Source organism: Python bivittatus, unplaced genomic scaffold (assembly GCF_059951505.1).
Source record: "Python bivittatus isolate LINGU-HERP-01145 unplaced genomic scaffold, Pbiv_v1 ctg000080_np1212, whole genome shotgun sequence".
NCBI classification, from domain to species: Eukaryota; Metazoa; Chordata; class Lepidosauria; order Squamata; family Pythonidae; genus Python; species Python bivittatus.
Genome location: NW_028277035.1, coordinates 86,531,154 through 86,819,511, shown reverse-complemented (window position 1 = coordinate 86,819,511; position 288,358 = coordinate 86,531,154). Strand labels below are relative to the sequence as shown.

General features: G+C 43.1%; 6 protein-coding genes and 2 long non-coding RNA genes across 16 annotated transcripts; 4 read left to right on the top strand and 4 right to left on the bottom strand.

The window, feature by feature from the left end:
- Positions 1 to 11,541: 11,541 nt before the first annotated feature.
- LOC103063041 (uncharacterized) lies at positions 11,542 to 18,993 on the bottom strand. 3 transcript variants are annotated; one of them, XM_088134523.1, is made up of 2 exons: positions 18,668 to 18,993; positions 11,542 to 13,420 (listed from the first exon to the last, which is right to left on the bottom strand). In XM_088134523.1, the coding sequence occupies exon 2, from the start codon at positions 13,370 to 13,372 to the stop codon at positions 12,329 to 12,331; it is 1,044 nt and encodes a 347-aa protein (XP_087990649.1). In that variant the 5' UTR covers positions 13,373 to 13,420; positions 18,668 to 18,993; the 3' UTR covers positions 11,542 to 12,328. The 3 variants fall into 3 exon arrangements, with proteins under 3 accessions (XP_087990649.1, XP_087990650.1, XP_087990651.1); XM_088134524.1 differs by lacking the exon at positions 18,668 to 18,993 and adding an exon at positions 18,146 to 18,633; XM_088134525.1 differs by lacking the exon at positions 18,668 to 18,993 and adding an exon at positions 17,738 to 18,108.
- A 10,621-nt stretch (positions 18,994 to 29,614) lies between these two features.
- LOC148216771 (uncharacterized) lies at positions 29,615 to 34,493 on the bottom strand. Its single transcript, XM_088134522.1, has 2 exons — positions 34,225 to 34,493; positions 29,615 to 32,705 (listed from the first exon to the last, which is right to left on the bottom strand). The coding sequence occupies exons 1-2, from the start codon at positions 34,249 to 34,251 to the stop codon at positions 31,674 to 31,676; spliced, it is 1,059 nt and encodes a 352-aa protein (XP_087990648.1). The 5' UTR covers positions 34,252 to 34,493; the 3' UTR covers positions 29,615 to 31,673.
- A 10,319-nt stretch (positions 34,494 to 44,812) lies between these two features.
- On the bottom strand, positions 44,813 to 47,914 carry LOC103063282 (uncharacterized). The gene is made up of 4 exons (XR_456406.4): positions 47,749 to 47,914; positions 47,167 to 47,222; positions 46,612 to 46,699; positions 44,813 to 45,015 (listed from the first exon to the last, which is right to left on the bottom strand). It is a non-coding gene; the product is annotated as an uncharacterized LOC103063282 (long non-coding RNA).
- Positions 47,915 to 48,398: 484 nt separating this feature from the next.
- Positions 48,399 to 66,863, top strand: CCDC51 (coiled-coil domain containing 51). Its single transcript, XM_007435248.4, has 4 exons — positions 48,399 to 48,597; positions 53,003 to 53,335; positions 54,538 to 54,702; positions 66,005 to 66,863. Exons 1-4 carry the CDS (start codon positions 48,433 to 48,435, stop codon positions 66,782 to 66,784), a joined length of 1,443 nt encoding a protein of 480 aa, XP_007435310.3. The 5' UTR covers positions 48,399 to 48,432; the 3' UTR covers positions 66,785 to 66,863.
- Positions 66,864 to 109,535: 42,672 nt separating this feature from the next.
- PLXNB1 (plexin B1) lies at positions 109,536 to 240,273 on the top strand. Of its 5 annotated transcripts, none has more exons than XM_088134519.1 (39): positions 109,537 to 110,408; positions 132,453 to 132,502; positions 134,691 to 134,706; positions 161,281 to 162,406; positions 181,509 to 181,691; positions 187,531 to 187,659; positions 190,746 to 190,846; positions 192,325 to 192,457; positions 194,212 to 194,368; positions 195,502 to 195,610; positions 195,719 to 195,827; positions 196,515 to 197,381; positions 199,196 to 199,321; positions 201,798 to 201,920; positions 203,754 to 203,847; positions 204,243 to 204,409; positions 207,529 to 207,680; positions 209,055 to 209,160; positions 210,732 to 210,868; positions 212,567 to 212,743; positions 214,099 to 214,267; positions 215,654 to 215,896; positions 217,553 to 217,729; positions 218,091 to 218,239; positions 218,834 to 218,934; positions 219,086 to 219,303; positions 220,072 to 220,250; positions 221,505 to 221,571; positions 222,317 to 222,463; positions 224,559 to 224,736; positions 225,048 to 225,151; positions 229,752 to 229,836; positions 230,058 to 230,224; positions 230,962 to 231,122; positions 231,805 to 231,952; positions 232,725 to 232,789; positions 232,890 to 232,965; positions 234,087 to 234,161; positions 234,781 to 240,273. In XM_088134519.1, the coding sequence occupies exons 4-39, from the start codon at positions 161,288 to 161,290 to the stop codon at positions 234,883 to 234,885; spliced, it is 6,603 nt and encodes a 2,200-aa protein (XP_087990645.1). In that variant the 5' UTR covers positions 109,537 to 110,408; positions 132,453 to 132,502; positions 134,691 to 134,706; positions 161,281 to 161,287; the 3' UTR covers positions 234,886 to 240,273. The 5 variants fall into 5 exon arrangements, with proteins under 5 accessions (XP_087990646.1, XP_087990645.1, XP_087990644.1 ...); XM_088134518.1 differs by having other exon boundaries at positions 134,691 to 134,793; XM_088134517.1 differs by having other exon boundaries at positions 134,691 to 134,797.
- On the bottom strand, positions 115,696 to 119,241 carry LOC148216770 (uncharacterized). The gene is made up of 3 exons (XR_015795089.1): positions 118,910 to 119,241; positions 118,258 to 118,405; positions 115,696 to 116,173 (listed from the first exon to the last, which is right to left on the bottom strand). It is a non-coding gene; the product is annotated as an uncharacterized LOC148216770 (long non-coding RNA).
- A 6,138-nt stretch (positions 240,274 to 246,411) lies between the features above and the next one.
- Positions 246,412 to 264,178, top strand: LOC103057510 (SRSF protein kinase 3-like). 3 transcript variants are annotated; one of them, XR_015795024.1, is made up of 13 exons: positions 246,412 to 246,813; positions 250,202 to 250,297; positions 251,730 to 251,838; positions 253,367 to 253,454; positions 254,340 to 254,429; positions 257,237 to 257,341; positions 258,329 to 258,485; positions 259,653 to 259,738; positions 260,827 to 260,934; positions 262,491 to 262,560; positions 262,644 to 262,736; positions 262,940 to 263,176; positions 263,850 to 264,178. XR_015795024.1 is itself a non-coding variant. In XM_088134515.1 (12 exons), exons 2-12 carry the CDS (start codon positions 250,267 to 250,269, stop codon positions 263,122 to 263,124), a joined length of 1,122 nt encoding a protein of 373 aa, XP_087990641.1. In that variant the 5' UTR covers positions 246,413 to 246,813; positions 250,202 to 250,266; the 3' UTR covers positions 263,125 to 263,854. The 3 variants fall into 3 exon arrangements, 2 of the variants coding, with proteins under 2 accessions (XP_087990641.1, XP_087990642.1); XM_088134515.1 differs by having other exon boundaries at positions 246,413 to 246,813; positions 262,940 to 263,854; XM_088134516.1 differs by having other exon boundaries at positions 246,413 to 246,813; positions 250,160 to 250,297; positions 262,940 to 263,854.
- Positions 264,179 to 272,286: 8,108 nt separating this feature from the next.
- Positions 272,287 to 281,052, top strand: LOC103057751 (putative peptidyl-tRNA hydrolase 2). Its single transcript, XM_007429554.3, has 6 exons — positions 272,287 to 272,422; positions 272,534 to 272,608; positions 274,803 to 274,904; positions 275,314 to 275,411; positions 279,118 to 279,232; positions 280,490 to 281,052. The coding sequence occupies exons 1-6, from the start codon at positions 272,327 to 272,329 to the stop codon at positions 280,577 to 280,579; spliced, it is 576 nt and encodes a 191-aa protein (XP_007429616.1). The 5' UTR covers positions 272,287 to 272,326; the 3' UTR covers positions 280,580 to 281,052.
- Positions 281,053 to 288,358: the final 7,306 nt, after the last annotated feature.

Here is a 288,358-nt window from a genome sequence, read left to right as displayed (position 1 = left end):
CATGATATGGATGTCAGCGGACTTATTTGCTAACATTCGAGAAATTGAAATACAAACAAGTACTTGGGCCGACCACAACCCAATGGTAGTTATTTGGAAAGGACAACGGAAGAGATTTAGATGGACTTTAAATAATAGGATACTAAAAGAAAAATATTTCAAACAAAAAATAGAGAAAGAACTTACCTTCTTTTTTAATGAAAATAAAAAAGAGGATACATCATTACAGAATCTTTGGGATACAATGAAGGCTTATACAAGAGGTTTAATAATTGATTATACAAGGAAAAGAAACATAACGCAGAAAAAGACTTTTAAACTACTGGAGAATGATCATAAAAAATTGGAAGAAGAGTTACAGAAATCCCCGCAAAAAAAGATATTAAAGCGAAAATGGATCTAATTAAACATAAAATGGGATTAATGGAAAAGGAGGAACTGGCACAAAAAATTAGAAGTGCTAAACAGAATTACTTTGAAGATGCAAATAAACCAGGTAGATGGCTAGCCTATAAACTGAGAAAAGAGAGAGAATCAAAAGGATTAATCAATTGATAAATGAAGAAGGACAGATCTGCTTTGGTAATGAGGACAAGAAAAAAATTATACAAGACTACTATGGAAAATTGTATTATCAAGAGAATGTACAAGAAGAAGAAGTAAGACAATATTTACAGAAAGCGAAATTGCCTCAGATACCTAAAGACATTGAAATAATGTTAGAGGGGAATATAACTATGATGGAATTAACAGAAGCTCTAAAAAAGCAGAATGTCGGGAAAGCCCCGGGTCCAGATGGACTGCCAGTGGAATTTTACAAAACCTTCCAGGACATATTGAGCCTTCAACTATTGGAAGTTATGAATGAGGTTATGACAAAGAAGAGGATACCCCAAACATGGACTGAAGCATATATTACACTTATACCAAAGGAGGACGCTGACCCACAACAGGTTAAAAATTATAGACCTATATCCTTATTAAATTCAGATTATAAAATTTTTGCTTCAATATTGGCAGAAAGACTAAAAAGATATTTGAATAACTTTATCCATGTTGATCAAAACGGATTTTTGCCAAAGAGACAAATTAAAGACAACATGAGAGTAATTCTCGACACATTGGAATACTATGAGGCACATCCTGAAAAGCAAATGGCCTTGATATTTTTAGATGCACAAAAAGCCTTTGACAACGTGAATTGGCGATTTATGCTACTGCAATTGGAACAAATGGGCTTTGGTAGAAAATTTACCCAAGCCATTGAAACAATATATCACAAGCAGACTGCAAAAATTATGATAAATGGAGATTTAACAGAACAGATAGTCATAACAAAAGGGACGAGACAAGGTTGTCCACTATCGCCCTTGTTGTTTGTCTTAACATTAGAAGTGTTGAACAGGAATATAAGAGAAGAGAAAGAAATAAAAGGAATGAAGATCAAAAAGGAAGAGTACAAATTGCAAGCCTTCGCAGATGACCTAGTATTTATACTAGAGGACCCACTGGAAACAGCACCTAAATTAATTGAAAAGATAGAAGAATATGGAAAAGTAGCAGGATTAAAAATAAACAAAGATAAAACAAAGATATTAACAAAGAATATGTTAGCAAGGCAAAAGAAAGAATTGGAAGAAGTCTTGGAAATACAGGTCACAAACAGGGTTAAATACCTAGGGATATATATTACACCAAGATGTAGTACATTGAAGGAGGATAATTATGTTAAACTTAAACGACAGATTGCAATAGATCTGACAAAATGGGAGAATTTACAATTATTAAAGATTGGGAGAATATCCACTATTAAGATGAATATATTGCCTAGGATCTTATATCTATTCCAGACAATTCCAATTCGTTTAGGGAAAGAGTTCTTTGATGATTTAAATAAAATTGTATTGAAATACATCTGGCAGGGTAAAAAGGCAAGAATAAAGCTTAAATTACTACAAGATGCAAGAGTAAGAGGTGGGTTTGCCTTGCCTAACTGGGAATTATACTATCAGGCGACAAATCTGATGTGGGTAAAGGACTGGATAACTTTAAGAAATAATAGACTATTGACCTTAGAGGGACATGACCTGTTGTTGGGCTGGCATGCTTTCTTATGGTATAAGGGAACGAAAACACAGGGCTACTTTAGAAGGCATTATATTCGAGAGGCATTGTTTTTAAACTGGGAGAAGACAAGAAGACAATATTATTTAAAAGTTCCACGATGGATATCCACTATTGAAGCCTTTTCTTATTCAATAACATATAAAAAGGAACAAACAGTTAGATATACTGAGATATTGAATGAAAAGGGTGAACTTAAAACTATGCAAGCGTTGGAAGAACAAGGTATAAAAATGAACTGGTTCTCATATTTGCAAATACAATCTAGATTCGATAAAGATTTTAAAGCAGAAGGTATTTATGATGAGCTGACTGTTTTAGACAAAATTTTGATGGGTACTGATGAAAAGGTGATTAAAAAACTTTATGGACATTTACTAGAATTTAAGATGGAGGAAGAACAGGTTAAAGATACAATGATCGCATGGGGGAAAAATTTTGGATACGGAATTGATTTAGAGAAGTGGCAAAAATTATGGTCTCAAAACTATAAAATGACAATGTCAACTGCATATAAAGAAAATCTGTATAAGATGTTTTATAGGTGGCATTTACCTCCAGCAAGGATTGCGAGAATGTACAAGAACAAGTCTGATAAATGTTGGAAGTGTCATCAGAAGCCCGGTACATATTACCATATGTGGTGGACATGCCCAGAAGCTAAAAGATATTGGATTAAAATCCACACATGGTTGGAAAAAATGATAAAACAACATATAGACTTTAAACCAGAGATATTCCTATTAGGAATTATACCTGAAACATATAGTAAAGAACTGAAATATTTGATTGTAAATGTTCTGACAGCGGCTAGAATTGTATTTGCTAAAAATTGGAAAAATGAAAAAGTACCTATGCAGGAGGAAGTCATTAAGAAAATTATGGAATGTGCAGAGATGAGTAAATTAACATTTGAAATTAGAGAGCAAGAAGATAAACAAATGATATGGGATTTGTTTTATCAATGGTTGGATGAAAAGATATAGTAATGTAATAGATCAGCAAATTATATAATAGAAACTTGACAAACTGATATAAATTACTATATATATATATATATATAATCAATGGATAAAAATGATATAAATCCTATTATGAAAGCTGGTGTTATAGACTAGTAACAAATGAATAATAATTGATAATTGATAAATATATAAATATGTGTTAGATAGATGACATGAGATTTTATATAAATGATGAGTGAAGATTATGAAAGGATGGCACAAATGATTGGTAACTGGCTGACACACGGTTTAAAATGGAAGATGGTTTTTTTTATGCTTTTTATGTTATTGTTTGTTTGTGTTTGTTGTAAAAAATAAAAAATTTATAAAAAAAAAAAAAAGAAAATTGTAGAGATAGAAGAGACCACAAGGACGATCTAGTCCAGTACTTCTCAACCTTGGCAGCTTGGAGATGTGTGGACTTCAACTCCCAGAATTCCCCAGCCAGCATGGCTGGCTGGGGAATTCTGGGAGTTGAAGTCCACACATCTCCAAGCTGCCAAGGTTGAGAAACACTGATCTAGTCCAACCCCCTGCAGTGTGTAGGAGAACCAATTAAACCACACATGAGAAGTGGCTGTCCAACCTCTTCTCCAAAACATCTACAGACAGAGAACCGACAAATCCACAATTATTGATACATTTAAATGCAATCTAGGTAGCTGCAACTTATACCCATTATTTCTGGTTTCCCTTGCTTTACAGAGCACAGAACAGACCCAACATATCATTGGGAGGTCAAACAAGAAGACAGCTGCTTTAACATCCCTTTCTCCAGTCTGTGGGGTGGTACCAAGCATGCCCATGTAATTTTCTTTGCCCTGACAGACTTTTCTGTTCTGCTTCAGGCCAGAGAGTGGTGCTGTCCTTACAGTTTTCATGTGAGAGAAGGTAAGGACAGCAACCAGTGGCTGCGTCTGTCCTCCCACCGGTGTTCTCCTTCAGATTTGCTGGGCAGGGAAAAACAATCGGCACTTGCTTTTCTTAAGACTGTGGTAGGGCAGAGTTTGACAACCAGCCCTTTGAATCAGAGACCTGGCACTGTTTCTCCACCAGAAGCTCTTATAGCCTTGTTGATGGTTTAACAATCATACTGAAAATAACATAAATGCTCTGGGCCATCTTCCACATTGCTGTGCTGCTGATCTTCCTAACAATCTTGCTGGGGTGCCTCCTCCATTTCTGTTTTCTAAAGAGTTTTCTTGCTCGAAAAGAGAACTTCAGGGCTGTTGAACGCGTGTGATTAAAGAGGCCACGTAATACCTGGCTTGTGCTGCGGAAAGAACCCACCAGGCATTACGTGGGTGGCTGCCTGTAAAAGCTGGGATCTGATGAACAGGCAGCATACAAATTGTCTCAGTAAGTAATTAAATAAATATCAGGCCAGCCACATAAACCAAAATAGCACTAGAAAGCAGTGCTTCATCACCAGAAGCACCAGAAACTGTGCATCTTGTAAGACTTGGGAGAAGATAGAAAACACATCTGAACATCCAGTTTGCTAAATCTGAAATCGGGGGGCTCAGCTATGGGGTGGCGAGGAGAGAGACCTTGAAGAACAGTTAGTGAGGCATCTTCAAGCCACCATTGGGGGAATTTGTGCATGAGCCCCATAGTCCACAGGGTTTCCCACCTGGTTCAAGCACAATGGTTATTCTGTTCCCCTTGAATGATCTTGTTTCTCTCCTCCATTCCAGATCCAATTAGGACGAAGGCGGCCTTTCAAATCAAGGAAAAGCATTATGCAGTTCCTATTTAATATTGTAGGAGGAGAGCTATGTTAGTTTATGGTAGCAAAAAATCAGGAGGAGTCTGGGAGTGCCTTTTGGGACTAACAAATTTTATTAAAAGCCATAAGCTTATGACTTTTAATAAAATGGGTTAGTCCCAAAAGGTTCTCCCAGACTCGTGACTTATTCAGCATTACAAGTTTCTAGGGTGGTAGGAAAGATATGTTAGAGAGTTGCTAGCACATTGCTTCTCAACGCTGGCTACTTTAAGTTGGGTAGATTTCAATTACCAGAATTCCCCAGCCAGCATGCTGAAGTCCATGTGTGTTAAAAGTTGCCAGCGTTGAGAAACACTGTGCTAGATGAAAGTGCAGTTCTGTTTTGGTATCAGATGAATCCCCAGACAATCCAACAATATGATTTGGGGCTTGCAAATGCGCAATGTCTACATAAATCCTGTGATTTCAGGAAATGGGAGATTTCCATTTTGGGACAGTCTCTGGAAGGATAAGCCAACTTAAGTAGCTTGGATAGTTCCAGCTGCTCTAGGGCTAAGGAGCCCTGATGAGGTTCTGCCCTTCTATCTCCACCTGTGTAACTGTCGGGGCAGGAAAAACTGACCCACTGCAGGACCAGCCCCTCCCATCCAGCCGTGGGGCTCGGTGCCTCCTTTGGCTGCCAGAGAGAACAGAGCCTCGTCTGGCAGGCAAAGTTTTCTTCTTTGCTTTGGCTCCAGTAGCAAAACTGATTGCATGGAAGGTATTCCACAAGGTTGATGTTCCTACCTGTTACTTCTTCCATCTCCCACCGTGGCGATCCTGCCCTTACCTCTGCTTACCGCAACATCAGGAACACTCCCTGGGGTGGCTGCAGTGGTGCTGTCCAGCAACAACGGAGGTGAAGGCAGGGATCCCCATGGTGAGAGGTAATGAGGGATCTGTGCTCGGGGTGGGGCTGGGGGGTGGGAGGTAGGATTCAGACAGCAGAGAAGGGGAAGCTCCCAGCAGCACCAGCAGAAACCACCACCCTGGCCTCATGTGAGGCAGCAACTTTGCTGGGCTGGTTTTCTAGGCATGGGAAAAGGATTGCCGTGGCAGCATTGGTTTCCCACTGGCCTCCCATCACGAGGATGGGAGGAAACCACATCGACAGGGTGTGGGAAGAGCCTTATGTCCATTGCAATAAAAAAATTGTTGACTCACGCGGTACCTTAAGGTTTCACCCATTTATCATGCTCTAAGCTTTCACAGGTTACTACAGAGTCACCTATCTTTCCTGGGGGAGGCACCAGTGCATGATCTCATGCCATGGCATAGGTGCCATTTTGGGTCAATTATGTGGCCAAAGTCTCCCAAAGTTTTGTAGTGTCTCCCTCCCCTGAAGAGAGGAACATGGTGATTTCAGGCCACAGATATTGAGAGGGAAAGCAGGAATAAGAAGCAGGACAAGAAGACTGTCCATACCATGTGGGCTGCTTGTGACTGCCTGGCACAGTGGAAAATGTTTTCCCTTTGCTAGTGTTGAAATAACATTTAACCGGCAGTCCATTCTGCTAACACATGGAAATGAGAAGGTGATATTTTGTCATTTGCCTTATCCTTGAGTTTGATCTGTCTAAAAGGCAGCCTTTCCATCAATGCTTTATAAATCATGTGCACTCCAAGGTCTGCTATCAACTCAAAGAAATATTTGTGCTGCCAAAAAGACTGGCCTGTGGGCTACTAGAACAAGGTAGTCTTGTTTATTTCCCAGAATGTTTTACTGTGTAATGCAGTGTTGTCCAACCTTGGCCACTTTAAGATGAGTGGACTTCATGCTGGCTGGGGAATTCTGGGAGTTGAAGTCCACTCATCTTAAAGTGGCTAAGGTTGGACAACACTGGGGTAATGGGAAGGCAGAGGGAGGTCCTCCATTGTGGAGAAGCAGGGCTCTTTCAAAAAGAAGTCTACAAGGAAAAGCTTCCCTCATGCAAAATCTTTTGAAAACAGTTGCCTCGTGATACCCGATGAGCGAGGATATTTTAAGTAATTTCCTGATCTCAGTAACCTCCCAAGCTTCTGCAAAAGATCTCTGGATCTCTGCTTCCGTTTATTATTTGAAAAGGATGATGATGATGATGATGATGATGATGATGATGATGATGATGTATCACAGGATCCCAGGATCCTTTGATTTTTTAAGTCAAGTCTTCTCACGTAGCTGAAAGCCAACCGTCTTTTCAGAATATTTTTCCAGCCAGTGGCCCTCAAGAAAGCCACCTGTCTGTAGCTACCACTGTAATTTGACCCTTAAAAAGTTGGACCTCTTCACATACCAGTCCCATTGAAAAATAAGTGGCATTTCATATCGAAAGGGGTTTCACACCCCAGCCTCAGCATCTGGTGGACTGCCAATGTGAATTGACCCTTGTAGGTGGACACAGCCCTAAAACCACATGATCAGTCTTCTCAGCAAGATATACAAAATGTATTTCCTTCTCATTTAAATAAAAATGTATGCACGTGGAAGCTATGAGAAATGGAATCTTCTATAATGCTCAAGGTTGCATCAAGAGGGTTGTTAAATTGAGCAAAAGTAGACATATTTGGTAGAAAGACTCTTCAATCCCTGGATTCTGCTTCTTTATACGATTATATATTTGCCACAGATTTACATTACATTGATGCATAGATAAGGAAGCAGGATTCTTCCAGACAGGCTGGAAATGCATGAATAGATGGTAGTCGTCACTTACCAGCTGTTTCATTTAGCAACCGTTCGAAGTTATGACGTGAAAAAAATAGCTTTGTGACCAATCCTTGCATTTATGATCACCACAGTGTCCCACAGTCATGTGATCACCATTCATGTGCTTTGCAATGGCTCATGACAAGCAGTTAATAGAAAATGTGGAAGTAAAATCATAAGTCGCCGTCATGTGATGTTTTGCTTAATGACTGAATAGGAAGTGACATCATAAGCCCATCACAGTTATGTGATTTTCCACTTAGCAACCGCAGTGCCTAGCAACCGAGTTGCCAGTCCCAATTGTGGTCACTAAGCGAGGACTACCTGTACTTGGTTGTGCAAAGTATATCTATTCATTTTGTGTGCGTACAGACTGATTCACAGGTTGTCCTGATCAAATGAAAGGAAACTTTTTCACAAAGATATATATTCCTCTTTACATGAGGCAAGACTGAAAGGTATAAAATAGTCCTGAGGCACCTAAAAGACTAAAATGAATACAGTGGTACCTCGGGATACGAACTTAATCCGTTCCGTGACTCTGGGTGTATCCTGAGTTGGTCGTAACCCGAAGGAAATTTCCCCATAGGGTTCAATGTAAATCCGGTTAATCTGTTCCGCCCTCCAAATATGGTCGCACCCCGAAGCAAATTTTACCATAAGGTTCAATGTAATTACCGTTAATCCATTCTGACGTCCGTGGACCACGCGTCAGGGGCAGGAAAACGGCTGGGCACGGCGCGGTGCAACAGGAAAACGGCCGGGCGCGGCGCAAAAACGGCCGGGCGCGGTGCGGCACGGTGCGGTGCGAAAACGGCCGGGTGCCGCGCGGCATGGTGGAAAAATGGCCGCGGACCACGTGTCAGGGGCGGAAAAATGGCCGCAGACCACGTGTCAGGGCGGAAAAATGACCGTACCCCGAGGCAGAGTTCACACATCGAGGTAAATTTTTGCGGCTGGAGCTGGTCATAACCCGAAAAGTTCGTTAGTAGAGGCGTTCGTATCCCGAGGTACCACTGTATTATAGAATAAACTTTAATGGACCAGAATCCACTTCATCAGATGCAGAATTGCATTAAAATGTGTGTAAAAGTTTAAATAAATCACATCAGAGTGTTTTGCATTGGAATGCTTTGAAATAATTATGTGCTTTAGCAGAAGAACATTTAAATAGGCCAGCTCCCTCTTTTGTTATTGGAACAGAATGATTTTGTTAAAAAAATAAAATAAGCTTGTTGGATGTTGTGGAAAGGCCTGAAACAGCAGTGAAGTATATATTCGTTTTTTTGTTTCTGAAAGAGAACTACCAATCATGCCTTGTTTGCAGAGTGCAATGCTTCTGATTCTTCTCAGTCTGGCTTATACTGTACTATTCAATCGATGTTTGGTTACTGTATTCAGATTACAGTGGTACCTCGGTTCACGAACTTAATTCGTTCCGTGACTCTGGTCACAAACCGAATTGGTCGTGAACCGAATCAAATTTTCCCATAAGGTTCAATGTAAATACGGTTAATCCGTTCTGACCCCTCCAAATTTGGTCGCCAACCGATTTTTGATCGTGTCCCGAATCAAATTTCCTCATAAGGTTCAATGTAATTACGGTTAATCCGTTCTGAACCATATGTTGTTGTTTTTTTAAACCGCAAAAATATGACACAAAGTACAGCACGAAGAGAGAGAACACTAACCTTGCTCGACGTGACTTCTGGCATGGAGGACAGGAAGGCGGGTGGGGAGGCGGATATTGCTTGGAGGGAGAGTCCCCCTCCCTACAGAAAGCTGCGACCACGTGTCACGGGAGGGAAAATGGCCGCAGATCCTGTTCGTAACCCGATGCGGAGTTCGCAAACAGAGGCAAAATTTTGCGGCCAAAGCTGTTCGTGAACCGAATTGTTCGTGAACAGGAGCGTTCGTGAACCGAGGTACCACTGTATATGAAACAAAAATCTAGTTTTCCACTTGTGGGTAGAGTTTTATGCAAAGAGGTATTAAAAATGGTATTGACTACTTGCAAAATTCTACTATCTCATCTCTCCTGTGGCAAGTAGACCATGGTGCAGCGAAATGCTGCCAAGGATACTGTGCACACAATGGTTATGAGTGAGGACTTCGTGGGGTCTTGTCCCCAATCCACCAGGTCAGCTATTAACCAGAACAAGCTATAACCCCCAAGGTCTCCCAGACTTGTTCTCTGGCCAAAGATTCAAATACAGCATGGCTTCTCATGGTTGAGAGACTAAGTCTTTAGATTGCAAGAATAAAGAAAGCAATAGAATAGCAAATACTCATGAGTGGGTGTGATTAGGAACAAATTCCATGGTCTAACAAAACCAGCACACCATAAGCACATGGGACTGTGATGCCAGCTTAGAGATTTTGTGATGTCAACTTTGGACTTCAAAACATTTCCCAAACCTTTCCTTAAGAGATTGGCTCATGGCAGCTTCACCTACCCCACCCATAGTGAGAATGAACAAAATATGTATCTCTCGCATACACTGCATTAAGTATCAGTCACAAATGGTAAAGGACGCACACAGACACATGTATTCTCCCCAGAGACTAATTGGGGTATGGTGCGTTCCTACTGCATGTATATTTGTGTGCGTGAGGGTGTTGCACACCCTCCTTGCTGTGGGGGTCTTTTCCTTTATTTTTGGGTTCTACTGCCATCACTAAACCTCTGTGAGGGCTTAGAAATTCTTTAAGTCTCTAAGAAAACATAACTGGGTAAAATATGGGGAAGGTCTAGGATAGCACGTTCCCTTAGTCTAAATAGGAGGAAAGGAACAAATCGACTTTTATTACATAACTGAAATGGGTTTTAAAACAAGTTCATTTATTTCTACAAACTATCTCTAGATATTCCATCACTAGTAGGCTATCCTAGCCCTACAATTATTCCCCACTTGTTCCCCCAACAGGGGAAGTATTCCCAAGCTTGTACTCTGAGCTTCCTTCACCCTTCTCCTTCCACAGGCGACTCCCAAATCCTTCCCTAGTTCCCTGTCCAGCTGGAATATACCTGGGGAGGAAGTGCCCAGTGTTGCCATCCTTGGATTGGCAGTTCCCAGAGGGTCTAAACAGGGTGGGCGCAGATGTGTTGCCTCTGTATTTCTGCTCTCCCCTCATGTTGCATGCCTGTGTGTGTGCATGAGTGTGGCTATGTACGCGCACGCACACACTGGGAAGTGTCGAGCAGGCTGTGTATGATGCACTCTTATCCACAGGACCAGAAGGGAGAAGGGAGGGGCTTAGGAGGGCAGTTGGCAGCATTCCCAGCCTTTGCCCATCTGCCTCTCCCATAGGATGCATTGAGGGGATTTTCTCTGGAATGTTTTTCTCCTCAGCCCCAAGCTGCATCCAGTCCATTTTCAAACTCCATCTTTCTTTTACTGGTTTCCTCCACTGTTCCAAATTTGGTCCCATTCTGTTTAATTTTCAGAGAGTTATCCTACTGCCTGTTTCCTGAACCCCTTCACATAATTTCTTTCCGACATGCCATGGGGTTGGACAGAATAAAAACCATTCAGTGAACCAATTTGCAGGAAATCCTCTTTCTAGGAGTAGACAACAAGTCCTATAGAAACCTGGGAGAAAGACGAGAAAGGGCCCCACTCTTAATACACTGACAGGAGAAGACACTGTTCACGTACTCAGGTTTTGTGTTTGCGTGTGTGTGCCTTTGAGTCATTGTTGACTCCTGGAGACTGCCTGGACTAATCCCTGCAGTTTTCTTGGCAGGATTTTTTGGAAGTGGTTTGCCCTTGCCTCCTTCTTCTTCCTAGGGCTGAGAGAAAGGAATTGGCCCAAGGTCACCCAGCTGGCTTTGCGCCCAAGGTGGGACTAAAATTCACAGCCTCCTGGTTTCTAGCCTGGTACTTTAACCACTACACCGAACTGGCTCTCTCACATACTCAGTACCACAGTGTCAATTAGATCTGAAAACATCATGCATTAAACCTGTTTATTAAATTGCAATAATATTCTATTAACAGTTACAAAATCTGGCTGCATATTTGAGATGCCATTAATAAAACAAGAGTACTTCAGGAAGGAAAGATCCATACAGAGCAGGAATCCTTGCAAAAGAGAAATGAAAAGAGTTTTGGTGAGAGAGCTCCAATCCCATTAATTGAAAGGATCTTCTCTCTCTTCCGTCATGGAATGAGTGTTTGGAAGGCTGACAGTCTGTCTTAGCCCATGTAGGTGCACGTGAAGGTAATAATAAAAGTGTACAGGTAGTCCTTGTTTAGCGACCACAATTGGGACTGGCAACTTGGTCGTTAAGCGAAGCGGCTGTTAAGTGAAACTGTGATGGTGCTTATGATCTTACTTCAGCTTTCCTGTGCTTTACAGACCTGCAAAGGTTGTAAATGCGAGGATTGGTCATAAAGTTGCTTTTTCATCACTGTTGTAACTGCAAATGGTCACTAAATGAGGCAGTCACTAAACAAGGACTACATGTATAGCACTCTGATCTAAAATGGGAAAGGTGTTTTAGGTCTGCTGTGACATGCCTGTCAGCAGCAACTTAAAGAAGCTACACCTTTATCAGGTCTCACTGTGTGACACTTTTCCTTAAAGAGCCACCGACAGGTAGAGTGAGTGTGCCCACACCAGACCCAAAACACCTTTCCTGCTTTGTATCCAAATACCTGTGTGCAAGTGTGAAACCAAGATTGAACCATCAGCTGCAGAGGTCTAGTGGAAATTCTGCCTTGCCCAGCAGAATGGCTCTCAGTACATTTGGTTAGGATAAGGCCACAGGGGCAGGAAAGAGACCGGATTTTCTCCCGCATGGATCCTCTGGTGCCTCTTGTGATGAGAGCTCCGGCTGAAGCTCTTCCCGCAGTAACTACAGGTATAAGGTTTCTCTCCCGTGTGGATGCGGTTATGCTGCGTGAGGGTGGATTTGTCAGTGAAGCTCTTCCCACAATCAGAGCAGGTGTAGGGTTTCTCCCCTGTGTGGATCCTCTTGTGCCGGATGAGGTTGGAGCTGACGTTGAAGCACTTCCCACAATGGTTGCACTCAAAAGGCTTCTCGCCCGTGTGGATGCGCATGTGTTTGACCAGGTCTGAGGTCTGGTTGAAGCTCTGCCAGCATTCTGCACACGTGTGGGGGATTTCAAAGGGAGAGTCTTGCTTCTTAGGAACTCTGCTCCTTTGAGCGCGGCCAGGAGCTGAGCTGGTGGAGTTGCTGACCGCAGTGGTCTCTGGGGGAGTGCAATTGCTCTGCCATTTCCCTGGCGGGCTCTTCAGATGCCGCTTGTGATGGGAACTACGGCTAAAGGTTTTCCCACAATCAATACACTGGTAGGGTTTCTCTGCTGTGTGGGTTCGCACATGTTGATCCAAAGTCGACTTGTCTGTGAAACTTTTCCCACACTCTGAGCAAAGATGTGGCTTCTCCCCTGTGTGAACCCTCTGGTGCCTGCTCAGGTTGGAACTGACGCTAAATGCTTTCCCACAGTCAGAGCATTTATGTGGCTTTTCTCCTGCATGGATTCTCTGGTGGCTCATCAGATCCAAACTCTGAGCAAAGGTTTGCCCGCACTCCGTACAGATGTTAGGGTTCTCCCCTGAATAACTCCTCTGGGGGGCAGTGGTGCCCTTTCGCTTCCTGGCCCTTTTATTGGGGGTCCCTGCTTTGCCTTTCTCTTTGCCTTTCTCTTCTGCCAAAAGCAGGCTCTTCTGCTGGTCTTCCAACTTCCACCGACCCTTCAGACGTCTTTTATGACTGGATATTGGAGGAAGTTTCCCTCTGGATCTTTTTGGAGGCATTGTGAAATGGAAAGTTCTTCTTTGAGGTCACACCTGTATTTCCATAACCTGTTCAGAGACCATAAATAAATAAATAAATCACAAAGTCCACATAAAGTACCACCAACTTTTATTATTAATACAGTAGAGTCTCGTTTAACCGACCTTCGCTTATCCGACATTCCGTCTTATCCGACGCCCCTAAAAAAAATACAACACGCATAAATCGGCGACGAGAAAAGTGTGCCGTTTGTTTGCGAGCGTGAGTGTACTCTTTCTTGTTGCTCCTGACGATGCGGCGCCGCAACGCAAAAATCGATTGCAACAGGCGCAGTGGATCGGTTTTTTTTTTTTTTTTAACCGCACTCAATTGTTACTGTGTGTTATCCGACATTTTTGCTTATCCCACGTTCTGCCGGCCTGTTTATGTCGGATAAGTGAGACTCTACTGTAATATTATGTCAAAACATAATAATCATAATAATAATCCCCCAGTGAGGATTATTATCCTCACCCAATAATCCCCTTGACATGTTTGTGGGGCTTGTGTGCTCCAAGGAGGATGAGAGCTGTGCCAGAGGTTCAGCCATACTGGACAGGTCTCATCAGAGAAGCTGGATGAAGAGTGCCTCTCCCATAAACAATGTGGTGAGACGTAATTTACAGAAACTTATGCCGGATTAGTTGTTGCCCAGGTCAACAAGGACCACACTAGGTGTTCTAGTTCCTGGACACCTGGTGACAAGTGGGCTACAGGACTCAGAACTGTTGGCTGAGCAACCAGGGCCAGCAGCTGTAGGACTACTGGAAGAAAAGTTGTTTACCCGTCGCAAATATCAAAGTCTGAAAACAGAAATAATGATCTGCTATTACAAATCAAGTCCAACAGGAAGAGGACATCTGAAAAGAACGCACCAGTTCTGGAAAGAACAACATCCAGAATGAGAAATAACAGAACAGAGGCTAGCAGATCAACATCGATTTATAACACAAAATAAAATATTCACAGAAGTAGAATCTGCAAAGGTGTACCCAGAGCAATGAAATCGAAGCCTTGACAGAAGTAGCTCAGACTGTAGAGGCAAACCAGGGGGAGTCGGCAGTAGAGGAAGCCAGCATAGCTACTGAATCATTTTCATTCCCAAACCAGGCAGCCTCTCCTCTGCCTTCTCCTCAGAAAGAACAAAGCCCTCTAACTAAAAAAACAAGAGGAATTGAAACAAAAATAACTGAGCATCTAGAACAGCACAAAAACAACAGAATAAGGTTGTCTGCATTGAAGCTTGTTACAAAGAAACAGCTAGCACAAGTATTAAAAGATGCCAATGCTGTAATATCAAATATAAACTCCAGCTCACTGCAAGAAACAAATCAACTAATATTCAGCATGGCTGCAGTTATAACTGAATACCTTGGATGCAAAATCAACAAACAAGAAAAAAAGCCAAACAGTGCACCACCAAAATGGAAAATCAGGTTGGAAAACAAGATCAGCATGCTAAGATCAGAGGCAAGCAAGCTAGAACAGACGAAAGAAGAAGAACAAGAACACCAAAGAATACCTGATCAAGAAATATCACCTAGAAACAAGGAAGATCAAAGAAGCACTGGAAATAATAAAGCAGCAAATAACAGCCATAGCCAAGAAGATCAGCAGATGTGAAGCTCGGACTGCACAATACAGGCAGAATCTCCAATTTCAGTCAAATCAGAAACGTTTCTTCCAATCGATCAATGGAGAGACTGCAATGAACCAGTCAATACCTGACAAAGAAGAAACAACGTAGTTCTGGGCGCACCTGTGGGACAACCCAAAGAAATACAACAAGAATGCAGTTTGGATAAAGGAGGAGATAAGAATAAAAAAGAAGCTGAAATGAAAGAACTTGTAATAACAGCAGAAATGGTGGAGAAAAGGGCAAGGAAGATCAAGAATTGGTCAGCACCAGGTGAAGATGAACTGCATGGTTTTTGGTTGAAACATCTGACTGCTCTGCACCCACTCATTGCCGAGCAGTTTAACAACATACTGTAAGGAGGTGAAACTGAAGGTTGGTTAACACCTTACCTGATAATGAAAGATCCAACAAAAGGGGCAGCCCCAGGCCAATTACCTGCTTGCCAACAACTTTCAAATTGCTAACTGCTGTGGTAGCTGATGCAGTCCAACAGCATCTAGTTCAAAACAAGCTCTTTCTATCTGAGCAGCAAGGAAACTGCTCAAACAGCAGAGGAACAAAAGATCAGCTCCTAACTGACAAAATGGTTTTGGAAAACTGCAAGAGAAGGAAGACCAACTTGAATGTAACTTGGATTGATTACAAGAAGGCATTGACTCCCTGCCACATGATTGGATAATCAAGTGCCTAGAAATAACAGGAGTCAGTAGAAACATCAGAAGCTTTGTGCAAAGATCAATGGCACAACGGACGACACGGTTGCTGGTCAATGGTGACAGATTGGGAGAGGTTAACATCAAGAGAGGAATCTTTCAAGGAGACTCACTATCACCACTACTGTTTGTCATTACACTGACTCCTCTGTCAACAATATTGAACAAGTCAGGCCATGGCTATCAAACATCAAAAACATCTGCCAGGTTATCCTACCTCCTTTACATGGATGATCTGAAGCTGTATGGAAAAACACCATCTGAAATAGAATTGCTGCTCAATACTGTCTGAATATACAAGATATTGCAATGAAGTTTGGACTGGACAAATGTGCCACCCTTACCATCAACAGGGGAAAAATAGTGAAAACTGAAGGAATCAAGATGCCCTATGGAAATAACATCAAGAGTCTAGATGAAGAAGATCATTACAAATACCTGGGGATCCTTCAAGCTGACAGCATCAAGCACATTGAAGTCAAAAAAAGGTTAGTAGTGAATACATCATGAGAATGAAGATCTTAAAGTCCAAACTCAGTGGAGGAAATACCACCAAGGTGATTAACACCTGGGCAAATGCAGTCATTAGATACACAGTTGGAATAGTGGGCTGAACTCAAGCAGAACTAGAAGCCCTGGATAGGAAGACCAGAAAAATAATGACAATGAATCATGCCCTTCATCCATGCAGCGATGTTGACAGACTCTACTTACCAAGGAGGATAGGTGGGCGTGGAATGTTGCAAGGACACCAGACAGTTGAAGAAGAAAAAGGGGCATTACAAGAATATCTGAAGGACAGAGAAGAAGATGCACTGAAGCTGGTATACCATGAAGGCTTATTGAACACGGAAGAGACCAAACTGGCCTATAAGACCAAATGAAGAACAGAAAAGAGACACGGCAAGGCAAAGTATTACATGGTCAGTACACAAAAAAACTAGCAGGCAAGGCAGATAACAACAAGACCTGGCAATGGCTAAAAGTGGGAAAGTTGAAGAAAGAGACAGGGGCTAATTCTGGCTGCACAAGACCAAGCCTTAAGAACAATGCATACAAAGTCAGAACTGAGAAGACAGCAACAGACAGCAAATGCCGCCTCTGCAAAGAAGCTGAAGAAACAGTGGACCACCTAGTCAGCTGCTGCAAGGAGATCGCACAGACTGACTACAAACAATGGCATGACAAAGTAGCAACAATGGTGCACTGGAATATCTGCAAGAAATGCCATTTGCCTGCAAGCAAGAACTGGTGGGACCACAAAACAGACAAAGGAATAGAAAATGAAGAAGCTAAAGTGCTCTGGGACTTTAGAATTCAGACAGACAAGCACCTGCCACACAACATCCCAGACTTAACAACTGTTGATAAGAAAGACAAAAAAGCCTGGATAGTGGACATTGCAATACCTGGAGACAGCAGAATAGAAGAGAAAGAACCGGAGAAAACCACAAAATACGAAGACTTGCAAATAGAACGACTGTGGCAAAAGCAAGCAAAGATAGGACCAATAGTTATAGGCGCCTTGGGCGCAGTCCAAAAACATCTGGAGCACCACTTGAACACCATCAGCATTGACAAAGTCACCAACAGTCAATTGTCAAAGGCACCTTTACTTGGAACAGCTTAGATCCTGCAACGATACCTTTGACACCATCAGACAACATCTGTCTATCCCGGGTCCCTGGGAAGGACTTGATAAGTTGATAAAAATGCCAAATCCAGTCTAAACATCTGGCTGACCAACAATAATAATTTATATGCTGCCTGACTCCCAGCGAGTCTGGGGATACAGCATATAAAAATGGTGGCACCTTAAGTAATGTGCAACATGGATCTCCAGATCCTTCTTGCCTCCCTTCCCTAGGGCTTCACATTTCTTCTTTACTCTTGCTTGTGGTCTTGTCACACCTCCAAAATCCTTCAGCGAACGAAATATGAAATGCCATCTTAGGCAAAATAGTTTACTTTGTCTTAGCACTTCTAACAAATACCTGGTTTTCTCAATTCAGAGGGTTGCAAATGAAAACAGCTGCAGTAATGCCCAAGTTCATTGTCAAGGTCCATTTCTTCAAAGAGCCCTGACTTTTTCTTTTTAACCTCATTTAATTCTCCAAAAGACATTAAAAAAAAAAATTTTTTTTTTTGGTGGGTACAACTTTCCCCAGCACAGGCGAAGCTCCCCCAGGTAGAAAACTGTTGCCTTAACTAAGGGAGCCCACTAGTTCACTAAACTCAGGCTCACCTACTGAGAGGCCACAGACCTGCAGGGTTTTCGGACGACAGCTTTGCCATCCATACCTTGAGGCGTACCAGTGGCTAGACTTTTTGCACACCGAGCGTGTGGCTTTGCCATTCAGCTGTGTTTTTAGGAATAGAGCGTTGGTATTTTTGATGCCTACCTTTTTGGTACGCTTAAGAATAAGGTGAGATGGAGGGAGGAGCAACGTTGTGATCCCCTCCCCCTTTTAAATGGTTTTTCAGGCCCTTTCCATGCCACTGGGCATTTCCCCTGGCAGGGCTGCCACTTCTGTATAAAGCTGCTTTCCCAACCTGGCACCTTCCAATTGGGTGGACCCCGCAGATCCCAGGTGTCGCTGTCCCCACACATCTGCATGGAGGAAGCCTGGGAGGGGAACCGTTTCCAACCCCCGAGAAGCTTCCAGTCCACTTAGGAGCTCCGGAGAAGGGGAAACCCTAGCCAAAGCAGGCTTTAATGGGAAAAACCGCATCTCCGGAGTCCCCTACGACCTTTGGCCAGGCTGAGAAGGGCACCCCTGTTCTCGAGCCTGTCCCAGGCACAGGGGCCGCTAAACCCCGCGCATCCCTCCTATCTGCACCCTGCAGCTTCTGGGCAGCTGGGCGGGCAGCCCGCGTTCTGGAGACCAGGCGCAAAGGCACCGAGCGGGAGAGGCGAGGCTTACTTTGACCGCCTCCGCGAGGGAGGAGAGGGGACCTGAAAGGACGGGGCGCCGGGATCTCTCCCTTCCTCGGATGGAGAACGGAGCTCTCGCCGGGCTGCCCCGCGGCACGGCTTCCACCCCGCCCCTCAGCAGGCTCGAGAGGCACCCGCCGGGAGGCCCGCGCCCGCGCCGTCGCCCTGCGCGCCAGCCGGGTAGAGGCGCCCGGGCAGCGGCTGGCGCAGCCGCGGGCCGGAGGTCAAGGCTGCTCCCGCGCGCGCACCGCCTCCAGCACCGGGCACCGGGCGCGCGGCTCGGAGCGCGGCGGGGGCGGCGGCGGCGGCGGCGGCGGAGGAGGGGCAGGAAACGGCGGCAGCGCCTAACCTGGGAAGCCCAACCCCGCCGGCGGGGGAGGAGGGCGAAGCAAGCGAGGCGGAGGGCGCGCCGCTTCTGCCATCGAGGGAGCCCTCTCGCGGCCGCCGCTCTCCGGCTCGGCTGGGCGGCGTCGAGGCGCCCCCGGCCCGGCTTCTTCCCCGGGACTAGAGCCTGCCCGGAAAGCGGGCTTTTCGCCGCCCTGAATCAGGAGAAGCGCGCTCAGGTCGGCGTCCGAGATCCCCCCGCCCCGGATCGCCTTCTTAGCCGCGAGGCAGAGGAGGCTTGCCCGTGGCTCCTCCCAAGATCACCAAGGGTTATCTGGGGGAGGGTCGAGCCCCCCGCGCATCCGAGGGGGCAGAAGCGCCGGCGGACCTGGAAGGGGTTCCGCTTGTGCAAAAACCTCTCTGCGGACACTGCAGCCGCGTAGTGAGTTATCTGAAGGTGAACTTCAAATAAGATTTAGTGATTTGCCAGATTTATAGCTCGCCTTTATCTTGTGCAACTCAAGGCTGCCTACATCACCCTCCCTCCTCCTCTTTTCCCCACAACAACCTCCCTGCCAGGTGGGCTGGACTGAGAGAGAGAGAGTGACTGGCCCAAAGTCACTCAGCTGGCTTTCATGCCTAGAATTCCTGGTCTCCCAGTTTCTAGTCCCACACCTTAACCTCTACACCAGTGTTTTTCAAACTTGGCAACTTTCAAATGCGTGGATGTCAATTCCCAGAATTCCCCGCATGCTGGCTGGGGAATTCTGGGAATTGAGTCCACGCATTTGAAAGTTGCCAAGTTTGAAAAACACTGCTCTACACCAAACTGGCTCAATTTATGAGCTTCAATTAAATTAAAAACCTTCATTTTTCAGGGTCCATCAAAGTCCTAAAAAAGTGGTCTTTAAGCCCTTATGTTGTAATCGCCTGTTGCATTAAGACCCGGGTTCCCCAGCTGTGGAAATTAATGGAGTGACTTGGGCCCTTGCTGCCTCTCAGAGCATCCCACCCTCAGGGACAGAGGAAGAGCTGTGCAGATTGTAAATTTGATCTCCCTCTGTAAAGCCTCCACTCCCCCAGTCTTGTCCCACCCTCCCCGTCGTGGTGCTGCCATCTGGTGGCCACCTGAAGCTTGGCAGCCCAGATCTCTTGGCCCACCACAAGACTGGGTTTGTGCAGTATGCTACATCAAAACCAGGCCAACCACATTATGACATAGTGGAGCAGGTAGCTTTGGGGTGAATCCTGCAAGTAATTCTCTGTTACTGCCAGTGGAAGTCGAGACCCTTTGCATGCAAGCTGCCTGGAACGATACGGAGGGTTCAGATGGGTTTTCTCCGTGACAGCCTGGTGAGGCCTGTCAGTCCTCTGAATGTCAACCTACAAGCTATCAAGAAGCCAGCCCGCTTAGCTTCCAAGCCCTCCTGTACTCCAAGCCAGGTCCAGTATTACTTGGCTGCAGCTTCGAGCTGAGATTCTTTGCAGTCCTTCAGCCTGAGAACTCTCCGTCCAGAGGCCAAGGAGAACCAAGATGTTTTAAATACAAAAGCACACAGCCCACCCCCCTGATTTGCCAGCAACTGATCTCATTTCAGATTATTTCCATGAGTGCTTCCTCTCTCCAAGGCCCATCTAAAATCTGGAGTGGAGTGCACCCGTAAGTGGCTCTCAGTTTTATGCAAGTATTCTTCAGGTTTTTATTGACAGTGTGCTTCCAACGTGAACATCTGTCCACGTAACTGATGAGCCCACCTGCTGTGTATGTTGGCCAACTGATACACCTTAAAGCAAACATCAGCTCCAGAATCATCTTTATTTCCAAGAATTTCCTTTGATGGCTTGTAGATGACATTGACCTTCTTAGAAATTAAACATGGTGGATGGCTGCAGTCCAACGCTCTGTGAATGTGTCCCCCAGACCAGAAAAAAGACGAATGTACAGTCACCTGAGAGGTGATCATGAGCAAACCAGGAGATTATAAAGGCAGGGAGCAAATCAAACAATTGCCTTTTAATGTTACAGTTCTGTGATGGATTCTCATTTTCAGTTCTGTATGACACTCATTTTGGGGAATCCCAGCTTATTTGATTGCCCTCCAGCATGTGCTCACTCCCTCCAAATGACTGGAGAGATCATGCTAAATTATAATGCAGCTCGCTTGGTTTTGATTTAGTGTGATGTTTGAACACAGCTGTACTGATTTGTAAGCCATGGTTTATGGCTTAGTGTCATGTGGTTGCCACTGTGGTTTCTTCAACCACTGATGTGAACCCAGCTCGGGGTCCGACTAGCTCTGAAGCTATACCAAGATTTAAGCGTAGGACTTCCCTATCCTAGTCAGATATTCTAACCCTTATCCCAAACTAGCATCAGAAGAAGCAGCAGAAGGAGACAAGTGGCTTGTCTGGGGATATGCAGGGAAGAGTTCAACTTCTCCCATTCACATAAAACTTTTTGCTGAAGAGGTTGATTCCTTCCTGCAGTTATATGTGAAAAGCAGATGCAGCTATTCTTGGTCACATCCAGTTTAGCCCCAGTAAATTACTTAGGAGTATCTTGGAAATAATTCACTTGCAATTCTAAACGCCGGTGGGCAGAATCATTCATAACACATAGCGAAAGGTTCTGAGTGACTCCCAGTTTTCTAACATCAAGAAGTTTCCCAGTCCCCAAATTGAAGTAGTTGAAGAAAGTTCTTGAGATCAGAGGGGGGGGGGGGGCTGGGGTGGATTTATACTGGTGTAATATCCTGATAATGAGATTATTGCTTCACTCACAAAATTTACAACATGTGGTCCAACCTGTTTTCATGCTGTTGCCTCAAAACTCTGCCCCCCATTTTTATGTTGATTGATTGATTGATTGATTGATTGATACAATTTATATAGCTGCCCATCTCACATGCAAGCGACTCTGGGTGGTATACAACAGGGCTAAAACAATCAATCAATACATTAAAAGATATAAAAACCAAACTAAGACAAAAAATAATAGACAAAGGGATGTTAAAAATAATGGAGCCACCTCACTAGTTCATCCATCCCCTGGGGTCCCCAGACCTGCTGGCATAACCAGGTCTTGAGGGACCTCCAGAAGCTCAACAGTGATGAGGACAACCTCATCTTAGGGAGGAGAAGGTTCCACAGTCCAGGCACCACAACAGAAAAGGCCTGCTGCCTACTGCCTGCCAGATGTAGCTCCCTGGTCAATGGACCCAGTAACATACCCTCTCTGCTGGATCCGGTAGGATGGGCAGATGAAATTGGGGAGAAGTGGTCCTTCAAATAACCCGGTCCCATGCCATGAAGGGCTTTAAAGGTCAACACCAGCACCCTGAATTGGACCCAGAGACAAACTAATAACTAATGCAGCTTGCGAAGCAGAGGTGTAACATGCGTTCTACCAGAAACACACATAACTGCTTGCGTAGCTGCATTTTGCACCAGCTGAAGTTTCCAGATACTCTTCAAGGGCAGCCCCACGTAGAGCTCACTGCAGTAGTCTAACCGGGAGATGACTAGGACATAAGTTCCCATGAGTAGGTCCCTCTGAGTAGGTCCCTCTGATCCAGAAACGGGCACAACTGGCACACAATACAAAGGTGTGCAAAGGCCCACTTAGCCACAATTGCCATCTCATCGAGCAGGAATTGTGAGTCCAGGAGGACTCCCAGATTGTGTACAGGGTTTGTTTGGGGCAGTGCAAACCAATACCAAAGATGGTAAAGTCCTAGAACCAGAGGGGCTCAAAACCCAAAGCCGCTCAGTCTTGCCAGGGTTCAGTCGTATCTTTTGTGAAAGTTTGGCTTCCATGCGCTGCCACGTACAATGTGTTTCAAAGTTGTGATGCTTGTACTTGTGAGATGTTGCTGGAGCGAAACTCTTGCTACTTATATAATTAGGGACTTTTTGTCTCTGTTTTTCTTCCAGCTCAGTTGCAACACTCGAGCTCCACTTAAGCTGGAGGGGTCAACTTTCCCTTTGGCAGGAATTACCACCAATTCTCATTTCCTGATATGGCTCTCCCCTGCTTTCCTTAAACCCTTGCACCCCATGCCTCAGGATTGTTGTTGTTGTTGATGATGATGATGATGATGATGTTTTACAGTCAGCCAGATTATTTTTTCCTTGCTGCAAAATAACCCAATGAAACAAAAAAATTTGTCATGCAAGAAGATTGCACAGACTGACTACATACAACGGCAGGACAAAGTAGCAACAATGGTGCACTGGAATATCTGCAAGAAATGCCATTTGCCTGCAAGCAAGAACTGTTGGGACCACAAAACAGACAAAGGAATAGAAAATGAAGAAGCTAAAGTGCTCTGGGACTTTAGAATTCAGACAGACAAGCACCTGCCACACAACACCCCAAACTTAACAACTGTTGATAAGAAAGACAAAAAAGTCTGGATAGTGGGCATTGCAATACCTGGAGACAGCAGAATAGAAGAGAAAGAACCAGAGAAAATCACAAAATACAAAGACCTGCAAATAGAAGTAGAACAACTGTGGCAAAAGAAAGCAAAGATAGTACCAATAGTAATAGGTGCTTTAGGTCCAATCCCACAACATCTGGAGCACCACTTGAAGACCATCAGCATTGACAAAATCGCCATCAGTCAATTGCCAAAGACAGCTTTACTTGGGACAGCTTCCATCCTGTGACGATACCTTTAACATCATCAAACAACGACATCTACCTATCCCGGGTCCTTGGGAAGGACTCGATAGGTGGATAAAAATGCCAAATCCAGTCTAAACATCTGGCTGACTGTGCGACCAACAGTAATAGTTTGTTTTACATCCAGCCAGATTATTTTTTTCCTTGCTGCAAAATAACCAAATGAGATTGACTGAAAGAGCGCAAGCTGGTTCCAGCCATTTTCACCTAGTTCTTGCAAGAACAGTTTTAAGGATTTGGGGATTATTTGAGGGGGGGGCAATGGCAGCTGAGTGAAAATACCCTTTAGGTTATGTCTCCCCTAAACATATTTGCACCTAGCTCTGTTTAGAGAACAAGGTTTGAACAGAGAAAGGGAGAACTCACAAGAATGTTATTTCCCCACCTCTGTACTAAAATATAAAGTGAATAACAGGTTCTATAACATTCATCTCATATGAGTTATGTGTAAATTGCAAATCCTTTCTAGGTTTCAGATACTGAGGAAACAGAGCCTGCCCAAGTCAGCTTAGAGGCAAAACAAATATATCAAAGAGACTCAGAGCTCAGGGAACTTGCCCAGACAGTATTTCATAAAGCCACTGGAAGATATAAGTCTGTCACTAGCTTCTTTTGAGGAGCAAAGCTTTCTTCAGTTGGCTGCATCACCTCTGACCACCAGGCTGTCTATGGTTTTATTAGATCAGACGTATCTGTTGAAGCATTTTATAGTGGCCGGATGGCTACGGGAAGCCCACAAGCCTGACTGAACATCTGAAGATTATAGCCGCTATGACCTGTAGCTGCTGAGTCCTCTCTCATGAATTTGTTTAATCCTTTCAGAGCTAGTGGACACCAGCAGGCCAGACCATGGAGAAAGGACTCCCACAGTTGGACTAGGTTCTATGTAAAGGAACATCAGCCGAGGGGCTGTGCAGCGGCCATGCTATAAATGCAGAGCATAGAAGGTGCTCTGAAAATCTGTTTGATGTCTTGGTTTCAGACTGGGGCCAGAATTAAACAAAAGAATAATGCCATGGATACAAGGGAGCATAATAGCAAAACATGGCCATTCTGCCTGCCTGCTTATCTTCTTGGAAACCATTTGTCAGCTGTCCCAGTGAAAGAACCTTAGACGCATGACCAGATTTTGTTATGGAATCTACAAAGTTTTCCAAGATGCATCAGAAAAAGTACAGAATATACTGGCAAGGGAGGAAGTTCCCAGTCCAGGAAAAGAAAAATAAAACTTTTGTCTCGGTTCACGTATCACAATAAACTAGTTTGTTGGTTTTGGCTTAGTATGTTGAATGCTTAGCTTATGGTAGACCATGGTTTAAATCTTACGTAATGTGTAAATATAGCCAACTCTAGCTTGTTAAGCAACTCACGATGTAGATGTAGCACAATACATAAACGCAGGCGTTACACTTACAATAAAATGTAAATAAAATGTTCGCTCAGGGAAAATAATATTCCAGGCTTCTAAAGGATTATATTTGAGCATTCTTCTCACAATTGGGCTCACAATTGCTCACAGTGCCCTGTTTGCATACGAAGTAGGACACAGTTTTTCAGCATGATTTTGAATATGGAAGTAGCTGATAAGGATTCTTCTGCATTTGCTCTTCCGAAACAGACTTAGGATATACTCCAGAGCACCAATCTCATGAAAGGAATACCAGAAGTGTGGCTCACACTCTTTCCCCCAAACAGGAGCATTTTCAGGAACCAAAAGTTAGTGATGGAACCTTTGCTCTTAGATCCGTGTTTCTCAACCTTGGCAAATTGAAGATGTGTGGACTTCAACTCCCAGAATTCCCCAGCCAGCCCGGCTGGCTGGGGAATTCTGGGAGTTGAAGTCCACACATTTTCAAGTTGTCAAGGTTGAGAAATGCTGCTCTGGATGATCAATGAGGTGGGGATACGATTTACACATTGTATTATTTTTTTTAATCACAGAAAAGCACGGAGGAAACCCAAGACTGAGGAAAAGTAGCGAAGCTGAGGCTGGATATTGTTCTCTTTTCTGATATGGTTCTCTCTAATCCTTCCTTGCAAGCTGATTTGTATTTTTAAGAGCTAGATTTCAGCAGGATGTTTTGTTAAAGCACAAGATACTTTGCAAATTGAAGAAAGCAGGCCTATATTTAATGGGATGTTCTACCAGGTAATTATGTATAGGTAAACTGAGCGTTAGGAGTTGTACTGCTGTTCTGGAGGAAACTAAACAGAATCATAAGTCCCTACGCTTTAAACCAGTGTTTCTCAACCTAAGCAACTTAACATGCTGGCTGGGGAATTCTGGGTGTTGAAGTCCATACCTTAAAGTTGTCAAAATTGAGAAACCCTGCTTTAACCAAATCAAGGAACCTCACTCTTCCCTCATCCTGTGATCTTCGCTCCATCCATTCCTCTGATCATTGAATATACCGTACTTTGGATTTATAGCAGACATGATCTTATGTGGTAAATGATACTAAAAACAGCCTTCTCCTAGCTGGGGAGAATGGGAATTGAAATCCGACTATGTGGAAAGGCAGCAGATTGGTCTATTTTAAGGCAAGCTTCTCCAAAATCCCTGTAGGAACAATTAATCTGTTCCTACAAAAGTTTGGCACAATTATAGATGACCCCGAGGATACTTATTCAGAAGGATGTTCCTTGCAACACATGGTCCCCATTGCAAGAATCCTCTTCTATGAAACCAGGCCATAGTCCATCATGCCGGCACACACCACCACCTCCATTATGGGGGAAAGAGGGATCTGACCTGGGCTGTCACCTTGTAACATTCAGGGCTTAATTCTCTTGTTGCAGCAAGAGGTGGGGTTTCCATCATACTCCATGGCTGCCAGGTCTGGATGCACACACACTTAGGACTTCCACCACAGGGGATCAGGGGAGGAAGCCACCGGAGGACTTAGCAAGAAGCTTGAGCAGGGGGAGCAATCCTACCCTATTTCCTATAGTAGCCCAGTGGGAAACAGAAAACAAGCTCTCCAGGTGCAACCTGGCAACACCCACCCAGAGGAAAGATGTAGGATTTCCTTTAGCAATATTTAATGTGACAGCTCCCAGAAGCCGCAAGTGGGATTTCACAAAGTGGCATTCCTATTTAAGTGTCATCCTGAGGATGTCAGCTCTTCAAGGTAAACCAGACTAGGAAACCAAAGTCATGCAGGCTAATACTACTTTTATTATAAAGTTATAGTACAGGTAGTCCTTGTTTAGCAACCACAGTAGGACCTGCAATTTGGTCATTAAGTGGTCACTAAGTGAAACCATGGCTGTGCTTATGGTCTTACTTCAGCTTTCCTTTGCTTTACAGACCTACAGAAATGTGAGGATTGGTCATAAAGTTACTTTTTCATCACTGTTGTAACTGTGAATGGTTGCTAAACAAGGACTACATGTATAGCATTCTGAGCTAAAATGGGAAAGGTGTTTTAGGTCTGCTGTGGCATGCCTGTCAGCAGTATCTTAAAGAAGCTACACCTTTTCCAGGTCTGTGTGACAACGGTCACTAAACGAGGAAGTGGCTCAACGAGGACTGCCTGTAACAGACTCTTGCAAGTCTGAATAGGCTTTCCCTTCCTCCCTTTCAGGAGGGTCTTGTCCAAGACGTTTTCTCAGGTTACAGTCCTGCCCCAGACTCAGATTTCTTTTATCTGACCGTTGTTTTGGTACCAGCTCTTCCTCCTCTCCCTCAAGATATTTCCTTCTGCCCACTACAGAGAGTCAGCAAATTGCATGCATTTTAGAATTGGTGTGATGCAAACACCAGTATATTGGCTTGCAAGTCACTGTCTAGATTCAAGATCCCAGTCACCATAGCTATGCGTTCTTCAGTTGCACCTGAGGCATCCTGGCCAAAATATGCAAAACTGACTGGCCTCGTAATTTCCATTAGGAGGAAATGGCACAACTGTGACTGATGCTGGTACTCTTGTCTACCACTTCTCTGGGTTACAAGAAAGCATTTGTGAAAGCCTCTTGTCATGCGCTGTAGAGGGACCACCTCTTTTCTACCCTTTGCATAATAATGTTGCTTACCCCAGAAAGGGAACAGTATGAAGGTTATACAAGTATGGTCTAATTATCCAAGAGATGAGCCCCTAGAAGCACGATCGGTGGTGGAATATAGAACAGAAAAGTAGAGAAAGGCAAACTGAACATAATAAGCTGGATTTTATTTTTTTTAATTAAGATTTCATTCACCAGGGAAATGCTTAGATACTATGCCGATTAAATTATTATAAATCTCCATTCACTTTAACAGCAAGATTGCCTTAAAATCATACCACATTACCTTTTTTAAAAAAGAAATAAAATGTGAATCACACACACACCCACACGCGCACACACCCACACCGAGCTGTGCTCTAAATTAATTGTAGTCACAGTGGGGAGATGGGTTCAACATCTGCCAGTCCAGAGCCCCAGGTCCCCCATGTGAGATCCTGTAAGGTCAGCCTCCCTGTCTAATTCCTTACAGGGGAAGCCGTTTGGCGTGTGGAGAAGTATCTATACCTGAAGTTAATGTGAAATCTTGCATTGGGAAACAGACGGGCAGACTGTGGGAAAGGCTCAGTGCCCTGGGAAACATAGGGACCAGAAACACCTGATGACATATTTCATCTAAGTTCCATCATTAAGTTCAGTATACCAAGTATACGTAACATTGTGGGAATACTGGGGGGGGGGGGAGAGAGACATTTGGCAATTGCTTTGTTGATTCAGATTGAAGATTTACTGAGTCTAGCAGCCAAGTGTTGGCTGAGAATGCTGGACCATCTTCCCATCTTTGTAGACCAGCCTAGACAGTGGAAAAGGTGATGTAATGCAAGACTCTTCATGACCCATCTAGAAACTACAAGAATTTCATTAGTAACCCCTGATGGTAAATAACCACCTCTTTGCCTTCAGCATCTGGTATTTAGCTATGCTAGCACTGAATCTGGATTTCCCTCTATTTCTCACAACTAATAGGGCTTGACTGATCTACCGGGAGTGGGGATATATCATCTTCTACACCAGCGTTTCTCAACCTTGGCGACTTTAAAACATGTGGACTTCAACTCCCAGAATTCCCCAGTCAGCCATGCTGGATAGGGAATTCTGGGAGTTGAAGTCCACATGTCTTAAAGCCTCCAAGGTTGAGAAACACTGTTCTAGACAGAGCAGCAGGACTACGAACTGTAGGCCAACCCAATCTGGAAGGAGAAAAGTTCCTTACTGCTGATGCATATCCTTTTAAATGCATATTCTTTTAAAAAAGCTAACCATCAGCCTCTTGAAATGAATCTTCAGGTGGCCTGTATGGAACCTTTCATGGTTACTGACTAAAAAATTCCATTATTATTTCAAACGAGCTTCTGGGGATGCCAAGGTTCGCCACCTTGGTTCTCCAAGAATGCAAAACACAAAAGGACATGGCACGCCAGGCACCCAAGACATTCTATGCCATTGCAAAAGTACTTTGGGGAAGGGTTGTACAAGTGCTACATTGACCAACATAATGAATGTTAAATTGCGGGAAGTGCTGGAGTGATAGTTCAGAGATTATGCCGGCAGGCAAAGCAGCAGAAACATTTGAAGTCAGGTTGTACCAGGCCAACTTAAAAAAAAAAAAAAAAACACCCACAAATAGCGCAAAAATAAAATTCTTACAAGTAATGTGGAAACATTCTAAATGCCTCTGGGTTAACAAAGGTGTTGCCCTCTTGAACACAAAAATGCATACAACAGAAACAAATGGATTCCAAGTGGAATGCTTTGTTTTTTCTGTTCTTTTTCCCCCTCTATCCGAACAACTAGGAAACATCCCTTTCCTTCTCAGTATCATCAATAATAACTAAAAAGCCATAATTAACCTGTAGAATCAACTGCTACAATAGGTCAAAGGTTAGGTTTCCTATCAGACACGCTATTAAATGACAAACATTTCTGTAAAGGATGTCTACGGAAAGGATTAAAGCTAGCCACAAAAATTATTTCGCTATAGCAAAAAACATTCTTCTATGGACAGCTAATTCCAAACCTTCCCCACTGTGTTACTTTTTTTTTTTTTTTCCATTTTCTGTCTATTTTTGTTAGACCTAGATTTACAGCCCCACCTGACTTCTAAAGCTCAACATTATTTGCCTTCTTTTCAGTAATTAATCAACACAACTCTCCAGTTAGTAGATCACTACATATTCCTGGTGGACCTTTTCTTTCTCTCCATTTTTCTTTTTCTTTCTTTCTTTTTAATACAGAGAAGAATCTGAGGCACAGAGGGAGCAACTCCACCTGCAAAGTGCAGGCCTGCGCCGAGATTCAAACAATATTTTCTCCAATCTGAGTAGCAGGGACTGCTAGCTGGATCAGAACTGGCGAGAACACGTATCTGAACATAAAATGGACTTAACAAATGGGAACATACACAGAAATTAAGGGAGAAGATAACTGCAGCTATTCTGGACACTCCACCTTTGTCCCGAAGGCTGCGATGCTTCCAAAAAAAGAAAAGAAAAGCATCAGAAAACAGAAATAAGAGTCCACTAAGAAATTTGGTAAGATTCTTCAGGATGGAATAAACGTTATACGTGATCTGCTCACTACAAAAGTACAGTAGCCTCCATTTCATTACGTATTGCATTCATATGTTCAGTGGTCCACTAATCCAGATGCATTGTGTTGCTTTCAGATCCCACCTTGCTTAGTTTGGTTTTCAACCAGTCTGCGTGTACATGTGACACACACACACACACACACGCAGACATATATTTACACACCTCCTCAGTCTCCTGGGTGAGCATCTGATGGAGTCTCTGGCCTGGGGAAGCCCGGGCACAATAGCCACTCGGTCTCTTAAAGTGTCAACACACAATTTGTCTTCCTGTCATTAGAGAATTACACCGATCTTCAGCTGCTGGACGTCCGTTCCTAATCGCCAAATGCTGAGAAAGAGCAGCAAAGAACCACCACGGTTCCAAGGTCTGGGAAATGTAATTTTCAGAGAGGCCTCAGGAGAACTTAACCCACTCAGCTAAGCAACAAGAAATCTGAAAAAATGGATTAATCTCAATCCATCAAAACGTAGGTTTCATGAACTTGGGCCTCCTAATTTAGCAGATGGTTGTGGAGAGGGGTTCAATGGCTAGGAAACACCGTCCCCCTAAAGCCAAAGGGTTTTTGAGGCAATTTTACAACTCGCCTAAGGGCAGATTCTCTATCACTCCACAGAGTCTTTGCACAGAGATTGTCAGCCTTCCCATCTCTCTCCACTCATGGCCTGGTCTGTGCAATCCAGCTTCTCCGGGTCCAGTCTGCCCAGCTGTATGTGATTACAACTCCCATCCTCCCCAGGTTGTGGGGGGGGGATGGGAGCCATTATCCCACAAACCTGGAGATCCTTGGGCTTAGGGGAAATCTTGTATAGGTAGTTAGATGAGCCAGAAACAAAGGGAGGTCCAGGGAATCAAAACAATGGAATCACCAGAAGGTTCACTCATAATTAAATACAATTAGGAGATTAGCAATAAATAATTTGATAGTTTTCCATACAAAAACAGAAGTGATATATACAGTATTTCCAAGTATCCCCAATAATCCTGTGAAGGACCTATTTGAGAAATAACTGAGTATCAATATTCTGAAAACCCACCTGGAATTATGAACATTCCAAGGCTCCTACCGAAAATCATCACATTTTGAGCTAACTTACACAGTGGCTTTCTCCGAATCAGCGTGCTCTAGATGTCCTGAACTACAGTCTCATAAATTCCCAGACAGTACAACCAGAGACACTGTAGTTCAGCACCCCTAGAACATTCCAGGGAGAATAAGGCTACTCCAAGTTATATTCAATCGAAAGTGAACTTTCTGGGGCAGCCGAAAATCAGACTACTGAAATCAATCAAAATGGGTCCTGCGCTCTTTTAAAAAAACAAAAATAAAGGAAGACACACAGACACAGAGACACAGTTCTCTATCCTCCCCTTCCAGCGGGAGCATCCTGTTAAAACAACGGGATCGGGTAGGCGAACAAGGGATTCTCTCGGTTGTGGATCTTCTCATGTCTCTTATGGTGGGAGCTGTGGCTGAAACATTTGCCACAGAACCGGCAAGCATAAGGCTTCTCCCCAGTGTGGATCCGATGGTGCTGAACTAGGGTTGATTTGTCAGTGAAGCAATTCCCACACTCGGAGCACACGTACGGCTTCTCGCCGGTGTGGATTCTCTGGTGTCGGAAGAGATTAGAACTAACGTTGAAGCTCTTCTCGCAGATGTTACACTTGTAGGGCTTCTCCCCCGTATGGATACGCATGTGTTTGATCAGGTCGGCGTTGTGGCCGAAGCTTCGCAGGCACTCAGTACACGTGTTCAGCACTTCTGCTTTCTGTTTCGCTTTGGGCTTCTCGTCGACGGCGCTGGCATTGGCCCCGTCCACCTGGGCGCAAACTTCCTGCTGCTCTTCCGCTGGGTCCTTCAGGTGCTTCTTCTTGTGAGAGCTGCGGCTGTAACTCTTGCCACAGTCAATGCACTCATAGGGCTTCTCGCCAGTGTGGATCCGCTGGTGCTGAGTGAGGTTGGACTTATCATTGAATCGCTTGCCGCAGTCGAGACATATGTACGGCTTCTCCCCGGTGTGGATTCTCTGATGTCTGTTGAGGCTGGAACGGACGGTAAAGCTTTTCCCACATTCGGAGCATTTGTGTGGTTTGTCATCACTCTGGACTGGCCATGGGCTGATCAGGCTGGAGTTCTGGATGAAGACCTTCCCACATTCGATGCAAATATCGGGGATCTCTTCGGTCTGGGTACCTCGATGTACCAAGAAGGCTTTGCGTTTCTTGATGGCATGTACTGGTTTCACTGGCCACGTCACTGATGGCATTTTCTTCTCCCTTGTTTCGGTTCCACGGGCTTGGCTGTGCCCTGGGCTTAAGCTGAGCATCTTGAGGAGTTTTCTTTTAGTCACCAGCTGAGACCGAGCATCCTCAGGGCTAAAGTTCTCCTCCATGTGGCTCATCCTGTTACTTCCTCTCACCTGGCAGGGAGTCAATATGTTGTTCATTTAAGGTTGGACAATTCTCACAACAGGAAAAACATCAACACCTTAAGCCTGCCCCACTATCCAAATATAAAACCACAGCATTTGGAGTTCAATGATGTTCTCATCTCTGGAAAGGCTGCATTCCCAGAAGGTTTACTATGTGTCCTCTTGTCTTCTGACTTCCATTTTTTTTTTATCATTTTCCACCAGTTCCCCTACTTTTTTGTTAAAGACCCAAGAAGAGCCTTTATCTACAGACCTGCAAGCCAGACTACTTTTTCAAAAGGACACACACCCACTCTAAGGGTGGAAAATCTATGCTACAAGGTACAGAGGATAACCATTCTCCATCAATTAAAGAATGATCTGAAGAACTTACCTCTGGAGTCCTTGGTGCTCTCTGAGCTTGGGTGTTTGCTTACAGACATTTCATTACTCGACTAGGTAACATCATTAGGCATGATGAAGTTACCTAGTCGGGTAATGAAATATCTGCAAGAAAACAACCAGGCTCAGAGAGTACCAAGAAGTCCACAGTTCAACCCTGAGCTGCAGATCTTCTCCTCGTCTGGACTTTACCTCTCTTTCTATAGTCATTCAAGTACTTTATCACTGGGAAAACTGCTTGGGAGGCTATTTAGAAATTTGGAATGCATGTGCTAATTTATATGATCAATCTCATCGATATAATTATTTTACCATGTTAACTCACCTAAAAGTTACTAATTGCACAATATATTTGTATTAGACAAGTTTCGTTTAATACGACCGTTGGAAGTTTCTTCACTTCTTTTTTACACACAAAATGATATTCAGAATTTAAAATCCTGCATTCCTGCAAAGGGACAAGGGGAGAGAACCGAGGCTAGACCAGCTTCTGATCTCTGCAAGTGGCAATTTAGTGCGCTTATGAAGACAGACATATTTGCCTAAGTTTAGCCTGGACAGTTTTTAATGTCCGGGCAACACAGGAAAAAGTGCTAATAGAATGAGACCCCCCCAGAGACGGATTTTCTTTAGGAGCTATTATTTAGAAACACTACAGTACTTCATTTCTTTCTCAAGTGAGCAATCAAGCCAAGCACTGAAACTCAGGGCTGGGTATTGCATCCTGGAAGAACCCTGTTCCAAAACATAATCGGGGCCCTTTCATTTACTCACTACACAGGCGTGTTTTTATTAATGAACGGGAAGACATCTAGAGTACAAAGACTTCCACTCACGCCTGCTGTCATTTAGAAAACAGAAAGAATAAACCTAGAGTACCATATCGCATTATCTACAAGCGACAGTTTGCATTTTGCCCGGGGTGGGAGAAGGGAGACAAAACCCAGTTCGGAAAGGAAAGGTATTCTGCGTATGCTCAGAGTCACTCTCCCTCCTCGCTTGCTCGTCCTTCCCTCCCGCCCCCCGGGGGGCGGCTGGTCCCACCCTGGGCGGCGGTGCAAGGACCGGCAACCCGACGCGCCGCTCTCCGCCCGATTCCGCTCCGGGGGCTTGGCGGGGACCCTACCTTGTGTTCCCGGACGCCCGAGCTCATAAAGGCGGCAGCTGCGGGCGCCGTGCCCGCGGAGGGCGCAGGCGGGCCGGCGGTGGCGGAGGAGCCGCGGGGGCCGCTTTGTGCCGCGAGGTCTGGGTGCAGGAGGTCCGCGCGCCTGCCTACATCGCCGCCGGGCTCCGCGCGCCGCCGGGCTCCGGGGAAGGGCGCGAGAGCAGCGCCGCGCGTGCAGCTCGCCCGCCGCGCCTACAATGGAAGAGCAGGAGGAGGCGGCTGCTTGCAGCAAGAGCTACCTCTGACCCAGGAAACTCAACGCTGCCAAGCGGACCCGTTCAAACAAAGCCAGAAGCCTCCTGAAGCAAATGCCAGAGCCCCCTGCTGGACGAGGGGGATCTCGCAGCGGCCTGGTGGGAACTCCCTGCCTCAGTGGCATGGCCAGGGCGTGAGTGCCTCTGAGCTTGTGCAGAGTGCCGAGGGAAGCCGGGAGGTCTCGCACCAAAGGCCCTTCGGTTGTGAGAGTATTTGAGCGGACGGAGCGGGGTGGGGTTCCTGAAAGTTCCTCTTTGTGTTCAGGCAACCCACAAATTAGCTAACCGCGTTCTTGCCCGTGTGAATGCAGACCCCGGAGATAGGGCTTGATTCAGTTTCTGGGATTCCCCCCAAACGGATTAATTGAATACTTACGGTATAATTAACCAATGTGTGGAGGCGGCATCACAGATTTGAGTAAGGAAGCCATTTGTACATGGCCGTTACCATTTTTTTTTTTGTAAAACGTCTCACAGTGTAAACCTTGTTTAGCTTCCGCTGGTAGCATTTACTAGGGGGCGACTTGACTTCTCCCTCCCCACCTCCCTCTTTTTTTCCGTGTTTTATTTGATAGATCTTTAACTGGTTCTTGGTCTTCTGACTGACCACCATTAATTGTAGTTTTATGCATTAATGTATTTGCCTTTTTAATGGTTTAAATTATTGTCACCACCTCAAGTGCTTTTTCAGTTGTAAAGTGGGATAACAATGTATTTATTGAATGAGTGAATGAATAAATGACTGCCAATAAATGTTACGGGCTTTTAAAAAAGCTGTAAGGTTGTGACTCGCTCTTTTCATATTCCACAGTTCAAGCCATTTGTGTTTAGGTGCATAATTATGTTAAAGGGACTTCTGGGAGAAATGGCAGCCACAGTTTGCGGCCGTCGTAGGAAGAAGTCGCTTCTTCCCCAGAATGCCCCTTGTGTTGCTTCAGATCATGCTAGTCAGTGGATTTATCGGGTTGGTTTTTTGCTGTTGCTTTTATGAACTGCCTTGAGACCTAGGCAGGAAAGGGATATAAAACCACGTACCGTCTGCAAGTAAGGAAGTATTGTGTTGTTCAGGGCACATTTTTAAAAGTGGTCGTGGGTGTTGCAAAAACTCACAAGAAATTGAGTGAGCTTGCACTCATCCATCTTACGATTACCTTTTGGGGCGAGCAAAGTTATGCAGAGGGCAGAAAAGGAAAAAAATAAAAGGAGAAGATCTGGAGCTAAGAAAAGGAAACTAGTCTAGAGCAATGCTGTACTAATACTTTCCATTTCTTTTAGGAGTATGGGTTGGGGGAGATTGAAAAAGTCAAGATGGCCACAACTATACTCCCTTTAATGTGCTTGGCATGCACACACAAAAAAGGGGTGGTCTTTAATTGCACAGTCATGACTGCCATCTTGACTTTTTTGACCCTTTCTGCAGATGCTCCTGGCCCTTTATACCCTTGCTTCTTCCCTGTCCATCTGCAGCTTCACCCACCAAAGATCTTTACGGGAAAGCTTGCATTCTTGCCCCAAAGAGTCACCCATCCTTAAAAATGTCTGGAATCCTCTCCCTTACTTTTGTGGTTTCGAAGTGGGAAAGGCATTGAATTTCACCCACGCACTGAACAAGGCTTAAAAACTGGCCAGAAAAATAAATAATCTTCCTTGATGCTGTTCCTTTAAGGAGGGGAGGAAATCAGCCCTGAAAGACTGCTTGGTGAGGTCAAGAGATAGCTGTTGCAGTGGCCTCAGAAATTCACTTTTAAAAACAGAATTATATGGAATAATACAAGTTTTTTTCTCTCCCCTTGCTCTACCTGAAAAGGGTCCCTGCCCCCACATTTAAATGTGCTTTTTCTTTCTCCTTTCCTGTCTGCTCTCTTAGCCCTCCTTGCCACCTTTGATAATAACAACCCACTTGGCTTTCTAGCTCCAGCAATGCACCTTGAGTACCGTATTAGCAGTCACAGTCCTGTTGCTTCCTTCCTGGTTAAGTGGACATGTGAATTCATAGAGTCAGCAAGAGCTGGTTTGGTCTAGTGGTGAAGGCTCCAAGCTAGAAAGCAGGAGACGGGGAGTTCTAGTCCTGTCTTGGGCATGAAAGCCAGCTGGGTGACTTTGGGCCAGTCCCTCTCTCTCAGCCTCACCTCACAGGGTTGTTGTTGTGGGGAAAATAGGAGGAAGAAGGAGTATTGGGTATGTTCACCACCTGGAATTATTTATAAAAATAATAATTAAAATTATTTGGGATAAATTAAAAAAAAGATGTGGGCTTTCTGAATTTGACCCACACCTGACACATCCTCATTAGCACTTCTTCCTCCCGCATTTATATCCAAACTAAAATTGGGGCATCTGAAGAAGCAGATTGTGGAGGTGATAGAAAGTTCAGTATTTCTCCCGTCCTACTTTCTCCCCTTAAACTACATTACAGTACTAAATACAATATGGGGGTGGACAAAATCCCACTGAATGCCATCTTTGGCATTACAGTTGGGGAACCGATGCCACGACTGCTGCGGAGAGCAGAGGGCAGCCGTGTCTCCTTCTGGGCTGTGAGCAGAAAGAGAAGCAAGTCAAGGATCTTGATGTCTGATACCAGCGTGAATCCTCCGCTTGTATACAACATACTGAATGAGGGCTAACTACCAATAAATGTGTTTATTGCGTGTTTTAAGGAATAAGATTAGAAAGAAAGAGAAGAACAGGACAACCAGCCGCAAGGTGGATGGACCATGAGCAGCGGTGATGGGTGCACCACTGGGAGACCTGAAGGGCCAGGCTGGGGACAGATCAGCATGGAGAAAACCTATCAGGGTGGTCACTAAGAGTCAACACCAACTTGATGGCACATAATCCTCAATCAAAGGACTCAAGTGTCATAATTAATGCATTTTAACTGCCCGCTTGATTCCATGTGGACTTATTTCAGGAGTTTGTGCCAAATTGGAAGAGAAACCAGTCTGCTCCATTTAACAACTTCTTATTTCTTCAGGACCTGGATAGCTGGGTTTATCTGAAATTATCTGTAGCTTCTAGCCACAGATGAGAAACTAGAACAGCCATAAAACGGAAATGCTCTAACTGTGGTGTCTCCTCGGTTCCTTTTTTTTTGTTACCCTCCTGATGTAGGCAATACTGGCAAAGTGTTTGCAGGATATGGTCAGAAAAGTCAAGATGGTGGCCCCTGTAGTGCAATTGAAACTCTGCCTGTCTTTGGCCATGCCTTGTAGACACCCCTGAATATTGGCCAAAATGCTGAACCAGTAAGCCAGAATTGCTCTCAGTATGCTGCTTGGTCTGGACTGTGCAGCAAATTGTTCACCCGTGGTCAACGTCATACATGACCGAGTACGCCATGCCAACACACGGTCTGCTGACGAGTATAAAAAGGTTTCTCCACGTAAGAGCCCCTTCTGAGATTTTCAGTATTTCCATGTAAATGCAACAGCTAGATTACGTTCAGCTTTTTCATTCCGCTCCACTTTAAAATATGCACAGGCTAAAAAAAGCACCCAAAATGTTGGTGCTATTAAAAAGCAGCCCCCTTTCAGGCTGCACCATGCAGTTCACCAAACACTGCAGGAAATGAAGCAGCAACTCCTGGGCTTGGTGTATAAAATGAGTCCAGCCTCCCCACGCAGTGCCCTCTAGTGGCTAGTCTTCCTTCATGCCTTATAGATAATACGTCACACCTGAGGACAGTATTTCCCATAGGAAATAACCAGGTAGCCCAGCCCTAAAAAGCTTGCCGGCTGGAGCTGACCCCAAAGCTTTTGCCACAGTCAAGGCATCCGTAGGGTTTTTCATCAGCATGCACCCGCCGGTGGTTGAGCAGGCTTGAGTTCTGGCTGAATGTGTTTCCACGTTCAATGCAGATCTTTGGTTTCTCTTCTGCCCAAGGGCCCTGGTACATGACAAAGCCCTTGCATTTCCTGATGCCCCAAACAGCTTTGCCCCGCCAAAGCTGCCTGCTACCAAGACTGGTGGTTAGCATCAGACTGAGTTTTCAGGGTCTCTGTGATGTGCTTCCCATGGCCCAGTATTTCTTCTGTGTGGTTTGCTGTACCTGAGGAAGCAACATTTCCTACAACCTGAGTAACTGGAAAGATACCTTTAATATATTATCTGCCCTAGCTCAAAAATACCTTTCAACAGAAGAGAAGCCCTCTTTACCTGCTCCCACAAACAGCTTTCTGAAATTTGGAGAGGGGATAGAAACAAAGCTATCACAGGCCATCCAGAGTGTCTTTTATCTGATCTTCCTCTCTTCCTGACAATGAAAGGGAAAGAGACACCCACATGGTTAACTTTTCCAAATGGTCAGCTTCATAAAAACATATAATCAGATCAGAGGCGTATCTCATCCACCGGTCTGTTCCCACCACGGCCGATCCGATATCTACAGGAAGACAATCAGCAGGATGTGAGTCTCACCGTATCCTCCTGCACATTTAGCCCAGCAACTGGCATCCTGAAGCCCACTGCCTGAGTCAGCAGGACACATCCACTGATAATCCCCCTTTAAAGCTATCCAGACTTCAGTACTCTGCAGGAGCAGATCCCATGATTTAACCGTGTGCTTTGTGAAGAAGGGCTTCCTGCTCAGACCGGGCCCTGATGGGAAAGGATCGCATCCCAAGAACCCCATTGTGGCTCTTCTGAATCGCTCTCAGCAGCTCGGGCCCCTTTGTCAGAGGCAGAAAGGCAGAGGGATCAGCGATCTATCCTAAGCCTCCCCGAAGTGGATGTGGCCCAGGAAACTAATAAAAAGAGTTGTCTAGTCTTGAATTTAATTTATCACTGAACAGTCCCTGTCACTCTACTCTTCTGAAGTTTCTGGAAGGCGTATTGTGATATTATTATGATCGTCTTACTTACAAGCAGATACTCGTGATCCCCTTGCAGGCTATGGACAAAAGTCAAGCTGGCAGCCACAACGGTGTGATTGAAATTCGGCCTGTTCATTATGTGTGGCACTCGAAACAACACTATTCCTCTTATTTTGTCTTTCACTATTTTAATCCAGATGCTCTCAACAGCGTTCTGGGTAGGTGTGGATATTTGTAAACAGTGCAACTTCTCTTCCTATGGCTTCTGTTCCTTTTGAATAAACAGTATTTTTCCTGTTTTCTTCCAATCACAAGAATAATTCCCCCAGATCTGAGTTATATTTACACATTTACATATTTCTTATACTCTGGGCATTAGTATATAGACTTTAAGAGCCCATAGACCTGGAGTTAGGCTCTTCCTTAGTTTTCATTCAATGTTTTAATAGGTCCTTCCTTACTCCTTCAGCACAGAAGTCCTAATCTGACGTTCTTCCCTCTAGATTTCAGTCTCTGACTGCATAGGATTCAGGTTAAAGCCATTCTGATTAAGTTCACTAGGCTTAGGGTAAAAATATTGTTTGGTTCTAGCAGTCTATCAATCCATTAGGCAGACTGAATGTCTCTTATCAATTTGTTTCACTTGCCTCCCCCCAAATTGACCTGATATTTAATTAATTAATTAATCCATCCATCCATCCATCCATCCATCCATCCATCCATCCATCCATCCATCCTATTTATATAGCCACTCATCTCACACAAGGTGACTCTATGGAGTCATGGAGTTACCTACATGCAAAACTGGAAAGAAGAAATGTAATACTTTCCTTATTCTTTTCCAACTGTGGAACATACGGTACTTTTAAAACTTTATTTGTATTGGGGTTTTGTTCGTATCGGAACTGAAACATCCTAAAAAGTCAGGACTGGCTAAAAGCCAGCGAGCAGGATTGATGCAATCAGCAGCGGTGTTGAAGAGGAGCAACAGGTGGGTTGTGGGCCAGGCCCGAGGAAAGTTTGGTGGCAGTGCAGAGAAAAAATTGGTGATGGGGTGGCAATCTTCGAGAACAGCCTGGGCGTTAACAAATCTCTATCTTGTTCTCCTTACCTCCCCCTAACCATGACAACCCAACAGACAATGGGCAAAGCGCTGCGACTGTGGAGAAGGGCAGTTGTCTGGGCCTAGCAGAAGCGGGGGCCTGAGAGCCGCAGAATGTTCCCATGCCAGTCAGGGGAAAGCAGATAAGGTCAGCATCAAATCAACAAAGGCCAATGGAGAGCGAGCGAGCGAGCGAGCGGGAGAGCAAAGAAACAAAGTTTAAAGTTGGAGAGTAAGTGGGAGAGATAAGAGAAATTAAGCTAGGTCTGTTTCTTGATTTTACTTCTCAGTTTTCCCACCTAATACTATTTTATCTGCTTTTGAAAAAAAATGCAAAGATGCATTTGATTTCACAGCTAACCTGGCCCTGATAGCACACCCTTTTCCAATTCATTCTTCAAATACTAAATGGGACAGGACAGTGTGTAAGTAAAGTTGTTTAAGGAGGGTGAACCATGGTGAATGGTGTCAAATCTTCAGAATACTAAGTTGAGAAAGTGGTTTAACCGGGATGCTATTAAAAAATGGAATATCTCAATATAATACCTTAATAAATCAACATCCTGAAATGGTTAGTGGAATGAATGGCACACACCACAGCTTTCGGTGAGAGTAGTGGGCAATCTAAGAAGATTGCAATTGGGCATGTCCAGGATTGGACCACTATATTTTTCCGTGAGCAGCTGCTTGCAAAGCTCTATTTACAAAGCCTCCCCAGATGTGGTTGGAGTCCAACTCCCATTAGCACCAGCCAACGAAGGCAAATGGTCAAGGATGGTATCCATTGTAACTCAACTTCTAGGCCAGATTTTCCCTCCCTGTAAAATAATTATTAACTGCATCTTTTACTACTCATCTGCTTTGTTCAATCAGTTCAAGCCTATTCTGTGACCCAAAGGCCCATGTGAAATCTGTGGCTGATGGAAAGAGGAAATTAGGAGAAACCCGAAAGGAACTGAAAGAAACTAGCAGGACACAGCTAGGCTTGAACATGTTTAACTAGATCAGCTGAAGGTCGGAGACTCCATTTGCACAAAGCTTTAGCCTTGGTTAGTTTTTGTGAGACTTAACGGTGTTGCTTGAATCTAGCCAATTTGTTATTTTTCCAGAGTCAGAAAGTGGATAAATTCAGTATGTTCTGTTGTGTTGGGCAAAAGCAATCTTAATTAGAACAGAAAGTCAGTTGCAGAAATAATGCACTATCCACTATGACATTTCTTTTCCAGAGAAGATATGTTTCTGTTTGGGAGATACTCTCCCCACTAGAACTGCATTTTTTTTTAAAGTGGTATCTCCCCCGCCCCCCAAACGACTGTAGCATTTGCCTTTTTGTGTGAATGTGTATGCTCTTGTGCCTTTACCAACAGCTGGCAAAACTTGAAGTGGATTAAATGGTGGCTCATGTTAAAAGAACAGAACCATGTTGTCTTCTACTGTTTTTACAAGGTATCTTACTCAGAGACTATGAGATGTGTTTGTTTATACATATATACCCATCATGCTATTCCCTTTTGGGGAAAACAATGTTAGGCAAAGAAATGGAATCTGAAATAGTTAGAAAACATGACATTCAAACAGAAAACATAGCTATGTGTGGTTTGTACTAACGCCATTTATGCTTCTCCATCTCTTTCTGTCCTTGAAACCACCCTGGCTTCCACCTTGTCCATACACATTTCATAAATTGCATGTATTCTTTAAACTTCTCGTCTCTCTTTTTTGAGGATCTCGTTCACTCCATCCAGTCACAACTTTTGGGCCTTCCCTTATCTCTTAACCCATTCTCTCTTCCTTTGTATATTTGTTCTACAATTCAATTCTCATTCATTCTCTATGATTAAACTACCTCAATGTATTTCTTTCAAACCGATCCCTCAGTTTTGTATTCAGCCCACATTCGTTCTGCACACCTATCTCTTGTTTTCACTTTTATGTTTCTCCTAACATACCCAACACACAAAATCCTATAACCAAGTTGGCAGAAGTAGCCATTTGACAAACATTCACTCCTTGCAAGAGATCACAGTCCACCCACTATATTTCTACCAGTCTTAGCATGTCTTAAAAGTTTCTCCATCTATTTTTCCATCTTCAGCAAACTTTTTACCAAAGTACTCAAATTCATTAATCTGCTCAAGTTGTTTGTTATTCATACGTAACCTGCAATAATTCCAGTCATTTTTCCTGTCAACACAACTATGCTAGTTTTTGATGTATTAATTTTCAGATCCATATTCTTTGGTATATCATGTAATTTATCTAACATTTGCTACAAATCATTTGGGTTTTCAAGCAACGCAACATCTACATACAAAAGTACACATAGGTTCACATTGCATACTTTTACCATCACCACTCAAGCAACTTATACATTGCTCCATAAATACACCCAAAAAATCCTTGCCTTGCTCCCTGGCCAATGCTGAATCATTTGCTAAGTATTCATTCATTCCAACCTTAGCTTGAGTCACTCCTACTTATCAAATACTTCCTCTAAATAAAAAAACATACAACAAACTTTCTCACATTCATAATTACCTCTTAAAGAGCAAAAGGCTGGTCTGCATGCCCTCTGCCCGGTATAAAGCTGCATTGCACTCCCAAATTTTGTTCATTGCCACCTCTGGTACTGTATTCTTTCAGTCAAAATTCTGATAACCCCCTCCCAGGAACACTTAACAATCCAGTCCTGCTGTCATTTTTGCATTTATTCTTGCTAGTTTTCTCTTTGTATAGGAAAATAATGACAGCATTCTCCCACTCACAGATGCAGCCTCCATGTTAAATAAGTCATTTTCCATAAGCAAACCACATCCTTAATATTTCTCCATTTACACCATTGGCAGCCTTACTGCTGTTAAGTTTTTTATAGCGTTTATGGCTGGTTTTTCATCAATATTTTTCTTGAACAAAAATATTTCTACGTACACTCTAGTTTGTCTTCCTTTCCCTTTCTTACAATGTTTGTTCTTACCCCAAGATCCATTCCTGAGCCTAGCAAATAATGATTTGTCCTACATTCAGATCCTTTCATTCCCCTTGTATCCTTTGCTACATTGCTCAAATTTTCATCATAAACAATTAAACCAATCATGCTTTTAGATTTTCATACCTTTCCTATGTGCACATATAAATAGACTTATTTAAACCACATTTTCAAAATAAATTAACCTTCTTCTAAGTAGATACTTACCAGTTACTGCTATTATTTAGCTGTGGGTCTCCATATGGTCTCATTCTCCCCCATCCGTTTGTAACACCTAACAGATTTTTTTTCTGGATTGCATTCATTAAGTATGTTGCAGAGTTTTTGCCAAAACTCCTCCTACTATGTATCACCAACCTATGGATTCCTACTTCCATATGCATCTACATCAGCGTAGATGACATAAATTCATACTTATTGACAATTTAGCCCTGTCATTCATAATTAAGCCTACACTTCCATTCATTTATTCATCAACTTCATGCCACAAAACTGGAACCTACGTTTATTTGGATCTACTACATCCCTTCCATCATAAACAATTAAACCAATCATGCTTTTAGATTTTCATACCTTTGCTATATGCACATATAAATAGACATATAAAGTAAATGTCCTTTTACTTTAGTTTTTTCATTTCATTCATTCATTGATACACCTTAATATGTACTGTTCTTGCACTCCAAATCACACTCATCCACATGCCGTGGCCATTACCAAATGGGCCCATAAATAGCGATTTCAGCCACACATCTTGGCTTTGGTCTATCAAGGCTTTCACATGCTGTATCTTTTCAGTAAGACAGATAAAGTGTAGAATAGATTACTAGCCTTAGTCATACCCGTTCCATGCAACATTCTCTGCTAAAGGTGAGAGCAATGCCAGACAACCAAATTCCAGTTTTACCCCATCCATGCTCACACTGTTCTATGCAAACCAGCATTACTAATCTAGAGATTAGTTTGCAAACCAACATACTGTTGCCTACGCCCTACAAACTCTGAGATGCGTGCAGTGTACTGACATCCATGCAGAGTGTTTCTAAGTTTATTATCTGGCTTCAATGAAATGCTTTTTGAGCAAGTTCCCAATTGATAGCCATGCAGGATTTCAAGAATTATGACATCCAAACATCACCAGCCATTCCCTTTAATGTGATAACCCCATGCAGTGATTGCTAGCAAACACTATCAACACAGTGCGATTAATATATTTCAAACTGTATTAAGACATGGGGAACCTCACTCTAAACAAGAAGCTACAACAGCCTCCACTCAACTTAGTACCCCCAAATATGCAGTTCCCATCACCCCCCTTGGCTGGAGTGTACCTTCTCATGTACTGCATTTTCTGAATACCAGAAAGCAAAAAAAGAAACCATGGCTAAAAGAGTTAGCAGTCATTAAACAAACCAAGAGTTTATTTTGTTTGAACAAAATGTACAAAGGTGCTTATATTAATGTTTCCCACAACTTTAGCCTGGAAATTCTTCCTACTGCTAAGCATCAAAGGGGAGGGAAATAATTCTCTTTTTGTTGCCACGTGGTCCCAGAGAACTTTCTACTTCTTCCCAGATTTTTTAATCCCACCTCCAGCTGCAAAAAGAGTGGGGGGGGGAGAAAGAGAGAGAGATCACTGATAGTTTTAGTCAGACAGCCAGCACTGGAGGCAAAACCTGACATCTTATTTCTCAGCCTGAGCTTTAAAGGCAAATGCTCCCTCAAGTTGAGCTGAATTGCTCATGTCTACATGGACATGACTATATAATGTTCTTCACTTCACTACAGAAGTGGTTTGCTACTGCCTTATTCTTAGATGATTTTATGACTTCTGATAATCTCTGCAGAAGAATCCTTTCTATGAGTCCACCTACGATTTTTTTAGATTTCGAGAAACGTTGCAATGTTTTCTACTGCCCTTCATTTTAGGATTAAAACACTACACATTTGGACAGTATGCCATACTGACTATCCAGATTACATTCAGACAAAACATGTTTCCATCTAAAGATGATCAAGCTTAATGCCTTGAAATACTTAAAAAATGAACCTAGAAAGTTCTTTAAAAGATAAAGGTAACAAATTTTTATCAGAATACAATTAGAAAGATTTCTACAGCATTTAACTTTATCATCTAATAAGTTCCAATGACCCAATCAAGGAATATAGCAAATATATGGGGGGGAAAATTACTCTGTCCTAGCCTGGTGCTATCTAGATGTGTTGGACTACATCATACTGATTGGCAACAAGGTGGGCTACATAGCCCAATACATCTGAAAGGCAAGGGTGGGAAAAGGGGTTTTATCCTATTCATTTTTACTTATAAAATCCATTGACTAGAATGAAACTTAGTTTCACAAATGTGTTAAGAATCTTGCATAATTTGGGAATTCCTGTTTAAGAAAGTTGCTGAGACAATTCAATGATTTGAAAATCTGAATACAGCTCTGTGTACCTCAATTCAACATATAATTAAAAGTTTTAAAGCCACCTTGAATGAGAATGTAAAAAAACAAAACTGTCCTCTCTTCAAAACAGGACACTAGTCCCTCTTCCAAAGTATACTCAGGTTAGGAGCAGCATCATAATAGTTGAGGGAGTTACAGTAATGGCAGAGGTGTGGATATGGGCCATGCCAACGTGGCATTCAATAAATCATCATATATATTCAGCATTAGCTGACTATGGTGTACCATATGAAGCACATGAAGGTGAACAATAGTAACACCCACAATATATCAGGAGTCTGCAACCTCTTCAGGTGTTGGGTACCATCCTTTGACATTACATCCACCAAAAAACCGTTAAATAACTAAAATCTCATGAAATGTGGTAATTCTTCCCGAGATGGTGTAATGATTGAGTTCTTGCTTAAAGTTTCATGAGATTTAAGCCATTTAATTTTTTACAAAAAGTTTTGTTTCATTTTAAGGTTTTATAGGTATCATATGAATCTCGGAAAGTTACAAAGTGGGCTTTTCACAGTTTCTTCAAAATAAAAAAGTGGTTAATTGAAGCATTCTTTTTTTTTTTTAAAGCAGAGACTAAAATGGTGTGTGGCTTGGTCTTGTGATTCACCACTAATGTCATTGCAAATCCTATTTCCTTATCCCAACCCTGAACTCTTCTACAGCTATACTGCTAGGGACAATCTCTCATTTGCAGGAAATTTAAGAGAAAGTGACTTACAAAGCGGGCCCTTGCCAGCAGCTTTTGCCTTCAACTCTTCCATTTTCTTCTGCTCCTCCTTCTGTTTCTGCTTGAAAGCTTTATCTTCCTATTAAGATATTTACCAACTAGAGTTAAAAATATACAGGTAGTCCCCAGTTTAAAAACAAGTTCTGTTCCCAAGTTCTGTCCTTAAGTCAAATTTGTATGTAAGCCAGAGCAATATTATTATATAATGCTATATAAGTAGTACTGTGTAATGAACTTGAATCATTGTGTATTTAACTCAAATCAGGCTCCGTTCTTAACTATGGGTCATCTGTAAACCAGACATTCTTAACCCGGGGACTACCTGTAGTGCAGCAGCCCAAACCACCAGCTGTACACAAAAGTAGATTCTGGTGGGACAGGTGATATTACACCTACTGGATCATTCCAACATTAGCAAGGAAAGCAACATTTTTGGAAGCACCTTATGCTCAGGTGAACCCCAAGCGTTAACCATCCTCCCAAATCTCATGCGATTTCGCCCGCAGCCCCAACCTTCTTCCTCCCCTCCGTCTCACTTATGCCCACCTCATCTAATTCCTTCGACTGCTTCTTGGGTTGCTTCAAGGGCTTCTTCTTTCCACCTACAGCAAAAGAGGTGATACGAAATTAGGCCCCAGTGCAGCCTCTCCCAATCTGTCAATGCGGGGATTCCCAGAATAGCTTAATAGCTGGGAAATCTGGGACGTGGAGGCCCAGCATACCTGGAAGAAATGTGCTAAAGCAAGTGTCAGAGGGTTTAAAAAAAATCTTACACACCCGCACAAACGAAGCTAGCTCCTCCAGATGTGTCAGACTAGACGCCCCTATCACGCCCATCCAGCACAACCCTGGCAGCCAAGCACGATAGGGCTTGGGGTCAAAGAAATCAGGAGGGAGCCAGGTGACAGAGAGGGCCGGGCTGAACCCTTCTTCCACAGGAACGTACCACCGCCATGACAGGATTTGCTGCAGGCTCTCTTCCCCCTCTCCAAAGTATCAGCACCCCAAAGCCTCCTCTCCCTCCCCGCGAGAGACCCCCCGCTTCTGCCGCCGGGTCCCCCGCGATCCTCCCACCCGTCCTCCTTCCTTCCCGCCATTATAACCCAGCCGCCACGAGTCGAGCGCTACCTTCTCGTCCCGACATGGCGCTCCCACTCGAAGACGCTTCTTCCCACCTTCCGCTCGCCTCGCAAGAAAAGCCCCTGATGGACAGCCCAGAAGCCCACCGCCCTGGAACGGAGCTCAAAAAGCAACTTCCGCCCGCACCCGAGCCGGCGCGGCCATAGGCACTAAGGGAAAAATGTCACCCTAGAGATCAGCCTCTCTTCGTTAGAGCGACGCAAAACGTCCACTTCCGGGTAAATTGTCACGATACAGTAAGGTGATCTTCCTCTATTACAAGCAGGTGGGGGCGGGAGTGGGGTTGTATGTACGTGTGAGTGTGTGTATGGAGTGTACAGTAGGGTGTGTGTATATGTATATATCAGAGAGAGAGAGAGAATATATATATAATGTATACACACACATACACGGGGTATATTTATATATGGGGTATATATAAGGACTCCATAGTAATGATTCCACAGTTCAACCCTAAGCTGCCTATTTTCTTTTCTATCGGAAGGATCCCATTGTGTGTGTGTATTTTACTTATGTATTTATATATCAAATTTGTCAATGACCAATTAGGGATGGGTCTTCAATATTTTTTTCAAAGCTCTTAGGAGAAGCGCCCCCCATCTGGTTGAATGAATGAGCGGCTCGCTCTAATCTAACGCCTGAGGGCTTCACCATGGATATACTAAATGTAGAATGGCACCACCCCTCCGTGGCCCTCGAAGAGCGACTTCCGAAGGCGGTTCACGACGTCCGCAGAGAGCCGCGCATTGTTTCCGCCGCGGCTTTGGTCCGCTTCCGGCTCGGCGGCATGTGAAATCGAAGAAGGACGCGTGCGGCGGCTGGAGGGGGAGTCTTGCAGTGAGTGAAGGAAGGAAGGAAGGAAGGAAAGGGCTCCTTCCGGGCGGAGGGGAGTGGGGTTCGGGGCTGCTGCGATTCCGGGAGAAGCGGGCGGGGACGCACGCGGGGAGGCTGTGGGAACGGGGGGCAGCAGAGCAGCCAGGGGTGGGTGAGATGGAAAAGCATAGCAATGTCCTGCTTGCGTGCAGCTCGCATTGTTGTGGTCCAGTGCGTCAGCCGAGGATGCTTAACCCCCCCGGAATCGCCGTATGGTTCCCACTTCTCTCCAAGTGCGCGGGTGCAGCAATCTATGCTCATTTGCAAAACGCATAGGTGCAGCGAGTTCATTTGCAAAACCAGCAGGGATGTCTGGGGAAGAGACCCCTGAAGATGATCTTAGTGTGGGAGCACGCGAGGATTTCCCTAGGGAGACTTAACAGAGCCTTCCTCAGTGCTGTGTAGTGCTTTTGCAAATGTGGAGTTGCAATAGCGAACATCTGTGTGCTAGCGGGGATGAGTGAGAATTGTAACCCAGTACGGGGCTGGTTTTGGGGAAACAGCATTTTGAAGGATGTCCAGAAACCACATAGAAACCCTAGGAGCTTTTTTTAAACTATAAAAGTATTTTACAGCCCAGTCAAGACTTGTTGCCATACTTAGGAGCCCTGGGAGTTCCCAAGAAAATTAAAAGCAGTCTTACACTCAGGGGTGATCAGTTACACTTTTAGCAGAGGACAAATGATAGAACCTCAGCTCTTTGCCCGGGGAGACCATAACTGGTATTCTGGGATGAACTTGGGAAAATTGCCGTATGCCGTAGCTGTGACTTGGACATGGAAATAAGGGTTGGAGGTAGCAGTGGCTCTAAAAAAGGTATAAACCTGGGTGTTAGAAAGAAAGGGTTGGTACACCTCTTAAAAACTGGGGAATATGAGAGATAGGTCCTCTTGCCCTCATATTCTGGGCATGGCCTTCTTATGGTAGCTCGTTCATGTAAAGCATTTCAGGCAGTATACATTACAGCAGTATTTCTCAACCTCAGCAACTTTAAGGTGTGTGGACTTCAACTCCCAGAATTCCCCAGCCAGCAAGCTGGCTGGGAAATTCTGGGAGTTGAAGTCCATACACCTTAAAGTTGCTAAGGTTGAGAAACACTGCATTACAGCATGCTCACTTTCCCAGCTCTCGTTCCCTTTCTGATAAGTAATAGCAAAGTGGCCACAAAGCCATAACACAGCTTCATTTGCATGCCTTTGGCCATACATTTTAAAACAGTGTTTCTCAAACTTGGCAACTTTAAGATGTGCGGACTTCACACGCTCTCTGCTGGATACATATGCAGCCTACAGTGTTGACTAAATGCAGCAATGCTCTTTCTGTATTCCGTTCCTACCTCCTACTTTGAGTTAAGCAAGGGGTTAATTATGCTGGCTGGCAGTCTCTGGTGGGCAACGTTCCTTCTGTCTCTTCAGCCTCCTAAGGAAGCCATACATGCCAGGAAGATGTCCCTTTTTGGCCCCTCTTCTTTTTTCCGTGGTTTTCAGATCCCCACCCAGTTCCACTTCAAGAGTCTTGTCATGGGTTCTCCTTGAACCAGCCAGCTTTCAACAGATGGGGCTGCCTAGAATCCATTTTGATCTACCAGCCATTGCTCCTCCTTCTTTCCAGAAGTCTGTCTTTAATCTCCATTTTCTCTTCCCCCTTGCCAGCCTCCTATATATATAGGAACATATTTATGTAGCTGCCCATCTCACAGAATATGGGCCTAACTCTGGGTGGCATACAATAAAAACACATAATAAAAACTAACACTTAAAAACACTAGCAATTAACAAACATTCTATAAAGAAGAGCGCCAATCAGGATGACTACTACCAGAGTAGCAGAGAGAGTTATTATTATAGGCAATACAGCCATGTCACTAATTCACCACTTCTTTGAGATCCCCAAGTCAGAGGACACAGCCATGTTTTAAGGGACTTCTGGAAGGATGTCAGGGATGGGGCCAGTCTCACCCTGGGGGGAATGATGTTCCACAGGGTGCCACGGCAGAAAAAGCCTGTCTCCTTGGTCCTGCCAGATATATAACTCCTTTGCAGACGGAACCCGTAGCAGACCCCTTCTGCTGGACCTGATGGGACAGGCAGATGTAATTGGGTGGAGGTAGTCCCTCAGATAGCCTGGCCCCATGCCATGAAGGGCTTTAAGGGTCAAAACCAGCACCTTGAATTGGACCAGGAAGCAGAGTGGCAACCAATGCAGTTCGCAGAGCAGAGGTGTAACGTGCCGTTCTAGGGGCACACACAACTGCCCGCACTGCTGCATTTTGTACCAGCTGAAGCTTCCTGATACTCTTCAAGGGCAGCTCCATGTAGAGCAAGTTGCAGTAGTCTCTCTGGGAGATGGCTAGGGCATGAGTGCCTGTGAGCAGAGCCGCACGATCCAGGAATGGGTGCAACTGGTGCACAACACGAAGCTGTGCAAAGAAGTTTCCCATGAAAAAGCTACTATGGGTGAGCAGATGTGTTTATCTCTATTTGTCTCAGCTTATGTCAGCTAAGATAGAACAGTGTCTGTGTTTGGATAAGTACACAACAGGATGGTAGACAGGCCTGGGTGATGACATATGACTTTTGACTCCAAATGTCTAGACTAATTTTTATGACTGGTTTTCTAGATACATTCAAACCCAACATCCATAACTTGTTTAGGGACTGCCTTCAAGACAACCACATTATGCAAGATACAGAAAAGGGGTATTCATTCATTTCAATATCACTATCATTTCCATGCAAATCTTTAAAATCCTCCTTCCAGCATTCCCTCACTTTACTTTCGTCCCAAATCATTTCATCATTTTTGTTTTAAATTCCAGTCATTCTGCTGGAGGCTCCTGGTTTTGTCCCCTTCACATGCTTCCAAAGCATTTTTTAAATGTTTATCAACATTGCTCTACATTTTCCCTGCCTCTTTTAATTTTATACATTCGTTGTTCTCTTTGACTTCTTTCTTTGCATTGTTTTTTTTCTATGCACATTATACACTATATTTCTTTCACCTTCACTTTTTTTGCAGTAATCACCCTTTGATGATGGTTTCATGTAAAGATTAAAAAGCATGGGGAGCAAATAAAGCCTTTAGAAGTCCATAGCAAAGTAACGTAATCTGAAACACTGATTCCTTGCACCACCTGGAATCAGTCAGCAAAGTAGGGACGGAACCACTGGATCATCGTGTCCTACAGTCCCTATTTCCCATCCGGGCAGCTAATCTGAAATCGATCTCATGGTCAAAAACCACTCAGAGATTTAGTTGCATGCAGTAGTCTAGTAGCCACATTAGAAAGGGTCTTAAATAAAAACTCATGTCATCCAAGAGTTGCCTGGCATTGAACTGCTGTCACCACTGCCCCGGATCCTTGTTTCAAAAGGGAAGGTTAGCAGCTGGTTGACATTCTTCAAGGTTCAAGACCAGTTGATTTAAAAGTAACTTTATAGCCATCTCCTTCTTCAAACGTACAGTTTTCCACACTTTTAAAAATGTGGGGTGTTCAAAAATCTGCACAGAAACATGCACATGAATGCATTGTATAAGTAAGGACCCAAAACGGAATATTTTAAGGAAAATACTGGGATAGGTACATATAAAAAGGCCTACCTTAGAAATGCTTCCAGAAATATAAATATATTCTTTGGCAAGTTGGGGGGGGGCTTTTTGCTAAAGTTGCAAACTAATATAGAAACTGATGTAAACAAATTTATTGCATGGAAAATGAGAATCCGAGCACAGCTGATATGGACTTGACTGCCTGTTTGTATAGATCAATCAATTAGGTCTCTATTGGACATATTTTAAGTTAAGAAAACTAAGGGTCTTCAACATCTTCAATGTTTCTTCCTACTCCTCATCCAGAAAAAAATATGTATGTGTTGAATTTCTCCACCCAAGAGAAGGGGAGAGAGAATACAGGGTAGAAGCTGGAAATGAAGAATATGGGGCATGGGGCAATGTGTAGGAAAAGCTTTTTTTCCTTATTTTTTTATTTTTGCAGTTTATATTCCACCTTTATGTCCATATCTGGGAGTAGCCCATCCACCCAAGGGGCTTGATGAGGATGGGATTCCATCTCCTCAAAACAGTTTTTGTAGGATAAATCTTCTGCTTCAGTGCATATGAATGGAGGAAATGATCCATTCAGCTCTATAGAGAAAAAGAAAAAAGAAGCTGGTGTGAACCAAAGTGTGACAATTTGGGCATAGTGACTGCATTAACACGTCATGCCACTGTATGGGTGACTCCAGATGTAGAGATTAATTTGAACACTCATTTCAACCTGCTGACTGCTTTTTTAAAATCTTCGTAGATGAGTTTTTTTATGGGTTTCTCACATGGTGTTCTTGTTGCCTTCCCTTCTGTATCCTTATAGGTATTTGTTTTTCACAATGGTGGCCTTGTGTGTTCAGGTTCAGTGAAGTGCCTGGACGTGCTAGTTCACTTGCTGTCAGAGCATCACAAAATGCATCGTCCCCATTTGTTATCCCTTACGAGGACGTACTGCTCTCCGGCCTCCAAAAAGTCTGAAGCAGCCAACGCGATGGAAACAGCTAAAGTTTTTCTTTGCCGCCTCTCTGGAGCTGGAAAGGATTTGGGAAGACACTCCGTTCAGCGAATCTCTGCAGCTACGCAAAGCTGGTGGGACAAATATGAGGAATTTGTTGGCATTAATGAAGTCCGAGAAGCCCAGGGAAAAGTGACAGAGGTAATGAGGGGATAACTGGTCCATCTGGATATAATTTCTTCAAAGGCTGCCTTTGGTGGGAGTGCCTGCTTATTTCACTAGTTAGGGAGGCTCTACGATGCGTCCCAAAGTCAAGGAGAAGGCCTGGTTGTGACCGTTTTAACAGCTTTTCACTACACTGTGAAGACTCTTCCTTGAGGAAGACTTTGGGTTGAGTGTTTTACCCGATCCTTTCAATTGCTACTGGTTTCCTTTTTCTCATTTTTTCCAGTAATATTTTTATTTTACTGTTTTATAGGTCATCCTCATTTAATGACACTAATTGGGATCAGAAACTCCATTGTTAAGTGATGCAGTTGTAAGTTGAAAAATCACATGACTGCACCGCTTAGCGATGACAGTTCTGGCAGTCCCAGTTGCCATTGTTAAACAAGGATCATGCAGGTTGTTAAGTGAGGACCTTATGTAGCCACAACTTCAAACTGCCTGCTGGCTTCCCCATTGACTTTCTTTGTGGGAAGCTGGCAGGGAAGGTCACAAATTGTAATCATGTGACAGCAGGACGCTGCAACATCATAATCACGATCTGGTTGCCGAGCACCCGGATCATGATCACATGACTGCAGGGACACTGCAGCGGTCATAAGTACAAGGTCTGGTTGTGACTGCCACTCGTTCACCACTGTTGCAAGTTCAAATTGTCACTGAATGAGTGGTCATTAAATAAGAACCATCTGTAATTGACTCTTGTCCATGGATTTGAAAGGCAAAAATGGGTGAAAATATTACTCACAAATGTAATATTTCTCTGATCATTTGTGTCCCATCCTTTCTGCAGTATGGGTGTCTACTATTGTTAGCATAAGTTTGTTTTTCTCCGTCTGGTGCCTTCTGGATGTGTTGGCATTGTAGTTGACAAATTCACAATCAGGCCAAAATATGCTAGTTGAAGCCAGCATTGTAGTTGCCAAATTCACAACCAGCATGGCCAAATATGCTAGTTGGAGCAAGCAAGTATTAGCATTCCAGTGGATTTGGCCAGGGCTGTGGATCTGGGCTGCAAACATCCCCATAACCGCTAGGTGGAAGGAAAGATTCAAAACACTCTGTACTCTCTGCTGCCATCTGGTGGTAGTCTGAGGTTTTGCAGTTCAGATGTGCCCTAGTTAAGCTATCAGATAAGTACATAGTCAGCTCTTCCTTTTTCACCCCATGTCTTCCAGGCTGAAAAACAGTTTATGTTTGCTCGAGGGATCGTACGAGAAACTCGTGAAACGTGGGAGGCCCAGCAGCTCAAACTGAAAGAAATTCGGGACCGTTTAGACAGAGTTTCACGTGAGGATGCTCAGTACTTGGAACTGGCAACTTTGGAGCACAAGCTATTGCAGGTAAGAATAGCCCAAAATGTTGGCGGCATCTGAACCAGTCTTTTGAATTTTGTTTATTTTTGGACTTTCATTCATTCTCTTTTGGAACTGCTTCAGGTTGGCTTATGTTAAAACATGCAAATGAAAAATAAAACTTCCAATTAAAAAGCTGTCACAGTTTTGTTGACTAGTTATGGAAGTGTTTCTTTTAATTAGGAGGGAGCTTAGCCAAATTCTGTTGCACTGGAGCTTTTGTTTAAAGAAATGAAACGTTAGATTTATCAGCAAAAATGCTAACAATATGCTGACCTTTTATACGCAGAGAGCGTTTTCAACGAGCTACATATCACATTTGGATAATTGGATTTGCTAAATTTATTCTGGCGAGACATTTTCTTTATTGATTATTTTGAATAATGGCACTTTCCTTTCAATTTGGTATTTCTTAAGGCAGCTTATGAAAGGTTAGGTATGTTGAGGTGTGTTATCCCAGCTCACTGCAAACCCATGTTTGCATTTAAAGCTCTCCACTTTCATGACAGCCTGGAACCCTGGCTTGTAGTAAGGTTCCTGACTTCAGCCACAGCTCCTCATGCCATTTGAATCCAGATGGGGAGAAGTAAATGACAATTAATTCGGGAGCAATTGCAAACTGGCAACGACTCCTGGAGTGCCCCATGGATTCACAGGGATGATTTGATGCCAAAACTGCTGGAAGAAGGGTCAGCTGAATTAGAGCAGTGTTTCTCAACCTTAGCAACTTTGAGATATGTGGACTTCAGCTCCCAGAATTTCCAGCACGTTGGCTGGGGAATTCTGGGAGCTGAAGTCCATATATCTTAAAAATGGCCACGGTTGAGAAACACTGAATTAGAGTCTAACTCTCTTTCTGGAAGCTTCCTGTAGCTGTATCTTCATTCATACATAGTTGGGACCAAGCTGCTTTTCTGGTGTAAGGATGAATTTCTGAGGAGGAGGGGAAAATAAGCCCCTCTCCCCACATCTCTTAGTTTTTGACCAACCTTTGAGACCAGAATACGGTTCTCTGTAGCTTTGTAGTTGTCAAACAAGCCATCCCATCTGTTTCTAAATGAGTGAATGTGTGGAAGAGGTTATTCATATTTTTATTTATTATTAATTATGTGGCAAAGGCCAGGAGTCTTTGATGCAGGGATCATTAATAGCGTGGAAGCAAGAAAGAAGGCATGGGTCACTGGGGAGGTAAAATATTGGCCTATAAAATAAGATTTCTAGTCTTACTGGAGCAAAGGCTATGCCTTATAGAGGCTTGGCAGAACAGCTTCATTATATTGTGGCAAGCAAGCAAACCATTCTGTATAATTGGCAATTCTGGAAGCTGGAGCACGTTCTATAGCTTTCTATGGTTTCTTTCCCATAGTACAAGTGCAGTCTACAAGAGTAGAAATTGGTACTGGACATAGAACATGCAGTTCTGAAACTTAGTCTATAAAGAATCTCAGTCTATAAAGATCCTTTGATGAGTGCTGCAAGCTAATCTTGGTTGAAGCATATAAGTGGAATCAGCCCTAATTAGTGCTATGGTGGGAGACTACAGTACAAGGAAATCCCTGGTCTGTAGGCCAGACTGGAAATTTGAAAAAGCATTCTGGAAGAAGGCATTGGCAGACCACTTCTATATCGTTGCCAAGAAAAATCCATGGATGGATCCATGAAGTAACTAGTAATTAGGGTCTACTGAAAGGAGACTTTAGCCAGGTAGGTGGCAGCACTTAGCTGATTTTGGCTGATCCTGAAAAGCTAAGCAGGATTGAACCTCATTTGTACTTCTTGCCTTTCCTAGAATGTGAAGTAGTGTACATTTGCATGACTTGCTTAGAGGGTTGGGGGGGGGCTGTTTCTCTATCCTCATGACTGATGCACGTGAAATGTGGGCTCCAGCAAGCTCCCTAGTGCTTGTAGGCGCAAACACAGCCTCAGATTGCCTAAGCGGGTAGTAATTGTGCTTTAGATCCTGCAGGCTGAATGAGAGATTCTCATCCATGTAATACACAATAGCGTTGTGCAAAGCTCTTGTCACTGTTCTTAAAGCAAAGAACACATGCAGCCTTCTCTAGGTTCCAGAGCAGGAGTGCAAAAAATACTGTCACATACAGGCCACTAGCATCTCTTTTTTGTCCTAGCGGGTTTTTTTTAAATTAAGAATTAGGGCTGAGAAATTTTGAGAGACACATTAAGCCTTACAGAGGCTTAAGACACCCATTTTACCCCTTAAAGACCTGGATCTTCCTCCATATCTGGTCCTGGACCGCCTCCCCCAGCACTGTGGAATGTGGACCTTGAGTCAGTAGCAGTCCAGCATTCCAGGGCATCATAACATGTTTCCTTTATGTGAGTGTAGAAGGAGTTGCATGAAACATATTTGTTTTACCTACACCAGTGTTGTCCAAACTTGGCCACTTTAAGATGAGTGGACTTCAACTCCCAGCATGGCTGGCTGGGGAATTCTGGGAGTTGAAGTCCACTCATCTTAAAGTGGCCAAGTTTGGACAACACTGACCTACACTCTTCAAATCCTTGATGGAGATGTAACTTCCATCCCAGTAGCCAAGTTTTCCCTGTAACAAGCATTCTGTAAGATGAGTTCAGCCGGATGAGGGCAGTCTTGAAAAGAATCCCTTTTATGACAGATGGGTTTTAATGTTCTTTTGCTTCTACATCTGAAGGCTCCATTCACCATCAGTGCCTTATTTAGACTGGATAAACTGGTTTGATTATTTTTAACGCCAGTAACCAGCAAGCCACATCTTTCAGTAACAGAACTCAGTAAGTTAACCTTGTCTTCTTTAATTATTATATTATCTTTCTGAATTGCCCAGCCTCTGTTATCAAAGGGTACAAATCTGTTCAAAATGTGATATAAAATATTTATTTATTTATATTTCAAATTTAGATACCGCCCATCTCACAAAAAGTGACTCTGGGCGGTTCACAATAAAACAGCAATAAATATTAAAATACAATAAAAACAATATAAAATACAATAAAAATAGAATAGAAACCAAACACATACACAAATAATGTCTTCCAAGATGTTGATGGTCAGTAAGATGTTAACATATGGGAGCATCTTCAAGGTGCTAGCCACACTGAAGGGTTGGTTTTTCGCCCTTTTTTTCGCCCCATGCCAAATATACTATAATAAAGCAGTTTTATATTAATAACAATAAATGAATAATAAAAAGTAGATAAAATCATAGACCACTATTTTTTGTTGTCCTTCATTTCTCAAGATGTCCTCTCTACATGCCAATTGTTGCTCTCAAACCGTGACGAAAGGCTGCTGAGGCTTAGATTAACATCATAAACAGACTGGATGAAATGAAGGATCCATCTGGTCCAACATCTTGTTTCCCAGACCAACCAGTCAGAAACCTCTGGACAGGCCATAAGAATAAGCAGGACATAGGAACAATAGGACTTTCTGTTGTGCTCTCCAAAGTCTGGTATTCAAAAGAATAACACACCTCTGGTTCTGGAGTTAACACAGTAGCCATCATGACAAATTGTCATTACTGCTTTAGCCTCCATCTATTTCCATAATTTGATTATATGTTCTTTGAAGAAGTAATAATTACTAATTTACCTGTCAGATGTTAGGATAAGTCGCCCGCTGGGGGAGATGGGCAGCATACAAATTTGACAGACGGACGGACGGACGGATGGACAACAGTAGTCTTCTTAAAACTCAGCATTATGTCCACAACTTTTCAATGCATTTTTAGGGAAACCTAATTTTAATTACTGTTGCCTATTTTTTCTAGATGATCAGTGAATTTCAAGTTTTTAAATACTTCAAGAATTCTATCACTAGTTGCTTCTGCTTGACTTAATCCTTCAGATTCCTTCCTGAAAAAAACCATCCAGGCATGGATATCTTTCCAAAACAAGAATTCCATGAAACTTCTCTGCAATCTTTCTCTTTTTAGCAAACCTTTTGTCAACTAGCAATCTGACTGTTCCCCTGGCTGCTCTCCTCCTCCTGATGTATTCATGATATTTTTAGCAATATGTCCTTTTCTTTTCTTTTCTTTTCTTTTCTTTTCTTTTCTTTTCTTTTCTTTTCTTTTCTTTTCTTTTCTTTTCTTTTCTTTTCTTTTCTTCTTTTCTTTTCTTTTCTCTTTTCTTTTCTTTTCTTTTCTTTTCTTTTTTCTTTTTTCTTTTCTTTTTTCTTTTCTTTTCTTTTCTTTTTTCTTTTCTTTTTTCTTTTTTCTTTTTTCTTTTTGGCATAGTTCCCATCCCTTGCTGTTCGCCAACTTGCCATCCATCTAGAACACAGCTTTCCTTTTGAAAGTACTTTTAAGAAGGTCTGACATTCCTTCAGTTCCCAAAATATGCATGTTTAATTTTGGTGATGTGGAAGTAAATGAGGGGTGGGGTGGGAGGGGAAAGAGTTGAAACAAAACATTTCATCCATTTTTGCCTTACAGCAGGGAAAAGTAATGCAACCTATTAGTTTCTTTTCCTTCTGTTCTGTACACATAATTCCAGGCTTACCTGCTTTTTACATCCAACTTGATGGATGGCTAGGACTTGCTATACAGGTTGGATTGCACAACAGGTTTCATTATAAATACACTGTATTGATGATCAAGAAATTTAATACTTCCCTGAGAAGAATATTGACTGGTTTCACAGGCAGGAACAGTATTCTTACTTGGAGCAGGATTCTTATCTAGTCCAGGATCATCTCCTGTGTAGCAGCTAGCCAGATGTTCCTGGGAAGCCCACAGTCAAACCATGTGGGCTCCTCTGTTTCTCCAGCTGTATTCCTAAGGGCATTCATCTCCAGCTGCAATGCTAAACATGCTTGTTGGGAGAACGTGAGTCTTTTTGGGCACAGTGGAACTTAAGTTCTACTTAAACATAAATATACCAAGGGTAAATAACCTGCAACTGGCACAAGGCCCTCCTGGCTCCTCATTTGGAGTTCTCAAAGCATCCCAGAATTCAGAATTCAATGGCATAATGGCTACAATGTCAAAATAAGGATGGAAATCAGGTGTGCCAAGCTTCTCTAAGACAAAACACAGCCATTTCCATCCTTAACACCCATCCAGGCCATGAAAATGAGGCCCAAAATTTTCAGTTGCATTACCAAAATACCTCCTGTAGCCCACTAGCCAATCTGTAGGGTCAGTGCTGGCTCAAGGGTACATGGTGCCCCTAGACCTCATTGACGGATGGCGCCACTTCCAGTTGATGTGAAGATTTGCATTTTTAGAATTATTTGGAGGGAGGGGCAGCATTAGCACCCCTAAGCTTTGGTACCCTAGACCAGTGCCTACTAAAGCCAGCCCTGTGTAGAGTGATGTCAAGCCCCTTGGCTAAAAAAACTGACTATTCCTGCTTTATGCTAAGTCAGTCTATCAAGCTCACAATGCTAGTCTTCTCCAGCTTGGTGCTCTTCTGATGTATTGGGGCTGAAACTCTCAGAGTCCTCAGCCAACATGGCCATCCAGAGAGAATGAGAGAAAGGTGTTCTATAATGTCTAAAAGCAGTTCTACAAGGTTTGAAATAGGTCTTTCCTGCTCTCCCTAGGCATCATAGAGATTGAATTTCAGGCTTTTTGCACTCAAAGCATATGTGGTGCCACTGAGACATGATTCATTCAAAATATGGCATGCACCGTTCCAGCTTTCTAAGCCTGGGGCCATCATCATATCTTGTATTAAGAAATTCCAAAGGGGAGTGTTACGTTCTCTGAAGAAGTCTTTCCAAAATGTAAGAGGAAAAATCCTTTCCCAAGAACATCTTTGCTACAGGTTTCTTCCATGTTAGGGGAGCAATCATACGCACTGTTATTTAAGAGCAAATCCTACTGAATAAAAAGGATGTCGTTCTGAGAACTATGGATAGGATTCACATGGGTATTTCCCTCCACATCTGAATTGGGAAAGCGCAGATTTTTTCGGAGGGGTATCCCTTTGCGTGGCATGCCATGAGCCACGTTCAGAAAATTGAATAGTGCAAGGACACAGACTTAATTTGACATAACTTAAAATGTGTTATGTGCAATTTGTATGATTTCCCATGTATTTCATTTTCTTCCCCTTTTGTCACATTGCAGAATTACAGTTTGGCAATGAATTGTTGAGCTTGGAGCAGCTGACCCTAAGGCTTGGAGAGGGCAGATTGTTTTCTGAATTAATGTGCCTATTCACTCTGGCTACAATCCCCCACCCCTTCGGGTATAAGATCCTCTTTCTCGTCTTCAGATTCTTTTTCCCTGTGTGCTTCCTTGAAATGAGCTCCAGTGTTGGGAACCCCATGGCTGAGAAGGTGCTACACATCACGAACATGGCTTAGCTAGTGCATTGTCAAACCCTCTGATCTGTCCACTTCCCCAATAGCACTTGACAACATGATTCTGTTGTGTGACCTCACAAAGTGTCTGGGAAAGTAGTGTCCCAACAATCCCGTTGTAAAGTGGTGCCTTTGCACTCTCAGAACTGCAGCCTGTTCTTTCTGCTCTTTCTATTCATTGCTGAAGCTGTTTCCATCTTCCCTTTGCTCCCCTCCAAAATGTGCTTCATGATGAGTTTAAAAGAAAACAAAAAAACAAGGGCTGTGCTCCACTCCCTTGGGAGAGACTGGTCATGAGAAACAAGGAAGGGACCTGTGCTCCTATAGTCTGGCTGATGTTGCTCTCTAATCAAGCAGATGGAGTTGCTTCCCAGCATCCCAGATGTGTTTGCACAACCATCCTGTTCCAAAGGGAAAGAATGGCAGGAACACCATCTGATAAAGCAGAAGAATCGTTGCTGTTCCCCAAAGCAAATGCTACTATCGTGGACTAAACACAACATTGAAAGACCAATTGCAAGGAATCTAAAACCTGGATTTTATTTCTTTGTTACACTCTTCTGTGAGCAAGAAAGGGGAGCTCAGAGTGGAATTATGCAGTTAAGGATTTGTTTTTAGTGGCAACTATTGAAATCTGTAAGATGAGAGAAATTAGTCATCACAGGGACAAGGCCAGGCAGAGCCTTATTCCTTCCCCAGGCGCATTGCAAGGCGTCCCAAGCTGTCCTCTGCCCTTGCTCTCATATTACACAGCAGATTTAATCTGATAGTTTTGTAGGCTTTCATATTTCCTGTTACTCGCTAGTAATGTTTATAATCATCATAAATTACTTCTTTAAAAGATTGCAAACAAGAGCTGATTAATCTGCCCCCTTAAAACCTCCTTCAAAATTCAGTGCAACAAATGAGAACCTCACTGATACTCAAATGAAGCATTTGCCACAAATAATCAAGTATCTACAAAACTTGCTTTAGAGCATGAATGCTGAGTCAAGTTCAGGAGGCAGACCCTTGTAACAGAGAAGCTTAAAATATTGCAGGCCAAAAGGAAATGAGATTTCATCCTGTTTCAGTAGTAGGAATGAGGTGGGGGCTCTTTGTAATAAAAGACTTTGAGAAATAATAGGCTGATGCTGATTGTCATATAGTGGAGTCTATGTTCCTCCAGAGCAGTATCTGGAGAAAAAGGAATATGTCTTTCTGGTCATCTTATCTGAACAAAGCCACAGTGTGGGCTTAATCAGAATGTAAGAAGACCCATCTAAATCCAAGCAAAGGTGCTTCTTGTTCGGTGTTTTCTTCCCATAAGGAGCAATCAGATGTAGCCTGGGAAGCCCACAAACCTGGGATGAGGACATAGTCCTTTCCCTCTCATCTTCACAGCAACTGGAGTGAAGAGCATTCTCGCTGGTACTCAGCTTGGCTGCTTTGATTAGGAGCTTTGCTAGCCTGATCTTCTGTTAATTGATTGACTGCTTATGTGCCATCGAGTCTGCGTTGACCCTTGACATGTAGATAGAGTTTCTGCAGGTTGATCTCTATCTATATGTCTGGTCCTTGAAGCCTTCCAATGGTGTACTCATCACAGCTGTAATAGAGTCCATCCATTTGCTGATGGTCATCCTCTTCTTTTTCCTTCCATCTTTCCCAGCACTATAGACTTCTGCAGAGAGTGAGGTCTTTGCCTAATGTATACCAAGTATAATAATTTGAGCCTGGTTATTCGTGCCTTGAGTGACAACTCTGGCTTCATTTGTTCAATGGTCCATTTCTGTGTTTTCTTAACTATCCATGGTATTCTCTTCCCCAACACCAAAGTTCAAAAACACTGATACTCCATCTGATTTCCAACTTTAACTGGACACATCGCCTGCACTGTTCTGATCTTTGTAGATACAGACACATCCCAGTACAGTGGTACCTCGGCTCACAAACGCTTCTGTTCACGAACAGTTCGGTTCACGAACAGCCCCGTTCGCAAAATTTTGCCTCCGTTCGCGAACACCGGATCGGGTTATGAACAGGATCCGCGGCCATTTTCCCTCCCGTGACACATGGTCACGGCTTCCTATAGGGAAGGGGACTCTCCCTCCAAGCAATATCCACCTCCCCACCCGCCTTCCTGTCCTCCATGCCAGAAGTCGTGTCGAGCAAGGTTAGCTTTCTCTCTCTTCGTGCTGTACTTTGTGTCATATTTTTGTGGTTTTAAAAAAAAAACATGGTTCAGAACAGATTAACCGTAATTACATTGAACCTTATGGGGAAATTTGATTCGGGACCCTATCAAAAATCGGTTGGCGACCAAATTCGGAGGGGTCAGAACGGATTAACCGTATTTACATTGAACCTTATGGGAAAATTTGATTCGGTTCACGACCAATTCGGTTCGCGACCAGAGTCGCGGAACGAATTAAGTTCGTGAACCGAGGTACCACTGTATTTGAATATCTTTGGCTAGGCCTTCATGGCTGTTCTACCAAGTGCTAGCCTGTGGCGTATTTTTGAGTGTTGGTTCTTTTACTGTTGACAGTTGATCCTAAAAGGCAGATGCCATCCATCCTTTCAGCATCTTAACTGTCAGTTCTAAGGCTGGTTGCTGTACCTACTGACATTAGTTTGGTCTTTATATTTAACCTCATCCCATTTTTTCACCATGCTCCTCGGCTTTCATTACGAGAGCTTGTGGATCAACTGCATTTTCAGCTATCGGAGTAGAATTATCAGCGTAGGACAGGTTATTGATGTTTTTTCCTTCAATTTTAAAACCGTGATCATCATCTTCAGTCCAACTTCCTCAATATATATTCTCCATATGGGTTAAATAAATAAAAGAAGAGGATACAGCTTTGCCAATCTCGAGCTGGTCTGTTTTGCATGTTCTGTCTGTACTGTGACTTCCTGACCTGTATATAGGTTTTGCAATGAGATGTTCTGGGATTCCCATTTTCTAAAACCCATTCCACAATTTGACATGATCAACACCATCTAAGGCCATTCTATAATCAATGAAGTGATTTCTTTCGGGTATTCTTTGTCTTTCCCAATTATCCAGGATGCATCAGCAATAATGTCTTGTGTTCCTCTGCCTTTTCTAAAGCCAGCTTGAACATCTGGCATCTCCCTTCTCATGTAGAGCTCTAATCTGCATGCTATTAATTACTAAGAAGTAAATCCCACTGGAGTTTGTGAAATTTACTCTTGAGCAAATCATGCTGAGGAGCAGATTGTGCTCTTCCGTGTTAATAAGGTAGGCACTTCTTGGTGAAACTGCAGAGAGAGATCTTGGCTAGGGTTATTCTGAGGTTCCAGGTTGCAGAGTCTTCTGTAAAGTTCACTGGTAGAATGGCTAAAAACTATTTTGAGGTGGAAAGCACATGGAAATTTTAGTGGAAGTCTGAAATGGGCTTACCCAGTTTAAAAACGTCCCTCATATGTATGTGGCTATGCCCATTTTAGGAGAGAAACTTTGTAGCACACGCTTTGTCTAAAGATCCCAGATTCAGTCACTGATCCTAATGCCAGAAGCTATTGCCTGTCAGTACCAGTAATATAGGCTAGATGGACCAGTGATCCAACACCATGTAATGCAGCTTCTTATGTATATGTTGGTGCCTCTGTTTCTGAATAACCTGGTGAATTGGGCAGTCTGGTTGGGGAGATTCCAATTTGCTACCTAGAACATATGGATATTTGCTGCTTAAATGATTGATCAGTCTAACTCACCACTGTTTATACCAGTGTTGTCCAAACTTGGCCACTTTAAGATGAGTGGACTTCAACTCCCACAATTCCCCAGCCAGCATGGCTGGCTGGGGAATTCTGGGAGTTGAAGTCCACTCATCTTAAAGTGGCCAAGTTTGGACAACACTGGTTTATACTGACTGGCAGCATTTCTTCAAGGCTAGAGGCTGTAAGTGTCTCTCCTGTGTTTCCTGCATATAGTTCTTGGAAGTGAGGATGCTAGGGATTCAGTTTCATTCTTTACAGCATGCACATCAGATGAATGTTTCTTGAAGAAGGTTTGATGAACCCTACAATCAGATCGGTTTTATGTCTAAATTCATGCAGTGTTTCCTGTCTGGTTTACCTGGGAGGGCTGACAGTTCTCGACCTACAACTATTTGTTCAGTGGCTGTTCAAAGTTACGACAGCACTGAACAAATGGTGGTTTCGACCAGTCCTCAAGTTCCAGCCATCCCAGCACCCCTGCAATCATGTGACTGCAATCTGGGCACTTGTCAACCATTTTGCACTTACGACTGGTTGCAGTGCCCAGTGATCACATGATCACCATTTACAACCTTCCCTACCGGCTTCCCCAGAAAATCAGTGGGGAAGCCGAGACGGAAGGCTGCAAGTCACTGGGGTAAGTCTTCCCCACCTGTGCACTCACCTCCAGCCCCTCTGCGCTCATGCAGGGCTGGCCATTCACACACCCCCATTCACCCTCCCTGACCCACCTGTGCACCCATGCACCCTCCCTGATCCTCACTGTGCACCCTTGCGCACCCTCCTTGACCCCTGCCATGCCTCTTGCACACCCCCTTGCACCCTCCCAACCCAAACCACACTATTGCGCACACCCTCACATCCCTGCGCACCCTTCCTGAACCTCGCCACACCCTCTGCAGCCTCCCCAACCCACGCCACGCCTTCTGCACCCTCCCCGACGACTGCATCGCTTAGCGACAAATTCCAGTCCCAATTGCTGTTGTAAGTCGAGGACTACTTGTCAGCAACTTGAGCTGCAGAAATTAGCAGATGAAGTATTTTATTTTCACTTCTAAATATCCGCACAGCTAATCCTTGAAAAAGGCACGTGAGCAGGGAGTGGTAAAACAGGGCTGACTTCATTCCATCTTGTCTGATGCACTGGGTTTCTTTATGGAACCTATTATGTTTCTTCAGGCTTTTAACATGCTGCCGGCTTGTTGTGGTGGTGATGGATTTTAATAAGATCTGTTGGCTTTCTTACAGGAGGAGAAAAGATACCGGATCACCTACCTAACAGCTGAGGAGTCTGAGCGGGAAGCCTTCTCTCTCTTCTCTGCTGCGGTGCGGGAAAGTCATGAAAAAGAGAGAACGAGAGCTGAAAAAACAAAGAACTGGTCCATTATTGGCTCAGTGTTGGGGGCTGTGATTGGGGTCTTGGGTTCCACTTACATCAACCGAGTTAGGTTGCAAGAACTAAAAGCCTTAGTTTTTGAAGCCCAAAAGGGACCTATAAGCCTTCAGGAAGCTATCCGAGAGCAAGCCACTGTCTATAACTCCCAGCAACAGGACCTAAGTGACCTCATGGCCAGTCTGAGGAACATCCTGCAACTTGCAACGGTGACATCACAGGAAGGAGAAGGGGCTTCCTTGACCAAAGACAGCCCGAGCACATCACTAAAAATAGACCCTCTGTTAGTTTCTGTTAAGGAGCAGCTGGTCTACTCTAAACAAATAAGTTCCTTCCTTGCAAGTTTGCAAGAGCAGCTTGGTAATTTGGAAAAAAACTTAGGGCAGATGGCCAGTGAAGTACAGAACATTAAATTTGTCCCTCAGCCCATACCTGGGGAAAGGGGGTTACTTGGCCCTCCCTCAGAGGCGAAGAGCCAGGCTTTAGAGGCAGAAGAGGTGGTTCTCGAGTTGTGCAACACGGAAAGGAGGTTGGAAGCCCAAATGAGGAAGAACTCCATCTACAGTACGGCTTTCACATGTACCTTACTGGCTGTCACATTTCCCATGCTCTATATACTGTTTAAGGGAAATTAGCCCGCAGTTCAGCCCCCACCCCCCACCCCACCCCACCAAAGTCTTAAAGAACAATAAATGGCGTTTCTTGAACATGAATGCTTCCTCAAAGTCATTTTGCAGAATCACCTGGTCAGTACAAATGCACCCTGCTAAATCAATTTTTTGCAAATTCCTAATTGATGGAGCCAGAGAAATGATCTGAATTTTTTGCACCACTGGTGCTCACTGCCTTTGGAAACTGATGGAAAACCTTGATGCCCTCTAGATCATGATTAGTGAGAGAAGCCGTTCTGCTGATCAGGTTGTCTTTTCTGTGGTTTGAAAGCACAAACAAGCAGGTGTGCTGATGTTTCAGGCTCTATCTGAAACTTTATGCGGACCCTTTCTGAAATTAAATCTATCAGCTAGTCAGTTGGAGACTTAATTTGGGATTGCGCTGCATGTTCTCTTTCTTTGTAAGGTTGTCTTGGCACGCATATTGTCCTTCTAGTTGGAAATACACAGAATCTCCTTGCCTTTACACGCTTCTTGGCTGTACCCGCGTTTGGAGAGACATACTTTAACATGAAATCTCTTAGGAAAAAAATGTAACAGGGAGTTAACAGGTACATTCATGCAATGAATGCCATATGCCTGCCTTCACGCCTTACCCTAGCGCCAGGCAATTTTCAGCCCAGTCTTGGCAAGCTCCCTCGAAGATCTCAATTATTCTCCTGGAGCCTCATCAGGAGCAAAGGGTTCCAGTAGAAGCGGTGAAAGAGCCGGGGCTTTCATTCCGTACACTGAGTGACAAGCTGCATGCCGGAACTGGGTCGAAGACACTGAGGTGCATAAGGGCAGGAAGGTGAAGGGTTAATCTAAAGTTTGTGCTAACATCTTTGTTTTATCGTAATTAGTTACATCATTGGAAAAATGCCTCCTCTCTTCCATCCATCCCCATTCTGACAAGTCTGATTTGGCATCTCAGCCCCTTTTTGTGCAGGATAGAGCTGTAGGTGGTTCTCCTTTTTCCTTCCTCCTCCTCTGTTTTCCTACAACAGCACAACTTCAGCTGTGGGCAAGGCAGTGTATGTGGCCCAAGTTCATGGCTGTGGCTGGTTTCACTATAAAACCAAGTCACAGACTATGGGTCAAAAAAGGCAAGATGGCAGCCACAACTCCCCCACTCTTTTTTTATATGCCTTGTGACTGCCCTCTTAACTTTCCTGACACGCCCTTGCGTGCCCCTGGCGCAAGTCCAGTATTTCAACCACGATGTTCTCATTGTCTTTGCTTTTCACTGTTTATTCTGCTTTGGGTGATTCTAAGTGGAAATTAGGAAAGGGCACAAGGAATTGTGATCCTGCCCCACCTGCTGCAAATTTTGATGAGTCTTTCCTAGGCCCGGTGGGAATTGGCTAGGCTTTCTCACCTGCTTTAATGCATATCCGGGAGAACAAACGTTTTATCGGGATTCCCAGGAAGCTGAATTCCACAGCGAATCCAGTTCCTGAATGCAGAAGGACAGCTCCTTGGGCCCAAACAACTTAACAGCCTAAAACTGAATGCATGAGCTGCAGAGAGCGAGCAGGCTAATGAGTGGTCTTGCGTCCTTGTATTCTTAGCCTTTAATTACAGGCTGAATTACCACAGATAGAAATAAGCAACATGGTCCCTCCAAAAACCTCCTCTGGCACATACCTGATTCCTTATTCAATTTAGTTACAATTTTTAAAATGTGTTTTAAGTTTTAAAAGATGCAGGAAACACGTGCTGCGATCAAAAGTGCCAGCCTCTTGCATTGTCTTCCTTGATGGGGGTGCCTCTGAGCTCCTCATGGACTCCAGAGCAGGGACAGGGAATCTGTTGTGGGCCAAAAGCTACCTTTAACATGTTTTGGGAAGCAGCGTGGGTCGAGCCTCATCGCCTATGTGGAAAGGAGGGGTTCAGAGAAGTTTGGAGGGTTTTCTTTGGTTCTTAACCAAGGCACATTGTTTTAGGGTTTATACAACCCTCTTCCTGAATTCCTTACTTCAAAATGGAAGGCAACTGTGCTGTTGGGGTTATGGGTCCCTGGGCTGCAAAAAGATGACTCAAGGATCTCGTGCAGTTGAAGCTTGCAGATTGCCTATCCCTGCCATAGGCATTGCTAGAAAAAAATGACGGGTGCCCTGTTCCAGTTCTTTGCTTGAAATCTTTTCGCCGACTCAGAAAAAAAGCAAAGACAAACTGGGACAACCGGAAACAGTCTGAGGTGTCTAAAGGAGTGATTGGGATTTGGTGTTCTGGTAAATGGAAATGATGTGGAGTGGCTAAGCCTATGTGGCAGTCATTTTGTCAATAGGCGGCCACTCGGTGAAAGTTTTCCTTGTGAGCTCTCCAAATCCAAATGTGGGTACCTCTGCCATTAAGCACAGGAACTAAGGAGTTGTAGTAAAGACATCATGAAAAATAAGGGTTCTCACAAGAGTTTTCAGTGAAAGAAGAGAGGTTCTGGGAGGCCATTCTGTCTATGGGAGCAACAACCTTTCTGCTTGGAAGTATTTTGAAGACGTCCGTAGCAGCTGAAGAGGATACAATCACAGCTCCTTCTCTCTTCTAAAAGCCAAAAGCAGTTGGATTATCACTTTGAACCCCAACAGCCTACAGGGAAGCTGGCTGGAAAGGCTGGGGGAGGGACAGAGCAAGCGCTGTAGCCAACGGGATAGATAGCCTTGGTCTCGGCAATGCAGATACACATCGTCCTGAACACCCATGAAGATGATGGCTATATCCTTGTGGAACACTGAATTCCTAAAGTCCTTTTAAGGTCAGCATTTTATTTCCCTTTATATGGACTTCTCCACATTTAACGGCAGTATGATAGGCAGATATTCAAAAGGTGATGCTTCCAGTTTTCCATCTTCCTGATGGGTTTTCAGTGAGTGGCCTAGCAGTTCTCCTCCTCGAACTGGAAATATTTTTTAAAAAAGAAAAATTACCCATCCAGCTCCTTTAATTATCCCTCTTTCTCCCCAGCAAATGTTTTTCACATCTTGCACTGGAAAAAAACTGGGTGGTTTCAGGAAAACCCTTTGGTCAAAACCATGAGCAAACGCGACTGACAAAGAGCCCTTTTTAGAACTCCAGAGCTGCTGTTGCAGAGTAGATGGGCCTACAAAAGTTTTTAGCGTTTGCCTTTATTACCAACGTGTACTCCAATTTCCTGAACACTTCCTAGAAAGAAATGTGTTACCCCCTCAAGGGTTCTCATAGTTCATTTAACAGGCTGTTCTTTTCAGCCTTCGCAACACTCTGGCCTTTGAAGAAACTGGAAACAATTGCCCATAAAACTGACTGGCATCGTGTGTGTGTGTGTGTGTGTGTGTGTGTGTGTCTTTAGAAGCTCTTTGAGGAGAGGGTTACCCGGTTGTTTTTTCAGGCTACTAAGCCATGGTTGCCTGGTGATGGATCAATATCAGCCAATTCCAAAGAATGCTCTGCTTTTCTCCCCAAATGGCCATGCTCTGTTTTTTGGGGGGGGGGGTTGTTTTTTACAGAGACCTGATTCTGATCCTCCAGCTAAAACAAGACCCCCCAAAGAATCCCTAGTGAGTCTTGGATGGATGTGACTTTTCTTTTGCCCAGCAGCTTTGCAAAAAAAACCACCAAAACCCTACAACCCTTATAGAGGCGATTAAAGGGTTCTCTGGTTCCCAGGTGCTTATAATGAGGGAACTGACTAATTTCTGTGTTTAATTTTGGAGAACAAGCTGGGGGAGCTTTTGTGGGTTTTGGAAGGCTGCCTGGCCCTGGAAGGTATTCAGCAATCCCCACTTTGCCCCCTTGCAGAGGCCTGTCCAAGAATCCTCACCACCGTCCCAGATTCATCTTGTGAACCAGCAGGGGGAATCAATGGCACAGAACCTACGCCTTGCGGAGGGGAGATCACACTTTTTCCATCCAGCCCAGAAAGGCATTTTCGATCTGAATAATGGTGCTGCCATTCCAAGGTTCTTCTGGGCAAACCGAAGCCGTTGTATACCTGTAGCTCTTCAACGTGTTGAAGATAATCCTGCTCTCTTTAGGGGCCACTGCTCCACCTTTCCCTCGCAGGAGTTGTGCCGAGCAGTTTTAGGCACCCCCCAAATGCTATCAAGTCCTGCATGGCAACTGGAGGCAAGTGTCATGAAGGGGAAGGTTACAGTAGGGTTCTCCATGCAATACAATTCCTTTTTTCACTAGGCTGAGCCTCTTTAAGCCTGGTGGATGAAGATTGAACCACTCGAAAGCAAACCAGATTGGTGTCATCACCATGACTTGGTCTTGCCCTTTATTTATGTTCCCTAGGTAATGAACAGAGTAGAACTGTACACCCGGGGGCTCTCTATTTTTTAAATGTAATTATCACCCATTGTACAAGTGTTTCTCAACCTCGGCAGCTTTCAGATGTGTGGACTTCAACTCCCAGAATTCCCCAACCAGCAAACTGGCTGGGGAATTCTGGGAGTTGAAGTCCATGCATCTTCAAGCTGCCAAGGTTGAGAAACACTGGTCTATTGTATTCTCCATATACATTCATGTCCACTGCTTTTCTATTGTAGGTACTGATAGTGGTTGTACCCATTTGTTCCTTGAATTCAAGATAAACTCAAGCGCCATTCACTGGAATTTCCAGCAAGGAAGCAAGATCACCATATTGTTCTTTCACCATGACACCTTCTAGCCACATAACTGGCATCCAGAAGGAAGAGCTCAATCAGAATCTCCCCCTCTTATGGAGAGTTTTCATTTGCACAGGCATAAAACCCATTTTCAATATGCTTAATGGTGTAAAGGCAGAACAGTGAGTGGGGACAGCAGCAGAGCTGGCTCATGCAGCACGATGACTTCGCTTCCACACTCCTCAAAAGTTCATCCACAACCCCACTTTTCAGGCAGCTTCTGAAGTTCCTGTGCAAGACCAGGTAATTATGAACATGTGGTTTAATTTTGTTCTAAATTCTTATTGGTAGATCACAGGCATTGTATACACACATGCTGGCTGGGGAATTTTGGGAGTTGAAGTCCACATGTCTTAAAGCTGCCAAGGTTGAGAAATACTGATTTAGACCATGGACTCCAACTCCCTTCTCAATGCAGGAATCCAGATTAAACATCTCTGCCAAATAGTTGTCTAGCCTCCATTTGAACCTGTATGGTGGAGGGGAACCTCCCATCATTCCAGGCAGTTGGTTCCACTATCAAACTACTCAAACTGTTAAGAAGTTTTTCTTTTCCCTAGCACTCAGTCAGAAACTGCCTTCCTGTAACTTAAATCCATTATACTGTGTCCTGCACTTAGGAATGAGAGGGAACAGGTCTCAACATTTTTCACTGAGCCATGCTTTCAGTTATTTGAAGAGCCCTATCTATCCTATCCCCCTGCTTTTTTTTCTCAAGGTGTAACATGCTTACTACTTCATAGAGCTTTCTATCTAATCCAGTGCTTCTCAACCTTGACAGCTTTAAGATGCGTGGATTCCAACTCCCAGAATTCCCCAGCCAGCATGCTGGCTGGGGAATTCTGGGAGTTGAAGTCCATGCATCTTAAAGTTGCCAAGGTTGAGAAACACTGATCTAATCCCATTACCCTTTCTATTGTTCTTCTCTGAACCTGTTCCAATTTCTCAGAGTCCTTCTGAAACTGTAGTACCCAGAACTGTGTGTAGTACTCAAGATGGGGTCTGACCAATGCAGAATGCTTCTTACGATTTGGAAATTACGTTTCTGGTGATGCAAACTAAAACTGCATTTGCCTCCTTCAGAGCTAGATCACACTGAGGACTCATATTTACTTTGCCAATAACTATTATTATATGGTGTTTATGTTGTATTCTGTTTTTATATTGTTTTTTTAATTGCTGTAAGCCATCCAGAGTCATGTATTTGAGATGGGTGGCTATATAAATCAAGATAATAAAATTAATCAATCAATTAATTAATTTATACTCTTCTGAGGTCTTTTTTACAAGTACCATTACCATGCCAAGTAATGTCATTCTATCTACCTGTGTTTGACTTTTGTTTCCTAAGGAGCTGAGCACTTGTCTTTGTTAAATTTCATTCAGTTACTTTTAGCCCATTTATGCAAACAATCAACATGGTTTTAAATTTTATTTCTCTACCCTAGGACAGCAATTGTTCCACCCAATTTAGATCATCTGTAGGTTTGATAAGCATTCCCTCCACCTCTTCATTCAATCATTAATGAAAATATTTTGGAGGACCCAGGATTTATCCTTGTGGGTCTGGGTCTGCAGACTAGCTCTGAATCACAAGTTTCCTATTTGGACCTTGCTGTAGGCACCCCTTGTGCCATAAGGACTGCTCTGGAGGTTGACTTAGAGCAGTGTGAAGAATTTTAAAGGATTCTAAAGGAGTTGGACAAAGCCAGTAGAAATAACGGAGGCTTCATCTTGTGATCTGAGATCATTTTGAGTCTGTGAGTCCTGTAGAAGGCAGAGGGAACGGCCATGAAGGACAGGAGGAAGAGCGGCTAGTTCACACAAAGATAAAGTGAGGTAGGGGAAAAGCACATCCAGACTTGCAAGATTCTGTTACTTGTAGCTGTTACAATGGTTTCTTAGTCTGGTCTGTCTTGTAGGGCCGACAAGTCCTTAAAAAGTAGATAGGGCTCTCTGTAGTATTAGCTCTGCCATTCCCTGCCCCTCATGGTTGTTTAAGGCCTCCCACGAGGTGGCAGGAGATTGGATTTGAGCAGCACTCAACATTTTTTGTGAGTGAGGAGGCATTTCCATTCCTTTGAACAAGCCTGTGGTGTGTTCCCTGCTCTAGAAGGCTTTGCTTGATTTGAATATTTGGGATAGCTTTAGAGCAGTTTCAACCTTCTCTTACTAGGAAGGTCATAGAGAAACTGGTGGCCCTGCAACTCCAGAGAACATTGGAGGAAGTAGGTTATTTAGATCATTGGCAATAAGGTTTCAAGCCAGGTTACAGCATGGTTAGTGCATTGGTTATGCTTGTTGTTGACCTTTGGAGAGATCAGGCTCAGGAACGAGCTACCCTCCTGGTCTTCCTTGACCTCTCAGCAGCTTCCAATATCATTGCCCTGGTATCTTTCTGTCTTGCAGTGATTCTCCTTCTTCCTTCAGGGATAGTTCCAGTCAGAGGCAGGGGAAGAGAAATTCTGCCCAGAGATCTCTATTTTGTGGAATGCCTCAGGGCTCTCTCCTCTCCCTACCTTCTCTATAACAGCTACAGTACATATAACCACTGGGAGGGCATCCTTTGGCATGGGGTTCCAAAGCATCAACATGCTGATTATACCCAGTTATACATCTTAACACTGGGCCAAACAGGCAACACAGTAGAACAGCTGAGGGTGTCTGGAGGCTGTCAGGGTCTGCATGGGGAGGAACAGGCTCAGATTAATCCTTCCAAGAGGGAATGCATTTGTGGACCTAATAACCTCAGAGATGTATCATATTTGACTGAATGGATCTGCACTCCTCCACTCAGAGATAGTTTATAATCAGGGAGTCCTCAATTCATAGTTCCTGCATGTTGAGCAGTGGCAGCTGCAGCTAGGAGGGCTTTAGCACAGCTACATCCTGTGCACCAATTGCATCCATTCCTGGATTGGAAGGTCTTGATCATAGTCACTCATGCCCCACTTAACTCCTGTTTGAATTGGCACAATGTGCTAGATATTAGATTGGCCTTGAAGACTGTTCAGAAGCTACAGCTGGTACAGAATGTTGGAGGCCAGGCAGTGATGCGTTTATCCTGGTAAATTCAGGTGAACCCAATCAGCAACCCAGGAGCTGCACTGGTTGCTGATTGGCTCCCAGGTACATTTCAAGGTGCTGGTTGACACCTTTAAGGCTCTAGATGACTCTGGACCTGGTCATCTGAAGAGCTGCCTGTCCAGCCTGGTCAAATAGTCAACTCCCTCCAGGTTCTGACTTTACAAGGCTGCCATCTGATGGGTCCTCAGATGAGGGCTTTTCAATAACCACCCCATTCTTTGGAAGTCTGTCCCTGGGAGATCCAGTCAGCTTCATCCCTTCTTGGCTTTAGTAAAGCTATGAAGACCCACCTGTCCCACCTTGCCCAGGAGGTGGGTGTGCTGTAATTGGGTGGGTGCATTTCTTTTGTAATTCCTGTTTTTTACATTTTGATGTCTTTGATATTTTGGATATTTTTAATGCATATTGGGGGTTGTTCTTTCTTCCTCCTCTTCCTTTGGAGGTTATTTTATTTTATGACGAGAGTGTTAACCATCCAGAACCTTCAGGACTGGTTGGGATACAAATGAAATGAAATGAAATAATGAAATGAAATGAAATGAAATGAATGGTGTCCCCCCTGCTACCTTTCTCTTAACTGTTAAATTTTTACTCTGACCCACCCTGCATCAAATTCAACAGGAAGGCTGAGAAGTTTCTTTTCTCCCATTTGATCTTCACAACTATCTTGCCGGGAGAGAATGTTTCATGCCTGACTACTTAGTCTAGCACCCTAACCACTACACTGCCCTGCCTTACTCAGCTGTCACTCCTCCTCCTCCTTCCTGTCTGCCTCTCCCCACTCTGCTTCTTTTCTCAGCCTCTTGCAGTTTTCTCTGGGGTGAAGCTGCCCTCGGCATCCAGGCCTGGCAACTTGTGAATGGCTTATACTGTTTGTAAATGAATGCTCCAAGCTGTGACAGACGGGTATCCGCGCTCAGTGAAAGCCCTGTCTTTACGCTGCTCCAAAGATACCAAACATACAAACACAGTTCTCCACTCCAGACCAAGATTGGGACAGGAAGAAAAGACTACTTTTTTCCAACCTTTCTTTTTAATGTTTTTCCCCTCCCTTCCCCTCCCCGTTCTTTAAATGAAGCTTGCAAGAGAACTCTGTACCAGGCAAGGATTGGCTCCGGAGGAGAGGTACACAGAGGATTAGTGTTTAGAAGTCCTGAATGGATCAGAGGCAGAAAGTATGTTTTTGGCTTGTCTCCTAGTTACCAGTTTGGGATCTGGGTGGGAGAAATTCTGCTTGAGTTTCAGTGTCTGAAGCAGAGAAAATGTTTGCGTGACCGTGGCAGGGAGAAAGTCCTTTTTTGTGACATCAGTATGTGTAACTTGGATCCCTTTCTGTCTGAAAGGAAAAAGTCTGAATGTCTTTCCCTTGTCTAGGTTCAGAAGCACACCTAATGGGAACAGACATGGGTCCTGCTGCAAAGCTCCAAATGCTCATCTCCATTCCACATTCTAAGGATGGGTGAATTTGTCAATTTCACTTCTCTGGGTTTCTCATTTTTAAGAATCTGTCAAACTTATTTCTGTGAAGGTGCCAAGCTCAGCTCATCACACTTGAGGATATATTTAAAATCCAGAGTTTCTTAACAAGATCCTATGGTCCAGGGTAGACCTAGTCCAACGCCCTAATGGATTATTTTTCCTGAGGGGTATTTATGAGGGTACATGTGGTCCTCAGAAGGATTTTTACACAGGTTTCCACAGTTATTCCACATATGTTCAATCTGCACATCCCACATTCCCTGATTGCAGCACATGTACTATAGCCATTAGTGCTGGAGATCCAAATCCAGCAGCACTGACTCTTTTAGCACCTCATGACCTACCAAGCACAGGGAGGCAAGGGGGCTTAGATGGTTACTGTGTCCCCTATTTGTCTGTCACCCTGCTTGCTCTTAGTGTGAGAGATTGCTAATCTGAAGTAATTTCCTTCTGCTTTCCTTCCCAGGTATGTATGCATGGAGTCTTTGACTCCTGATAGGATGTACCTTGCTAGATGCTAGGGTCTGCTTTTTCATATAATGTATTTCCTGTAAATAAATGGTTGATGGAGAAACCACTTCACTCAAGAGATGGTGTACAGAAACAGAACACAATACAAGGAACAATAGAATAAAAAACAATAAAACTGGAAACCATAACAAACGATAATGACATGAGTTTTCCTCTAGTTTATTAATCACTAAAGACCTTCTAAAAAAGGCATGTTTTAACTATTCTCTGGAAGGCTGTTTTTGCCTTGGGGGATAAGCTGTTACAAAGGAAGGAACAGCCACGAAGAACATCTACCTCTGTACCTCATTCCATCATACCTACTGATAGGAGGGGACCTTCAGCAGATAGTTTTTATTAACTGGACGAGCAAAATTTACTTGAAAATATCTCTAAAATACCCAGAATAAAAGTGATCATTGAGAGAAGGTTCTTTTTAAACTGGGTGAACAATTAACCATATGGCAAGTTTGATTCAATTAAAGTAAGTGTAACATGATGTACATTGGGGCAAAAACTCCTAACTTTACATTTATAGAAATAGTGTTTGAGCTGTCTAACTAACCATGAAAGAGATCTTGGGTTTATAGTGGAGAGGTGAATGAAGGTGTCATCCTGGCATGCATTAGAGGGGAGAAAGGCAAATTTTACACCATGGATCATTAGGAAAAAGATTAAAAATGAAACTGCCAATATTGTAATGCATATACAAATCTATGGCACATTTTTATCTGGAGTATAGTCTTGGCTGCTGCATTTGAAAACAGATATGATAGAATTAGAAATAGAGCAAGTGTGAACAACCAAAATAAATGGCCCAAACACCATCCCTAGGAGAAAAAGCTAGAAAGTTTGGGGCTCTTTGGGTTAGAAAGACTGAAGAGGGACATGATCAAGGTGTATAAAATTGTGAATGTTATGGAGAACTTTCTCTCTCTCACTGAAGACATGAGGAACAAGGGTCATCCAAATAAGCTGATTGAAAGAAGATTTAAAACAGACAAATGAAAGTACTACTTCACAGCACCTAATTAACCAGTGGAATTCAGTAGCACAAGATGGCTGATGGCCACTAACCTGGATGGTTTTTAAAAAGAGGTGGGATAAATTCAAGGAGGACAGTCTATCAAGGCTATTAGTCTTGGACTCAATGGAGGCAGTGTGCCTCTGAATTCTGGTAGCACAGATACAACGGCAGGAGAGGTGTATGTTTCAATTTATGGTGGCAATTGGTTGGCTACTGTGAGAAATAAAATGCTGGCTCTACAGTGGCCTTTGGTCTAATCCAGCAGAGTTATTCTTATGCTCCCCTGGGGCAAGACATAGATCTTTGTCCATTGACCTTAACTTCTCAGGGAAATGGAAATAACATTTTTGTGTTGGGTGCACCTCTCTGCTGACCAAGAAGGCTCTACCTTTCATCACCCTCAACTGTGGGTCCTAGAGAAGGGTCTCTCATTCTCATCTTGGGTATGGGCAGATTGTTATCATCTGTGTATCTGAGCCAATGCTTCAATTCTTTTGTGGCTGATTGAATGGAACAGTAAGGGGTAGCATAATTGTGGCATTTGTGATTCCTAACAGATTCCGGAAGAGCAAAGGGCTAGTTAAAACAAGCCTGATTCAAGCTAGAAATAAGGGCCCATTCTTTATCAATGAGAATGAAATGACAGCAGGCTGCCAAGATGGATTTTCCAGCCCTTGCGGCCTTGGAATCAAGGTTGGACGTTTTAGCCAAACACAGTGTAATGGGCTTATTATAATTACTGGTGAAAATAACACATGCTTTATGTAATACAGAAAGTCACATTAGAAGATCTTAAAGTGTTTTTCAGAGAGAGTAAAATAAAATATCTTTTATTGGACTAAGATTGCAGTAGGCCAAGCAAACTACCATCATCCAATTATTGAAAGAACGTACTTATTAAGGTATTTGGGTACCCGCTCCAACAGCTTACAAAGACTAAAAAAATATAAAAACAATAATCAATCATGGCAAAATATTTATACTTACAAGCAAACAGCTAAAATAGCAGCAAAGATGCAATGAGTCCAAATTAACAATCAAAATAAAAATAAGCAATAGAGTTAAATATTTATTTAAGATCTGGGGCTAGTGATTACAACTCCCAAGTACTAAAGATTATAGGACAGATTTATTGTCTTCTATTCAAAAGGAAAAAGACCTGGGAAGTAAATGATCAGGGATAAATCCAACTAACACTCATTCCCTGATCTGCTACTTCTCTTAGTGTAGGGAATTTTCTTTGCTTAGAGAAATATTCAGTCACCTTTTTTCCCATCAACCATCTGAAACTATATAGTCAAGATTTTCAGTTGGCTGTCTGTGAGAATTATGGCTGTCTGTTGAGTCAAATCGTTGGTCTGTGTTTTGATCCGGAAGTGGATCAAAAGGATTAGAGATCAGAGAATTTCCCATTCCAAGATGGAAAAAATAGGAACTGAATCTAGAACTTTCTACTGTACATGCAAACTACAGATAGTCCTTGCTTAGCATTTAGTGACCATTCAAAATTACGATGGTGCTAAAAAAACAACTTAGCAACCAGTCCTCACATTTACAACCTTCACAGTGTCTCTCTGCTCTTATTTTCACTTGCTTATTTACCCCATACCAAGGTGTTCTCAAAGAGAAAGGGAAAGAACCCCAGTTCAGCTGAAGGAAGTAGCAAGAAGCAAAGGAAAACCAAAGTAAAATTGTAAGCACAGTCGTGGTCACATGATTTCCCACTTAGTGACTGCTTCACTTAACGACCAAGTTGCCAGTCCCAATTGCAATTACAAAATGAGTACTACCTGTATATGCTCTGTCACTGGGCTGCACTGGATTGCCACAGCAGAGATAAATTGAGGCAAAATAGGGGAATATGTTATATCCTAAATCTGGATTTTACTGGCATTTTAGAATTCCAGGAGATTCTGGTTTGTCCCCTTAATCTGGACAACGTTGGGCATGCAGTCAAACATTTTCTCACATCGCCTGCCTTGGAAAACTTCCGCATGACCAAGTTGATGCACTTTCCTTTCATCCTTGAAGCGGCAGAAAAGTATATTTGCATAAATTGCCTTGTTCCCACAGTCCAGCTATAAAGTGCCTTAGCAACACAGAGGCAAATGGTGTTGTCTTAAAAAAGATTTGATGGAGGACAGTTTCAGGGCCACGACTGCTAGATGCCCAGGCTTCCCCCCCCCCCCCCCCCCGTCTTTCCTGGCAGCTGGAAAACAACTTCCAATTGCTTTCCATAATATTTGGTAGGGTGGGATTTGGGGATTCTGTGCATGTCCACTCAGAGGAAGTTGAATCAGCAGTGGATACTTCGTTGGACGCCATAGCTGTTTACATGGGCATTCTGATCTTCCAGAAGACGGATATTCCCATGTTAAAAATTTCCCCTCGGACAGGGTTTTCTTTAGTTTTCTTTTCTTTTCCCTTCATTCTTAAAATGACACTGGAGTAGCAAAATGCTGCCCCCCTCCCAGTAATAAAGACAGTGAAAAACCCAGCCACGTGAGACCCTTGTCCACAGAAGCAGCTGAACATTTATCATTCATCCATTTGGGCAGAAGTAGCAAGAAACCTCTGGCAGAATGTGGCTATTTTTCTGGCAAAAAGCCACTACGCTTCTGTTAAAGACAAGTCTGCTGGGTTTTTACAACACTGCTAAAAACATGTTTTTTAAAAAAAGATACACAGCTCTTTCAGAAACCCCGTACTCCTGGGGAAATAAGCCCGTGTGTAATGCTGGTGAAAGCCAGTTTGGTCTAGGGCTAGACTAAGACCAAGGAAACCTGAGTTCTAGTCCTGCCTTAGGCATGAAATCATCTGGATGGCTTTGGGCCCATCACTTTCTCTCAGCCTTAGGAAGAAGGTGAGGGCCAACCATTCTGAAAATAACACTGCATGGGTTTATCCATGTAGTTGCCAGAAGTTAAAACTGACTTGAAAGCACCAAAACAAGCACAAAAATAAATTATGATGTCTAACGGGTGCTACAAATCTCCAAAATGCAGGTATGGCAGTAGGCAGGCAGATGCCTCAACCCGTGTTTCCCAACCCTGGCCATGAGGGGTAGACTTCAACTCCCAGAATTCCTCAACCAGCATGGCCATTGCTAAGAATTCTGGGAGTTGAAGTCCTCCATCTCAGTGTGGCCCAGGTCGGGAATCACTACTCTGCGCAAATCAGGTGTCCTGTCTTACTTGCCACCTGAGCCAAAATGGCCACTGGGTGCAGTGTGCTGTGATGAGAGGGAGGGGCCATGCCTGCAGCAGCCTCAGTTGGCCAATAGGGAGCTGGGTTGATCCCAGCCCTTGACTATGTCATCGCCAGCATCTTACTGAAGCATCGTAGATTGTTCGTACGGCAAGGTTTGTGGTGGGAGAAGAGGGAAAACTCCATTTTGGCAGCCAAACTACTGAAGAGAACTTTAGGCTGCCTTTATAGTTGGGGACAAGGCAGAGGTGACATCCCAATAATGATAAAAATGGTAAAAATGGTAAAAATGGTAAAAAAGAGTAGTTTTTTAACGAAATGGGCGGTGACAAATTTGATAAATAAATAAATAAATAAATAAAGAAAGAAAGAAAGAAAGAAAGAAAGAAAGAAAGAAAGAAAGAAAGAAAGAAAGAGGGATGTCTTTGTGGTGTGGTTAGAGCGGGATATATCAACCTTGGCAGCTTTCAGATGGGTGGACTTCAACTCCCAGAATTCCCCAGCCAGCCTTGCTGGAATTTTGGGAGTTGAAGTCCACCCATCTGAAAGCTGCCAAGGTTGAGAAACACTGGGTTAGAAGGATCTGAAGATGAGCCCTCTGCCGGGTTTACACATCATGGTTTTTTGTCATGCTTTCCCAAACTATGATACATTGAAGATGTTTCCCATATCCTGCTAAACTGTAAACCATGATTAATGAGGTATAAAGGCTCAGGGCTAAGCCCAAAGCAAACCGTATGATGTCTTCATGCCATGTGTGCCCAGACTCCTTTGCAGACAACATCTGAGTCTGCATTACTGGCAAGAGCACTACTGGGGCGATGACTCTTTGCTAACCTTGGGAGCTTGCAACCTCCCTACCACCAGAGGGGTCTCTGAACCTCTCCTGACACCTTCCAATTCCCAGCATTTGGAGGGCACCAGGTTGGGGAGGCTGTCGTGTTGGACACCTGATCAAAAATGTTTTTTCTCCTGAACCCCTTGGAAATCTGAAGGGAGTTTTGTCGGTAACCCTGTAAGCATGATGCATGGCACTTTTACCTTGGATTGTAGGCGTGAGCTTGCCAGGCTGAGGAGAGTGGCTGTCTTTGATCTTTGCATTTTGAGAGGAGCCGAGGGGAGGGAAGAGAAGGGACAGGAAGACTTCTGCCTTTGTTCCCTTGAGGACAGGAGGTGAATGAGCAGAGAAGTGGAGGGGGCTGGGCATGAGAGGATGTCTCCAGGTCTGGTGGTAACAGCTGCTCCTTAAATGCAGCCTCAGGGGATGGAGGGGCCTGGAGGGGTGTTGAGTGCAAAGGGGTGGGTGGGGAGTGTGGATTTGTGCTTACTGAATTGGAATGGCTGCACGGAAGAAGTGTTGAAATGTACACACAATCCTGCAATCAGCTGGCCTCTTCCCACCAGGAAGCCCCTGAGCTTTTTCTGGTGCGTGGAGGGTGATAATTCATGTCTCTTCGGATATCGTGCCTTCTGTCTGCAGCCCTCAGCGGAAATGTTTGCTGACTGGGGGAAGCAAGAAGAGATATGGGGCAATATTCTTGGCACTTTCACTCCAGCTGGTGTCTGGGTGTGCAGAGCACAGCTCCTGGGGAAAAGTGGTCTCTTTCCTGGCCTTTTGTCCAGCTCCAGGGTGAAAGATTGCCAAGTGTTTTGGAAACTGGTTCATCTTCAACCGGGAGGAAGTGTCACGGGGAGCGCCCCGAAGCCCTGTGCAAGCCCTGCGGCCTTCCACATTTTAATTAGTCTCTTGGATGATGGTGGAGAGAGGATGCTTGTCAAAATTCTGCACGATGCAGAGCTGGAAGGAACATCTAACTGTGTAAAACAAGGGTGGGAATCTTTTTGGAGCAGTGATCAGGTTTGGAATTTCGAGAGCAGGTTGTTGGTGTCCTCACATAATGGCTGCTCTTGGGGGCGAAAACCCTCCCCATAAATCTTCCCCACAAAACATCAGTTGAACAGAAGTCAAGCTGGGGAGGTTGTTCTATATCTACTGCTGTCCAGTTTACCTTTATCTTTTTTTTTCTGGATTGATGGGCACACTTCCCAACAAAACATTGGTCTGCTGCTATTCACATTTTTATTTTCTAAGAATTTCTGTGGAGCCCACCTGGGGCCTGAGAGAGACATTCTTTTATGTAAAGCTGGAAGCATCTGATAGCCTTCTGCTTTACAGCTTGCCTGTTTCTTTTCATGTATTAAAAATAAAATAGAAAATATAAATTCAAAGGAGACAGGGAATCTGGCAGGCCCCAAGGGGATGGTGGTACTCTTGGGCCCGCCACCGTTTATCTGGATCAGAACAGATAATCTAAAACCCTGCTGTTACCAAAATAGTTGCAATCTTTTGAACTTCCAAGATGAATGATTAAAATTTCAAAGAAAAATGAAAAAGTGGGGCAGTGGAGGTAGGGGCGAGAGTGGGCTAATATTTAGGCCATGTCTGCATCAGGTTATAATCTTAGATGAATAATTTATCAATATGCACAATGGACTATCATGAGACACAGAAGTGATGTTAGATTGATGCAAGGCTTCCCCCAACATTTGCCGGAAAGCAGAAACAAGCAAATAAAGTGGGAAGAGTATTTACTTGATGGTCGTATCTTTGAAACAGACTTAGGTTTCCGAATGGATTGCAGGCTGGATATGAACCAGCAGTGCAACACTGCTCCTGAAGCAAAGCTAATGCAATTTTAGAATTTTTTCTGTATTGTCAAAAAAACATTGGCAACCTGTGTTTAGGGCAGGAGGACCATGTGGTGAGGGGTATGTAGAAACTAAAGCCTATGAGAAAGGGTTGAAAGAATTGTTTAGGGTAGAAAAGAGAGGAGTAAGAGAAGACATGATAATAGTCTAAAGCAGCGTTTCTCAACCTCAGCAACTTAAGATGTGTGGACTTCGACGCCCAGAATTTTGAATTCTGAGAGTTGGTCCTCACGTCTTAAAGTTGCTGAGGTCGAGAAACATTGGCCTTAAATATCTAAAAGACTGTCATGTTGAAATGGGAGGCAGAAGACATGTTCTTGTTGCAGGATCAAAACCAACAGAGAGAAATTGCTGGGAAGAAGCTCTTAGCTGAATATTCAAAGAAATTTCCTAAGCATAGGACAGACTGCCCAGGCAAAGGTCAGGGTTTTACTGCTGAAGCTCCTGAACTAGACAAGACAGTTTTGCACAGTGAGGTCCTTCCTGCTTGTTGCTTCTATAATTTGTTGGATACACACAGACACACCTTGATTTACATGATATGAGATTGGAGTTCTGTCAAATAGTGATAAACGAGTGTCTCAGTTTTAGAAGCTTCAACATGAAATTATATTTCCCAATAGCTTAGGAACTTCAGATCAGCAGTTTTGAGCTGGAGGAAGCAGATGGGGCCTTCAGTTGTGAACTTACAGAGATTGGCTTGGGCCTTTATTATGATCTGCTCATCTCCATTGTTTCTCTTAGGGGAGAAAGACAGAGGGAGGTTGCTTGAAAGAGAAGGAGGAGAGAGGAAAAGAAGGTGACGTTAAAAAAAAAAAGGTGTGTCAGAGATACAAAAGGTGCCCTTATCCATTTTTGGATCTAGGTTCATCTTGCTTCACCTCTGCCTACCATGTGGTTTTCAACACATTCCCCTTGCTGTACCCAGTACAAGATTTCTACATCTGTAGATATCTTTAAATACAGTACTTGCATACCCACCACTTGTAGATGCCTTATCACAGATGACTTGACATATTCAGTCTGTCCCAGGCTTGGCCATGGTGTGTGAGAATGATGGGAGTTGTAGTCTAAAATACTGAAAGGGCATCAACGGTTCAGAAAAGAGTTGATCTAGGTCCTGTTAGATGCTCCTGTTCTAAACGGCTGTGGCTTTTCTTCTCTTCTAAACAGTATTTTATTGTTAGTAAGGAAGTTTCTTGACATGTTCAGGGTTGGTTCTTGGTTTCTTTTAGACAAGTGGGCTCTGGATATTTTTACAGGCTATTAATTTTGTGTATTTATTTACAGAACTGATATATTCGTCCATTTCTTGTTTGCAATTTTTATTCAAAGTATTCCAAACAACTTACCATCAAATAAGATTAAAAATACCGAGCAGCAAGACACGATATGAAAAAATAACCACAGAAAAGTATGTAACGATGGTGGGAACTAAAAATCATCTTGGGTTAGAAATACTTTGAAGTTTTAATGGGAAAATATACATCCACCTGCAACTCAGGATCTGCCTACCTTTTACAGCGAGTAGACGCACGCATTCAGTATCTGTGCAGTGCATGTGCCAAAACCTAGTATTTATATCCAAAACAAAGGCTGCTGAGTTTTGTCCCAGTGCTGGCCCTGCTTGTTAGATCTATGAACAGTGCAAAAATCATGAGCTGAGCAGAGTTACTTCCTTTGCTTTTGGAAGGCATTACTGAAGAAAAATAAAGATAAGCATAATTGAAAACTTTTGAGAATCTATTTTTAGCAATCAGCCATAGCCTGTTTTCTGTCTTGGGAACTGGCAGGCCTGCTCTGGAGATAGCACATTCATATCACTGAAACCATCAAGAGCGCTCTTTGCAGGGCAAGCTATTTAAACTGCGGCGCCAGCCTTATTTTAATAGTTATTTCAAAAAAATAAATAAAAATGTAAAAGCATTCACGGTCACCAAGGCTGCCCAAGGACGAAGAGTGCCCTGGGTGAGAAGGGCCAGTGGCTCTCCCTTCCCCATGCAATGCTTTTTTTAAAATGCTTTTCTTAAAACGATTGAGTGTTTACAATACTCGCAGGGCTTACTCCGCTTAGTAATGCTGCCTGAAAATCGAGCCCTATTGCACTGCTTTTTTATTGCATACAAATGACTTAAAACTTGGATCTGAAAAGGGCAGACTTCAGAAGTAATTCGTGGAAGAAGCTTTTTGGTATTTTGTACTCAACCTATAGATCTAAAAAACAAAGAAGATTAAAGGTACTGCTTTTTTTCATTCTCGGTGCATCCAAACTCAGTGCATTCAGCAAACACGGAGCTATCAAGATAATTCAGCACGGAGGATAAGCTTGCAGGTTACCTACCTCCAAAGCTTAACCTAAACATCACACAATCTGGGAGTGGTATTCACACACACACACGCACACACACATACACTTTTTTTTAAAAAAAACATAAACCTTATGACAATTGTCTCTATGTGTGTATACAATTCCTGTGATCTATCAGTGAGAATTTAGAACAAAATTAAACCACATGTTCATAATTACCTGGTCTTGCACAGGAACTTCAGAAGCTGCCTGAAAAGTGGGGTTGTGGATGAACTTTTGAGGAGCGTGGAAGCGAAGTCATTGTGCTGCATGAGCCAGCTGTGCCGCTGTCCCCACTCACTGTTCTCCCTTTACACCATTAAGCATGTTGAAAATGGGTTTTATGCCTGTGCATAAGAGGGGGATATTCTGACTGAGCTCTTCCTTCTGGATGCCAGTTATGTGCCTAGAAGGTGGCATGGTGAAAGAACAATATGCTGATCTTGCTTCCTTGCTAAAAATTCAAGTGAATGGCGCTTGAGTTTACCTTGAATTCAAGGATCAAGTGGGTACAACCACTATCCGTACCTACAATGGAAAACCAGTGGACATGTATGTATATGGAGAATACAATAGACCAGTGTTTCTCAACCTTGGCAGCTTGAAGATGCATGGACTTCAACTCCCAGAATTCCCCAGCCAGTTTGCTGGCTGGGGAATTCTAGGAGTTAAAGTCCACGCATCTTCAAATTGCCAAGGTTGAGAAACACTCCAATAAACTATTCTTGAAAGAAATACTTACTTCCAGATAAATTGGCCATACAGGTTGTCCTCAATTAGCATCCACAATTGGGACCCGCAATTCAGTTGCTAAGCACCACAGTCACTAAGCAGAAAATCACTTACAACCTCACTTCCCCTTCAATTGTTAAGCGAAGCACCGCGGTCACTAAGCAAAAAATCATGTGACGACAACTTACAATTTTAATTCCGCCTTCTGTGTGAACTCTGCTTGTTGCAAACCAGTTGCGAAGTGTGTGAATGGGGATCACGTGACTGCAGGATGCTGCAACAGTTGTAAATGCAAGGATGGGTCGCAAAGTTGTTTTTCACTGTCATAACTTTGAACGGTCACTGCACGAGGCAGTCGGTAAGCAAGGGCTACCTGTAAACTAATTTAGAATGTTTGCAAAACCTAAAGATTGGGCAGTTCCGTGGGCTCTTTGTTCCAGTTCAGAATTGGCACTACACCCCAGGGTTTTCACTGGTTTATCTGAGCGGGAGCAAAGCTGGCCTTTCCTTTTGCAACACATGTATTGCAGTTCTGTGTTGCTTGGGGGCCATTCATTTTGCTATTAGCATTTCTTGCCTCACGCCATCTCCTCATTCTGAGTTTTAATGTCCTGTTGGGAAGCATTGTTTAGAATCTCTCTCCTCATCTCCCTCAGTCTTAGCAGCAGGCAACCTTCGTTCGAGATCCTGGGAAAATGCCGGGTTGCAGGACTGCTGACATGCTTTCCTTTTACCTTTGCAGTTCGCAGGATTTAAATGCTGCAGGAAAAGCAGTTTTGCAGCTGAAATGTGTTTCTTTCCTTCATAGCAGCACTGGACTGTTTTGCAAATAGCACACATTGTGAACTCAAACCAGGCACGAGGGCACCGGCAATTTATTTTATTTCTCTTTCTTGCGGCTTGGAGCTAAGGGGATTTTTGGCTGCAATAAAATATGCCAGAGCTCCAAGGACAAAAGGACCCTGGTTATTTTTTGGCTGTCCCCTATTCATCCTGGGGTTTGTGGCTTGTTGGTTGGTGAATTCTGGCTGAGGGAATTCTGGGAGTTGAAGTCCACACAACTTAAAGTTGCTGAGATTGAAAAACACTGGTGTAGAGCATCGTTCATTCTATGACCCTTTGCTCGCACTCTGAGCTGTACACCTCAAGAACAGTTGGTCTCCTCATCTGCCATCTGTAGGAATGAGTGTGTCATTTCCTACTCAAGGGTCACTTTACGGACTGTACTTTTTCAAAGTTAATAATTAAAATGCTGGGATGCTTCAATTGCAACAGAACAATTAACCCATTTTGCCAGTTAAATTTATTATATTTCCGTTACGTTTTCCAACCAGTCCATCCTACGGTAGATACTAAAACACAGTAACTGCCGAAGGCCAAATGATTTGAGCAAAGCTAGCTTTCTGAGGATTATTCTACCATTCTAAAAATGTGATTTAGCCATTTTCATTCAGGAGAAGGCAAAAGGCTCCAGCCTGGAGTTCTCTTCTTTATATCACTACACATCTGCTTAGATATTCACGATGCTTGTCTTACAATGGAGGTTAAGGCGTCTGGAGTCACTCTGTCTTTTTATCTAGGGCTAAATGCATGCTGTAAATGCATTCCTTTGTGTGGAGTTCTCTGCAGCCATGCTGGCTAGGAACTCCGGGGCTTGGAGTAGCCCCAGTGTATCTGGAGATCCCCAGTTTGAGATGGCTAGAAGTCTGACCTTTCAAGGTCAGGATGAGCTGAAAAAGGAAGAACAAATATGTGTCCCCTCTTTTGGAAATGTTGTGGATTCTTTTATGTAAGAATGGGTTTGAGGACAGAAAATGCATGCAATGATCAAGGCGCATAAGCTGGTATTCTCTTCTTTGCCAGGATTTGGGGGAGCAAGTGCATCTTAACAGTCAAGGCCAATAAATGGGTACTGCTCTATTTTGCCAGGAGGCAGAGTAAGAATGGCAGCAGTGAGGCTGGAGAACCCAGGAAGCATTCGTCCAGCACTGAGTGAAGGCGGAAAGGGTTTCTTTCCCCATAGTGACCAAACCATGCCACGCAGCCACATTTCATAATGAGAAATAAACTTGAACTTACAGTTTATTTTTGTACTTCATGGGAGGAGAGAAATCTACTTGTCCCTTTCAATTTCCTGTGCTGACTTGTTTGCAGTGGATAAAACAGGGCTCTTCTCGCTGGCCATCAGCTGATGGCCACCATTTGCGTGCCTGAGAAAGCAACTTTACAAAAATCGCATAATGGGGATTTACGAGACTTTTCCCATATGTTGAAAGAACACGCAGGGATATTAAGGGATATTTTCTCCATTCATACACATATGCAAATTTGCATGTATACATATGCCCAGATAAACTTGGGAAGAAAGAGAGTTCAAGGAGAACTAAATCAAGATACAGATAGTGCAGAAAAGACAAATTAATCCACTGGGAGTTTCTGCTATATTCCACTGCAGTGAATATAGAGAAGACAGCCATGCCTGATCTGGTTTTTGATTGGGGAAACTAAAGTAGAAGAGCAGAAAAAAAACATCCTTTTGCTAACAATTCTACTGCTCATATACTTACTGTAAATACATACATATTTAATTTCATTAATACATATCATTTCCTTCTGGGGTATGCAATTTTATGCAAATCACAGAAAAAAAAGACAATCAAAAATTAAAGAAAGAAATAAGAGAAAAGAAAAGGAAATCTCTTGTTTACCTCAACAGCATTCAGTATACCTTTCCATACCCATTTATCCTTGCAAATCACCCTTGCTTTCATCTTGTCCATACACCACTTCATATATTGCCTTTTGCTTTTTTGCTCTGTTTTTGAGGATTTCATCAATTTCATCCAACCATAACTTACTCAGTCTTCTCCTTCCTCTCAATCCATTCATTCTTCCTTCCTAGATTTGTTTTGCATTCATTCATTTCAAAATTAATTAATTATTTAATTCATTCATTCATTCATTCATTCAAGTTCCATTCATTCATTTCAAAATCCATTCATTTACCCTTGATGGTCAAACCATCCCAATGTACTTATTTATTTATTCATTCAAATTTATTAGCTGCCCAACTCCCATAGACTGTTTGATCCTGGTCATTTACTTCTGTATTCCATGCACATTTATTCATCACCTAGTCATTCCTGACCCTGTCTCTTCTTCATTTACCATATATTCTTCTTACGTAACCAACTCCACTCCCTTTAATTTTTTCCTGACATACCTTTCTGTTTCTCAGAGTGGGCAAAAATATGTTCTTACCCACAGCCATTTTTCTTTCTTTTCACATACCATCATTCCTTGCAACAGAACACTTCCTAGTACTTTTGTACCAGCATTTGTACATCCTAAAATTTCTCCATCTTGTCTCTTCTTTAGTAAACACTGTACCAAGGCACACACACATACATACATCTATTCGGGCTGTGCCAAACAGTAGATGGGGCAATTAAAGTGTGTTGGTGCAAACCCCATCTCTATTTATTGAGGCAGTTGCCTCCTCCAGAAAGCCCAGTGAAGCTTTATCAGAGGTTATCCGTATGTGTATGCATGTACTATCAGTTTGCTTGCTGGCAATTTGAATAGAATATTTATTTGTGAATGTCCAGCTTGGTTTTTCTTGCTGATATAATCTCCCTGCACCAAACTCTTACATCTCTCTAAGCTGCAGCCTATAACCACGGTTTTAGTTCCTGGGGAAAGTATTTGGCTGCAAAACGGCCATCCTGCCCTCACTGCTTTCAGTGGGGATCAGGAAGAAGGACATATTGGAGACAAGACAAAATTCTCCTTATATCAAAAGCTCAGATTTTTAGGTAACAGCCAGACAAAGGCTGGCAGCATACGCTGGTGGCAGTGGTGGTAGTGGAAAGGATTTGTTTTTCCCCTTTCTGTGTGGAATGGAACAAGGATGTTTTTGTTACTCCAGGAGCTGCTGTAGCTCAAGGGCAGAGCAGTCTTTGATGGATGGTCCGCTGAAGGGAGGACCAATTTGGTCATGTTGCTCCTGCTTGTTCTCGGCGTTCCAGAACTGGCAAGTGAGAAGACAATCATGCAGTCAAGCAAAAAGCATCCTTTGGGTTTGGAAAGTGGAAGTAGTGCTATGCAGAAGTGCCAACCAGGGTTTCTCAACCTTGGCAACATTAAGACATGTGGACTTCAACTCCCAGAATTCCCCAGCCAGCATATGCTGGCTGGGGAATTTTAGGAGTTGAAGTCCACATGTCTTAATGTTGCCAAGGTTGAGAAACCCTGAAGTAGACTAATGTGCTTATGCTTTATGAGTGTTGAAGAGTCACAGGAGCTCCATGGCAGTTGTCTCTTAGTTGGTAACTTCAGGTGTGTTGGGACGGACATTCAACATTCACTCAGAACTGAAATCTGCATTTCTAAAATCACTGCATTTTTGGATATGCAGACATGCACATTCAGATGTGAGAATCTGAACAAGAATTCCTGCATGTACGTTTCAAATCTGGGGACTTCCTTTTCAAACCTGGTACGTTCTAGATGGGTTAGATTGGAGTTCCCAGGATGTACAGCTAATATCGGAAAGGCTTATGGTGGAGACACTGGAGAAGATATGTAAATTGAGCTGGGAGAAAGTCCTGGTGAGATTTATTTCGACTTGTGCAGGATTTTGTCTCATAAGTGATTATCTCAGGACCAGAATTAAATTAAAAAGCATGTACATTAGTAAGTTAACCCCCCACTTCCTCGATGTAAAAGTGTGGAACGGAGCCTGAAGTTCCTTTGCAGCAGGTTTCTAATTTGCATGATTAATTTTTATTGGATTCTTGGGAGAAAGTGATATTTCACAATGCCTTATTTTTAAAGTTAGAGAATTGGACAATACAGCCCTGTATCTCTGTATATTTATCTCTGAATTCTAAACATAATGATGCTTTATGGGTGTTTTTTTCCCCTTGTAGTTACTCAGTGAACCCCAGTGCTATTGCTACTAAAACCAATTCCACTAGAATTCGCTATATTAAATTATGATTTGCCTAACAATTATTTATTGATTAACTCACCATTAATTATTTTCGTACAACATGCTAAGCCATAAATCATGGCTTACAAGCCACAAGGCCTGGGTTCACAGAACATACTGAGCCAGATCCAGACTAACCACATTATGACAAAAGGGTCTCCGTTTTTATTTACAGTTTCAGTGGAAGTTAAACTAAAGCAAGCTCTTAGCACAGGAGCAAAAGATCTAAAGATTTGCTTGGTTATTCCAAGGGCTGAGATGGGCTATGATTCGCCTTTTTTAATACCTAGTGCAAAGTTGTTGTTTTTTCCTGTGCAGAAAATGTTTGCAAAATATTTCATCATGCTTGTTGACGAAAGCTTGCAGCATAGATGAGATTTGCTCACTCTTACCAATGATTTATCCCTGAAGGGGGATGTTAGAGCCATCTTTGACATGTTAATTCTGGCAGATTAGCCTGAAGTGAAGGGCAGCTTCTGTGTAAACCAGTGTTTCTCAACCTTGGCAGCTTTCAGTTGGGTGGACTTCAACTCTCAGAATTCCCCAGCCAGCCATGCACATCTTGACCCTGGGCTGAGCGGGAGATGTAGTTGAAGTGCTTTCCCGGTGCCTGGAGGCCGTGGGGGTCTGAGGGGGGAAGAGTAGACCCAACCCAGAAAGACAGAGTGTCTGTGAGATCCATCCAAGGCCATATCAGCACCAGTCCTGCTGGCATTTAGAAAAGCTGCTAAATCCTGGCTATTTTGGAAAGCCTTTGGGACTGAGAGAATGCTGGTTTGCCATTTTGCAGTAGATGAGTGTTGTTACCGAGAGTGTTATTTCACGATGTGATGATAAAAGTGAAGGTGGTTGTTCTTGTTATCATTTGGTTTGGACTATGGTATGCCTTTTATTGCTTTAACCTTTGGTTTCTTGGAGGGCATGCCGCTTAGCCCGCTCAAGTGCTGCTGTGCTGCCTCTTCCTGGAGGGGAGGGGTTGGGAAGATCACGGGAGCGTAATCTCAGCAGGATCCCTCAAGGCATGAAGGCATCCCAGCTGCCCAGCTAAAGCATGCAGGAACCTCCACTGGACAGCAGGATCACAGGAAGGTTCTGGAGATGGATGATCACATTACCGTAGTCACTGTGGCAAAGACAGCGTTTCACACCGTGCAGGAGAAGGCCATGGTAAACCAAGAAAGCACTTGGATAGACAATATAAAATGATTGATGATACAGTGTTGGATGACAGGCTCTTCAGGTTAGATGGGACTCAACATAGTATGGAGGAGGAACCTTTGGAGTACTATTGGTGTTTATGATAGGGCTAGATTAAAAGCCTTTGTGATGAAAGCTGGTTGCCATGCAGGAAAAGAAAACCCAAAACTGCAAGCACAGAATTACAGTAGAAACATGAAACGTAAGAACCACAAGCATGGGAAAGCTTAATGCGGTGAACAATGAATGAACTACACATTGACACCTTAGGCGTCAGCAAATTGAAATGGATGCTTTCAGTCAGAAAATCATACTGTTTACTATGAAAATATTAAAGAAGAAAATGTGGCTGGATTGTATGGCTAGGAAACCAAAATGAAGTAGGAGAAAGACTTACCAATTCTTGCCAGTCCAGTTTCAGGACATGAAAAACAAGAAATGATGTTGCTTTTATAGTTAGGAAGAACAGTACTTGGCTACAATGCAATCAATGATTAAATAATATCAATTAGACTTCAGGAACAACTTTAATACAATGATTATCTAACTTTATGTTCCAACCACTGATGCAGAAGAAGAAGAGATTGACAAGTTTTATGGCCAATTCGTTCGGAAACCAACAGAACATGCAAGAAAGTCGTGCTGTTGTGATTAGAGACTGGAATGCCACAGTTGGAAATATTAAAGAAGAAAATGTGGCTGGATTGTATGGCTAGGAAACCAAAATGAAGTAGGAGAAAGACTTACCAATTCTTGCCAGTCCAGTTTCAGGACATGAAAAACAAGAAATGATGTTGCTTTTATAGTTAGGAAGAACAGTACTTGGCTACAATGCAATCAATGATTAAATAATATCAATTAGACTTCAGGAACAACTTTAATACAATGATTATCTAACTTTATGTTCCAACCACTGATGCAGAAGAAGAAGAGATTGACAAGTTTTATGGCCAATTCGTTCGGAAACCAACAGAACATGCAAGAAAGTCGTGCTGTTGTGATTAGAGACTGGAATGCCACAGTTGGAAATATTAAAGAAGAAAATGTGGCTGGATTGTATGGCTAGGAAACCAAAATGAAGTAGGAGAAAGACTTACCAATTCTTGCCAGTCCAGTGATTTCTTCATTGTTAACACAGTCTTCCAACAAATAAAATGACACGTGTACCCATGGACATCACCAAATGCAGTACACAGAAACCACATGGATTGTATTATTAGTACAAGGAGGTGGAAGTTATAACACTGTGGCCAGAGGCTGACAGTGGAACAGATCACGTGCATTTCCAAATCAAGCTAAAGTGAAAGAACAAAGCCAACCGTTTTCCATAATGTGATCTTTTAAAAAAAAAATTTTTTTTTTTATTATAGCAATAATGAAATACAAAAGAGAAGAAAAATAGGACAGAAAAAGAAATGACTGCTAAGTATGAATAAAAAGCATTGTGGGAAAATTTTCTAGTGACACATTCTTCCCTTCCCTTCCCTTCCCTTCCCTTCCCTTCCCTTCCCTTCCCTTCCCTTCCCTTCCCTTCCCTTCCCTTCCCTTCCCTTCCCTTCATTTGTGTCCCCAACTGCTAACCACAGTTTAAATATTTATATTTTACATTGAACATTAAGGATTATTGCTAGTTTCTGTTTAAGTGTTTTCATCTGTTATTTTTAATTGGTCTCATAACTTTTTTCTAGAAACCATATTCCAAATGTTTGAATTTCCATTGCTATGTAATGTGTCATATGTAAAGGAGCTATTCCCGCTTACATTTTGTTGAGCTCCTATTATGGATATATACTGTTAATTTTGCTTCATATTCTCCAATTTTGGTCTCCCAATCTGATATCGTCAGCAAGGTTCCTCTTTTCTAATGTTGTGTCAGGTTTGTTCTTGCAGCTATCAACAGGTGATTTAGTAACCTGTGATTTTTTTTCATTTACAGGTAGTCCTTGAGTTACGTCCATTTGTTCAGCGACTGTTCAAAGGTACAACGGTGCTGAAAACATGGACTTATGACCAGATCTCAAAGTTCCGGCTGTTGCAGTGCCCCTCTGGTCACATGATAAAAATTAGGCCTGCTCGCATTTACGACCGCCGCCCCCCCCGGCCCCGCTGACCTTAGTTGTCTTCTTCACCTGGGAAGACGTGGGAGTTCCAGGGAAGCAGGTTGGTGGATGAGAGCTACGGGTGGGGCAGCAGTGCAACGGGCAGGTGCTAGGGAGCACAGGGCTTGAGGTGATGCAGGGCTTAAGGCGATGCGGGGCCTGCTGCAGCATTGGGGATTGACACCACCGCTGAGGCTTAAGGTTGGCTGCTGTGGGGTTTGCCACAGTACAGTGCTTGAGGCGGCACTGCAGCCGGCACTGGGCCTGAAGTAGAGGCCTGGGGGAAGCGGTGGCGGGCTGAGACTGCTGAATGTTGCTGCCACCGAGGAGTGCCACCTCAAGCCCTGCACTGCAGCAGGGCCCGCGCTTCCTAGTACCCATCCGCAGCACCCACCCCTTGGTCTGTAGCTCTTATCCTCTCGCCTGCTTGCCTGGGACTCCTGCCTCTTCCCACACTGTGGTCACATGAAGTCGTCACTTAACAACCCATGTGGTCCTGGGATTACGATGGCAACCGGGACTGCCGGGATTTCAGTTGCTAAGCGACGTGGTCACATGACATTGCGCTTTATAACTGCATTGCTTTGTGACAGAAATCCTGGTCCCAATTGCTGTCATATATTTTCTGGAATTATACCTAATAAGAATATCCGTGGTTTCAATTCAAATTTTATTTTCACAATATGATCTTGAGCCACTATTTTCAAGGAGAACATCAAGAATCACTTTCAGGGGTTGAACCTCATTCATGGGGAACCAGAGGAACTGTGGAGTGAAATGTGGGAAAAGACTGCCAAAGACCAAGAAACAGAAGAAACCAAACAAGACGTCAGAACATAATGGTAGAAACTGCCAAGGAGAGAAGAGAAGCCAAAGCCAAGAAAGACAAAGATCTCACGAATGAATGAAGAGTTTCAGAGAGCTGTTAGAAGAAGCAAGAAGCAGTATCACAAGAACATCTGTAAAGATGGAAACAGACATGGAAAAACAAGGAAAGTCTCCCAAAAGATCTCTGAAAATTAGGAGTTTCCAACCTCAAATTGGTATGCTAAAGAATGCCAATGGGCAAACTGTAACTAATTCAAAAAAGATCAAACAAAGATGATAGAATTATACTGGAATTATGTACAGTAGAAATGTCAACTTCTAAGTTAATGAGAAGATATCCTCTATTTACCTTTAATACTGGAAGATTAAGTTACGTAAGAGCTCTAGTCATTACCAAGTAGGAAGGCTACAGAAATACAGAAATATGACAAGCAACAACAGAAGAATCAGCAAAGGTTCTAATCAAGCTGTGCCAGCAAATCTGGAGAATGACACAGTGGCCAACAGATTGGAAGAGGTCAATCTACATACCAATACCAAAGAAAGGAGACTTAACCAAGTGTGCAAATTATTGTACAATATCCTTAATTTCACATGCTAACAAAATAATGCTTAGGGTTATCCAATGAATAGAGCTCTGCATGGAAAGGGAGATGCCAGATGTTCAAGCTGGCTTTAGAAAAGGCCAAGGAACAAGAGACTTTACTATTGATGCATGCTGGATAACTGAGGAAGCCAAAGTATACCAAAAAGAAGTTAATATGTCTTTCTTTCATTATATAAAGGATTACATATTGAACAGGTAAAGCTGCAGAATGTCCTTGGGAAAATGGGAATCACAGGACATCTCAAACCTATACATAGGACAGGAAGCTATAGTCCAGACAGCTCATGGCAAAACAGATTAGCACCAAGTTAGCCAAAGAGTAAGGCAAGGCTGTATACTCTCTCCTTATTTATTCATTTTATATGCTGAATATATATTGAGGAAAGCTGGATTGGAAAATATGACTGTGGTTTTAAAACTGTTAGAAGAAAGATCAGTAACATACACTATTCTGATAATGAAAATGTGAATGATTTGGAAGCTCTAGCAAGAAAAGTCAAGGATCACAATGAAAAAAATGGGACTAAGATTAAATATAAAGAAGACTAAACTAGTGACAATAAGTACAGCAACCAGCCTTAGAAATGATATTGAAGATATTAAAATGAAGATACTGAAGTGGTGGATAGCTTCTGCCTTTTCAGGTCGGCTATCAACAGTAAAGGAAGCAGCAGTCAAAAAATATGCTGCAGATTAGCATTTGGTAGATTAGTAATGAAAGCCTTGGAAAAGTTACTCGGAGGCTTTGATATGTCCAAAAATCAGAATTATTATAACCTTAACCCTGTGACACTCTATAAAAGTGAAAGCTGGACTAGAAAGTTGGACTAGAAAGAGTATTGATATTTTGGAATTTTGGTATTGGAGAAGACTCTTTTTATATATACATAATTTTTATTAAAAGTTTTAAGAACAATAATAAGAACTACAACAAGCTAAATTAGAACAAAAAAAGCGAAAAAGTACAGAAAAAACTAAAAGTGCAATAAGAAAAGAAAATAGAAAAAATAGAAAAAAGAGCAAGATAATAAGCAAGACATAAAGAAGTGGCTTCTGATATTTTTTGCAGCAGTTATAAGTACAATTATATTTTAACCTCTCTCTCTAAAGTTACATCATGACTCTTCCTTCTATAATCTATCCTGCCTAATCATCAAAACCATAAATCACAAGTTCATTTTTTTCTTTTTACACAAAAAATCTATAAGGGGGTTCCAGTCATCAATGAATGTAGATGTCTTTTCTCTAATCAAAGAAGTCAGTTTATCCATCTCAGCAAGATCTGTCAAGTTCACCAACCATTCCTCCATAGTGGATAGTGCTGAATATTTCCATCTTTGCGCACATAGTAATCTTGTTGCAGTAATCATATATTGAAATAATCTTCCATGACTTTTTTCTAACTGTGTATCCATCAATCCTAAAAGGAAAAGTTCTGACTTCAGTGGATATTAATCTTTAAAATCCTTTGAGTGTTGGGAGAAGACTCTTAAGAATAGTATAGATAGGCAAGAAAACCAAAAATGTATCATAGAATAACTCAACAGAGTTTTTCCTTGAAGCCCACATGACCAGGTTCAAATAATATTTTGGATTTATTATGTGAAAACCCAGCTCTCTTGGGAGATCCATAATGCTAAAAAGAAGGAAGGAAAGAGGATGACCTGTAGCATAGCCAATGAACTTGTTTCCAGCAATTATTGGTATATCATTGGGAGACCTGAAGAACCAGGTTGGAGACAGATCATCCTGGAGAAGATCTATCTATGTGGTTGCTAAGAATCAACACTGACTTGATGTCACATAGTTAATCAGTCAAGGAAGTATCCTTAAAGAATGTTTAGCTATTCATTTGGTGTTGGAGTTAGGGGGATGTGTGGATGTATCCTGGATGAAAATGGTTATTCATGCAGATATACAACAGGCAAAGCCTTCTATGAATGGGTACACAGAAAGGTTATGTTATTTTCCTTACTCTGTTAGTGGTTCTCTTATTGGGGAATTGTTGCTCTAAAATGCAAGCAAATAAGGTGAAGTACAAAAACATACCCAGACTATTATCTTTTCACCCATCCAGTTGAAGAGGCAAGAACCAGCTAGAGCTCTGCATTTCTTGAGAAAAAAGTCACAATGCACTTACCTGTGAGTAAATCTCATCAGCTCTAAGGAGTCTTACTTTTGAGTAGCCATGTGTAAAATGGCTCTAAAAGTAGTTGGTAAAGACTTTTAAATAGGGTGTATTGTATCTAAATTCACTGCTACAGTAAAATAAATCGAGGTGATGTGACCTTGGATGGGCGCAGATGGTTCATAAATTGTTCTGTACCAGGGTCAGCAGTGAAGTTGTGGACCTGTCAAAAATTGACATATTGGCTCCTTTTCTTTCCTCGCGCTCCTCCCCCCATTTTCTCAGTTCACTTCTTCCTTTGGGAAACATACAACTCTGTGCTGGCGTCTATTCTTGATTAATAGGAGAGCTTCAAAATGCTCAGAGAAAATCTACCTTTTGCTTCTGAAGAGCAGATTATCGTGTGCTTGTTTTAATCCGAAGGAAGAAAAGTATTGATTTCATGGATCTAGGCCTTGCAATGGTCGTAATAGTTGACCGCTGAAGAGGTGATTTCCAATTGCCATCTCATTTCCAGAACAGACCCTTTCTCAAGCTTATTTTATGGTACTATTCAACCCTTTCCCTTTTCCCAGTCCTATCAGGGTTTAGCTACACTGAAAAGGCTGCTGAGCTCTCCCCGGCCCTGCTGTGACGTCCCAGGTCAGCCTCCTTTGTGGCATGCTCCTAAAAGGCTTCCACTCCATGCAGAATAGGTGAGGGGGAAGGGCAGGGCCGGAGACAAAGGGGGTCTCCCAGGAACTGAAAGGCCGTCGGCCCATTGAGTTGGTGTGTGTGAAATAAAAGCTCTTCCTTGGATAGCACATGAAAGGTCACCTTTGCCTTTGTCTCACTCTTAAAAATCAATATGTGCCTAACCCCTCTTTCTGAGGCGTCCTTGGCTCTGTCAGATGTTTGTAGCAGAGAAGGAATACTTGAATGCGGTGGAGGAAGGTTCAAGCTGTGATTGTGGGGCATGTGGGAAAGGCCTGTTTCCAGCTGCTACAGAGAGAAACTTCCTAAATCTTTTTGGCAACTGTTTTTTCCTTCTCTGTTTTCTGCTGAAGGCGTCTCCTGCCCATAACAGCCCAGCTAACTTTCACCCTCCCTCCCTGGCCCACAACTGGAAATATGCGAACCTGCGATGGAGTCATGTGGTGTAGCGGGTCGGCTATTTTTCAGGCCACAGTACGGTACTTTCCTATGATTGCGGCTAGAGGAGGGATGCAGTGAGGTCCGTGACTTCCAAGTTCCAGGGGAGAAAAAATGACAATTTTACAGCTTTTAAAGTCTTTTCTGGAATATTTTTTAAAAAAGTTATGAAACATGACAAATAGCTGTAATGTTTCAGTCTGGGGACAAGAAGAATTACACTTTACCACTGTAAGTGTCTGAAATTGAATGATCTTTTCAAAAGTTATTAGATGTGATGAATATACACAATTTCTCAGACTGGGGAGTAGAAAGAATGATATTTTCAAAGCTGCAAATAAATGCCCTGAATTGAACAGCAGCTTTTTGAAAATTACTAGGAGTGTGATGACTATCCATGATTTCTCAGTATCATGAATCCAGTCTTTAAATGATGCTGTGAATCAAAGCTGTTAATGCTGTTAATATAGCAGCAACTTTCTGCTGCATTATATATAGCACAATATAATGTGTGTGTGTGTGTGTGTGTGTATATCAAGCAGAGGAAGTGCCATGGCAAGACAAGATCCTGTGTGGGATGTACCATCGACAGATAGCTGAGGTGGCTGATATTGGGAAATCCTATCAGTGGCTGGAAAGGGCTGGACTAAAAGACAGCACGGAGGCACTGATCGTAGCAGCACAAGAACAGGCACTGAGCACCAGATCCATAGAAGCAGGGGTCTACCACACTAGACAGGACCCAAGGTGCAGACTGTGCAGAGAGGCCTCAGAGACAGCCCAACACATAGTAGCAGGGTATAAGATTCAGGCAGGAACAGCATACACTGAACAGCACAACCAAGTAGCTGGCACTGTGTACAGGAACTTCTACACAGTCTATGGGCTGGACCCTCCCAAGTCCAGATGGGAGATTCCACAGAAGGTCGTGGAGAATAACAGGGCTAAGATCCTGTGGGACTTCCAGATCCAGATGGACAGGCAGGTACTGGCCAATCAACCAGACATTGTGGTAGTAGACAAGGACCAGAAAAGAGCAGTGGTGATAAATGTGACAGCCTCAGTGGTGCCAAGTGACAGCGACATCAGGAAGAAGGAGTGTGAGAAGCCGGAGAAGTACTAAGGCCTGAAGGAGGAACTAGAGACGATGTGGAAATTAAAGGCCAAAGTGGTCCCAGTGGTGGTAGGAGCACTCAGGGCTGTATCTCCTAACCTGGGAGACTGTCTCCCACAGATCCCAGAAGCAACATCTCTGTCCAAGAATGCAGTGCTAGGAACAGCTAAGATCCTGCGCAGGACCCTCAGACTCCCAGGTCTCTGGTAGAGGACCAAAGATTGAGGAAGACATGTACCATCCATAGGGGTGAGAGGGGATTTTGAGAGAGAGAGGCAGAGAGGGAGAGGATGGAAAACACAGCAGCTTCCTAGAAGCAAGTAATAATTTCTTGCACAAGGGACTTGTACTCTTTACAAGGAGCAAAGATCAGAAATACCAATGCATGCTGTCTAATAAATAATATGCTGGTGAGTGTTTGCCTAAGACTAACTAAGAATTAGCAATAGCTTACTCTCTGTGAAACAGCAAACCAGCCAGCAGTTTAAATGAGAAACTATGCATAGTTCAAAATTCAGGAGAGTCTGATAGCACTTCTATAGATTAGCACATTTTGTTAAAAGGCATCAGCTTTTTGTCATGAAAGTTTATGCCTTTTAATAAAATGTGCTAATCTGAAGCAGCCCTACCAGACTCCTGAGTTTTGGCTATCCTAAACTAGCACAGTTGCTCTCCTCCTACGGTGTAGGCCTAGTTCAACTGCTCCTCTTCAATCTCTGCAACACTCCTTTTATTTTTAAAAATAAAGGAAAAAGTGTGGAAGTCTGCATATAGCCAGTTCTGGTATCTTTATTTTTAGTGAAATGGGTAGCTGTGTGAATCTGAAATAGCACAGGAATCTCTCTGAAAAATAAGAAGGAAAGCTTTGCATTTATCCTCTGTGTGAGGCAAGTACTATGATGACAGGATCACAGAAACACAAACCACAGTATTGAAAAGGACTGTTTAAACCACCAGGTCCAACCCTCTGCTCAGTGCAGGACTCCAAATTAAAACATCCCCTACAGCCCTTGAATTTTACCAATGCCTCTTATTACTTTGTGTTGCCTTTAAACATTTCAGTGCAAACATTCACAAGTGTTTTCCTCTCCACTGATGATTCCTAAGCTATTGCAATGGTTTATTAACCTGATCTTTTCAAGATCGGAACTGTTGATTCGTAGCCCAATGAGAGTCAACTACTAAACATTTGTAAAGCAAATTAATATCATAATTTAAAGACTGTTTTATATTGTATTCTAATGAATTTTATCTCTGCTGTAAACAGCCCAGAGTCCTTTCAACGAGATGGGCGGTGACAAATAAATAAAATAAATAAATTAAAATTAATTAAAATTAAATTTAAAAAATGTTCTCTTTCCAAACCAAAAAGTACAAGACACCCAGTTTCGACTGTTGCACAAGGGACCGTGTTTCACTCCACCCAAGCTCCCATCTTTTGCAGTGTTATTTGATGCAAATTTCATTTATCACATTGATATTCTGCCTTTTGTGTAGAAGTTCCAGAGAGCGTACATGGGTTCGCCTCATTTTATCCTCCCAACAACTTCCTTGTGAAGCAGGTTAGGCTGAGAGGTGGGCTTGAGGTTGGTTTATGTTTGGCATCAGCCTGAAGTAGGGGTGGCAGTTGTCATCTGGGAGGCTTTGATGGCTTTCAGAGAGTCTGTGCCGCAGAAAGCCGGGCGTGAGACCTTATGGCTGAAGTTAGGCTCCAGAGAGCAGTTGGCATGTTGCTGCTGTCTTGGCCTCCCGGCTGCACAGCAATTTCCCTGCGTGAACTGCTGGAATCTGTGGCTGAGCTGGCAGCAGACTCCCCAAGGCTGATGGACCTTGGAGATTTTAACTGGCCCCTGGGTGGTGTTGAGTCCGGGGAAGGTGAAGAGTTCACAGCAACCATCAACTGTGCCAAATTATTGAGGGCCTGACATATGCCAGAGATCACACATTAGATCTGGGGGGGGGGGGTGTTGGCTCAAGGCAGTTGTGATGTTATCTGAAGGTGTAGGACATTATACTCTGACCACTGTTTGAGTTACTGGTGCTGCTTCTCCTTGCAGAGAAGCAGAACCTAGTAGATTGGTCCACTCTAGGCACCTAATGGACCCAGAGGAATTTTAGAGGGCTCTTGGGGTTTTTCCTGAGGATCAGGCAGGCTCTTCATCTGAGGCCTTCGTTTCTGCCTGGAATGGAATGCTTCTGTGTGGCCTCTTGCTGTACACTGATCTCTGGGAGGTTTTCTGAGGACTTCTGAGAGATGAAACATCAGAAGACATGCCTAGAGTGCTGTTGGAAGAAGATGAAGAGCAAATCTGATTGAGCGCATGTAAAAGCACACATTTGGGGATATATCATGGCAATAAAAGAAGCAACATGTAATTATTTCTCCATTCTTGTTATATCTGCTGATAGTCAACCAGTGCCCCTTTTTTCAGGTGATCTCCTTGTTGGGCATGGATGAACCTCAGAACTATCTCGTGGGCCTCTGTGAAGAATATTCTAAGCATCCAGTGGATAAAGTGGATTTGCTCAGATTTGGACTCTGACTGGACTGAGCTGGCCAAGTTAGTGGAGGCATGGTTACGCTGGGAGGAGTTTGAACCTATAACTCCTGAGGAGGTGGACAGGATCTCTGGAATGGTTAGCCTGGCCACCTGCTTGTTAGATCCTGGTCCCTCCTAGCTTGTGAAGGCCAGTCAAGGGCTGATTTGTGGCTGGATCCGTATGATGTTGCTGGCCTCTGACAGAGAGTGGTTCCTCTGGCCTTGAAGGAGGTGGTGTTTTTCCACCAAATTCTTTTAAGGATGCTGCTCCCACCAAATCCAGGCATGGTGAAAATGGCCAGAGTTCTGCAAGGCAGCGCATCGTGCCCTGTGAGCCAGGAAGTGGCAGGGGCCTACCACATCCCAAGGAGGAGACCTGCACAGGGAACCTGCCAGAGGCCTCCAAGAAAAAAAATAGAGCCAACCCTGCTTCGGGGAAGGCAATTTTCAGTACAAAATGACCAGTGGTGCCAGCAGGGAGGGATCCAAAGAGGCACAATGGCAGTCACGGCATGGTGATCAAAGCCCCGCCCCTTTGATGAGTGCACATGACACATGGGGAAAGGGGCGGGGCTTTGATTGCCATGCTGTGACTGCCATTGTGCCTCTTTTGACCCTTCTACTTTGGATGCTATTGAAAATGACATGGGGAGAGAAGAGTTAATCCCCTTTTCTCGACGCCCAGTCCAGAACTTCGTTCCAGGAATGCTTTGCATTAAAAGTAGTGGCACATCTTCTATTGTGCTTTGAAACAGCATGCTTTATGGGGGGCTGGCTTCTAGCCGAACCAACAATAATAGAGTTCAGTGAGTTAATTGGTAAAAGAAAGGTATTATTCATTAGTCAAGCCTTCCCCAATTTGGTATCCTCCAACTATCTCAGAATATAACTCCCATAATGTCCAACATTCATGATAGAGGTGATGGAAGCTGTAGTACAACTTGTCTCAAAGGTTCCAGGTCTGGACACCTATTTTAATGAATATTTAATGCATAATGATGGCCACAAAGTCTTGCCTGCCTGCTGGCTCCCCAGCCCATTTATTTGAACCCAAAGCAAAGCTGGGTGGTTGTTTTTTTTCACAATCTGAGTTTTGTGAGCTCTCTTTTCTCTTTCTTCACCCTGTCTCCCAGCTGTTGGGCACAAGCATTGCTCTATATCGGCTGCAACTTCAGTAGGAAAAGGGAGGGCCAAGTGGAGTGAATGGCAAAGGGGCTGAATCGTTAACTGGGGGAGAAACAGAGGCAGGAACTGCAGTGGCCTCTGCAGGGTTCAGCTGCGATGTGACATCCTCTTCAGACACAAGAAGGTACCCTGTTCTCCTAGACCAGTGATGGCGAACCTTTTGGGCCCGGTGTGTCAAAAATTCGGAAGATGCCTAACTTGACTCTGCTGGCGTGTCCCCCCCCCCCCGAAGAAAAGAGAAATGATTCTTTACATATTCATTTATTTAGAAAAAAATAGATTTACTTATTTATGTATCAAATTTGTAACCATCCATCTTGTTGAAACATACAGACCAATCCCATGTGGTGCTATGTGTTATATAAAGAAATGTCAAATCATTACAAAAATGAAATGCGAATAAAACAAACTCAGTTTCTTTGAATAGTTGTTGTTGGGTGTTGGTGAATGCTGGTGTATCCCCCAAAATGCTGTGGTGTGTCATCTTTGACCCACGTGTCATAGATTTGCCATCACTGTCCTAGAATGTAGCTTCATGGCTGACCCCTTGGTGACCATTTGGCGGGAGGATTAGGAATGGTGCCATGTGGAAGGACCTTAAGACACCACCCAGAGACTTCTTCTTCCTGCAAGAATTCAGCCTATGAAAACCACTCCCCGTAAGAAGAACAAGAATAGCCATATAGGAGGGAGCAGATCCAACGTTTGGGTTTCTAAATCCCTACATTTAGGATTCTGCTGTGCGCTTGAGGAAAGGTTATATTTGCTAATAGGAATGGCATTAGCACCTCATCCAAGTCATGACACATGCCATTTGCTCTTGTCAGTATTTGCATGTGTTAAAAGCAGCTCAGCTGGAAACCCCCACAGCTTGGTTGATGCCAGGATTCCAACAGTTTTAAGCTCTGGCTCTTTTCTGATGTTCTTCCTCAGTTTTTCATGAAGGGCTTCCTGTAAACCAGTGTTTCTCAAACTTGGCCACTTCAAGATGTGTGGACTTCAACTCTGGCTGGCTAGGGAATTCTGGGAGTTGAGGTCCATACATCTTGAAGTGGCCAAGGTTGAGAAACACTGCTCTACAAAGTTGTAGGATAAAATATTGAGAAGAACAAATGCAAAAGTCCCAAATTCATTTATTAATTAATGGTTCTGTACAACCGACCAAAATGGTACAAATAAGGTGGGCTAGCTTTTGGCTTCTCCAGCAGCCTTTACCAAGTCAGAGATTACAAATTGCAGGGGAGAGGATTAAACTATCAAAATGTCAAGATTTACTTCAGGTTGAAGAAAGTGATTTTCCTTTGGAAGTAGACTCTTCCTTCGGCTTAACATAGAGTTCCCAGATCTGGGCTGCAAAATTCCATATGGTCCCTTGGGGGCAGCAAATAATGTTTTCTGCCTCTTTCAGGTGCCCTCTAGTGGATATCTGTTTTTCTTTCAACCCAGCCCTATATTTAATGTTTATAAAAAGATGATTGCCGCCTTGATTCATAATCAAACTATGGCCTAATTATCAGGAGAAAGCTGTGATCTGATTTTGTAAAAAGCATTGTTTTGAAAAGTCTAGCATTGTGGCAGAAGCTTCAGTGCCTCCAGGGCTGAGTCATATTAATTCTTTATGATGAATAAGCTCTTACTGTGGATCCTCCTGTATTTACCAGTTGGACACATATACATCCCTTTCCTATTATATGAGGAAGCTGCTGATTGGCCTATGGAGGTCCTGTGCTGAAAGGCTTCTATACCTCTGGTTATACCAGCATAATACAGTTGCAATTGCATGTTCTCCAAGCACCAAAATCCAAGGATCCAACTTCACTCCCATAGTAATACTGGCACTTTTATCATCACTTGCCCTTATTAAATTGTAAATGGACAACATCCCACATGACATTTGCATAGAAAACTCCAAACATTGGAACAATGCTGGGAGTTGTAGTTCAGAACATCTGGAAGACCACAGATTTTCCATCCCGTGCATGGGGCTCAGAACATCTACCCCTCCCTGAAGAGCTCTATGTGGGGCCATATGCCAGCATGACTTATATGGACAGCCCTACAACCGTACCATTACCGTGGAGTAAATTCACTCTATTGTTATAAACATTTTCAGTTCTTGGTTTTGCTGCCGTCCAAAACACTGCATCTAACTAGTTTTGAACTCACCCGGGGAACTGCAATGGTTCAGAGTTACTCAGGGTTCCTGCAGCTCTGAGCTACGTCCCTTCCATGACCAAGAGCTTGCACGATATCTGCTGTCTGCTGACCTCCATTTAAGCTCATTAAAATCTTACGTTCAAATCGTGGGTTTTTCTACACTATGAAAAACAAGTTGTGCATTTACACTTGTCAGCGTGGTCCCCAAACCAATAAAGATTTAGGAGATGGTTATTATGTAAGCAACCACCTGCACTCAGTGAGAAGACCGCCAGTCTGCCAGTTCACAGAAAGACAGTTAAGATAACAATGAGGAAGGCTCTGTTCTGAAGCGCTTTAGGGATATGTTGGCATTGCAACTGGAAACAGTTTGGTTGTTGGCGCTCCTGTAACCTCATCCATTTCTTCTCAATAAACATTCGTAAAGAGACTCTGTGAGAATCATGCTTGGAAAAGAATCACTTCTGGTTTTAGAGCCTGACACAGGGTCACATTGGAATACTCTCATGAACTGAGATCATCTCAAGGTAATTTTTACAATCAGATCCAGCCCTTTTTACTCATGAAAGAGACTCATTAGCTTTCACACTGGCATGTCAATTACATGTCAGTTTCACCTTATAATATATAGGTCAGTGTTTCTTGAAGTGTGGTCTGAGGACCCGGGGGTTCCCTAAGAACCTCTCAGAGTCTGTGAAGTCAAAATTATTTGACAGATGTTGAAGATATTTGCAAAAAACTAAAACAATGTCACTCTTCTCATTATCATTTTCATTTGTTAAATTGTTATTTTTTCATGAAAAATATTTTATGTATGTTAATATCTAATGGATTTAATATTGTTATTTTTACAGGATTCAGTAAATAAATTTTCTAAGAATGCATTAGTTTTAATTTTTAATACAATAAATGTTGATAAATATAACCCATACAAACAAAAGCTCTTTTGGGGTCCTCCATAATTTTTAAAAGTGGGGAGGGGTCCTGAGTGCAAAACGTTTGATATAGGTAACCATTCCTAGCTAACATGATATAAGAATTCTTTCCTTAGGTAATCTATGGGGCTTCTCAGCCTTTATTAGGAGCTTATATGAGGCAGATTCTGAAACATTAGACACTTTCTGAATAATCTAGAGCAACTTGATAAAAGAGAAATACGTATACAGGGGAAAAAACATTCTACAGATCGACTTCACATATTTCACCAAACCAAAATGTTGGTTTAGTTGTTTGTGGCTTAGCGTGTTGCATGAATCTAGCTAATTATAGCTTATTTACTTAACCATTATTAGCAAAATTGTGGCTTAGTATGCTGTATGAATCAGGCCTGAGCCTCAGATCCAAAAATTAAAAGAAAGATCAGACTGACGGGAGAAAAGTAGCTACTTACAGAAATAGTAGTTACCTCATGAGTCAAGTATTTTTGAAGCCAAACATTTTAGAATTATATTTTAGTTAAGAACCAAGGCTTAGGGACAAGACATTGATGTTTTAAAAAGTAAGTGGCTTATTGGGCCTAACAGGACTATAAACGCTTGCTTGAACACTTACTGAGGCAAGGTGTCTCTTGTGTACCACACAGCTCCCAGCTTTCAACGTAACAAGTCTGCTTCTCACAACTGATGCAGCCACAAAGACTTTGTTTGATGCCCAGTTGCTGTTCGTGCCATGAGAGAGACTCAGAAGCACTGTATTCAGCCTCCCTATGTCTCTTCTGCTTTTATTATTGTCAAAAACAAATATTAGCAGCATTTCACAGCTGCTAATACATTTAAAAACTCCAGGAGGGGAAGAACGTTCAGTTACAAAATGCAACCAAAGCAACATCATTAAAATATTCATTTATTGATTTCTATCCCCATTCCAATCCTATCAGATGCTGGGCAGGTAACAAGAAGCTTAGATACTTGCGTACCATACAAAAATGAAAGAAAAAAGCAGAACGCATAACACAACTAAGGGGCGAAACAATGCTTGAACAAGGTGAAATGCAAGCAGGGTTTAGGCCACCCGTATTCCAAAAAGTGAGAGGCCTGGTCCGCACCCCATGGACCTGGAAAGGAGAGGACCCCCACAGGCCCACTCTAGAAGTCCGGCCTGGGTAGGCAGATTCTATCTCAGCAAGGCATTACAGAGAAGGCTTTAAAAACCCCCAATTTGAATTGGGTCCAGAAGCATACTAGTAACTAATGCAGCAACTTAAGTAATGGGGTTACACTGGCCTGGAGAGGTACCTGTCATCTAGCTGCTGAATTCTCTACCAGATGTAGCTTCCAGAACATCTCCAAAAATATCATCATTAAAAAAATTGAGCAGCAGCAAACACAAGATATATTGTTTATTATTTGCATTTATACCCTACCTTTTCTCCCTAAGCTAAAGGCCCCACATGTGTATGGGCATGGTGGTCTCCTTTTATCACAATAACACCTTTGTAAGATAGGTTGGGCTAGGAGACACTGGCCCCAAGGAACCCAAGCAGGCACTTTGGTCAAGGATGTGTTTTTCAGTCGTGGGCAACCCTGAGTGTTCTTTCCAAACAAAAAGGCACCATCACTTTCTCTCGGCCCAACCTACCTCACAAGGTTGTTGTTGGGGGAACAGTTGTGTACCACCAATCACTCCTGAACAAAAGGCAGGATATAAATCTAACGCATTAATTAACCTAATAAATAATGCCTGGGCAAACTAAAAAAATTAACCTGGCGCTGGCATGTTGGCAGCGCAGATGCCAGCGCCTGGATGTGCATCCTGCGAAAGCATTCTGGGATGAAAGAGCAGGCCAGCTATTCTCCAGGGGCCACCAACCACCGGGGAGTCTCGTGTGGGATCAGCTGTGTGAGCCTAACACGTTGCAGCCCCACTGGAACCCAGGCCTCGGGAGCCGCAGGGCAGCGGGACCCCTTCCTTCCTTTTTCATCCCTGGAAGGAACGGCCTTGAGGTGCCTGTCTGGAGCCTCCTCCGTTGGGCAGGACAAGCCAGACCTGCTGCGTTTCTTGGGACGGGCAGGAGGAAAAAGTCCTGCCTCGCGGGCAGAGCTGGGGGTCCCGGACATCTGCCCCGCCAGCCTCGCTGCGGGAGAGAGCCGACTTCTCCCCGCCGACCGTGGACGGGGCGCGGGGGCGGCACCTTCTTCCTTTACCTATAAACAAGCCCGAAGCCGCGGGCTGGGGCTGGGGCTGGGGCTGGCGAGCGAGCCGACGGCAGGGAGCTTGGCGCGCTCCGAGTTGCTCCGCAGGGCCCGCGATTCAAGCCGGAGGCGGGCCGCCCGCGGCTCCCGCAGGGCTCTCCGGCTCGGGCTCTCGCCCCGGACGCCTCTGCGGAGGAGGGGCGCCGGGGAGAAGCGGCGAGGCCGGGCTGGGCTTTTGTCAGCCGGCGTCCCCCGCACCTCGCGCTCGCCCTGGCTTTGCAGTAGCCGCTCACTCGCGGCAGGGGCTCCCTCGCTTCGCCTCGTTGTTTGCTTTAGCGGCGGGCCGGTCGCAGAACTACTTTCCAGCGCCCAGCAGCGTCGCTCGCCCTCTGCTTTCTGGTGCCGCTCGCCGCCGAGGAAACCCCGCGGGACTGACTGAGTGGGGCGCACGCACGGCGCCGGCCGCGCGCTTGGATCGGTGCCTCTTCCACGCAAGCCTCGCTCCGGAGCAGCCGTGGGGAGGAGGTGGACTTGCGGGGAGGGGGGAGGCTTGTTTACACCGCGCGTTGGAATTCCCCGCGGCGGAGAAAAAGGTGACGAAGGTCCTGCCTGGCGGCCGCGGCTGGTGCACCGGCGGTTTGGGGGCAGGAGACGCGGAGACCGCCGCTCGCTCGACCCCTCATTGTCCTGGAGCGAGACGCCTGGATTCCCACCCCTCCCCCAGGGCAAGTTGCTCGGAGATGGCATTTGGGGTGAGTTTGCTCCTTACTTCTCCTCCCCCCTCCCCATTTCTTGGGTCTCTCTTTTGTTCCACGCTCCTTCTGCCTGCCCGGGAGGCTTTCGCGGGTGGAGGAAAAGAAGAAGAGGAACGGGGGGGAGGGGGGGGAAATCAGAGGTTTTTCGGGTAGAGCACCGCCTGGGAGGGGGTTATGGAGCGCCCCCCCGTTTCCTCTCCAGCTCCCTTCCTCGTCCCCCAAGTTTTTCTTCTCTCCCATTCATTCCCCGTCCCCCCCCCCCCACACCTCCCGAGAGCGAGGCGGCGCTGATTTGAATGGGAGTTTTCTTTGCTCTGGAAGGGGCAGCGGGTTTGCGCGGGTTTGGGCTCGGCTTCCCAGAACTTATTTTGGGAAGCGTCGCCCTGAACCCGCGCTGCTTTGGCGATGGCCGCGTCACTCCCGCAGACCCCGAGTTGGGGTGCGTGTGCGTGGACTAATCCCAGAGAGGTGTGTTTACAGGAGGTGCCTCCAGCTCGTTGAGAATGACCCCTTTATTCCCGCCTGCTTGTGAAGCCCCTGCCCGCTTGCCTCTCTCCCCCTTGGCGCAGCTCCCTCCGCTGCCATCTCTACCCCTCTTCAGCCTTGCCAAGGGAGGAGGGTAGCCCTCCTGCCCCCCCAACCAGCCTCGAGGCTGGAAACCCTTTGCGTTTGTCTTCCCCCCTCCCTGGGGGGGGAGGAGGAGGAAGGGGCGAGGAGAGCCACCCTGAAGCTGCAGAGACCCTTCCCCTCAGAGGGCTGGAGGGCTGACTCGGTCCCACCCCCAGCCTTCTTTGTTCAGATGGAGATGCTTGCCTGTCCCCCAGGGAGCTGGCGACCACGCACACTTCCACTTGGACCCGGTTTCCAAGAGGATAGCAAAGTGGAGCTCTGGGCTTGGGGGTGGGATCCTTCCCTTGAACCTGCTGTACAATGCAGGCGTGTGTGAAGATTGATGTACTTTCTGGCTCCCTTCTGAATCCGGAGGGACCTCCAGAAAGAGAGAAAGCCGGAGTGGTGGAGCTGGTACCAAGAACCTGTGCCAGGCAGCTCCCCTCTCTCTGTGGTTTTACTGTCCTTCTGGGTACATTAAATATGTTTTTTCTCTATTACTGGGAAATCGGGGGATTTTTTTTCCAGCTAGGAAGGACATTCTCAGGGGTGTTCAGTAAAAAGGCAGGGGGATCATGGAAGAAAATTAGCCCCTGGCCTTCCCATCCATTCATTTTGGGTTGCTACCACGATCTACATCTACGGCGGACTGAGAGTCCACGGATTCCAAAGTTGGCGAGCTGGTGGGAGAATGTTAAATGAACAAATCACCATGTGGAGCAAAGGCTTACAATCACTTTGTGTAGCATAATTATCCATTTACCCTTCTTTTATGTACATCACAGTCCAGAAGGGACATTGTGGATTCTGTGCCCCACTCCTTCAGTGCCTATCTCTTGCTCTCTCTCAAGCAAATGGCTGTTATGCCACTGTAATCCATCCAAAATCAAGTCTCTGCATGTGTGTGTGTGTGCTTCTCTCTGCATGTATTAGATTTAGATTAGATTTTTTTTTATCCTGCTTTTATTATTTTTATAAATAACTCAAGGTGGCAAACATACCTAATACTCTTTCCTCCTCCTATTTTCCCCATGACAACAACCCTGTGAGTTGGGCTGAGAGAGAGGGACTGGCCCAAAGTCACCCAGCCAGCTTTCGTGCCTAAGGCAGGACTAGAACTCACAGCCTTCTGCTTTCTAGCCTGGTGCCTTCACCACTATGCCAAACCGGCTCTCAATTCATTTAAGAAGATTGCATTGTCATATTTAACAGCGGGTTTCTAGACGGTGGCACATCAGATCTGCCAGTCAAAACATACTGTACAAATATTCAGTCTTTTCCCTTAATGTTTTTTTTTTCCTTTCGGTGGAAAGAGAAAAAAAAAAAAGATATGGTGGCACAGCCTTAGAGGGATTGAAATTATTGTTTGAACTTCCCATGAAATTTGTTAAACAATGCAGGTCAATTGATTCAACAAGTCTTGTCTGCAGGCGTTTTCAGGCACATCCATCAGTGCTGGTGAGAACTCCTCTTCTGCATCAAGTTACAACTTCAGGAAAATGAAGTTTGTGGAGATGTGATATGAAAAGGAAAATGTGAACCTTCTGATTAGACATTCCCCCCTTTGCAGTTGCAATTTAGAAATTTTAAAATATGCTGACAGGTAGGACAGGGTCCAGCCTAAGAGAAGGGTGATGTTCATCTTCTCCTTACTACGGTTAGAAGATGCCAAAGGTATAATAAAAACTAGATTTCTCCTCTCCCTTTTTCTGAGTCCAGCTGGGTCATAACTAAGGTAGCCCATAGTGTAATGAACAGGCATGGGATTTATTCTTTAAAACATGCTACATTAGATAATGTAGGAGGGCAGCTGCGTTAGTCTATGGCAGTCCAAAATCAGGAGTCTGGCAGCACCAGAAATTAGATAATGCATTCTTTTCCATCTGAGGAAAAAATGTTTTCAAGATTTTTTTTAAAGGAATTGAGGAAGTGTGAGGAAGTGGTACCATGCTTTTCATAGGTCTGCAGCCTAACATGGTAAAGCGTGTTCAGCCAGGGTGTAATACTGGCCAGAAACAGAAAACACACTCCCACTGAATTAGCAATTAAAGGCCAGGCCAGCAGTAACTCCTCATCCTGGAGAAATGCAGACTTTTTAAAAAACTTGTCCCTAACAGTAGAAACGCTTACTTACGATATTGTGCATCATTTGTGTAAATGATTTTGCTTCGGCAAAAATACCCACTCTGTCTTAGCAGACCTAGTACATGGAAGTCCTGTTTGGGAAGGATGTATTACGTGTGAATTGTTGGTCTTTTCCCCTGTGGCAGTGTCAGATACATACTCCAGCCGCCTCAGACTCTGCAATAGTTGCGAAGGGCAGCCACTGTCATCACCTTGGGTTGCCTGTGGAGCAACAAATGTAACACAGTGTGGTGTGACAGTTTGCCAGCAGATGTCACCCCATGTGTTGGAGAGAAAAGATCTCAGTTCTTTGAAGATTTTGGAAAGAGGGAGGGGCTCTCTTTTTCTGGCAGAGGGCGGTCTTGCGGTAAGGGCTTTGTTTGACACTGCTTGTAAAGGCCACCCTATTATTGTCATCCGTTGAGGTCTTCTAGGCATCTGTGCCTCAAGTCACTTACTGCATTTCCGATCAAGCTGACAACACTGCTAGGTCAGAAGTCCAAAAATGATGGGACACAGCCATGATGGAACATTCCTACAAGCGCAGGACATCTGGCAAGTCACTTGCTGACTATGGGCCCCTTGATTTACTAGGGTCAAAGGGGTGGTGCTGAAATTGGGTTTAATTAATGCAGCAGAGGTTAAGGCAGTAGTATGTACATCTGGGTAAGAGGAAAAGCCTTTCCTACATCAACCCAGTTGCAGACGTGACATCTAATTCCCCCCCGCCTTTTTTTGTCTTGGAGCCAGTCTTGACTCCTGTTGACTGTGCCCGGACAAGTCCCTGCAGTTTTCTTGGCAAGATTTTGGAAGTGGCTTGCCATTGCCTGCTTCCTAGGGCTGAGAGAGAGGGACTGGCCCAAAGTCACCCAGCTGGCTTTGTGGTTAAGGTGGGACTAGAACTCAGTTTCTAGCCTGGTGCCTTAACCACTACACCAAGTTCCTATATCATGCTAATCTGAGGTTTGTTGGTTTGTTTAACCATGTTTAGTTGGCTCTGCCATTGTGATGCCTTGACTTTGACCTGTTTCATGTACTAGACTTGGTTTTCTTAACCATAGTTTATTGAAGTTCCTATAGTTGGCTGGGCCTGCATGCTAGGTCACAAACCATTGCTTATAAACTATGGTAGTAGGTTCTTATTACTTGCCAGTCAACAGCAAACAAATGATTGTGGGTTAGTGCAGTGTGTTAATCCAGCAAGTGACTGTCCCAAAGTCACATCACAGACTTCATGGTTGTGTTTGAACTTGGGTATCCCCCATTAGGGACAAATTGCCCTTGAGAAAATCTATTTATGCGGTCACTAAGAGTCGACACTGACTTGATGGCACATAAACAATCAATCCCCCAATTTTAAGTCCGGTGCTCATTTTTTACTTCAGCTTCTGTTTCCTCTGGACAGCAGCAAGATCTCTGCAGAGCAGAACAATGTCTGGAGATGCAGACTCTCTGCCAAGCCAGCCAAGGATTCAGAGGACCGTCTAAGCTCCCATAAACTGAGAGCTAACAACTTCCTCAACTTTTTCTGTACTCTGGGAGAAAACTGTATTAATTTAATTCCTGTAAGCCAGTTATAGTCTGGTTAGTTCCAGGCAGTTAGATAAATTTTGCATATAAATAAAATATTCTGGCCCCTGCCACACTCACTGCCTGCTTCACACGGCACAGGGACTACATTCACACAACATGCTTAACCTAGTTACACTGTTGCTGGGCTTAAACATTATATTAAGTCATGAATTAACCCAACAGGTGGGTTGCAAAGCCACAAAACAACTAACCAAGATTAATTCTAGCCAAGCTTAGCAAGTCAGGAGGATGCAGGTAGTAGGTCTTTACCCATTCTGGCTAAGTATGTTATATGAACACAGCCATTAAACGAAATGGCTTTTTCTATTAGGGCTTACTGTATTGTGTGGATCCAGGTATTGTAATTTATAAATGGTGGTTTGTGGCTTAGGGTGTTGTTTGTTATACAACTCAGACAATTGTGGTTTATTCAACACACAGTGGTTAAGTTATGGTCAGTGCCTCCTACCACCCAGTGAGAGTTTCCCTGGGCATTCACCCTGCCTGATCCGCAGAAGTTTAGAATGGGACAAGCGTCCTTGTCCTCCATTTGGAACCCCCCCCCGGCTTTTTCCTTGATATCATTCTAATCTTGTTTTTTTTCCTTCTTTGCTGAGAAAAGCCATTCATGTGGGAGCAACTGCCTAGCTGGGCAGTGTCTTTTGACTGGAACATTCAGCCTGAAGAACATGCTCACTCCCATTCCTTCTCTGCAGACTTAGCCCAACAGGTTAAAAATTAACCAGTCCTCCTGTGCCACCCCTCCTGCCTCAGCTGTAGTTTTATAAAATCTCATTTAGGAAGCGGCTTTGTCAAAGATCTCCCTCCCTTCTCCTCCCCGCACACTGTTAATCTCCTGGGAGAATGTGCCCGCCCAAAAACCTTTCCAGACTCCTTTATTCTATTCTGGCCCACGTCCCAACCCTCTCCGTTTTTCTCATTCTGGAGCAGGGGTGGGCAACTCTTCCTTGGCTGGGGACCACACTTTTATTTTCCTCCTTTTAGTCTTCTGAAGGCCACGGGGGAGGATGGGGATACAGTGATGTTACTAAAGGAGGCAGGACTGAGTTTTTCAGACTCATTTTCATTTTGGAGGTGTCCAGAGGAAACTTGATGAAAAAGAGGTGCATTAAGTTGGGTATAAATTATATATCCCTTACTCCAAAGCCAAATGTGCGTGCATGCATCCATCAATTAGCTTTTTGCGTATGGGGAGTCTCAGAAATGGGATGGTGGGATGGCCCACAGGACCCCGCTTGCTCATCTCAGGTGTAGAGAAATAGCAGGAAAGTGATCCAAGAGGCTGATGAAAGATTTCAGAAGTTCATCTGTGTAGATTAATCTTCCAACCTTATGCATTCTAGATGTGTGGGATTTCAACTTCCAGAATTCCAATAGCTGAGTTGAAGTTCATCCCATCTGGGGTACTGGTTAAGACAGCTGGTTACAGGCAGAGCCTAAAAAGAGATGGGGGATTAGAAAAAAAGTGAAGGAAGAATTTGACATCCTTTTTTTCCTTTTGAAGTAATGAAATATGTTTGCTGAACCCAAAATAACACTGTAATCTTAGGAATGAATATATAGTTTTAAAGCAGAAGATCCAAAGTTCAGTTCTTGCCATTTCCTTTAGAAAGACCTCTGCCAGCAGGACAAGGAGAGGCCCTTGCATGAGAGTTGCTAAAATGCACAGTACTAGATTAAAGGTCCTATAATGGCCCAGTCATCTTTGTGGTCACTATGCAGGCCAGAATCCTCAACCCACTTTTTCTTTCCCATTAAAAAAAAAGGAGGAGCCAGTCCGTGTATCATACTGAGCCATGCTCTACTTAAGTTTAGTGAGTAAACCACCATTGTCTAGATTTTTACAACAAACCTGAGCCATATCACATAACCAGATTAGCTGAGTTCACATAACTCATTTAGGCTAAGCCAAACCAAACAAGCCACATTAAGGCTGTGTTTGTTATATGAAGGTCTAGCTCTCTGGATAAGGCTCTAATACTGGGAAAAGTGGAAGGAAAGAGAAGAAGAGGACGACCAGCAGCGAGGTGGATGGACTCAGTTACACTGGTAATGGGTGCACGGTTGGGAGACTTGACAGAACAGGTTAGGGATAGATCATCTTGGAGAAAATCTATCTTATGTGGTCACGAGGAGTCCACAACAACTTGATGACACATAATCATTCAGTCAGTTGTGTGATACATGTAGCTAAAAGACCACATTTGTTAGTGTATATATGCTTTAATCAGAATCTGAGGTGGAAGAGTCACTATTTTGTGTTTCCAGGAGACAGTAGTAGAGCTTTCAACAAGATTTGGCTTCAAATTTCAGTTTCTGTAAACCCAAAATATTGGCTGTTCCATTTTTAGTTTACCTGATAAATCTCAGGCTTTGTGGTCAAGGGGGTAAGAGGGCAGTGTGCATATATATCTTAGCCAGGCATTTTGACTTTTCTTGGTCATAATGCAGTAAATGAGCTCTACCTCAGGTTTCCGGAAGTTCTTTCAGCAAGCCATGATAGAGAATTATTGAGGGCGATCTCAATTTCTAATGAAAGTTAGGTTAGGCATATATGGTCATATGAAGATGCCCATATTTCCCCAGTCTGGCATCCTCCTGAGATGTTCGGCTGTTAACTTCCAAAATTCTGGAGAACTCTGGCAATCTTGATTCAGATATTGCTGAATCACAGGTTCCAGCATCCTTTCTCATTGGCCATTCTGGCCAAGTCTTCATGGGAGCATGAGTTATTTGTAATCAGGTCCTTCTGCACCAGGAAGGCCACAATTGGTGTATCAGCTGAAGCTGGGAAAAGGCCCTTCTATCCACAGCTTCCACCTGCTGATCCAGCAGGAGCTGTGACTCCAGAAGGATCTCCAAATCACAGATTAGCTCCTTCATAGGTAGTCTTGCCTGTCCAGAGATAATACTGGTGTTGATAAGAGAACTCTGATAAACTGATAACAACTCCATCTTGCTTGGGTTCAGCTTCAACCTGTCTTCTTCCAATAGCATTCCTCCCTACAGCCCAAACTGTCGGATGACCTCCCCAGCAGTTTCATATACGTAGATATTAGAAGACAGAGGAAAGAGGTCCATCCCCTGAGGTAACTAGTAAGACAAAGGCCCCCAGTCTGAGCTCTCATCCCCACCACTACCAAACCACCCACTGAGGAGTGCTCTGGGCCTAAATGTTCCTGCCATGAAATTGCTAGGGGCTGCCCAGGTGAGAGATGAGGCAGGGGCAAGGTGGCCCCATCTGCAGTAAAAGACAGACTGGGGGTGAAACCCACCCAGTTAGAAGTTAGTGGGAGGATATCTGGGGGGTAGAGGGCAAGTTCCCCTCCCCCTTCTCCTCCAGCCGTTTGGACTCTGCTGGCTTTAAATCTAGGCAGGTTGGTGCCAGCAGTCTTCCCCCAGGGTCCAGTAAGTTGGATGGAACTGACAGAAAGTTTACATTCAGCCATTATGGCTAATAAGAGCATTTGCCACTAGTAAAAATAGGATAGACAGGTAGGAGGAGCTTGGGGATTATTACCTAAGCAAGAGATCTTTATATTCCATTTTTTAAAAAAGGTAAAGACACCCTCACGTTGAGTTTGAGGCAAGATGACTGTCCCCATCCAGTTTTCTTGATAGTATAACTGAACTGGTTTGCCATTGTCTTTTTCATATATATATATAGCCTTAATAGAAAAGAAAAAGAAAACAAATGAGTATAAGGAAAAAAATATAAAAGAGAAATAAAATATAAAAGAGAAATAAAAAGGAAAGGAAAAGCTAGATAAAATACAACAATAATTATAACTGTGAACATTCCTACAGCTTAGTTTTAAAAAAACAACTTGAGCCTTTACAGCACAGCATCAAATCGTCCAGCCTTTCCTTTATGCCAAAACAGAACCAGTCTGTGGCATAATACATACGGCTTGTTAGTGCCTTATTGTATTATGTGATCTGAGCTGGTATGATTAGTTTATGGTCCTCTGTATTGTATGAACCCAGGGAGTTGGGATAATTGAATAAGCCATGGTTCTGTTAACCATATATTATTCTGTGGTGCAAACACAGCCGCTGTGTTAAGCAAGGAGTAGGGCTACAAGTCCCCCCTGGCTCTGTGACTAAATGATGCCCCTGAGATGGTTCTAACCAAGTCATGGAATGAACAGCTACCTATTGTTTGTTCCTACCTCAGTACCTGCTCTTCATCAGAAGTTGCCTTTGAACTTCCCCAACTATCGCTGGCCAAAGTTTCCAGTGACTCAGAGCCATCAGTAGTTGGATTAATCAAGGATAGGGCTCATCCATTCAGAAAGTCGTCCATGGCCCCTATTACAAAAGCAGTCAACATTGTACTTTGTACAATCAGCCGCACAGCATCAGTTCATAACTTGATTCCCGCAACTCGAGACGTTTCGAGCTCTGCCCTGGTTATCTGAGCACATGCACCAATGTTCATGTGAGAGTAGCAGCTGCTGAGATTGGAAAAACCATGGGGCACTTCAAGTAGGAAATTGGTGCCTCCGAGGCCTGCAAAAGGAAGCAGTGAAAGATAATTTCAGGGAATGTTTTCAGGGCATTGAGGCTGTTGTTTTGTTCAAGCAAAGCATGTTTCAACTTGGCCGGAACCTGGATGAGGGAAGAGTCAAGGAGCCTTGAGGTATGCAGATCTGAGCTGCTTGAAGTGCCAGTTTGGAAGGAAGAGTAGGATATGGATGCGACCAGATGGATAAAAAATAATGTCACTGAATAATTCAGCTCTGGAAGTCAAGCGTAAATTGGAAGTCTGAAACTGAGCACTCAGGCACAAATGCAGCCCTGTGGGGAATTCTGGGAGTCTATAGCCCCAACACATCTCAAAGGCCCTCATTTGAGGATGAAATCCGTCATTTCATACATTACTAATAATGAGGTCACGTTTCAGCCATCTGTTGGTTCATGAACAGGACTGTTTATTACATCTATGGCAGTTCATTGCATTTATACCCCTCTTTCCATATGAGGATTTCAGGGGGATGTGGATTTCTCATCCTGACCGCAACGCTACTGTGAAGATGCTACTCTGGAGCCAGTGAGCTGATTGGGGGTAGCCCTAGATTTCCTGGCCCGGTCTGGCCTCCCAAGGATTTGGCCTGAGTTCTCATCTCGTGTTACACCATTGTATGGTGTGATTGCTTTTGATTCAGCAAGCTTTGTAAGCCTAGTCATTGTGGATGATAAAAATAGGGTGTGATATTGGAAAGCCTGCCCATTGTAGCTTCTTCAAGAAGCCATGATTAAATAAATTAGGGATTAAGGTGATGTGTGAGTCCAGTCACTGAGCTAAGGCACAGGGTTGGATTCATGCGACACATTAAGCCAAAAGGTGGATAGTTAGTTGAGGCTTTCTGGTCTGTACCCAGCCCTTATGATTTCAAAAGTACGTTTAGGACTTAGAGCAAGAGGCGAATCCTACCGATTCCTCTTTCTTCCTCTGGTTCAACTGTGAGGACAGAGTTCAGAGGTTTTTCCTTCAGTTTTAAATTAACTACAACATGGTTTCTCTGAATTCCACATTATTAATTGGCACCACTCTCCTCTAATCTCTTGCTTTTCAAATGCGTGGGGAATTCTCAATTGTAGTCCCAGTATATTTGGAGGCCCAGGTTGGGAGAGCTGATCTTCATTATGGTTTGTTTGAAACAAGCCCATGCCAAACCATGGTTTGTGAAGTTAATTTACTTCAACCATCCCTAGTTAAGGTAAATCCGCGGTTTGAGGTTTGGACATAATGCTTGACTGAGGTTGATTCAGAACATAAAAGGAGACATCTAGTGTCCTTATAATCAAAGTGAAGGAGGGGAAGGTAGAGCATGCTACTCTGAAACAGGGTTGGGTCACATGCAAAATCAGAATGTGGTTTGCAAACCATGGTTTATGGTAAATATGCTGGGTCAACAGGCATTGTGCTTTAATAAGAAATCATGGTTAAACAAACTCTGGTTTAGAACAAAGTGTGGACCCAGCCTGAGATGTGGATAGACCTGTTTCCATGGTGGTACCTATGGCTTGTTCACAGGTGTCTGCTAGGGGAGGCAAATATCACAATGTCACAATGGCAACCCATAATTTGCATACTTGCATCAGATGCTGGGGTGCAAGCTTCCTTTCACTGTGCATGTGTTATCATTCTTTCATCATCATGGCTAGCTGGGGACATCTATATAATATCCCTATGGCTGTTCTGCCACAGCTCAGAAAATACAACATGCCGTGTGCTCTGCAGCATTGGTTAAACACTCTTAACTCTCGGTGATTTCATAAACATGCCCATGTAGTTTTCTTGGCAACAGTATGGAATTGGTTTTTTCCTCCTCAACCTTCTGATTTAGTCTGCAACTATGGGATTTCCTGATAGTTTTCCATGCAAATAGTAGCCAGGTCTCACCTTGATTAAATTTTTGAAGATCAGCCAAGATGGGTCGGCTGCCGCCACCTGAGCATAACATTAAAAAGAGTGTGAGGATAAAGCCACAGTGCCAGGTCAGAAGTGTGCTTCATTATACAGGGTGCCTACGTCTGACTTCATCGGCAACTTAGTCTTTGTTGCCGTATTGCGTTGTAGGCTCCAATGAGAGCAGTAAACATCTTCCTCGTTCATTTGTTAACTGTCAAGATGGGCTGTCAGTGAGGCCTGCGAGGAGTATTGAAAAAAATAATGAGACAGAATGTTACTTGAAACAGCAAATTATCAGTCAAACGCACCCAGCGAAGATAGAATTAGATCTGCGATGGTTGCAAAAGCCAGTTCTCTTGCTGCATATCATCTGCGTTGGTCTTTCAGAAGGCTCCCATCACTATTCTTTTTAACCTCCTTCTTTTCTTTCCCTTTCCTTTGCTCCCTAATTTCCTTCCTTCCTTCCTTCCTTCCTTCCTTCCTTCCTTCCTTCCTTCCTTCCTTCCTTCCTTCCTTCCTTCCTTCCTTCCTTCCTTCCTTCCTTGATTTTGATTTGCTTTATTTTTAACTTGCAATTTTGTGCTTAGCACTCACTCTGTGCCTAGAACTGAGCACTCTCAGTACTGCCTGTACAATAACAGTTCTGACTTGGGACGGTGACTCCCTCCTTGGCTGGCCCGGTATCCTCCTTGCATGCTTCCTAAATTGCTTGAGGGGGGGTTGTTTTTAGAATATTTAAAAATAGCCCCATTGTCTTTGATAGCATGCTTTTTGCTCTTTCTTCTGTAGTGATCTTTTCAGAACAGAAGGAAAAGTTATCCTTTAAAGATTTTGCTTTGGCAGTGGATTTAAAAAAAATAAAATTACCATAACAGCTCTCAGGGATGGAAAGCTCCTGTGGCCCATGCCACCCATGGCTGTGGTGGAATAGGTCTGGGAAGGGTACGGTGGGAGAACTAACTGCTAGGACTTGGTGATCAGGTTTCTTTCGGAGGTCCGTCTCCTATGTTCCTCAACATTTTACGTAAACATGGCACAACCCTGCTATTATGGAAGCTTGCTCTGAATTCCTGCCTTGGCAAGTTCCTAAGGAATGGGTAATATGCAGACGGCTGCTAGAAGCAACCTCCAGCTTCCTGCCCTTCCAGAGGCCATGGAGGGAGGGGGGCGTCCCTTCTCTGAGCTCTGCAGTTGGAACCCAAGCGAGCTTTCTTCTTCTCCTTCCCTTGCCGGAAGAAGGGGTCTGAGCTGGGGGGGGGGGGATTTAAGCACAGCTGGCTTTGGTGGGAGTTTGGCTTTTGTGTTCCCTGGAGTTCTCTCCCTTTCTGCCCTGGGTGCCAGGGAGTGACAGCTCACAGGCAAGCTGCCAAGCCCTGAATGGAGGAATGTGTGAGGCCTTCAGCTCTCACATGCTTTATCGAGAGTGCAAAGAATAGCCTCGACTCAAAAGCTGCTGCGGTTCAGGTCAAGAGAAGGAGGAAGAGGAATGTTAACATTAACCCCTTGTAGTTCGGGCTGGCAGTTCCCAAGGGAGGCAGGGTTGGGATATATCCTTAGGGGGCTGGGGGAGTGCAGTGCTGGGAGTCTTTCCTGAGCTGGTACCGTAGAAGAGTGTTTCTGAACCTCGGTGCCTTTAAGATACGTGGGTTTCAACTCCCAGAATTCCCCAGCCAGCATGGGCTTCTCAGATTCAGAAATACTGCTGTAGAAGGCTCAGCACCTGCCCTTCCAGACCATGCTAAACTTGCTTTTGGTTTGTGTGTGTGTGTGTGGGGGGGCATAGTGTGCTGTCTGAACCTGGCCCATGCCAGTGTGTTGTGAGAACTCAGTCACCAAGTTGTGTGAACGCAGCCAGTGCCTTTCCACCGAGCCAGAATGAAAGGTCTGTCTCTAAGCCGGCATTCCGGCAGTGGGCAAAATAAACTTGTCCTGCTATGAACCTGCCCAGTTATTCCAATCTGGAGAAGAAGCCCTCTGCTTCCCCCCAAAGGGCTCCCTTGTCAGGTCTGCACGAAGGAGCATTTTCTTCCTTTGCTTCCCAGATGAGGCACCCAGTTCTTCCTTGAGAGGCACAACTGGCAAATCTCTCTCCCTTTTTTCCAAGACATTTCTAAGCTTCAAGACATTCCTTTTTATACTGGATTTGAGTCTCCCTTATTATGGGTAATTAAGTAGGAAAGAAGCTATTCTTGGGCATTTGTGTGTATTCATTTCATCTACGTGATATAGTAATGATGTGAGAGAGACACCATCTTTACATCCATGCCCTAAAAGGAAGCCCACACAATGCTTGGTGCCTTCCCTTCTTTCTTCCCTCCTTCCCAAAACAATTAGGACTCCTAATTCCTAACACTTCATGCAACAGCATCCCATAATTGGAAATTAAGTTAGAAAACCCCTAAGGTATCTTTCAACTCTAGGGTTGACTAGCCTAACACATTAGAACGGGGCTGGGTAGTTTATGGTTCAGCTTCTGGTGGTCACCTTAGTGCAGTGTTGTCCAAACTTGGCCACTTTAAGATGAGTGGACTTCAACTCCCAGAATTCCCCAGCCAGCATGGCTGGCTGGGCAATTCTGGGAGTTGAAGTCCACTCATCTTAAAGTGGCCAAGTTTGGACAACACTGCCTTAGTGGATGGTGTAAACTCAGCCATCCCATTAAGTCCTAAGATGATTTACTGGACTGGCTTGGACATAGCGTGTACAGTGAACACAGCAATTGTGTGTGTGTGTATGTGTGTGTTTTAACACAGGTTTAGGGGTTAGGGCGTTGTGCAAATGCAGTCTGTGATTCTGGGAAATGTGAGAGAGCCTTACATGTATCAGTGGATGTTATTGTCCAACCTAAAAAAACTCACCTCCATTTCCAAATTGCACAGAGCGGTCTAACACTGAAGCTTCTCCCCTAATAAGCCAGTCATTTCAGTATTTTGAGTACTCTGACAAGATCAAGCATAATATTTATTTATTCCTTAATAACAATTGTTTTAATAGTGCATCCCCCCCTCCCCAGCAACTCACAGGGGGAAAAAAAAGGCTATGAAGGAGTAATAGGCTGTGAAAAGACCAGGGATCAGATGGTGATGTGGGACGTGAAACCAACCACAGAATGACAGAGAAGGGAACAGGAACTGTTGAAACAGGAATGTTGCACAGCAGGGTTGATTATGGTGGAGCAAAATCACCATTTACATAGCTCTGCAATCAAACAAGAAGAATACAGAAAGTGGCTCATGATGGATCTAAATAGGTGAATGATGCATGTTGACCCAAACAAAAATTAACCACCCATATATGATCCTGAGAACTGATGGGTCAGGAAAGAAATGTTGGGGCTGTGATGGATTCACGGTGAAAACATGAACCCAGTGTGCAGCTGCGATGAAAAAAGTACGTCATGCTGGAAATTATTAGAGAAAGAATATCAAAAATAGCAATCTCATAATGGTTTTAATCAAATTGATGTGGTCTCTCTTGAATGTGGAATTCTGGTCATGGCTCTTCAAAAAGAATATTATAATGCTGAAGCAGCTCAAAAGGACAGCCAGAATGATCAAGAGGCTGAAGGAGATCTTCTCTAAGGAAAGTTGATTTCTTAAGGGAAAAAGTAAATATTGGGGGCATCGTAGAATTGTATAAAATGATGTATGTGGAGAAGAAGTATACAAAAAGAACTTTTTTCCTATCCCAAAATTAGAATCTGGGGTCATCAAGGAAGCAGTTTGATGGGAAGTCCAGGTCATATAAAGTATTATTTTGCATAGCACATAGTTAAATTAGGATATCCGCTATTTCAAATATAACGATAGGCAGCTTTAAAAAGACAAATCATACAATCATGGAGGATAAGACTATAGGTCAGCTTTAAGATCAGAGATAGGAGGCCTCTCACGGCCAGTGGGTCAGGACTTCAAGGAGAAAGATGCTCTTATCCTGCAATCCCACTTACTAACTTTTCCTGGGCCGCTGAGGGAACAGAATTTGGACTAGATAGGCTAGGAGGGCTTTTATTCTGTTCTTACAGTCATAAACACTTTGTGCTCAAAGATAGCATATTACAGAATACCTGGTGAGGTGGATAGGGTATTCTTAGACCCTCCAGGTGTCCAATTCTCCTCATTTGCAGCCAACAAAGAACAAGAGTGAACATTCAACAATATCTAGAAGACCATATATTCCTCTTCCATGCTGTGGACAAGGTTGTGTGGGTATGTGATCATTGTTAAATGTGCATAATAAATGTTATGTTTCACATTTTATGTTTCAAAAGCATCTCCAGTTAAGGTACCTGTATTTTAAGGATGAGTTGTAGACAAATTTTAATGGTTTAACAGAAGTCAGTAAGGATGGTCAGAGATATGAAGAATAAATCTTGTAAGAATGAAATAACTTGTGATTCTTAGCCTGGAAAACAGAATACTGAGGTGAGACATTATAATGCTCCTCAAAGATCTGAAGGATCACCTGGACAAAGTTTGTTCTCTGTTCCCCAGAGCCTAGAGCTAGACCTAATGGCTTTAAGTTACAGGTGGATACATTTTGGCTGAACTTCAGAAGAAATTTCTTAGTTGTGGGAGTTGTAGGAGGAGGGCCGTCCTACCATAGTCTATGGTAGCCAAGAATCAAGAGGAGTCTGGTGTGCCTTTTAGTAAAATGTGTTAGCCTGAATAGGTGCTACCAGAATCCTGATTACTGGTAAGAGCAGATTCATGGTGAGACCAAAGATGTGAGGAAGGAGGCTTTCTCTCAGTAGAGGCCTTCAAGAAGAAGCTTGAAGTTGGCTGGGACTTAGTTTTGCATTTCTGTCATTGGAAAAGGAGTTGGACTGGATGGCCTGCAAGAGCCCATCCTCTTCAATTGGGAAGGAAGGAAGGAAGGAAGGAAGGAAGGAAGGAAGGAAGGAAGGAAGGAAGGAAGGAAGGAAGGAAGGAAGGAAGGAAGGAAGGAAGGAAGGAAGGAAGGAAGGAAGCTCTGCCAGCAAGGAATGAACCATATGCCTGTCTGCTGTGTGTAGTCATCCTTTGCATGGATTCTTTTCTCTTCCTCCTCCTTGCATGTTGAATTTATTGATTGTGAAAATAATTCAAAACAACTGAAGAGGGCTGCTATCTGCTTACTGTGACAACCAGAATGGACAGCCTTTTTGTCTGAACTAGCATAGCTCCTTGGGTCTCTTTATGCTGAAATAAAACACTATTTTTTCTTACCGGAACAATACAAACAATACTAGTTATGGCCTTCCATCTACCCAAGGGATCTCATGGCAGATTACAGTCCTGGGGATCCAGACCTGTTTGCCTGCTTGTTTTTTAAAAAAATTGATCCTAGCTTTTGGATGCAAAAATGATAGCTTATATCAGATTGACAAAAAATATGACAGAGATTCACCTGCTGGTGCATCTCATTCTTCATCTCTTGCTCAGTTCCTCTTTTGCATAAAGTGCTCAACTTGTACACTTTAAAAAAAATGGATTATACATTGGGACATAGTAACATTTTGCTTTTCTCTTCCATTATGTGGACATGTGTTCTATTCCTCAGTCTTCATGGGTTGTGTTAATGCAGGTACATGAAAAAGATCTCTTTGTCTGAAAATTTTTTTTTTATTGGTAAATTGGCACAATGCTTGTGATACCACTTGATGCCTTCATGACTGCACAGTTTTCAGTTTTGTTTGGCTGATGTAAATTAAAAAGCTCATTCTTATCCAGGGGCTTATTTGATTCTTTGGTTTAGACTCCCAGTAAAAGTCTGGAGGACAAGACTTTTGGGAAAGTTCTCTTGGAGTTTCCCTGCCTCCCCCCTTTCTTTTTAGGACATCCAAATACTTTGGAGAAACTTAAAAAAATGGAAAGAGCCCCATTTTGGATCTGGATCTGACCAAAGGTTCAGCTAGTCCTGCATTCTGTTTCCATTGGGAACAATCAGATGCTTCCTCATTTGATCTCTATTGATATCCAGCAGCTGGAATTGCTATATTGCCTCTGAACATTCACATTTGCTTGTGGGTAAAACAGATTCTCCTTCTCCTTCTTCTCTCCATGTAATTTCCTCTTCCTTTCATCTTCACTGGGGCCATCCCTAAATCTTACTATAGTGAATTCTGCAAGCCAAAGGTGGCAGGCCCAAGGGATCCCCAGAGCACCCCAGGATCATTGAAATGTGCACTTTTCTACCTGTGTTTGACCCCCCCCCAAAAGTGCAAAATAGAGCTGTTAAGCCCCTTGCAGCCTTCAGCATTTTGTGTGCCTATTTTACACTTTAAAAACTCTCTCCCCCCCAAGCAAATAAATAAATGAAACCAGCTTTACTCCTTGCCCCCAGATGTGGCCCTCAAAAGCTAACATAAAGTGTGGCTGTTGGCCAGAAAGAAATTGCCCCAGCTGTAAAAGCCGTGAATACACTCCTTTTTTGTGATCAGAATCCACTGCCCATTCATTTCATTTCATTGAATGACCTTGAGTTTTAGTTGTGTTAAGTGCTTATTTCTGAGTACAGCAATTTCTCTGGTTGTGCTTTGTTCCATGGCTTCCTCTTCTGCTTAGGGGTGTGGGATTGGATCAGGGCAGGGCCAGTGGGGGGAAACAATCACTCCTATAGATCCTACATTACTTAGGAGGTGGAAACCAGTCCTGTAGCCTCATCAGCTTTGCTCACTGAACTGGGAGAAATTTGAGCTAATGGACACTAGGCAGGGCTTGTTAGCCAAGGTTGGTTTGCATCATTGTTCATTCAGCTGCCTGTTTTCAGCGAGGGGTTGTGTGAGAAAGGTTCTTCCTACCCAGAGGCGGAGAGCAAGCTGGCTGCCAGGGTGTGAAATGCCTGCCTGGGCTATTGGAACTCGGTTTCCTTCTCAGTTGGAAATAACTTGTCCATGTTGTCAGTTAGGGAACGATCTCCTCCTGGCATTTGGGCTAATTGCTCATATCACAGATCTTGTGCTCTGAGGGTCCATCTGCTGCCTGCCAGAGAATCCACATGATAAAAGTAGTGATTCTTTGCTTGCAGGATATGCGAGGCGTGACCTTGCTGGCATCAAAACAAGAGAAAATCCACTAAAGGAATCTTCCCTGGTACCAATAGAAGAGAATATCTGTAGCTCAGGGTTGAACTGTGGAGTCCTTGGTTATTGTTTTCTTGCAGACCTGACTAGGTAACATCTTTTTTTTTTTTGCAGGGCTGCAGAGGTAGGTAGCCAGTTTAGTTCAAGGCAGTGCAATTAAATTTGCAGCATTTGTACCTTACGGATGATGATTAAACCAGCATTTATTCCTTCTTACAGAAACTACTGAGAATGCAGCTCTCTCTGTGTGGATATGGATGTCGGTTTTGGAGAAAGATTGCTAGAAATTCTTCTTAACTGAAAAATTTCAGCAAATTTGCCAAACAAATCCTAAAATTCTTTAGGAAAAGCAATTCCCAAAATTATTTGGGAAGTCTTGTAATTCCTTTGCCCTAATAGTTAAATTTAATGGGCAACATTTGCATATTACAGTTATCCTTAATTTCAAGATAGCTGTAGTATGCAGTAAAGAAATCTGTTACAGCTGTTGCGGGGTCCTATCTTGGGAATAGAACAGGAGCACACGATAAATATTTTTGCAGGCATATATAATGTGATAATGATGATTTTGTCATGCTATGATGCAGGCCTTTTAGCTGAGCCTTCATTTGGTGTTTGCTCTGCAGCATAATTGTTAAGGTAAACTTTGCAAGTTTGCAAGTGCTGAACTTACTAGATCAAAGCAAAGGGCAGTAGAACATAATTCAGCTGTCCTGAAAACTAAATTAAGGTTTGCAGCAATAAATTTTGAACTATGAGGTTTGTTGGGAATTGAAGTAGGGGCTCCTTTATGAGAAAATCAGTGGTTGCAAAAAAGTTTCTGTATTATCTTCCCTAGCAGTATACACATCACAGCTATCCCAGAAGTTGTTCTGCAGAACTGGGAACAGCACTGAAAGGGGTGAACAAAAGGTAGTTACTTTGCTTCTCTTTTTATACACCCTATGATGGTCCTCCCTTTGAACCAAAAGCTGTCATTGAAATGTTCTGCCCCAATCTAAGTCAGACACAGGCAAGTTTGTGTATATTCTAGGCCAGGGTTCTTCAACCGTGGCAACTTTAAGACGGGTGGACTTCAACTCCCAGAATTCTGGAAGTTGAAGTCCACCCATCTTAAAGTTGTCAAGGTTGAGGAACCCTGTTCTAGGCTGATTTCTCAGGTCATTCCAGATAACTTACTAGCCTGGCTGGTGTTCTGCAGGACATGAGAGGGCATCACAATTCGTGCTCCCAGAATCCTTTGCAGCATGCCAAAGTTTGTGGAAGTCTGGTCTTTCCAACCAAGGTGCCTCCAGATACAAGGATTTCAGCAATGGCCATGCTGGCCAGGGAACCTGAGAGATGGTTTACACATCTGGAAGGGATCCAGGTTGAAGAAGGCTGTGGAAGGGATCTGGAAGGGATCCAGGTTGAAGAAGGCTGTGGCACTCTCCAGGGTGTAGGCTGTAATAAAAGCTTTTCCTGGAGTTAGAAGGTTTGGTATCTACTGGTTCATCATTCCATCGTGAGCAACAACAGAATGAGACCTGATGGAAAGGATGAGTTTTGATGGGTTGACAGCCTACCCCAAGATGAGCTGCACCCATCTACTACCCGCCCAGCATTTCCCCCTGAGGCACTTGGAGCAAATCACTTTTTCTGTTTGGGAAATTGGTTGGGGCGCTGTGGGAGAGTATTAGCCCGTCCTGGGGAAGTGTCCTCTAAAAGAGGTTCTTGAGAGGCTCAGGCAGAAGTGGTTGAGTGGGCTAAACTGGAAATGGTTCCAGGCTGCCACGGCTTTCTGTGAGATTAGTGCTGGGGCAGAGACATTACTCACCAACCAGGAATGCAGCTCTCTTTTTCCTTAATGAGAACAAAACATTCTTATTCCTGCTAGTTAAAAGGGAGCTAGGCCAGGACCGGCTGTCACCATGCCAACAGATTCTTCTCCCCTGGGAGTGCCAGAGCAGAGGATCTTTTCTGTCTCCGTCTTTTTGGGAAAGGTGAAACAGACTAGCTCAAACTTGACACTGGAAAAAAATAAAAGCATTCCCTGGTTTGCTTCATAGGCTTTGTACAACTGGGCTCAGTTTATTCCACGTGGTGTATCCAAGTCTATGCGCTTTAGCAAAGGGTTTGCTGGTGACCCAGACAGAGTTTGGTGCAAGCTAGGTCTCGGGTCTCTTTGGTCTGTGAACCTTGGATAGAATAGTTTTGCTGGATCAGAGGGACATAAGAACTCTGAGGGATCAGGCTAAAGGTCTCTCCAGTCCAGCTGCCTGTTTTCCCACACTGATCTACCAGATGCTTCTGGGAAGCTTGAAGCAAGACCTGAAAGAGGCTGTTTTGCCTAGGGTCTGTCAAAACAGCTAAGTCAACACTGAGTGTGCTCAGTGGCTGCTGTCGGGGTATGGTTGGGGTAGGAGAAAAGTAAGCGGACAAGGAAGGACTAAAACAGTGTTTTTCAAACTTGGCCATTTTAAGATGTGTGGATGTCAACTCCCAGATGCTGGCTGCGGAATTCTGGGAGTTGAAGTCCACATATCTTAAAGAGACCAAGTTGGAAAAACTGTATTCGTGAAGAGGCCATGGCCAGCTGGCTACCTGCAAAAATCACTCTGTTATGATGTTAAATTCTCTGAGCTAGCAGCCGTTGCAATGTCATGTGGCAGTAAATTCTGTGAACTAATTATATGCTGATTTTTAAAAAATTGGATGCTTTTGGTCTGGGATCTCAACATGGTTTTGATGTCAGCTGCATGTGGACTTGTATGCCTGGGTTTATTATTCTGTTAGGTCATAATATGCTTCATTGGGTTTGGCTCAGCATGACTGTAATTCTAGCCATTGTGGTTTGTAGACTGAGATTTATGGCTTAGTATGATGGATCAATCGAGCCAATTATAGCTTACACTTTGGTTAAACAAATCATGGTGTAATTCATTGTGTTAACAAACTCTGTGCCTTTGTGGCATTTTTGGTTAATAATTCATCTCTGTGTCCTCAGTCATTTTCTTTATTCCCTGCCTTCCTGAATTTTTTATATATCAACTCACTCTTCATAATTTTATAAAGCATTCTGTCTCCCTAGATGAAAGACCTATCTAGGGCACCATTCTGTTTACAACAGTAGCAGCTACACCCCTGCAAAGCTTACAAGCCATTTCCTCACTGGTGATTTATAGTATGTTATGGCACATTCAACCATCTCTGTACTGATATAACCAGAACTACAATTTCTGACCTTCAAAAACCCAAAGTACCACTAGATGGCAGCAAAGAGATACAGAGTATAAGTATTTACTGCCATCTGGTATGTTCAGATGGAATAGCCTTGTAATAAGAGTAAGCGGGACAGGTTTTATACCACCATAATGATACCTGGATTATGCTAGAAGATGTTACCAATTGCTAGTAAGGAAATAACAAAGGACAAGCTGTGATCTGATGTTCGTCCACAGCATCCAGTTGCCTTTTAAACTTGGAGACTCCATATGCTTGATCGTGGCTTCCAGACATTCATTATATCTTTTTTTTAAAAAAACAGTAATATTCTGTCTGTTGCAACCAGCCCCACTCTGTCTTTCTGGATCCACTCAGTACAAGGCAAGAAGGAAGAGCTGTTTGACCTTCTCCCTCTGTTCTGTGCTTATGTATAATGAGAAGAGGATAGTGCTGTGCACCTCAAGTGGCTTGGGGATGATCAATGGACTTTCTGCAGGAAAGCGGGCCTCAGAGGGTGCCCAGCAATGTCTGCCCTGAGAACAGTCCTCCCTGTGCTCACAGGGAGTGTGTTTCTATCTTGGAGAAGAAGCTTTGTATTAGGGTGGAGGTCTTCTTGGTCTCTCATTCATTTTTACATTCTTTTCCTTCTCACCTTTCTTCCAAAAAAACTCATTGGCTGAGTTCACCCAACATTTTAAGCTAAAATGGGGCTAGTTTGTAGCTCAGTGTGTTGCATGAACCAAGCCAATATGATTAGTTTATGGCTCAGTGTATCATGCGAACCCAGGCAACCAAAGGGAGTAAACCAAGGTTCAGTTAACCATGGGTTAGTGTCTTATGTGAACACAATCACTGTGTGGGACCAATAGGGTCATTGTCCCCTTATGTCTCAGCCATCCCTTAGTGAGGACCTGGCCTTTTTTTGCTGGGTCAACGGGCAACTGCTGATGGTAGTTCAAAGCAAATGACACTGGCTTGGCTGAGAGGAAGATGATCTTCCCTTTTACATTCTCTCTATTGTGTTTTACAGGTTGGATTGCATTGACTCAGAAGAGCAATGAAGCCCAAGCAGTCCCAATGGTAAGTACAGTAGTGTGAAGATTCAGCATGGCGTGGCTACTCAGAAACCAAGGAAGGTGATGGTCCAGATTAGGGGTATGAATATTCAGGGGGTCTGGCAGGTGGGGCAGGACTTTCTGAATGATATTCAGATTGGGGTGAGTGTGGGATCCTTGGGCCAGAATGGTGTTTCCTCTCAGTGATTAGTTATGATGCTTTCCCTAGATCAGTGTTTCTCCACCTTGGCAACTTTAAGATGTGTGGACTATAACTCCCAGAATTCCCCAGCCAGCATGGGAGTTGAAGTCCACACATCTTAAAGTTGCCAAGGTGGAGAAACACTGCCCTAGATGCTATGTAATTCAGTAGTGTTGACCCAATAAGAAAAAAATGGTAGGTCTCTATGCCAGTCTGTAATGGAGGGGGTCCTTGTGTATACATGCACAGGGGCGTGGTGGGTCTTCCCCTCGGATTCCCTCTAGTGGGAGGGGTCCTAAGTTCTCCCCCACAATCCCTTCTGTTGCATTCTCCTGGGATAAACTTGTTTGGTAGGCTACCTCCATCTCCTCTTTACAGAGAAGATACATAGAATTGTGACTGCTTACTCTTATAATGACATACTATTTTTTTTCTTTGTCATACTTCTTTCACTTTTTTGTGAAGCACTCTCTTTCTTTGACAACGTATGTACGTATCTCTGTCATTATCATCATCATCATCATCTTTTTCTCTTTTTCTTTTTTTGTTGCTAATTAAAAAGCAATAAAAAATTTAAAAAAAACCAGAGGCCTTCTGATCTGCGCCTACCTCCACTATTCCCTAGAAAATTTTGTCCTGCTTCTCCAACCCTTCTCCAGGGTAGCTTTTTCTTCTGAAGCCAGGTTGGGAAGAGATGCCTTCTCCTTCCAGGATGGGGGGAAAAGATTTGAGACACAGTGGAATTTCCCCATCTTCCTTTTTGAAGCCCATCAGAAGTTTTTGTGCTCCTAAACAGTTCTTCAGAGTTTGATTTTCCTGGCCTCTTTTAGCTTCTGCCCACTCTAGTTTGGCAAGTCCAGTCTAAGTTTCCTTTAACCTTTTTGTAATTAGAAATCCTTTCAGGATGGGATTTCTCCCCATCCACTACAAAACTAATGGGTGCCATTTTTTACTGTTCATATTCCTCAGATAATTTGAATAACAGGTTATCATGTAACGTTATTTCAGAGGGAAGTCAGCAGGTAGTCAAGATATCTCTACCCACCACACTGGACAAAGGTATCTTGACCCTGAAAATTGAAATGAAGACCCCCTCCTTGAGAAGTTCCAGAAAAACTAAGAATAAAGTAGGAGTAACCCTTAAGATTGACAGAACTGTCAATTTCAGGATTTGTTAAAAGCCTGTTTGGGTCAGCTGTATTGAACACACACGGACAGTGATTGTGTTCACACAACATGTCGATCCGTCTAACTGATCTATGATTTCTCAAGCAACCTGCCTCAGTTAATAATCTGAGGCACTAACTAGCTAACCACAGTTTAGAGTAGTAATCCAGCCTCTGCCACTCACCTGTGACTCTAATACTCGTTATTTTGGAGTTGGGATCATGGTTGAATTAAACCCAAAGCACCTAAGGTGAATTATTAAGTGACCTACTAGATCTTGTTTTGTCTGAATGCAGCAGAGAGAATTAAGTTGAGGCTAACTCTTCCTTCTGGCTGCTGGATTCAGAGGGACATAGAGAGAGGAACTGAGAGCAAAATACAAAAATGGGACTGTTCCAGACACTTCACCTGTGTGTATGTCTGCTTGCAGGTGTTATGTGTCCATGTGAGTGAAATGGGGATGGAAAGGAAATGAGGGGAAACCAACCTTCACCTCTCCTAATTCCACTGGCTATGATCCTGATCAGACAATCATAGGTTGTTCAGAATTTTTTTTGCTGCATGCCACCTGTCTAAAAAAGAAGAAAAAGGAGTTGTTGGTCACAAAGCAGGCTGTGATACCACCCAAGATGGCTGTCCCCTGTGGGGCAATCCTCCACTCGTTCAGTCTTACAAGCTAGTTGATTGGGGCCACCCAGCTTCTGGGTTGCAACCGTGCAATAATACATGTTTGGGTTTCATGTTTTGGGGTGTGTCAGTTTATGTGCCAGGAAGTTTAATGTATATCACATTCCAGTTACCTCCAGGACAACGTTAAATTCACTTTCCCTGTTTTTTCCCCAAGGTTGCCTGAACTCCAGGTATTCCACAGATTTCTGGCTTCCACTCTAAGCAGTTTACCAGTGGTCATTCCACCCCTGTTCGTGCCCAGATTTCGCCTATAGCAGGCAGGTACTGGTTTTTGGTTTGTTCTGTCTTGTTTTGTTTTTGCATGGAAGATGCGGTGAAAGTGAAAATTGTGTGGTGATGTTTCTGGTTTTTTTGTGGATGAAGGTAACTTGAGTGCCAGGTTATTGCTGATGAGGCACATTGCTGCATCTTGTTGCCTACAGTGAACTAACTCAGCATTCAGATCGTAATGTGGTGTTCTTGATTCATGTTAGTCCCTTGCTGTGCCTCTATTTATTGATTGATTTATTCATCCCATTTATATCGCCGCCCATCTCACAAAGCGACTCTATTGAACTTTTGTTTGTGACGTGTGTTATAGGTTGGATCTCGTGGCTGGATTCAGATTATCCTTCCAACCATAATTCCTCTCCTTACAGGTGGACTTCAGCATACTGTTTTCTATATGATCTTCTTTTATGCAGAGGTGTCTCTGGGGGAGAGGGTCAAGAGGAGGTCACGTGATGAAATCCGTGCCATGCCATCACGATGCAAGTTCTGCCCCTTTTGTATGTGTGTGGTGGAGCAGAGTGTACAATGCAACAGTGCAATGTTGCTTTTGTCATTTTGACAAAACCAAAACATGGCTTGCTCCCTCAGGGAGCAAGGAGGGGCAAATGATGTGCAGGAGGGTATCATGGCATACATCTCAAACATTGGGAGTCACTATGTGATGGCAGCATTTGCATAATGATGTCACTGCACATATGTACGTATGTATCTTGGTGTCTTCATGCTTTGCTGCAGATGCTGCAGCGCCAGTGGTAGTCTTTGTGCCACATGTTATTGTATAAATCAGTGTTTTTCAAACTTGGCAACTTTAAGATGTGTGAACTTCAACTCCCGGAATTCCCTGGCCAGCAAAGGTCACCACCAAATCCACCCAGTTTTTTGGAAATGATTTCCCATGGTCTTCTAGGAGATTTTTTGACTTGTAGGTTAAAAGCCAACCAAATAATGCCTTGGCTAATTCAACCTATTAAGCCTTATCTGGTAAAATATCTAAGTCATTCTGATACAATCTATATACAAACTCTTCTTTCAGATCAAAGGGACTCTGCTTCCCTATATATTGCCAAATTCTGCTGTGCTGCCAGCAAAATAAGATCCAAGTTAACTAACCCCTCATACCTTAATACAGCACATTGTGGTTAACTCTTGAATAACTCTGAATAAGTACAGATAGATAGATTTAATAATAATTTAATTTAATAATAACAATAATTTAATAATAAGGATAGATAGATACTTTTTGCTTACTTTTATCTTAGAATCTTAGTTTTATGTCACTAAAGTTAGGTCAAATTCCACCCATTTAGCTTGGGTTTCATATCTGGCCTTCCTCTTCTACTTTTAAACTGCTTTTTGATTGGTTTGTTTTATACTGGTCTTTGAAAGAAATTTTGAACTGAACTGAAACCTAGTGTATTTTGCTAAGTCTTGACTTAGTGGGTATGTTGTATGAAACCACCCATCCTGGTTGGTATGCCATGGTTTAGATTGTAGTACATTGTAAAACCCCAGCTAATTGTGGCTTGTTCAACAAAACCATGGGTAAGTGAACCATGACTTAGCATGATGCACATGTATTTGTATAGTTTTATTTTTATTTTTGTGAGAGGCCTATAAACATTCTACAAGCTTCATGCTCATAGGTATAATACATTTTACAGATTTTAAATGCTAGGAAGAATTTTTAAAAATAATTTATTAAATCGTTAGGTTTAATTTGTAAAATAGAATGGTAAAAAAAAAAAAATTAGCAAATTGTCTGGCAGCCCAGATTCTTGCACTTCTAAGAAGGAAGCAGAAAGGGGAATTGTTTAACTATATCTGTTAAAAGTACAGGAAGTCCTGTCTGCTGCTGCACCTCAACATCTTGAATCCAGGTTAGACAATTGGTTTAAGTAAACAGTAGAGTTATATTAAAATTGCACAGACATGGAAGCAACTGTTGATTAGGAGTCTCTTCTTACTTCCGTAAAGAGAGTGGGTAGGAAGCTGGACAGGATGCATCTGCATTTAATAGTTATGATGCCTAAGCCAACACAGGCTGCAGTCTTTGCTGAAAAAGGTATTCCTGCTTTGATTCTTTATAAAGTAACTTGGCCAAGTGCAAAACTTGACACTGCCAGTGGAGTGTAGTAATTAAGGTCTTTCACTGGCACTTGGGAGACCCAGGTTCTAGTCTACCTTCAGAACTTCTCTGGGTGACTTTGGACCAGCTCCTCTCTTTCTGCCCAACCTACCTGTTGACTTGAGTTCGTGAAGGAAAGGTGGGACCAGTGTTGGCTCAAAGGTATATGGCTGCCAAGGCCAGACAGCCACAGAATATGTATCCCTCCCAAACCCTCATTAGCTGCAGTGCCCAAACCATGCCCAGACCTGCCTGGCTGGCCAATGGCCTAATAGACCCAACTGGTCTAATGAAGTCCTGATAGCATGGTTCGTGGGATGTCAGGCAGGACTAGCGGAAGTGAGTGGGGCTGGTTAGTGGAACTGTGGTTGCCAGATCCAGGATTTAGGGGCTGTGACTAAGTTAGTACCTGTCTGGTTAAGTGTGTTCTCTAAATCCAGGTCCTGATTAAGCATGTTGTGTGATCTCAAACAAATTTCATCTTGGATCCCTTTAACGTGGCTGCTGTAATCAGCAGTAGACCCGATGGACAGCAATGGGTGGAAGGGCTTCAAGGTGGAGTCATTTTTGATTTTCAGTGACATAGTGAGCCTGACAGTTGGGGTAAACTGTGATATATGGGGGTCTAAAAAGGGTGCTGCACACTTTTGTGCTATCTAAGGCTTTTCTCTCCATGTATTGTGGAAACATGACCAGAGCAGGATAGTGACTGGTCTCTAGAACAGAAAGCTGAACTTAGAAAACAAGTGGTCAAGAAAACGTGATCAAAAGCATCTGAGCGGGTGTCTATATAAAGTAGAAATTAGAACTTCAGGACTGTTTAGTCTGCAGCAGGCAAGAGGATGGGATGAGCTCGTACCATGTTGTTTGTTTTAATAGCAGAAAGTTATTCATAGGTCAGTCTGTTTCTTTCACTTCTAAGAGAGAAAAGCAGCTGGAGAGGGGGAGGAAGAGGAAGAGGTAATGATTTATTTTTTAGCATCTAATTGGGAAGTAAAGGGTAAGCAACCTATTAAATACATGTCATCCACTGCCAAATCATCCTGACAATGAATTGTTTCTGTTTTTTCCTGGTGAAAAAAATTTCCTGCTAAATAATTGCAGTGGTTTTTGCCAAGCTGGTGTTCTTCACATGTGCTCGGCTTCATCCCATTAGCCATGCTGACCAGTCCCATCCGGAGATCTCTGAATCATAGGCTAAGTAAAAGGTTGCATTCACACATTATGCTAAGGCATAATGAGCTTTGCTTAATTGTTCTTATGCTTTACGAACCCAGCCAGGATGTCTTCCAATTAGGAATTCTTAAGGGGCATGAATGTGGTCCTCAGAATGTCGCCAAAAGTCCCCATGATAGATGGGAAGTTACTGAGCACAACCCAGCGTGCCACTGAAAAGCCAAATGCACAGCATGAGATGTGAATTTTTCAATTGTGACTTACTCGAAACATAGGTGGTGGCGTCTACTACACCATCTCACTGCTTCTGTCAGAATGGTGAAAACAACGTCGCGGCCCAGCTGTACAAACTCTGCTCTCTGGGGTGTGCGTGCAGTATTGCGATGCATGCAGAAAAGAGGCAGGGGTTACATCATGACACTGCAGTGATGTGTTCATCAGTCTGATGCCCCTTTGTCTCCCCACAGACAGTGCTGCATGGGGACAGCTTTGGGGGAGCCCTCCAGTTGCAAGGATCCCACATCTTCCTCAAGTTTAAAATACAGTGTTTCATCACTGGGAAAGCAAACTGGTCTTAACTCCCCACCCCACAACTAATGGCATTTGTAGTAAATGTGGATTACTTCTGCAACAGGCAGTCCCAGCAGTCTGGCTGCATCTGGGGAAATGCCTTGGGGCTTGCAAGGGAGGAGAAACACTTTTTCCATCCTATGTCATTTTATGAATATTCCTTCTTGTGTATGTACTGTAGTGATACAAATGTGATCTTACTTTGTTCCTGGACGTTTCCTTGCTGTACCATCCAAATTCAGGAACTCTTGTTCCTCTTTTTTTAAAAAAACCAAACAGCTAATTCTTCCAACCTGCTGTTTTCCCCAAAGAGACGTTTGCCAAATGAACTGTTGCCCTTTTTTCCTCTTGGAACTGTTTGGTTCTTTTGAACTTTCTATATTCCTTCTTTCCAATGTCAGAGTCCTTTTTCTGTCATATTTTCTTCTTTTTTCTAAATGACAAATGCAATTATGGATATTCCACAAGGATGGGGTAATGTGCTGGCGGTGCATGGAAAACCCAAGAATGAACAAAAACTCAGAAGAAACTCTGACTTTTGCATGCGGGGAGCAAGATTTTTTCTGGAAAGTGCTTTAGTAAGATGACGATGATAAAATGTTTGGAATAAAAAACATCTGCTCCCCATATTCCACCTGATGACAAATTATGGTTCTTTTCCCTGTTCAACAAGGGTGGGCGATCCACAGATTACACTCACCCCCTGATGCTAGTCCTCCATAGCTCCCAATGAAATTTGGCACTGTAGTTGCCTGCCAAAATTCAGCAGTATGCTTTTTTGTCTACTTTTAAAGTAGCAAATTCTCCATCCCCAACATTTATTTATTTTAAGAATATCACATTGTGTTTAATGTTTAGTTTTCTTGTATATTCATTCATTCTCCTAGCCCTGCCCTTTTTCTGAGGGAACCCCCCAATAGGCATCTCTATGACTGAATATGACTCCTGGTCTAGAAAAACGATCCACCCTTGCTGTAAATCAAGGTGAAATCATTCCCCTTTCTGTTTGCACCTTTTGCAAATATTCCAATGGATGCTGGAGCTTTGAGGTCATGGCTTATTGTCTGTCAGTGCCACTCTTTGGCCCTCTCATAAGAACTTATTCATGTGAAGCTGCTCCTTAAATTCCTGCTCTGGGTGCCTCGTCCTTATCTTCAAACTCTTTTAAGCTTCCCTCCTTCGTACCTCTGCCTGGAGACCTTTGCTCTCCTACTTCAGCCAAAGGTCTTCTAATCTCTGGAGGGTCTTCAGCCTTTCCCCTTGCTTCTCCTTTCGTAACAATCACGGGATGCTCCCTAATGATACGGGGGCTGTATCAGAAGTCCTGATTTGCCGGGGGTTGTTCTCAGTTTGCCTGGAGACTAGACTGCTTTCCAGCGAAGTCTCAGAAGGTAGACCTGTACAGAATTGCGAAGGGGAGCCCAGGTTTCATCACCCGTTACAATCCACTCCTCCTGTGCCTGGGGCTCGAAAGGAGGGTAGGTTTTGCCATCTGTCAATACTTGCTCTCCTTTCACACATGCAAATGCAAAGAGGAGCAAGTTTTGAAGGAACAGTAACGCCCATTTTCTTTTTTTTCAAAGTGACTGGAAAAAAATAGTCCCCAGCTATATCAAGTATGGGAAATCTGCTGCAGAGGACTAGACACGTTAATAAAATTACCCTGAGATATATGCCATGTTGTGGAATGTGGAAAGTTGCTGGTAGCTTCCAGATGTACTTATTACAGTAAGTTACAAAATGGTTTCTTGGTTTCAGCATGGTGGTTTTCTGCAGGTCCGGCCACTGTAAACCATATTTTATGGCTTCATGTACATAAACCTAGTTGTAGTGGTCCATTTAATGAACAGGGGAGAAACAAGCCAAGCTTAGTGCAGGGTTTCTGGTGACAAAGGATGTGCAACCATGCTGTGTCGTGAAATTGCAAATTTTTGCACTGAACAGACCATGGTCAAGGAGCTTCATTGTTTCCTTTAGCCTCTCTACTTGCAAGTGAGAAGCATGTCCCTGGAACAGATTCATGAGAGAGAAAGCTCTATGACAGCGTTTCTCAACCTCAGCAACTTGAAGATGTGTGGACTTCAACTCCCAGAATTCTGGCTAGGGAATTCTGGGAGTTGAAGTCCATACATCTTAAAGTTGCTGAGGTTGAGAAACACTGTCATAGAGCTTTCTCCCTTGTGAATGTCTTCCAGGGAGTTGACTTATGTAAAATTTCAGCCATTATTTCATTGCGGGCTGTGGTTCGTAACTAGAATAGAGGCAAGAGATCATGGCTAGCATGAACCTTCAGTAAGGGTTTTGTCTGCACAAGAATCTACTTTAGAAGGGTAGCCACAGAGCAGATGTCATTTTTCTGACTGGTCTTCTTCAGCCTTAAAATAGCCAGAGCCAAACAAGATGAAGATGGGCTGTTCAGGCTGGGTGGGCTAATTAGGTACATCAAAAGCCTTCGGGCCAAAAGGAAAACATGCAGCAAAGGACAGTTTGATGAAAGGGTTACAAAAAGAAATACTCTGCTGCTTGAGCTGATGAAGGACTATAATCCAGTTCAATTAGGTAGTTCTTCATTTTGGTTGTTCTCCCCCCCGCCCCCTTTTTCCCCTGTTGGAGCTTCACGCAGTTCTGGCTTTAGACAAGTAGGAACGAAATATAAGAAAAAATACACCAGTCAGATGTGATTCCAAAACATGGCATGATAGAAGAGTTCTAGTCCAGCAGAAAGGTTCTTTTTAAACATTTAAACCAGTGTTTCTCAACCTTGGCAACTTTAAGATGCGTGGACTTCAACTCCCAGAATTCCCCAGCCAGCCATGCTGGTTGGGGAATTCTGGGAGTTGAAGTCCACGCATCTTAAAGTTGCCAAGGTTGAGAAACACTGAATCAAAGAGTTCATAATGCAATAAACTGTGTACATATTAGTTCTTGCAAGGGATTCAGAGGGAATACTCCTGTTGCAAGAATATGGCCAGCTAATATAGAAGGTGGGGCAAGCCCTTTTAGGCTACCTAATTATGAGAAGTCAATCACAGTTTTCCTTTTTATTTGTTGAGTTGGGAAGATAAACTTCCACTGCTAACTTTCTGTTCCTCTTCAGCAGTAAAACGCCTGGGATCAACATGGTTGCTATCTCCTCATTAATTTCTCCTTCTCCTTCTCACCTCTGGCAACCAGCCGCCTTCACATCTAATTTGATTAGATTATTTATCCTTTCTCTGCTGGTGTTGACACCTAAGTTCACCCTGTCGGTTCTCGTGCATAATATCTCAGTTACTATGGCAAAAATTGCAGGGAACTCACAGCCTTTCTAAACGCGCACAACTCTTTTGGGAACGCTGTAGGCAAGGCTGGGCCTGGGAAATGTGGCATACTGGAGGTCACTGACCTACAAGCATTGCTGACCATTGATCATGCTGGCTGGGGCTGCGGAGAATTTTAGTCCAACACCAGGAATCCCCTGCTGGTTTTTGTCAATGAAATAGAGAGCAGATGCTCTCTTTTGCATTGCATACAGGAACTTCAGTAGCAGTAGGATGGGAGAGATTTGAGTTCAGATTCCTAGGCAGCTATGAAATGCAGTGAGAGATACTGGCGTATCGTAGGGTTGTTGTGAGGTTAAAAGTCCATGTGTAGTGGGGATATGTATAATGCTCTCTGCACCTTGTAGAAAGGATGAACTTTTTAAAAAGTTCAATACATATATCTTTGTCCCAATTATCCCATCTGTTCTCTACTTTCTTGCTCAGCACTTACTTGGTCTTCACTACAGAGTCTTGTAGAGGCGCAAGAATTCTCATTATGTCTGGTAGCTTTTGAAGGCCAGCACATCCCCCCCACTGACCTTTTTGGAACCCCCAGATTAAATGAATGTTACTTTTAAAAATAAAAAATGCTAAATCTCATGAGAATTGGGCCAATCTCAAGAGATTTCAGCATTTTTCCCTATTTTCATTCTAGTCCTTATGCCATGCTAGTATGAGTGTGGAACTTAGGTTGGGACCTGTTGCTCTAAACTATAGTTTGTTGATCAAACCACAACCGCATGCATACTGTGCCCAAATCAAACAAACTACGTGATGGTTAGCATGACCTACGAACCCAATCTGAGAACTGCCGTTCCAACTCATGTAGAGAATGCCAAGATGGGGCAGGATGGGCTCCTACGTCATCCTCAGTATAATTATCATTGCATTTGACTAAAGGTTCATTTATCCTTCTCACCCATTGAAGCTTTTCCAACCTTTTCTCCTCCCTCCCCCATATTCTTTTTCTTCAAGCTGGACTGCCCACTTGGCAGAATTCAAATATTTTTAGTGCACTACAGTGTCTTCTCTGCAGCGTAATGAGGATAAGCCTTGCTCTGGCATTTGGCCAAATTTTCAGCCTTGTTTTGCATGTTATTGAGGTCATTTTTTTTCCTATGGTCTCTCTCCACTGTCTTTACATTTCTCTCCTTGGGCCCAAATCATTCATGAATCCAGCCAGCATATTTTCCACCCAGCCCTTCAAATATGTAATTGAAATATTGAATAGTATTGAATGTCTGCAGCTTTCTGCAAAGCCTCCTTCCGCTGTGTCACAGGACCTTTGTTCAAAGTTGTTTTCTTGTTGCTTTATATCCCTTTCACATGACAACGCTGCCTGGCATGGATCTTTCAGTGGTTTTGTTAGTAGAGCTTTTGTATGCTAGTTACAGTTGAGAAGTGCTGTGACCAGAGCGTTGGTCTTGAGAGTCAATCTTATTTTATAGACTAAAATTTATTAGCCTTCCTCTGCCACCGGTGCCCCTCTGGATTCTAAAAACAACATGCAAGCCAGACTTTGTGCCAAAGAATTAAGGGCCACAAGTTTGACATTAGGACTTAGAACCAGGACAAAGTAATATCAAAGCTTTTTAACCAATCAGGTTGCTCTATTGCAGATCTTAAAGTAGTCAAACAAACAAACTTTATCAGCACTGTTGAGTGAGAAATTGTTGAACTCAGGTATATCAGAAGGTTTCAGGCCACCTCAGATCTCTACAAACACAGTGAGTTTGTAATACATTACAATTGTTTATTATTAGATGTATATCCTACCTTTATTTGTACAACTCAAGATGGCTTACATCATATTCCCTCCTCCTAGTTTCCCATCCAACTGTGAGGTGGGTTGTGCTAAGAGAGAGGGCTGGCCCCAAGTCACCCAGCTGGCTTCCGTGCCTAAGCAGGGACTAGAAATCACGGTCTCCTGGTTTCTGGTCCAACTCCTTAACTACCACACCATCCAGCTACTTAACTACTACATCACTGACAATAGACAGAGACGCTTGTAATCTGTCTGACATGCAATCTGTGACTGCATAATCACTCAGTCTTCTCCCCTTTTCCCCCAACTCATCCCAACTCAAATCCTGCATTAGTTTAGCCACTCTGTGCATCTGATGAAATGAGTTGTGGCTCCAAAAGCTCAAGTGTTTAATACAATGAAAAGGTGCCACCAGACTCCTTCTGATTTTAGTGCTCGATAAGAAAAAGTACGGCAGTGTTTTAGGAAAATGGGGGTGGGGTGGGGGGTGCGATCTGACCAAAATGCAAAGCAGCAGTAAGAGAGCCAATGTGATGTTTCTATGAGCAGAAGGGGATTACCTGTTATACAAACAGATGATTCATCTAGCCAAAAGGGAGTTATTGGGAGGTCTCCAGATCTTCCCGTGGCAGCCAGATTGCTTTCCCGTGACCCCGAGAGCCCATCCAACAACAACTACTGAAAATCAGCCTGACATTTTGATGGAGGAAACCCAAGAACATTTTAATGTAAGTCATAAAATAGGCATAATATAGGGCCCTTTTTTTAAAGTGCCTCCCCAAATTTTCTCTCTAACCTAGGAAAACTCAGGAAAGTTTATTTCTTGTGCCTGATCCAGTCCTGCCCCCTTGGCATTGTTGCCACACACATATTGTCCTTCCAGCTCGCTCAATAGATCAAGTCTGTTGCTCCACCACAAAAAGACTCCCCATCACCTCCTAGCCCCCAGTTTCCCTTCTCAGTCCTGTTCGGGCCAGGCAGGCATCATTCAAAGAGGAACGTCTGTTTCCTCCATCAACTCCCAGAACAAAGAGGAGACCGAACGAAAAGATGTCTCTTGGCTTCCTGTCCTCCCTTTGACCAAACAGGCTCAGCATTAGTTGGTAAGGGGGGGAGATAAGAAAGGGCTTTCCTCATCTTCATCAGCTGGAGCACGTGCAGTGCAGGATGTCCCCAGGTATCCTTCAGCTTCCTCTTCCTGCGGGCCCATTTTTGGTATTTATTAAAAACATTTCTACATGACTTCTCATTCGGAAAAGGGAAAGGAGGGAGAGAGGGAGGAAAGAAGGTAGGTAAGTAGGTAGGTTATAATGCCCATAAAAAACATTCAGTAAAAAACAGGCCCAAATGCTAGGAGGGATTAAGGCTGACGAATGCTAACATGAAAAGGTGGGTCTTTCAGATTCATCTAAAGCATGTCAGTGTTGGGGTCTGGCATATCCTGGAGGGAAGGGCCTTCTATAGGGCAGGAAAGCATGGGCCTCCAGTTGGCCCCAGTAACAAGCTGGGCACATTGAACAAAATCTCTGCCAAAGATCCCAAGTACCTGGAGGCTTAATCGCTGGAGATTTCTTTAAGGTAATTGCCCATCAGTGGTTGGGGGCTTTGTATTCCAACATCAGGATCTTGAATGTTGCTGAAAGAGAGAGGGGCTGCATTCCAACAGCTATCTTTACTGAGCAAGCAGCCACTAAGATAAAGCAGGAAGGAGAGCTTCCAAACCCTTTTTGACCAAATCAAAGGAAGTTGGGAACCTATGAGGGGTCAGGGATGGCTGTGTTAAACTACAGTGTAGTGTTGCATCTGAACCAGATCATGTGGTTTGTTTGGTTATGGGTAGTGCAAACCTAGTCATTGTGTTTTGTAAACTGTGTTTATGAATTAGCATCTTTTATGAATGCAACCGATTTTAGTTTGTTCAACAAGCTATGATTAAACAGAACATAGGATAGAACAGTGTGGAGTATGGGGACAGCGGAGAAGAATTTGATGCCATTTGTGGCCTGCCTTGTCTGACAGATCATGGATGCAACTTAGATGTTCTTCACGTTTTGTGGTGGTACACAAATGTATCTCAGCATTCACATTAGGAGTTGTTGGGTTCTCATTGGCCTGTTCAGCCACGTCAAAATCCTCCTCAGCCCTGAGACCAGAAATCCTTTTGTATAAAGATGGCAAGGTTTGAATATGGTACCTTTACAGAAGACCACAGGGAATTGCTCTTCAGCTGGCTTTGCATTTCCTTATTCCCAAATCTTGCTCTTTCTTGCATTACGATGGTATCCTGTTGGCCATTCATTTTTGTTTTTTTTGTTTTTGCATCATCACCTTGCTCCCCCCCCCAAAAAACACACTATCAAAACTTACATACTATGTAATATTAAATTATATACATTAAATAGCCTTCACCATCTGGTACCTTCATGTGTTGAACTGCAATGCCCATCATTCCCAGATGCACGATGATGAGGGTTATAGTCCAGTACATCTGGAGGGCACTAATTTGGGGAAGACTGCTTTAAAGGATTACACGGTCCTTCTAACCAGGGAGTATCCGTTGCAAAGAGATCATGTAGCAAAGCTGTTCCTGGATTGTTCTATTCAGACTTAAACTGATAGAATACATTCCTCCAGAGAGAATCCTTAACACACAAAGAGCAAGCAAGTTGGGGCTTAAATCCTTCTCCCTAACATTGCTTTTCCTGTGTGGTGGGAAGTTTTCTTGTCTTGCATGTTGTAAAATAGGGGCCCCCTCCATTCATTCTCTGAAAACTACATTTCAAGAACATTTTTCCATCTGACCTGTTGCTTACATAGCTGAGGCTTTAGGTGTAACCTGGCTTGTGAATTGCACTTTTAATGAAAAAAAATAGATGTTTTCCTATATTTAGCACCTAGGGCATGCGTGTACTAGAAAAGACACTTTTTCAAAGTGTCTTACAAAATCTTGGCTGTGTCTTCCCGGCCCTAAGGAGAAGAAATAATTGAAGGCTTTGTCTGTTAGGAAAGCTGTTTAAACAATGGCTAAATTGCACACACAACCCCGAAGCAGCTTCCTTGATTCACATACAAGCTGGAATACTGGAACGAGGCACCCACATTGTGATGTATAATCTTGCTAGGGTTTTATTTGGTGTTTTATTGGCTTCTGCCAAAAAATGGAAAAAGCACTCTGTCACACGTCTCGCGTGTGGCCAAACTGGCATGGGAGTCAAGAACCACAGGTGTAATAACCTACATGTCTAGCAGAACCAAGGAAGTTGTAAACAAAACAGGCCTCTGTGTTCATAGTAAATTGCTTTAAATGGTGTCACACCATTCCCCTTGCACGGTGTTCTCTGCCTGAGACACAAGCAATCCCTTGTTTAAGTCAAGGCCTTTTCTCTCATCTTCTACCAGATGGTTTAAATTGGGGGGGGGGAGGGTAACCTGGGGCCTCTGGACTTCATGCAAGCCCCTTCAAAAGCTGCCTCTAATTTGTGGACAGAAAGGGAAAATTATTCAGCAAATGGAGATCAGTATATCCAATTAACTGAATGGTTTTAATTACATTTCTATGTAAGCAAAACACGGGGTGGGTGGAAAAAAGGCCACAGGGCAGTCATGGTAACACAATCAAAGCCCTGCCCCTTTGTATATATGCACAAAGCAGTGAGACTTTAGTTGTGCTTTTTGTGCACGGCACACACACACATCAAGGATGCTGCTGAAATGAAAAAAAAAAATCAGGGACTTGATTCACTACACACAAAAGCTGGGGGGTAGTAGCGCTTAGGCTGAAAGGAGCTGCACAATTCAGCTTCAGGCGGAAGTGCCAAGAGTTAAACCAGGAAACCCTGTGAAGATTGTGCGTTCAGCTACATATTTACAATCCGTCTGCTTGATAAAGACATTAGGGCAGTGCTTCTCAACCTTGGCAACTTTAAGACGGGTGGACTTCAACTCCCAGAATTCCCCAGCCAGCCATGCTAGCTGGGGAATTCTGGGAGTTGAAGTCCACCCGTCTTAAAGTTGCTAAGGTTGAGAAGCACTGCATTAGGGTATAGTTTAGGACTTCCACTGGGATCCAACACATCTGGAATCCACCAGGTTGAAGAAAGCTACTCCTTTTGGTCAAGCTTCCAACAAGAAGAAGCCAGACCTTTTCTAGACAGTTGATTCCATTGTCTACATGCCTTTTTCAAGCTTTTAATATCACTAACAAGAAATCCCAGGAGTCAGAATAATATTTTTAGATTCTGGGTATATTTTGGATATACCCAGGGGCTGAATTTAGATTTCCTGCTGTTACGTTAGGGAAGGAATACTGTAGGTCTTTGTAGTATGGTTCTCTCTAGCCTGCTGTTCGCCAGATGTATTCAACTGTATCTTCCCACATGCTCAGCCGGCCTGTCCTGTTGTACTAGTTGGGAGTGGCTGGCCTCACAGACCAATATATATTAAGGCCAGCCGGTTTTGTTAGGATGTTTGAAGCGTTTCTTCCCTACACTGGGATAACCTCCTCTGCTGCTCAGTGTCCCCACATTCCCGTGAAAATGGATCGATATGTGAATTAAAATGAGCACATGGGTGGTTCAAACTTCCCTTCCCCGGTCGGTTTCATTTTAGAGCATTGGATGAACTAAACTCCTTCACAGGGCTACGTCCTTAAGGTTGGCTAGAGATCCACGCAAGATTCCCCTTGTGATTTTTAAGCAAGTCCCCTCCTTCTGTGAAATTGGGGAAGCAAAGAGCTGCCGCTGTTTCTTTTACCCTCCTTTTATTTTTAATTCTCAGTTGCACTGAATATTCGCTGCGTTGAGCGATAAAAGGTATGAGCTCTGACATCTCTCAGCAATATATTATTAGGCACCAAGCGGGCAGGCGGACAGATAGCCATTTGCTATCTATTAATAGCCGATCAAATTCTAAATAGTAGTTACTCATCCTGAGTGTAGTTTCCCAAATGGGAAAGGTTTACAATTTGAAATGAGTAGTTGACCACTTAGGAATCAGGAGGCCGGGACGGGCGACAGCTGAACTTTATCAAAAGGACAAGACCTCACAGGGCAATGCCACACTCCATCCATACCACCCTCCTGGTACTGTTTTGCCAACAGAGGCTGTTACTCCTTATTTTGTCAACAGGACGCTAAGCAACTTAGTAATTTTGCAAATACATCGTAAGAACATAATGCAGTAAGATGTGCAGTAAATAATAATACCAAGAACAATGAAAAAGAAATCAGTGTTAAAAACAGATGGCTTAAAAAACAGCTCAGCGTAGCAAAAAAATTGCACTTCTGTAATTTGGTGGCTTGCTGCTGAATTTTGGTAGCTTGATCCTGGAAGCTGTGGGGATGATCATGGCTGCCAGCAAAAAGATTCAGAGGCTGCATGTGGTCCACAGATCATGGCTCATTCACCTGTGGAGTAACCTGATGGATTTCTGCCTGAATTAGACAGAATTGGCTCACTCCTGGTCCTGTCAATTAAGCAGTCTCACCCAGCAGTGCCCAGGAAGCGGGCCTACTCTGTCATGAGATCTGTCCTGTGGAACAGCGTCCCCCCAGAGAGTTGTATTACAGGTAGTCCTCAATTTACGACCATTCGTTTAACAATCGTTTGTAGTTATGAAGACACTGAAAACAGTGACTTATACCCGGTTCTGCACTTACGACCGTTGCAGCATCCCTGTGGTCAAGTAATTAAAATTTGGGTGCTTGGCAACTGGCATGTATTTACAAAGGTTGCAGTGTCCCAAGATCATGTGATCACTGTTTGTGACCTTCCCAGGGGGTTTCTGACAAGCAACGTCAATGGGGGAAGCTGGATTTGCTTAATAAACATGGCAAAAAAGCTCATAAAATCAGGTGCAACTCAGCAACCACATTGCTTAGCAACGGAAGTTCCGGTCCCAATTGTGGTTGTAAGTTGAGAACTACCTGTACTCCCACCTTAATGCTCTTTAAGAGCATTAAAAATATGGCTTTTCCCTCAAGCTGAGGTGACTGGGGGTACCAAAAAAAAGCCAGTACAGTACGTGCTTCATTGATTATAGAAAGGGCTTTGATTGTGTCGATCACGTCAAGCTGTGGAATGTGCTCAGAAAAATGGGAATACAGAACATCTCCTGTTCCTTGTGAGAAACTTCTATACAGGTCAGGAAACACAGTATGAACAGAACATGGCAAAACAGACTGGCTCCAAGTTGGCAAAGGAGTGTGACAAGGATGCATACTCCCCTTATTTATTCAACCTATATGCGGAATATATACTAAGGGAAGCTGGATTGGAAGAAGATGAGCATGATTTTAAAATCTGAGGAAGAAACATCAATAACCTGTGCTATGCGATAATGCTACCCTGATAGCCAAAAATGCAAAGGATCTGCAACTCCTAGTACTAAAAGTCAAGCAGCACAGTGAAAAAGTGGGACTAAAATTAAGTATAAAGAAGACAAAACTAATGATAAGTAGTAGAACAACCAGCCTTAGAATTGACAAGATATCAAAGTGGTGGATAGCTTCTGCCTTTTAGGATCAACCCTCAACAATAAAAGAACAAACAGTCAAGAAACTTTGAACTGTGATGTTGGAGAAGACTCCTGAGAATACTGTGGACAGCCAAGAAAACAAACCAAAGGACCATTGAACAAATCAACCCAGAGTTCTCACTCGAGACACAAATGACCAGGCTGAAATTGTCCTACTTCGGACATGTTATGCAAAGACCCGGCTCTCTGGAAGAGGCTCTAGTGCTGGGAATAATGGAAGGAAAGAGAAGAAGAGGATGACCAGCATCAAGGTGCATAGATTCAGTTACAGTGGTTATGAGAGCACACCATTGGAAGACCTGAGAAACCAGGTTAGGGTCAGATTGTCATGGGAAAGTCTGAATATAGTTGATGGAGATGGCAATGACTTAATGGCACATGAAATTTGGATTTCTTTTAACATACAGTCTTTATATAAGAGACAGAAATTATTGTAATTCTATATGAAATTTATATAGTGCGTACTTGGAGTTTAGCAATGATTGTTAGTTTTTAAAATAATATAGTACATTCCATTACTTAAAACTAATCAATAAAATATTGAAATTTTTAACCCAATTCTGTGCTAGTAAAGTCCCTGTTTATCTGCTTTCTGTTTATGTTTTTTGCTTCTTTTTTCTTTTCATTTCTTTTTTATATGTTTTTTCTTCTTTTCCTATTTTTCTTGCTCCTTTTCTTTAAAATATTTAATAAAAAAACTAATAATAATTTTTTTAAAAGAGAAAGAACAGAATCAAGTGGTGATCAATGGTTCCTTAATTCTGTTGCTGGCTGATTTACCTTTAGTTACATTGAAAGGGTGAGAGGGTTTTCATATATTTCATTGACACTCCAAAAAGGAGAAAAACTCAGTATAAACAGCAAAAAAATAAAGCAAGAGCAACTACATTTTAAGAAAAAGTGAGTAGTTTTAAATACAGATAACACAGCTAAAGAGTGACGTAGTGGCTGGGTTTAGCCAACATTAACCAAGTCATTAAAAATCTAATAATCACATATGAACAGTATGCTAAGTTTGGATAGTTTTAATTTTGTTTTTTTCAATGGGTTAACATAACTACACAATCTCTGCCCGCTCAGACGGAATATACTTCAACTTATTGCGCAAACCCAGAAAATGAATTAATTCAGTAACCAGCCTAGAAATGTGGTGTCAACTCAGCCAAAGAATTGGAATAAGAAAAATTGAAAGCATTTAAAAAACCAAAACAAAAAAGAGGGACAAAGTATGAAAAACAGTGCCTTGGAATGTATCGGGGATGAAAAGAGAGATAAAAAGATTAGTCTTAAATGGACAGGAGAAAGAGACTCATAGGGGCTCTAGGACAGAAGTAACACCATGCATAGGAATGGTTTGTCTCTATGGGAAGAAGTAGGTCGCCCTTTCAAAGCACCAGATGCCAACATAATTGCATCAACAGCCTTCACCACTTTTAGCTTTAGGAGTAAAAACCATTTGGGAAGCCTTTAGGAATATATCTAACCTGCTCTTCCCCAAAAGTATTAGAACTGGAACTTCCAGTCTGGAGGGAGCTGAGTTGGGGAAGACTGTGCTGAAATGGTGGCATTAGTCTGTCGCTTGCTTCTCTGGTTATCAAATATTATTGTGATTATTAACGAATAACATGAAACCTAGTTTGGAAGGGGAGGCATTATCCTCTATTGCCTCATGTAGTCAATAGGGCTTAGGAGAGGTTGCTTAGGCAGATAATAGAAGAGGAATCAGATCAATCTTTTAATGCAGAACTGAGATTAGAATTTCTGGTAGTGATGAAGAGATGAGAAGAATGTGTATCTTCTGCCTATTTTACTTCTTGGATAGCAAGACAGCAGAGAAGGGCAATCCAATACCAATTAATGTACATTCCAGTTTTAAAACAAAATTAATCAGAAGTAGCTCAACAAGTCTCCTTTGCAGCTCAGATGTTCCCTGACAAGTGATACAGGCTTCTCTGGCAGAAGCAATTAATCCTTCATCGCCTTCTGTTGCACTCCAGATTAAATACAATGAATGGGGGAGTGGTATTTTAGCTGTGTAGGGCAGGAAATTTTCTTGGGGACAATAAATGTAAAAATAAACTGTACAGTATTATCTTCCTGATGAAGAAGAATTAATGAGTATTTCAAAGGAGAAACTATTGACGTTAATCAATCTTTGCAATCCACACACACATATACACACAAACACCAACGATGAATAGCCAAGAGGAGAAAAATTCAGGGTCAGTGGAGCTAGTATTCAGATTATCCAGTTCCAACAGCATTTGCAGATGTATTTGTAGATTATCCATCACTATCCCTTTCTGCTAGCTATTATGAAGATGGGATTATCAGAGCATCTGGAAATTATGTAGGGCAATAGTGCAAGAAGAAGTTTTTTTTGCTACCTACACTTTTGAAAGATGGAAGGTTGTAAATTCTTCTATTTTTCAGGAAAGGTTTTGGCAAACAAAAGTTAGGAAGCTTATTCTTATTGAGTGAAAATGGCATGTTCTACTCTTTTTTTAAAATAATCTGATCAGTATGCGGAAAAAGTCTGGATTCTCTGATTTACTTAAACTGTTTTATTTAATATATTAATACTCCAATTTTCATCCAGAGTCCTCAAAGCTGTTCCATAGCATCTATAGTACAGTATGGAGAAGATAAACTAAAACAAACCCTGTCTGATCTTGCCTTTGCCTCCCCATCTTTCTCTGGATTCCTGTGCTGATTTTAAGTGGTCAGTACATTCTGTATAACTGCCTACCTATCTACTGGTGAACTCCCAAAGAGGGTGTGGATCACCTCAGAGCCACTGTCAGCGCCCATTAAGCAGGGTGTGTTCCTGGGGTGGATATCTCAAGGTGTGCACTTTTAAAAGCAAGTTTAGGGAGTAAGGCACAGGCTTCAAAAGTGACTACTCTTCCCAGATCAGCAGAAGGAACATACAGTAGACTTACTATCCAAGCAATTCCCAACAGAGATTCTTCTGTCAGTCACAAGCAGGTGGCAGTCATGGCTAGGAAGGCCTTTGCACAGCTTCATGTTGTGTGCCAGTTGTGCCCGTTCCTGGACCAGGAGGCTCTGCTCATGGTCACTCATGCCCTGGTCACCTCCCAAGTGGGCTACTGTAATGTGGTATACATGGAGCTACCCTTAAAGAGTGTTCGGAAGCTTCAGCAGGTGCAGAATGCAGTGGTGAGGGCAGTTATGTGTGCCCCTAAAGCGGCACATGTTACACCTCTGCTCCATGAGCTGCATTGGTTGACAGTCTGCTTCCAGGCCCAACTCATGGTTTGGTTTTGACCTTTAAAGCCCTTCATGGCATGGGGCCGGGTTATTTGAGGTACTGTCTCCACCCGATTACATCAGCCTGTCCCATCAGGTCTGGCAGAAGAGGTGTGTTGTGGGTCTCATCTGCGAAAGTGTTTCATCTGGCAGAGCCCAGGAGATGGCCCTTTTCTGCCATGGCACCCACTGTGTGGAACATCACACCCCCTGCCCCAAGTTGAGACTGATTTCATCCTTGATATCCTTCCGGACGTCCTTCAAAATATGGCTGTGTCAGCAGGTGTGGGGATCCCAAGGAAATGGCGATTTAATGAGATGGCTGCATTGTTTTTAACTTTGATTTTCTCAACTATCTTGTTATTAATAATAGCGTTGATGTCTTTTAATTGTACTTGTTTTAATATTTTTATGACTTCTTATTGTGTGCTGCCTAGAGTCTCTTTTCTGTGAGATGAGCGGCTATATAAACCTGATAAATAAGCAGGGAAAATGGCATTGGATGGAGAAGAATGCAAGACACAATTCATAAAAGAGGATGTGAAATTGCAACTCCCACCATCCTGAAGCAGCTTGGATTTAAGGGAAGTAAATGTCTCTTTTGCAGAAGATATTAAGCTGTTAACCAAGGCTTGCCCAATCTATAGTTCACTTTCATATGGCCCAGCAAAACCTTGTTCTACACACATTAGAAACGGCACTCTTGGGAATGAGAAAAGCACAACACAGAAGGAGGTGCCTTGCTGGGGTGGGATGTGGGTGGAGCAGATGCGTAGCATACAGAAAATCCCAGATGAGCCAGTTTGGTCTAGTGGTGAAGGCATCAGGCATGAAACCGGGAGACCATGAGTTCTAGTCCCACCTTAGGCATGAAGCTGATTGGGGGACTTTGGGCCAGTCACTCCCTCTCAGCCCTAGGAAGGAGGAGGCAAGGGCAAACCACTTCCGAAAATCTTGCCAAGAAAACTGCGGGAACTAGTCAGGCAGTTGCCAGGAGTCAAGTTAATACTTACATCTTTGATTTCCTATATAGTTCTGTGGTGTGACATGGGGAAGGAATCATAGGGGCAAAAGAACCCTAGGCTTGATCTATCAGGACTCTTCTTATATTCTTATCTTAGGCTGCATGTTTGCACATGTATGTCTGTGATTGCATAACAGAAGGTTATGCGTGCTAAGTGAAGGGGATGGTGGCTCTGCCCGTGCCTCCAGCCTGCCCAGGTCCTGCTTTGGCTGCGCTCCCTCCTCTGTGGGGACGAGTCCACACTCATCACTGCAGGCAGGCTCTGGGGGCAGAAAGGTCGTCCAGCCCTGCTTCAGACTTCAGGAAAATATAATCCAACTCCTGATCTAACTGCATACGAAACACAAGCCCACCACGGTGAAGTTTAAGGTTCAAGTCTGTTTCCTCTAGTTTAATCAGTGCAGGGAGCAATGGATTTATGGAATCCTTCTATACCAGTGTTGTCCAAACTTGGCCACTTTAAGATGATTGAAGTCCACTCATCTTAAAGTGGCCAAGTTTGGACCACACTGTTCTATACAATAGGAAGCAACCTGATTTAGGAGGTCTTCCACATGATCTGCTGCTTTGTAGCCCAGGCCAGGAGCCTTACAATTCCATTTATGGCAACGGCACAAGCTTTTGGTTGTTTATCCAAAGCTTCTTTGTGCTGTATTCTTCAGAGTCTGTGGAAAATATGTTTCCTGTCAGAATAAGCAGCATTACTATGACCTTTCATATTTTATACCTTCCCTCACATCCTCTTTTCTCCATCTTCTTTCCTGCTCTTTATTGTCTTCTCTTCTTGCACTTCCTTCTTGGCAACGGCTCGTATCATGTCATCCCTCTGCCAGAGCTAAACAGGAGAATTCTCCTGCTTTGCCCTCTGTGAGAGCTAAACTTTTAAGCATCTTCAATTCTGCCAAATATTTGCGACTGTTTTTCTTTCTATGTTGTTGCTGGGATAAACATGCGCAAAGTAATTTCTTTGAAACCTTCACAGGTAGCTATTAATGCTACGGAATTATAGATGATAATTGTGTCTTTAAAGGTAGGAGATATGTTGTGTCTCTAGCTGCCTGGACTTGTTAATGCTTTCTAAATAACTGTGGACAATTCACCTTGTTGTGTGTGCACAATTATGAGTAGATTTAAGGAATTTAGAAAACAGTTTAAAAGGATTTGGAAACTGGAATTTAGCCTTGTTGCCATACAATTTATTAGAGCAGTGTTTCTCAACCTTGGTGGGTTTAAGATGTGTGGACTTCAACTCCCAGAATCCCCCAGCCTGCTGGCTGGGGGATTCTGGGAGTTGAAGTCCACACATCTTAAACCCACCAAGGTTGAGAAACACTATATTATAGAATTAATATGAATCCAGATTGGGAGATTTCTTTCTCAGGCTGCTCTCCCTCCAGATCTATCTATCAAAGACAGCACCAGCCTGATGCAACTTTCTGACACATCCTGTTCTCTCTAAGTTCCTTTACCAAGACCCTTCCATTCAGCCAGCTCCAAGAGAAAGAAAGAAAAAGAAAGGTGGTTTAATTGTTTTTCCTCAAAGCCCAGTAATGGAGCTTAACGAAACCTTGTGGAAATCCTAAGAACACGAAAGATAGCATTGCAGCCACATAAACCTGCACCCAGGACCATCATTTTAATAGCAAATTCCCTTTTTAAAATAGCGCAGCTAATGTTAGTACGTAATGAGGGTTCATGTGAGGAAAAGGGGGCCAAGAAAGGCCAAGCGAAGGCAGCTATCTCACAGATTAGCTTGACTTTAATTCTCTGGGTCCATTTGACATGGCAGGTTACATATTACCTGGTTGAATTGGCCACTGGAATTTAGGGCATGCGCAGAAGTGATTGCAGAGCGGATTGGAATGTGAGAAAAACATCTTGGCCACGCTGAGATGGGAGATGTTGCTGGACTTGGTGACCCTGTGGGCGAATCCAGCAGGAGTCCTTCTATAACTTCACCTCCCCTTAACAAATTGTCCAATTCACCTGAAAAAAAAGATAGATGAAATGTTATTACACACACACATACGCACGCACACTATTTTGTGCTGTTGCTTAGGGAACATGATAGATTTAAGCGAGTGGATCTAAGTGTTTTGATTTGTTTTGGGGGGAGCTGAGGAGTGAAATGGGTTCCTGAAGCATTAATGCAACTATTTTACCTCTTAAAGCCTTCCCCCTTTGGAAAATCAACCTGATATCTGGGGAGGGGGTCACTTGGAAGCCATCTTTGTTCTAAAGGTACTCTAAACAGGACCTCCTCAATGTCTGGCTATTATAAATGCATCTCAGTCTCTCCTTCCTCCTCCCACCACCATCAGGAGGGAGGAAGGCTTCAAGCCCCAGTGCAGAGGAGCAAGGGGGATCCCCAGGGGCTGAGAATATCCCCTCTGAACAAAAGAGCCTCTCTTTGGGTCACCTAAACACGGTGTGTGATGTGAATCAGGGCATGGGAGCACCAAGGCAGCCTGCCAGCGTGGCTTCAGGGAGCGTGAGTGTTCTGCTATCTTGGTTGCTTATCTAAAACAAGCACATGGAGCTGGATTTTAGAGCTTAACAAAATGCTGCTTGTTAACATAACAAATAATCGGTGCACTCTGTTCCCTTCCTTCACATTCGAGCACAAAGGTGCCATGAATGTAATATACCGGCTAATTTCCTGAGACATGCAGGTTTGGCCCATTGATATATCTGGGAAAGGGAGATTTAAGAATTTAATTCAAAGTATATTTACATGTAACTTAGCCTACTAAGTGTAAGATATTCCAAGAATAGGGATTGAGAGATTGATAGGTTAATTAAACTACCTCATCTTTCCACTATGGACTGTCACTCAAAGTGGCTCACATCAGTGAAAACCAATACAAAATTAAAATCCTTTAAAAGAAATACAAAATACCCCCCCACATTAAATATTAAAATGAGGGAGATACTAGAGGCAAGACTGTTTCAAGTAGATTGTGTTCGGCTTGTGGAATGAAGGAAGGTAGAAAGTAGGAAAATCTTAATCAAATGGTGAAGCACCAGCAGAGGGGCCCTGGCCTGCTCAAGTAGGGATTCCCAGTTTTGATGTTGCCCCTGAAAAGGTTCTGAGCATATTACCAAAGCAGAATCTATCCTACGCTTTGCAGGATCCGAACAATGGACAGAAGAGCATACAGATAGCCCTTGCTTAGTGAACACAATGGGGACCAGCAACTCTGTTGGTAAGCAGCATGGTTGCTAAGTGAAACATCACCTCCATGTGACTGCGATGGGTTCACTTCCACTGCAGTCATTAAGCAAATCACAGGGAGTTGTTAAGTGAGACATCACATGACTGCAACTTGTGATTTTACTGCCGGCTTCTCCATTGACTCTGCTTGTTGGAAGCCGGATGTGAAGTGCAAATGGCAATCACATGACCATGAGGACACTGCAACGGTCGTAAATGCGAGGACTGGTCAGGTGAGGGCTGGTCATAAAGTTACTTTTTCAGCACTGTTGTAACTTTGAACGGTCACTAAATGAGGTAGTTGTTAAGCAAGGTCTACCTGTACAGCAAGGGGAACATGGAAGTGCATGGAACTTCTTTTGGGATATTCCCTTTCATTCAATGCATACCCTGCGCTAATATAAAGCTTTTTTCCTTATTATTTTATTTTTGCCAATTAAGTAATTTTGACATCCCGGTAGAAATTCCAAAGCAGTTTTTGTAGAAATGTAATATGTGACTTATCCAGTTACTGTATCATTGCCAGCAATTTCGATGATTGCAGCAGTCAACCATCACTGTGTGGATAGAAAGATGGGCAGAAGGAAAAGAACAGCGAAACTGGTTCTCTGAGCCCCCAAGGGACTTGATACTTGATTTTCTCAAAGAACAGCCCTTTACACCACAGGCAAAGCTGTCTTTAAGAATGAAGGGAGTTTGTAAAATTGCCTTGTGGTTAGTTGTACTGCGGAGAAAAGGTGGAGTAGCTCTTCTGTCCAGTATCTCTGCAGCATTTTTCGTATTGCAGCATTTAAGCAGTTTCATGTTGCAAAAATTGGAGCAGAATATATGAAACAATTCAGTATCACCTTATACCATTAATTTCCTAGATAGTTCTGTGGTGGGTCATGGGGAGTGAATCATATGGGCAAAACTACAGCTGATTTACAGGTATGAACCAGTCACAAACCACTAGTAAATAGTTCAAATTTTTGTACCTCTGTTGGGGAATTTAACAGCATTGGGACAAGAGTGTGAACAGAGCCCCAGCCTGCAACTCTTTAAAGCAGCAGCAGCATAAGCTGCTACAGTTGTGCAGGTATCTGAAAAGACATGGCTGCTTTAAAGAGTTGAATATAGATGCTACATTAATGCTCCCACGTGCTCTGAAGCACTATTTTGGAATCAAAACTGATTGCACAAACCTGTTAACTAGATCTCAGAAGCTTAGGTATTAATGCTCCTGTTGGAGGCGAGAGAGGAGAGAACTGTTGGAAATGACCATGAATTTCTCCTGAACTGAAAGATTTTATTTATCAGTGGACACAGGATCCAGCAAAACAACTTGAAAGAAGGAGGCTTGGCATGGACAGCCTGTTCTTCATCAGGCTGTGAAAGCTGTGTCCAGCCTCTTTTTGATGGAGCTTGTCCTCCTGGCCAAGCTGAGTGTGTATGAAAAGGCCAAGTGTGCTGGCTGCACCAGGAGGCATTCCCACTGGAACACGAGCCCTGGACTTTGCTTTCACCATCCTGGCCACGTTGACCCTTCACGCCTTGATGGGCAGTTTCCATAGTGATGGATTAAGAATAGGGAGGGTGTGTGGCATTGTTCCCTTGCACAGGCCTGGAGCTGTTATTTGCTGGACTCATTTTTGGAAAGCTGGATGGTGGAGAGCCCCAAGTTTCCTTCTTCCTGAGAAGCCTTCTTCATTCTCACCATTCTCTGGCAAGCCCCCTCCCTGCTTTACTGAGTACTATAAATTGCTTTCTTATTCTGTAGAGTCTACTCTATTATTTCATTTTCTTATCTTTTGGTCATTAACATAACCCTGACTTAGTGGTTCAATTTGCACAACATACTAAACTAGAACGAAACAAGGTTAGGTAGTTTGTGATTCAGTGAGTTGGGTGAATCCAAGCATGGTCATAACACGCTGTGTGAACCAGGCCATCACATCTGAGTAGGGATTATCAGACTTTAAAGCCCTTTAAATGACAAATGAATTTGTGTGATTCGTCCATGGACAAAAGCTATGATTTCATTGGAACTAGGGTTGGGCAAGAAATAAGCATACCAGAACCTTTTAATAATAACATTTTAGTTTTGGTACCACAGAGTCTCTCAAACTTTGCAGTACTGCAGCTGTGCACTGCAAGCTTGCGCAGGCAAAGTTTGAAATGAGTTTTGACAATGCTGCTGCTTTGTGCAAGCCATTTTTTTTTAATTGTGTCCTCTCTAAATTGCTTGCAGTTCCCAGGGTGTGTGTGTCATGACCCACTTTTTGAGAATGCAGTCATGATCCTATATTAGAACAGTTTTTCAGACACAGCATGCTATGTGGACAGAGCATTTTTTTGACTTTATTGTGTTCAGTACATTGTGTGAACACAACCATTTTGTTCACTTTAAAGGGCAGAGATGGGGAATTGTGGGGATGGGGTGGAGAGCTCGGTGGCCCTCAGGATGTTGGACTTCATTTCCCATCAGCCCTAGCCAGCAGAGCCAAAGTCAGGGGGGTGGGAACAGTAGTTGTAGAGCAAGACTGCCATGGTTTCTTCTCACCTTCACTGGCTTTGCAAATTTTGGTTCAAAACTCCTTGACTATACAAGGTAATCCTTCCCTGGCAAGTTTAGATTTTATGAGTGCATTGCATGTGCTTTGAAAGAGAGAAAAAGTATCTTGTAGTCAGTGGAAAAAGAAACAAATCTAGCCCTACTTATGAGTTTTGCATGACGTCTTTGCATCATTGCCCCACTCTTTCTAAAAATTAAGGGTGAAATTATTGTGTGATTCCCCTCCAGAGACTGCCCATCCTATTTGTAGAATAAATAAAAAATATCTACCATACACCCTTTCAACAGAAAATACGCCAATACAATCATTCGCATATGAACTTGCTTCAGTTCTGGTTCTTAACTTCTCTAAGTCCATGCAGGACTAATTACTAGAAGACCCACACTTTAGTAGTTGAGAATAGGTTGTGAAACTATGATTATGACTTTTTTAGGAAAATACTACTGTATGTGGTTTGATAATTACTCTCTCCCACACACTTTGTTGATTATATTGCTCCAATATGTGGAGGATGTAGTTAGATATGAACATCATAATCTGTTTGAATTACTGCTGCCAAGATAAGAATTGCATGTGGTATGGTCTTAATCCTCCAGCTTTGAAAGAATTGTGTTTTAATCATAATTGCAATTTATAATAATAATATATGTATATATAAATAATAAAGCAATAATAATTACATTTATATCTGGTAAATTGTATTGATTACATTTATATTCTTCTTTCCTCTTAAGATGTTCAAAGGAGATTTTTCTCCAAGGAGATGGCAGATAATACACAGAAACTTACGAATGAGCATAATCTCCTTTGATTGTTTATGGAAATGCAAAATAGAATTTGGATATTACTTTATGAAAGAGTTTTTCAATCTTACAGCCTCTTTATGTTATGCAAAATTTCAAAAAATAACTATGCTTTTGTCATTTTCTCTCTTGTAGGATAAGTATGATGCCTCTGGGGGCATTCCTTCTCCCTGTTCTGTGCTTCCTGGGGCCAGCAATTTCACAGGAACGACAGTATGCCACCTTTTCACACAATGCCACCAAATTTATTCACTTGATTATGGATCCTGATTCAGGGACTCTGTATCTGGGGGCTACAAATTTCCTTTTTCAGCTGACCCCGGACCTGGTGGTGGAAGAAGCAGTTTCCATGGGTCCAATCTTGGACAGCAAGGACTGTCTTCCTCCTGTTTTCAAGCAGGACTGTCCCCAAGCTCAGGAGACAGACAACTACAACAAACTCCTGCTGATCAACTCGCTGGAGAAGGAACTCATTGTTTGTGGCAGTGTGTGGCAGGGAATCTGTGAGAAGAGGAGTCTTGGCTTCATTAAACATGTCCTCTTCCAACCCCGGACACCAGGAGACACTCAATATGTGGTAGCAAATGACCCCAATATTTCCACCGTGGGGCTGGTAGGATACTCCAAAGAAAATGTGCCACTTCTGTTTGTTGGCCGAGGATATACTAGTAGGGGCGTCGGAGGTAGCATTCCCCCCATTACAACTCGCAATCTCAGGGCCCATCCAGGAGAGGTGTCAGGGCCGGACTCCCACTCCATCTTTTCCTATGAGGAAACAGCAAAGCTGGCTGTGGGTCGACTCTCAGAATATAGCCACCATTTTATCAAATCTTTCACTCATGGTTCCAGTGTCTACTTCCTGTTCTACCGGCGTGATCTCAAGTCTCAGTCCCGTGAGTACAAGACCTACATTTCTAGAATCTGTCTGGACGACTCCCACTATTACTCCTATGTGGAGCTGCCCATGATCTGCCGGAACCAAGAGAAGACCTACAGCCTCTTGCAGGCAGCCTATGTTGCACAGGCAGGGGGAGAAGAAGATGTTGGAGATGCGCTTTTTGTGACCTTTTCTGCGTGGCAGGCTTCTTTGGGGAAGCTGAGTGAAGAATCTGCACTCTGTGTTTATCCAATGGAGGAAGTAGACCACTTCATAACTCAGACCAGGGACCTTTGTTATACCAAGGACGGGAAAACGGACGATGGCAGGGAGGTGGCCTATATAGAATACGATGTCAGCTCTAGCTGCGTCCAGCTCTCAGCGGTAAGTGCGCATTCACCGCATATGGGTGAAAATCTGTACAAAAGTCAGGGCCCATAGACAGTTTATTATTAAATGTTTGAATTGATTGCCATTTTCTTCTAAATACTTCCTTATTTGTTTGAGGCATGACTTTTGGACATCCTAAGTACAGTAACATTTTCTCTGGAAAAAAAAATGAATAAAACATGCAATTGGCCTTTGGGGTCCCACTTTTGGCACACCCTGTGCATGGAATTCAGAAGGTTTTGGATGGGATTCCCAGACAATTTGTCAGTCAGGCATTTCCATAACTCCCAGTCACCTTGTTTTCCAAGCTGATGATCCCCCATGTCCTTTAAGAAGTTTGCTGGGGGATATACTCCAAAAACTAGGAAGGAATACCAAGGAGGATGACGAGGATGATGATTAGACTTTTATCCCACCTATTTATTTATTTATTCATTCATTCATTCATTCATTCATTCACTCATTCATTTATTTTATTTATTTATACTTGGTCAACTCAAATTGGCAAACGTACCTAATACTCCTGCCTCCTGTTTTCTTCACTACAATTTGTTTTTCTTTCATTTTCTTTTAAATGTAATTAAAAGTAAACAGCTGATTTCTAGTCATGCATTCATTCATGTTCCCCCTCTGTCATATTACAGGTATAATTTGGTACCATTGTGGGGGGGGGGGCAAACCCAAGGCCTTTGGGGGCTGTGGGTTAAGCTGACCGAGACTAACATGGCTTTGTCAACGTCATAACAGATGCTGTACCATTTTACTCTGCACGTAGGGCTGGATTTTCTCTTCCATCATCTCATACAAGGAAAATTGGCTCTGGTACTGGTCAGAGGAGCATTGGCCAGCTGGAAGACTTGAGAACAGAATTACCTTTTGATATTGATTGATTGATTGATTGATTATGTGCCATCAATTCATTGTCGACTCTTAGCGACCACATACAGTAGATAGCTTTTCTCCATGATGATCTGTCCCTCACTTGGTCTTTCAGGTCTTCCAACTGTGCCCCCATCGCCACTGTAACTGAGTCCATCCCCTTTGCTGCTGGTCGTCCCCTTCTTCTCTTTCCTTCCACCTTTCCCAGCATTATTGCCTTCTGCAGAGAGCTGGGTCTTTGCAGAATGTGTCCAAAATAGGATAATTTGAGCCTGGTCATTTGTGCCTGGAGTGAGAACTCTGGGTGGATTACCTTTCGATAGGGCAAATGATATTCTTTAACTTCTCCATTATCCTGTAGAGGCTCACCAGTTATAAGGAAGACATACTCTCCTATGGAACAGTCTCTACCCGTGTACTTGCCGGACTCATAGACTTAACTTAGAAGGCAGATATGGCTCTCACGTGGTTCCCCTTGGCTGCTCTGTTTTTAAAGACCTCGCTCAAGAGGTTGTACCAAGCTCAGCGCAATATGCCTAGGATTTATGACCACCATTCAGCCGCACTGCCCCGTTGGTTCCCAGAGGGAACTCATAGGACCCTTTCTGTTGGAAAGACTGGATGGCAGCTGGCCAGCCAGCTTAGAATCAGTCACTCTTCACTGATAGATACTGGGGGCCTGATTCTGCCCACAGGTCACTCCTGATCTAGCTTATGAATGATCTGCTTTGTTGATCCCAGAGAAAGAGTTACTAAAACTGGTATAGAGGTGGATGAAGTCCAAAATTCTGTTTTTGTAATTGAGGTAATAGACCCCAATAGAGGTTTTTCAATATAAAAGCATTCTTCCTCTTGTGTTCCTGAGCATTTGGCACTGAGAAGCATATTGTCTTTGATACTGGAGGAGGTGTGTAGCTGTCATGGGTACTGGCAGCTTTATGTCTATTAATTTTTCTAGTCCCCTTTTAAAACTGTCCAGGCTTCTGCGGTTTGATTAATGTTCCAAGCAAAGAGGTTCTTCTTGCCTGTTCAGAATCTCTCACAATTCAACTTCTCTTGATAAGGGAGGGAGAGAACCTTGCCTACCACGAGTTAAACATGAGCCGGACCATGATGCAGCAGCTAAAAAGGCAAATGTTGTTTTGGGGTTCATGATCAGCTGTGTAGAGTCTAACTAACGGAAAATAATGGTTCCACTCTACTTCACCCTGCTCAGATTCCATGTGGAGTATTGGGTCCAATTTTGGGCACCGCAGTTGCTCATCTGTCAGAGATGCTCTACTGCAGTGTTTGTCAACCTTGGCATCTTTAAGATGTGTGGACTTCAACTCCCAGAATTCCCCAGCCAGCATGGCTGGCTGGGGAATTCTGGGAGTTGAAGTCCACACATCTTAAAGATGCCAAGGTTGACAAACACTGCTCTAGTGGCTCCTGTGTGGATCAAATCACCATGATTCTGGTATTGTACCTACACCATGCTTCTGTATATCCAAGTGTTTCTTTCTAAGGGAGATGAGTATTTTGGTTGCATCCTTTTGTAGCTTTTTCAGTTTAACAGTATTACCTTTGAGGCCGAGAATTAAGTGTGCTTGCAAGATGGATTGGTTTGAAAGTGTTAGGGTCACGGCCCTTTTTTTCTGGATTCGCTTCTTAATGTTCCTCCTCTCCAGTATAGGATGTGGCTTCTCTTCACAGCAGCCACACTAACCTGACATCTCAGTAATCTCGCTGTGATAACCCCAAGATCCCTTTCCAGGTGTGTTACTGTCATTTTATATCCCATCAGGGACAGGAGGGTAAGGTGTGGAGTGCACCTGGCCCCTTAAACATTGTCTGCCTAACTGGAGTCTATTTTTTGCCACTGGCCAGCTGGGGAGAGAACAAACTACCATTAGCCACAGGAAAGCAACAGCCTTGATGAGGATTGCTACACAGGGACAAACGGTGATCTTGTCTGATTTGAGATCCCAAGGAGATGCAGGGAGTCCCCAGGTTAAGAACTCCCGATTTAAGGATGACTCATAGTTAAGAATGGAGCCTATTGTAGCAAAATTTGAGTTAAATACACAATGATTCGAGTTAAATGCACAATGGTTCGAATTAAATGCACAATGGTTCAAGTTCATTACACAAACTACTTATACAATAATATTGTTCCGGCTTGTACAAATTCAACTTAAGGGCAGACCTTGGGAACGGAACTTGTTCTTAAGCTGAGGACTACCTGTATATGAAATTAAAGCTTTCCTTGCCCCTTCATTGGTCCCACTTTCCCTCTGTGCCAGAGGCAGGTTCTTCTAAAGCCGCTTCCCTCCAAAGCCCTGGTTCTCCTAGACTGATTCTGAAAATGCAGAAGAAAAATATTTCAATACTCAGCTGGATATGGAGGAAGATAATTCACAAGCGCACATCTTTTAATTTACTCAGGTAGATACTGCCTTTACTATGACACTTTTACACATCACAGACAACATTTAATTTTGTAATTGCTGTAGTAGCAGTACTAAACAGAAATTCGTAGCATCATAATTAACTTCATTGCACAAGAGAATAATAGGTAATTTAAACTCTGCATGGATTGTTTTATTTTTGTGCTCGTGCTATAAATTGAACCTCTAAATTGTTATTTTAAATGCCATAATCATATAATTCATAAATAATTATCTCTCCTTCTCTCTCAATACACCCAAATACTTTTTGTAACCAAAGAAACATAAATGCTTATGGGTGGAGATGTTTGTAGCTAGCTGATTTGTGATCTTGATTGCCATGTAATAATGCATCTATTTGGATTGAGTTCAGTAAAACTTATTTCGAAAGTCCTGCTACTGATTGTGCCACTGGTGTTACTTTCTCTTCGTGGCATCCTTCAGATGTACGGACAAAATCTCAGAAATCTTTGCATTGCCCATTTTGACTGGGGAATCCTACGACTTGATGACTATGTATTTGGAGAGCATCCAGACTGAAAAAGGCTGGCCTGCATTGTCCCCTCTAACTTGATGATTCTGTGATGGAAATGTTTTCAAATATCTGGAAGGAACCAGGTCATCTTCTAGCCCTAAAAAAAACATAAGCAGAGTTCTGATAAATGACACCAAAGATCCATTCTCAAGATGCTTTGGGGAAGCTAAGAAGCAGACAGTGCCCTCTTTTGTTGTTTCTCCTCCCTATAACTGTTCTTTAGTGCCTCTAACACTTGGACGAAATCTTTCAGGCTAGATATAGGAAGAGCTGTGATTGCCATTATGGGTAGTTCTTTTTGTGGAGGGCCATGCTCACACGTGGCTGTTGCTACGTGTTATAGCAATGAGCTGGAGAAGTTACATTGTGTGAATCCAGTTTTTCTTCCTTCATCTGTCCTGGACAGAATGTTTGAAACTGGAAAATGCTGAGCTGCTTCAACAGTTCAGGGGTCAACTGATTCCCAATTCTGAGGGCTAATGCAGAATTGAATGAGGACCCCCCCCCCTTTCTCCAGCCCTATTCTTCATGGCTTCTTTGCACTACAGGTTCAAGTTCTTTTCCAGGCACATCCACTTCAAAGCACCAGCAGAAGAAAATAGGATAAATGATGAGAAAAGGACTTTCTTGCCACTCCCGTTCTTCCTGGCAAGGGAAGAGTTAAACTTCCTCTTTTGCCACTTCTCTAATTTAAGCATCTTCCTGTCCACCTACCCCCCCCCTCCAATTTTGCAGCTGCTTGGCCAGCATCCAAATTCCCAAGCCTGGGTTTCTATCAAATATCCATCCTGCCCTTAGGAGAGAGGTGAGGGGCAAATAGGGAGGATTTCTAGAAAAGTAGGACCAGCCAAAACTCATCAGAAGAGGAGGAGGAATTTCACAGGAAGTGCCAACATACTTATTAGAAAGTGTCACATTGAAAATCCTCATCCCTGAGCAATTACAGTGACTGCGTTCACATGTAGCATAAAGTTGGGATTTACAAATCATAGTTCAACAGTCCACAGTGCCCCGGTTATAAGACTGAGATTTAATGTGTTCCCCACCCAGCCAACCTGCATATTATACTTAACTGCTATGGGTGCCCCAGGCCAGTGTCTTTGTGGGGGAAAGGCAGTGGCACACGGTGTGATGTTTGGGAAGAACCAGCTGTTTAACAGCTTGTTATAAATCAGGGAAGATGGTAAATTAGGTTCTATGATTTCACCTCTGGCTGATTGCATTAGATCAGTGTTTCTCAGCTTTGGCAACTTTAAGACGGGTGAACTTCAACTCCCAGAATTCGGGGAGTTAAAGTCCACCTATCTTAAAGTTGCCAAGGTTGAGAAACACTGCATTAGATTGACAAGAATTCAATTCCCAGTTGTTTAACAGCAGAAGTGAGAAAACATCCCCCCCCCCCCCAAAATTGAAAGAGAGAAGATTTGGGATACCTAGCAATGGACTTTTGAATGTAAGTAATAAGAGATTAGTTTAATTCTGGTGCAGAAAAAAAATAGTCTCAGAGAAAGCAACTTCTCTGAATTGGCTCAGAGTTCTATTTAACTCTAAATAAGTGTCCTTTCCAGCTGACCCTGGTTGATGGATTTAAGTTTCTTGAGAAAAACAAAAATAGATAATCAAATCTCAAATATGCCTATCCCTGAAGCGGTATTCACCTTTTTTCAAGTGGAGGTTGTTAACTGGCCAGAAACACAGATCGGTGCCTCTTGTGACTCACACAGCAGGTTAATGTACAAACATGCATGTTGATGAAGGACACAGAAGGAAATGTGATGACCTGCAGATCAGAGGGATGTTAAAAGTCGTGACTACAGTACATGGACTAGTTCAAAACCTGGCACGCTTCATGAAACGTGTGGTCTCTCAACCACCAGGGACAGTCAACGGAGTTATTAAGGGAAGAAACACACACACTAGCACACAAACTGGAAAACAACATCCTCCTCAATTCCTGATGGATGTGTTTCCTTTTGTTGTAGGACACCAAGGGGGAGTGAGGAGCGATGGAAATGTTTTTTATTTGCTTAGGGCAGAAAAGAACAGAAAGATGAATCAGCTTTGTCTGGACGAAAAGCAGGAAGTAGGTCTCTGAATTTGCCATTGTAATGGAGCACTGAATTAGGAGAGTTTGCTAGATGAACCACTGGAGAAGAGAGAATTGTGTTGTGACATTTATCCTGAATGGTAGTTCTGAAATGGTATCAAATAGTCCGATTTCAGCATTGCCTGACTTAGGAAGCCTTCAGACAAGCTTTTGTGCGTGTTTTCCTCAAACTTGGTTGAAAGTGTTTTTGATCCATTCACAGTGATTTAACACATGATAAGTAGGAGACATAGATAGAGGTTCTAGTTTTGTGCTGAAGTTTCTTCTGCAAAAAGTTTATACATCAAAAGACCTCCTTGAAAATATCCAAGATTATTTTTGTAGTGTAGATATCATATTTAAAAAGAGACACACACCCCTTCAAACTGCCTGCTAGGTTTGGCTCTCATTCCATTCTCTCAAGGTTTAAAGTGTCAACCTGCTAGATCATTTGAACACCTCTGGGGTGTTCTGCAAGGGAGGGTAAAAAAAAAAAAAAAATTAAAAAGACAGCAAGAAATGTAAAAAATGGGCAGGGGTTTGATTACCCAGAGGTGGTAGCCATTTTGGGTTTTTTTCACACCCACCCATTCCATGGGTGACCCCGAACACCCCAGTTGCCTGCCATAACTGCTGATCTTTAGACTTTCTTTTGCAGCAAAACATGTTCCTTTACTCTTACTAACAATTAAATGTGCACTGGGCTAAAAACTGAAGATGGATGCTATGAGTAGGTACCATTATAAGTGGATACCATTATAATGTCCTTATTGAAATGGATGTGAATATCAAAATAAATCACATGGCTGAATAAAAAAAGACCTCTGGGAAGAAGCATTATATCTCCACAGTTTTGGCTTAGCGTTGTACGGTTCCAGCTACATAAATAAGCTGTATGGGATGTGGACTTATCCAGTGGTTTGGGAACTTCACCTTTACCCTTTAATTTAAGGAAGGGCTTTTAAAAATCCCTGTGTGGTCATCTCTACATTCTGTCTCTCGGCTGAATTGCCAGAGGCAATTTTTAGCTCGGCTGGTTCCTGATGGTGATCATTCTCTCAAAATGCTATTTTTTTTCTCTCTCTCTCCTCAACATTGCAGCCAGTCCTTCTGTACAGGTTTGCTCTTTCTTCAGACAATTCCCAAGCTGGCTTTGGGATCTATTTTCAACATCTAGGGGACAGCCAGAAACGCCAGACATTGGGCAAAAGTTCAGCTGAGACATTTCCTCTGCAAAACCATTGGCTTGGCTTTCAGAGGATCTGAGTGAACTTCAGCAAACACAGTTTAACTTGTGTCTGTTTCAGATTAGGGTTTGGGTGACAGGGAGCTCATAATAACGCATGTATTCCCAAGTCAATTTGCAGTTAAGAATGTTGAAAAGAAAAAGAAATGCATGCTTAATACGTGTTTTCTTTTTCTAAAAAAACACAGTCTTGCAGAGACCCGTGGGGATTGGCCTACAGCTCATGGAGGTTGCTGCCTCTGCTCCTTTCCCCATTTGCAGGGAATGCTTTGGAAGAAAATAGCTTTAGGGGCAATGATTGGCACCAAACTAGCACGAAGAAGACAGGGCTATTAGTCTTCCTTTCTCCCACACCACAGTTTTATGGTCTGGATCAGAACACAGCACAGTGGCTTTAAAAAAAAAAAAAGATGGTGAATACAATTTGCTGTTCAGTCTTTTTAACAGAAGTCTAAATTAAGAAGTGGAATAATGTAGTTTGCAAAGGAGGCAGAGTTGACATTCGAAGAGAAGATTGGGCCTTTTGCGATATCCCTGGGATCAACAGGACGTGCCCTATCTAGTCGCCGTCTCTACAAGAAAAAAATTATACAAGATTACTATGGAAAATTGTACTATCAAGAGAATGTACAAGAAGAAGAAGTAAGACAACATTTACAGAAAGCGAAATTACCTCAGATACCTAAAGACATTGAAATAATGTTAGAGGGGAATATAACTATGATGGAACTAACAGAAGCTCTAAAAAAGCAGAATGTCGGGAAAGCCCCGGGTCCAGATGGGCTGCCAGTGGAATTTTACAAAACCTTCCAGGACATATTGAGCCTTCAACTATTGGAAGTTATGAATGAAGTTATGACAAAGAAGAGGATACCCCAAACATGGACTGAAGCATATATTACACTTATACCAAAGGAGGACACTGACCCACAACAGGTTAAAAATTATAGACCTATATCTCTACTAAATTCAGATTATAAAATTTTTGCTTCAATATTGGCAGAAAGACTAAAAAGATATTTAAATAATTTTATCCATGCCGATCAAAACGGATTTTTGCCAAAGAGACAAATTAAAGACAACATGAGAGTAATTCTGGACACACTGGAATACTATGAGGCACACCCTGAAAAGCAAATGGCCCTGATATTTTTAGACGCACAAAAAGCCTTTGACAACGTGAATTGGCGATTTATGCTACTGCAACTGGAACAAATGGGCTTTGGTAGAAAATTTACCCAAGCCATTGAAACAATATATCATAAACAGACTGCAAAAATCATGATAAATGGAGATTTAACAGAACAGATAGACATAACAAAAGGGACGAGACAAGGTTGTCCACTATCGCCCTTGTTGTTTGTCTTAACACTAGAAGTGTTGAACAGGAATATAAGAGAAGAGAAAGAAATAAAAGGAATGAAGATTAAAAGGAAGAGTACAAATTGCAAGCTTTTGCAGATGACCTAGTATTTATACTAGAGGACCCACTGGAAACAGCACCTAAATTAGTTGAAAAGATAGAAGAATATGGAAAAGTAGCAGGACTAAAAATAAATAAAGACAAAACAAAGATATTAACAAAGAATATGCTAGCAAGGCAAAAGAAAGAATTGGAAGAAGTCTTGGAAATACAGGTTACAAACAGGGTTAAATACCTAGGGATATACATTACACCAAGATGTAGTACATTGAAGGAGGATAATTATCTTAAACTTAAACGACAGATTGTAATAGATCTGACAAAATGGGAGAATTTACAATTATCAATGACTGGGAGAATATCCACTATCAAGATGAATATATTGCCTAGGATGTTATATTTATTCCAGACAATTCCAATTCGTTTAGGGAAAGAGTTTTCTGATGATTTAAATAAAATTGTATTGAAATATATCTGGCAGGGCAAAAAAGCAAGAATAAAGCTTAAATTACTACAAGATGCAAGAGTAAGAGGTGGGTTTGCCTTGCCTAACTGGGAATTATACTATCAGGCGACAAATCTGATGTGGGTAAAGGACTGGATAACTTTAAGAAATAATAGACTATTGACTTTAGAGGGACATGACCTGTTGTTGGGCTGGCATGCTTTCTTATGGTATAAGGGAACGAAAACACAGGGCTACTTTAGAAGGCACTATATTCGAGAGGCATTGTTTTTAAACTGGGAGAAGATAAGAAGACAATATTATTTAAAAGTTCCACGATGGATATCCACTATTGAAGCTTTTTCTTATCCAATAACATATAAAAAGGAACAAACAGTTAGATATACTGAGATATTGAATGAAAAGGGTGAACTTAAAACTATGCAAGCGTTAGAAGAACAAGGTATAAAAATGAACTGGTTTTCATATTTGCAAATACAATCTAGATTTGATAAAGATTTTAAAACAGAAGGTATCTATGATGAGCTGACTGTTTTAGATAAAATTTTGATGGGCACTGATGAAAAGGTGATTAAAAAACTTTATGGACATTTACTAGAATTTAAGATGGAGGAAGAACAGGTTAAAGATACAATGATTGCATGGGGGAAAAATTTTGGATATGGAATTGATTTAGAGAAGTGGCAAAAACTATGGTCTCAAAACTATAAAATGACAATGTCAACTGCATATAAAGAAAACTTGTATAAGATGTTTTACAGGTGGCATTTACCTCCAGCAAGGATTGCGAGAATGTATAAGAACAAGTCTGATAAATGTTGGAAGTGTCATCAGAAGCCCGGTACATATTACCATATGTGGTGGACATGTCCAGAAGCTAAAAGATATTGGATTAAAATCCACACATGGTTGGAAAAAATGACAAAACAACATATAGACTTTAAACCAGAGACATTTCTATTAGGAATTATACCTGAAACATATAGTAAAGAACTGAAATATTTGATTCTAAATGTTTTGACAGCGGCTAGAATTGTATTTGCTAAAAACTGGAAAAATGAAAAAGTACCTATGCAGGAGGAAGTTATTAAGAAAATTATGGAATGTGCAGAGATGAGTAAATTAACATTTGAAATTAGAGAGCAAGAAGATAAACAATTCTATATGATATGGGATCTGTTTTATCAATGGTTGGATGAAAAGATATAGTAATGTAATAGATCAGCAAATTATATAATAGAAACTTGACAAACTGATATAAATTACTATATATATATATATATATATATATATATAATCAATGGATAAAAATGATATAAATCTTATTATGAAAGCTGATGTTATAGACTAGTAACAAATGAATAATAATTGATAATTGATAAATATATAAATATATGTTAGATAGATGACATGAGATTCTATATAAATGATGAGTGAAGACTATGAAAGGATGGCACAAATGATTGGTAACTGGCTGACACACGGTTTAAAATGGAAGATGGTTTTTTTTAATGTTTTTTATGTTATTGTTTGTATGTGTTTGTTGTAAGAAATAAAAAAAAAAAAAAAAAGAAGAGAAGATTGGGCCTGATAAGTGTGTTGCAGAAGGAAGGGGACAGAGAATAGCACCCTGGATGGTGAGGTTACACAACTGAGAAGGGAACAGAAGTGAAGCTTCTAAACAAAACAAAACCAACCCCCCACCCCCACCAACACTGGCAGGGCATGCCACAATATATAAACAGAGCAAACCCCATCCCATTCTAGCACTGAAGATGTTACCTAGCTGGGTAATGAAACGTCTGCAAGGAAACAACCAAGCTCAGAGAACCCCAGGGACTCCACAGTTCAACCCTGAGCTACACATATTCGCTTCTGTTGAAGCTCCCTTAAGGCTGTTCACGCACCAGAGAGTCAGGATGGGAGAGGAAGAGAGGGTCAACTTGAGCAACCTGGATACAGCCCCAGAATCCAGGTTCCAAGACAGTAATGGGGAAGGGAGCACCAGGCAGAGAAATCTGCAAGCCTCCCCACCTGAATTCCTTTCAGGTTTGAGATCCCAAGCTCTGTAGATCAGACTGAGGCCTGTATCCTGTTTCCCACTGTGGCCAGCCAACTGCCTCTACGAAGTCCATAAGGAATCCATGTGGGAAACCTTTTTCTCCCACTGTGGGTCCTCAGCAGGTGAGGTTCAGACATACGCGACTCTGCTCCTGGAGATAAACCACATTTTACCTCCTAGAGCATTGTTTCTTAACCTTAGCAACTTTAAGGCGTGTGGACTTCAACTCCCAGAATTCCCTGCCCTAGCAATACACCAATCAAATTTTAGTCGAATCATGTCTGCATATAGCTTGATTTTAAGAAAGGCGTCACTAACTTTATTTTAAAAAGCCATCGTTCTCTGCTAGGGCTCTGTCCTGTAGATGGAAAAATAAGGGCAGCATCTTTGCTGTTCATATTCAGAAAGCTTAGTAAGGCTAGACTGTGGGCATTTGGAGACTGAGAAAGCAATGAAATATATCCATGGGATGTGTGTAGGTGCTCCGTATTTATTTTTTTTACCATTATTATTGATGTTGAATTAATATCTGCATTTTATTTTTGAATATGTTATTTTTAGTTTGTAAGCGACTTGGTGTTGCTTAATGGAAGCAACCAAAATACTCTAAAGAAATGAATAAATAAAGGGGTTCTGGGCTGCCTTTGCCACCTGTAATTCAAGCAATGCCAACCTTTATCTTTCTGTGGCTTAAAAAATGGTTGGGACAGCCCATAGTAGTAGATGAGACATTGACTTTTCACTTCATTGCATGCATTAATTGTCTAAAGCTAAGGTCCCCAACAGCCATGTACACCCATGTACACCTCTCGTGGTGCCTACCAGTCCATCTGCCCTCTCTGACTTTTAAGTATTTTCCAAGATTCTTTTAAATTGAACTTGGAGGCTGCCAATCTTCAGAGCAAAGTGTCAACGTCATCTTTATTTCTTGGAATGTAAGAGGGCCTTCACATGTGCCCCTAAAAGCCCTAAAATAAAATAGGGGATTGATTACAGTCTAGGGCTTTATTAGAAACTGGGTCTACTCCCTCACAAAGAGACAAAAGCAAAGTGTTGAGGGTGATAAGAAATGTCCTTGAGTGTTACAGGAAACAAAATCTTGGGGAGCATCCTCAACATTTTGCCTTATAGCAGGTGGATGTTTTAAGTCTGGCCATGGCCTTCATTTTGTGAATGGACAAGCTTCTGTCATTTGCATGAAAAACCACAACATGCTTCCATAATTCCAGAGAAGCCCACTGGTTCCAAAAGATTAGAGATCTTTGTTCCAAACTTTCCATAGCTAAGAACAATTCCCAGGTTCCACAGGCCTTTATGAAAACTTCCAGGCGTAAGAAGTTTCAGGATTCCAATGAAGGAGTACCTAGGATAATATTTTACCCTCTCTTGTAATGTATCAGCCATCTGGGTATCAACAGAGTATGGGCTATACCAGTGTTTCTCAACCTTGGCAACTTTACGATGTGTGGACTTCAGCATGTTGTCTGGGGAATTCTGGGAGTTGAAGTCCACACACCTTAAAGTTACTAAGGTTGAGAAACACTGGGCTTCACCAGGATACTGACTTCCAGGGGAAGAAGTGGCAGACTGAAGATGACTCTGAAAAGTGAAGCCAACTACCACGGCAGAAGGAAGAGCTGGCAAGTAGACCAGCTCTTCATAATTCATCTCTGGACAAGGAGAGGACTTGAGATCATCCACAAGTGCTCCAGACAGCTGCTCCTTGCAAAGAGTCCTCAAGATAGTGGTCTCCAGTTGGTTTAGAGCTCTGGGAAATGGGAATGGCCATCTTGCTCAAACTGCAGTTGGCACCTTTGAAAGGACACTAAATTCGCATACTTCCTTTTCTAATCACTTTCAGAAATTGCTTGTTAACTGCTTTTCAGCTATTAGGAACCTTTGGATCAACAAGTTTTACAGCACTGGTTTCCTTCAATCCTTAATGAAAGAATTAACTACAAGTTTAAGAACTTAAAAAAAATTGGGGGGGGGATAAAAAGCAAAAGGGTGGTTAAAACTTTGATTTTAGAAAGTTACAAATGGATTAAGGGTCCAGATAAATCTGAAATAAGATTTTGGATTTAATTATAAAGAATCCTTCCCATGGGAAAATGCTTTTGTTTTGAATTTAAAAAAAACATAATAAGATTTTAAAAATTGGACACTAGAGGGAACTATAGGGAACTAAAGATTACAATTAAAGGAGAAGAACACTTCAGCTTGACTTACAATTACAGAATGAAACAAAATATTCTAATATTGGACATACTGAAGGATATTTTTTAACAATGGACCCAGAAGTTAATTTTAATAGTGTCAACAGAGACATCTGCCTTTATAGATAGACTGTGTCTAAAAGATGTTACGGAAGAGGAACAAGTTCTATCTGACAAGATTGAGACTGAGTTGAAAGTGGACTTACAAATGACAAGATACAAGAATGACATAGAAAAAGATGTTATGCTGGACATGCAAAAGAAACCATCTTTTAATATTTAAAAGGGTTATGCAAACAATAAACCAAGAGAGTGACCTGGATAATTTTCCTGTATTGGATTTACAAAAGAGGTTGGTTAAAGTTTTGAAGAATTATGTGAGAAGGGACAAAGAAAAGTGAAAAGAAATCAAGTTCTAGGACATTATTTGAAGGAACTGAAGATCAAGATCGTTAGAAGCAAAAGGAAGGGATATAAAGTTGGTTTATTTGAGCAAGGTTAAAATAGATATGTTGTTATCTCTGGTAACCCTTAATAGACTTTTGCTGACATCAGGACTGAAATTATGAGGTTTTATGCATTTGTTTATAGATAAGAGATGGGATATGGAAAGAAGAGATCATTTGTTGTATTTTAAGAGAAGGGGATAAGTTACTAAAATTGTTTATGCTTGTGATGAAGGGGGAAGTCACTTCTTTATATATTCATTTTTTTCCCCCTTTACTGGTGTTTTATTTTTTTTTTCTCTTTCTCTTTCTCTTTTTTCCTTTTTTTCTTTTCTGCACCTTCTACTCTTTCTTTTTATTCTTCTATCTTTTTTCAGTTTGTATTAGATTTTACTCTTGTAATTATAATCTCTAATAAAATTACTATTTAAACAGAGAGAGAAATATTGGGCTATACCGTAGCTGAATGTCTCCAGCCAAATGTGCTCCCCTTCACAAAAGAATATGGCTGTTTTCTGTAAAAATATCTTCCTGGACCCAGAGGGCCTCCTGTCTGTTTAAATGTGCAGGATTTAGCTCCTAGGATTTCTAGCCAGCTCCAGGAAACTTTTTATGCAGGGCTAGATAGTGGAGTTGTGGACAGGCCCAATAAATCAAGGCAAGGCTTACTCATTTGTTTAACTGCTATAGTCCAATGAGACTCTTTTCTTAGCTGATTCTCATGATAAAACATAGCATTCTGCATATTTACATTTGCATATTGTTTAGCTATGAAAAAGAGAAGCAAGGGCCCTGAGATAAGAAAACTCAGTTTGAAATGTAGTCTCTTAATGCAGATAGCTGGTGAATAAGCAGCGACGTCTTTCAGCAGAAATAATGACAAAGAATACAAATGATAGCAAAAGTCAAAGGAAAGCAATAACTGGGAGGGTGGGAGATGCAGAACATTTGGCCAGATGGATGAATTTTCACCTCCCATCTGCCACCGAGACCCGCTGGGTCACAAGGAATTATGGGAATTGTGATCCAAAACATCTGGAATGCACTAGAGTGCCTACACTTGGACTAAAGGATAAATATTAGCCTGATTCAAAATTGTCCGGAGAGGAAACGTAGCTCAGTGGTAGCTTTTTTGGTTTTGCAGGTGCCTGACCTTGGAGTGTTGCTGTCAGACTCTGTAAATAAACAAGCTGGCTTAAATCAGCTTCCAATTAATTTTAGTCCTTGAAATATAGGGTGTCATGATGCCACATGCATTCACCAGTGCCTTAGCAGGCCTCAAAAGGTGTTAGGCAGCTACTCCTCCTAGCGTCTTTAACTGTTTTTTTTTCCTTCTTATTTTCTCTTTGTTGGTTTTGGGGTTGTGGTAAGGAAAAGGATAGAAGAAGCAGTGGGGAAACCTGGAAGGGCTGGAAGTGGAGGACAATAGCTGGACTCTACTTCTATCAAATCCCAGGGAGGAGGCAGAGCAATTGCACAGCAGAAGCCCTGTCTAGGCCAGTGTTTCTCAGCCTTGTCACCTTGAAGATGTGTGGACTTCAACTCCCAGAATTCCCCAGCCAGCTTCAAGGTGACAAGGCTGAGAAACACTGGACTAGGTTGAACAAAAAATCCCTTTGTTGCCCAGATCAAAGAACAAGTCTGAAAGAGTGTTCAGACTTTGAGTGTTTGCACTAATGCTATTGACACTGAAGACTAAGTCTTCTGATACTGTTGGTTCTCTGCCCTTGGCTAGAGCCCGAGAAAGCAAACAGGCCTCCTAATTCCTTAAGTAATGGATAAGGAGCCTTTATCAACTTCAGAGTTGATAAAGTCCTCCCAGCTCACACCTCACCCTCACCAGGAGTGGTAATCAGCTCCTGTTTGCAATCTGAAGAAAAAGGGGGGTGGGTTTACAGTGTTTCGGGAATGGCCAGCCAGTGGAATGGATGGTGTCACGGTATAGCTCAAGCTGAGTTAGAACCATTGCGCCATCAACATGGAAGAAGAAGAAGAGAGCTTTAATAGGAGGAAGGAATATGCTTTCCCTTGTAAATTAGTCCATGTTCTTTCAGATTCTGCCCAGAGTTGTGATTTATAAATCCTGCCTTCCAGGCACCATGGAAGTCTGTCATCCAGAGCCAAATGCAACGGGGTGATTCAGAGAGATATCGCCCCTTGCCTGCAGAACTCTGCAAGTTGACGTACTACCTAGTCTACACAGCGGGAGCCTTTGGACGTTGGCAAAGGGCTTTGCTGATTAAATAACTTGGATCTCTTCCAGCTAGGACTCCACACTGAGAACAGGTGCTGGTGAGATGACAGAGATAGGCATCGCTCCAGGACTGATGGATGATTTTCAGTTCATGCAGCCTAAGCAACTTGATGGACAGGTTGCTTGGTGGAGTGAGGCCAAGCTCACACATTTTGGACCTGCGCCCATCTTGGCTCAAGAGCTGGCTGGCTACGAGGGGTGGAAACACTGAATCCTTACTTAAAAGAATGCTGTGTTGTAAAGAAGCTGATTTTAGGACTTTATTAAAGTTCCCTTCTGCCACCTTACATAATTTATCAGCTTCTTGTAACCTCTCTTTTCTGAGTACAATTGAAGAGTGGGTGTTGGCTTCGCGTTTCCAGGTTTTTCATGGATTAATCTAATGATTTGGACCCTCCACAAATTGAATTCAGATCTGGTTGGGTTCTCCTGCTGTGGCCACTTTGGTATATAATCAACATCAGCAGTTAATAATAATAATAATAATTTAATAATTTATTAAATGTATATGCCGCCTGACTCCCAGCAACTTGGCAGTTTACAAATTGTTAAAAACATTGAAAGTGAGAAAACAGCACAAAACCAAAAAGGAACAAAGGTGGCTGGGATTGCGGTCTGCGCCTGGGAAAAGCAGCTGCAGCCAGAAGAGCTGAAGAAGCTAGAAGTGGACATGAAGAGGTTGGAAAGGGGGAAAAAACAAGGCAGAGACTGTCCTTCTGGGAGGCTAATGAGTGATTTGAGGTCACCCTTCTGTGATACATCTACATGAATCCTCTGGGGAAGGTCATCTGGAGTTTTGGATTAGGACTCATTACTGGGTGGTTGATATGCAAGTCTACCTCTCTTTTTCATGCAAACAGAGAGCAGAACCTCTGACCCATACTCTGAACTGGTGTTTTTCAACCTCGGCAACTTTTTTAAAAAAATTTATTTTACAGCCAAAAGGCCTGAAAACCTTGGCGACTTGAAGAGGGGTGGACTTCAACTCCCAGAATTCCCCATGCTGGCTGGGAAATTCTGGGAGTTGAAGTCCACCCTTCTTCAAGTTGCCAAAGTTGAGAAATGCTGCTCTGGCTGCAGTAAGGAAATAACACTGACGTTGCTAAGAAGAGAGACACTTGACTGTTCAGTAAGCGAGCCAGTCTGGGCACAGAGGTTTTGCTTCTCGATGGGACTGCATTCCTTTTGAAGAAGCAAGTGCCCTTGAATGTTTGGAAAGCAAGGCAGTGGCAATGCCCATAGTGTAGCTTTTCCTGGATTTATTTGGTGTGTCGGCAGTATCCTTTCCTGAGGAAAACTGGATCTGGCTACTTTCTCACCTCTTGCGTAGGGCAGATCTGCCCTTTCTACTTGGCCCGTCCAGACCCCTCATCGCTTCCTGAGTGCAGGAACAGATGTAGTTCCCCTCTTCCTGCTCCCGTCCTGTTGCAAATGCACTCCAGCTTCGAGTCAGTACTGCTCCTTTCCAACCTGAACTGCCTTCAGAATGAGCATGGTCTGCGGCGTTTCTTTCCAATATATTACTATTTTGATAAGGCTCTGCCGGGCTACAGCACCTGGTCCTTCCACACAGCCATTTCTTCCTGGCCTATCAGGCTGCTGTGTTTTCTGATGATCAGCAGCTGCCATTATTTTATAATCTTGCAGAGGATCCAGCGGTGGCCTCTGCATTAGGGTCAAGGGAGATAGTGTGGGAAGGCAGCCATGTGTGCAAACATCTGGAAAAGCAAAGGAAAGGCACGGGGACTAGTGAGGCGGGAACAATCCCTCAAAGGAAAGGCAGGTGCAGTTGGACCGGTCTACAGAGGAGCCAACCAATCAGCCTTCCCTTCCCTGCATGGATGGGAGCAGGAGAACAACCAATCAGTGCCTTGATGGCTGCAGTCCAAACTGAGCATCAGCTGGGCCGCATTGCCAACCCTCTGCAATCCAGACTGGACTTTCTGAAGCTGGCTTAAGAAACAGCCAGGAGCACCCCACCAACAAGCGGCTTAAACGGCAGTGCAAAATTGCCTTAGATTACTCCAGCACAGTCTACAAAGGGCAGAATCTACATCGGCTGGAAAATGTAGCAGATAAACTGCTGACTGCTATGCATGTTATAGACCATGTAACTTAGCGCTTCTGGTTCGTTCTGGAATCCAGTTCCTAATGCTGGTTCTTCTCTATAAAACTCTATAGCATTTGTAATCAAAATAGTTAAAGACTTGCCTCCTTCCATTCAAAACTGTTCCTAATTTTCAAACACTGGAATACCCTCCGCAAAAAAGGTATTTGCTACGCTTTCGGTCAGCAGCGAAAACAATTTTTGTTAAGCTTTTGTTTCTGATATTGTCTTCTGATTACCAACGTCAGGCTCGGGTGACAAGCCGGTCGGTCAATTCCTGTTGCAACCAATGGATCAACATTTGGTTGATCCAGAAAAAAATGTGGACCCTTCACATGCTGGAAAAACGCTAGGAAGAAAAAAAATGTTGCATTGTAATAAATGCATTGGCTTCTGATTGATCGATTGATTGATTTAATTCTTAGATACATTATTCTTAGATGTATTTAATTATTTTATTCAACCTGGATGCCATCCAACTCCAGTCAACTCTGGGTGGCTCACAGCATAAAAACCAAACAACGATATGCAATCCAGGTAAAATGAACAATGAACGAGATGGGAAATACGTTATATTGTTTAATTGTTTTATCTAATTTCTATATATTGTCTCCATCACTTAACGATTGGAAGGTGATTTACAAATATGCAGATGGTGGTGGTGATGATGGAGTACCTATATCTGAGTTACTATAATAGTAAGCATGAGCCAAGGGTAAAAAAAAGCCCTGTTGTTACTACTTTTAAGTTATGGGGAGGAGAAAACATTTGTTGGTGCAGTACACAACATCTTGTGATTCTTCTATTCCGTTCCCATCCACCTTCTACCCACTTGGCGGTGATGAGTATTCTTGAAATCTGCCATGAGATATTAGTGTCCCTGGGTAAATAATCAGAGCCACCCCCGCCCCACATTGACTGATCTTGTTTTCTTCCTCCCTCCAAAGGACACTTTGGCTGCCTATCCTTGTGGCTCAGACCACACCCCTAGTCCCATGGCGAGTCGAGTACCACTTGAAGCGGCACCGGTCCTGGAAAAGTCAGATGCCCGACTGACGGCCGTGGCTGCCAGCATCGAAGACGGACACACGGTTGTTTTCCTGGGAGACAGCCAAGGCCGGCTACACAAGGTAGTTAGCTCAGACCTGAGAGGAAGGCATGCTTATGCAGATAATTATTTTATTACTTCTCAGAGTTGGGTTTTGCAGCCAAGAAGAAGGTAGCCCCAGCAGAGATCTAAGTCCATTTCAGAAAAAATATTCATTACATAATGAGTGCAGGGGTGTATAGCTTAAAACCTATAAAAAATAAACATTTGTAGTCAAGAAAAATGACACTGAATATCCCATATGGATTATGAAGGTGAACATACGTCTGTAGTGGTTAAGATATGTGACCCAGATTGGAGAGACTTAGGTTCAAGTATCCACAGATTTCACTGGGTGACTGTGGGCCAACTACACTCAGGCCAATGACCTGATCAGAGGTGGTTGTGGGAATGAAATACAGGTAGTCCTCGCTTAACGACCCTAATTGGGACTGGCAACTCCATTGCTAAGCAAAGCAGTCATTAAGCAAAATATCACATGACCACACTGCTCAGTGATGGCAGTTGCTGTCATTAAATGGATCCCACACGGTCGTTAGGCGAGGACCCACCCCGATCCAAGCCATTGGTCCCTCCCGGCCTGAGCCTCGGTTCTTCCAAGGCAAGAGATGCTTTCAGGGGATCGCTGAGTCAGAAGAGGCCGACTTGCTTCTTCTGCCCTGCACAAACTGCCTCGGCTTCAACTCCCCCCACCTGCCTATCTTCCCCCCCATCTCTGCCCTTTTGGCCACCTTGCACAGCATGGCCAAGATGAAGAGGCCGCTGTATTCTGCCACCACCCGCAGCAGACCTCCTCCTTACATCCTCCTGGTTGTCATCCTGGGGACAGGGGTGGTGGTGAGGGGCAGGGACAGCCCAGCACTGACAGAGCCCCCATGCCACCCCCTGGACAACAACAAGGAGGACGTAAGAAGAAGGTCTGCTGCGGGTGGCAGCAACGGGGCGGTGTGGGTGCTCTGTCGGCGCTGGGCTTGCCCCACCCCTGGAACGACACAGAGGAAGTAGCAGGAAGGTCAGCTGAGGGCAGTGGCAGCAGAATACAGCAGCCCCTTCATCTTGGCCATGCTGTGCAGGGCAGCCAAAAGGGCAGAGATGATGGGGGGGAGATAGGCAGGATGCTGTGACCATCTTAAATGCACAATGGTGCCAGTGCCCGAATCTTGATCACATGATCATGGGGACATTGCAATGGTGGTAAATGCGAGGACTGGTCGTAAGTCCATTTTTTCAGCGCCATTGTAACTTCAAACAGTCGCTGAATGAATGGTCATTAAGCAAGGACTACCTGTGAGAGGAAACCTCCATGCATACTGCCTTGAACTCCCAAAGAAAAATTACCATATAAATGTAGCAGATAGAGGAATATAGTTACTTTATACTGTCATGCACATTTTTGGCTACTTTCCCTAATAAGTCTGTTGGTTCTACCAGTAAAGGCTAGGGGCCACATCAGGCTCTCAGACAATACCTGCTCACAGATCCTAGAAATGGAGCGATTTCTGTGAATTGAGTGAATTCTGAGACTTCACCTGGCTACACTAAGGACCAGAAACTTAAAGAAAAATTAGAGACTGAGATTCCTCAACTGGTACCAATTTCTGTGTTTGCTTTAAATCATAGAAATGTGTATCACTAAGAATTTTTCTTCTTTTTGGCCACGCAGACAGATGTAGAACACTGTGCCCTATGGTGTATATTTGATAAAATGTACCGTTTTTTGACAAATAGGTAAATTTCTGAATTGGGAAATGTAGTTGAGCTCATTGTTCCACAAAGAAGTAACTTGCAATATTAACCTTGATTTGATATATCTCTGCCTTAGCGGCAATGGCATTTAATACAACCTTGACTCAAAATTTAGAACCACATTTTTTCTCAGCTGTCACCCTGAAAGGCTTTCTTTTCTTTTTTAAAGAAGGATTTTGCAATCCAGAATGGCAATTATTTTGGGCGGGTTCATGAAAAGGAGAAATCCCTGGTGTCTGGTATGCAGTTTCCATATTATAGATGAGAAAACTGAAATTGCAGGATCATCATAGATGTTCAAACTAAAGCTCAGTTGTCACTTAGCTTGACTGTCCTGCTAGACAAAAAGACATTTTGGGGCTTTGCAGTACAGGTAGTCCTTGCTTACCAACGGCCTCATTCAGTGACTGTTCGAAGTTACGACGGTGCTGAAAAAGTAGGTTTATGACCGAACCTCGAATTTGTGGCCGTCACAGCAATCTCGTAGTCACATGATTGCCATTTGTGACCTTCACAGCCAGCTTCTGAGAAGCAAAGTCAATGGGGAAGCTGGCAGGAAGTCTCAAGTCATGGTCATGTAATGTTATGCTTAATGACCACCATTGATTTGCTTAATGACTGCAGTGGAACTGACGTTGTAAGTCAGGCATGGTCACATGACATTTCACCTAACAATCACATCACTTAGCAATGGAGTTGCCAGTCCCAATTGTGGTTGGTAAGTGAGGACCACCTGTACCACACAGTAGTATCTATAACAAACCTCGTTGGTGCCAAAATGATGCATGTGCATGATGATGTCATCACGGAACGACCATGATTACGGACTTGTTTGTGAAGTCTGATGCAAATACATACGTTGCGGCATTTGCATGATGGTACTTATTTATTTCTTTTATTCAATTTACAAGGCAGCCCGACTCTGTAATGACTCTGGGCAGCAAAGAGTAAAAACACTCATAAAATGCAGATGAAATGCAAATGAAAGACCCCAAAAACGTCCAGAAACAGCAACCAGTTTTCCAGGCTCTTTAAACACAGTTGAGGTAAGCACCAGATGAATCTCAGGGGGATGGTGTGCCAAAGGGGGGTGCTGTGACATCACAATATCATCATGCACATGTCATCATTTGCTCCCCATGCCTCCTCCATGGATGCACCTGGTCCCACAGCAGTGCTCCTTGTTGTCCGACACTAGTCAGTCCACACTGAGAACCAACCTTTTTTCATTTGGGGGGCATTAGCGCCACCTAGCGCTTCTGGGAGTTGAAGTCCACGCATTTAAAGTTGCTGAGGCTGAGAAACACTGCTTTACAGTATACAGTAGTTAGTGAAAACAATTTATTACAACATCCACTGGAACACTGTATAAAAAAGAGACTAACATTTATAACAGGGGAAACATTAAAACAATAAGAAAAGGAGAAAAGGAGCTAAAGGAAAGGTGAACATCATAACAGCATCAACACATTATTAAAAGACCTGGAAGAATAAAACGTGTTTTGCTTTGGCCTGCAAAGAAAGCACTCAGGATGCCAGATGTACCTTTCTGAGGAGGACATTCCAACATCTAAGGGCTTCTTGGCACCATTGCAGCACCACGGTGGGAAAATACCTGGAGGAGGACCTCTGTGGGTGACTTTATGCTTTGGGTAGCAACATCCTGGAAGATGCCGGTCACAGGTGCTGGCGAAACGTTAGGAAACAAAACTTCCAGAACACGGCCACACAGCCCGGAAGACCCACACCAGCCATCCTGGTTTCCTTTGGTGGTCCCAACCTGTGAAGTCCTGATAGGTTGGCTAAAAATTATAGAGAGCACCAGACTACAGAGACATGTCCCAAAACACCTGTTCCAATGCTTCTCTGGCTGTTTTTCTGATCTGATATCAGCCAATCGAGGTAGGCAAGGTCAAGGAACAAGCGATTCCAGGAATGCTCTTTACTGGGTAGAATAACAATCCTGAAACCCTGTCTAAGTTTCTCTTTGCTGTACCATATCTTATCCTTAACAAACTCAAGTGGTTGGGGGGGGGGGTGTTGTTCTGAGATTTTTTTCTCACGCTGCCCTCTTCCTCTTCCCTTAACAGTTCATCGCTCTCTTCCCCCTCCCCAAGGCCGGATGTACATTATTTCACACCTGGATTCTCTCTTGGTCACGGAATAGGAGTGTGCAAACCATTTCATTTGACCTGTTTTGAGCTCACACTTTCATCAAACATCCCATCTGAAGCATGAAAGTGCTGTTTCAGGTGCAGAACAAGTTCTGAACAGCAGTTTTGGGCTTGGAATGGACTGTAAATAACAGTTTTGTGCTGCAAATGGGACTAGTGAAATGTCATGCTCAGAATGGTTTGAAATGAAATGTTGTACACGGTGCTATTCAAGAAGTAGTGGTTTTCTCGTCATGATCTCTACAGTAGGTGAACAGATATGGTATTTTGTATGCTTTCTTATCCACTAGAACATGTTTCTCAATCTTGGCAACTTTTAAGATGTGTGGACTTCTGTTCCTGAATTCCCCATGATGGCTGGGGAGTTCAGGAGTACGTTCCACATGTCTTAAAGTTGCCAAGGTTGAGACACGTTGTACTAGAATTCCCTTCCTTTACCTGGTGCCCTTTATTTGTGTTGAACTACCACTATAATTCCAAGTCAGCATGGCCTTTGGAGGACACCAGGAGGCAAAAAGCTATACTTGTAGCTTTATGGCAAAGAAACCTAGCAAATTCACTTTTTTGTTATGCTTTGGAGAACTGGGTCTTCTTTTTTGCATACTGGAGAATTATCACGGTCTAATGCTGGACTTGGGGCCTGGAAGACTCATATTCAGATCCACCCTCGCCCACGGAAGCTGTCCTTCGAGGTAGTCCGGACAAGAAGCACAAACCACGAGCACTACCTTTATTGTAAGGTTACAGCAACAGAATCTTGCAAGTCTGAAAGCATTTCTCCCCTCCTTTACTTTTACTTTCCAGAAAACTAGGGAGGGTCCCTTCTGAGACGCTTCCCATGTCCCTTTTCCTTCTGTGGGCTGAGATACTTTTTGCATGATGGTTTTCTAGGCTGTGGCTCTTCCTCCTGTCTCCCAAAGTCATTCCCACATACCATTACAGAAGCTTGCAAGGTGTCTTTGGGCCAGTCAATCTTGCTCAGCCCAACTACACCATAGGATTGTTCTAGAGAGAAATTGGGGGAAGGAGGGTTGAGATTCTGGAGAAGCGGGGGGATATTATCCTAACAGTTCCAATGCAGGCAATGTCCAGCCACATCAGTTTAATGCAGTGAACATCAGCCCAGCTTCTCCTCCCCATCTCCCTCCCTCTGGTCTTGCTATAATGCTTTGCAGGATATCTGGCAACCATTTGCTTTTGCTTTTTCAAAAGTTGGATTGTTTGCACGCTCCCCTTTCTGCTCTGGTGCTCTGGAGTACACATCTAGCTGCTTTTTTACAAACCAGAATCGGGAGGGAGGGGCCTTCCTCAGCCACCTTCCAGATGGCAAGTTTCTCTTCCTAACAGCATTATCTTGATCTAATATTCCCAGTGAACAGGCGGCAACACAGGTTCTTCTCAGAGCCTTTTTTATAAACCTAAAATATAACTGAATTTGACTGACTGTACAGAAATGTCTTAAGAGATATTTGCACCAGAGCTTGACAATGGACATCAGGCCTCTGGGCCCATCTTCAATGGTACCTGGAGTTGCCAAAATTAAATAACAATTAATTACAAACATAAGGATAGTTGGCACTCATAAGATTTCATAGCACTGATAAGATTTCAGGTGAGAATATGAAAAATTTTAGATTAGGGCCTTTAAAAATGTTGTGAGATTTGGATGATCTTGCAAGATTTTGGCCATGCATAGTTTCAGGGGATACCCACACCATCACATGACTGTGTGGTGTGGTGTAGTGTGCATTACCTGAAAATGTTGCCAATCCCTGGTTTACTTTGACTGCAACATTGCGTATTGGGGAAGGTTTCTGATCAAGAGGTGTAAAAATAATCTTTGTTTTTACTAAACAGCACAATTACAAGTTTGCCCCCAAGAGCTGCTCTACAACCTTAAATCAAAAAAATCATTGGCTATTCTGATTTGCTCCCTTGCAGGGCTACATGGAAGCAACAGGAGACACCGTCCTATATGCTTCTTTGATGATCCAGCCGAACAGTGCAGTATGTAGAGACCTCCTGTTTGACCAGGCTAAGGAGCACCTCTATGTTATGACTCAGTCAATGGTGAGAACCAATGACGACCTGCTGATGCAGACGAGGAAAGCATCTTCCTTTGTGCAGGGCTTGCTAAGTTACCCCAATAGTGTCAAAAACAGAGACCCCAACTAAAGTATCCCACTTGAGATCTTAACAAAAACATTGCAGACTAAAAGGTATCCTCTGCATCTAAACATTGAAGGATGTCATCCTATATTTTATCCATATTCAAGAATATGTGTAAAATATACATGGTAGGGCCATAGTAGGGCTTAGTTCCAAGCAAACATGTACAGGATTCTGGTGTCTAGTGGTGGAGCTGGGCGCAGGCACTTGGGCATAATTCCCTTTTGAATGCTAGAAGATTGACTCCTGAAGGAAGTGGATATGATTCAGATCTGCTATTGAAAATCTGCTTTTAAAAAAGTATTAAAAATACTAGAGGTGCTCAGAATGATTTGGAATTGATGAAATCTTTATGATCCTGCAGCAGTTGGACTTTCAGCCACATGTGGTGTTTTGATGTATTTTTCTTCCTGTGTTCAAAGGAGAGATTGTTCTGATATTCTTACATTGTGGTGAACTTCTCTGAGCCATTGGTGTAGCAAAGGATGAAAAATACGCATCCATAAATAAATATAACAAAGCTAGTTATAATATCCAGATGGTTGTTGAGTATCTGAAGCCCCTGTGGAAGAGGAAAAGGTCATGCATTAATTTAGTTTGACCTATGGAATTGCATTTCATTTTGAAATAAAGTTAAAAATAAAGCCACCAGTGTAGTACAAGATCCCAAGAGAAATAAAGAAATATAGAAATAAGGTTTACAAACCTTAGCATAAGTTTTGTGGGACAGCTGGAGAAAATCAACTTAAGAAATTGATTGGTCTTGTATATAGCACATCTAAGGCACGCAAATGTGTGTGTGTGCATAAGATGAAAAAATAGATCTGTATTTAATTGGAATTTGATCAGTAGTTTTACAGGAATATCACTGAGGAAATGAATGAGAATCATTTATTTGTTAATAAGTATTTTGGTGCTCTCATTTATTTTAAAACAAATGATGTTCTTGCTTGCAACTTTAAATAAATTTAAATATAATCATGGCCTTTCAAATGTTTTTTAGTCCACTGTTGTTTGGATGATTGCTGTGGAAACTTCAAATCACATACCTTTGCCATTGTTTAAAGTACTCTTTATTCAGGAAACCAGGGCACTGAGTTCAAAGTGAAATAAAGATGTAATTGTAAAATGGATGTGAGATTGGGAAAGGGGACCAGTCTCATAAACATGCTTTCCTTTAATTTATTTTATCTCTCATCTTATCATCTGCTCTTTCCCAAGGGCTCTAGGACTTAAGACTGATTAAATAACCATACTTAAGGCTGGGCATACATGTAGGCATTCAATATGAAGCACTCTATGGACTGCAATCCATTTATTTGCAAGTCAGTCCTATTGGAGTAAATGTGACTTGTTGTCAGACTTTGCAGACTCACAAGAATCCAGAACCTCTGATAAATAATTTTACTGAAGAAGTTCAAAAGCCGTAACCAAAGAATTTCAGCAACTGCTGTGTTTCAAGAACAAGCTCTCTATGTAGAAACAATCATCAAACCCACTTGTGATTCTTTCTCCTTCCCACGCTAAGTAAGGCCTGTTTGGCTCTCTCTTTTGACAGGGCTGGCCTGTTTCATCTGGCCTTTGATTTTGCAGCGGCCAGATTTCTTATTGTGTTGTTTTTCTCTGGCCTGTGTGAGATAAAACTCTCACCCTTGTATGCATTCAAAACTATGTTTTGGCCTCAGTTACATTGCACAATAGGGCTGTGCAGGGCTTTGCATTCAGCTCCAGAACTGTGTTTTGGAAAATGAGGGGTGTTTGTGTAGCCCTCGTCTGCATTTTTTGAAAACAGCTGTGTCTTTCCCTTAGACCAGGCAGCTGTCCTCTACAGCTGCTGGGTGATCCTGGGAAAAGACCCGGATGCTTTAAAGAGTTAGTGACAGGTGCTACATTTGAACTCATGAATGTTCCAAAGCACGTTTTTGGGATCCAGTTCAAAGTGCTGAGCAGCCCCATTTCATAGCATCTATATGGGGGCTGGTGGGGAGGAGTTAATGTTAGCTTTTTAATTATAAAAATGGTTCAGACAATTTCCTGGCAAAAAGATAGATAACTGGGTGGAATAAACCTAGCAGGTAGGAATTGTCCACTAAGATAAAGAGCCTGGCCTGAGTCTCTTCACCCCCTGTTATCTAACAGTCCCCCCCAGCCTGATGGCACTGATCAATTTCTGTTCTTTATGAGCTGTCCACCAGGTTTCTGTTCAGGGACTAGCTCTATACATCCAAGTCAACTGGGAATTTCAACCTTGATATCAATCTGATATCAGCAGATTTCATCTCATGCCCCCACTCTTCCCACCCCCACTTTTGCAGGTACCCTCCTTCCTATCTATTGCTGTACCTTTTTGTTTCTTTGATAATTTCCCACCAGGGGCAAGTGGTGACAGAACTGGGCAGGGTTGGGTATATTCTGCACCATTTAAACCAAGGCTGTTGTGTTCAGTTAGTTAATCAGCTAGGAAAAACAGTATTTTGATGCACTAATAATATACCCTTGATTTTAAAAACAAGAACTATCCCAAACCCAAATCTTTAATATGTGACTTCTGAACCAAATATATTTATACACAGATAAATCTTTCCTAACTTTGAATAATTAGATAAATCTGCTTCTGCTTCTGAAAGGGAGGGAATTACACAGAAACAATGATGGATCATCAAATAAATTGATTTAAGTCCTCATCCCCTCCACTTCTTCAAATGACAAGTGTTGAGGTTGAAGGAAATTATGGAATCTTCACCCATCTCCCCAGGATACTAGAGAGTTAACAGACTCTTAATTTGAAAGGTGCTTGGACTTCTGAATTCTAGGCTCAAGTTTCTGCTCAGCCATAGAGCTCAGTGACTCCCTGTTTCCAAAGACTGTTGTTGGATCAAATGAGAAGAGACCTGCTCTGTGCATTGTCTTGAGCTCTTAGAAGAATGTTGAGATATAAGTGTAATGTAATAGCACACCGAAATCCATTCTATGCTTCTCTCTTCCAGTTGGCCAAAATTCCCATCTTTGAATGTTCCCAGTTCTCTGATTGCAAGTCATGTTTGGCAGTGAAAGACCCATATTGTGGCTGGTGTGTTCTTCAAGGAAAGTAAGACTTCATTTAATTTATATCCATCTGCTTTCATATGGGACATCTCTGCTGGCCTCCAGAGATTAATGCAATACTGTCCAGAGGGCCAAGCAGATGCAATCCTAAGATTTTCTCAAAGGGCTTTTGCTATAACTTTGTGCTGGATAATTTTGAAGAAGTCCTTCAGGGGCACCAGTGAGGATTCTGCAGAATCGTATGTTCACATGCAGCAATAGTCCTGAATTCATATACAATGTTTTTGGAAGTTCGTGTAAGCTGTAATTCAAGAAGTAGGTTATAAAGTCCCTGCAAATCCTAAACATTTGCTCTGTAATAGGCTTGGCAGGGCGTCCTTCTTATAATTTAGAAAGTACTAATTAAAACTCCTTGTTAAGCAGTGCATTGCCTACTTCTGGAGATCATCTGAGTTCCCAGACTAATTCATTGATTACATCTGTTCCTGGGATTTTGTAATTATGAGTAAATTAACTAAACAGATTCTAAATGGGAAAGAAGAATCACTTCCAAGAGACTATTATCTTTTGTTTCACACACTGATGCAAACAGATGTTACCAGGCAAGAAGCATAAAAGGAAATTTATTGGAAATGATGTTCCATTTATATTTTCCAATATTTTCTCAGCACTGTTTGGTGAATTAGGGTGGGAGGAAATTCCTAAAAGTTTTTAAAAAGGGTCCAGAAAAGTCTAATAGATTTTTCTATTTGGTTCTGCTTGTCTTCTTTTCTGTGTTGTATTCTTATTTCTATATTATTTGTATTTATTTATAAATGTGCCCTCAACTTTCTCTTTCCTTATGAATATTCTTTAATTGCTAGTTTCTATGAGGGATCAAAAACATTACAGGTAGTCCTCATTTAGCGACTGCCTCGTTTAGTGACTGTTTGCAGTTACGACGGTGATGAAAAAGTAACTTTATGACCAATCCTCGCATTTATGACCTTTGCAGGTCTGTAAAGCAAAGGAAAGCTGAAGTCAGATCCTAAGCACAGCCATAGTTTCACTTAGCAACCACTTTGCTTAACAACCGCGTTACTGGTCCTAATAGTAGTTGTTAAAAGAGGACTACCTGTACTGAGGATCAGCTTTGGAATCAGGATACAGCACAAGAGCCACAGGCTGGGGGTTAGGGAGTTTCCCCAAATTAAACCAGCTTGCAGCTCATCCTCATCTGTTTATTCCTTAGGAAAGTGTTTCTCAACCTTGGCAACTTTAAGATGTCTGGACTTCATCTCCCAGAATTCGCCAGCCAGCCATGCTGGCTGAGGAATTCTAAGATTTGAAGTCCAGACATCTTAAAGTTGCTAAGGTTGAGGAACACTCCCTTAGGGCAGGGCAGGGGGCCGAGAGCAGGGTTTACGACTTTCCCTATGCAGAAAATATATTTTCTGGAAACAGCATGGATGCTTTAGGCAGTTCCATACAATCTGCTCATTCAAGAATCTCTTTTCCCTGTCTTTATCTGTGTCTCTGCAGATGCAGCCGTCGCTCTGAATGCACCAGGTTCCAAGTGAAAGAACAGTGGCTATGGGGCTTTCATTCCACCCAGCAGTGTCTATCCATCCTCTCTCTGAGCCCCGCCAGCATCAGCAGGGAAGAACAGAAAAATGTGAGCTGTGATGCATAACATTTCCATTTGAAGGCAATGACACCATCATGAGAAGGTTCCTCACCATCCAATGACAGCAAAAGCCTGAGTGGCATGCACATCTTTTACAGGAAGAGGGAACTTGGAAGCTACTTATGCTTTTGCTGTTATTGCAAAAAGTTGAATGGATGTTGATTGGATAACAGTGGGAACCAAAGAAAACTATTCAGTACAGGTGGATGGAATGCAAGCATAGTGTGGATCAAAAGAGAAGAGGGGGAATGCACAGGTAGGCAGAAGACACATGCTGAGTCAAACAGTATGTTCACTTCAGTATTGTTTGGTAGCAGCTCCCAGAATTTCAGCCAATAATCCTTTCCATAGGAAAATGTCAAGGATTGAACCTAGAATCTTCTGGATGGAATCATGTTGTTGGCCACTGAATGACAGTATATGTTTTATGTCCTGTCTCTGTGTCTCTGCATGTATATCCAAGGTCAGATCCTAAATCTTCCTTGCTCTAACTTAGTTGTCTCCAGATATTTCCACCTTTTCAGTTCTGATGGAAATGGAAGCATCTACGTTAGAGTAAGGAAGATTTAGGATTTAACCTCAGGTCAGCAGAGGGCAATAAAGAGCAATGGATGTAGCTTCTAGATACAGAACAGAATGTTGGTGCTGGTGGTGAAAGTTGCTTCTGATTTAAGGTATAGAAGAATAAAAAAACACCGTTTTATAATGTTCAGCGACTGCCCAAAATTCATGAGTTCAGACCTTAGGATGCCCAGAACTTTTGATTTAGGATCATACTGCAAGAAGTACTTGCCAGTTCAGTGCCTGGGTCGCAGCTCATGCTGGTTTGGATATTTAATAAGTTAACTACGTTCTTGGTTTTCAAGTTTGTACAGAACCTTCTTAGGTGAGTGAGGAGAACCAAATCCAAGTTATGTTATTCCTTGCCTTCAGAACAAGTAAAAGCTTTAGTCCTCTTTAGTCCTATAAGGTAATCCCATATAAGAAAGAACTCCTCCCTGAACATCAGAGGCCATTCTATTCTTCTCTTGTTTTCCACCATGCCAGTTTTTGTGAAATAAATAGTCAACAATCCTTTGCTTCTTTGACAGTCTAAACTGGCCTTCCTCAACTTGGAAATCAATGAGATGATTAGGGATGGCAGATTTAACTCAGCAGTAAATTGCCGAGATTAGTACATGGATGTAATTGTAGTAAATTTACATTTTTGACTAAATATGTACATGTTTAACCTAGTTACTAAATTAACCTGTTTAACTGAATCAAACTAATGCATTGAACAGAAAACACACACATAAGCATGAAGTTATTCCCACCCAAGCTTAAACAATGTGTAAATACAATATACAGTATATAATTGACGTAATCAAGCACATTGTGCAATTACAGCCAAAATATAAACTTTTTTTAATTCACTGTTCACAAAGGGCACCATTATGCCTTGGTCTGGCCTGTTTTCAGCTTAGTCGACCAACAAAGAATCTTGTAGTATCACTTATTTTACAAGGATGTTTGGAGAAGCCTGGTTATCAATTACGGTTAAAGAGAGGTATTGTCAGTTTGTATAGATCTGGACTTAGGTCCCCAGCTCTCTTATTTGTATGAGCATCTCTCCTGTCCCCATCAAATCTGTTTTCCTCCATTCTCCTCCATTCATTTTCAGAAGATGAGAGAGTGCTAATTACAAGAGAATCTTTCTTAGGAAGGGCAAGCTATTGATCTGTCTGCTCTCTGATTGACAGATATTCCTGACTTTTTCGGACTTGCCAGCTCTACAGGATGGAGAGTCCTATTCATGCTTCTTTGGAGACTATAAGAGCCCAGCTCTAGTGATGGGCTCAGGCATTATGTGTCCCTCCCCAGATCCCAACCAAGCCCCAAGTTTGAATGCAGGGACAGGTGAGTGACAAGTTCAGAGAGATCCCTGTAGTGTCTGGGAGTGGTGGAAATGCTTTAGAAAGGATAACCAGGCCACTGTGCTAGAATGAAACAGTAAGTTTGCTTTGTAATGATACCAGTTGGTTCTTCAGCCAGGTTCAGCTTGATGGTATTTGATGCAGAGCTAGAGTGGACATTCTTTTTCAGTCTCAGGACCACCCCTTTCCATTCTGCCTTGCTTTGAAGCTGCAAAGCTGTGAGGAGAATAACTAGCGACCTTACCAGAATGATCAAGGTTGAAAATGTGGCCTGGTATTTTGGGACAGGCTGCTCCCTAAGTCCCTAAAAACAGGAGGAAAAAATCTGCTCAATGTTTAATTTGTGCAGGTAACACCTTAAGATCTCCCAGACTCCCAGTGTTCAGAAAGGTCCAAAAATGTTAATCCAACCACTCTAGGAGCCACATAGGAGGGCTGGGGATCCCATAGACTTCCCCCACTGATCTAGGAGAAGATATGAGGCCTACTGTAGATTTTCTGTAGCATGATTCACCTTCAAGCTTAGATAAGTGGCGGGCTGTAAGTAGGCCACGTTCAGCCCTCAGTTAAAATTCAAATCACTTTAGAGCTTTGGTTAAAAACTGTCCCTTCTCTTCTACTTGGGAAAGAAAGAGAAGCAAATCTTCCAGAAAGAGAGAGAAAAAAGGGTGCTAGAGAATGGATATTTCTCACCCCCCATAGTTTTGATTCTATGTCCCAGCTGTATTTGCTTCAGTCCTGGCTACCACAAACCCCTCCAAGAGAAAATAAAGTCGTCAACGGGGATCAGTCCACCCTGCCTTAACTGAGTATCCTGCAAAGCCAGATTTAAGTCATTATAGGTACTGATAGTTACTTGGGAACCATGAACCTTGTGGTCTGAGCATAGTCTCATGAATGTTATCAGGATCAATATTGCCTTAAATACTGGACTTGAAGGAGGCTTAGCCTCCCTTCAGCCAGCTCTCTGAATAATCTTTCCTGTTTATGTCTAAAGCATAGACACGAAAGAAACAAGAAATATTTATAAGTCCTTCCACTGGAAATATAAATTCCAGCTGCAAGTGCTGTTTGCTATGGCATCATGTTTGAAGCCTGCCTGATTTCCATTTTCAGACCATATCACCATCCAGCTGGAGGTGCGCTTCCACGACATCTTCATTGCTTCAACAACTTTCTCCTTTTATGACTGTACTGCTGTGGCTTCACTGAGGAGATCTGCACCGTAAGTCCATGAAGAGATGTTTCCTTTCCCCAGATGCATTTTTCCATTATTGCATTCTTACTCTGATTTGTTGGGCCTACTCAACAGCTGTTGTGTTCTTGTTCTTAGATGCCAGGGATGTGTGAGCAGCCATTGGGGGTGTAATTGGTGTGTCCATCAACACCTCTGCACGCACAAAACTATCTGTGAAGATGGGTCCATCATCTACAATAAGAAGGTAGATTTTTCATAGGTCTTCTATTAGAATGATGACAGTGAGGGATTTGCGAATACACGTGTGTGAGCATGTGTACACATGTGAAGATTAAAGACACATGTGCAGCCCCCAACCCAAATAGCAACAAAGCACCGGGGCTGAAAAGATAGCTAGTTCCTAGTTTGTAAGACTCTTAGCTTATGTGGAACATTGGTCTGGTTCAGAATATGAGACCTTCACAGAGACTTGAATGCTTCTGGGCACTTTTCAAGAAAACTTGGAAATAAGTGGGTTCCTATTTATGTAAAGTCCATCTTCTTAGGATTGCTTTCTGAAAATAGAAATGTTTTAATTTTCATGCCTGTATATCTCTGGCCACTACTGCCACCCCCAACTAAGCAAGAATTGTTCTCATGTTTTAAAAAATGGTATTACATAACACACCGGGTAGACTAAAATGCATTTCAGGGGTTTGTATTGCAGAAGCCCACTTAGCAGGTCCTGTGATCCAGGCTGTCACATTACACCGTAACATGCTTTATTTGTTTGGGGGTGGCATTCAATGTGAACATAGCAATGGTATGGTTAAGCTGGGTTTGTGGTTTAGCATGTTGTATGAACTCAGCCACAGAGTGTTGCCTCCTTCTGATCCTGTTTTCTTCTATCTCTGACTAGCTACCTCTTCTCTGTTCCCTTGCACTTCTCCAGGCAAAAATACTGCACTCTAGCCCGTTACCTTCCTCAGCCATTCCAAGTACAGCACAGTCATCTTTGCCAATTGTGGCCACTGAACCCCCTGTCCTCTCAGAAACACCTGGGACTACTTCCGTGCCTACTCCCACCACCATCCCCATTATCTATACCAGCCTGCCAGCCACTTCTACCCTGACTACTTTGAAGCCTGAAGCCCTTACTTTCACAGAGGCACCTCTGTCCACCACAGGTGCTGTTACGTTGCTGGAGACAACCTGGGATTCTCTGACATTGCCTTCTACTCAAGGGCCTACTACTGCAACTGCTGGTCCTACCTCAGAGCATCTCTCCAGCAGCCAGCTGGAGATACTTTCTTCCACAATGCATCCTACCTCAGAACCAGTCACAGATCCTGAAGATGGCTCTACTGATTCTTCCTCTACTGTCATGTATAGCACACCCCAGCCTGTTCTAGTGGGAAAGACTCCTTCCCTTGAGGCTGAAAGTTCCTCCACTCCATCTTCTGCCCAGAAAGTCCCTACATCTTCTCTCCTAAATCCTCTAACCCCTAACCAGACTGGAAGCCCTTCCACATCTTCTGCTGATGTACCACCAATTGACCTGGAGACTGAGCTGCCCATTTTTGAGTTGCCTTATCCTACAGACCTTCCAAAGTGGCTTCCTCCTGAAGACAGCACAGAATCCAAGGAGAGTGAAGAATGGATGGTTTCACTGCCACCGGAAAATGACACATCACCCTTCTCTGCGTCCATCCTTCTCTCAGGTGATGGAGACTCCTCTGAAAGTGACATCTCTGATTTTCCTCGAATTCTGAACCCAGCACTAGACTATCAATATGATGCACCTGGATTTCTGGATTTGGTAAGTCTCAAGCTTCATTTCAGAGCACCACAGATGTCGCTGCATGTCATTAATGGCTGGTTGGTTGATTTACTGTGCATACACGCACAGACATATATGCATAGTCTTGTCTTTGAGAACTCAAGGTGGCATACATTTTATCCCCACAAAGTAACCTTGACTGATAGAGTGGGCTTGGATAGGAGGAAGTGACTGGCCCAAAGTCATCCAGTGAGTTTCCATGGCTAATGTGGGCTTGAATCTGAGTTTAATCTTGGTCCAGTATCTTAATTACTGTGCAAGATAGTTCTGAAGGAAAAGGGAAATCCTAAACAGTGAAGCTGTTTTCCTAGCGACCATATCGATAGATCTTCTCCATGACCATCTATCCCTGACCTGTTCTTTGAAGTCTCCCAATGGTGCACTCATCGCCACTATAACTAAGTCCATCCACCTTGCTGCTGGTCATTCTCTTCTTCTCTTTCAAATACAATACAAATACTTTAATGACCAAGTATAAAATATACACAAGGAATTTGTCTTCGGTGACGAACAGCAAGATCAACGGTGCGTTTGGATAGCAACAAAAATTAATAAACAGTAACAATAACACTGCCCAATAAAATAACTTTTCCAAAGAAGAAGCCACTGTCCAGTACATATCAAATCATACAGTGTTTAACAGAGCAATGGCACAAGGGAAAAAACTATTCCGATGTCTAGATGTTTTAACATATGGAGCTCTATAGCGCCGTCCCGAAGGAAGAAGTTGGAACAGATTATATCCAGGATGAGAAGAGTCTGCAGATATCCTTCTGTGGTGGATTTCCTTCCACCTTTCCCAACATTAGACCCTTCTCCAGAGAACTAGGTCTTCACAGAATGTATCCAAAATAGGATAATTTGAGCCTTGTCATTTGTGCCTTGAGTGAGAACTCTGGGTTCATTTGTTTGATGATCGATCGGTTTGTTTTCTTGGCTGTTCACGGTATTCTCAGGAGTCTTCTCCAACACCAAAGTTCAAAAGCATCAATACTCTCCCTTTCCTGCTTCTTCAGAGTCCAACTTTCGCTTCTATAGAGTGTCACAGGAAATAGCATGGCTTGCACAATCCTGATGTTTGTAGGTATAGAAATACAGTGTTTGTAGCCGAGCGTATTTTTAATACTCTGGTTTCTCTTCAGATCATATAAATCTTTCACCAAGTGTATCTTAAATCAATTGTTATCAGTTTAATGAGGGCAAATTAAAAAGATTCATCTTGATTTTTTTTCTCCCCAAAGCCAAATGACGGGAGAAGAACATTCCCCAACTTGTATTCCACAATTTGGGGAGTGATGTGGAAGGAGTCCTTCTCTTTAGATCCAAAGTTAGTCGTCTGTGAATCATCATTCATTTGAAAGGGCTTCTCCTCCACAACCTAGTAACTGGACAGGTTCATTGTAAGGCAGATAATCCCGCAGAAGCTAGGCCCATGGCAAGCAGGAAAACATCTACATCTGTTTGTAGAATTGGACTGTAATAGAACCTTTTAGACAGGAGAGCTTTTCTGAAGAACCCCAGGCTGCCACGTGGTGATGGTGGTAGTGATGGTGGGACTCTTCTCCAGATATCTATGTGCAGAGAAAGATCACCCTGATTATGTATTGACAAGAGAAAGATATGTTACCACTGTGTTTACCCAGACATTTAATCTGTTCTATGGCCTGTTTCTGCTTTCTCTGTTTTTGTAAGACACTGTAGTTTCAATGTTTTGCTCATGCCCTGTTGTTTTAATCACAGCAAACTGGGCAGAATCATCTTTTACTGTCTTCAGCATGTTTGTGTGCTTTCAGACAGAGGAGTACAGCTGGGGGCCCGAAGCCTGCCCCTGTGTGAGGGGCATCCAGGGATCCTCTCTGATGCCAGTCAATGTGCAGAGAAAGATCACCCTGATTGGACAAAACTTCCACCTCTATCAGGCAAGACTGGGGCAATGGGTCAGGGGGTGGGTGGGCGTGTTATGATGCTGTGATGTCTGGATGGCATACACCCAGTAGTGGGCTGGAGCCAGCTTGCACCAACTCGTGAGAGCCAATTGTTAAATTTTCTGGAATTGTGCCAACTGGTTGAATGCAGAGCTGAGCCTAGCCTGCCAATCAGCTGTTCTGCACTAGCGGTGCAGCACATGGTAGAAATGGAGCCAGCAGAGCCAGTTCTTAAACATTTACCAGGACACCACTATTTACACCTTTTCTATGACTGTCCTACTCCTGCTACAATATTAGTTCTGTGGATTCCATTCTTACTAACTATGGAAGGAGAGATGAACTATGAAGTGTATTTCTGCTCTGTTTCCTTTAAGAGCAAATGCTATATAGGTAGTCCTTGCTTACCGACCACTCGTTCAGCAACCGTTCAAAGTTGTGACGGTACTGAACGAGTGGGACTTAGGACTGGTCCTCAAAATTCCACCCATCACACCACCCCCATGGTCATGTGATCGTGATCTGGACACTTGGCAACTGGCTCTCACTTATGACAGTTGCAGCACCTCATAGTCACATGGTTACCATTTGCCACCTTTCCTGCAGGTTTCCCACAAGCAAACTCAATGGGCAAACCAGCAGGGAAGATCACAGGTCGATCAGGTAATTCTCCCCCCACCTGGCAGCAGCCACCCTTGGGCCTGAAATCACTTGTGTGTACCACTGCAGCCACCCGTGCACCTCCCCCATCTGGCAGCATCCATTTACCTGCCTGCCAGCCTGCTTGCAAGCCGCCTGGGACTTGCAACTTCCTGCCAGCTTCCCCACTGACTTTGGTTGTGGGCAGCCAGTAGGAAATTGCAAAGACATCCTCGCTTAACAACCCGCAATTCTCACTTAACAGCGGCAACAGGAACTGCCGAGATTGCCGTCTCTAAGCGATGTGGTCATGTGACATCATGCTTTATGACCGCATTGCTTAGGGATGGAAATTCTGGTCCCAATTACTGTCGTTAAGTGAGGACTACCTATATAAGCATAACATCAAAGAAGGAAGGAAAGAAATGTGAAAGTGACCATAAAAGTATGGGAAATTGCTTTGGCCAAAAAAAAATAACAGTGAAGAACTTTGAAAACTCTTACAATTGAAGATAAGCTCTGACTATTTAAATCCAGGTCTGTCTAGCTCCTAGGTACCAAATTCTTGGATTCTCTTTTCTTGTTTATCCCCTTTGATGTCACCTTTTTCTTAGCTCAGTTGAGAAATAAGTATTAGAGGAAGAGGGATCTGGAAGAAATCAGGCAGAAAGGTGCCCTTCACCCCTCCACTCCCTTTGCTCCTTGGACTGGATTCCCACATGTATTAGTGCATGATTGAGAAACATTCATATTTAAAGAAACAGGTATGTGCACCTGATATCAGGTATCGGGTCAATTCACAGCTGTCCAGTCACATCTATCTTCCATACTACATAGAAGGGGACAAAAATTGTGCTGCATTAAAAAGCAGTCTAAGTGGGCTGGGTGATTGTGAATTATTGTGATGTTTTATTTATTCTGTAAATAACTTCGTAAGTTAAAGCTATCTCAAATGGTATACAATAATAAGTTATAAGTTAATATAATATAATAAGTTAATATAAGTTAGGTAAAAGAACCTTAAACTAACTAACATGGTCATATCTAATAAATTAATTGTTGATACTTATATGTAAAAACATTTTCAAAAGGGATGGGAAAGAAACCCCAAATTAAATAACACAAACAGGGAAGACGTGGAAGTTTGAGAGCCAGTTTGGTATAGTGGTGAAGGCACCAGGCTAGAAACCAAGAGATTGTGAGCTCTCGTCCCACCTTAAGCCTGAAAGCAACCGGCTGGGTGACTTTGGGCCAGCCATTCTCCCTCAGCCCATGACGTCAGGCTCAGGCAACAAGCTGGTCAGTAAATTCCTGTTGCAACCAACAGATCAACATTTAGTTGACCAGAAAAAGAGGACCCTGCACCGGCAGAAAAACGCTAGGAGTTTAAAAAAAAAAAGGTGAAGACATGGAAGAAGAGAATGTACAATGTGTCACTGTTCATCTTCCCCATAATGATTATATTGCCATAGGATTCATCGTAGACTAATCACACAGGGAAATAGTATACAAAAAGTGTATCTTTGGGAGATAAATTGCGAAAAATATGTGCGCGTTAGGGGAAATTGCATAAATAAAGCAATAGGAATGAAAATGTATGTGCAGCCTTTCTAGACATGCATGTACAAACATTACAAACTTTGCAAAGTGATTTGGAAATGGGATGGAACCAACCTGGGTTTGAAATAGTCTAAATGTCCTGGACCGTGAACACTGATGCATTTGCCCAAGGCTGGCTCAAAAGGACCTGAAGAGGGACAGGGAAAGTTTGGAGAGGGGGCCAGGAATATCCATTCATAAGTATCAGCTCAGCTTCTCTTTCTTCTTCAAGGACCAGCTTTGGGACTATGAATGCGCCTTGGTTCTGGAGGGGAAAACTTTGTCAGTGGAGGCTTATATTGAACAAGATGAAAATGACCCCTCGATTTGCTACATCACATGCCAGTTGGATCAGGTAAGGGCTTCATGGGAGCAGAGCCTGCTCCCAGGGTTCCCCTAGCTTTGGTCTCAATGTATGTATCCATGCATATTATTTGATTATTTTTAAAGGCCACCCTTTGGGTGGCTCTGGATGGCTGCCAAAATATAGCCAAAGAAGGGTGGCTATGTTCGTAAAGAACTGTTGTCAGAAATACGTTGCTTCACCTCTTCGGCATCTAACAGCCAAGATGCAAAGGGAAATAAAATGGGGGAGAGACAGGAAAACAAGTAAATGCTCAGAGACCAGCTGGAATATTCAGTGATGGAAAAATTGTGGAGAAGGAAGGCTGGTCCTAGCTAAACTGACGGAGTAACGAAAGATGGTCTTGACTGAGCCAGAGTCAACTCCTGGTCACATCCATCTCTCTGACAATAGTGTGGAAGTTGTGTGCCATTTTCTGCCAGGGTGCAATTTTGACTTCCTAATCTAGCCTGCAGCTCTGGGATTTCTTGGTGTTCTTCCATCCAGACATGAAAAGGAGGTTTACTAGTTTTCTGAGATTACCCAAAGTCATTTAAGTGTAGCTAAGAGGAGTGATCCTTCACACTACTCCAGATGTTTCTGTCAGCTGAAATAATTGGTAAAAAGCAAAAAGATGGGTGTTAAAATTATCTAAATCAAATTTAAAAAGGAACATTCAAACTATCTGGAAACCAATTAACAATAGAAAGAATCCTACACTGTTTGATTTTTATTTTTAAAATCTCAACAGCAAAAAGCAGGAACCAAAAAAGCCCGAGGCAGAATTCCAATATTCTTTCCAAGGACTCCTGTTATTATTGATGACATCATTGATACACCAAGAGGAAAATCCAAGGAATACAAACACTTTTCAGGGGAAAAAAAATCCTAAGCAGGGGTGCTCATAATATCAGTTCAGTGTGTATATTCAACAGGCACACACCAGTCTGATGGTTAGGAGGAAGAAAAAACCAAACCAAACCGAAAACTGCACTGCAGCAGAGAGTGAAAGAAATAGCATGCAGTAGAAGCCCAGCTCTACTGCATGCTACAAATTACAAGGATGTGTTTGTACAAGTTTATACAAATCATAACGCTTGTAATTGCATAATACATGCGCTCTACATGGCGCTGGCCTTGAAGGCCACCCAGAAGCTTCAGCTGTTCCAGAATGCAGCGGTGCGAGTAGTGATGAACATGTTTCGGTATGCCCATATAACACCTCTGCTTCGTGGGCTGCGCTGGTTGCCGGTTTGCTTCCAGGTGTGATTCAGAGTGCTGGTCGCTCCCTACAAAGCCCTACATATTTGAGGGACCGCCTGTCTCCCATAGTATCTGCCCAGCCAATCCACCTTGTGCGGTTGCTGCGCTTCGGGTTCCTTTGATTAAACCATGTCATCTATCAGGACCCCAGAAGTGCGCTTTCTCTGTAGTTGTGCCTGCCCTCTGGAACAAGGTTCCCCCCAAGATCTGGATGCCCCCCACTCTGCTGTTGTTTAGAAGAACCATCAAGACCTGGCTTTTCACCCAGGCATTGGGTGGGGGAGAGCGAGACCCCTCGCTTCATTCCATCCAGCCTGTCGTGCTCGCCATCTTTTATCAGTGTTATTGTAATTTCTTTGACTGTGAGCCGCCCAGTCGTTGGGACTCAGGCAGCGCACTTATTTTCCCTGGGCACAAAAATCATAAAATGTATGAAGGGAAAACGAAAAATACATTCTTTTTATAATTTTGAAGGCAACCTTTGGATCCAATATTGTTTTTCCTTCTTTATTTTTCTAAAAAACACCAATAACATACTCTTAAATATCTTCCAAGACTAATACTTGGGTGTCTCTTTTTCAGTACAGCTACTCGGCTCCCCAACTAGAATTCAGTGTGGTAATTTTCGTGCAGCGGAAACGGCATCTCCGTGTGGACAGTGTTGAAGATCTCCATGGTACAGGGAAAGGGCACAGGGTTATCATGGCTTGATAACAACAACCCTGGGGCAGCCATACACAAAACATTCTTTGTTTTATAAAAAAACAGAGTTGTGGCAGTTTCTAGTCATACTTTGATCTGCCTTGATGAAGCTCCCTGCAGGTGACTGAGTTCTTTCTGCAATGAACTGGGAGCTGGTAGAGATGTTGAAGAAGAGATTTTGATAGGCCTATCAAAATATGTGGCCTATCTGGGTTTAATGAGAAGGGAGGGGAGGGAGGGAGGTGGGGAGGAAGGAAGACAATAGCTTGCTAGATCCCTTGTGTTTCTTGTCTCACTTGGTTTCTGTATCCAAAGAATTGTTGTAGAGACCCCACTAATGCCCATCTCAATATGTCTCTTTCTCCTCAGTGACCTTATACAACTGCTCGGTGGGACACTTAGATTGCAGCCGCTGCCAAACCGCTGATGCCAAGTATAACTGTGTGTGGTGTGGAGGAGAGCAGCCTGGCTGCCTGTTCCAAGACTCCTGCAAAGAAGAGGTTGCAGACACATGCCCGGCCCCGCTGATTCATGCAGTGAGTAACAGTCCAGTGTGATGGAAGCCAGATGCTTGATTAAGAAACCCACAGGAATCTAGAAGGCTTGCAAATAGCCTGATGAGGCCCCAGACTGGTGAAGATAATGGTTACCAAGGCAGCTAGTTCTAACATAGCAACTTGATAGCTTCTCCTCCTGAGAAACAGCAGCTTTCTTCGGAGAGGGAACGGCAGGGGTTCCCACTTGTTCCCAGCAGCCTGTGTCCAGGGACATATGCAGGCTGTTTATCAGCCCAGTTTTGTCTGTTATAGGACTGGGGAGCTGCTACCCTAAGTGTGGATCCAGGCCATGGCCTCTGGGGCCTTGGCCCAACCCATCAAGCAGGCTAAGAAGATGACTCTACGAGTGGCACCAGAGACCTGATTTTCTTTCCTCCTAAATATAAGTAGCATGTAGGGCAGAAATTGGGAGGAAGGGTACAGTTGGGGAGAAAAGAAACCCTGCCCCCTTTCTGAACCGTGACACGCACACAGGCACCCCCCCCCCCGAAACTTTCTTCCTTAGAATGATTGCTGTATGCGGCAGGAACAAAATGGGGCAGGAACAAAAAGGTTGGATTGTGTAATGTAGGGGTAGGGAACATAGGCTGTCTGGAAGCCAGCAGACCTGGCTAACGTGACGAATATTAAGGGATGCCAGGAGTTTTAGTTCCATTTCCCAACTTTTCTATCTTGATGTAAAAAAAAAAAAAAGATATAACCCACAAGAATCATGTATGACTCTAGCCAATTTTTGGAGAGCTACCAGTTGGCATAGGCAGTCCTGAACTAGCTAAGCCAATGCTCTGATCTTGTAGAGAGCAGTTTCCTACATCCTAGGAATGGGATTCCATCATGGTGCTACATAGCCATGGTGGAAGTCAACCAAAAATTCCTAGTAACCAAGTTCCTACTCCCCAAGGCCCTGAGTATCAACCCTGTGTCTAAAAGATAGCGCTGGGTCAAGGGAAAATCAGTTCTGTTTTCCAGTTCTACTTTTGGAGCTGGGGAATGGGAAAAGAAAACAAAATTCCCTTCTTCCTCCAGTTCAGAAGTTGAGTGGGAAGCTTGCTCTGTTTCTCTGAATTCAGAACATTCCTTGCCCAGAGACAGGAGGTGGAAGAATGATAGGTCACTTTGGTTTTGCACCTAGCTAAAGTTCTGAAACTTCTTAATTATAGATCGATCTTTGGCTTTTCTATTGCTTATATACAACATGGGGCAGACTGTAATACAATTACAACATAAAATAATTAATACAATGGTAGTATGGAGTTGAAGATGGAAAGTTGAGAGGTGTGTCTTTGCTTCATTCAGCTGGAGCAGCAGGTGCAAAGGAAACCCTGGTTCTGTCTCCAAGCTCCAGTTCTCTACTAAAGGGAGAAAGCAAAGGCATGTTGGCTTGATCTGCCTGTATGCTCAATCTTGCATACAGATTGCAAGCTGGAGGTGTGTCATTTGGAGAAAATTGCATTTGGCTACCCAGTTAGATCATTAAGATCAAATGAAGCTATAAGTCCCTATCTGAAGGGTGGTATGAGCAGCGTAATTTTTGTATTCTAAAAACTGAGCCTCGTATATATAATTCATAGACATTGCTTTGTTCTGAAAAATACACAAAATATATATAGGAAGGGATCCGGTCCTAGTTATATGAGCTATCTTGATAAGCATCTCTAAGACAACTGAACAGAGAATAATTTTCATAGCTTCCCCTTCATGTTTTCAAGCATTTTCACAGAATTGACCATGACAGAAGAAATCAATGCCACAATGAAATTTAAAGAAGGGCTTCACTGAAGAAGTGGCTCTTAAAGAACATGGAGGAGAGATGAGTGGTAATGAATAGAGGGCAAGTAAGAGAGAATTATTCCAGAAAGCAACATATACACAGGAAAAGGAAGAGTGTTCAAAGAGAAACACATGACAGGAAAGAAAGCAAACAGGAGGATATGAAGAGATGAGAAAGGCGATAAAGCAAAGGCAGAGAACCAGAGAACATTAAGCAGATATCTTATGTTTAAAGGCCTTGATAAGATCAGAAAACCAACAGTGAACAAAACCCAAAACAATAGAGAGTTTTAGAATGGTTTAAAAGGTAGACAGATTAATATGTATGTACTGTACATTGCTTTGTATTTAAACATTCCATAGATAAGCTTAAAATGATTAAAATGCAACTGATAAAATTACAAAAACTTAATAACACACATGTATTAAAAAGAGATGGGACTGGAAGCAAAACTAATCCCTAATACACATAGGGATGAATAGGGAAATTTCAGTAAGAGTTCTAATAATAGGTGTCTCTCGAAGAGAGGCTTACAGTGGGCCTATGCCACTGTAAAGAAGGCTGACTTATGAATTGCTACAAGATGACAGTCCACAAGTCATGGTGCAGGCAGTAAGACCTCTTCTGACACAAGGAGTCCATGGTGACAACATGGACTCCCACTCCCTGCGTCCGAGGAAGCCATGCTGCCTATACCATGACTTCCAGGCTGTCACCTTCTATGTTCACAGTTTCCAAAGAGGCGGCCGTGTTAGTCAATTGCAGCAAAACAATAAAGAGCTTTATGGCATCTTGAAGTCTTTATTGTTTTTGCTGCAACTGTCTAATAAGGTTGCCTCTCTGGAAACTAGAAACACACAAATTATGTCCCTTGAATGTTATGCATCAGTGTTTGGTGAGAATGTGGAGATGGGGTACAAGAACAGAAAAACTAACGCTGAGTCTAGCCACCCCTCGTTCCATGAGCTTAAAATTCAGGATCCAGTGAGCAGTTTTGCAAGCAAAGTCATGACCATGCTACTCATCTCATAACAATGAGTTCATCTGGTGAGATCTAAATAGCATTTAAATTAAGGAATTGAAAGGTTAATCTGGAAGTCCACATCTTGTTTGTGCCTTAAGGAACTCTTCTTCCAATATTAGGTCTGTCCTTAGCCCCATCAGCAAGAAATTATAAGTTCTGGAGTCATTGTAAAGGCTAAACATTGTTATTGGTCTGTTTCATGTGTGCAGTAGATGAGAGAGGCTCTCATGCTCTCCAGTTCAGTGTGGCTCTCTAGAGTTTCCAAGTGATCAGATGATACGTTCCTGTGGTCATTCTTCTTAGGTTTACCCCTTAACTGGTCTGGTTGAAGGTGGCACCAGAATCACCATTACTGGTTCGAACCTTGGTCAGAAGCATCAAGATATTGCAGAGTCTGTCACAGTTGCAGGAATCCCCTGTGAAGTTGATGCTCTGGTGTATGAGATCTCCAGCAGGTAAGTGCATGTCCAGTCGGCTCATGGCAGTAATAACAGTGCTGTTCCATGGCATAGCTGGGAGTGGGTGAACATTTCTGTTCTCCTCCCTTAAACAGATAGTGTTTTTTCCATCAGCAACAGCACTGATGGAAAAGCAGCTGCTTCTAGTGCCACTGGTGGGGGTAGGGTGTTTGTCATGGGCTAGTGGAATTCATAGGATCAGCTTTATTGACAGGAGAAAGCCTACAGGAGGATCTGGCAGTGACAGACTGAAATCTGCAGGTCTGATAGATTAGTGTGAAATTTAAGAAATATGTTCACAGGAACCTACAGGTCATACCAAAACTAGCAGATTCAAGCAAATCAAAGTTACATTCCCCACAAATAAAAACGACTGGCTGCTGTACCTCAAACCCTTCCCTGATTCCTGTTTCACAGGGTACTGGGAATTGTAAGGCAATGAGGATAGGGCACCTACTTTACTCTGGTGCTTCCTTGTCCCAAGTCAGTAGGGCACGTTCAGTCCTGGTGCTTCTGCCATTTAAACTGCTTTGTCCATGAACATACTTGTGAGATAAAATCCATAAAAGCAGAAGAAAGAAAACCCTTGATTGTGGCTGCTGTTTGCTCCTGTTGGGACAAAGAAGGAAAGGTTGATAATTAAGGTGGGAAACCTGTTGGTAGACTGCATATCATTTACAGTAGAGATTTGGAATTGGAGGATTGGAATCCAACAGCATCTGGAAGAATACAGACCTAAATGGCCGTGTACCTGATTCGGGATATTTTCGCTCTTGAAACTGCAAACATCAGCTCTATAATCAAACCCACCTGCAATGAAAGCCATTTATCTTCAGTAAATAGTCCACCACTTTGCTGACAGATGTCCCTGACACAACTGTACTTTGAAAGATCCAGTGTGATTGAAATGTGGGGAATCAGATGAAACAAATGACTTGTTTGGGCATAGAAGGGGATTTCCCACAAGAAAGGCGGTGACAAAATGCAGTATATTGAATCAAGGAGTTGAAGGGTACCCAGGAGTTGAAGGGTCCATCCCATTCATCCCTATGCTGTGAAATTTGTCATCACAAATGTTACCACATTTGTCATCACAAATGTTATTTCACACACATACACACACATTAGTCTCCTGCGCTGCCAAAAGATGTGTTTGCCAAGCTCTTGGCTCAAGGAAGTGAGCCAGTCACAGACTGTGGAGGAAGGACATTTGTTCAACAGGATAACTCTTCAGGTGGGTGAAGTCTCCTCCCCCACCAGGCCAAGAGCTAAAAGTGCCCCCCCTCTCATTAACTCAGGTTTAGAGCAGCCCATGTGGTGCACCTTGGTGGGGGATTCTTCTCCATCCTCTCTTCTGCCCTTGTCCTGCAGTATCGTATGCACCACGGGCAGAAGCGGCACAGAGAGGTCCGGGCATGTGGTCGTGGAAGTTCCTGGAGGTGGGCAAGGCATCTCTGGTCACGTATTCACCTATCAGGTAAAATGACTCTATAGCTAAAGGGGAGATTGAATAAAAGGACATGTGACTTCCAGGAAAAGCAGAAGTCTCTCCCCTTAATTGAAGCCCTAAACAATGCATCTGGTGCCATTAATGCAAGGGTTAGGAAACTCTCACCCAATGGGGACGCATCCTAGCCCTATTTATGTCTGTAGGGCAGTGTTTCTCAACTGTGGCCACTTTAAGATGTGTGGACTTCAACTCCCACAATTCCCCAGCCAGCTGGCTGGGGAATTCTGGGAGTTGAAGTCCACACATCTTAAAGTGCCCAAGGTTGAGAAACATTGCTGTAGAGGAAGAGGTCATAACTTCCCTAATACCACTAGATCTTAACAAATGAGATATGGGAAAGATTTCCTATGTGCACAGGTGCTCCACGCAGTCAGGTTTACCTGTTGGCATGGAACACCTTCACACGTGCAAAAAAGTATTCATTTTCACTTGTTGCATTCAATTCCAGAGGGGCAGAAGAAGGGGTAACCCTTATTAGATGGGTTTCTTTTTTGGTTGTATGTTGTTTTGGGGTCCGTTCACGGTTTCTTCTTGGTGTTTTGTAATTTTTTATTCTTAATTGTAATCCGCCCAGAGTCGCCGGGAGTTGGGTGGCCTATAAAATATATAAATGCAATCAATAAATAAAATATACTCTCACCTACCTCTTTCCACAGTCTATTTTGAGGATGTGTAAAAAAGCTCATGTTAACCCTTTTTTTCAGATACTAAGCCAACCTCTTCAAAAGAACCAGACTTGGTTTCTTTGATGTGTTGAAAGGACAGTTCTCAGAATTCTCAGGCAGCATGGGGATTTCATTTGTTCCATTTGTTCCATCTGCATTACAGTCCCTCCCGTTAAAAGTTGCAAAGATCGTAATTAACATGCACTACACAAATTGCGCAAGTGTTTGATCCATTGAGTCAAACACTTTTCCCACACTCCCATTCTGAACGAATATGTGCAATTTCTTACAACCTGTGCAAGTCGTAAACATGTTGCTGTATGAACCATAACAGGTATATCAGCAAGGCAACACTCTGTGCAGGTGATGATGAAATACTCTTGTACTTCTAAATCTACTAGAGATAAAATCATTCATTATCAGCTCTTCCTGTCATGTGGATGTGGGGACCCTGTAACTCCCATCCCCCTGACTACTGCCATGCTGGTAAGGCTGGTAGAAATTGGAGTTCTACCATAGGTTCCCAATTCACCTCTCACCTCATAATGCTTTCACATGGAACTTCTTCAGTGAATGGGGTCACTTTTTTCTATCCACAGTTCTGGCTGCTTGATTGTTTTGTACCATCCCTGGGGATTTTGCTCATCAATTTTTTTCCCTGTGTGAACTGAGTGGAAAGAGTTTTCTTTCCTGAGCAAAAAGTGGTTCTGAAGCAACCAGACTACCCTCAGCTCTTTATCTTTAGAGGAGCCTATTTTTCAATGCCCTGGTGGTTTGAAGAGCACTAACACCATCCCTCCAAGTATCTGCATTCCTCGCCTGTCCATCTTGCCTTTTCTGATGCAGTCATTCCTTCCCTGCCCTTCTGTGCAGAATCCAGAGTTGAAATCCGTTTCTCCAGCTCGAGGCCCCAAGGCGGGAGGAACCTGCCTCACACTGACCGGATCGAAGCTGCTGACTGGAAATCCCAGCAGAATCAGCATTTGGGTTGGACACTTCCCTTGCTACATGTAAGAAAATAAGGGCTGGCGGCAGCTACTTTTTCAGATTTGCTCCCAGGGCATTATTTAAGGATGTAAGAATTTGGCTCAGTCCAAGACGGAGTTCATTGGAACCCAGACATTCCACCCCCGTATATACATACAAATATATAGACACACACCGAGAGACATACTGTATATACATACATGCATGATAAAAGACAACCTTTGCTATGGGATCAGAAATCACTCTGGGGGGCTGCACAAACTCCTCCTTTTCAGAGTTTATTGAAGATCCTCATCCACCTTTGTTCTCTTAAATGAAAGACCAGGAGCACTTGAATCTCCTGGTCTTTCTTGAATCTGTCTACTTTGGAGAAATTTGGATTTTCTTGATTTCATTTTTGCAAACTTGTTAATTCGGTTTCTGAGTTCTCATTTTTCCATTCATGTGTTTTTCTACAGACTTGCTCCTACTTTATGCTTTTTTTTTTAAAAGCATAATTTATTTTTTACATGTGTATTGGTTAAAAGAGGCAAAATTAGACCTGGTCTTATTCAGATAAAAACTGAATGTCTTTCCCCCCACATCCCTATCCTGCACTTCTAAGAAGGAGATATGAATCAGAGGACAAAGAGATCATCTTCAGTCCCATGTGGTTCTCACTAGGCTTGGAGTCAAAAATATTGTTATGATGGATGTAGTATGTTTGGGATAGGAGAAATCGAAGAGGAACAGTCAAAACCTATTAAATCTGTTGTAATCCTATACAGGTAGTCTTCGTTTAGCGACTGTCTCATTTAGCAACCATTCACAGTTATGTCAGTGATGAAAAAGTAACTTTACAACCAGTCCTCACATTTATGACCTTCACAGGTCTGTAAAGCAAAGGAGTGCTGAAATAAGACCACAAGCACATTTGCAGTTTCACTTAGTGACCACTGTGCTTAACAACTGAGTTGCCAGTCCCAACTGCGGTTGCTAAATAAGGACTATCTGTACATAGTTGGGAATAAATCCTACTCAACCCAAGAGAATAATTCTGAATAGATAGGATTAAGACTGCACTATTCATTGTTTCAAATATTAGTAAAATAAAATGGTTATCAAAATTGAAAAGAAGAGCCTTGTGGCTCCCCAGTGCCACTAGACAGAACATGGGGAAGGTTGGAGAAGATTTACTTTATACCAACCACTGTTTATTATAACACAATACTGTTCTCATTATTTTCCTTTATATGTCCGTAAGAACAAAAGACTAGAAACTAAGCTTTTATTTTTAGTAAAAAAACATAACACTCATGAAGTTTTCATGAAAATGTTTTCATGTTTAATTAAATCAGGGAAAAGAGCCAGAATCTCTCTGAGGAGGGCATATCTCCACAGCATTGCTTATAGCTCTCTCTCTTCGATTACACACTGGCTGTTTGCTCTAGATGTGGTTCATTTCTGTGGCAAAGTAGCATCTAGGAATGTACTCACAGTTTATGGATTGAAGAGAAAAAGCAGGACTGGGAATTCAGTCTTCTCACCTCCTTCTCTTGGTAGCTCCTGGAAACTTGGAAGATACTTACAGTAGGCCACAAAGTGCCCAGCTTTGCCCACAAATACTATGTGGCTTTTAAATTGTGTTTTTCAGTGAGGTTTTACTGTTTTGTAATGTTGGTAAACTAAGTATTTTCTAGAGTAGGTTTGTATATTTCTCTTGCTTTCTCCTTCCTCCAAAGTCATTCTGAGGTGCAGGAAGATGAGTTGCTGTGCCAGACAAGTGCCAGTAATGTGTCTACAGAGTTTTCCATCACAGTCAAGTATGGTGATCAAGAACGGAAGTTGAAGCATTCCTTCTTCAAATACACCCTTGACCCCAACATCACCTATGCAGAACCAGCCAAGAGTTTCCAGAGGTAACAACAAACAGGACAGATCTGAGATGAAGCTTTGTGGTTGAAAATCTGTGACTTGAACTCCTGTCCCTTCTGCTCATGGGTCCTGCTGACTAGGATTGATAATTTTTGGAGTCCAGCAGTGTCTAAAGAGGGACAGGTTTGCTACTCTGTCTTATGCTGAGGTATTTTAACATTTAAGAATTAAATGACCTGCACGTTTCTGTCATACTATCAATCAGTGTTTCTGAACCTGTGGTGTGGAGATCACAGGTAGTTCGTGAGGACTATGCTAGTGGTTCCTGGTATAGAGGCCAAAATAAAATGATAATTAAAACTAAGTAGGCAAAATCTCAGAAGAGAGTTGGGGCAAATCTAATGTGCTCTCAGTCATTTTTAAGTTTTAAATACATTTAAATTTAATGTTGAGATCCAACAGGCACCATTTGGGGAAGAAATGGGTGCCATCATGCCCACAGGTCCCATGCTGCTGACCACTGCCTGATGTGGTGGTCCTCCAAATCTCTTGATGATGATGTTCTGATCCACATAAAGGAGAAGCTAATCCGTATTAAAAACGAGTCCGCCAGTGTAGGTCTTGCATCCCCCGTTGCAATTCCCTGGATCAGACCAAGTACTCCAATCAGTAGCAGCTCTCAGGGATCAGACAGAGGAATTCCTCCAGCCAACATATTTGGAGGTGCCAGAGTTGTGCCTGCTACCCACAAAATGGACCTCGGAATAGCAGGATTGAAAGAGAGTTTCTGCCGCTCCTAGTTCAGCATTCCAACCACTGCAGGGCAGTGATTATCACCCAGTGAAACCACCTATTTTCTCTACAAGGCAAGCAGATAACTTTGTGAACATCTGCTGTTTGACAGCACAGTTTTTTCATAGTTGCTAAGTCTTGCCTGTTTTCAGGAGATTTTCCTTAAAGCATGTGGTAAGAATATGGATATGATAGGGTTATAGAATAGAAATATAGGAAGCTGCCTTAATCTGTCTCAGATTATTGGTCCATTTAATTGTGAATTCAACCTATATATCAGTGGGACACACAATCTGTTACCTCCCACAATCTGTTTGGACTACAGCTCTTATTGACCTCAGACAATGGGTTCAGTGGTCATGAGTTATAGAAACTGTACCCTGACCATTTGGACAGCACCAAGTTGCCATCTCCTCTTCTATGCTGTCTGACGAGGCAAATGTGGTGGGATCTATGAGGCTGCAGGGAATCACCCTGGGACTGCAGTGTCGATTTAGAACCATTGATTGTCTTCCATTGCCTTAATGGAAGAATCCCAAAGCTTCAAATACCAAAACTAAATGTGCTAAAGCCGCCAATGTTTGTACATCTGTATGCATTATTTCAGTGGCGGGCGAGAGATAAGAGTTCATGGGCATAACCTCGATGTCGTGCAGTGGCCAAAAGTCCGTGTCACAGTTTCACCCTTGGAGCGCCGACGACGGGGAGTGGGAAGGTGGCGTAGGATTATCCCAGAAACAGAATGTCTAGAGAATGCTCTCTGCAGTGTCCAGCAAGTAAGTGAGATAAAAATATACCTCTTAACCTGTTTCAAGCTAAAGCTAGAGAAATCCAGGTTGGAGAACAGAACTATGTTCAGCTCACTTCAGGGCCAGGAAGAGTCAGGCATGGTTCAAACAGGAAGTTTGGATATTATTCCCACAGTCAAGAGCCAGTTAAAGGCTTCAGCTGATGTTTCTAGCATGCCACATGTGAGGAAAGGAGCCATATTCCATTCTTGAGGCATTCTTGAGATCACCCAGAAGGCACAGACCAGTTCTCCATCTATCCAGAGGGCCAGACTATAAAAAGCATGGATTTAAATTATAGGAACGCAAATTCTAATTGAGTATTAGAAACAACTTCCTAATAGTAAGAGTAGTTTGGTAGTGGAACCAATTACCCAGAGAAATGGTGGGCTCCCCTTCCCTAGACATGTTCAGGCAGAAACTAGATAGCCATCAAATAGGGATGCTTGAATTTGGATCCCTGCATTGAGGGTTGGATCTGGTGGCCCCTTCCAACTCTATGATTCATTGCCTTTGGCCTTGCTAGGAAGATTTCTGCTACGCTGGGAAGTGCTGTGCCCTTTCTGCACTGCCAAGAACTCTGAAGAATCTTTATAATGTTTGTTCTAAGCAAACGCTGCTGGTAAAGATGTTCTGATTCTTGGGGTTTCCATAGGAGTTTTTGCTGAGATTCATGTAGTCTTTTATGGGATCGTTCCTGCCCCTGATTCCCCTCTCTGTGACTTAAAGCTTCTCAGCTACCAGCGATCTGTCATCTGCTATGTATCTCTTCACCAAAAATGGAAGCATTTCCACACTGTTCTGGCAAAATGGGAAGAAGGAAGCATAAACAAATGTGAGCCTCATATTTTTTAAAAATAGTCCATTATTTGAATATATTACAGTACCTTTTTACTACTGGACTTAAGTGAATTTTCCCCTTTCTCATGAGGTTTACACAAGTTACTGCAAATTATATTATTTATTAATTTATTTTCATATATTTATGAACAGTGGAGGAACACCTGAAGGAACATTGGGATATACATCTGACTCCCAAACCCCATCCCAATTTTTTTCCCCAAGCTCTATGTAAAATAGGTTGGACTGAAAAGCAAAAGATTGACTCGAGGCCTCTCAGGGGATATCCTGGTTCACTGGGGTCTTACTAATTCCAGTCCAGAATTCGAAGCTCTGTGTTGAACAATCTATTTTGCTTGAAGACTTGGGTATGGGAATGAAATATAGATGACGCCTTGGTCAACTTCTACTAGAAAGTACCCAGAAAAGGGTATGGAGAGCCACTTCAGGAATTTCTTGTGCTGAAAACAGAGTAGCTTTGGAAGAGTGGAGAATTAGTTGTCACCATTCATTTCCCTTCATTTCTGATCCTAGTTTGAAGAGCCATGTGAAGTCAACTCTTCCAACCTCATACTTTGCAAGACACCAGCTATTAAGCCATTGTCCCACTCCATTCAAGTAAAACTGGAGTTTGTCCTGGATAATCTCAGCTTTGACTTCAATGCCTTTCATCCCACTGGCTTTTCTTATGAAGTTGACCCCTTCCTGAAGCCCCTCAATACAGACGATCTCACCAAACCGTACCGTCACAAGCCTGGAAGTATCATCTCCGTGGAGGTAAACAGAACAGCTTGTTCTCCATAAACGGAGGCAATGTGTTTTCTTTGGTTATTGGTTATGATTATCTTGTATTATGTAGGATACTGCCTTTGCTTTGTTTCAAAAATTACAGCTGAGATTCTCAAGGTGCTGTATGTACATTTATATATGCATTTGATCCATTCATCCATTAATTTACATTGCACATTTCTTCTAGGAGCTTGTTGTAACATATCTAGTCTTCTGTCCTCTCATTTCTCCCACAGCTACAACCCTGGGAGGGAAATGTCAGGCTGAGAGATAGTAACTCAAAATCAGCCATTCACTTCTATGGCTGACAGTGGCGTGAACTGGGATCTGCCTAGTCCTCACCAATACACCTTACCATACACAAATGAGCCATGAACACACAAGTAAAGCAGGAAGATCATCTCCTGTTTAGAAATAGTTTGCTTCAGGTTTGGAGATTCTGTGTAACCCCTAATGGGGTAATAGCCCAAGATAGGCGTCTACTTTAACACAGGGATGAAGAATATGTAGTCTTTCCCATTTTTCTAGCCTACAGTTCCCTTTATCACTAATCTTTGGATTGGGTTTGAAAAAACTGATGAAAAGGAAGTCATAAATGCAGGGAGAGTATTGAAAAAATATATGGCTGCAGGCATAGATGAATTAACTGGAGAAGTATTAAAATATGGATGTGGTTTGTTTATGGGGAGCTAGAAACTTATTTAATGTGTACATGAGAGGTGCATGTGTGCTTGATGACTGGAGGAATGCCACTATTGTTCCTTTATACCAGGGTTTTTCAAACTTGGGAACTTGAAGATGTGTGGACTTTAGCTCCCAGAATTCCTCAGCCAGCATGCTGTCTGGGTAATTCTGGGAGTTGAAGTCCACACATCTTAAAGTTGTCAAGTTTGAAAAACACTGCTTTTTACAAGCAGAAAGGTAGGAGGAATAAATGCAAACACTTCATGGGGCTTGGTTTGCTGATGGAGCCTGGGAAAATGTTTGGCAGAAATCTGATTGAATGGATACATGGGGTGGCAATGAATAACATTTGGGAAATGCAGGGTGGTTCTGCACCTGGCAGGGGATGTGTAAGCCAATTTTTTGCTCTTAGCAAGTCTTTGAGAAATGTATGAATGTGAGAAAGAAACTTTAATGCAGAAAAAGTATAATAGAACACGTATGATAAAATGAATAGGCTTGAATTAGGTTGTATTTTGTATGGAGTTGAAATTTGGTTACAGAATGTGATAAGGTATGATGGAAGTGAGGCATATTTGATAATAATTGGAATGTGCAGAGAGACAGGATCTTCAAGCCCTCTTCTGCCCTGAGCGCAGAAATGTAGCTGGAACCTCCCTGCCACTAGCAAGCTAGCAGTCACTTTTTTGCAAACTGGTAATGTGTAGACCAGGGTTCCACAAAGTAGTCAGTATCGACCTCCAAGGGTCAATGGGACTATCCAAGGGGTCAATGTTGCTATTGTTATTATTATTTGTAGTATTATTAAAGTAGTATTTGTTAAATTATTTTCATATAATAAATGTTTGGGGGTCGATGACCGATCTGAAACTTCATGAAGGGGTCGATGAGCTGAAGAGTTTGGGGATCCCAGGTGTAGACTAACTTTTCACAAGGCTGTCCTTATATTCGTTCCTCCAGGGAGAGAACCTGGACCTGGCCATTTCTAAAGATGAAGTAAAAGCCATGATTGGAGTTGGGATCTGCTCAGTCAAGACCCTCACAAAGAACCACCTGTATTGTGAGCCTCCCACTGAGCAACCAGCCCCCCAACACCGGGCTAAGCGGGAAGGCACTGACTCCCTGCCAGAGTTTACGGTAAGATGTGGTCTAGGGATGATGGGAGTTAAAATTCAATCTAAATGGGAAACCTGCTTTAAGAAGTTGGTTTTTTACTTTAAAAATTGCAGTGATATGTAACCAACTGTGGGAGGAAGAAAAAAAAAAAGTGTAAATTTTGGTCATTGGTTTCTCCCTTCTGCATCAGCAACTTTGAGGGACTACTGGATGAGGGATCTCAAATTCTTGTCAATAAAAACAGTGTTCAGAAATAATGCAAAAAGGAGCAAAAATAGGACTGGCAGCCACTTGTGATGAAAAGCCAGAGGCTTGAGAAATTTTATCTTGGCCCATGGTCTATCTCCCAGGCTGGTGTATTTATACGTTTGTCCTCCTGCAGGTTCAAATGGGGAACAAGAACTTCTGGCTTGGTCGTGTGCAATATGATACAGAGAGTCAGCTCACCTTCCCGCTGGAGGCCCAGATTGGCCTGGGAGTGGGAGCTTCTTTTGTGGCCTTGATCGTTCTCATCATCGTCTTCATCTACAGGTGAGAAGGTGGCGGCAAACTGGATCTCCTAGCAGAAATGAGATGAGAGTCAGGGTCTTCCTGTTCCATGGATTCCCCAGATGGATTCCATTCCACATTGCTGGTACTGATCTAGAGAGGCAGTGAAAGATACATCCGCCATCTCTGCCAGCAATAGCTATCCCATCCCCATACTGGAGAGAGAAGGAGACATGTCATGAGTGGAAGAATATCTCCTTTGTATGCAAAAGATCTTGGTCTTACCATTTAAAAAGGATTTAGTAACTAGTGATGGGAATGACCTTGTTCAGCCTGCTCCCAGTTTAGGTAGACGGTACAAAAGAAGATGAATAAATATTCCAACCTAGCATAAGATTCAACATCTGCAATATCTCTTCAGTTAACTCCCTTTTTTAAAAAAGTCTGTCTTTTTCCCTGCCCTTGCTCCTGCTCTCCAGATTCAAATTGTAATAGAAATTACACACTCCACAAAACATTTCCCAAATGATCCAGACAGAGAGAATATGGGAGGACATTCTCCAATGAAGGAGGTACCTTTGTAAAATTTGGGAAGAAAGGGACCAGTGTGATTTTTTTTTCTTTTTTTCATTATAGGCGGAAGAGCAAACAGGCCCTGAGAGATTACAAAAAAGTTCAAATCCAGCTAGAAAATCTGGAAACAAGTGTCCGGGATCGGTGCAAAAAAGAATTTACAGGTAAGAGAAAGCATTCTGCCCCCTACTTCTAGAGATGCCATATTCACTCAATTCCTGATATAAGGCAGAAACCTTTTTAGTTTTCTACGTTTACCACACTCCATCTTCTCACGCCACTCCCGGATGACTCGTGTGCTTCCTCTCTTTCTAGACCTCATGACTGAAATGATGGATCTCACCAGTGACTTGGTTGGCACCGGGATTCCTTTCTTGGATTACAAGTCCTATGCGGAACGCATCTTCTTCCCGGGTCACCGTGAATCACCACTGCAAAGGGACCTGGATGTGCCTGAATCCCGGAGGCAGACGGTTGAACAAGGTTTGGTGCAGCTTTCTAATCTCCTCAACAGCAAGCTCTTTCTCACCAAGGTATGTTTCAAATAAAGACTCAAATCAAATCAATCACACACAACAGAGTTCTACCCTGCAGGACCCAGGCCATAATGGCTAAAGTCATGCATAACACCCAGGATTGTTTAAGGCCTACTGATTGCACTCAAATAACATGCTAAACTTGGTTGGTTTCAGCTTGGCTTGTTTTTTAATGGCTTAACATGAATCTAGCCTGTTCATTTGATTTTCAGTGTAATTGAGTGAGTGCAGAAAATGAGTTAATGCAGTAACAGAGTTAAAAGGTATTGTTCAGACTCAGCCTGGATGTTCATTACTTGAAGCATAAAAGTAAGTTCCTAGCCACCAGTGTAGAAAAAGATTGGAAAGCTTATCAGTAGTTATTACAGAATGTTTAAACAATCTCCGGAATCAATCAGGGCATATGACTGTTACTCAGCGCAACTTAGAATGTTATAACAAAAGCCTGTTTAGCAGAAGTGAACAGATTCTTGGAGTGGAGGGAGCAGAAGAGGAGACTCAAAGTTGGAGAGAAAACCACACCGTGATGTGTTTTTAAAAAATGCAAGCTTATCCAAACTGCGTGTATTCTTCCATTTGCATATGAGATATGGAATTTGTGGTTTTATTTATTTCTGCTGAGAGTTGTTTTGCCTGCTTTAGCTTTTTATGGAGCTTATTTAATTAAATCAATCAATTAAAATGGCTATTCTGCCCACCAGCCAAGAAGTAATTGCCTAACAGCCAACAGCCAGTGTCATCTTGGATCATCTCTCTTTTGTCCAGTTCATTCACACCTTGGAAATTCAGCGCACATTCTCTCCAAGGGACCGAGCTTATGTTGCATCACTTCTCACAGTTGCCTTGCATGGGAAACTCGAGTACTTCACAGATATCCTCAAGACTCTCCTGAATGACTTGGTGGAGCAATATGTGGCCAAGAACCCAAAGCTGATGCTGCGAAGGTGAAGGACAATGTCAGAAGAGAGCCTGGGAGACACACAAATTGAGGAAGGGCACATGTATCAGGGCTACTGGTCTTGATAGTTGTGGGATGCTCAAGCTGGGGGACAATACAATGGGGAAGTTTTATTGCCCTTGTTCCTGATATGCAGATTTTCTGTAGGCATCTAGTGGTACCTTTGTGAAACAGGACATTAGATCCAAGAGGCCTTTGCTCTTCTTTCTCAGGCTGAATCACTTTCTCTTGATTGCTTGCTCAAATGGATAAACCTGGTCTGGACATTTGCTGTACAAAACACCATCGGAATTAAATCAGAACTAGGATATTTCTGTAAAAGATGGTGTTCTCTTTCCAACAGAGACCAACTAAAAAGCTTAGCTGTGGCCAAGGAGGCAATAGTCAATTCCCAGTGTTTGCCAGCTAGCACAATGGGCCACTAAAAAACAATGGCATGTCACTTCTTAATATGCGAATGGGGTAAGGGTCTTTTCTGTGGTGGCTCTCCAGTTATGGAATCCCTTCCATAAGAAGCGGACACTGTCCCATCTCTAAAGAGATTTTAGGCAGGTATACTCTGCGTGGTGCTCAGGAATTTTGTTTTTTAAGAGGACTGAATTTGCCTCCCTTCTCAGTGTTAGGTTTTAGTTTTTATAGGCCTTTGTTTTGGAGCCTTTTAAACCAATTGGGAAGGTTGTTAGCATTGAAGAACAATCTACAATTATTAAAAATAAAAATGTTCCTATAAATAAAGTAGCTACTGATTTTTAATGGATTTATATTATCCCTCTTTCTAAAAGCCTGTACATCAGACAACACCATCTTTTACAGTAACAAACACCATAAGGAACATACAGTTAATTATAGAGCAGAGCAGGTAGAACTTCCCAAAGATACTAGGAATATCCCATCTCCCCATTTCAAGATTTTTTAAAGAAGTGGAATGTTCTAAATAGTGTGTCACCACTGTGATGTGTGACAATAACGTGTGGGGCTGGGTTTGGGGGTGGTGGAATTTGGGGAATTAATTGTTGTTTTATAACAGTTTTTAATAGTGACACACTTCTTTTAAGGCTACCACTATAGTTTCTATGCATTTCCTATCATAAAATGAGGAAGGAGAGTAATGATGATCAAAGGGACTGTAAAAAGGGAAATCAGAGGCCACATGTAGCCTTGGAATGGCAGGTTGCCAACCCCCAGATATAGGTTATCTCTAATGGGGTCAAGGTTGAAACAACTTCAACTTCTCTTTCAGGACAGAAACTGTGGTTGAGAAGTTGCTGACCAACTGGATGTCCATCTGTCTCTACGCATTTGTAAGGGTGAGACATCCATCAATCCCATTATATGTAGAAGGTCAACATATATATCATGTATTTCTCTGCTAGGTAGCTAGCTCTGAATGGTTGACTACATAAACCTCTGCTCTGATAATGCCAGGGACCCCTTAATTCTCAGCTGTCAAGATCTTGATGGAGGAGCACAGTGAGAGATTCAAGACTCCAGTGTCCTCTTGTGCATTAAATATTGCTAAAACAGATGAATAAGAGTCTGAGTTGGCTCTGGATCAGGAACAAGACATTCTAGCCAAGTTTTTTTTTTTCTTAGTGACATGTTGACATACTGGGAACAGTCAGACCTGTGAAATAGGAACCTATGCAGTGTCTGTTCTTGGCACCCTAGTATTTAGGTTGAGCCCAGACATTTTTAATACTGATGCAAGCAGGCCAGTTGCTGACTGAAACAGATTTTACTCAGCACCAAGCCACTTTCTTATGAAATGAATTATTACCCTTCAGTGTTTTCAGACCCAGATGATGCTTTTAGTACAAACATACTTTCCTAGGATCTCTATCATATATTTGCATGGTGCTAATGTTGGCATTTGCACATCAGACTGGGATTTAATCTGCTGGATGAAAGCTAAACTTGGGCACTGAACCTGGCTTGGTGGGAGTCATCCACTGGACCCATTTCTTGTATAGGGCTAGATGGTCAGAAATGGAAGGTGGAAACTTGAGAGCATCTGGAAGGGTGGTGATGAGGATTTCTCTGTTTCTCCACTAGGACTCTGTTGGGGAGCCCCTCTATATGCTCTTCCGAGGTATCAAGCACCAAGTAGACAAGGGACCTGTGGACTGGGTAACTGGGAAGGCTAAGTACACCCTGAATGACAACCGACTTCTCCGAGAAGACCTGGAATACCGCACACTGGTAAGGGCTACTGATGGCCTGTGAGGAAGAAGCACAGCTAGAACCAGACTTGGACCACACTGTCAGCTGCATGCTTCTAGCCATCTTCAGAGTCCAGGTCCCTTCTTTCGTATCTCCATCCTGTTCCTAATGACCTTGCCATTCTTAGCAAGTTGCCCTTTTCTTTTCTTTTCTTTTCTTTTTTTTTTAATATCAATTTTATTAAAAGTTTTAAGGAGAAAATAAAAACTAACAAAAACTAATACAGAGTAAAGAAAGAAAAAAGGGAAAAGAAAGAAAAAAAGAAAAAAGAGGCGAGGAAAAAAGAAATAGAAGACGCTTCCGATTTTCTTTGCAGCAAATACAAGTATGATTACAAAGTTATCTCTAACTCTAGGGTTACAAAAAGAAAAGCTCACTTTTTTCTATTATCTAATTTTTTTCTAATCATCAAAACCACAAATCATAAATGCATTTTTTTGTGTTTCATGCAAAAAGTCTGTAAGGGGTTTCCAGTCAACAATAAATGTAGATATTGTCTTTTCTCTAATCAGGGAAGTCACTTTAGCCATCTCTGCAAGTTCCATCATCTTCACCAACCATTCCTCCATTGTGGGTAATGCAGAACCTTTCCACTTTGGAGCATATAATCTCACTGCAGTTGCAAGTTGCCCTTTTCAGGCTCTGTGGATCAAGCCAGCCTTCACCCTGGCTAACCAAGCATAATATGGGGTGGAAAATGGTGCAACTATTCTTGCCCAGTCTACTCCAACCTGTTGCTTTCCGTAGGATGTTAGATTTCCATTCCCACAGTGGCCGTGCTGTCTAGGAATCCTGGGTGCTGAAGCCATAACGCGCCTGCAGGGCACTAGGCTGGGGAAGACTGTACTAAAGCTTGAGCATCACTTTTCACTTTTTTTCAGTTTAAATGATATTTGACTACTTTAGTAAGGCTGGGTTCACATACTAAACTGAGAGGAAGAAAATACAGTTACTGAATCCACATAACATAGTATGCTCAGCCAGACAACGTGGTTCCCATAGCATGTGAAGACAGGGACTGGATTCCAAAAGTACACTGAATTGCAAATGACCAGGACCCATTTTAGATTAGTCTAGCAAACTGTGCAAATCCAGCATGCTAAATGTGTGCTCCCAACCCCATATCGAAAAGATTATGCACAGGGAAGGTGTCAGAATCTCACTCACACACAGTGGTTCTGTTGAAAATGATTCCCCGCTCCCAAACGCATTCCCTTCTGCAGCTTAATTGGAGCAAACGACTTCTCTGCAGAGCCAGCAAGGTGTATTGGTTTGGATATAGAATGACAGAATTCATTTCCCTGTTAATCCATAACATTTACTTGGTAACTTTTGGGCAATCAGTATCTCCCTTTCTAATCTATCTCACAGAGTGGCTCTCTTCATGCAGCGCTGTTAACTGAGTCATGGAGGGGTGGGGTGAGCAGAAAAACGGGATCAGATATCCCAGCCCTCGGAGCATTGGATTTAGCCCCAGACAGACCGGTCTGTGAATTTAACTGCTTCCTTGGTCAACTAACCCTTTCCCCCTCCTTTCACTGAGATGAAATTCTGCAGTGGCCTCACAGAAGCAGGGCTTCTCTAAGCATTCAGTCTCTGCTGTGCCACTGCCCTGCACAGCCCTGTGTGAGAAGAGTGGAAAAGCAGCCGAAGTGAGGGAAGGTTTATTAGCCCCTCCTCACCCCAAACTCCTCTGCAATGTCACCTGTCCTGCTTGCAGCACTGTGGATATTTTCTCAGCGGTTTTCATTCTGGCCAAATCTTAATCATGACAGGGAGTGGGAAGCCACCCTTCCACCCTCCTTTGCACTGGCCGCCTGATGGCTGATCGAGTCATCTGCAGTTCTGCATGGCTGGCACATGCCAGTTGGGTCGTGGGGGAGGAGTGTTGCATCAGCCATGAGCCAAATCAGTGACCATGAGGATAAAAAAGAAGCCACGTGTACCTCCAATTAATTAATCCAATTTTAATCTAAGAGGACAGAAAGAACCACCAGCACTCCTGTGGCTGCCAGGAGCTAAGGACAAGGAGAATACACTGGAATCAGTTGGTCTTGATTTCTTGTTTTTGCAGACGTTAACTGCACTGTCTCAAGCTGGGAACACAGGGGGAGGAACAGAGGGCAGCCAGGGAGTGTTGGTGAAGGGTCTGGATTGCGACACAATCACCCAAGTGAAAGAGAAGATCCTGGACCAGATCTACAAAGGGACACCTTATTGCCATCGACCTGACCCGGACTCGCTTGACTTGGGTGAGTCAAAGATCAGGAATGGGCGCTGGAAGGGCCACCTTGAGTAAGACCCCCAAAGTGAAAGTCCACCTGCCAGCCTCCCATGTTAGCATTATCCAGGTTGCTAGGCAACTGCAAACAAGTACTCCCATCCATTTCCGAGGCAATCCGAATGAGCCAAATGAGCCAATAGGAAGCCCCTGTGGGGAAGGTCACCTGACTGATTGTAGCCAATGGCATGCCGGATGAACAAATTTGGAACTGCTGGTCTCTGCACGGTGCTGTTTCCAAACAAGCTGCTTCTTGTTTTTTCTTCTTTGTGATGGCAACAGAATGGCGGTCCGGGCTGGCGGGGCACCTCATCCTCTCTGACGAGGACGTGACTTCGATCGTCCAGGGCAGCTGGAAGCGGCTTAACACGCTGCAGCACTACAAGGTGAGGAAAGCCCTCCTACTCTTTTGGCCTCCTCTGCATTGGGTAGCTTGGTTAAGGGTAAGACAGCCTCCTGAGAGCTCCAAAAAGGGAAGAGGGTTAAGGTGGGGAGTCTTTTGGTCTCTTCTGACTCAGGAGTCCATGAAAATACTCTCCCTTAGAACTAGACTACTTAGAATTAGTCACCTTACCTTCAGACCACGTTTCCATGGATCCCAGTATGGTTTCCTCTGATTGGAATCGGCTCTCAAGGTGATCAGGCCAAGTTCTTGTCCCTGATCTGCTACTTGATCATTTTTTGAAAAGGAGAAGGCTTCTTGTGAAAAGTTGTCCTTGCACTAGACTCTGATCTTCCATTAGATGCTAACCACTCTGAGATACAGCCAAGTTAGCACCTGCAGATATGCCTACTCAATTTCTGCCTGCTGTCAGGTCTTCTCAGTTTCCCTTGCTTTGTTTCTAAAAGATGCTAGCCACTTTAAAGAGGAGCAGGAGCAGCACTGGAATAACAGTCCTTTTAAGAAGTTCCACATAACTGGCAAGAAGCTTAGGATTGTAGATAAATGATCTGAACTTCGGCCTGAGGCTCATTGAAGTTGAGAAAAGAAGATATAACAAGGCCTTCTTGAGTCACAAACACTTGAGATGAGGAGACTGATGGCATACCAAAAAAAAAAAAAAAATGACATTGCTCTGTTTCAGAGCAGGCAGCCAGGAAGTCTACTAAATGACGGAAAATTGACAAGCTTAAGGCCACCAGGAAAGGAACGCTATTTTGCACAACACACCTGCAATGTAAACAGCAGACCTAAAGCAATTATAACCCAAGAGTGTACATTTCCTTCCTCTATTAACATTCAATCACTTTCTGATGAAGATGCCAACAGTGTTATCACTGGGACTCCTTCTCACAATAAACATTGATCAGCACCAGCATAAGACTATATTCAGGCAGTGGTTGCCTACAACCCATACGATAATCGCTATTTTTGAAAGGCTCTTAATCACAGAACAAAAAGTATTGCTTGAAACAACATAAAAGAGCACTTGGTACTGTAATATAAGGGATGCCCAGACTGATGAACAAGAGGAGCATAACTGCTCCCCTGTAAGATCAAATATAGTGACTAGTAATTGGCAGCTCCCCCAGCCCCCTGCCATGGTAGAGTGTTCCAACTTGTCTGTGTGGAAATTAAACTTAACTACATCAAGAAAGATTGCTGGCTGGATAGCAAAGGAATAATTAAGTCCCTTGGCAGCCTGTTAAGATGTAATCAGTGAGCCATTGATCTAAGAACAATAGTTTGGCTTCCTAGCGCACATGCACACACCCCTTTCAGAAAGGATTCTCCTTACATTCTGTCAAGTTCTGCAAGGCTGGCAAGCTCAGGAAACAAGAACCACTTGGATTTCTAGAAAGACATTTCTTGCTAGTAGCAGAACCTTGAAAACCTGCCAGAGCAATTCTTCAGCTCAACTTATACCTAACATCATTAATGTAGAGTTACTCTGGGTCTCTGTCTCATACTTCCTCCCTACCCTGGACTTAAAAGTCTATTGTCTAACTGCCCTGTTACCTCCCTTAATTGCCTCCTCTGTACTCCCAAGGTCAGTTAAGCATTTCATCATACCTTCAGACAACATCTTATCCCAACTAATGCTGCTGTATCTGAAAGGTTCTTGGCCAACTTCTTTATTATTCCCATAAGAGTTTTTAAAGATCAACCTTTACAGCTAGTCCTCCAAGGCAGAGTAAATAAGGAGAAAGTGGCCCATCACTGGAGGAGCATCTGACCCTGTAGATAAGTGTGCTGAACCTCCATGCCTCCAGCATCAAACATCTCCCCCATACTCCATACGAGGTAAGTAGGAAGGCTGCAAATACTGGCCCACCAAACACACCTTTTCGTGGAATGGCAGACAACCCTCTGTCAACTATTGGCTGGCTTCCCACAATATGATGCACTTACTGCTCAGTTTGGAGTTTGGACTGGGAAGTAGCAATAATCATATCCATCTATAAGAAAGACAACAGACAAGACATAACTAATTACAATGGTACCTCTACTTACGAACTCCCCTACTTATGAATTTTTCGAGATACAACCAGCTCCAGCCCCAAAAATTTACCTCTACTTACGAACTCGCCTCGACTTACGTACCAGATCCGCAGCCATTTTCCGCTCGTTCCACGTGGTCCGCGGCCATTTTCCGCCCATGCCACGTGGTCCACGGCCATTTTTCCGCCCCTGACACGTGGTCTGCGGCCATTTTTCCGCCCTGCTGCGTGGTCAGCAGCCGTTTTTCCGCCCCTGACACGTGGTCCACGGACGCCGGAACGGATTAATGGTAATTACATTGAACCTTATGGGAAAATTTACTTTGACTTGCGACCAACTCGACTTGCGATCAGAGTCACGGAACGGATTAAGTTCGTAAGTAGAGGTACCACTGTACAGGCTAATTAGTCTGCTGAGCATGATCACTAAACTATATGCTAAGCACCCAAAGATTAAACTTCAAGATTGAATCCGAGAAGATTACTGGAGATAAACAAGCTGACTTTAGGGAAGGCTGGTCAACTCTTGATAAAATACTTGTTCTTACCCAGAAGCATCTACAAAAATGGAAATCTCCCTTATACATGGCATTTTTGGATTTCAAGTTTGCCTTTGCTTCTATCTCTCGATGTATTTTGGGGGGAAACCTCACAACACATTGATTGATAAGCAGCCATTTTTAATTTTTTTTGCTTCATGATTTTGTTCAATTTCCTACAAGTGAGATGCTCTCTACAAGGACTCCTTTCAGACAGAATAGCCATACAGAGAGAGATCCATTAAATTTGCAACCTTGTTCAATCTATATATTAATTCAATGGCATTAACCCTCAACAGTCTTGATTTCCATGCTCTCAAACTGCAGGCTGCAGGATACCCATCCTTGTGTACGCAGATGCTGCTACCATTGTATCTCAAACTCCAGTTGGGCTCAGAAGAGAATGAAATCTATAATCCTTTTCGCAAGCAAAGCAAGTTAACCCTTAATTGTCAGAAATGCAGAACTATGGCCTTTGGGAAAAAAACTAAAACCTAGATTATAGAGGAGAGTTGAGATTGAGCCAGTTGACAAGTTTTAAGTAGCTTGGAGTGGTTTTTGATGCCAAAGAGTCATGGAAAGTGCACACCTCTCAGGTGACATTACGATCTTCAGCCACCATTAGGTGCTTCTGTTTCTCCAAAGGTGAAGAGTTAGTTCTGACCAATTGTCAAAAGATTCACTCAGATCTTTTTCAGAACACAGGTGGGAATCTATACCTCAAAGAATACTGTGGAAGTGGTGCAAACAAAATTTTTGAGATTTTGTTCTAGCCACCCCAAGCTCTGTAACCATCACTCTCAGACCTCAAGTGGGGATGCCTATAACAGAGACTACAGTCTGCAAGCTGATGGTCAATTACTGGCTAAAGATCCAGTTCTTCTCCACTGGCTGTTAACTCTTGTATGGGCAGAGGACCATTCTCCAGGCTGGAGGGAGGCTATAGAGTCCAAGTTAGCATCTCATGGACTCACAGCCAGGTTCTTTTTTGTCCTGGGGTGTGAAAAGGCCAGACACATACCCACTCAAAGGATAGATGATATGGAGGACCAGCTGGACATCAGTAGGATGCCATATAACGGTGGAACTTGGATTTCAAGCTGACCTTGGATGCCAACAAATAGTTAACATCTTTCACCTTCCCCAGGCTGAGGAACAACCTTTTCTGAGCATGGCATACTGTATTACCATCAACACCTCTATCAGATACTCTAAAATCCCCTTACCCAAATAAGTTTGCCCTTGTGGTTTAGAGAAAATTAAGCCATTGCCCCTGTATTGCTGTACTGAAATTTGTATAGGGACACAGAGTCCTCTCATTTCATCTCTTCTGGGACAGTATTCAGGACAAACAGACCATTGTTGTATAAAGCTTCTACTTTCTGATTCTTACATTAGTATTACTGTCACCATGGCTAGGTTCTGTGTTGCTGAGGTTAAAACGTGCCATCAAATATTATATCCCTGATTATTAGGTTTTAATGTTTTTTTTAACCTATTGATTACAGTAAAGTACGTACATATGAAAAGCCACTCCAAGTTTTGCTTTGACAGTGGAAAGACAGGATATACATACATTTCCTAAAATAAATCAGTAGCTGCCATTAACAGCTACTGCGATCATCAAATAAAAAGGCTAGTTTCAAAAATAAATTCTTCACAGGGAAACCCTAGCCCTAACCCTTAGTATTTTGGGGGTGAAGCCTGCCCTGTCCTGTCGATCTCCAAGCATTTTAAAGTATGGATCCTGCTGAACTTCTTTGTCCTGGGGAGTGAAAAGGCCAGACACACACTCCCTCAAAGGATAGATGATATCCTTTCTACTCTACTCTAGAGCTTCTACTCTAATTATATCAAAAGTCAGAGGAATTAGCACATGAGGAGACGAGATGGTTTTATGTGTCTAATCTCCAGTGCCAACTTCCAGATACTTTTGCTGGAAAACAATGCAATAAGATGTCGAGTACAGAAAGCTGTTTAACCCAAGTGTTTTGCTCGTGCTCAGGTGCCTGACGGAGCCACTCTTGCACTGGTTCCTCGAATGACCAAGCACCTTCCCAGGGAGAATCAGGATTACATCCCTGGAGAGAGTGAGTGACCCCGACTCTTATTTGGTGGTTAGGGAAAAATCAGGTTGGGCGGGCTAAATGGGCAAAGGAATGAAATGGACTGGAAGTTAATTCCAAAACCAGTTTGGAGTAGCACGTTAATTTAAGAAGAAAGAAAATGTTCAGCTGGGAAATTGGGCAACTACCATCTGACAATCTACTGCAAATCATCCAGAGTGATCTTCTGCTGGCTTGTGTTTTAGAAACTCCTATGCTGGAGGATGCAGATGAGGGTGGCATGAAGCTTTGGCACCTGGTGAAGCCGACCGAGGAGCCTGAGCTACCTAAACATCGGCGAGGGAGCCTGCGGGAACGGGAAAGAGCCAAAGCCATTCCTGAGATCTATCTAACTCGCCTCCTTTCCATGAAGGTAAGAAGGAATCCAGTCTTTTCTATCGGTTCCCAGCCATTCTTTCAGGCTTTAATTCCATCCATACAATCTTTGAAGGAAGCCCCACTGAACAAATAAGACTTTCTTCTCCATAAATATGCACAGCATTACAGTGCCAGTCTAGTTTTCTTGACTTGATCTCATCTACACAGATGTTTTCTGGGAATTTAAATGGAGGGCAAATTAGGACAGATAAAAGGAGACATTTCAGCACACTGGGCATAGCTACTCTATGGGATTCTTTGCCACAAGATGCAGTGATAATGTTAGGGGAGCTGAGAGGTTCCCCAATACAACATACTTCTAAGGGCTCTGTAGGAAAAGGTACTTAGATAGATGCATATTGTTGCTTTCCAACTCAGTGATAAAAAGATTTTCTTATTAGTGGAGATTAAAAAAAAAAAGTGGTTTGGCTTAAGAGATCCTCTGAAAAAGAATTCCTATAGGAAATGCCCAGCCATTTTTTTCTTCTCTCCTTGATCTATCAGGATTCTAGCCCACAGAATTTGTGATTTTCTTAGCCAGTTTCCCTTTGGATCAGAACTACATGGTAGGTTATCCTTTCCCACTGACACATAATGGAAGAGTCCATCACATCCAACGGCTGGTTCTATGATTCTAAGCTTTTCTTCAAGGTCTTCACTGCTCTTGTTTTTGTTGGCCCCAAAGGAAACTGTGCCATAACTTGGCCTGACTTGTGCTATATTTGCTTGTAGGGGACACTGCAGAAGTTTGTAGATGACTTATTCCAAGTGATCCTCAGTACCAATCGTCCTGTCCCACTGGCTGTGAAATATTTTTTTGACCTGCTAGATGAGCAGGCACTGAATCATGGGATCACAGATCCAGAAACCATCCATATCTGGAAGACAAATAGGTATGCCATCAAAACTACTGGAAGCTACTTCGCAAAAGCTTGATGTCTTGATTGTGCTATTTATTGTCTTGCTCTTCATTTCCCCAGAGAAGAGAATGCCCTAGCAAAACTCTGCAGGTACCCAGCCCAAGATCATCTTTGTCATATTAATAATCCCTATTTTACAGTTAGAGTATATAATACTCAGAAAATTATGGGCCAACCTAGATGTGATGGTGAGCATAGCACCAATGGGAGGGGGGTTTTCTCTAAGACTAAAGCAATTAGTAGAAATTTTGTAGGTACTGCAGCGGGGGAAAATAGGGTAAACCTCACCGTTTCATGCTGTATAGACTTGATTAGACTGTAAATTGCACTAAGTGGAGAAATTTCACATCATGAAACTGACATGTTTTGCATGTACAGTAATAACAGATTCTTAATTCACTGGCTTCACTCCTACTCCCAGGGTACTTCATTTGTAGACAGCTCCAAACTAGCCATGATGACATCAATACAATGACCTGGGCCTCGTGACATCATTGCACAAATGACATGATTGTGTAATGATGCCATGACACTATACAAGTACATAACTGACATCATTTGAATCACTGTGTTGTCATGGACATGTCATCTCCCAATCTCCTCTTGTAAGAGATCCTGCTGAATGCTATTGACTGAGCATTTTTTCTTCCTGCAGTCTGCCCTTAAGGTTTTGGATCAACATCATCAAGAACCCCCAGTTTGTATTTGATGTGCAAACATCAGATAATGTGGATGCTGTGCTCTTGGTCATTGCTCAGACCTTCATGGACTCCTGCACCATCGCTGACCACAAACTGGGTCGGGTAAGCCTGGAAGAATGCAGCTTATAATGCTTCTCTTTAATGTTAAGAGAATCTGGAAGTGATGTCCCCCAAATGGTTACTTCCCAGTGCAAGAAGTGTGTGATAAGGGATCCAGGCTTTTCCCTCAAATGGGCTGGTTTCATGATTTGATCTATACCCCAGCTTTCTAGAATTCTACAAGGCTTAAGGCATCCAAAACCCAGAGCAAAAAGGCTGAAGAATTCAACTCCATGAACCCCAAAAGGTTTCTGGAAACCAGAAATAGGGTGCTAGATAGGGGAGCCCCTGTGGTCTACTAGCCATTGGCTGCCCATCCCTGCTTTAAAAGATGGAGAATTAAATAGGAGCTTGTCCTAATCCAACCAGAGGAATTGTATATTCTCATGTCTACCATTATTTTGCAATTAAAATACAGGCATCCTTGTAGAAATCTTGGGACTTAGAAGGAATATAAAGTGGTTTAGGTAGATTTGGTTGGCTGTGTACATTTCAGACATTCAAAGTTTTGTTTGGAAATTATCTCACTCTGGCAAGTTGCTAGCCCTCATTATCATGCATGTCTAATTTTTGGACAAGTTTCAGAATCCAGAGAAAAATTGGGGAATGATTCCTTGGATAAAGAGATGAGATGGAAATACTCTGCCAATCCCTCCAGTGATAGCTTTTTCTTCTTTCCTCCTCATTCCCACCTGAGAGGGTGTTAATTATTTTCATTATGTGTAAAACTTCCTGGGCATTAATTAACTTCTTGCTCCTTTGGTGGCCTTTTCAGGATTCCCCAATTAACAAGCTGCTCTATGCTCGTGACATTCCACGCTACAAACAGATGGTGGAAAGGTAAGGAAGAAGATTCAGAGGGAGGCCAGATACATACAGAGTAGGTGAACAGGCAGAGGACAAGCTGAATAAAATAATAATAAACCTTTCTCTTCTGCAGGTACTATGCAGATATTCGCCAGACCATCTCGGCCAGTGATCAGGAGATGAATTCTGCCTTGGCGGAGCTATCACGGGTGAGAAGCCTCCTAGCTACATCACTCATCTTTGTACATGTTCCTAGCCAAAGCATTTATGAGTGCTGTTCTTAGAAGCAGCATTAGCGCCGAGATGATCATCTTTTGCCACTTCTGTCTTCATGATTTCATTACTGCAATGCATTGTACCTGGGGCTTTCTTTGAAGATCATTCAGAAACTTCAGTTTATCAAAAACAAAGCTTCAGGGTTGCTCATTAGAATTGGCTGATAAAGTCCTAGGAAATCAGTGCTTGTTAGCTGTTTTGGTTGCCAAGCCATTTCTCCATCCGGTTGGAGATTTCTAAAAGCCTGAATGGCTGGAGGGTGGTGGTGATAGGGGTGGTGCTGAAGGTATCTCAACGTATCTCAAGGAACCTCTCTTCATTATGGACTTGCCCAGGCTTTTTAGTCATTTTTTTAGGCTGTTCTTTGGATTTCCTCTCCATGTGAAGTGAAGCAAGTGTCTGCAAGGGACAGACGTCTTCAGGCCTGTTCACTGAAGTCTTTTTGAAAGAAGTCCCTATTCCCCCAGGCATTCCTCTAATTTATATGCTCACTCTCCCTGAGTGGAGGATGTGTTATGTTTTATAGCAAATCTGGGCTGTTTATTACTTTATTCTTTTCATGCTGCTTTTTTGTTGTTGTTGGGTTTTTAATCTTTCTAGTAATTTGGTAATCCACCCAGGGAAATTGAATTACTGCATAGATTAGAAGCTCATTCAGCAAATAAATAAATTTGAGAGAATTAGATCATGTTTCCTGAACCTCCTCTCCAGATATATAGGACTGTGGCCTTCCCTGTGGCATCTTGGCAAAAGAGATTACCAAGAAAACAAGGATTAGTTCAGATAATCCATAGGCTGCAGCCCTCACTCTGATCATGTAGTCCTTGTTCATTCCCTGGCATCTCCAGCTAAAAGGCTCAGATAAGATATGATGAGAGGCCTCTGCATGATATGGACTCATCTGCTTTAGTGTAAGACAGGTCACATAGAATCTGTGACTCTTGCGCTGGCCTGCCCAGTATGCAACTTGATCTACTCTGAACATGGCTTGGTAAGGCAAATAGAGCAGCTTTGGCTTCCATAACTAAAAATAGCTGGTGTCTCTTGGTTACAGAATTACTCAGGTGAACTCAATTCCTTGGTGGCTCTGCATGAACTCTACAAGTACATCAACAAATACTATGATCAGGTGAGGTTCCTATTTTCCTTCCAGCTTGTTTTTCTTAGGGTTGTAGAGACCCCACGCCCATCTTCCCTACTCTGATTGTGGTGACACATGAGTACACAGAAGAATGTGGCTGTCTTTGGGTGCCCTAGTGGCAAAGCAACATCTGCAGATGGGATTCCACCAGAGCTTGGAGCACTGGTGTCTAAGGAGAAGCAAGTAAGCAATTTGCTGCTTCCATTCTGTCAGACTGAATTTAAAATTCCCCTCCCTCCATCCCTCAGACATTTGTTTTTGTATTTCTCCTTGGCTTATGAAAGGGTCAGTAAGGAAAGGAAAACTGGAGATCCATTGGAGTGCAGGGAAGAATCCAGTTCTCCAGATTTAAAGGAGCACATTCCACAGTTAGAACAGCACCATCAAAAAGGCCCCATTGCTAGCAGAAGCCGGCCCTGTATCAGGCAAGGAAGACACCCAGAACAGGTCCGGTCAAAGCTTCTGAGATTTGGGAAGGCTCAGATTACTGTCCCTGGAAAGCTGGGTCTCTACAAGCAAGAGATCACCCTTTGAGGTGTTCTCCTCAAATATCTAGGCCTGATGATGAAGGCAATCATTGGCTTAATAGCTCTGATTCTGCCCACAGATCATCACAGCCTTGGAGGAAGACCCGATCGCACAGAAAATGCAGCTGGGATACCGCCTGCAACAGATTGCCGCGGCAGTGGAGAACAAAGTCACGGATTTGTGAGGCGTCCAAGGGACAGTTGGGTAGAAAGAGTACAGGCAGCACCCGCTGCCGTCCCAACCAGTGCTCCACGCTGAGGTGGAGAGAAGCAGCAGCAGATGGTCAGAAAATGCCAAGTGCAAGGAGTCTACGGTGCCAGAGAACTACTTTTTTTGTTACAGACTCTTTTGAAAAATAACACTTAAGTCATGATAATAATGAACTTGTTCCCAGAAGCCGAAGGGCTCCACCAGATGAGCTGAGCTATTTTCAGCCAGGAGGCCAGATGTTACGAATGTGCCAGGGGAGTTAGAGAACGGTGCAGCTGTGTGGGATGCTGGATCTTTAACACCCCCACCCGAAGAAGGAGGGGGGAACCTGAATTTGCATTGAGCTTCCTCTGGACTCTCTTGGATCCCTGGAGAGAGTATTCTGCTGGCTAAGCATGGGGAGATTCATCCCTGCCCTTCTTGCTGCGCTTGGAGTCCCTCTTAACACCCAACAACACCTACCTTCCCCTGGAAGTATTGGGGACAAGCACAACGGACAGAGGAGCAGGCAGAGGAAGGAAGATCTGGCTTACAGCTTGCCCAAATCCCTGAAACGTGGGGGAATCGCCTCTCTTCCTCAGCCATACCCACTCAAGATGGTCCTCAAGTTTCCTGGGTGTGCGTTCCTGTAGCTGCTGCTTCCGGCCCATGCCCCATCCTGCTTTCCCAAAAGCACAAAGGACACGATCCCCAGTGGCCTCGCCCTCCCAACGTTGAATAGGGGCTGCCAATCACCCTGCAGAGAAGGGGCAAGATCTGTGCAAGCTTCAAGGTTTTGAGGTCCTCCCCCCCCCCCTTTGTGTTAGCACTTCTCAAGTAAACATTTACCTTCAGGGAATTACTTCCTCCTAGACCAGTGTTTCTCAACCTTGGCTACTTTCAGATGTGTGGACTTCAACTCCCAGAATTCCCCAGCCAGCCATGCTGGCTGGGGAATTCTGGGAGTTGAAGTCCACGCATCTGAAAGTGGCCAAGGTTGAGAAACACTGTCCTAGACATTCGATTCACCCTCTTCCCCAATAAGACTTTCCAGCTTTTTCAGAGGCTTCTTGAAATGATGACAAAGCTGGCCACTTGCCCCTTTGATTTTTTCCAAGTCCTCCCTGGCAGCTTTCGTTATTTCTATGCCTGTGGTTGTCCTGGCCCATTTTTTTTTTAATTTTTTTTTTTTTTGCTATGCCCTTCTCCTGTCTCTTTGAGAGCAGCTAGATTTACAGGCATTAGCAGATGATAATGTTTATCTCCATGTCATGAGAAGCACCATCTGCTGATTTTTGTAACTGAAACTGCTGTTAAAGGGCAGAGGAACAAGCCAGGCAGAGCCCCCTTTTTTGGGCCAGTGGACAGCTTTATCTTCAATTAAAATTAAATTTCAGCACCGGTTGATGCATTGTTTAATTGTTCCCCAGTCCTTTCTGTTAAGAGATGAGGCGAGCACATTGGCACTCTTGATTTCATTTCCTTTTCTCTTTGCCCCTTCTTCTTGCAATAGATGTGTCCATTAACTGTTAGTAACTCAACTCCAGAAGCAACCACAGTCCAATCAGCGGGAGATTGGGATCCTTGCTCATTAGTAGATTGCTCTAATACCAGAAATCACTTCACTTTGCCATTTGATATCACAAATGGCAAACCATCTAGTAGTAGTGCAATCTTTTTGGTAGGCTTCTGCACAACAGGTAGAAGTTCAGCAGGTGCAAGTACTCTCACTGTTACAGCCATAGGCGGCAGCTAAGAGGAGTTTTTTTATTGCTCCCACCTCTGCTGAGATACGCTAATGCCAGCTTTTGAGTTCAACCAGTTTTCAAGAATGTTGCTTGACTTTTTAAAAAATCTACATATTTGGGAACAAAAGTAAATTGATGGCTTGGGGAGCAAGCTAAATCTGATGTGAGAAATGTCTAAATGGGATATTTCCAAAGAGTTTTATTTATGTAATTATTTAAAATCAGCTACCAGTGAGGGGGATGTTGCTTGGATATAGGGACATTGCTGGAGGATAGTTAATCATTCTGTTCTATGCCATTTCCTAACTGAGTGCAGTCCTGACGTTGCTCTCATCCTGTGGGATTGGGGGGATGCAAACACTGTCTAAACTGATGCATGTTTTCACATGTGTAACCAAACATTCATTTCCAGACAGTGGGATTTAAAGGAGGAGAATCTCACAGGGTAGTGAGGAAACTGAGCCACCATTTCAAGTCCTATTGAGATCACCCATTCCCCGCTCTAGCTATTTTTGAAAGCTCTTCCTATGCCACAGCTGACTTGGTCCCAAAAGAGTCAACCCCTCATTCCCAATGAAGGGTAGAATTAATATCAGCTCGAGCGTTTGTGGTTTAAATCTCTGTCTAACCATAACCTTCCTGGGTGCCTTAAGCTGGCCATTTATCAGTCAGCCTCAGCTTCATGTTTATGAGAATGCCAATAATAATCCTGATTTATCTTACATAGCATTGTGAGATTCACTCAGATTCATTAGAATTCCCAGCCAGCAGGACTAGAAGAGGGGCAGCAAATGGGAAAGGCTGGCTATGTAAATACTAGAGCTAACCTAGCCACAAATGTCATCCATTAATGCAGGGTTCCTCAACCTTGGCGACTTGAAGATGTGTGGAATTCTCGGAGTTGAAGTCCACACATCTTCAAGTCACCAAGGTTGAGGAACCCTGCATTAATACACAAAATCTAGGATCACGCCATACAAATCTAACATAAAAAAAACACTTTATGGGTTAGCAACATTATGTTGTGTGAATCTAGCCAACTGTGGTTTATTCAACAAACCCATGAGTAACCAAAATATGGCTTAATATGCTGTGGGCTCAAGGCAGAGCCACACTGTCAGCTTTTCAAGGTAGGCCAGACTAGGATGCCCGAATTATGAATGCTAATTCTAATTTATGATAAGGTTTCTTTTATCTGACCATTGCCTTGGTTACAGCTCTTCTTCCTGTTCCTCAAGGAACTGCCCATTACACACACACACTGCCCTACTGCCCATTACACACACTACATTCCTATTGCCCATTACACACACACACACACACTCTCTCTCTCTCTCTCTCCCCCCCCCCCCTTACTTCTCATGCACTTTGGAGGAAACCGCACTGGGAGCATTACCGTTTCTCCTTTCCTGCCTTCGTATAGTCTACCTGAAAAATTGATCATGTTCAAGCCAGCTCTGAATTACACCCTTTGACTTTGACTCCCAAGGACATCACTTGAGAGACAGAACTGAAAGGAAGCTTCCATCTACTCCAGAGAACTGTGTTCCTCCGGTATGAGTCTGGCTGGCTTGTTCACATACATGCTAAATCAGTGTCTCTCAACCTCAGCTACTTTAAGATGGGTGGACTTCAACCCCCAAAATTCCCCCAGCCAGCATGTACTAAATCATAAACTAGCCGACCACATTTCAGCCTGGCAGGTTGTGCAAATTCAGCCCACATGCAATCCCAGTTAATGTGTAAGTATGTTATGTCAATACAGCCTGAGGATGCAATGGAAGCTTGATCTATAGTTGTGCTAGAGATGAATTATGGTTAGATCCCAGTCTCTAGGTATCTCAAAGTTAAACACGTAAACAGAAGAGCACTTTTGGATCAGACCTAAGGTCTTATCCAGGTCAGCATCCTTTTCCTCCTTAGTGGCGAGTCCGATGCCTCCGGAAAGTTCATGAGGAAGAAGCCCCTGGTTGTTCCTGAGCTCCTGGAGGTACCCCCTTGCTTTGAAGTTGGAAAGCAACAAATAGCAGTCAGGGCTGGGAAAGAACAGCAAAGGTTTTAGGGTGCACCGAGACACGCCAGCATATCCAAGCCAAGAATGCTTTCTTGCTCCATGCGAATGAGACGAATCCCGGGGGCCCACATGCACCACCATCTCTGCTGTTAGGAAACAACCGTAGATTCTCAGACAATTAGTAGGAGACTATGGTTTGTTCAGACTCTTGCTCCTGCTGTCCGTTCCAGTCACTCCCTTCTTTCCTCCACAGATGATTGCTTTTTCAGAAAGAGGTTGAACATTACAACTGCAGTTAACCTTTATGCAAATAGGAATTAGAGAGCCAGTTTGGTGTAGTGGTTAAGGTATCAGGCTAGATTACAGAGACTCTGAGTTCTAGTCCTGCGTTAGGCACAAAGCCAGCTGGGTGACCTTGGGCCAGTCTCTCTCAGTCCTAGCATGGAGGAGGCAAGGGCAAACCACTTCTGAAAAGCTTTGCTGAGAAAACTGCAGGGACTTGTCCAAGGAGCCTCCGAGAATCAGACACAGTTGAATGGATTAAAAAAAACTAGGAATTGTATAAAATTCCTATACCAACGGGTTCATTCAATGCCTCTAGCAGCACGCAGGACATAGCTGTATTTTTTTTTTTTTTTTGGTCTCCTGAATCAAATCATCCACAGCCAGACAGGAAGCTGTGTGAGAAGGACACGGAGTGTTTTGATCTGAACTGGGAACACTCAAAATGGTGTGTGCCATTTTGAGTGTTCCCTGTTCAGATCCAAACATCCTAATGCCCTTCTCACACACCTTCCTCTCCTAGTAGATGCAGGTCAACCTAGGATTCATGAGTGCTCTTGAAGCAGAAAGGAATGTAGAAGTTGCATCATCCTCTTCTTTTCTCGGCTGGCCTTTGATGGGTATTTAACAGCAGGCTGAACCGCAGATACGGGTAGGTGATCGTGCTTCTGTCCCCGTGCCATGGAAAGCTAGACCTGCTGAGAGCAGCAGATTAATAACCACGCTGGACCACAACAGGGCTTGCTTAACAAAACAAGGTTGCAGCTGCTCCCCTCTTTCACAGCAGCAATGCTGTTGGAGCAGCAGCTCCTAGCACGATGCCTTAGTAACTTACCACCAGCAAGATATGTTGTTGGGTCCCCCCCACCACTCCTGTTTACATTGCAGGAAGGACTTCCAACCTCGGAGGCTACAGCTGGGAGAAAGAAAATGCTGGCAGCAGCTAGGGAAGAAAAGGCTGCCCAACCCTGAATTTTGGGAGAGTTGCAAAGGTGTCGCGGCTTCTGTTCTGGCCTCTCGCATTCTGAGCCAATAACCTGCCTTTTCTTTTTGCATCCTGGTTCAGCCCCCCCCCCCCCAAATCTGCTCTCTTAACTGATTGGAGGATTAGGTCGTTATTAATCTGGAAAGCTTGATGGACAAGCCAGCCTGGTTTCGTTATGTTTGTTGTTGTTCCATAGTATAACGTCATTGTAGATACTGCTCTGAGCAAAGTAGGAATTTTATCATGAAATGAGAAGTTTTGTCTGTAAATAATCGGCTTAGATTCCAGATGACTTTTATTACAGAGCAAAATTCTTACATGGTAATTCAATAAACTTTAATATACAACACAGAATGCGGCTCCTCCTCCTTGTTAATTGGCTTCCTTAAGAATGCATTAGGTCTTCCGAGCGGGATGTGAGGAAGAATCAGTGGCTGGGTTTTTACTGGATTTATTTCTCCATTTTGTGCAACAAACGTGCATAAAATTAGCAGGTAACGGGGAAGACTGTCAGTTCACTTGCACGAAGTTCTGATGGGTCTGTATGAGCTATTGCAATTTGTTAACTGTCATTTATGACATACAGTGGTGCCTCAGGTCACCAACGCTTCTGTTCACGAACAATTCGGGTCACGAACAGCACCGTTCGCAAAATTTTGCCTCCGTTCCCAAATGCCGGATCGGGTGACAAACAGGATCCGCGGCCATTTTCCCTCCCGTGACACGTGGTCGCGGCTTCCCATAGGGAGGGGGACTCTCCCTCCAAGCAATATCCACCTCCCCACCCGCCTTCCTGTCCTCCACGCCAGAAGTCACGTCGAGCAAGGTTAGCGTTCTCTCTCTTCGTGCTGTACTTTGTGTCATATTTTTGCGGTTTAAAAAAACAACATATGGTTCAGAACGGATTAACCGTAATTACATTATGGGGAAATTTGATTCGGGACGCGATCAAAAATCGGTTGGCGACCAAATTTGGAGGGGTCAGAACGGATTAACCGTATTTACATTGAACCTTATGGGAAAATTTGATTCGGGTCGCAACCAATTCGGGTCGCGACCAGAGTCCCGGAACGAATTAAGTTTGTGAACCGAGGTACCACTGTATTATTATTTGTAAAACAATTGCTGTGGTTTGTTCAATAAACCACAACTTAGTGGTTGTGAACCCAGGCCCCATCATGCTTTGAAGCAATTGTGGACATCATCTTTAAAGCAGAACATTGACAATCTGAAATGAAGTCTTGATGAAATTGAAGAAACCAGTATATTTTGCTGCTGGGCAAAAAATGATTAAGAGGCAGTGGTCAGGTTCACACATGCTGAAGCATAACATGATTTAGTTTTGGCCTAATCTGTGTGAACTTAGTTATTCTGACTTTATAAACCATGTCTTATGTTTTAGTGTCCCGGAACCATAGGTGACTCCTGAAATCCTTGGGTATGGCCAAGTAAACATTTATAAGGTTGTAGTTTTTAATGTGGCAGACATGGGAAAGTATGAAATATTTGATTTTTGATTATGTGCCATCAAATTGATGTCAACTCTTAGCAAACATATAGCATGACAATCTATCCCTAACCTCTTCTTTCAAGTCTCCCAATGGTGCACCCATCGCCACTGTAGCTGAGTCCATCCCCCTTGCTGCTGGTCGTCCTCTTCTTCTCTTTCCTTCCACCTTTCCCAACATTAGAGCCTTCTCCAGAGAGCTGGGTCTTCGCATCATGTGTCCAAAGTAGGAACATTTGAGCCTGGTCATTTGTGCCTCGAATGAGAACTCTGGGTTGATTTGTTAGATAATCCATTTGTTTTCTTGGCTGTTCACAGTATTCTTAGGAGTCTTCTCCAACATCAGAGTTCAAAAGCATCAATACTTTTATTTATTTATTTTTCAAATTTGGTCACTGGCCATCTCACTAGGAAGTGGCATCAATGCTCTTCCTATCCTGCTTCTTTAAAGTCCAACTTTTGCTTCCATAGGGTGTCACGCGGAATATCATGGCTTGTACAATTCTGATCTGTGTAGGTAGAGACACATCACAGCATTTGAATACCTTTTCCAAAGCCTTCATGGCTGCTCTACTGAGTGTGAGTCTGTGGCGTATTTTTTGATTGCTTGTTCCTTTACTGTTGGTGCTTGATCCTAAAAGGTAGAAGCTACCCATAGGATAGGAGAACAATGGCATTATCTGTACTTCACTGTAACTATAATGAAACCAAACTTAGTTTTGGTTTTGGCCCCTTCCCATGGCAGTTTGGACTACAGGCTTTGATGTAGAAAAAGTTGGGCATTGTTCATTCCCATCCGTGGGTGATTAAACCACAAACATGCTACAGCTTAGTATGAAGAGTCAACTCAGCTAAAGTTGATCTTTATTTGAAAGTCTCAGTACATAATGGAGTAAATATATTTTCTATTGCTTTAAATGGTAGGACCCAAAGCAGTGGGAGTCCAATTAGTATTTTAGGGTTGGGCTGTGTACAAGTTTTTTTTTTTTTATTGTTGTTGTTGTTGTTGTCCTAATTACAAGTATGAATATCCATCAAAAAGCTTCAGTATAACTTTTTCAGATTATTCCACTCTAATTTCATTTGTTCTCGCATAACCTTAAGGTTACCAGATCTGAACTGCAAAGCGCCTGACAGCCACTAAAACATTCTCTTTGCTGCCATCAAGTGGTGGTCCGGATTTTTGCCGCCCAGATCAGGTAGCCCTAATAACACAGGCTTGCCTCGAGGAGACGCGACCCAGCATTATACATTCCTGGCTATGTTATAACTTGCTGGCTACAACTCCTGCCAGCCATAATGGAGATTGTGGGGCCCGGACGCTACTTTCCGAAGTGGCCTGCCCTAATCCTGCGGGAAATGCATTCTCCGTCCGAGCGGGAGGCGGTTCCCTGCCTCATTCTCTTCTCCCTCCTGGCGCTCGAAGGAAAGAGCGATGCGGGCGCGCCGGCTGTCGAGGCTCTTTACAAACGGGCGAGGGAGGGGAGACGCCCCGCAGGGTCCCCGGACTGCACCTTTCCAGCCCGCGCTCCCCTGCAGGCTCACGGCCGCCTGGCCCTCCTCCTCCGAAACGCGGAGCAGACCCGGAACGACGCGCGGCCGGCGCCGCGTCTCGGAGAGTCGGCGAAGCCGCGCGCCTGGACTCGCTTGCCTGGCTTACGAGGGGAGCCCGGGGGCGGACAGATGCGGCGGGAGAAGCTGGCTCATTTGGCCTGACAATCACGAATATGGGGAGGGGGCCGGGGGGGCGGCTAAGGCAGCACTCTGGATGAATAGAGTCAGCGAGGCAGGGGCGCTTTCCCCGCCTAAGGGTCCTCTCGGATGGCGCAGGAGCGACCTTTCTCCGCATCAGACCAAACACGGCGCGTCCCTCCCCCTCCCGCGTCGCCGCCGCCGCCGCGCTTCTGCTCCGGATCGTTTGAAGAAGAGGTGCCTCGTTTGGGCGACGCAGGCGCCGATGCGCCACGCTTCACATCTGCCCGATTTCCCCCCGCCTCCCCCCCCGCCCCCGCGAGTTCGGATGCGCGCTGGGTCCTAGCGTCAGCAAAGGGGAGATCCGGGCGCTCTCCCCGACAGCGGATGGTCCGTCTAAGTTGTTCTGTTGCTTTGTCGCACCGCAAAGGATTTAGAGAACGGGATCCGGGGCGCTTGCGGGATGTTCTGCCTCGTGGCTTGAAAGCGATGCACAAGGACGGGCGCCGTTCAGCCCCCTGTGGCCAGTCCAGGCCTGTTCAGAGGCAGAATCAATGAACAATCGTCTGATGTTAATCCGCTCCCGGATACACCGAAACAGTTCCAGTGACTCGGCTGCCATATTTAGGCTGCCAAAACCAGACGATCGCTAGGGGGCGGCCAAGGGTTTCTGTGTCTCTTTGTCACCACCTCGTGGCCATGCGGGTGTTTGCAGCCCAGATAAACCTAGTCCTATCAAACGAACTCTCATATAAGACAGCTACCCAGTGCGGCAGTGTGTCTCAACCTTGGCAACTTGAAGATGTGTGGGCTTCAACTCCCAGAATTCCCCAGCCAGCATGGCTGGCTGGGGAATTCTGGGAGTTGAAGTCCACACATCTTCAGCTTGTCAAGGTCAAGCATTGTAGTTCCATGGTTGGGCTAGAATTAGAGAGACCCAGGTTCAAGTCTGCACTCAGGTGTGGGAATTCATCGAGTGACTTAGACCCACTCATCCTCTCTGCCCACCTTGCAGGGGTGTGGTTAGGATAAAACGAAGGGAGATCCATACCCCGAGGTCTTGGTGAAAAATGAGCGAATAAATAAAGCAGAGTGGAACAGCTGTGTTTTGCAGATGTCCAGACCTGCATCTGACAAACATCCAGGGTCGAGCTGTCTTGAAGTCACCACCAGAATCAAAGTCAGCTCTAAAGGGAAATAAAATCCATGTATTGCTGGGGAATCATTGCTATTTTGATGTAGAAAATAATAATAGATAGAATGAAATAATAGAATAAAATGAGCATCTGAAACTTCGTGCATGTCCAGGTGGTGGTCCTTACCTAAAAACGTTTTGAAAAAATAAGAACTGTTTGCTGCTGCCCAACATCTGCAATTCACTGGCTGCAATTCCATACCCAGCCACTGGGGGTCATTTGGCCCACCAACTCAAGAAGGAGAGGGGCTTTTTTTTTGTAATAACTTTATTAAATTTTTAAACAAGAAAGATAAAAATGAACAAGAACTAATATTTAAGATAAAAGAAAGAAAAATAGAGGACAAAGCCAAAAGTGCAGAAAGAAAAGAAAGAAAAAAGAAGTATAAAGAAATGACTTCCAATTTTCTTTTACAACAGTTATAGACATAAATTTAAATTGAACTCCTACTGTAAGGTTACAACATAACTTTCATTTTTTATGTCATCTCATATTTTTTCTAATCATCAAGCCCATATATCATAATTACATTTTTTCCCTGTTTCACACAAAAGGGGTTTCCAATCAGAATTGAACTTAGTGTCTTTTCTCTAATTAGAGCTGTCACTTTCGCCATCTCAGCCAACTCTGTCATCTTCGCCATCCACTCTTCCATTGTGGGTAATGTCAAATCTTTCCACCATTGTGCGTATAAAAGTCTCGCTGCTGTTATCATATATAAAAACCAAGTTCCATGAGTTTTTTTCAACTCTTTGTCAATCAGCCCCAAAAGAAACATTTCTGGCTTCAGTTAATCTGAATTAATGTATGTATTTGGATCCAAAGTTTTAAAACTTTTTTACATGTCCACCAAGCATGATACAAAGTCCCCTCTTATTCTTCACAGATTCAAAGCACCTTTATACATTTTAGACAATTTTTCTGGTGACAAATACCAACGATACATCATTTTATAAAAATTCTCTTTAAGATTATAACACAATGTAAATTTCAGTCATTTCATCCACATATTCTCCTATTGTTCCATTTGTATGTTATAACCAAAATTGGCCCATTTTATCATGCATTCTTTCACTTCTTCTTCTGTTTCAAATCAGTCAATCAGTTTTCTCGATTGCTGTAAACTTTTTTTGGAAAACACAGTTTTAAATGATTGATTAAAAAAAAGTTGGTTTCTTTTTCTTTTGAATATTTTGTTCCCTTGGCTGTTGTATTTCAAGAGTTTTAAAGAGATTCATGCTGTGAATCAGGAAGCCTCCAAAGATAGCTCTTCCATGAACTTAATAAGGGGACTTTTGACAAGCTGGCCCATGTGCAAATCATGCAACTAAACTACCCATACACACACACACACACGTACACACAGAGAGACACTCATCTGATTCACACATAATGGTTTGCTTAACCATGGTTTATCAAATAAACCAGAAGTTGTTGTTTGCACACAATATGCTAAGCAAACACAAAACAAGCCACATTATCAGTAAACATGATGTGGAACCCAGATCTTCCCAAATGCTCACAAGATGAATTACTGACCCCAGTTTTTAAAATCATTTTAACTTGACAATCTCCTGCCATTACAATTAATGGCTGATGTTCTTAACTGGCAGGGAGGCGAGTCCTGAATTTGTGGGTCTTTGGTGCTCTCTGAGCTTGGCTGTTTGCTTATGGACGTTTCATTACCTTACTAGGTAGCATCATCAGTGCACCTGATGGTGCATCGTCCTGGTGCACTGATGGTGTTACCTAGTCGGGTAATGAAAGGTCTGCAAGCAAACAGCCAAGCTCAGAGAGCACCAAGGGCTCCATAGTTCAACCCTGAGCTGCAGATCTTCTCTTCTATTGGCGTCCTGAATCTGCCAGCCCAGCAACAGTTTCCCAGAGAAGGATATGTGTGTGGGCTTATGAACTGCAGCAAGATCTGTGCATATTAACTCAGTGTGCCTTTCTCCTCTCATGGACATACAGGAAAAAATAGCTCTAGTGTGAGAGTCAGCCAACTGTACAGTGTAAAAGTTTGCATTTCCATCCTGGCTATCTGTAAATGCTGATCTATAAATACCCACCCTGGAGATTCCAGGTTTTGCTTTGGCAGCAAGGCAGCAACAGAGCCAGGAAAATATTAGAGAGCAAAGCAGGAAGCTGTTCCAACAGGTGCAGAGCGATAAAAAGGGATTGTAAAATGAGAACTTCCCAGCTGTCCTGGCCCCCGAGCTGCACTGGAGTCAAGACCACGTATCTACAGATTTGAGCACAATCCAATCCAAACTCTCCCTCACTGACACCGCTGTGCCAGGGGATTTGGGGCGACCCCTCCTCCCACCCTCTTTCCAGCTGAGTCTCTTTCCAGAGACTGAAAAGAGAAGCAGGCAAAGCTTGGTGGATGACACTCCTGAAGCTCCAGAGCTTGGCAGATCTGGAAGTGGTGTTCCCCCAAGTGGTTTATAAGGTGCATCCAGAGAAGAGCTGGGCTACAATCTGGACACTGCAGAAAAGGTAAGTTTCGTGCATTTGCTGGATTTTAGAGGAAGATGATACTGTACTGTGGTCTGGCTCCAGGACCTGTTTCCAGTGTTAGAAAGACAAAAATGGATCATTGAGGAGGAGACCTTCAGAAGCTCCTGGGTTACAACCTGCTTGGTTTTAACTAGCCTGGAGAAAGGCCTTTTTTCTTTTAGTCTCAAGCCTCTTGATTTTGCTAACTAATTACATGGATTTCTTTAGAAAGGAAGAATATAGAAAAATACACTGTCAGTCACCTTGTCTGACAAATGGCAGCCCACAGAAAGCCACATGCTCTTTGTTGGGAAGTCAACTCACCATCTAGTCTGCTTGTTGGACTTCATGGCTAGCATTGGGACAAAATAATCTAATCAGGGTTAGACATGAGCTATGGGTGCTCAAACATTCATAATCTCAAATGAGTGATCAATGTCTGGATTTGTATCTATAGCAAACAGCTTTAACAAAGTTGGGGTGTTTTTTTTAATTTATTCATACTGACTCCATTTAACATTAAACCAAAGGTGATTTTTGAGTTGTTGTTTTGTATTCAAGTAATAAAACCCATTTTTTAAAAATCGAGGACTTGTTTGTTAAATTGAATTTTTATTGCAAATGACACATTTGCACACATACACACCCCTGTTTAAACCATCACAGTCTTGTGACCCTCAGTGGTTTACAGAAATAAAAGCATACACAACACAACAATATCAATTATGATAGCGAAACCATTGACAAATATTTTTAAATTATGAAATTGTGATATAAATTGATGCAAATGATGCAAATTTGGATTTAATGGACATTTGGATGTAACAGAACCTCCTCCCCCCCAATGCCCTGTTAAACTGAGGTTTTACTCTATGCATCCCATGATTTAGGGATGAAATAGCTCTAGCCAAAATTGCAGGACATGATTTCCCAACGTTACCTCAGATTTTCTATCAAGCCAAGTCTGCCTTCCTCTAAAGGCTGACATGTCTGAATAAGTAACCAGAACAGGTTAAACTGAGCACGTGTGAGAGGCCTCTCAAGGAACGGGGCTCTCAATTGACTTGCGAAAGGCCAGCTCAGCCTAGCCTTCCAGCAGGAACGCCGCAGCCTTTCCTTGCAATCTCCTCTAATCTATCTGAAAATCCAGCAAGAGTAACCGGGGAACCTGAGATTTCACCTTGGGACTGCTCCAGCTCTCTGCAGCAAGAGTCCAGATGGTTTGACTTGCCTCCTATCACTTGCATGCAAACCCTTGAAATAATTCCTGCTGTGACCTCCCTCAGAATGCCAGGAACGCTCCAGCCAGACCTGTTTTGGAATTCAAAGCGGTAGAAGCAGGCTGGTGGACAAAAATAGTGAAAATGGTAGAAAGAGAGTAGAAAGGTGGAACTCTTTACTGTACATTACAATACATTACATTACAAATTGGATTGTGTGTGTGGGGGGGGGGGGTTGGTCTCAATGACCTAATGTCCCTTTTCAATTCCATAATTCTGTGATAAGTGGAGGACTGTCTCCTGTGTGAGGCCTCCTCTGTTTGAAAGGCTGCCTCATCTACTACATGCACTTGTCGATTCCATCAACATGTACAGTAAGAATCTTGAGTGTCACAAATAATACTAAGATCATAGAACCATAGAATGGGAAGGGCTCATTCAGACCATTGAGTCCAACATTCTGTGGCTCACCCTTGAGGGGGAAATGAGCTGTGGTGTACAGCAGCCTGGTTTGCCCAGTTGCCCTGACCTGGGGTGGGGAGGGAATACTTCAAGTGTGGGGATGGCTAGCCCCATAGAGGCCTGCTGTATTCAGCCCCAGATTCTTCATCTTCTTGGACTCTCCTTTTCTTTTTTAGTAATGTTTTTAAATTGATGTTTTATGTATTTATATATATTTATGGTTTTAACATTTTGTGTGAGTCGCCCAGAGTTCCCCCATTGGGGGGAGATGGGTGGGGGAGAAATTACATAAATAAATAAATAAATAAGATTTTACTCCTGATGGGGAATGAACCTGGGAGCTAGAATCACCCAAGATGCTAAGCTTGAAGCGACCCATCTGCAGGAGAACCTGCAGCCAAGGCATGAAAGCAGAGCCTCCGCTCTGGGTGGCCAAGGCCTGAAAGGTGAGCAGACAAGGAACCCATGCCATATCTGGCACATGGCCAATGGAAAAGAGAGGCCTGGGCATGGGTGCATCGCTGGGAAGAAAGTCAGCACCAAGCTCACCACAGCCACTGGTAAAGCTGGCACACTTGCTTGATCACTACCACCACCACCAAAATCATTATTAAATCTTGCAAATATTGTTTTAGCAGTTCATTGCACATAAGTTTGAGAAACCCTGTTCTCATCGTTACGCTATCTAGTCCACACTTAACTAGTTTGCTAATCAACATATCATGTTGAAGTCAAAGTATGGGGTGTCTACTACATTTCTGCAATCTATTAAGAAGTTAACCCATCAAAAAATGAATGTGGGTTAGTTGGATGAGATCTGTTCTTGGTAGACCCATTTTGGCTTTTGGCAATTACTGTATTGCTTTCAACATACCTACAGATAGTAGTCTGAATAGGAAACCAGCTCGCCTGGTCACATATTCCCCATACACTAAAGCAGCCATGGACAAACTGTTGGTAGCTGGAGACAGCACATACTATTATTTGGGAGGACAGTGGCCACAAGAGTCCAGCAAAGATGCATAGTAGACAGAGTTCTATCACATACATGAACAGGGCCAGCCTCCTTGTATGGAGGATCAGATGCTTGGCGGATTTTTTTAGGCATATAAAAAGTCATTTTATTTACTTATTAGATTTATATCCCATTCAGGAGTTCAAAGTGGTGTGCATACTCCCATTTTTCTCCACCACCACAACCATCCTATGAGGCAGGGGGACTGGTCCAAAAACACCCAGTGAGCTTCCAGTGCTGAGGATGGACTTGAATGTGGATCTCCCTGGTATGAGTCCAGCCCCTTAACCACTACATCTCACTGGCTCTCAAAAGTCTAATATCTACTTTAAGTTGAGGTTGACTCCTAGGGACTTCCTTGGCAACAGGACAGAAGTAGTTTGCCATTGTATTCTTTTGGGATGGAGTTCAACTTATTTTAAGGTTTGTACTACAGATTTTAAGTGTTCCCCATCTCAACATGGCAGAAAACACTGTTGCCCTTATTTGTCATTATGTTTGGACAACAAGTCTAGAGAGGCTGTGATAAAAGAGGGTCAGAAGTTGTCTACAGCCATGAAATCTAGACTGATTGCCCCTGCTGATCATTTGCATTGATTCATTTAAATGTGCAGTCATGTGCTATGTGTCTTTTCTTGCTCCTGAAAAGTGACAACCTACAGCTGACTGGATGAAATACTTCTACTCTTAGATGTAAAGCCTCCTCAGCCTAAACAGGTCCAGGAATCCTCTCCTTCAACGGGTGACAACCCTGCCATGGAGGAACCCTTCTTGACAACTTGTGAGGGTGAGTTGCAAGCAAGTCCTGCTTCTCCTTGGATCAACCCTTGAGGTAGATGGCAGGACTCAGACGGTACATTAAGCCATAATCAAAACCACCACATTATGTCTAATTGTGATGGCTGAATCAGATATCTATCTATCTATCTATCTATCTATCTATCTATCTATCTATGTCTGTCTGTCTGTCTGTCTGTCTGTCTGTCTGTCAGTAATCTATATACTGGTGCCTTTGAATCAGTTTTTGACTCCTGGCGACTGCCTGGACTAGTCCCTGTAGTTTTCTTGGCAAGGTTTTTTGGAAGTGGTTTGCCCTGGCCTCCTTCTTCCTAGGGCTGAGAGAGGGGGACTGGGCCAAGGTCATTTTGTACCTAAGGCAGACGACTAGAACTCACAGTCTCCTGGTTTCTAGCCCAGGGCCTTCACCTCTACACCAAACTGGCTCTACCCCAAAGTTACCCAGTAGGTTGAATGGTTAAGGGTGATTTCTACCCAGTAACCAGATTGGCAAATGGGCTAAGAGGAAGTGGGCTATACAGAATATACCGATGATGATGATGATGATGATGATGATGATGATGATGATGATGATTTTAACATTTTTAAAGTGGTATAAAAGTTTTTAATGTATTATAGACATTGGCTGGAGGAGACAAAACCTGCCACAGAACACTCACCAACAGTCTCATCCAGCAGAAATGTCGCCTGAATAAGGCTGGGGAATGCCTACTGCCCCTGGCATCTCCAAACTGGGGTTTGTTTTTCCTCTCCTACACAGAAGCTTCACCCTGTGGCTTATTTGGTTTGGATTAGGTATACTGTCTGAGCCAAATTAATGTGAGTTGTAAACCACTTTTATTGCTTGGGGTTTTGTGATCATAGTTATGGCTACAATCTCTAGTGCAACTTTTCTTCCCTCCCCCCCGCCAGACATATAAGAGAAATTATCAACATAACCTCTATAAAGTGTGATAACACAACACACTTATCCATGATTAAATGAGCAACGATATACTCAAACCAATTTTCTAGCTCGCACTGAACCATAAATCAACCATACGGACTAGGTTCACAAAATATGCTAAGCAAAAATATAATACAATAGCCTTGCTGTAGCCCTAGACCTCACTTCCCTATAATAATCACAAAAAATACATGGCTTAAAGATTCAACAGCATGTTCCCCACATGGGCAAAAATGTGATTGGGGTTCAGTGTGCCATGTGAACACAGCCTTAGAGAGGCAAGATAAATATACTTAACAAGACCACTATGCATTTTTCAGTAAATCTGTGCATTCTCTTAAATTAGTTTCACATTAATCTCCTTGCAGAAGGGGCTTCTAGTTATACTCTGAGGTATACATCATTGTAAAACTAAGCAACTAGCCTTTTGATGTCTCTCATTAATGTAGTGATTTCCACTCCCACCTTTTTGCAGAAGGCTACTATCTGGTGAAGAAAGGAGAGACATTCAATGGAAGATACCACGTGGTCCAAAATCTGGGCTATGGGTATTTCTCAACAGTCTGGCTTTGCCAAGACACTGGGTAAGTAAAAAAAAAATGACCAGATCTTAATGAACTTTGTGATAGTCCGTATGATGTGGTAAGTATGCATTCTGCTATTGAAGAAGGGCTATAGCTTGATGGAATCATACTTTTGGCATGGAAAATGGTCCAAATTTTAATTCCGGGGTGGGGATAAGAGAAGATTGATGCCCAAAATCCTGGAGAGGTGGTGCCAGTCCCTCTGTAAACCTCACTGAGAAACATGAGCCGAGGTATTTTTTTTCCTATTTTCCTGTTACAAGAGTGTACAGGTTTCCTTGGTAGACAGTGGCATCTGTTCTCTGGCCCTTAGATGGATTACATTTACCTTCCTCAACTTAGCAACCTTCATACTGACTACAGAATTCTGGGAGCCTAATACATCTGGAGGACACCAGTTTGGAGAAGACTACTTGCAACTCAAGCTGGCAGACAAATCATTCCTTTTTAAAATAATTTTTATTAAAGTTTAGAGATACAAAGATTAAAAAAACAATACAAACTAAGAAAAATATAAAAGAGTGAAAAGTACAAAGAAAAATATATGAAAAAAGAAAAGAGATATATAAAGAAATGACTTCTCCCTTCATCATGACAAGTACAATGACAGTAACTTACCACCTTCTCTGATACAGTACAATGAAAGATCTCTTCTTCCCATATCTCATCGCTTATCTATAAACAAATCTTTAAAGCCTCGTCATTCAGTTCTAAGTCAGCAAAAGCCCATTAAAAGTTATGAGAAACAACAACATATTTTAACCATCAAATAAACCAACTTTATATTCTTTTCCTTTAGTTTTAATACAGTAATTTAAAGGCTGAAGACCTTGGCCGTGCCATACCTTTCTTAAACTGGCCTGGAAGAGTGACTTAGGCTAACAAGGGAAATTGGAATTCTAGGCATTGCTTCCCTAAAACAACCCAGTTCTGAATTAGAGGCTCAGTGTTGGCCTGGCATTTTTGTCTTGATTCAGGCATGGCATGATGCCCACCTCTGGGAGAGTTTTAGGGTACCAGATACTGGTGCTTGTGGGTGCTGAAACCTTGGGAGCAGAGGAAGTGCAGACCCCAGAGATTTTCCCTCTTTGCAACAGAGGCACCCTTAATAGCTACCTCCTCTCCATGGTGAGACGCACATCTTGCCTAGCACATACCGCCTATTCCCCCCTCCCTGCTCCCCCCACATTTACTTTTTACTCTGTGGGACTGAGTCTTTGGCTAGGAAAAATATGTCCTCTTTGTACTGTACTTTACCAGCCCCAGTACCTCTCCTCCTTGAATATTCAGTTCTTTCAAGGAAACTAGTCTACAGCTTTGCAGAACCACTGCCACCACCACCATCACATCCCATTTTACCTTTGAGGTAGGGTGCACTTTAAAAGCACATCTGGCAAGGATCTTCCATAGCCGAGGTGGGGATTTAAACCAATGTCTGAAATAGCAGCTAGGGGAATTCAAAACAATGCAAAGCCAAGACAGAGGTTTTTTATTCCTTACTCATTTTAAGCCATGCATTTTCTTTCAGGAAAAAGAGGTGTGTGGCTGTGAAGGTACCCAAAGGAGGGGAAAATTTTGCTGAGGCAGCCCTGGATGAAGTCATGCTCCTTCGCTGTGTAAGTGTCAATGAATCCAATCAGAATTCGAATCGTCTTGAGATTCTATAAAGGAACGGGGCAACCTCTGGCCCACAGGCCTCTTTTGGCCCATCTGGCCTGCAGAATCTCCCCTTGGTATTTTCCACCATCCCAATGCTTTGCCCACATTTCACTCGTCTCCCTGGAGCAGGAGAGGAGGAGTGAAGCCAGCAAGAAAAGATCCTGCAGTGATCTGTCAGAGACTGTCAGGAACAGCAAAAAACGAGAGATGTATGTGCAGATGTTCCTGCTCGTTCATCCCGCCTTGATTCACCAGACCTGCCGAGACAGGCAGTGATTGCTCTGCAATAGAGGTACAGAACATCTGCTGCCTTCCTGCGATTTCTAATCTACAGCAACTTCAGTCAGTGTGTCTAAGTAGTAGCTCAGCGCGCTATGGACAGGTCCACCTTCTGTGCTCTATAAAGAACAAGCTGGCTGGTTCCAGTGCCTGCACTTGGGTATAAATCTAGATTCCAATTATCCCTGAACTGTAGACTCAGGAAAGTTCAAGGCACCCTAAAAAAATAAGTCATTTGCACTTCTGTACTATCATACAGCTGGAAGGAGTTGTTCAGTCCAAACATTTGCCCAGAGAAGGAATTTAAATTAGAACATTCCTAGCAGATGGCTATCTAGCCTCTGCTGGAACACTGCCAGGGAAGTCCAGCACACCGTCTCTCGGGTACTCAGCTTCCCTGCTAAGCTGCTGTTCCATTTCAGAAGTTTTTCTTAACCCACAACCAAATCTGTCTTCCTGTAAGTGAAGCCCACAGTTCCATGCTTTGCCTTCTGAGATGACAGAAAAGACTGTAGCCTTCTTTGCTGTGACGCCCTTCTTCTTCCTTCTTCCTGTCTCAACAGGTGAATAGCAAGAGGAGGAAAGACCAAGGCAGCAAACACATCATCCACCTCTTGGATGATTTCAAAATGATTGGAGAAAATGGCTTCCATATCCTTTGGTTGATAGAACAGGGGCCATGAGGCCACAAAGCCAGATTTGCATATTCTGAATGCATCCTCCTCCAACTGAGAGCCCTCCAGATGTGATGGACTACAACTCTCCTTATCTGATGGGAATTGCCGATGGGAATTGGAGTGCAACACATCTGGAGAGTCCCAGATTGGGGAGGCGATCTTGACAAGGCTAATGGTGGTATCCAGGGAGAGACGACGGGTCATCTCCTAGGGCCAACGCTGGGCTGGAACGTGGGGAGCAGAAACCCCTTAGGGCAGGAAGATACACCTGGCCAATCAGTACAACGAAGGGCAAGAAGAAGATGTCAGTTCAATTTTTTATTTTATTCAGTTGAAGTGCTTTTATCCTACCAGAGTGGCTTACGCAGATTTATTAGGGAGACAGCATCTGCTCTCAGATTTCATTTGCAAGAGATAAGACTCGCACGGAGAAGGGGGGGGAAAGCAAACTCAGCAAGCTATTTCTTGGAGCTCTTCCCCCAAGACTGGAGATGAAAACAGTTCTGGCAGCCTGGAGAAAGCACTGCTGGTCAGGTGACAGTTTGGAAAAGGCCCAGGGTGGCCGGTCCCTCCACAGAGGTGATGAAATAGCACTGCAGCTGTTCTCCTACCTCTGTGCAGCCTGATGGAAGAGCAATTTCTCTTTCGGGGCAGACTGTTCAAGAGAAGAGCCACATAAAACATGGCACATCCCTGACAGGGGACTTGACTAAATATGGTCTCTCCATTTATGGTGCAGCCTGGTAGGGCATTTGTGGCTTTGGCTGAAAAACTGCAAAGGGCAGGGGGGAAGAGGAATTTAGCTTGTAAGATTATTTGATGTATTTACTTAGTTGTTTAACCACATTGGTAACCCGCTCCGATCCCAAAGGAGTCTGGGTGGTGGCACAGAACAGTGGAAGAAACCAAGATTACAATAGAAGAGCCAAAACAATACAATGGTCAATGCAATTGGTGATTCCTGTGATGGACACCCACCATTAAACCAGCTCTAGGGAACAAAACAGAGTTTACTTGCTTGCAAAATGCAAAAAATGTTGGGGCCAAACATTTCTCTAGAGCAGTGTTTCTCAACCTTGGCAATTTGAAGATGTATGGACTTCAACTCCCAGAATTCCCCAGCCAGCCATGCTGGCTGGGGAATTGTGGGAGTTGAAGTCCACACATCTTCAAGCTGTCAAGGTTGAGAAACACTGCTCTAGAGGAAGAGTGCTCCAGAGAGAGGAGACTACAGGGAGATACAGGGGTATTTATTTACTTTTTTTTATGTATAAGCTGTCCCAATCTGTTATGATTCTGGATGGCTTATAAACGACAACAATAAAAATACATAAAAACACAAAATTATCCTCAAAAAAGAGTCTGAACAACATCAACAGCCAGTTAAACAACCAGAATGTCCCACAAGGGGTCTGCCACCCATTCTGGCCCAGGACCTGGGGGCAGAGCCAGGTGTTAAGGGCTCATTTAAACAGGGCCAGGGTGGTGGCCATAGGAATCTTGGATGGAATAGGGATCTGGATGGAAGGAGCATTGGCGGGAGGCGGGGACCAGATTAAAGAAAGTCAAGATGGCGGCCACAGCTGCGTGATTGAAGCCTTACCCCTTTTTAATGTGTCCCAGGCACAGAGGAAAAAGGGGCAGACCTTCCATTGTGGGGTTGCCATCTTGACCTGCCTGCAGAGAAGGCCTGTCACCAAGTCCACCTCCCATGCACCTCTTGTTTGGGGGGAGGCGTGAATTTCAGTAGGTCTTCTCCAGGTGACCAGAGTGGCAGATTTAATCCTGCCAGGGCATGGCTGCTCTGCTCTATTTGGGGCTTTGAAGGTGACCCCTGCCAAGCCCCAACAGCTGGGCAGGACCTGAGAAGCTGCAAGGACTTCAGGAAGGTCTTTTTAATGCCAGTTTGGGGTAACTACAGAGCCTTGGAACCTGCAAGGGGAGTTCCCCAGCCTCATTGCTAATGAATTAATGAAGGCAGAGACTCTGAATGATCTGAAATATTTTCTCCCAGATTTCTCTCCACCTGGGATAAGTCACTGCTTATGAGAAAAGCTGCCAAGGGTCTCGCCCACCACTACCTCTTGACTGCTGATCTCTGTGTCCTTCTGTTTCTTTCCCAGCCCCGCCACCATCTCTCAGAGGTAACAAACAGCCTTTGATCTGGGCCCAGAAACCTGCTGGTAACCTGTGCAGCAGCTTTAAAACTGCTGTTATTCTATAACGGCAAGATTATCCTGCCAGCAATTTAGCTGTTGCATTTTGTACCAGCTGCAGCTTCTGAATCATCTCCAAAGGCAGCCCCACATAAAATACATTAGAGTAGCTCATCCAAGAATATGACTTTAACTGAGAAGGGCACTTTGGAGAGAGAGCTCCTAGTAGCCCCAAATATTGAGGAGGGAAGCCACTTTTCCTTAAGGGTTTTTCTGTGCTTGCATGAAAAGGAAAAGGCACATTCACAAAACATGGGGTGGGGGGTTATGCTGGTCTATGACCATAATAAAGATTTGATTTGATGGGGTGGGGTGGGGGTACACGGGGAAAATGATGATGCCTGGACCTTTGCCCCAATACAATTCTTGAAAATGGTAGAGCAATTGCAGAAAAGCCTTGCCTGGAAGCACCCATAGACTTGGGTCCTCCCCTAACTGTCTCAGTTCACATTTATTGGGTGTCATGCTCAAAGGTTCCCTTCCCATCTCCATGCCCCCCCCCCTTTTAGAGCAACTGCAGAATTAGAGGAATCTTCTCAGTTAGTGGATCCCTGACTTGACCCACATGTTTGCTTAGTGATGGAGCTGCTGGGACCTTCACTGCAGACTTTGCTGAGCATCAGAGGCTCCCAAGGCCTCCCTCTGCCCTTTGTGAAGAAGACCATGCGCCAGGTGAGTAGAACATCAGGAGAGCTGAGCAATGAGAAGGAGCATCTTTTGGGGGGAGTGCAGCAAAATCTGCAGGATGGCAGGCCTGGTATTGTGATCCAAACACCACCCCTTTTGCAGGCATGTACACAATGGGTAGGGCTTCAGTCACAATACTATACCTGCCATCTTGCAGATTTTGACACACACAGCCCATAGTTATCCCTAGCCTTATGGACTCTAGGCTGGTGTTACACCCTGGACCAGAGTCAGTTCCTTATATAAAAGGGCAGTTGCTGGGGATCTTACTGCCCAGCAGGGCTAGCATCTTGCCTATTCTCCTTTTCCCCCATAAAATGGAAGCACCTTCTAATAGACTCACAACTGATGACAAGGTGGCTCTGCTCAAAATTGGTTATCTGCACAGGGATGAGAGACTGGTTTGTTCACATGCTGTGCTAACCCTGAATTTGTTTAAACCATAATTGGCTGAATTCACTCAACAGGCTAAGCCACAAACAATGATTTGGAAACCACAATGGCCATGCCAAAACCAGTCAGCCACATTATGGCTCTGTATGATGCATGAAGCTAGCACCATGGGGGAAACCTGAGTCTCTGGGTGGCCATTTCAAACCTAGAGGAGGAACCTGTTTTCCCTTGATCAGAATCAGAGGCTTGAGAAGGAACCATTTAAACCCAAAGAAATTTTCAGAAATAAACAGAGCCAAACCTTTTCTAATAATGTTGGGGCTGGCCAGCCTAGAGGCTGCCAGGCAGAGCAGAGAAGCAAAACAGGGTTAGAACCGGTTAGTACTTTGGTGGCTGCAGGCTCGAGTGGGAAGTGAAAGAAGGCAAGGGCAAACCACTGCTATTCTGTGGCCAAGAAAATTATATGGCCTACCCATACCATTGCCAGGGATCAAGGCTGACCTGGAAATCTTTATCTTGACCTGGTGTCAGTAGACCAAGTTTGGGCCACTGAGCACCTACTGTGTCTGGTTCACGCAGGTACTCCAAGGCTTGCATTTCCTGCACAAGGAATGTCGCATCATCCATACAGACATCAAGCCGGACAACATCCTGCTGTATGTCACTGAAGAGAGCCTGCAAGATATGGTTTCTTTGGAACACGGCATGAGAGCAAACCAAAAATCCAGGACAGGAGGTACATTTGGGCTTGGGAAGCAAGGCAGGAGAGTGTAGCAATTTGTAAGAAGCATATGTTCTCTCAGGAGTTTCAGGAACTCCCTGTGGGGAACATGTTCAAGGCCAGCTGGGCCTTTAGTCAGAGTGAGGCGTTTCTACTGTAGCAGATGATGGGAGATGCCTTCACCACAGCTCTTATCAACATCTAATGGTGGAATGAAGGCCAGGAACCAGGCATCACTCTGTTCTTTGATAACCCTACCTGTGGCCTTCTGTGCTGGACTCTGGCTCCCATCTTCCCTGACTGTTAGCCATGCTACCTAGCCTGGGTCATGATGGGAATTGGAGTCCATATTTAGAGGGAGGGCACCGGATCCCCAGCCCTGTTTTAGGCAGGAAGAACCAGTGACCAGATGCAAAGACATTCAGTACTTTTAAATCGCACTCTCTTCTGTGAATGACTTCACTGGGTGATCTTGAGGAGAGGAGGGCTACCACATCTGGGCTGCAAGAGATCTGGATAATCTCTTCGCTGTGGTCTAGTGGTTGTCTGGATTTTGCAGCCCAGATGTGGTAGCCCTCATTTTGAATATCACTCATTCCACTTATTTAGTGCCCCACAGTCCCCACATAGCTGCCAACCAACTGTATTGTGGACTGCTTTTCATTTTACAAACTGTGATCACTAACCGAATCTCACATAAACAATTATGACTCAGTGGTTGAACACATCTTTGGCCACAAGAGGTCCCTGCTATAATTTCTGGAATCTCTGAGGTTTCTAAGTGGCAAGGATTCATTATGTATTACATTTACTCTGTCTCTCTGGCTAAACTCAGGGTGGCATAATGGCTTGCCATCCAAAAGGCATGGTTCAAAAAGGGGAGGGACAGAGGAAAACAAATCAAGTATGCAATCTTTTTCTACACGGTGAAGATACAGAAAGGCAGAAAAGCTAGTTCAGCGGTGGGGAGAGTTTAATGGCAGCTGGTCCCACCTGAGCTGCAATGGGAAAGGGTGATTGTAACTACCATCTTGACTTTTTGGCCCCTCCCCTGCAGATGCCCCAACTACAGCTGCAATTGGGTTGATGCTGTTGATATAACAGATGAAAACTGAGGTTGGAGGTGCAGTTGGACCTCCGGGAAAGATCTTCAGCTGATTTCTTGGTGTTCCTTTGTTCTAGAGGATGGCCCAGCAGCTCTTCTGGACTGTTGCAACCTAATGAAGATGGGAGTGAAAATTGCAGACCTCGGAAGTGCCTGCTGGACTGTGAGTCTCTACCAACCTTCTCCTCTTATGCTAACTTCTTCCTACTTCTGAAAGTGCAGGACTCTTTGAGTGGATTCACATCTAATGCTATGGCATGGTTCATCTGACCATGATTTATTGAATAATCCACAACTGGCTGGAACCAGCAAATACTGTAAGCCATATGGTGTAGTTTACAAACCATAGTGACTTAGATCACTGAGATGACTTGGTGAATGGAACCTGTCAATCCTGGCTACAAACCAACTAAAAAATAAGAGATGGTGGTCCTCTAGGATCAGAAATGGTACATATCCATGGCTAAAGTGCCACTGCATCTCTTCGGATACAAAAAGAGTTGCATTAGCCTCATCCAAAAGTCCGTTTAAGTTCAGCTTTCTACAGAGGGCACCCAGATGCCTCTGGAAAACCCATATACAAAACTCAGCAAAAGCCATCTCCTGTTTATGCCCCTCAGCAGTTGATTTTCTGCGCAGCAAGTTTCCTCTGAACATGGAAGTTCCATAAAACCACATATCCATTAAACATTCACAAACTCGATCTCCATGAATTTGTATAATTCATTTTTCAAGTTATAAAAGCCAGTAGTTTTGATTGGGGCATGTAATTTTTAAAAATTACATATGTATGATTTTTTTTTTCTGGTCCTGAATCTATCAGCAATCAGTGCCACTAGATCATAGTCGCCCATGAGTTTTGGCATTGCTTAAAAGCAAGAGCTGGGATTTTTTTGAGATCCGGTGCCTCCATTTCTGCATAATAATTTTATAAACCTCTATCACATCCTTACAATACTCACACGTTTACTCAGAAATATATCCCACTATGTTAATGGAACTTCTGCTGAGGTTTGCAGCCTTAATCATCTTTTCTTTTAACCTAAAAAACACTTCTGCCTTTCTTCATACAGAAGACTCATTATCCCCACCCCACAATAAATTTGGTGTTCTTTGAGTATCTTATAGTGCAAATGATCCCATCTAAACACACCCAGTACCTAATACGGTTGGGCTACTAGTGCATCACTCACGCAGGGGCATGTGAGAATCCACCCTCAATGTCTCAGTTGTTTCTTTCTTCTATTCCAGTATAAGCCCTTCTCCAAAAAGATCCAGACCCAGCCCTACAGAGCTCTGGAGGTTCTTCTTGGATTAGAGTACAGCACCCCAGCTGATATCTGGAGCACAGCATGCGTGGTAGGGCCACACTCCTGTGCAATTGTTGCAGCAGGAATGCGACGGTGATACTTGCCTGTGGAATTTCAACCATCTGTTTAGAGTTGAACCTGGAAGATAAGAAGTTGATTACCAGAGATAAGAAGCTGATGACCAGTCACTGGAATGTGTTCTTTTATTTAGTCTTATTCTCAATGTAATTGTCAGATATCTCTTTCGGCCTCTAGACAGACACATACCAGGAGAGAGAGGTGTCTCCTTCTTGATCTAGATGTCTCCACCCTTTCTCACTGGGCGTGGGGGGGGGGACCCAAAAGAACAAGACTATTATCCTGAGATTGATTTTTTTTCTGAGCAAATAAGTTAAATGTATATTAATAGCCATTTTTAAGACCAGACAACAGTTCATTCTGAGCTATACCTTTCAAGCCAGACATGTCTAACTAGTTAAAAGAACTTAAGTCATTTAAGAAATGAACATTTAAAAAAGAACCTCCTCTCTAAAGTCTATTTCCAAGACCCTAGATTGGAGCAATTCATCCAATCTAGCAGCATTAGCATACTGAACTTTTTAAAAAGCTGCTGTATTTGCAGAATCATAAGCTGTAGACTGGTTTAGCCAACTCTGTCACTGGCTATTCCTTGAAATCCTAATGAACCAACAGCCTCTGTCTCATAGTTATTTAATTAAGATCCATAAATTATTTGAAAGTAATTTAGATTCATTCTTTGTACCGTATATGTCTGGGATGGGAAGTTTTGTTGCAGTTGCAGCTACCCTTTTAAAAATTATTCCCCCCACCCAAAAGGCAAGGTGGTAACATCGTATTATCATTAGAATGGATGTGGCAGAATGTTTCACTTTTTTATTATGGACATTTCTATTTCGCTATTAGTATTCATCATCAACATCATCGCCCATTCGTTTTCCATTGAATTTCCAACGCACAATCTTGATAGACTTTGGTGGAGTCGGGGTGGGGGGTGGGGGGTGGGAGAGAATGGGCTGTATGTTGTCTAACCTTGCCTATGGAAATGGCCAGGCCTTGATCCTGTGTACCCCACTGGGGTCCATTTCACATTGCTCTGCCAATGACATAGAAGACTCTTTATAATTCTGAGTAGTGCTCCTAGCGTAGAGGCTGTTGCATGAACCAGTCATCTTTCTATATCTCATTACAAAATGCAGGATTGCAAGAACAGACCTCCACCCCCTTAGCTGCTTCTCAGACCTATCATACTGACATATTGACATTCCTCCAGCCTAGGACACTGATATAGAGATAGGGCAGGTAATCTAATCTTAAAAAAGTGTGAGACCGTCCTGTCCAACTCAACCCTTTGCTATGCAAACAGAAGGGTCAGTTTTACGATCTTAAAAAAGAAATTAGGGTTGTAATAATAAGCCTTCTGCTTCCCCTTCTCCTTGATGTTTACAGATTTTCTGGGAAATGCAACTTGCATTGCACCTGTAAACCTTTAGCATTACAAGAACAACAGAAATGTGGTCTAGTCTATTGTTTGCATTGTTTGAATTGGCCTACAGCGGATTGACTCAAGGCTTGCTCATCTTGTAGGCATTTGAACTGGCAACTGGAAAGCACCTTTTTGAACCTCAGGCCGGGCAGTATTTTTCCAGAGACGATGGTAGGTCCACGTTAGCATCATCTTTTGTGAGTTCATTCATTCTACATAAACAAACACCTGGCTCTGCTTTCTATGCTTTTCAGATCATGTGGCTCGGATCATTGAACTCCTGGGCAAAATCCCACCCAAAATTGCTTTGCTTTGGAAGCAGACATCAACTTTCTTCAGCAGACAAGGTGAGGATGCCAGGACGGAGACAGGAAGCAGTGATCTTTTCCACTCTCCTGGCATTTACAATCATGTGCTTCTGTAAACACATCCAAATCCAATATTATTATTTTACTTGGCATGGTTGCTAGTAGCATAAACTTGTGAAGCCTTGACAACCTTTCAGTAACTGCCGCATAACTGCTTTTATTTTTTCTGTCTCCTTTGGCAGGGGCTCTTCTACGGATGTCCTGGATCTCTTTCTATGACCTCTATCACATCCTCATTGATAAATACAGCTGGCCAAAGCCACAGGCCACCCTGTTTACCTGTTTTCTCTTGCCAATGCTGGAGTATGTCCCAGAGAGAAGAGCACGGGCTGACAAATGCCTTCAGCACCCCTGGCTTAGCCCCTAAGGATGCATCTCCATGCTTCCTCTGCCAGTCCCAGCAGAGATACGGAAGGCAGGTGAATATCCCCTGCACACAGTTTCTTAGGACCAAACTAGCTATGATGTTAGCTGTGTGGATTCAGTTTGGTGTTTTGGGTAAGGTAGACTGCAGGTTTCCAGTAAAGAGAGTAAAGCAAGGATTTTTTTCTTCTGGCCATGGTCTTCCAGGCACTTTCTTTGAAGCCAAAACAGCAGGTTTGGAAAAGAAGGGTTTGGGTGGTTTTAGACAGAGGGATTTTAATGATACCAATTAAAATCAAGCCATTCCATCTTCTCCTCTGTAACATTTTTTCTTGGTAAGAAAAATGACAAAAGAAGTAGCAGGGATGACAAGGGAGGCTTACAAATAGAAGCTCTTCTGCAAAAATCTATGGCTGAGCCAACTGCAAAGTAAAAAAAAGGAGGAAAAGAAATAATTAAACTGCTCTTCTTCGCTTTCCATGGTCCTCGGGGCTGCTCAAACTTCCTCAAGGTTGTAACATACATAACAAAACACATGCATCATTAACCACATTTACACACTTAAACATCATTGCTAGTTTGGCCTTTTGTACATTGGGAATGAGGCTAACCGCATTATGACTGTGTAATCCCAGCCAATCACTGCTAGAGGGCTGGGGTTTTGTTTGTGGGTTAGTTCAGTGTTCAACTGTCCTGATGACTGGGAAGTTTTTTTTAATGGCATCGCAGGTAATCCACCAATCAGCTCTTTGCGCAGAAGTCTTCTACATCAAACTTGCAGAAACACCCCCCATTCCCCGTGGCACTTAAGAAAGATGTGTTTGTCTAGAACAGTGATGGGGAACCTATGACACAAGTATCAAAGATGACCTGCCACGTTTGGGGGGACACGCCAGCATTCACCAACACCCAACCACAACTATTCTCCCTGTTTGAGTTACCAAAGAAACTGAGTTTGTTTTACTCGTATTTCATGCTTGTAATGTTTGCCTTTTCTTTATATAATATATAGCACCACACATGATTGGACTGTATTTTTTTTAAATAAATGAATAGGTAAAGAATTGTTTCTCTTTTGTTCAGTGGGGAGGGGTGGGTAGCAGTGACACACCAGCAGAGTCAAGTTAGGCATTTTCCAAATTTTTGACAGACCAAGCCCCAAAGGTTCGGCATCACTGGCCCAGAGGCTTTTAGTGCAACCTTATGGCTCTCAAAAGGTTATACCTATCCTCGCCCACAATCTATCTTCTACTGTAGGAGAAAAGCCACGTGAACCCATGATAGCAAAAATCAGAAGAAGTCTTATAGCACCCTTTCCAACTAACTGATTTTATTAAAAAGCCTAAGCTTTTCTGAGCAGCAGCTCGCTTCATTAGATGCATAGAGTGGCTCAACTGCTGTAGGATTTAAACTGGGATAATGAGATGCGGGGGGGAGGAAAGGGAGGGGAATATAGATTGGATACGCAGATGCAGGTTACATGAGAGGCAGATTAAAAGTACCTTAACAATTCACACTTGTAATTGTTGAAAACCCATTGTGTTTGGTGATAAGCATTTTTCTGTTCCTGCTAATTTTGCATGATACTTCCCAGAAATTCTGATATCTCAATCCATACCCTTCCCTGATTTAATATGCTAGTTTCAAATATATGAAAAAAATAGCCCAGCATTCTCAAGGTAAGTTATTAAAGATCAATAACTCATAATGCAAATCCAACATAATGACTAACAGAAAGTTATGTTACAAAACAGATACTAACCCTACCATGATCTCCATTGTGTTTCTTTGAACAAATGTTTCATTCCTGCCATTTTCCTCCGCTACATTCAGAGCAATTTTTTCCCCTCCTTTAAAGATTTCTCCATATTTTTGTGACTATGTTTACATACCTATCCCACTAGAACCTCTCTTTCTTTTCATGCAAACCTCTTGGATATCATGATCACACAGAGATGTGTTAAAATCCAGTACTCCCACCTCTGATTTTGATGCAGCTCAAAATATTACTGGTTTGTCCTTCATAAGAGAGAAAGACTGCAAGCCCCACACTAACGACCCACTAACCCAGAGAAGTGAGAAACAGAGTGATGGTCTTTGTATTGCAAGAACCAAGGGCAGAACAACATGTGGGCAACAAAAGATGACAACTCTTGAAGCAAATGAACTGTAATTAAGTGTAACAAAGGAGCATTTGCCAAAATTCTTAAACTAAAGAATTACATGGAAAAAGAAATCATTTGGTCCTTGATCCTGATTTTGCTGCTGCTTCCCTCCTTCCAAGAATTTCCCATAGCTTTGGCATTTTTCCCTTCCTATTTACCTCCAACAGCATGCATGTGTTCCCCCGACACACGCACACATACAACACAGAGACAATTTTTTTTTCCCCCATATTCCAGCATGACCTACTTTCCAATCCCCCCTAAGGGATTCACGCTGCAGGACCTTCCAGTTCTGTCTGCCCCCAGGCTGCTTTCAACCAGCATCTGGCTGGGAGGTCAGAAGAAGAGCAGGCTGGTGTTCCATTTCTGAAATAAGAAGTGACAGGATTCATCAGAGAAGTCATCTCTTTTATCCTGCTTTGATTTGAGCAGTTGGCTGTAGCTACTCGATGCTGAAGTAAAGCCTCTGTCCATGCTCATCAGGAGCCTTACTTTCAGTATTAATGCCAGGCTCTAAGGTTGAGATAGAGGCTGGGTTTGCACTTTGCATTAAACCCTTGCTTAACCATGGCTTACTGAATAACTGCAAATGAATGAGTTCACACATGTTAAGCAATAGACTCTGGTTTACAAAACGTATATATGACATTAAGCCAAAACTGAACAGATCTCACATGGCTTAGCATGATGCCAAATCCTCAATCTGGATTAAAAAAAATTCAATGGCTCTGTTCATATAACATGTTGTACTCAAAGTATAAAAGGACAAAATTGGTTGGGGAGTAGAGTTGCAGAATCTTTCATATGAGAACACACTGAATTATTTGGAGTTTCTTTTTACACACACCACACACAATTTTATTAAATATTTTTAAAAGAATATAAGAACTAACACAAATATAAAGAAAGAAAAAGAAATCCAAGAAAGTGCAAGAAAAGAAAAAGTAAAGACAAAATAGAAAAGAAAAAAAAAGATACAAAAAAATAACTTCCAATTTTCTTTACAGCAGTTATAAGTACAATTATAAGTTTACCTCTTGGTCTCCGGTTACAACATACCTCTCTTCTGTTTAATCATCAAAACCATAAATCATAAGTTTATTTTTTTCTGTTTCACGCAAAAAGTCTATAAGGGGTTTCCAGTGAGCGATAAATGTAGATATTGTCTTTTCTGTGATCAATTTAACCATCTCTTGCAAGTTCCATCATTTTCACCAACCATTCCTCCATTGTGGGTAATGCTGAACCTTTCCATCTTCGTTCATACAATAATCTCCCTGCAGTTATCATGTACAAAAACAAAGTTCTGTGACTCTTTTCCAACTGTTTGTCCATCAATTATTTGGAGTTTCTTAATTTAGAAGAAAATATGGTAAAGGCTCAGATACTTTGGTCACCTAATGCGAAGAGAAGACTCTTTGGAAAAGACCCTGATGCTGGGAAAGATTGAAGGCAAAAGGAGAAGGGGCCGGCAGAGGATGAGATGGTTAGATAGCATCACTGAAGCAATGAGCATGAAACTGAGCAAATTCAGGGAGGCAGAGAAGGACAGGAAGGCCTGTGCAATATGGTTCAAGGGGTCACGAAGAGTCGGACATGACTTAACGACTGAACAACATGGTAATGGCTGCAATCATGAGAGTTCCCACCATATACCAAACCTGGGTTACAAAAATACAATTACTATATTCACTATGCTGAAAAAGGCCGAGCGCCGAAGAATTGATGCCTTTGAACTGTGGTGCTGGAGAAGACTCTTGAGAGTCCCCTGGACTGCTAGGAGGTCAAACCAGTCAATCTTAAAGGAAATCAACCCTGATTGCTCATTGGAAGGATCGATAGTGAAGCTCAAGCTCAGATATTTTGGTCACCTAATGCGAAGAGAGATCTCTTTGGAGAAGACCCTGATGGTGGGAAAGATGGAAGGCAAAAGGAGAAGAGGACGGCAGAGGATGAGATGGTTAGATAGCATCACTGAAGCAATGAGCGTGAAACTGAGCAAACTCAGGGAGGCAGTGAAGGACAGGAAGGCCTGGCGCAATATGGTTCATGGGGTCACGAAGAGTCGGACACGACTTAATGACTAAACAACAACATGCTGAAAGAAACCACATTATGGCTTATCTTAACCACTTGATTCCCATAATGGGCTAACTCAATGCATTCCCATTAGAGGCTGAACCTCAAATTACCCAACCCCATTTTAGCCTAGACTATTGTATTATCCACCCATGTGCCACTCCTGGAGTACTAAAGAATAACCTTGGCCCACTGTGGCTTATTATGTGAGGCTGTGAAGTGGAGAACACAGTTTCAACAATGAGCCCATTGAAAATCTCCTTCCAGCCCCCCATTTTAGCCTTGCTTCACCTCAGGGCACCGAGTGTTGGTGCAACTAGTTCTTCCTATTTTCAACAGAAGCCAGGTGTGCAAGCTAATTGCCTGGCCATGTGACAATCACACTCCCCTGTCTGGGCAATGTTTCCAATTCAAAAGGAGATGAACAAAGAGAAGGGAAACAACACAAAACAAAACCACCCAGATTCTTAATAATGGATCAGACCATGTTAAATTACTGCCTTTTTAGACTTGCTTGAACCTAACATCAGGAATTATTAGGACTAATCTAGAAGCCATGAAATACTTACATTTATGTCATTTTGCTTGGTCTAACAAAAGTCATGACTGATAATACTTGCACCTGGGATTTATACCCCATCCTATTGCCAACAGATGTCATATAGCATGGCTTAAACATACACAATTAACGGTGGCTTAAACAATGCAATTAAAATATAGTGTCAGAAACATAATTCAAAGCACATTAGCCACACAGCCTTTAAAAGAAAACACTTGACATCCTCAAAAATTTATTGCCAAAACCTGCTTGTGCATCCAAAGACCGCTTAAATTGTTGTTGTTCAGTCATTAAGTCGTGTCTGACTCTTCATGACCCCATGAACCATATAACGCCAGTGTCCTTCACTGCCTCCCTGAGTTTCCTCAGTTTCACACTCATTGCTTCAGTGATCCAATCTAACCATCTCATCCTCTGCCGTCCTCTTCTCCTTTTGCCTTCAATCTTTCCCAGCATCAGGGTCTTTTCCAAAGAGTCTTCTCTTCGCATTAGGTGACCAAAGTATCTGAGCTTGAGCTTCATTATCAAGCCTTCTGGTGAGCAGTCAGGGTTGATTTCCTTTAAGATTGACTGGTTTGACCTCCTAGCAGTCCAGGGGACTCAAGAGTCTTCTCCAGCACCACAGTTCAAAGGCATCAATTCTCCGGCGCTCAGTCTTCTTTATGGTCCAGCTCTCACAGCCATACATTGCTACTGGGAAAACCATAGCTTTGATTATGCGGATCTTTGTCGGCAAGGTGACGTCTCTGCTTTTTAATATGCTATCTAGGTTTGCCATAGCTTTCCTCCCAAGGAGCAAGCGTCTTTTAATTTCATGGCTGCAATCTCCATCTGCGGTGATCTTGGAGCCCAAATAAATTAAGTCTGTTACTGCTTCCATTTCTACCCCTTCTATTTGCCAGGAATTAATGGGTCCAGATGCCATGATCTTAGTTTTTTTAATGTTGAGTTTCAAGCCAGCTTTTGCACTCTCCTCTTTCACCCTCATCAAGAGGCTCTTTAGTTCTTCTTCACTTTCTGCCATAAGGGTGGTATCATCTGCATATCTGAAGTTGTTGATGATTCTCCCTGCAATCTTAATTCCAGCTTGTGATTCTTCCAGCCTGGCATTTCTCATGTATGTATTCTGCATATTGGTTAAATAAGCAGGGTGACAGTATACGGCCTTGTCGTTCCCCTTTCCCTATTTTGAACCAATCGGTTGTTCAGTGACTGGTTCTAACTGTTGCTTCTTAGCCCGCATACAGATTTCTCAGGAGACAGGTAAGGTGGTCTGGTACTCCCATCTCTTTAAGAATTTGCCACAGTTTGTTGTGATCCACACAATCGAAGGCTTTTGCATAGTCAATGAAGCAGAAGTAGATGTTTTTCTGGAACTCTCGTGCTTTCTCCATGATCCAGCGAATGTTGGCGATTTGATCTCTAGTTCCTCTGCCTCTTCGAAACCCAGCTTGTACATCCGGTAGTTCTCGGTTCACGTACTGCTGAAGCCCAGCTTGTAGGGTTTTGAGCATCTGCTTAAATTAGCAGTAGGTTATACGATGGGATCTAGCATGGCCTTGGTAGAGAGTTTCAAAGCTTGGGAACAGCAGATTCTATTTTATATCTACCAATCTGATTTTGGCTGAGAGATGGACTTCTCTTCCAAATTTTGATACATGGACAGGCTTCTATGGAAGACTATTTCAAATAGCCAGCCCCAAGTCACTTTTCCCAAATGCAGCCTTTCACAGATCAACACAGTATCTTTGTCTTCTATTTGTTTACCTGGAGGGGGAATTGTAGGTATGTGTCTAATTCAAAACAAGGCACATACCACCAGCGTAATTTGGCTTTCAGAGAAAAAATGAGCAGACTTCTCTAAGAAGGTAACAATATTTATCCAGCTTGAGATTTATTTTAGGGAGTGCTCTTAAAATGTAATAGAGGTTAAATTAGATAGCCTCAGTTAATCGTTGGAAGGATAACTCTCCTCACCCCTGGTTTTCTCTTTAGCAATAGAAACTAACCTGCCTTGATGTTTAAGCAGTGCTAACATAATTACAATCCAGCTGGCAATTGTCCAAGTGTTTTCACAAAATACAAGACTAGCTCTGGACTTCCGGTTGTAATGAACCATAGATGGGGGGCGGGGGGGGGGAGGAAGTGGGAGGAGACACTGGAGCCCATTGGACAAATTATTCCCTGAATATTTTGTATTACTCAACAAGAGAAGGTAAGTGAGCAGGCAAGAGGAATAATGACCTTGCTTACCTGCTTCCTTTCTCCAGATGCACCTTGACTACCATTCCACCATGTGTCCAATTTCCACCCAGAAAAAGCGGGATGCGATAGCAGGTACGGCATTCCAAGAGAAGGCGGGTGAGCAATGGAAGGAAAAAAATCTTCCAACAGTTGCCCAGCGTTTGAGTGATTGTGAGAGGGCAGCAGCTGTTCCTAGTATATACAAAGAGCCACTTCTCATCACTCATCCCTCTCTCTTCATCATATACTCCTCTTCTCCCTTTGGCAGTGTGGTAGGAATGGGATTGGCATGGCTGTCCAAAGAGAATGAACAATAACTTGCCTTCTGCCTGCTCACTCAGCTTCTGAGTTTGGAGTGGGAGAGGAAATAAATGAAGGAGAGACAGAAGAAAGAAGCAAGAGGAGGTTCACCCTCTCTTGCTATAAAGTGTAGGCTAGATGGTTCCAATCATCACTGCCAACATTACCCAGAATGGCAGTTCAGGAGGGGGAGTGAAGAAACTGACTCCCTTCCATGCCTCTTCCTTTCAGAAGAGCATAACAGGTCACTCTGGCCATCCACAGTTCAGGGATCATCATTTACTCATTTAAAACATTTTTCAGGGTTTGCATGACACATTGAACCATAAGCTAATCACAAGGGATGGATTTGCAGAACATGCTAGATAAAATGTGGATGGTCATATTCAGTCTCTTGTGCAAATACAGCCTCTCTATACAGCTATGTTAATAAAAAACACATTAATTCATGGTTATTGAGAGCCACTTTGGTGTAGTGGTTAAGGCAACAGCCTTGAAACCGGGAGACTGTGAGTTCTAGTCCCACTTTAGGTACAAAGACAGCTGGGTAACCTGGGGCCAGTCATTCTCTCTCAGCCTTAGGGGGCAGGCAATGGCAAACCACTTCTGAAATCCTGCCAAAGAAAACCGCAGGGACTTGTCCAGGCAGTTACCGCGGCTTGGTTCATAAAACACAACAAAGTAACTAACCACACAGTACCCTGAGCTGCAGCTAACCAAACACATGTTAATCTAGACTAAAGTGGTGTGTGAACCCAGCCAGTAGCTTCTTTGCTGGGAAACAGATAGTTCTCCTCTCCTTCCCCGCTGCAACTCTTCATGAATCAGAGAAATAATTTATTTGTACTAGTTGATTGGTGGTGGGCAATGACTGCATTGAGTATCCTTTTCAAAAAGCTGTTGATGCCACATGTAGATTGTCTCATATTTACAAGTGTAATGCAAACCATATACGGAAAGGTTGCTTTTCACTTATTGCCTCAAAATGCCCCACCCCACCAATTATCTAGCCCAGTGATGGCAAACCTATGACACACATGTGAAAGGTGACAAGCCACGATGTTTTGGGTGACACACAAGTTCACCAACACCCAACAACAACTATTCTCCCTGTATGAGTTACCAAAGAAACTGAGTTTGTTTTACTGGTATTTCATTTTTGTAATTAGATGTTTCTTTATATAATACATAGCGCTGCACATGATTGGACTGTATTTTTTAAAATAAATTAATATTCAAAGAATTGTTTCTCTTTTGTTGGGTGGGTGACATGCCAGCAGAATCGAGTTAGGCATTTTCCAAATTTTTGACACACCGAGCCAAAAGGTTCACCATCACTGGTCTGAACCAGTGTTTCTCAACTTTGGCAACCTTAAGATATGTGGCCTTGAACTCCCAGAATTCCCCCTGGAAGTTGAAGTCCACATATCTTAAAGTTGCCAAGGTTGAGAAACACTGGTCTAGACAGAGGTTTAAATACAGGTCAGCCAACCAAATGGTCACACAGCCTTTCCCCAACCTGCAGCCCTAATATAGATTTCTTGGAATCAAAGACACGTTAAAGGCCAGGTCTGGTGTACATATACTGAATAGGCCGGTTCTCCATAGCCTTCAGATACGTTGGACTACAACCCCCATAATCCCCAGCCTGTACGGGCCCTGCTCCTGGAAATCCACGTGGAATCAGAACCATTACAAGCGAACCACACTCCGCCACGGGCGCAGACAATAGTTGTAATCTAAGAAACTGGCAGGGCTATTGGTCACAAAGCGATGACGAAAGGGGCACTTGTACTTTCATTGGTCGAGAGGCGAGAGAGGTAGCCAATAGGTGGGCAGAGCGCCGGCAGCTGTAAGGAATGGAGTCGCAATCGCCTGATTCGGACGCGAGCGTGGATGAGTCTCTCTTCGCTCTCTTGCTGGACTTGGGGATCCCGGAGGCTGCGGCGCGGAGGGTGGGTCGTCTTTATCAGGGGATCGGAGTCGGGTGTGGGTTGGGATCCATTCCGTCTCGCTTGTATCTTCCTGTAATTTTCCCTCTTTCCCCTCTCTCCTCGCCCCCCCAGGCTCTGGCGCTCACTGGGGGCCATTCTGCTGAAGCGGCGGCGCAGCTTTACTTCAGTAGCGGTCTCGATTCCCAGGTATTTGCTACGCTTGATTTCAGTTTCCTTCTGGTCCGGTTGGAAATCAGTTGCTGGCCTAGCTCCTTTTCTAATGTCTACACCGTCAGGTTGGGGCTTAAAACGTGATCAGCAAGTCTGTCCTATAAATGATCGACAGTGTTTTGGATAATGATCACATATTTTTATTTACACCCCACTTTGCTGCCCAGAGGCAGAAAACTTCTGCAGGAAATGATAGATCCAAAAGGATTCACATATTTGTAGAGATATAGAATCCCCAATTACAATGGAATTGGGGGGAGGAGCCTATGTGTTAGTATATTTCCAGAAGGGTACAGGTGTTAGTTTGTAGTAGCAAGTCTAGTGGCACCTAAAAGATGAACATATTTATTATGGCATCAGGTTTTGTGGGTAATAAAGGTAATGTTTACTGCTAGTCACTCTTACTTTACTATAAAAAAAGCTATCACTATCCCTGCATTGGGAATAACTATGTTTGAAAAAAACATAATATAAAACATTTAAAATAATTCATTTTCATTTGTCTGAAGCAGCATGGAACGAATAAATAAAATATGCTGAAAAGTGTGTCCACAAGTCTTTTCCGCACTGTAAAAACTAGGTATACTTATAGTATTAATTAGCTAAGCTTCTTCATAGAATTATGAATGACCGGAGTACGTATGATGTATATGGAAGAGTATGTGGTTGATGCTGTTTGATAGGAATGAAAACATTTTATGTTTCTTGGATGTTAGAAATAAATGCTTTGAAATGTAGGTCAAGGCTTGAATTGCATGTCATTTTAATAGGAATATACATATTCTAATTAAAGGGTTGTATCATTGTACATGCATATATACATAACAGTATACCCACACAGACATAAACTTACTTAGAATGCCAAAGTCCAGTCTTGCTTCTACCAAGAAATCTGTGGCCTCTGAATTTTTCAGAATGCAACCTCCTACTTCCCATCCATCTAAGGAAGCAAAGCCATCTATGTGCTTTTATTCCAAAACCAATGCAGGATTCAGAAATACCAAGGACTTTAAGGTTGTATGAATTAAAACTCCTTGAAAATCATCTGTCCTTCCTGAAGTGACAGGAAATGTTTCTCCCCAGCCCCAGGAAACCTGATTTGGAATAATTATATTGGTGGACTGTAATTTTACAGGCTGCAAGAGGGAGAGTGCAGCAAGTGAATTGAATATGCACATTAACTGCTTGAAACTTATCTAAAATAATATATTACGGTACTGTACGAGGTTAATAGCACTGTAATAGTGCCATCTGCTTTGCTGATGGGGAGGGCAGAATATGCGACATGGATTCTGCTTAATTTTTTTTCCCCAAAGGAATGAAGGAGCCTAAATTCATTGGCATTAAGAGCTGTGGGACTTGGGGCCTGAGTGTGAGGTTGCATCTTTGAAAATGGTAGCCTAGTAGTAGAATGCATGCTTAGCTCCAGGCATCTTCTAGTAATGCAAGGAAGGTCTCTTGTCTGGAGCATCAGAAGGTTCTGCTAGCCTATAGAGTGGCTAAGCTAATGGTCCAACTCGGTACAAGACAGTTGCAGTTAAGTGGAGTTGGCCGTAGCTCTATCAAATTATCTGCTTTTATATTTGTTCCAAGAAATTAATATTTTTAAATTTTGTTCAGGAGTCTTTTTAAGGTTGTTTAGAGGAAAAAAGTATAAAACAATAGCAATATAATGCTTTGGGGGGAAAATAGCTACATTCAAGTGCACATAAAAGGTTTGCTGAGTTATAGTTCAGTTTATGGTTTATAAAATGTAGTTTTCAAACTACACTGTCTAGGTTTAGCCAACATGTGAATGGGTAATTAGTGAAGTGTGCCCCCTTCAGGAGGCATTTTGTCTATTCTGCCTGCCAGTTTGCTGAACTCTTAGGGACAGGGCCTCTGAAGCTGAGCAGATAATTATAATTACTTCCTACTGTCCTTCTAAGGAACTCAAAATAGTGTACATAATTCTTCTTGCGCCTCTGCACATTATCCAACTGATCTGTGAGTAAGTTAGACATAGAACTGGTGATTGGCCAAGGATTATCCTGTGAACTTCATGGATGAGCAAGGATTTAAACTTGGGGGTCTCCAGGGCTAGCCTGACACTCTAATCTCCATGTTGTATCATTTCACATACACTTTATTACAACACAAAACTTTATTACCATCAAACTCTCTTTTCCAGGATGAAGATGAGGCACAGGGCAGTGATGTCAGTCTTCTCCCAAGCAGATACTACAAGATGGTCTTTGTGGTGAACATGGAACTCTCCATGGGGGCTGGAAAGGTAAACTCTTCAGGATATTATTGTCTCTTAGCCTTTTAAACCGCCCTTAGTTTTTGATCCGATTTCATTACTGAGGGGCAAATCCAAGGCTGAAAGCAACAGTCAGCTAAAGAATCATTGAATAACTTGAAAAGCCTTTGAATAATAGCTCTCGGTTTGTTTTCTTCTAATATGATCAATGTGAAAACTATTCACAGGAGCGAATGGTTGGTTACTTAAGTCCTCTGAGTACTGTTGATCCATGTTTACAAGATGAGTTTGGCCAGGATTTCCAATTAGACTCCTACCTATACGTTACAGTTAATGAATGAACCCTTCCCTAGAGGTGTAGATCTGTCGCTGCAGAATTATTTCAGCAGAAGCAAGACAAAAGGTTGTTCTCCCTAATGTTGAGTGTTTTCCTCCCCAGATCGCTGCTCAGGTGGGGCATGCAGCAATTGGCTTGTTCCAGCTGGTGCACGAAAAACCAAGTCAGAAGGACATGATCAGTCAGTGGGATGAGCATGGGTAAGGAAATGAGAGGAGCTTGGCCATCTTTCTCAGGCTCTGTTAAACTTAGTTAATTATATATATTGCATTAGTTTATAATTAATTCCAAGTTTGCACAGAATGGAAAGCTTTTGTTTTACAAACTACAGCTGGCTTCACATAAGATGCTAAGCCAAAACGAAATAAACCACTTAACGGCTTAGTGTGTTGCACTAAACTACTAAACTGAATGAACAGTTTAGGATTAAGCCACTTAAACTTCCAAGTGGATGGGCAGACATGATGTGCTAAAGCGGAAACCAAGATTAATAAAACAGAATGACTGTCTTAATATGTCTTACATAATATAATATAATATAATAATGACTTAATTGACTGGTTTCCAATGGCTGATCTCTCCCAACACACCCAACTGCATTTTTGCCTAGTGCTAATTGTTATACATATCCAGCCAATTGTCGTTCTAATCTAGGAGATGAACAAAGAAAAGAGCCTTTAGTCGCTCTATAAGAGCAATCAAGAAACATCAGTTTGTGTTCATTCCCCAAGTAGCTGTTTTGGAAGAGAATGGCATAGTAATACCAATGATGAAATAATAAATAAAGGTGGAAAGAGCTGAGGCCAGCTCTGTATATTGAGTTCAGCCAGAGCATGCTGTGCTTTTAGTTTAGCATAATATGTAAACTCAGCCGTTGTGGCTTGTCAGCCCTTTGAGGTAAGCCAAGTCAAGAAACAGACACTGCAGGGATTCCAGGGATGTCACTTTATTGCTGTAGGGCAGTGTTTCCCAACCTTGGCCACTTTAAGATATGTGGACTTCAACTGCCAGAATTCCCCAGCCAGCCTTATGTCTTAAAGCGCCCAAGGTTGGGAAACACTGCTGTAGGGTATAATAGCAGAATCTTGAAAGTCTATCCAAATTTCTCTCTGCCCCATCTCATGCTAAACAAAATCAAGGCAGAGTTATTTTGAGCTGCTTCTCTCATTTGCTTCAGTCTCTGGATTGTATCATCTTTTCTACAATTCCCTCCTTAATGGTTCTTTCATACCTTCCCCAAGGTTATCTCTTTTCCTTTACATTCCACAGTGTAAACTGAGTGAAAACAAGCCACGAGTTAAGGCAATATATCATTGTTTAGCTTCAGGGTCTAGGCCAGAAACCCTAATGGGATTTTTTTTGCTTCCCCTGGGCAAGGACTCTGATGTGCGGACCTTCACCAGCAGTGTACTCTCCAATACATTCTGCGTTACATCTTTGTTCTCACATAGCTTGGTCCTTGAGGTGTGTGTCACCATTAATGTGGGTGACATTTGAGTTTAGCATATGCTAATTTCTTTGGGAGAGATGTGGAATGTTGCATAGGCTGTGTATGGCAACTGGACTTGTGTGGCTATAAAGTCATCCAGGAACTGGAAGAAATCACAGAGTTGGAAAGGGACATGGAATCCAATCTTCTGCTTTGTCCCAGGCACCCAAAGTAAAGCATCCTGACGTGCTGATGTTTTCTTGAATATCTCCACCAAATGGGAACTCACAATCTTCTTGGTAACTGATTCCACCATCAAATTGCTCTTACAGTGATGAATATTTTTCTAACAGCCATCTATTATTCCGTATTCTGCACTCTGGGATGATAAAGAACATGTCTCTTGTGTGCACTATTCTTTCAGATAGTTGAAGAATTGTCATAACTCTCCTTGTTCATCTTTTCAGTTTGTTTGTTTATTTATTTATTTATAGAACTTATATGGCCATCCATTTCATGCAAAGATTCTAGGCAGCGCAAGGCAAGCAATAGAAACAAAACCACCTTTCCCTCCAGGCCCCAGACTGGGCCTGAGCCTTCCAGCAAAATCCTTATCCTAGCCACTTTCCCGACCTGACTGTATGATTTGTTTAACATGTGTAAGAAGACTGTATCTGTGCCCACTACTTGGAAGAATGTGATAGGAAGAAAGTTTTGACCATATGGTTGGAGAATGCTGTAATAGCTATATATAGTTTTAATGCAGTATAAATGCATTCCCATTGTTTTATTATTTTTTATTAATTTTTTTAAATTACAAAGGAAAAAATACATAAAAGTGCTTTAACATATAAGTGAAAAAATGCAACAAAAAGTTAATACATTACAATAGCACACAGTTCCAATTCTGTATATGCTTATCTAATACAAATATTATTCAAGTACTTATATATTTCTAATAGAATGATATGACTATCCTTTTTTTTTAACCCAGTGTATTTTGTATAAATGAGTCCCATATTTCATTGTATTTGTCCATACAAAGTCTACGTCTACAGGCAATCCTCTCATAATTAGCAAGTGTAATCAAGTCTTCAATCCATCAACTAAATGGGGCCATCTTTCCAATGTTGCAATATCAGTCTTTTGGCCATAGTAAGGGCACGGAGAATCCATTTAATACATTCCCATTGTTGGGAATGTTCTGAATAGAGTTCCATTCCCAGAACACTACCAGCAGCGGAAGGGGAAGACAGCTTTTGCCAGTTTCCCCTTTCCTTTCCACCCCACTGTATTTCCATCCACACATTGTTTTATTCTTGAACAGTAAGAGAGGCGGCTGAAATCGAGAGATTGGTAGAAGAGCCCTACATCTCCACCCCTCTTTTACGCTCCATCTCAGTTCTGTTCAGAAATGAAGCTTGATTAGAATCAATCCTCTATCACCTTTTTGATTTTATTCATAAGAAATAACGCAGCTTGGTTGGCCTTGGTGTAGTATGTTGTACAAGCCCAGCTACTATAGTTTGTAGACCATGATTTACAGTGGATAAAATTGTGTGAACTCAGCACAAAGTTGTGCTCATTGATAAAATTTGGCTAAATGGATTATGGGAACTTCCAGGGTGGCATTTTTAACTTCTGTGGCCTTGTAGGTGCTAAGGCTGGTGGAGTGGATACGTCCCATTTTTGGGTCTCTCTTTTGGGATCTAAGGGGCAAAATTGGTTGTGTAAGCCTTTCAGTAGCTTAAATATTGCTCTTTAAATCAGCTTGACTCTTAGGTGATTTAAGAGATGAAAGGGCTTCTACATGGTTTAAGCCCCAGATATCACAAAAGGGCCAGAGATTATTTTTTTAGATTTTTATCCCATCTTTTTTTCCATATACAACAAGGCAGTGAACCTAATATTAGGTAATACCTAATATTCCTTCCTCCTCCTATTTTCCCCACAACAACCACCCTTGAGGTGAGGTGAGTTGGGCCGAGAGAGAGTGACTAGCCTAAAGTCACCCAGCAGGTTTTTCATGCCTAAAGTGGGACTAGAGCTCAGTCTCGTTTCTAGGCCAACACCTTAACCACTACACCAAACTGGCTCTGATTTGCCCCTCCTAATCTAGGGGTGATTTGGAGGGGCACAAATGTGGAGTAGAGACCTTCTTCTCTGGTTTGTTGTACTATGGTGGTTGGTTCACATATCATGCTAAGCCATAAATTAAGCTGTAAAGCTCACATGGCTTGGTTGCAACAAGTTGTTCAACCAAACTAAAGATGTAATACTTAAGGATGTAAAATGTGCAAATCCCCTTTTCTGGAAGATAACAGGTTGGTTTTGCCAGTCAAAACTTGTAGACTTCAGGATATACAAGTTTTTGTCCAATGGCTTTTATAATTTGCTTTAGTTAGGCTCACTGCCAAGTAAATACTGTGTAGGATGGAAAGACAATCTTACAATGAAGTGTGCTTTGCTGTTCTTAGTGCAAAGAAGGTTGTACTTCAGGGAGCCAACACAGACCAGTTGCTGGAACTGCACGCACTAGCCCTGAGTCTAGAATTGCCAACATACCTAGTGCAAGATGCTGGAAGGACACAGGTAAATCAGCTATTCTGAAAAAAGTGTATATTTCCAGAGATGTCTGATCCTGAACCAAGCAAACAGTGCTGGCTGTTGTGTTCTGGGGGGGGGGGGGGATTCCTGCACCAGATTATGAATTATGCAGACTAAGAACATTTTCAGAACCTGAGAGAAGAAAACTTGAAATTTTTGCCTGTTTTATAATTACAAAGTCTCTTAGGGGAAATATGTTCAGGGTAATGGGTGTAGAGCAATTGAACGTTTCTCCTGAATGGAGATGTTTTGGCACTTACTTATCTAAAAAACGTATATGGCCACCTATCTTGAGAAACACAGCTCTGGTCTTATACAACTCTGGTGAGCTGCCCAAACATGTAAAAGCAATAAAAACAAAAACCTGGCACTTGATTGAGTTATATTTCAATTAAAAATTATTTGTAGTTCTTTATCACTTTCTAGCATAATTACTTCTTAGATCATAGCAGTTTATCAACACTGTTGAACAAGGATGGAACCACAACAGCTCAGCTCTTATTTATGCATCTCAAAGCAGCTTTCTACTAGTTGATATTGAAAACCAAATCCTACCACCTTGTCTCCAGCCTTGACATCCTATGCCCCCTCAAAAATGAAAAACTGCAAAGCAAAACAAATATTCAAATGGAGCTGGATTTTCAAAAGTTTAAAAAAAAACAAAACTTTTTTCACCTTGAGATACCATTGACTTGTCCTCTAGCTTCTTGAGGATATACGGATAAGGCAGTGGTGCTGAAGAAACTGATTTTGGTGTTTTCTTATTCCTTTTCCACCCCAAACCTATCTACATTCGACAGCATCTGTAACAAGTACTGAATAAAACTAAAAAAGGATTTCCACTGTCTGCCACCACTCATTCCCTTTTGTGGGGATATTTCAGTAAGAATTATGTCCCTCAAATTAATTTACATACCAGTATAAATCAGCCAAGTCATAATTAAGGTGCACTGGGGAAACCACAGTACAATTTAAGAATGAGTTCTGTTCCCAAGGTCTGTCCTTAAGTTGAATTTGTACGTAAGCCAGAAGAGTATTATTGTATAAATTTTGCTACAATGGGTTCCGTTCTTAACTATGGGTCATCTGTAACCCGGACATTCTTAACCCGGGGACTACCTAGGTTCCCACAGCATCTACAGTGCTGAGCTAGAGTACAGTACACCAAGAGAAGCTACAACTATTCTGTGCTCTCATTCAAATTGCCTGTATTCCAAATGAAAAATATCCTTCCTTTCTTAGGTCCCAGCTGGGTCACAGACAGTCCTTGCCATCATGGGAGAAGAAGAGCTGGTGAATCAGGTGACTGGGCAGCTAAAACTGCTGAACTGAGATGTTTTGAAGTTTGGCTGTCTGTGGAATCCCTGGACAGCCTGAGCTGCCTCCTCCTTTGGCAACAACTCAAGGAACACCTGAGTAGAACAGAAACCCCAAGGGGCAGCTCTCCTTTGTAAGATGAGCTTTCTTCTAGACAATGGAAGTGGTACAGTTCTCCTGATCCAGATTTTTAATGAACTCCCAAATGGCTCTGGGTGAAGATGGGACGCCCTGTTCTTCACCATTTCTAAGCCAGCTGATCTGTGCAAGTAATGCTTAGGCTTTTTCAGTTAAGGGGAAACTGCAAGGATCATCCAAGGTTGCTTTCCCCTCCTAATGCCCTTCAAATGTATTTAGCATAATCCCATTAACCCCAGTCAAGTATGGTCAACCCCTATCTTCCCCAAGTAGGAAGGTGCATGTTACTGTAGTATAAATTCTCACACCATTTGGATATCTTGTGCCAAGAGCATCCCACTTTTTTTTTTCCCCCAGCAGTGTCAAAAGGAACAAAAGTGTTGCAATTTTTGGGGAGCTTCATCTGTGGCTTGTCTGCTAGGGCTTCTCTTCAACAGCCATTGGAGAGCCAAAGGTTGGCTGCTCCTGTTTAGAAGGCTGTAACTTGTTTAGCTAAAATGTATATTGTAATTGGCGGTGTCCATTTGTATCTTATTTTTAACCTCCACAAGTGGGTTGTTTCTTGCTTTATGACATCCTTTGTGTCAGCTTTCCAAATGGCTTTGAAAAACTGGATTGTTAAAGCAACGCTAGCCCTATTCCAACATTTAACAAATAGCTAAACTAAAGAATTGTGGTCATCATTGGCAAAAGTTTTGTTCAGTAACATGAAGGTCTAGATTTTCCCATCTTAGAACAACTTTAAGTTTGTTTCTCTGTTCTCAAAAGACTTAAGAAAAGGCCAAGATTATTTAGCAGGTCTGAGAGAGTCTTTTTTTAATATCTTTGTTAAATTGGTAACCATTATTTTTTTCTGGGTTTTTTTTTACTCTGGTCCTGTAACTCTTTGCCAATACTAATTTTTGCAAAGACCCCCAAGGGTGGTAATTCTAGACTTATGTGACTGACACTAGAAATAACCTAGAGAATTTCAGGAAAACCTAAATTGCATAGTTTAGGTTAGCTTTTAAGAAATGGCTAAGTTGATCAACTAGCTGGTCAAGTCTGATATGGTATGTTCCAACATAGTTACCAAATTTTTCTCCCTGGCAGAGTTCTTTTAAGCACCTGGCAATCTGAAATTTAATACTTGTCATTTTTCCCCAATTTGTAGAAAAACTAAAGGTTGGATTTTTGTGTTTGTTAGAGTACTACTCTAGATGCTACTGTCAATACACGCTATGCATTTTGTGATGCCTTGCACCTCTTAGTGCATGCTGATGAAATAGTTATGTGCAGATGATGAAATCTGTGCAGTGTGCTGTACAAGTGGTTCAGAAAATAAGAGTACAAACCCTCTACATTTAACCTGCATTTGAATGGCTTTTAACTATAATATCAGCAGTTTCCTGTGGATTGGTCATATAGCCCCAGGCACACGGGGGCTTTGATGAGTTTGCAGCAACTTGCAGTCAGATCAATTTGAAGAACAGGCCATCTATTGCTTACAGGAATGGCAAATAAGCCTTCATCTAGAGCTGCACAAATATTCCACTCGAATAAGGCTGATTTTTTTTTTTTTTTTGGCTGTCTTTGCACTTTCTCCTTCAAAACATGCCACAGTACTGCAACTTGGCCCACTACCCTGGCCCCCTTTCTTGGGTCATATGGAGTGTGAAGCTCTTTTTTGGGGGGGGGGGTCCCTTTTTCTGTCCTCCAATAGCAATGTTTGTTAGGCAGTCTTTCTAACTATGCCATTGAAGTCAAGTATTTTGCTACACAATGACACACATTATTGGCAGGAGCCCACACTGCAGATCAACAGGGAAGACAAAAAAAGCTGCAACTAGGTTAAGAGCCTCTTGAAATAAAGACAACATGATGTTTACGGCTGAATCATAAACCCCCTGATGGTTTGGAGTGACTTGTAAGAGCAAGTCCTGCTGGTGGGTATGCAATTTACTAAGTTTATGTAGCCACAAAGTAAAGAAACAAATTGCCTCAGCTATTTAGGGCCAGTGAAGCTGGGAAAGGGGGGGGGTGCACTGCTTTGCCTTTTTTGTTCTGGAGCGTTAACTAGTTCAGGAAAGTGCAAACAAGCTGACAGTTAGAAGAATGGAAGGGCTGTGCAGCAAAGGGTGAGGAAAAACCAGTAACGTTTACACCAGTCTAAGATTTGGCCTGGTGACCCATCCACGCTTCAGATTTCTTAGTGGCCAGGGTTACGAGCATTGTGCAACTTGATGTTTACGTGAGAGGAAATCCCACTTAGACCAATACAGCTTACTTCCATATACACTCAAGTAGAATTGTGGTCATTGCTATTACAACTAGTCCTTGTCTGCCCAGCTTTTCACTGCCTCTTCCTACAAGAGGCTGAACCTGCTCCTGTCCCCTTAGCACCAGGGCCGTGTGGATGAACAGCACCACTGCAGCCATCTCCCTTTTAGTAATACAAACGCTAGCGCTTTGGGAAATCAATGTAGCTGTTACTGTTTGGTGACCACTACCAGAGGTGATACTACACGCTTTGCATGAGACTGCACTAGCTACAGCTGAGAGGTAGGTAAGGTGTAGCAAAAGAAATGGGAGGCTGTACTCCAGTTTGATGTATAAATCAGGCCACAATGTGGCCTCTGGACATATTTCTCACTACTTGCAAGATGCTCTTGCTGGAGCCTTCAAACCCTAACCCTCACCAAATTCAGTACTGTGTGGCATAAGTAATTTGAAATGTGTGCAAGCTTCCAGTAGTTAGTTACACAACTGCAAATATTATAAATGTTTTAAAAAGCAAATGCCTGTTGATGGCACAGGGTCTTGAAAGCTACCAAACAGATGTGGTCATGGTGTACTTAGGCAAGCTGGTTAGTAAATTCTCAAGGCATGAACTTTGTTCACTGCAGTAATAGTTGCATTTGCCAGATGTATTTAACCAGATCAGTAGCGGTCTCAACACATTCTACAATCCTGGAAACCCAGGCCTTTCCTGGTTACAAGGCCAAAAATCCCCTCAGTACTCAAGGCTTAACGTACCTTGTCCGCTGGACCTGGAAGAGAGGATTCTCCTTCAGGCTACAGTATGGAAAAGGGCATCTTGAGCAGTCTGAAAAATAGGTCTGCCGATAGTGCTGTTTGTCTTATCCTCCCCTCCTCCCCCCCCCCAATAGGCTTGAGTCATATAGCACATTAGACTGAGCTAAGATCAGTTTAGCAGGTTATATGAACCAAGCTACCATATTAAATTACAATTTGGTCACAGTGTATTATAGGAACATGGCATGTGAACACAGCAATTGTATTTTGTTAACCAAGGTCCAGGATGTTATCTGAACCCAGCCTTGATTTCTTTGGATATCTGCCACAAGATAAACAAGTTAGTTATTCAGTGGTAGTGCTAGACAGGATAAGGTATATGTGCACACACCCAAGAACCAGTTGTTTTTTTTTAAAGCCAAGTGCACACTGAAAGTTGCTTATTTTACACTGTAGGAGGTTAAATACATTTAACACAATTTCTCATCCAGGCCCAGGTCTGTTTAATAGCAAAAAGACACATCATGTAGTCTCAGACCATGCACCGAGGCCATATTTATTTTATTTATTAAATCACATTTAAATGGCTGCCCATCTCACAAGAAGCAACTCTGGGCAGCATGCAACACTCAGCACCATTACAGTGAATGAGAACACCTAAAGTTTAGCTCCAGACTTTCTGGACCGGTCCTGCCCCTCACCTCTGCTCAGCTCCTGGACCATCTTACATCATTGCTGACTTCTCCATCATGCTAAGCCCAGTGATGACTTAAGTGTGATAAGTGAACCAAGTCTATAAAAGGTTTCACCCTGGATTTTTTTTGTCCTTTAGCATTTTATTAGCATAAAAAAAATAGAATATGTAACAGTGGAAAGGTAGGCCTGGCCAAAACTCCAGTAGATGAGGAGCAATGCTGCGTGCATTTAAGTGGCATCTCCCCCCAGAGTAAGGCAAGGGAATCAGCAGATTCTGGGAAAGAACTGCCTTCAGCGCCCTGGGTGGTACCCAATGTATCCAACTAGCCTGGCATGCTAGTGCTGTGGGGAAGGAGGATTGTAGTTATTTTATTTACAATCTTTATAACACCTCAGAAAACTACACAAGAAATGTAAACATGAAAGATCCCATAAAGACCCTGCATTGTGCTTGATGTTAGCAGTAGAAACAATTTGACAAATTTATATGGCTGCCCATCTCACATGAAGTGACTATGGGCAGCATACAATAAAACCTACTATGAAAACATACTGCAAAACCAGTTAAACAATTAAAACAGTAAACATAGATAAAATCACCAGCAGGAGAATATCACACATAATACAGCCGATACACGGGCTCTCTACCACCTGGAGATCCCCAGACCTGTTGAAGAAAACCACATTTTAAGGGCTTTCTGGACAGCCATAAGGGTTGGAGTATAAACACCCTGGGAGGTGAGAAAAGGCTCGCCTCCTAGTTCCCGTCATATGGAACTCCTTTGCAGACAGGATCCACAGCATGCCTTTCCTGCTGGACCTGATGGGACAGGTAGATGCAATCAGGAAGAGGTGGGCCCTCAGATAACCTGGCCCTGTGCCATGTAGGGCTTTAAAGGTCAAAACCAGCACCTTGAATTGGACCTGGAAGCAACCAGCGTAGCTCACGTAGAAGACATGTAATGCGTGTCCTCTTAGGGGCACACGTGACTGCCCATGCCACTGCATTTTGCACCAGTTTAATTAATTAAAAAAAATAGCTACCTGATCCTGCTCAGTTTCAAAAGCCCAAATAAAAAGGAAGATTTTCAACACCTTTCTGAATCAGAAGGGCTAAGTGTGCTCGAGGGCAGCATATTCCATAATGTGGGGGCAACCACCGGAGCGGGCTTGGCTTCTGCTCCTTGTCCTTCTCATGGAGACGGGGCCTTAAGCAGACCCACTAGATGTCATCACAGAACCAAACTGCACAAAGTCATCCCTAGTACAGCTTGATTATAGTCAGACATTTCTGGAGGACGCTAGAATTTGGGAAGGCTAAGTTTAGATGGACCCTGAGTCCGACCAGATTCGGAACACCCCATTACTAACATGAACTCAATAGACGAAGCAGTGAAGACATGTGCTTTTATCAATAGAGTGTAATTAAGTATGCACGCTAAAGCTAGAGGACCTATTTAGTGTGACTTTTCCCGAAAGCAGACACTAGTCTGGGCTCTTTCACAATTATCTGGATCTGCTGCACACAAAGGCATTTCTGCCACCAGATGTCTCTCTCCTCTGCTGTGCCACAGATATGGTCAACAGCTGTGCCAGTTTCCTGTTCACCACATCCTGGCAGCAGCAGAGGCTCTCTTGCATTGTGGGCCTGAAATGGGAGGAACGCCACTAATGTGTTTTTTTCCCCTTAAAGAAAGGAGGGGGAGTACAGAATCTCAGCCCTGCAGAAGGCAGCCTTTTAGCGTTTTCTGTACTGATCCTAAGGCCACTACATCAGTCCATTTGGATAGTAAGATTTGTACCAAAAAGAGGGTTACTGTTTCAAGAGGCTTTACTCCAGAAGCCATTAAATAACAAGATTTGCTGTATCTTCCTCTGATTTATAGGTGAGGCAAACCCTGATTATGCAGGCTTTTAGCAGGCGAAATACCAGTTCCCCCTCCAAAGTACCTCACTGCCTTATACAGTATATACTGCATCACGCATATATAATCACCAACAGCCTACAGTATTTGGTTTTCCAACCACTATTCTTTAAGACTGTGAAAACAGCACAAGGTAAGTATATGAGGAAAGCATCTACAGAGGAACCCCAGTGCTTGCAGAAGGTTAAGAATTGTTGATCTCTCTAAAGTTTGTTTCTTTAAACAGAATTAAGTACATTCAGTGTACCCACCATGGGAATACTAGGGTCACAGCTATAAGCCAGACAGAAAACCCTAGAAAAGAAAATGGCTGGCTGAGAAAAATGCAGCTTGCTATGCAGTAGCTTCCTCCCTGTCCTTATTTTCCCATGTTTACATTCTGCATTTTTTTTGAAATGACAACTTCCTCTCCAGCTTTTCTCCTGCAAATCTTTAAAAATACAGAATGCATGTAGCTTTCACGTTATAGTGTTGTAATGTTCTAGGGCTGGGAGTTCAAAGTAACATGAGGTTTTGCAAAGTGGGTTGCCTGACTGACACACCCTGAGATAAAGCCACAGTACAAACTACAGCACTACAAAATCATGGATCCAGATGCAAGTCCACAGAGGTCCCTACGACAGTGAACTCCAATGTGTTTAACGGGGGGGGGGGGGAGTCATGAATAAACATTTAGAATGGCTACTCAGCCTTACATGGATGCAAGTCTTACTGGAATGCCAAGGAGCATAAACTCAGGCTAAGTAATCGACTCAGAAACGCCTCATTCCAACAGGCTTCAGGTTTTAATTTTTCCTGGAATTAATACAATTGAGATGGATGTCTTGTAATTAAAACAATTTAAAAAATAGGAGCTGGGCAAGTTTCTACATAGCTGTCAACTGCTGAACCCTTCTCATTGTTACTTTGAACGCTAAAGGACGTATAGCACGATAAGGCATACTTACAAATTGTTTTGCTCAGAGATACTCAACCAAACCAGGCAAAGTTCACCCAAGATTAAAATGGAATAAACGTGATTGCCACGATTCTAAAGCTAGCTTTGCATTGTACAGCAAGCTATGGTTTAACTGTGGTTTTCCTGATTAAAGCACAACTGAGTGGGTTCGCGCAACATGGTACGCCAAGCAACGTCTGTCTATCAGGCGAGTTAGCCGACACCTCTATTAGGAGTTGCCCTACATTCCAGGGAGATTAGCCCAACACGGTCTGGGTTCACACAACGTAGTGTTTCGCGTGAACCCAGCCACGTCTTTATGAGGTGCAGCCTCAGAAAGGCCCGGCCCTGGATGGCAAAACCGAGGAGGAAAGTGTCTGTTTCAAACCTGACACGCCCATGAGGATTTTTCAGCGGCAGCCCAGCACGCCACGCCGAGAACGGGGGGAGAAGCGCTACTTAATCGGAGGGCTGCTCTCAAGCTCCGCTCGAAAGGACGGGAAGCCAAGCCGCCCTCCTCCCCCCACGGCGACGCCGGGGGAGATTTTAAGAAATGCGACGTCCCCGATGCGCGTGGCGCCTCGCCGAGGGCCGGTCCCCGCCCAGCGGACCCGGAGCAGGGGACGGGGACGGGGAGCGCCCGGGAAAGCGGGCAGTGCCACACGGGCTACCATCTTGGATGCAGCAAGGCGGAGTGGCCTCCGCAGAGCTGACCACCAGCGGGAAGCGGGTTTTACGCCAGCCTCGACTGGCGAGTCCCAAGCTCAGGAAGGGGAGAAGCGGCGCGGCGCCCGCAGGCGGCACAGCCGCGGTGCAGCGCCGGGTCCGTCGGGAAGGAGGCGCTCAGGGTGACTCGCGAAGCTTTGCAGCAGCAACGCAAGCTCTAACCTGCCTTCCTAAGGAAACGCGCGTCCAGCCTAACCTACAGCCCACACCCCTTTTCCTGGCGCGAATCCTCCCCGCAGTCCCCCTCCCCGTCCGCCTCCAGCTCTGCCACCCAGGCTTAAGCATGCGCCGTCTGCTCAGTGTCCCACGGCAGTTCTCAGTGCGCATGCACGGAGGACTTTCCAAAGCCAGCGCCGA

Excerpts from the sequence above, each read along its gene's own strand:
- LOC148216771 (XM_088134522.1), bottom strand. The coding sequence starts at position 34,251 with ATGAGCTCGGGCGTCCGGGAACACAAG. Across the intron at positions 32,706-34,224 it reads CGGGCGTCCGGGAACACAAG|GTGAGAGGAAGTAACAGGAT; the intron begins GTAGGGTCCCCG and ends ACTCCCTGCCAG.
- CCDC51 (XM_007435248.4), top strand. The coding sequence starts at position 48,433 with ATGGCACCACCCCTCCGTGGCCCTCGAAGAGCGACTTCCGAAGGCGGT. Across the intron at positions 48,598-53,002 it reads GCTGGAGGGGGAGTCTTGCA|GTATTTGTTTTTCACAATGG; the intron begins GTGAGTGAAGGA and ends GTATCCTTATAG. Across the intron at positions 54,703-66,004 it reads TGGAGCACAAGCTATTGCAG|GAGGAGAAAAGATACCGGAT; the intron begins GTAAGAATAGCC and ends GCTTTCTTACAG.
- LOC103057510 (XM_088134515.1), top strand. The coding sequence starts at position 250,267 with ATGGAGGAACCCTTCTTGACAACTTGTGAGG. Across the intron at positions 250,298-251,729 it reads CTTCTTGACAACTTGTGAGG|AAGGCTACTATCTGGTGAAG; the intron begins GTGAGTTGCAAG and ends ACCTTTTTGCAG. Across the intron at positions 253,455-254,339 it reads AAGTCATGCTCCTTCGCTGT|GTGAATAGCAAGAGGAGGAA; the intron begins GTAAGTGTCAAT and ends CTGTCTCAACAG.
- PLXNB1 (XM_088134519.1), top strand. The coding sequence starts at position 161,288 with ATGATGCCTCTGGGGGCATTCCTTCTCCCTGTTCTGTGCTTCCTGGGG. Across the intron at positions 190,847-192,324 it reads TGGTGTGTTCTTCAAGGAAA|ATGCAGCCGTCGCTCTGAAT; the intron begins GTAAGACTTCAT and ends GTGTCTCTGCAG. Across the intron at positions 231,953-232,724 it reads CTGACCACAAACTGGGTCGG|GATTCCCCAATTAACAAGCT; the intron begins GTAAGCCTGGAA and ends TGGCCTTTTCAG.
- LOC103063041 (XM_088134523.1), bottom strand. The coding sequence starts at position 13,372 with ATGCCTCCAAAAAGATCCAGAGGGAAACTTCCTCCAATATCCAGTCAT.
- LOC103057751 (XM_007429554.3), top strand. The coding sequence starts at position 272,327 with ATGGAGTCGCAATCGCCTGATTCGGACGCGAGCGTGGATGAGTCTCTC. Across the intron at positions 274,905-275,313 it reads TCTCCATGGGGGCTGGAAAG|ATCGCTGCTCAGGTGGGGCA; the intron begins GTAAACTCTTCA and ends TTTCCTCCCCAG. Across the intron at positions 275,412-279,117 it reads AGTCAGTGGGATGAGCATGG|TGCAAAGAAGGTTGTACTTC; the intron begins GTAAGGAAATGA and ends TGCTGTTCTTAG.